The sequence below is a fragment of the Salmo salar genome, chromosome ssa05, assembly GCF_905237065.1.
Source record: "Salmo salar chromosome ssa05, Ssal_v3.1, whole genome shotgun sequence".
In the NCBI taxonomy this organism is placed as follows: Eukaryota; Metazoa; Chordata; class Actinopteri; order Salmoniformes; family Salmonidae; genus Salmo; species Salmo salar.
Window position 1 is genome coordinate 46,423,116 of NC_059446.1, and position 288,358 is coordinate 46,711,473.

At 39.4% G+C, this 288,358-nt stretch overlaps 3 protein-coding genes across 5 annotated transcripts; all 3 read left to right on the forward strand.

Annotated features, from left to right (window-relative positions):
* The first annotated feature begins 4,309 nt into the window (after nt 1–4,309).
* On the forward strand, nt 4,310–11,985 carry LOC106604975 (protein atonal homolog 8). The gene is made up of 3 exons (XM_014200147.2): nt 4,310–5,330; nt 8,237–8,428; nt 11,242–11,985. The coding sequence occupies exons 1-3, from the start codon at nt 4,653–4,655 to the stop codon at nt 11,245–11,247; spliced, it is 876 nt and encodes a 291-aa protein (XP_014055622.2). The 5' UTR covers nt 4,310–4,652; the 3' UTR covers nt 11,248–11,985.
* A 31,137-nt stretch (nt 11,986–43,122) lies between these two features.
* s22a4 (Solute carrier family 22 member 4) lies at nt 43,123–65,818 on the forward strand. The gene is given in 10 exon segments (NM_001140110.1): nt 43,123–43,569; nt 43,658–43,761; nt 44,105–44,259; nt 44,414–44,585; nt 44,717–44,858; nt 47,465–47,562; nt 47,654–47,868; nt 64,692–64,874; nt 65,190–65,325; nt 65,463–65,818. Coding segments are annotated over 10 exon segments (1,653 nt in total). The 5' UTR covers nt 43,123–43,209; the 3' UTR covers nt 65,551–65,818.
* A 9,137-nt stretch (nt 65,819–74,955) lies between these two features.
* On the forward strand, nt 74,956–180,121 carry LOC106604902 (storkhead-box protein 2-like). 3 transcript variants are annotated; one of them, XM_045718270.1, is made up of 4 exons: nt 74,958–76,657; nt 113,362–113,514; nt 169,911–172,134; nt 175,637–180,121. In XM_045718270.1, exons 1-4 carry the CDS (start codon nt 76,492–76,494, stop codon nt 175,839–175,841), a joined length of 2,748 nt encoding a protein of 915 aa, XP_045574226.1. In that variant the 5' UTR covers nt 74,958–76,491; the 3' UTR covers nt 175,842–180,121. The 3 variants fall into 3 exon arrangements, with proteins under 3 accessions (XP_045574227.1, XP_045574226.1, XP_045574228.1); XM_045718272.1 differs by lacking the exon at nt 74,958–76,657 and adding an exon at nt 105,817–106,222; XM_045718271.1 differs by lacking the exon at nt 113,362–113,514 and having other exon boundaries at nt 74,956–76,657.
* Nucleotides 180,122–288,358: the final 108,237 nt, after the last annotated feature.

Below are 288,358 nucleotides of genomic sequence, written 5' to 3' on the forward strand. Positions count from 1 at the left end.
ACTTATAAAGAAAGCATCCCTTCTGCCTCTGATCTGGGGAACTCACTAAGCACAAATGCTTCATTTGTAAATTATGTCTGAGTGTTGGAGTGTGGCCATGGCTATCAGTTCATTTAAAAAACAGGAAAATCGTGCCGTCTGTTTTGCTTAATATAAGGAATTTGAAATAATTTATACGTTTACTTTTGACACTTCAGTATATTTTAGCAATTACATTTACTTTTGATACTTAAGTATATTTAAAACCAAATACTTATAGACATTTATTCAAGTATTATTTTACTGGGTGACTTTCACTTTTACTTGAGTCCTTTTCTATTAAGGTATCTTTACTTTTACTCAAGTATGACAATTAGGCACTTTATCTTTTGCTGGGTCGCTGGTTCAAGACCCACTCCTGTTCATGAAGGGGCCGATTCAGACTTAGGAGATTTACGCCTTTCCCATGCACACCTTTCCTACAAACTTCTCAGTAGTTGGTATTCAGACTTACCTTATGCAAGTGTGTAACGGGCTTTCCAGACGTGGTTTCCTTGCGTGTACTGAATACATTTCATTCAGCCACTGAAAACCCTCCCACTTGCTGGGTCTTCATTCAATAGGGTTTTCAGTACATTTAGCTAAAGCCATCCATTTAAATTTGGTGTACCATTCATTTGAATTTTCTTGACAGACTCACTAGAATATATGAAGAGAACGGTTCAGAATGTTAGCGCTCAATGAAAAAAGCAATGTAGATACACGCATATATTAATCTCCTTTTCAGCACCAATTTGTAAATTCAAAGAATATTCTGATCTTGTATATTATTTAGGGTTAGAAAAATATTTAGCCTTAGCCTTTACCCTCTAAATATATATTGGTGAATCATAAATACAGTAGTTTGATTCATCCGGAAAGGTGCCATATTCACTTGTTCAATCCATTAAATATAAATTGAGCAAAAATATAAATGCAACATGTATCATGTTTCATGAGCTGAAATCAAAGATCTCAGACATTTTCCATACGAACAAAAAACGTATTTCTCTCAAGTTTTGTGCACAAATTTGTTTACATCCCCGTTAGTGCGAAATTCTCCTTTGCCAAGATAATCCATCCATCTTGACAGGTATGGCATATCAAGAATCTGATAAACTGCATGATCACTACACGTGTCTCATGTTTTGAGCGGGCGTGCAATTGGCATGCTGACTGCAGGAATGTCCGCTAGAGCTAATGCCAGATAATTTAATGTACAGAATTGAATGTTCATTTCTCTAAAAAAAGCCACCTCCAATGTCGTTTTAGAGAATTTGGCAGTATGTCCAACCGGCCTCACAACCACAGACCATGTGTATGGCGTCGTGTGGGCAAGCGGTTTGCTGATGTCAACATGGTGGAGTTATGGTATGGGCAGGCATAAGCTACAGACAACGAACACAATTGCATTTTATTGATGGCAATTGGAGTGCACAAGAATACATTGACGAGTTCCTGAGGCCCATTGTGAGTGTCACAGGCATCGTATTGAAGAGACTAAGGCGCAACGTATATAGTGCTCATCTTCATTTATTTTAAGAGAACACTTAAACAAAATAACCAAACGACAAACAGTTCCGTAAGGTACACAGACTAGACAGAAAACAACCACCCACAAAACCCAAAGGAAAACAGGCTGCCTAAGTATGGCTTCCAATCAGAGACAACAAAACCATACTCGGCCAAACCTGGAAAACGAAACATAGAAAATGCAAACTAGAACACATTCCCCCAGAAACAAACAAACCCCAAAACACACAAAACAACCCCCCTGCCACGCCCTGACCATTCTAGTAAGGCAAAATGACCTGTCTCACTGGTCAGGACGTGACAGTGAGGCCCATTTTTTTAAGGTATCTGTGACCAACAGATGCATATCTGTATTCCCAGTCACGTGAAATCAATAGATTAGGGCCTAATTCATTTATTTCAATTGACTGATTTCCTCATATGAACTGTAACTCAGTAAAATCTATGAGATTGTTGCATGTTGCCTTTATATTTTTGTTCAGTATATATGGGGCGGATGTGTACAATAGTGGTTTGAACAGTAGTCCTACAAATTTGCTTTAAGAATCCTCACTAATCTTGGAACTGTGATCACAATGGTCCAGTCCTCGTGAAGCATGTGTGCCAGGCTCCATGTTTAAACTGCTATGGTCTGCATTCCATAATGATTCAAGATAGGCTACATGTTCCAAATTATTGCACAACTTGTAATACTGTAAGCCAAATATGACTCACTATTGCTAGTGATCCTAAGGAACAACCACACGAATGTGTAGAAGGAAGGTAAACAAACAATGTAATGGAATGATGCTAAATATAAGGAAACTAATACTAAAGTCAGTGCAGTTGTAAATGTATGTGGGTATAACTGAAAGTGGCTACTGGCTACCAGTAGTGGCATATAACTAAAACATTCTAGAAATTATAAATCAACCTGGTAAATCAACCACTATACTGTCATTTGTGCATGGCTACAGAAACCTATAGCTTGGATCTCCAAATTTCATCCCAAGTTATTAGACCAGCATTTCAGAAACTTCAGTGTGGAAAAGGTGTTGATATGCTTAAGTTTGCTGCCATATGACTGGTTTCACATTTGTCTCTAGTAATCATAAGGTAAAATAGATTTAATATAATTGTGATTTATATTTACAATCACCTTATCCAAACGGCTTACTCATTTACCTAGCTCTTATCAATAGCTCTTATCAATTTGTAAATTACAGTGATTGGATAATGGTGCTATTTCTATCGGAAAAGATGAAGTATAGATGTTGTTCCACTTGGAACCGACAGGTTGCTTGACCTTATTTACCGTTTCATTGCCCATAAAGGAAGTGGAATTATGAGGGAATTAAGTCAAAGTCGGAATATGGCATATCTATAGACACACCTCCACCACACCTTAATTTCTTCCATCTCCACCCCCAACGAATAGCGGATGAATAGCATTTTATTCTCATGCCTAAATTCAAGGTCTGAATACCTGTAAAGAGAAAAGTGCATAAAAAGGGAGTTATGTTCCATTTACGAGCGCCTAACTTGGATCGGAATAGGACTACAATAGTCCAATTATTAACTAATGCAGTGTAATGCATGTTTAAATTGGTTGGAAAGAGGAAATAGAAATGAACAAAACAGATATCCTCCAAATTAGTATAGGTGAAAACTACACTTTAACAAAGACCCTTACAGAAAAGCTATAAATTACCAGAGCAGCACAGCAACAGTGCCAGCTGGAAATATTTACTCTTGAGGCCTGGTGGTGGACTGGCATCAGCCAGGGCAGAGTACATGCCAGAGCAATTTAATATCAGGAGGAAGAAGCAGGTCGCTGAGTAGCTGGCACTCTGCCCAGGAACAACTGGAGGCCTTTGTGTTTATAAAAGAAAGAGCTAAAGCCAAAGCTTGTTTGGATCTCTCCACTCAAGAAATTGACATTAGGGCTGGTCACTGATGCTAAAAAGTTGTATGTATGACATACAGTAGTTTGGTCCTTTATCTCTATTACATGAAAGGCTTCCTATTTGTTTTCTGTGTACAAAATATTTGTTTGACTTCTGCATGTGTACCGACCAACTGATCTATTTAATAATACCTTCAAATATTTACATATTCACATTTTAGTCAGAAAGGGCCTTCATGCAGACAGACAGACAGACAGACAGACAGACAGACAGACAGACAGACAGACAGACAGACAGACAGACAGACAGACAGACAGACAGACAGACAGACAGACAGACAGACAGACAGACAGACAGACAGACAGACAGACAGACAGACAGACAGGAGACAGACAGACAAGTTATTCTGCAGTAGGTGGCAGCATTGTACTAACTTCTTCCAGTGCTTCAATAGATCTGAGGACTGTTCCCTCTATTAGTCTGCCCTGTTCCAGTGGATGTCACAGTATGTATGAAAAACATTATTTTCAATAAACAGACAGATCAAAAAGTATAGGCTATCACTGTTACCATGTGCACTATAGTGGGTTTATTTAAGTTTCGCATGCTCAATAAAGCCCCCCCAAAACTCTTTACCCCAGCTCTCATGTATAGCCTATGTAAAATGTATTTGCAATGCATTGTGATATAAAACGTGTTATTATACAGCATTTATGATGATAATTATTGCCATTATAATTGTCCTGTAGGCCTGTCCACAAAAGTCACCATAGTGGGTTAATCTGTTATTACGCACCGCAAGAACGATTTGGGGCGGTCTCTCGCTGTAGGCGGCGTGGCGACTTATCTCACCGACAGGGGCTTATATGTAAACTGAGGCTAAACAAATACAGATGAACCTTAGAGCACATTCACAAAAAATACTGGCAATTTTGGATGGTTCAGAAGACGCTCTGAATCCACGGGAGCAACACGCGCCTGCACATGCGGTCTATTCTTGTTGTTATATATAGGCCTGTAAGCTTGTTGATGCATATCTATCATTACAATCAGAGTGCTGCATTGCAAAGGGACCTGTCCGACTATGTTATATTGATTAAATTACAATAGAATATTATTATTGTACTGTTGCGCAATATTGCTACCTACATATTTTGTTTATAAGGCAGTGGCACTGTTGGTTTTCAATTGTGCATAGTGCGTATTTGTGTTGAAATGAGGAATCCACATCTACTCAGCGATGGCTGGAAAATAATCAACGCAAAGGATGCAACTGGGAATAAAAAGTTTAAACGAAAAGGTCGGGACCCAAAACGTGTCAGCAGTGAAGAAGTCCAAAGTTACGAGCATGATTTAAGAATGGAAGACGACTCTATGGGGGAACTGATGGAAGAGACATGTAGAAACCGTGTCCAAAAAAGACTGCAGGACCCTGGTACAGTTTTATCTGTGGAGAAATCGATAATTTCAACTGAAAACCCGAATATTGCAATTGACATGAGGATAAATGCTTTTCCATCTACAGTTACTGGGACGCTCCCATCACAGTTGCAGCCTTTATCCGAGTCAACATCAACAAGCAGAGACTCTTTTCACAGCACATTCCCACAGGTTACAAGTTACGACCATCAACAGTCATTTGTGTCTGATCACACATTACAGTCCCAGATCGTCCTGTGCCAGCGCTCCGAGAGGTCCCTCTCCTCAGCTTCTCAGGCGTCCTACATCAATAGCAGCGACCTGATGGAATCGCCAAGGAAACGGCTGGGGGAAACGTCTGGCATCATCACTGAGATCAGAGCTGTTCAGCAGACACGGAGGCTACTGGCGAATGCCAGAGAGAGGACCCGGGTGCATACCATCAGTGCAGCCTTTGAGGCGCTGAGAAAGCAGGTATTTCCACTGAATTCACTAAACACACAATGAGGCCTCTTGTACAGAATGTTATGTTTATGCTGAACTCAGAGTAAATTGTTGCACTTAAATTCCCATGTCAGTGTGTCAACTGTATGGAGTTATGTACATTATGAAAATGACGGTGCATTTCACTATACAATAGACCTACTTGAGTACTAACTGTATGGCCCCTTTTATAGATAGTTTATTAAATGCATTTCAGTGTAGATAATGCACAGTTTGCTAGGCCACATTAAAGATATGAGAATGAACAGTACAAAATCTTTAAGACATGTCAGTCCAAACAGTTGGCAGAATGGCAGAAACAAGATGTCAAATGCATAGGAAACAGGGAACAAGTTTCTTAATGACAAAGGATAGCTCTTCACACTCCAATAGGCCTGATACAGCATGAACAGAGATCAAAAGTATTTGATCCCCTGCTGATTTTGTACGTTTGCCCACCGACAAAGAAATTATCAGTCTATAATTTTAATGGTAGGTTTATTTGAACAGCGAGAGACAGAATAACAACAAAGAAATCCAGAAAAATGCATGTAAAAAATGTTATGAATTGATTTGCATTTTAATGAGGGAAATAAGTATTTGACCCCCTCTCAATCAGAAAGATTTCTGGCTCCCCGGTGTCTTTTATACAGGTAACGAGCTGAGATTACGAACACACTCTTAAAGGGAGTGCTCCTAATCTCAGTTTGTAACCTGTATAAAAGACACCTGTCCACAGAAGCAATCAATCAATCAGATTCCAAACTCTCCACCATGGCCAAGACCAAAGAGCTCTCCAAGGATGTCATGGACAAGATTGTAGACCCACACAAGGCTGGAATGGGCTACAAGACCATCGCCAAGCAGCTTGGTGAGAAGGTGACAACATTTGGTGGGATTATTCGCAAATGGAAGAAACACAAAATAACTGTCAATCTCCCTCGGCCTAGGGCTCCATGCAAGATCTCACCTCGTGGAGTTGCAATGATCATGAGATTGGTGAGGAATCTACACGGGAGGATGTTGTCAATGATCTCAAGGCAGCTGGGACCATAGTCACCAAGAAAACAATTGGTAACATACTACGCCGTGAAGGACTGAAATCCTGCAGCGCCCGCAATGTCCCCCTGCTCAAGAAACCACATATACATGCCCGTCTGAAGTTTGCCAATGAACATCTGAATGATTCAGAGGACAACTGGGTGAAAGTGTTGTGGTCAGATGAGACCAAAATGGAGCTCTTTGGCATCAACTCAACTCGCCATGTTTGGAGGAGGAGGAATGCTGCCTATGACCCCAAGAACACCATCCCCACCGTCAAACATGGCGGTGGAAACATTATACCTTGGGGGTGTTTTTCTGGTAAGGGGACAGGACAACTTCACCGCATCAAAGGGACGATGGACGGGGCCATGTACCGTCAAATCTTGGGTGAGAACCTCCTTCCCTCAGCCAGGGCATTGAAATTGGGTCGTGGATGGGTATTACAGCATGACAATGACCCAAAACACACGGCCAAGGCAACAAAGGAGTGGCTCAAGAAGAAGCACATTATTAAGGTCCTGGAGTGGCCTAGCCAGTCTCCAGACCTTAATCCCATAGAAAATCTGTGGAGGGATCTGAAGGTTTGAGTTTCCAAATGTCAGCCTGGAAACGTTAATGACTTGGAGAAGATCTGCAAAGAGGAGTGGGACAAAATACCTCCTGAGATGTGTGCAAACCTGGTGGCCAACTACAAGAAACGTCTGACCTCTGTGATTGCCAACAAGGGTTTTGCCACCAAGTACTAAGTCATGTTTTGCAGAGGAGTCAAATACTTATTTCCCTCATTAAAATGCAAATCAATTTCTAACATTTTTGACGTGTTTTTTTCTGGATTTTTTTGCTGTCATTCTGTCTCTCACTGTTAAAATAAACCTACCATTAAAATTATAGACATTTCTTTGTCAGCGGGCAAACGTACAAAATCAGCAGGGGATCAAATACTTTTTTCCCTCACTGTATGTGTACTATGAACTATCAATGTCAACTAAAACAAATAACTCTTACTTTACCAAATCCAACATGAAATATCTATCCCTTTGAAAACAAAATCAGGGAAGTTTTCACTTTGAACCCTTTTACTGTGTCATGTCATCACCAGCTGTTTTGGCACTTAGAAAGACATGGTGGAAAACTGTCACGTGACACCAACTGACACCAACAGGAGTAACTAAAGAGCATATACAGTAGCCTAACTAAAAATCTCCTAAACTTGGTTGTACCATCCGCTCATATCAGTATATCTATATATCTATATATCTATATATATATATATATATATATATACAAACACACACACCATGAGTGTACAAAACATTAGGAACACCTGTTCTTTCCATGACATAGACTGACCAGGTGAATCCAGGTGAAAGCTATGATCCCTTATTGATGTCACTTGTTATTGATTTCAATCAGTGTAGATTAAGGGAAGGAGACAGGTTAAAGAATCATGTTTAAGCCTTGAGACAATTGAGACATGGATTGTGTATGTGTGTCATTTAGAGGGAGAATGGGCAAGACAAAATATTAAAGTGCCATTGAATGGGGTATGGTAGTAGGTTGCCAGGTGCACTGGTTTGATTGTGTGAACAACTGCAACGCTGCTGGGTTTTTCACACCAACTAGAAGGATATCCAGCTAACTTGACACAACTGTGGGAAATATTCGAGTCAACATGGGCCAGCAATGCTGTAGAACGCGTTTGACACTTTATAGAGTCCATGCCCTGACACATTTATGCTGTTCTCGGGGCAAAAGAAGGGGTTGGGGAATGCAACTTAATATTAGGAAGGTGTTCCAAATGTTTTGTACACTCTGTGTATGACCAAACCTAACCAAATTGTAACCCTATACAGGTGCCCTGCTACTCCTATGGACAGAAGTTGTCAAAGCTGGCTATATTAAGAATCGCCTGCAACTACATCCTGTCGCTGGCTCAGCTTGCAGACCTGGACTACACCCCAGATAACGGCAACATGAGCTTCAGAGAGTGTGTGGAGCAGTGCACCCGCACCCTGCAGGCCGAGGGACGCTCCAAGAAGAGAAAGGTAAATTGGATCTAGGGAAGAGAAGAGAAGGGAAGGCGAGATTCAGTATTTAGGCTTTTGTCTGATGAGAGTCTGGCCTGGGATTTTACCCTGTGCATAAAAGTCTGGCCTGGGATTTTATCCTGTGCTCGTCTTCTTTGGCTGAAGGCCGCATGCAGCAATGACAAGGTGGGTTGAGACATTGACATGGAAATGGAAATGGACTCCTGCAAGTGGAAAGTACTCAAGCACACAGATGGAGACATTGCTGAGGTATTGTAATAGGTTTGCTATAAAGTTCAAGGCCATCAAAAACGGAGCAGGGACGCTGAAGCATTACTAGTTACAGAGAGGGAATGGAAAGCCAAGTCAAAGCCAGCTTCTAATTCAAACATGTTTTTGACAATATAGCATATCAATAACCTTGAAACATAAACTATGCTTATAAACAAAGCCATTGATAAATAGCAACAGGTGACCGACCATACAAGACCAATAAAATAATTGGTCATGGATATTTAACTTTCAAATAAAGCTAATTGAGTAGAGCTTTTCTTTCTAATAGTTCAACACCTCTCCTCCTTCACTGTCATGTCATTTCCTAACGAAACTATATGACGCTTTTGAATGACTGGTGAATTGATGATATCACAGCAGTGAAAACTTCCCTTTTTACTGATCATGAAGCTGCAAAGATAATTTTGATGGTTCCTGTCGGAAAACATGGGGCAGTGTGACAGACAGAGGGATGGAAATTCTAACGATAATGATAACAAAAGAGGAAAGAATACACTCTCACCAATTAAGAGAGGCATTCCTTTGCCTAATAGGGATCCCATTAAATTAAATCATCAACTCGTGTTTGAAAGGGAACTGGGTGTTCCGCCAGTTTTTTGTCCAGAACAGAAGAAAAAGTGCCCCGGGTGAATAAAAGGGGTGATTGATGCCTTTGTGTGCAGTTTTATGACACTGGGAGTCATGTAAAATGAGGCTGAACTTCCTCCAGCCCTCTCCTGGATCCACACATCTGCATGGCCTCTCTATAAATCAACAGGGTTTTTAATGCACACATGAGATCCAAGCATGGAGAACGTTAATTTACGCATTAATTAACGTTTTAACACTGTTCTATCGATTACTTTCCCCCCAGTTCCTCATCTGTCCCGTCAGTCTTCTCCTCTGTCACTTTATCTCTCATTTATTCTCCAGATCACCCTCATTCGCTTTCCCCCATTTTCTTTCTTGGTGAAACATTATAATTGAATCTACATTTTAAAACACACTGTTAGTAATTTAGTCATATCTGGAAAGTAAATGCCCAAAAGTATTTAATTTAAAAAAATTATGTAATTTGGGTAAATTTCACAGAGAGGAATCCAGCTGCTCTTCATCTATTTCCAAAACTCATAACACAATTGTTTTCAAATAGGTTGATTACCCCTGACTATTCATTAAAATATTGATTAAATAAATAAAACTGTAAACAAGTTGTATTTCATATACATTACATACACATTTTGTAAACCACAAATTACAACTTCAAACTTTTTTTTTACATCCCCTGTAAACCGGTTGATGAAAATATTTGAAAACTTTTCTTAAAGAAAATAATAATACAATGATGGTGTTTGTTCATAGATTACATATCCTACATAATTACATGCACATAACTTTTCCCTGCACTCCCAGTGCTCTGCTCCCTCTAGCTCTTTCTCCCTCACTGTGAGCTAATGTGTTTCCTTAGCATAAGAGCATTCACAAGGAAACTAGCTGAGCTGCTTTTTTCCCTGGCAGTCCCAGACACCAGATGTTCGTAACGCTAGTTGGGAAGTCCTGCTGGCGCCACTCAGGGCAGAGGGCAGGGTGAAGGCACGCGAGCTGAAGCCCAGAGAACTCACTCGCTGCAGGAATTGGCACATTCCCCAGCGCAGTGCTGGCACATTCCCCAGCTCTCCCCTGGCCATCTGTTCCAAAAAAACACTTTGAAAAAAAAAAAAAACACTGATCATCACTCTCTCAGGATACAGCATTGAGCAGCAGCTGTTACAAGAGAGGGGTGGGGGGGGGGCTGTGTAAGAAAGAAATCCCTTTGTCAGAGAGAGCCAGTGAGTCTGAGGGGAAACTTGAGGGGGAAAAACGTTTTTTTCAACGCATTGTGATTTAAGAAATTTAGAACTGATTCCTGCACTCATTTAAAGCCCTGAACTCTGCTCTGAATTCACTTACTGTCTACTCAATGGAACTTTTTCCCAATGAAATTTAAAATCTAGCATATAAGTAATACTTATATGTATAATGTTTTAAACATAATGTTAATTAAATCAAAGATTTGTGGATATTCACATGTAAAATGAAATACATATTGTCAGAAGTATTTGGAAAACAAATGAATGGAAATATAATCATAAAAAGTGAAGTACCCAAAACAAAATAACACCAAGTCATAAACAAATGTTCAAATTCTCTGGCATGTGTCCTTGCCCTCAATAAGTAGGTAAAGAGGGGAAAGAAGAATCTGTCTCTTTATAGAAACACAATAAGGAAAATGTTTTGGTTGGTTTTCATCCAAAGCTAAAGAGAGGACCAAATAATTTGGTTGTATCCCACTCAATTCTACACTGCATCTGATCTGACAAAGCAGTTATTTTCCTGGAATGGGTTATATTTTTCTACCCCATGTACTTACATTGACAACTCGGGCACCTATGAAGTCATTGGATATGCATGCAAGCTTTATTTTTACAGTTCTATTTGTACACATCCCACCACCTCTTGATATGCACACACAGAAGATTGTTTTCACATCTTGATACATGCTTTTATGTCTTTTGCAGGACTAAAATCAGTGGAGTGAGCCAGACTTCATAACAAGGCCCTTGAAATAAAGAAACCCTTCACACCTCTTGAGGTTCTTCAAGGCCACTCCTGGGAGGGGACTACAATCAGACACTTAGACATATGATGGACCTAATTTCATAGGTCTACTTGATACCTTTTGAGCTAGCAGACATGACAATTACATTTTAGTCATTTAGCAGATGCTCTTATCTTGAGCAACTTACGATAGTGATCGCATACAATTTTCATACTTTTTTTCTGTACTGGTCCTGGGAATTGAACCCACAACCTAAGTGCCATGCTTAACCAACTGAGCCACACAGGACAAACTAAAGGCAGAGACAGCAGTGATTATAACAGTTCATAACTGAAATTATAACAATTGTATTGAACTATAAATCCCAATGCCTTTCAATGATGTACAAGTTGTTTTCTTGACAGTATGATTTGTAATTCCTGGACGATGGAAGCTAACTATTGAAAGCGCTCATAACATATATTTGACTAGAACATAACTTCAAATAATATGACATACAGTCTGCAACTGTTTTCATGTGTTGAAGTATGAATGAAGTAAAATGGGTTATTCTCTGCTACCTGTGCTCAGTATTTAACAACATCCCAGATTGATACATTTAAAAGTGACCTCCCTTTCCTTTTCAGCATGACAATTCTCTGACTGTTGTTCCGTGCTCATCAAGCACTTTCTAACCAGAAATAAAGAAACTGTTGTTCATTTATTTGAATGGATATCCATGATCATTAAACACCTTTAAATTACTATCTCAAGTACTGCCAACCTAAATCACAACATTCATACACTACACCTTCAAACAGCTTATTGCAGCTGTAGAGAGAGCATCTATGAAATTTCCCTCTAAACAAAGTTGTAATTATGTAGATGAATAACACATCATGACGCAAAGTAATTTAATTTTCCATCTGAAGCTACCTCGTGTGTGTGTTTAAATCTTGATGTGCTTATGTGTTATTATGTGCTCACGCTTCATCGTAGACTACAATAAGTCTCTTTCAGACAAGAGTCATAGAAAGGACATCCCAAAAGGACTTGTCAACGTCACTGCTGTTGGTGGCCCACAAGATCAGTATTTTCCAGAACTGAAGTCTATTTAATAGAATTTGGAGACTGATGAAAAATATGTTATGATAGTTTGTATAGGGTATTGCGTCCAACGGTTCTTCAAAGGTCAACAGAGATTGAATAATGTTGTTCTGCATTACATTAACTTTTGCCTTTTCAACAAAGTACTACAAGTTAAAACTTTTCAAATACTTACTTTTCTAAAAGGTTTCAAAAGTCACATGGATTTAATTACAAATGTATTCTAATAAATTACATTCATTTTCATGTAATAAAGGGCATTTGTATTAAAGAAAATAAGTACTTTACTTTCACTTCTCATGCCGAGAGGAGAATTTCAATTAATAGTAGACCTTGTATATTTAGTCTCCAACACCATTTGCAACAGGACAATCTAGTTCTTAAAGTATTTAGCTGAGCGCACTGTCAGTAAGAGCAATCTGTTTTCTTCTAGCGCCGCTAAGCTTTCGAAGCTGGAACCCATTCAGGCTTTTACAGTCCTTCAAATTGGGGCTGGAGCCGGAGAGGAAACACTAGTATCCTGTATATATAACTTCTGTCTGTCTGAAAAAAAGAGACAGATCAAATGGAAAGCAAGCTGCCAGGAATCAATCTCATCTTAAGCCATTCACCCGTTAGATTGAAAGAAGGTAGTGAAAATATAAAATATAGTTATTTGAATTGTTGAAAGTATTTTATGTAGTGTAGATTCAATTTTTTATATCACCGATGTTCCATTTTAAAGAACGCTTAACATATTGTGCTCTCTTTTGAAAGTCTACAAGGTGAACTACAATAATAAAAATGACACTGAATATTCACATCATGAAATAAAGAGGGGGGAAAAAGGGATATGTTTACTTATTTTGGATCCTAAGGAAAACTTGACCTAGGCTAAGATCCAACACCCACAATTCAATTCTAATCTTAACCATTAGACTATAAAACTAATCCTGCACTTGAAAATGGGGTGATAAAAACATGTTTTTTGAAGCCCAAATTAATGGTACATCTAGACTTTAGTATTTCCCACTCCATCTATTGGAAGAATAGCATTACTGCAGCAGGAGATTGAACTACTCTGATATTCTACAAAGGCATATTAAAAGGGTTCTGATATGTTCCATGACTACAACACCCCAAAAAACAGCTCAAACAATGTCAGTCTCTTTTCTTTACAGACAACCAGGCCAATTATGGTGATATTAAAAAATAAAAAACATAAACCTGAAACAATTATAAATGAAAATGCTCAAAGTCATGTTGTAGTCACAGTACAAATGTACATTCAAATAAAAAAAATTAAGTGATGACAAAACAACCAAGCTCAGACATCTATTGTGTAAGAACGGAACATTAAACTTCATATCAAATCCATAAAATATAAACATCTGTTAGTGAATCTGTTGATACTACAAGAGACCAAATATTTATGAAAGTATTTTTTGCTTTTTAGCTTTACGCTACCATTTATTCTGATGAATTGTTAATAAACTCTTTATATATATATATATATATATGTTTTTTATTATTACATTTTAGCAGCAATTATACTTCAGATATAGAGGGAATTGTAAATGGAAATACTGATACAGTATTTAAGCCTGTTGTTTCAGCTGAGCAGCAAAGAGTGCAGCTTCCTTGTTTTCCATTATGTTGCGCACATCTAGCCCATGCAAATGCCACATTTGCATGCATCAAGTCATAGAAGAGTTTGCAGTCCAGTCAGAAAAGGTGTTGACACATTTTTGATGCCCACAAAGGGAACAATAACATCTGTCAATATTGAGTTTAAGTCTGCCATCCCCTGGAAATAGGCGAGATAAAGGAAAGATAAACAATTTACCAACAGTATAAGGGCACAGGGCAAGACCCAGAAGTAGACACAGGAGGACTAGGAAAAGAGAGATAAGAAAGAGCAGGCGCACAGAAAAGCACGCTGGTTGACTTGATAAGACAAGACAAACTGGCAACAGACAGCCAGGGAACACCGGAATAAATACCCAGGGACTTATGGGGAAAACGGGTGACACCTGGAGGTGGGTGGAAACAATCACAAAGACAGGTGAAACAGATCAGGGCGTGACAAACTGGTATGATTATGTGCATAGAATTTCCAACTAGTGGAGCACTTTTATCATTCTCCCTTTTATATTAGCTAAGTTAGGGTATAAAAATATTTTGTAAGTCTGCTGTGTAATGATGTAAAGTGTGCTGTGTAATTGGTGAAAGGTTGTCTGACCTGGTCCCAGCCCGAGAGGCGTGGCTGTGCAGTAGTCCAACAGTTTCATCGCCATCTGTCTGATGATCTCCAGATTCAAGATCTGAAACTTTGATAAGTCTACTGGTATCTCCTCTGGCACCTTCTGCCAGGAAAACAGCCAGTCCCAAAGTGACTGAAACAAAAAACTAATCTGATGTTAGGCAAAGAAGCAGACAGGGTCATTTTTATTTCAAATCGCAAAGTCATATCTGAGATCTTTACAAATTCAACAACCAGGCCTACCCATTACCAGATTCAATTCTGTATCTTCACATTCATATTTTGTTAATATTTCTGGTGGTGGTCTTTGCAACTCACTACTCTCTGTCTGTTGATCATTGCTCTGATCCACTTGAAGTCTCAGCCTTGTAGACCATTGCCGCAAACTGCAACTCAGGGTCAACAAACTCTCAGACCTTGGGGCATCCCTCTGGGTAGCTCATCCTGATGGAGGTCCGGTTCCCCATGTCTTTACTGTAGTTCCGTAAAGGACCACTATTTAGCCTGTGGAGCAATGAACAGACTGTCAACATGAGGGTGACACAGATCCACTCATGTAACGATTCATGTTTGATGGTGTATCAATACACCCAGTCACTACAAAGATACAGGTGGACACAAGTCCAAATCTACACTGGAGTTGTTTACCAAGAAGAACGTGAATGCTTTTGAGTGGTCAATGTTCATATTTTGACTAAAAACTACTTGGGAATCTATGGCAAGACCTGAACATGGGTGTGATCAACAACCAATTTGAAAGAGCTTGAAGAATTTTGAAAATAATAAAAATGGGCAAATGTTGTACAATCCAGGTGTGGAAAGCTCTTAGAGACTTACCCAGAACCAATCAATCAAATGTATTTATAAAGCCCTTCTTACATCAGCTGATCACAAAGTGCTGTACAGAAACCCAGCCTAAAACCCCAAACAGCAAGCAATGCAGGTGAAGAAGCATGGTGGCTAGGAAAAACTCCCTAGAAAGGCCGGAACCTAGGAAGAAACCTAGAGAGGAACCAGGCTATGAGAGTGGCCAGTCCTCTTCTGGCTGTGCCAGGTGAGATTATAACAGAACATGGCCAACATGGCCAGAAAGACTCACAGCTGTAATTGCTGCCAAAGGTACTTCTCAAAGTATTGTCTCAGGTGTGTGAATACTTATGTAAAGTAGATACTTCTGTATTTCATTTTCAATAAATTTGAAAAAATGTAAACACACTTTGTCATTGTAGATGGGTGAGAATTTTTTTTTCTATTTTGAATTCTAGTCAATCGGTATGAATACTTTCAGAAGGCATTGTAACTAAAATGCTGTGTCTGGGATGATGTCTGGCCGATAAGATCACGTATTAATATTATAGGAAGAGTACCATACACCTAAAAATGTCTAAAGTTCGAGGCGATATATTGTTATTTTTAAACAAACATTAGCTAGCATTAGCTAGCTAACAAGCTTTTTATCACATTATCATTAATTAGCTAAAGTTGGATTCTTTGTAACGCTGGCTTCACGTGCTCATGGGAAATGGAAAACTGGGAAGTGCTAAGTCGGACATGATAGTGTTCAAATTCTTTTGAAGTTGGAACAATTCTTCAACCAATAAGATTTTATCTAGCTTGATAAGCTATATATTCTCTGTGTCACGGAGGCTCTCCGCACTGCTAAAGCTAACTCTCTCTCCTCTGCTCTCATCCTTCTAGACCTATCTGCTGCCTTTGATACTGTGAACCATCAGATCCTCCTCTCCACCCTCTCCGAGTTGGGCATCTCCGGCGCGGCCCACGCTTGGATTGCGTCCTACCTGACAGGTCGCTCCTACCAGGTGGCGTGGCGAGAATCTGTCTCCGCACCATGCGCTCTCACCACTGGTGTCCCCCAGAGCTCTGTTCTAGGCCCTCTCCTATTCTCGCTATACACCAAGTCACTTGGCTCTGTCATATCCTCACATGGTCTCTCCTATCATTGCTATGCAGACGACACACAATTAATCTTCTCCTTTCCCCCTTCTGATAACCAGGCGGCGAATCGCATCTCTGCATGTCTGTCAGACATATCAGTGTGGATGACGGATCACCAGCTCAAGCTGAACCTCGGCAAGACGGAGCTGTTCTTCCTCCCGGGGAAGGACTGCCCGTTCCATGATCTCGCCATCACGGTTGACAACTCCCTTGTGTCCTCCTCCCAGAGTGCTAAGAACCTTGGCGTGATCCTGGACAACACCCTGTCGTTCTCCACTAACATCAAGGCGGTGACCCGATCCTGTAGGTTCATGCTCTACAACATTCGCAGAGTACGACCCTGCCTCAGACAGGAAGCGGCGCAGGTCCTAATCCAGGAACTTGTCATCTCCCGTCTGGATTACTGCAACTCGCTGTTGGCTGGGCTCCCTGCCTGTGCCATTAAACCCCTACAACTCATCCAGAATGCCGCAGCCTGTCTGGTGTTCAACCTTCCCAAGTTCTCTCACGTCACCCCGCTCCTCCGCTCTCTCCACTGGCTTCCAGTTGAAGCTCGCATCCGCTACAAGACCATGGTGATTGCCTACGGAGCTGTGAAGGGAACGGCACCTCCATACCTTCAGGCTCTGATCAGGCCCTACACCCAAACAAGGGCACTGCGTTCATCCACCTCTGGCCTGCTGGCCCCCCTACCTCTGAGGAAGCACAGTTCCCGCTCAGCCCAGTCAAAACTGTTCGCTGCTCTGGCACCCCAATGGTGGAACAAGCTCCCTCACGACGCCAGGACAGCGGAGTCAATCACCACCTTCCGGAGACACCTGAAACCCCACCTCTTTAAGGAATACCTAGGATAGGATAAAGTAATCCTTCTAACCCCCCCCTTAAAAGATTTAGATGCACTATTGTAAAGTGGTTGTTCCACTGGATATCATAAGGTGAATGCACCAATTTGTAAGTCGCTCTGGATAAGAGCGTCTGCTAAATGACTTAAATGTAAATGTAAATGTAAATAAGCTAGGTAACATTGATAATAATAAAGTAAGCTAACATTGAAAATATGGTCAAACTAGTGTTACAGGATTTGGTTTTCCATTTACAGTATGTTTTGAGGTTGGCACGTATAACACTTTAGCACGTATGGCGCACCAATTGGTTACCATCTCGTTAGTGGGAAGGTGTTTCACCTGTGCTGGCCCAGGTGCTATTTAAGAGTGTCTGGCCCAGTGTTCCAGTTGTCTTGAGAGATGTGGAGGGTCAAAACCTTTATTTGGCTCTCCCTATTTGATGTATAGAAAACCATTCCTTTGTCTGATCTTCCCTGTTTTAGTGTTGCTTAACTTTCTGGTTTGCTTCCTGTCTTTAAGTTTGGTGTGGGTTTGTCTTTTGTTTGCCTCTTCTTGGGGAACTTTAGTGGGAGCTCATGGTGGGTGTCATGCTCTAGATGTCACGGTATAATTAACTTGACAATGGAGACTGAAGTATTGTTACTTTTAGCTTTATATCTTAAGCATGGTAAGAACTAACATTGTGCACACATAAAACTGCAAGACCGCTCATTTACATATCCCCTTGACCTTCAACCTTGAGTGATACTGATTGGCTGTTAAACACAATGGAGTTATGAACTATCATTAAAGGTGTATAGCTCCATATACTACATCCCACTCTTAGCTTAGAATTAAACAACTTTTTAACAATGCTTTTTTGTTGTTGACATGAATATAGTCTTGTTAATACTGCTGTAGTGTAGCTGGTGCTCTCAGGCTTTACCTTTGACTCACTCAAACACATGGGCGCTGATAATTTATTATACCTGCCTGCTCTGGTATACTGACTGGTGTGAGTCTCTACAACAGAGGATACTGGTCCTTTGTCATTCATCATGTTCTGTCAGTGTTCATTTGTGTCATCTCTTCAACCTCCTGGTCTGAATCAGAGTCAGTGATTGTGACCTCTTTGTTGTCCCTGTACCTGGCTGTTCTGTCAGGTCTGAGATGCTTTCTGTTTCTGCGGTAGCGAGCTCCTGCAGGTGTGATGATATCATAGGATCTCGGTTCATCTCTGATTCTCACCACTGTTGCTGACTGCCATCCTTTTGCCATCTCCATTCACACTTTTTCCCTCCCGAAACAAAGGAAGTGGTGACGTCGTTTTGTCATAGCTTGTCTTCTGCTGCAGCTGTCTGTGTTTAACCTCTTACATCTAGACGTTCCGCTAGCGGAACACCTGCTCCAATATCCAATGATAGGCGTGGCGCGAATTACAAATTCCTCAAAAATACAAAAACTTCAATTTTTCAAACATATGACTATTTCACAGCATTTTAAAGACAAGACTCTCCTTTATCTAACCACACTGTCCGATTTCAAAAAGGCTTTACAGCGAAAGCAAAACATTAGATTATGTCAGCCGAGTACCCAGCCAGAAATAATCAGACACCCATTTTTCAAGCTAGCATATAATGTCACAAAAACCCAGAAGACAGCTAAATGCAGCACTAACCTTTGATGATCTTCATCAGATGACACACCTAGGACATTATGTTATACAATACATGCATGTTTTGTTCAATCAAGTTCATATTTATATCAAAAAACAGCTTTTTACATTAGCATGTGATGTTCAGAACTAGCAGAACTTCCGGGGAATTTACTAACAATTTACTAAATTACTCACGATAAACGTTCACAAAAAGCATAACAATTATTTTAAGAATTATAGATACAGAACTCCTCTATGCACTCGATATGTCCGATTTTAAAATAGCTTTTTGGTGAAAGCATATTTTGCAATATTCTAAGTACATAGCCCAGCCATCACAGGCTAGCTATTTAGACACCCGGCAAGTTTAGCCTTCACCAAAATCAGATTTACTATTACAAAAGTTTGATTACCTTTTGTTGTCTTCGTCAGAATGCACTCCCAGGACTGCTACTTCAATAACAAATGTTGGTTTGGTCCAAAATAATCCATCGTTATATCCGAATAGCGGCGTTTTGTTCGTGCGTCCCAGACACTATCCGAAATGGTAAATCAGGGTCGTGCGCATGGCGCAATTCGTGACAAAAAAATCTAAATATTCCATTACCGTACTTCGAACCATGTCAACCGCTGTTTAAAATCCATTTTTATGCCATTTTTCTCGTAAAAAAGCGATAATATTCCGACCGGTAATGTCCATTTAGCTAAACAGAGGAAAGAAAACAAAGCTTTCGGTCGACGCACACGCCTGAGTCTCACAGTACTGTAACCAGCCACTACCCAAATGCGCTACTTTTTTTCAGCCAGAGCCTGCAAAGCCACGATTCAGCGTTTTGCCGCCTTCTGAGAGCCTATGGCAGCCGTAGGAAGTGTCACGGGACAGCTAAGATCCTCACTCTTCAATAAACAGAGACAAGAAGAACGACACCTTGTCAGACAGGCCACTTCCTGCATGAAATCTTCTCAGGTTTTTGCCTGCCATATGAGTTCTGTTATACTCACAGACACCATTCAAACAGTTTTAGAAACTTTAGGGTGTTTTCTATCCAAGGCCAATAATTATATGCATATTCTAGTTACTGGGCAGGAGTAGTAACCAGATTAAATCGGGTACGTTTTTTATCCATCCGTGAAAATACTGCCCCCTAGCCATAACAGGTTAAAGCCATGCTGGACATTTTTGGGAGTCATTGGCTGAAGGGCTGCTTTACTTGTAGGTAGGTTGGAGCGTAGGACACGTCCAATGAGTAGCTGAGGTGGGGAGTACTGCAGACCCGTGAAAGGTGTGTTTCGCAGGTTCAGGAGAGCTGCGTGAGGGTCAATACCTGTCTATGCTGTCGACTTGAGCATGTTTTTCACTGACTGAATGGTCCTCTCAGCCATTCCGTTTGATTGGGGAAACCCTGGACTAGAATGAATGATTTTGAAACCCCACTCTTTTGCAAACTGGGCCATTTCAGCACTTGCAAATGGTACATGATCTGCAATCAGTTCAGCTGCAATACCATGTCAAGCAAACACGGCTTTAAACTTTGCTATGACAGTTCCTGATGTCTTGTCCGACAGCCTGAGCACCTCTGGATTATTGGAGTAGAAGTCCACTATCAGAAGGAATGAGTGTCCTTGGAACTCAGATATCAGCAGTGATTTTTTTGCCATGGCGTGTCAAGCACTGTGTGTGATAGGATTGGTTCCTTTAGGTTGCTGGGCAGTGTTTCTTGACAGGAAGTGCATGATTCGACCACCATTCGGACATCAGTGAGGCCTGGCCAATACATCAAATCAAATTTTATGTGTCACATGCGCCGAATACAACAGTGAAATGCTTACTTACAAGCCCTTAACCAACAATGCAGTTTTAAGAAAATACCTAAAAAAAAAGTACGAGATAAGAATAACAAATAATTAAAGAGCAGCAGTAAATAACAATAACGGGGCTGAATACAGGGGGCACCGGTGTCGAGGTAATATATACATGTAGGTAGTTATTAAAGTGACTATGCATAGATAATAACAGAGTAGCAGCAGTGTCGAAGAAGGGTGCAAATAGTCTGGGTATCCATTTGTTTAGATGTTCAGGAGTCTTATGGCTTGGGAGTAGAAGCTGTTTAGATGCCTCTTGGACCTAGACTTGGTGCTCCGGTACCGCTTGCCGTGCGGTTGCAGAGAGAACAGTCTATGACTAGGGTGGCTGGAGTCTTTGACCATTTTTAGGGCCTTCCTCTGACACCACCTGGTATAGAGGTCCTGGATGGCAGGAAGCTTGGCCCCAGTGATGTACTGGGCCGTACGCACTACCCTCTGTAGTGCCTTGCGGTCGGAGAATGAGCAGTTGCCATACCAGGCAATGATGCAACTCATCAGGATGCTCTCGATGGTGCAGCTGTAGAACCTATTGAGGATCTGAGGACCCATGCCAAATATTTTCAGTCTCCTGAGGGGGAATAGGTTTTGTCATGCCCTCTTCACTACTGTCTTGGTGTGCTTGGACCATGTTAGTTTGTTGGTGATGTGGACACCAAGGAACTTGAAGCTCTCAACCTGCTCCACTACAGCCCCGTTGATGAGAATCGGGGTGTGCTCGGTACTCTTTTCCTGTAGTCCACAATCTCCTTTCTCTTGATAACGTTGAGGGAGAGGTTGTTATCCTTGCACCACACCGCCAGGTCTCTGACCTCCTCCCTATAGGCTGTCTCATCGTTGTCAGTGATCAGGCCTACCACTGTTGTGTCATCGGCAAACTTAATGATGGTGTTGGAGTCGTGCCTGGCCATTCAGTCATGAGTGAACAGAGAGTACTGGAGGGGACTGAGCATGCACCCCCGAGGGGCCCCGTGTTGAGGATCAGTGCGGTGGATGTGTTGTTACCTACCCTTACCACCTGGGGGTGAGAGCTCTGGCATGCACTAAGGAGCGTTGAATGCCCTGATGTGCAATGTGGAGACTCTTAAGTATCTCATCTCTAAAGTCTTTGGTAATGATAATACGTTTGTTTACCATGAGTAGTCCATCTTTCATGTAAAGAGTCTCTGATGTCCCAGTAGGGTTGCACTTTCAGTGGTGCACTTTTCTTCTTGTCTGGCCATCCATCTCTGTGCATCTCACAGTCTGCATCTGTGACTGCTCTCAGCTGTTGCGTAACAGCACCCTCCAGTGGTTGATGTGCGGAGACTGCGTGAATTACTTTCTCATCACTGAGGTTACACTTTATGTGTGGCATTCTGGGGTAGAGCCCTGATTGGCGTGTCAGCTATCAACATGTCTTTACCTGGGGTGTAGACGATGTGAATGTTATTTTTCTGTATTTGAAGCAGCATCTTTTGACGACGGGCATGCACCTTTCCAATAGGCTTGGTGATTATAGTCTCATGGTTTGTGGTCAGATTGAACTATGACCGGCACACCATAAACATACTGGTGGAACCTCTTCAGTGCGAACACGATTGCCAGGAGTTATTTTTCTATGTGGGCAGAGTTTTGTTCTGCCCCAGACAAAGCTCTGGATGCAAGGGCTATAGGCGGTTTACCTTGCATCAAAGCAGAGCAGGTTAGAGCCTGTAAGTAAGCAATTCACTGTAAGGTCTACACCTGTTGTATTCGGTACACGTGACAAATAAACTTTGATTTGATTTGATCCAAGTCCATCTTTGGATGCATCAGCTTGTATTTCAATCTCTTCCTGTAGATTGAAGAATTTCAGCCGTGGCGTAGTTGAGATGGCTTTTTTTCTGTCTCTCCAGTGCTGCTGGTTTTTCTGGGTGCCACTGCCATGCCATGTCCTTCCTGAGGAGCATTCTGAGTGGTGCAGTGAGCGTGGCTTCATCTTGGATATACTGGGTTAAGAAACGTGTCATTCTCAGTAACCTCTGTAGACCTTTTCTGTCTTCTGGTGGGGGCATCTGTGTGATTGCTGTCACCTTGGAGTTGTCTGCTTTAACCAAGTCTGCACTGATGATGTGCCCCATGTACTTCACTTCACTCACCATGTACTGTATCTTGTCAGAATTGAACTTCACATTCAGACAGATAGCTCTGTCCAGCACCTGCTGTAGAATGTTGCACTGCAATTATCATCTGCGCACCATCAATGTCACAAACTCTCGGAGTTAATCTGCTGAAAGACCTCGCAGGCATTTGTTATGCCAAAAGGTAAATGATTAAAACGGTACCTCCCCCATGGGGTATTGAATATACAGAGATGAGCTGATTCCTCATCCAGCTTGATTTCATCTAGGATAGTGAAGATCTTTTTGCCTGCTAGTTTGCATTGCACATCCTCTGAGGTGGGAATGGAGTGTTGGCACTGTATGGCATTGTTCAGGTACTTAGGATCCAAACACACCCTAAGAGAACCATTTTTCTTTTCTGCTATGACTAGGCTTCTCACCCACACTGTTGGTTTTGTTACTTTGCTGACCATACCCCTCTGCTCTTGAATTTCCAGTGTTTCTTTCAGCCTGTCAAGCACAGCATATGGGATTTTTCTTCATCCATGAACAACAGGAGGGACTTTTGGATCAATGTGGATGTGGTGCTGGCCTGGAAACTCAAACCTTTAAACACAGATGCATGGCGCTTGAGTAGCTCTTCCTTGGAGCATGGCATGTAACTGTCACAAATTTTCTGATGAGGTCAAGCTGCACACAGGCCTCTGCCTAGTAGTGGTGTGTCAAATGCATCTGTAACATAGAACTGTGGATGAGATTGTTTGTGCTGCACTTGCAATGTCATAATACCCTTTGGTTTAACCTGTTTGGGCTAGGGGGCAGTATTTGCACAGCCGGATAAAAAAATGTACCCAATTTAAACTGGTCACTACTCTTGCCCAGAAATGAGAATATGCATATAATTAGTAGATTTGGATAGAAAACTCTAAAGTTTCTAAAACTGTTTGCATGTGAGTATAACAGAACTCATATGGCAGGCCAAAACCTGAGAAGATTCCATACAGGAAGTGCCCTGTCTGACAATTTGTTATACTTCTGTTGCATCTCTATCGAAAATACAGCATCTCTGCTGTAACGTGACATTTTCTAAGGCTTCCATTGGCTCTCAGAAGGCGCCAGAAAGTAGAATGACGTGTCTCCTGTCTCTGGGCGAAGAACAGCAGGGGAATTTGTGACAGATCAGGCTGGGGACAGTGACACTGGAGATGCGCGTTCATGCGAATTCAAAAAAAATGTCTTTCAGCCTTTGAATGAATACAACGTCGCCCGGTAGGAAAAAAATAGCAGAAAAATAGATTTTAAACAGCGTTTGACATGCTTCGAATTACGGTAATGGAATATTTTGACATTTTTTGTCACGAAATGCGCTTGCGCGTCACCCTTCGGATAGTGACCTGAACGCATGAACAAAACTTAGCTATTTGAATATAACTATGGATGATTTGGAACCAAAACAACATTTGTTGTTGAGGTAGAAGTCCTGGGAGTGCATTCTGATGAAGAACATCAAAGGTAATCAAACTTTTGTAATAGTAAATCGGAGTTTGGTCAGGGCTAAACTTGGTGGGTGTCTAAATAGCTAGCCGTGATGGCTGGGCTATGTACTCAGAATATTGCAAAATGTGCTTTCACCGAAAAGCTATTTTAAAATCGGACACCTCGATTGCACAAAGGAGTTCTGTATCTATAATTCTTAAAATAATTGTTATGTTTTTTGTGAACGTTTATCGTGAGTAATTTAGTAAATTCACCGGAGGTTTGCGGGGGGTATGCTAGTTCTGAACGTCACATGCTAATGTAAAAAGCTGTTTTTTGATATAAATATGAACTTGATTGAACAAAACATGCATGTATTGTATAACATAATGTCCTAGGGTTGTCATCTGATGAAGATCATCAAAGGTTAGTGCTGCATTTATCTGTCTTCTGGGTTTTTGTGACATTATATGCTAGCTTGAAAAATGGGTGTCTGATTATTTCTGGCTGGGTACTCTGCTGACATAATCTAATGTTTTGCTTTCGTTGTAAAGCCTTTTTGAAATCGGACAGTGTGGTTAGATAAAGGAGAGTCTTGTCTTTAAAATGCTGTGAAATAGTCATATGTTTGAAAAATTGAAGTTTTTGTATTTTTGAGGAATTTGTAATTCGCGCCACGCCCATCATTGGATATTGGAGCAGGTGTTCCGCTAGCGGAACGTCTAGATGTAAGAGGTTAAATCCTTCACTGTCTCTGTTTCGCTCCTTTTGCTCACCTCCAACTTCACTCCGACTGGCTCTGGTTCCACCCTTGGCTCCGCCGACCTTCCTGTGAGCTCCTTCCCAAAATGTTCTTGAGTCTGCCCCCTGGTCTCCTCTAGCTTCCTTCGTTTGTCCACGCATGTCCATCCTCCACCCCGGTGCTCCAATCCCGGTGTTCCTGTATAACGTTCCCGGATCTCTGCAGTCTTCCTCCATGGTCCTTCTCCCGCTAATATTTGCTCCCAAGTCCAAAACTCCTTGTAATCCACCTGCTGCTCCTTCCGCCACTGCTTGGTCCATTGGTGGTGGGTAGTTCTGTCATAGCTGTCGTAAGAATTGGACCAAGGTGCAGCGGGAACGTGTATGCACATCTTCTTTATTTAATAAAAGAAGGAAAAAGCTAACAAAACACATATACAAACGTATGAACGACACTAACAGACCTGTCAGGCGAACAGACACTAAACAGGAGACAACTACCCACAAATCCTATTACAACAACACCCCTATACATAGGACCTTCAATCAGAGGCAACGAGGAACAGCTGCCTCCAATTGAAGGTCCATCAAAACCCTAAACATAGAACTGAAAGGACTAGACTAGAACATAGAAAGAACTAACATAGAACATAAACCAACAAACCCTGGAACACATAAACCAAACACCCCTCTACCTAAATACATAGTCCGAACCACATAAACAAACACCCCCTGCCACGTCCTGACCAAACTACAATAACAAATAACCCCTTTACTGGTCAGGACGTGACATAAAGACTGTTGACATCTATTGGAAGCCTTAGGAAGTGCAACATTATCCCAAAGACACTGTATATTGGATAGGCAATCACTTGAAAAACTACAAACCTCAGATTTCCCACTTCCTGGTTGGATTTTTCTCAGGTTTACGCCTGCAATATGAGTTCTGTTATACACACAGACATCATTCAAACAGTTTTAGAAACTTCAGAGTGTTTTCTATCCAAATCTACTAATAATATGCATATATTAGCTTCTGGGCCTGAGTAGCAGGCAGTTTACTCTGGGCACGCTTTTCATCCGAATGTGAAAATACCACCCCCTATCCCAATGAAATTAACCAGCATGGCTACCACAGCCATTCTGCAGCGATACAACATCCCTTCAGGTTTGGGCTTTGTAGGACTATCATTTGTTTTTCAACAGGACAATGACCCAATACACCTCCTGTGTAAGGGCTATTTTACCAAGAAGGAGAGTGATGGAGTGCTGCATCAGATGACCTGGCCTCCACAATCCCACGACCTCAACCAAATTGTGAATGTTTGAGATGAGTCGGACTGCAGAGTGAAGGAAAAGCAGCAAACAAGTGCTCAGCATATGTGGAACTCTATTCCACATCAAGTAACTCATGCAAGCAGTGAAATGAGATTTTAAAAAACAGATAAAAAAAACACCTTATGGAACAGCGCATGCACACACACACACACACACACACACACACACACACACACACATAATAGCATATGCACTATACACACACGTAAACATGGATTTTGTACTGTATATATGTGGTAGTGGTGGAGTAGGGGCCTGAGGGGACTGTAATGTTTTGTAATGAATTGTAATGTTTTTAAAATTGTATAAACTGTATAAATTGTATAAAAATTGTATAAACTGCCTTAATTAAGCTGGACCCCAGGAAGAAACCACGGAACATAGACAAATGTCTGGTGCGTAACAAAATTTCCAATAGACAAAATATACGTAACACAAACAATCTTACACAAAGACATGATGGGGAACAGGAATAAATACACGTAGATTGATTGGGGAATGAAAACCAGGTGTGCAGGGAACAAGACAAAACAAATGGATACATGAAAAATGGAGCGGCGATGGCTATAAAGCCAGTGACGTCGACCACCGAAAGCCGCCCGAACAAGGAGAGGAGCCGACTTCGGCGGAAGTTGTGACAAATACAAAAATCCCCATAAAATATGTCAGTTTAAGCTAGAGATATCTTCTTCTTTTTTGCATTGCATGTTTCTCAATCCACCACATCAGCCTACAATGCATTCGGAAAGTAATCAGACCCCTTGAAATTTTCCAGATTTTGTTACGTTACAGCCTTATTCTAAAATGTATTTAATTGTTTTTTTTCCCTCATCAATCGACACACAATACCCCATAATGACACAGCAAAAAAAAACGATGTAATTTATTTTGTACAATTGTACAATTTTTGGGGGTGGGATATCACATTTACATAAGTATTCAGACCCTTTACTCAGTACTTTGTTGAAGCACCTTAAGCAGCGATTACAGCTTTGAGTCTTCTTAGGTATGACGCAACAAGCTTGGCACATCTGATGCAACCAGTCAGGAAGCTTGGCCCCAGTGATGCACTTGGCTGTATGCACTACCCTCTGTAGTGCCTTGCGGTCGGAGGCAGAGCAGTTGCCATACCAGGTAGTGATGCAACCAGTCAGGATGCTCTCAATGGTGCAGCTGTAGAACCTTTTGAGGATCTGAGGACCCATGCCAAAACTTTTCAGTCTCCTGAGGGGGAATAGGTTTTTTCGTGTCCTCTTCACTACTGTCTTGGTGTGCTTGGACCATGTCAGTTTGTTGTTGATGTGGACACCAAGGAACTTGAAGCTCTCAACCTGCTCCACTATAGCCTTGTCGATAAGAATGGGGGCGTGCTCGGTCCTCTTTTTCCTGTAGTCCACAATAATCTCCTTTGTCTTGATAACGTTGAGAGAGCGGTTGTTGTCCTGGCACCACACGGTTAGGTCTCTGACCTCCTCCCTATAGGCTGTCTCGTCGTTGTTGATGATCAGACCTACCACTGTTGTGTGATCAGCAAACTTAATGATGGTGTTGAAGTCATGCCTGGCTGTGCAGTCATGAGTGAACAGTGAGTACTGGTGGGGACTGAGCACGTACCCCTGAGGACGTACCCCTGAGGGGCCCCCGTGTTTAGGATCAGCGTGGCAGATGTGTTGTTTCCTACCTTTACCACCTGGGGGCGGCCCGTCTGGAAGTCCAGGATCCAGTTGCAGAGGGAGGTGTTTTGAGGGCACTATGGTGTTGAACGCTGAGCTGTAGTCAATGAATAGCATTCTCAGATAGGTGTTCCTTTTGTCCAGGTGGGAAAGGGCAGGGTGGAGTGCCATTTGTGATTGGGGCGGTATGCAAATTGGAGATGGTTTAGGGTTTCTGGGATAATGGTGTTAATGTGAGCCATGACCAGCCTTTCAAAGCACTTCATGGCTACAGACGTGAGTGCTACGGGTCGGTAGTCATTTAGGCAGGTTACCTTAGTGTTCTTGGGCACAGGGACTATGGTGGTCTGCTTAAAACATGTTGGTATTACAGACTCAGACAGGGAGAGGTTGAAAATGTCAGTGAAGACACTTGTTGGTCAGTGCATGCTCAGAGTTGGTCAGTGCATGCTCAGATTACACGTCCTGGTAATCCGTCTGGCCCTGCGGCCTTGTGAATGTTGACCTGTTTAAAGGTCTTACTCACATAGGCTGCTGAGAGCGTGAACACACAGTCGTCCGGAACAGCTGATGCTCTCATTCATATTTCAGTGCCTCGAAGCGAGCATATTTAGCTCATCTGGTAGGCTCGTGTCACTGGGCAGATCGCGGCTGTGCTTCCCTTTGTAGTCTGTAATAGTTTGCAAGCCCTGCCACATCCGACGAGCATCGTAGTCGGTGTAGTAAGATTATGTTCTTATTTTTTTTGATGCAGGCTGATAAATGTGTTCTATGAGTGCAGACCTCCTAATACACTGAGATTAGGAGGGTCAAATCCCACAAATAATTCCTCAACAAAACAACTCATCAGGTGAGTCATGGAAGAAATATTGTGTATGTTTTCCATGGTCCCTATGGTATTCACAACCACCACTATGTTAACCTCTATGGGCTAGGTGGGACGCTTGCGTCCCACCTACTCAACAGCCAGTGTAATCCCATGGCGCGATATTCAAATACCTTAGAAATGCTATTACTTCAATTTCTCAAACATATGACTATTTTACAGCATTTTAAAGACAAGACTCTCGTTAATCTAACCACACTGTCCGATTTCAAAAAGGCTTTACAACGAAAGCAAAACATTAGATTATGTCAGCAGAGTACCCAGCCAGAAATAATCAGACACCCATTTTTCAAGCTAGCATATAATGTCACAAAAACCAAAACCACAGCTAAATGCAGCACTAACCTTTGATGATCTTCATCAGATGACACTCCTAGGACATTATGTTATACAATACATGCATGTTTTGTTCAATCAAGTTCATATTTATATCAAAAACCAGCTTTTTACATTAGCATGTGACTAGCATGTGACTAGCATTCCCACCGAACACTTCCGGTGAATTTACTAAATTACTCACGATAAACGTTCAGAAAAAACATAACAATTATTTTAAGAATTATAGATACAGACCTCCTTTATGCAATCGCTATGTCCGATTTTAGCTTTTCGGTGAAAGCACATTTTGCAATATTCTGAGTAGATAGCCCGGCCATCACAGGCTAGCTATTTTGACACCCACCAAGTGTGGTACTCACCAAACTCAGATTTACTATAAGAAAAATTGGATTACCTTTGCTGTTCTTCGTCAGAATGCACTCCCAGGACTTCTACTTCAACAACAAATGTTGGTTTGGTTCCAAATAATCCATAGTTATATCCAAATAGTGGCGTTTTGTTCTTGCGTTCAAGACACTATCCGAAGGGTAAAGAAGGGTGACACGCCCGGCGCGTTTCGTGACCAAAAAATTCAAAATATTCCATTACCGTACTTCGAAGCATGTCAAACACTGTTTAAAATCAATTTTTATGCGTTTTTTCTCGTAAAAAAGCGATAATATTCCGACCGGGAGTCGTTGTTTTCGTTCAAAGAGAGAGAAAGTAAACATGGTGGAGTCTCGTGCACGAGCGCCCCAGTCTCATTGTTCTCAGATCGACCACTATCCAAATGCGCTACTGTTTTTCAGCCATGGCCTGCAAAGTCATCATTCAACATTCTGGCGCCTTCTGAGAGCCTATGGGAGCGTTAGAAAATGTCACGTTATGCCAGAGATCCCCTGTTTTGGATAGAGATGATCAAGAAGGCCAAGAAATAGTCAGAGAGAGCGCTTCCTGTTTGGAATTTTCCCAGGTTTTGGCCTGCCAAATGAGTTCTGTTATACTCACAGACACCATTCAAACCGTTTTAGAAACTTTAGGGTGTTTTCTATCCAAATCAAACAATTATATGCATATTCTAGTTACTGGGCAGGAGTAGTAACCAGATTAAATCGGGTACGTTTTTTATCCGGCCGTGCAAATACTGCCCCCTATCCCCAACAAGTTAATAAATGAATCTGCCAAGTGCTTTCCAAGCTTCTCTGTGCAGTTCATATTTTCATTGACTATAAATTTGGAGCAAAGCTAATGCTTATTATATCTTTGCAGTGTCATCAACTTGTGCATTTGGTTGTTGCTGTTTGTGAGACAACAGTTTAAGATTGCATTCCTCAGTGAACTCAAGCATGATACACAGAATAGACTCTTGTCAGCTCTGCTGACTTGTGTCTTGTAAATTACTAGTCTTACAATGCATCCCTCTAGTGAATGTATGTATTTTCGATAACCGTGCAACACGTCATTAGTACTATTTGTGATCCAGGTACTACAGGACTGCCTACAGCCTTGTACATGAGCTGAGAGCCCATGTGACCAACATGATGGCAATAAAGACCATAGCTGGATTCATAAACTACAAGGTGCTTTTGGATCATTATGAACTGTAATGCGGACATTGTGCTACATAAACAGTTTGCTCTAATCTTGTGTGCACAAGTAAACCAGTTGGGTTACATGTATAGCATACAAATATTTTCAGATCTGTCGACTATGCTTCCAACACAATACACCTTTGGATGCCATCGCTCAGTTCAGGAAGCATATTGATTTGGGCAAGAAGAAGATTAGCAGAGCTGGTGTTTGAGCACAAAGCTTAGATGTCAAAGCAGTAAGAAGTCAATTCCCACTTCCCTTCCATTCTTCCCTGAAGCCATCCTTAATATAACCCATCTTCACCAATTTCCTCACTCCCAGGTTCCAGTCCTTTGGTGACCTGTTTGATGAGGCGATCAAGCTGGGTCTGACCACCATCCAGACTCAGAACCCTGGCTTCAACTACCAGCAGGGTGCCTACTATGCCCAGGAACACAAGCAGCAAGCAACTCACCTTTGTGCCCATGAGGTTTGGCAATGCATGTGTGACGCAGAAGGCTGCCATTTACAAGACAGTACAATCATTCAAGCTTACACACACGCATCCCCACCCATGACAGTTATCATCTGTTGAGAGACTGTTTTGTTACCCCAACCAAGACCCCCTGGAGATGACCACTGGACTTCTATGGGCAGAGAGCCTGGAGACAGGGCCACCAGAGTGAGTATGCCCACCTCTACACCGATTCTTTTTTAATACTAGGTACTGAAAGTTAATATTTTTGTGTTTAAACTTGTGTGTACAGATATGATGTTTCGGAGTGAAACCAAGAATGCTGTCTAAGAACAGTTGCTCAGTTTTGAAATATTTTGTATTTGCAGGTATCGATCCCCCAGACGCAGAGAAGGAGAAAGGAGGCATCCTGGCACTGCAAGTGAAAGAGAAGGATGTTCTCCACTCGGTTAGCACACATTCATTCATTCATTCACTCACTCACTTGTTCACCACGGCACAAACATTCTCATGTTCTACAAACTCTGAAGCCTCTCTCAGGGCACAAAGGCCACGCATTGCTGCACAGGGTAGCGCATGCAAAGTCAATGAGTGTAGACCTACAGTAGGTTAATGGATACCAAGTTCTAACCCTCATGGTAAATACACTGACTTACAGTGGAAGAAGCCCTGTGAGGTTCTCAGGTCAAGTGAGATCAAGTTTTATGGTGTATGACAATGAATAAAACCACTAAGCAAATCAAATTCAAAACTTTTATGTAATTTTGATTTTGATGTTACTGCAAATACTGTAACATTTAGAACTGAAATTGACTGGTTTTTGACTTGGATATTTCAGGTTTGTTCCATGAACACTGAGGGTTGAATATTTATTAATTAAGTGTTAGCATTTTGCCACGTCTGAAACATATTTTGTTTAGGGCCAAGGACATCCCTGTCTAGGGATGTAAGGCAGTATCTGGTTATAGATTATTCACTTTTAGTAAGAATACCATGAGAACTACAGCCAGTACATGTTTTTCAAGAACAAAGTTCTCTTCAACTCCTATGACAAAGGAGGAAATTAAGAAATTCTAATAGGATATAGGGTTATTAGGCCAAGCAGATACTGATTCTTCTTGGTTTAACTTGGTTTATTATGCCAAAAGCTACTTCAATAAATATTCTGCTGCTTCCTCAGATTGATACAAATGTCCATACATTTCTTTGATCAATAGCCTATACCTTATTATCCCTGACTTACACGTATGCCTTTATGATAAGATCTCCATTACCCGCTAATCATATTATGCCGATTCCATGTCCCTATTCCAAGCAAATTGTGTTTGTGTGAGTTTGAGAGTGTCTGTCTGTGTGACAGTCTGATTTGCTCTTTTCTATATATATATATATACAAATGCTTATCATTGCTTTGCTCAGCAACGCTGTGTCTCAGTTCAAGAAATACAAGTGTCCTCACATTAAAAGCCACCGGAGTGAGTTCTACCTGGGCTGGAGGGGCAAAGAGAGTGGATTTGGAGCATATTTAAAAAAATAAAATAAAGCATCAGTTGTGTGTGTGTGGGTACATGTGCTCATCAAAATCTCTGTCTATCTGTCGCCAGAGGCAAAGATGGGAGAGAATTGTTACCAAGCCAAGGACTACACCAAAGCACTAAAGTGAGCCTTACTCAGCAGACACAGTGGGACAAAAGTAAAATGTGTTACTAAGTAAATCAGGGTATAATAACAAATCCATAGTGTCAGGGGTGCATGCCTGAGACTTAAAGGCAATTACTATGACTAGACAATTCCTTATCGTCTTGAGTCCTGAAAGAAAAAATAGGTGGTTTAGAATTTGCACCATCATGGCTGCCAACAATTTATTGAAGTCACCGTTTACTGTGCATTTCAGTAATTAAGCCATAACTCACTTTTATATAAATCTGGAATATTATAAATGTAATCAGGTTGAAAATGTAAAGTTTTAGGTAAGAGAATAATTGTGCAACTTACCTATCTGTGTTTGGTCCTGAAAGATTCTCCCTTTCGATATTTAATACGTTTTCCTTTTTACAACCAAATCATTTTTTTTTATGTAAATAGTGTTATTGAAGAGTCCAGACACCTTTTTTTGTGATATCCCTTATTTTTGATAAACTTACTCCAAAGAGCAAATCACTTCCTCATCCTCATTGTGCAGTACGGGAGCCCTGAAAATACATTAACAAAGGTTTCAAAAACACCCAAATACATCATTTTAGAAACGGCAAGCTCTCAGTATACTGATGCAGGTGTTCCGATGTTGTATACATTAAATTGTGTAGTTCTGAACTTTATCCGCAATGTTATATTCCATTAGTTGTGTAGGGGAAACGGCTTGAGTTGCACAAATTGGAATATAAGATTGCGGATAAAGTTCAGAATAACACAATGTCATGTGTACAACATCTAAAGACCTGAATCACTATACTGAGAGCTTTGCCGTTTCTAAAAGGTGCGTAATTGTTTGTTTTTTTGGAGCCTTTGTTCATGTTTTTTCATGCCCCATACTGCACAACTAGGATGAGGAAGTGATTTGCTGTTTGGGGTAAGTTTATCAAAAACAAGTGAAATCTCAAAAAAGGTGTCTGTACCCTTCTATAACAAACTATTTGCCTTAACATTTGTAGATTTGGTTGTAGAAAAATAACTTCTCCGTTAACCTCTATGGGCTAGGTGGGACGCTAGCGTGCCACCCGTGGTGCACTCCATCAACAGCAGGTGCATTTCAAGAGCGGCAAATTTGAATCCAAATAAATGTCAAAATTCAAATTTTTCAAACATACAACTATTTTACACCCTTTGAAAGATAAACATCTCCTTAATCTAACCACGTTTTACGATTTCAAAAAGGTTTTACGGCGAAAGCATAAATTTAGAGTATGTTAGGACAGTACATTTACAAGAGCTGTGTGTAATGTTTTGTCAATTCAAAGACAGGGTCACCAAAACCATAAAACCAGCTAAAATGATGCACTAACCTTTTACAATCTCCATCAGATGACACTCCTAGGACATTATGTTAGACAATGCATGCATTTTTAGTTCTATGAAGTTCATATTTATATCCAAAAACAGCGTTTTACTATGGCATTGATGTTGAGGAAATCGTTTCCCTCCAATAACCGGCAGTCAAGTCAGCGTCACAAATTAAATAATTAAAATTAGAAAACATTGGTAAAATATTATATTGTCATTTAAAGAATTATAGATTTACATCTCTTGAACGCAATCAACTTGCCAGATTTAAAAATAACCTTACTGGGAAATCACACTTTGCAATAATCTGAGCACTGCGCCCAGAAAAATACGCGTTGCGATACAGACTAGACGTCATGTTGGGGAGATCTAAAATCGAAAATACTATGTAAATAATCCATTACCTTTGATTCTCTTCATCAGATGTCACTTCCAGGTATCACAGGTCCATAACGAATGTAGTTTTGTTCAAAAAAGCTCATCATTTATGTCCAAAAATCTCCGTCTTGTTAGCACATGATCTAAGCCAGCCGGACTTCTCGTCATGAACGAGGGGAAAAAATATATTTACGTTCGTTCAAACATGTCAAACGTTGTATAGCATAAATCATTAGGGCCTTTTTTAACCAGAACATGAATAATATTCAAGGTGGACGAATGCATACTCTTTTATAACGTATTGGAACGAGGGTACCCAACATGAACTCGCGCGCCAGGTGTCTAATGGGACATCATCGTTCCATGGCTCTTGTTCGGTCAGATCTCCCTCCAGAAGACTCAAAACACTTTGTAAAGGCTGGTGACATCTAGTGGAAGCAATAGGAAGTGCCAAAATATTCCTCAGCCCCTGTGTTTTTCAATGGGATAGGTTTAAAGGTAATACAACACATCAGGTATCCACTTCCTGTCAGAAAATGTCTCAGGGTTTTGCCTGCCAAATGAGTTCTGTTATACTCACAGACACCATTCAAACAGTTTTAGAAACTTTAGAGTGTTTTCTATCCATATATAATAAGTATATGCATATTCTAGTTACTGGGTAGGATTAGTAACCAGATTAAATCGGGTACATTTTTTTTATCCAGACGTGCAAATGCTGCCCCCTAGCCCTAACAGGTTAAGTGTGTTAAAATGACTGTCCTGTCTGTGTGCGGACTGCTGGACTATGTGATGTGTGACTACTGTACAGAGTGCTGGTTGAGCCTGCTCACCTCCATCCTCGGCACAGCGCTATGGTGCTCCTACCTGATTGCCCACGTCAAGAAGTACATCAATTACTCCATGGAGCTGGTCGGACAAGATACACTACAGAGTATAGTATGGGACACTACACTCTCATACAGGACATTCTTCAACTACACCCAGCTCTCCAAGATTACCTTTTCGGTAACACTTTACTTGACCCTGAGTCCGTACGGGAGTTGCAGCGATGGGACAAGACTGTAACTACCAATTAGATGTCAATAAATTGGGGAGAAAAATTGTTTAAAAGTGGTCATAACATTGTCATAATATGTCATAACAGCTGACATAACTTGCCAAAACCTGACATATGGTCAAAACACTGTCATGACCCATATATTTACATCCGTTGTGACATACAGTACCAGTCAAAAGTTTGGACACACCTACTCATTTAAGGGTTTTTCTTCATTGTTACTATTTTCTACATTGTAGAATAATAGATAGTGAAGACATCCAAACTATGAAATAACACATGTGGAATCATTCAGAAAGCAAAAAATGTTAAACAAATCAAAATATATTTTACATTTGAGATTCTCCAAAGTAGCCGCCCTTTGCCTTGATGACAGCTTTGCAAACTCTTGGCATTCTCTCGACCAGCTTCATGAGGAAGTCACCTGGAAAGTATTTCAATTAACTGGTGCGTCTTAAGTTAATTTGTGGAATTTCTTTCCTTCTTAATGCATTTGCCAATCAGTTGTGTTGTGACAAGGTAGGGGTTGTCACGTCCTGACCCTAGTAAGATGTAATTTTCTATAGTAGAGTAGGGGAGGGCATGACAGGGGGTGTTTGGCTAGGCTATCTATTCAGAATATTGCAAAATGTGCTTTCGCCGAAAAGCTATTTTAAAATCTGACACCGCGATTGCATAAAGGAGTTCTGTATCTATAATTCTTAAAATAATTGTTAAGTTTTTTGTGAACGTTAATCGTGAGTAATTACGTAAATTCACCGGAAATTTGCGGTGGGTATGCTAGTTCTGAACATCACATGCTAATGTAAAAAGCTCTTTTTTTATATAAATATGAACTTGATTGAACAAAACATGCATGTATTGTATAACATAATGTCCTAGGAGTGTCATCTGATAAAGATCATCAAATGTTAGTGCTGCATTTAGCTGTGGTTTTGGTTTTTGTGACATATATGCATGCTTTGAAAATGGCTGTGTGATTATTTTTGCCAGGGTACTCTCCTGACATAATCTAATGATTTGCTTTCGCTGTAAAGCCTTTTTGAAATCGGGATCAACATCCAGCGAAAAATCAGAGCGCCATATTCATAACCAAATCTAATAATTTCTGTTTCTCAAACATAGGACTATTTTACACCGTTTTATAGATACACCTCTCCTGAATCGAACCACGTTGTCTGATTTCAAAAAGGCTTTACAGCGAAAGCAAAACATTACATTATGTTAGGAGAGTACATCGTCAAAATAGCCACACCGCCATTTTCCGACCAACCACATGCATCACAAATAACCAAAACACAGCTAAATGAAGCACTAACCTTTGACAATCTTCATCAGATGACACTCCTAGGACATCATGTTACACAATACATGCATTATTTTGTTCGATAAAGTTCATATTTATATATAAAAACAGCATTTTACATCGGCGCGTGATGTTCAGAAAATATTTTCCCTCAAATGCATTCGGTGGATCAGCGCTACAATTTACTAAATTACTATTCGAAAATGTTTTTAAAATGTAATATTGTCATTCAAAGAATTAAAGATTAACATCTCGTGAATGCAACCGCATTGCCAAATTTAAAAATAACTTTACTGGGAAATCACACTTTGCAATAAACGAGGTGCTATGCTCAGAAAATAGGCTAGGCGATACAGGTTAGCGCCATCTTGGAACCATCTAAAATCAAATATACTATTGGAAATATTCCCTTACCTTTGATTATCTTCATCAGAAGGCACTTCCAGGAATCCCAGGTCCACAACAAATGTAGTTTTTGTTTGAAAAAGTTAATAATTTATGTCCCAATAGCTCCTTCTTGTTAGCGCGTTCCGAAGGCTACTCAAAATGTACTGAAGCACCCCATACTTGTCGTCACGAATGTGAAAAAAATATATATTTACGTTCGTTCAAACATGTCAAACGTTGTATAACATAAATCTTTAGGGCCTTTTTCAACCAGAGCTTCAATAATATTCAAGGCGGATGATTGCATTGTCTTACTAAACATTTCGGAACGAAGGGGTACCCATGGGCGCCCGCATCATAGTAGTAATGGCCCTCCCCCTATGACCAACTTTCCAAGCCTCTCTTTTGGGTCAGTTTCTACCGGAGAAGACTCAAACTACTTTGTAAAGACTGTTGACATCTAGTGGAAGCCTTAGGAAGTGCTCAATGAATCCTAACTCATGGTGTGTTTCATAGGCAAAGTGTTGAAGGTGATTCCACAAATCAGATTTCCACTTCCTGTTAGGATCTGTCTCGGGGTTTTGACTGACATATGAGTTCTGTTATACTCACAGACACCATTCAAACAGTTTTAGAAACTTTAGAGTGATTTCTATCCAAATCTACTAATTATATGCATATCCTAGCTTCTGAGTTTGAGTAGGACGCCGGTTAAAATGGGCACGTACTTTTTTCAGAATTCGCTGTAGCGCCCCCTATCCGTAACTTGTTATAGATAGGGGGCAGTATTTTCACGGCCGGATAAAAAACGTACCCGATTTAATCTGATTATTACTCCTGCCCAGAAACTAGAATATGCATATAATTATTAGCTTTGGATAGAAAACACTCCAAAGTTTCTAAAACTGTTTGAATGGTGTCTGTGAGTGTAACAGAACTCATTTGGCAGGCCAAAACCTGAGAAGATTCCAAACAGGAAGTGCAATCTCTGACCATTTCTTGGCCTTCTTGATCATCGCTATCCAAAACAGGGGATCTCTGGCATAACGTGACATTTTCTAACGCTCCCATAGGCTCTCAGAAGGCGCCAGAACGTTGAATGATGACTTTGCAGTCCATGGCTGAAAAACAGTAGCGCATTTGGATAGTGGTCGATCTGAGAAAAATGAGACTGGAGCACGCGTGCACGCGACGACTCCATGTTTACATTTTCAGTCTTTGAACGAAAACAACGACTCCCGGTCGGAATATTATCGCTTTTTTACGAGAAAAAAACGCATAAAAATTGATTTTAAACAGCGTTTGACATGCTTCGAAGTACGGTAATGGAATATTTTGAAATTCTTTGTCACGAAACGCGCCGGGTGCGTCACCCTTCATTACCCTTCGGATAGTGTCTTGAATGCAAGAACAAAACACCGCTATTTGGATATAACTATGGATTATTTGGAATCAAACCAACATTTGTTATTGAAGTAGAAGTCCTGGGAGTGCATTCTGACGAAGAACAGCAAAGGTAATCCAATTTTTGTTATAGTAAATCTGAGTTTGGTGAGTACCAAACTTGGTGGGTGTCAAAATAGCTAGCCCGTGATGGCGAGCTATCTACTCAGAATATTGCAAAATGTGCTTTCACCGAAAAGCTATTTTAAAATCGGACACCGCGATTGCATAAAGGAGTTCTGTATCTATAATTCTTAAAATAATTGTTATGTTTTTTGTGAACGTTTATCGTGAGTAATTTATTAAATTCACCGGAAGTGTTCGGCCATCACGGCTAGCTATTTTGACATCCGCCAACTTCGGCTTTAGAGAGCCAATGGAAACCTTAGAAAGTGTCACGTTACAGCACAGATGCTGTAATGTCGATAGAGATGCAACAAATTGTCAGACAGGGCACTTCCTTCATGGAATCTTCTCAGGTTTTGGCCTGCCATATGAGTTCTGTTATACTCACAGACACCATTCAAACAGTTTTAGAAACTTTGGAGTGTTTTCTATCCAAAGCCAATAATTATATGCATATTCTAGTTACTGGGCAGGAGTAGTAACCAGATTAAATCGGATACGTTTTTTATCCAGCCGTGTCAATACTGCCCCCTAGCCCTAACAGGTTAAGTGAGCAGATTAGGGCATTCAGGAAGAACAAAATATCTACTGGAGACATTTCAAAAATACTGGTAGACTTGGGGATTTGGTCATGGACAGTGCTATTCGCAAGCACTGTCATCAGATGCCTTTTTTACGCCAAACTTGAAAGCACAGGAAAATGAACAGGTGCAGTAGGCGACAATACTGTAAAGTCGGCCTAATAATGCTAAAAATAATGCTTAAATAAATCGACTGCTGGTTTTTACTGTATGCTGCACATGTTTACATTGTATTCCATTTCCAGCGAGACTATTCAAGCCACTGATGAATGAAGATGATGAGCGATCAGCAAAGGCCATCTGTAATCTGCTGGCATCATGGCACAACATCAACATCGCTCTAATCACAGTCAGAAGACAGTTGAAGAAACTTGCATGGATTTCTGGAAAGACTCGGTAAGAAATGTTATATACAGTTGAAGTCGAAAGTTTACATACACCTTAGCCAAAAACATTTACACTGAGTTTTTCACAATTCCTGACATTTACTCCTAGTAAAAATTCCATGTCTTAGGTCAGTTACGATCACCACTTTATTGTAAGAACGTGACATTTCAGAATAATAGTAGAGAGAATGATTTATTTCAGCTTTTATTTCTTTCATCACATTACCATTGGGTCAGAAGTTTACATACACTTAATTAGTATTTGTTAGCATTGCCTTTAAATTGTTTAACTTGGGTCAAACATTTTGGGTAGCCTTCCACAAGCTTCCCACAATAAGTTGGGTAAAATTTGGCCCATTCCTCCTGACAGAGCTGGTGTAACTGAGTCAGGTTTGTAGGCCTCCTTGCACGCACACACTTTTTCAGTTCTGCCCACAGATTTTCTATAGGGTTGAGGTTAGGGCTTTGTGATGGCCACTCCAATACCTTGACTTTGTTGTCCTTAAGCCATTTTGCCACAACTTTGGATGTATGCTTGGGGTCATTGTCCATTTGGAAGACCCATTTGCGACCAAGCTTTAACCTCTATGGGCTAGGTGGGACGCTAGCGTGCCACCCGTGGTGCACTCCATCAACAGCAGGTGCATTTCAAGAGCGGCAAATTTGAATCCAAATAAATGTCAAAATTCAAATTTTTCAAACATACAACTATTTTACACCCTTTGAAAGATAAACATCTCCTTAATCTAACCACGTTTTACGATTTCAAAAAGGTTTTACGGCGAAAGCATAAATTTAGAGTATGTTAGGACAGTACATTTACAAGAGTTGTGTGTAATGTTTTGTCAATTCAAAGACAGGGTCACCAAAACCATAAAACCAGCTAAAATGATGCACTAACCTTTTACAATCTCCATCAGATGACACTCCTAGGACATTATGTTAGACAATGCATGCATTTTTAGTTCTATCAAGTTCATATTTATATCCAAAAACAGCGTTTTACTATGGCATTGATGTTGAGGAAATCGTTTCCCTCCAATAACCGGCAGTCAAGTCAGCGTCACAAATTAAATAATTAAAATTAGAAAACATTGGTAAAATATTATATTGTCATTTAAAGAATTATAGATTTACATCTCTTGAACGCAATCAACTTGCCAGATTTAAAAATAACCTTACTGGGAAATCACACTTTGCAATAATCTGAGCACTGCGCCCAGAAAAATACGCGTTGCGATACAGACTAGACGTCATGTTGGGGAGATCTAAAATCGAAAATACTATGTAAATAATCCATTACCTTTGATTCTCTTCATCAGATGTCACTTCCAGGTATCACAGGTCCATAACGAATGTAGTTTTGTTCAAAAAAGCTCATCATTTATGTCCAAAAATCTCCGTCTTGTTAGCACATGATCTAAGCCAGCCGGACTTCTCGTCATGAACGAGGGGAAAAAATATATTTACGTTCGTTCAAACATGTCAAACGTTGTATAGCATAAATCATTAGGGCCTTTTTTAACCAGAACATGAATAATATTCAAGGTGGACGAATGCATACTCTTTTATAACGTATTGGAACGAGGGTACCCAACATGAACTCGCGCGCCAGGTGTCTAATGGGACATCATCGTTCCATGGCTCTTGTTCGGTCAGATCTCCCTCCAGAAGACTCAAAACACTTTGTAAAGGCTGGTGACATCTAGTGGAAGCAATAGGAAGTGCCAAAATATTCCTCAGCCCCTGTACTTTTCAATGGGATAGGTTTAAAGGTAATACAACACATCAGGTATCCACTTCCTGTCAGAAAATTTCTCAGGGTTTTGCCTGCCAAATGAGTTCTGTTATACTCACAGACACCATTCAAACAGTTTTAGAAACTTTAGAGTGTTTTCTATCCATATATAATAAGTATATGCATATTCTAGTTACTGGGTAGGATTAGTAACCAGATTAAATCGGGTACATTTCTTTATCCAGACGTGCAAATGCTGCCCCCTAGCCCTAACAGGTTAAGGACTTGTTAAGGACGTCTACAACCTCTGCGTTAAGGTTATGAGCATTAGGAGCCTAACAGGAGTGAGGGCACATCAGTGGCAGGGGGTATGTGGGGCAGAGAGTATGGTGGGTTTCAGATGGAGGGGCTTTACAAACCCCCAGTACCAAAAGGTCAGGGGACCTCCAGTAGAGGGTTCTTCATGGAGCCCTGGCAACTAACAGCTGGTTGACACGGGTTGAACCGGGAGTCGGGCAGGGGTGTCCTTTCTGTAAAATGAAAGAAACTGTGATTCATGTGTTTTCTGTGTGCACCAGGTTAATGCCATTAATGTCTCTGTTGGAATGTCTGTGTGAGAGGTTGGGGGAGGTTTTTACTGTTGGGATGTCTATAATGGGATACAGGTATTTGAGTAAGAAGGCCAAATGTGTTTTGTTGAATTTTCTGTTTGCTCAGGCAAAGTTAGCTATTTGGCTAACAAGGAGGAACAGGGTCAAAGGTGGGGGAAAGCAGACCCTTTACAATTGTTTAATGGGATGGTCTCTGCGCGCCTTAGGGTTGAGTTTGAGTTCTATAAAATGATAAAAAGTGTGGAGATGTTTGAGGAGATATGGTGTGTTGGGGGGCTGTCTGTATAGCTGGGGAAGATGTTTTGGATATACAGTTGTAGGAGTGGGTATTGTTTTGGGTATTGTGATGTTGGTTTGTTTCATGTGGTAGATGAAAGGTGAGTATGGATAGAGGATATAGTAGAGGATATATTTTGGGGTTTTATTTTTAAGGGGGGTGAGTTTTAAATGAAATGAGTGTTTCAGTAAAGAAAGTCTCTCTCTCTCTCTCTTTCAGCAATAATCCACTGTGAATTTTGGTTGTAGACCTCTTCATGCTAGGTTGGGCATTGTGTATTCATTAATTTTCCTTTACCTTTCTAAGATGACACACACTGCAGGTCATGTTTCACTGATCTCATGGATATCTGCGGCTTCTCAGCAAGTCATCATTACGACACATAGACTCATCTCTAGGTCATTCATAGATAGTTAGTTCAGCATTCCATAATTTAATTGAAAATGAAGGACTATGAAGAAATTACTTCCTTTTTGGGAGAATGGGGACCTTTCCAAAAGGTTATTTTTCTTCTGCTCAGTTTAAGCAGTATTCCTAATGGCTATGTTGGGATGGCCATGATTTTCCTGGCAGATATCCCTCCACACCGGTGCAGGGTCCCCCAGCTGAACTTCAGTGGTTTTGGACTGGATTTGAATTACTCCATACCGTTACAGGAGGTAAAGGGAGAGATCATTTTAAGTCGTTGTACTCGGTTTAAAGAACAAGTGGACTCTGCTACCGGCTTTGGGAATGAGACAGAGGGATGCCTGGATGGATGGGAATTCAGCAAAGAGCAATACAGGTCCACCATAGTGACAGAGGTAAAACATCCATAGTATTTTCTTTTTCATTTTTCCCTGATCTGTGGAATTGTCTTCATAATCATTCTAACATTATGTCTACCCACAGTGGGATCTGGTGTGTGGCAATGCATGGAAAGCCCCTTTCACCGTCACAATATTCTTTTTTGGAGTGCTGTCCGGGTCATTTTTGTCTGGGATCATCTCTGATAGGTATGTGTTCCAGTCTGAACACTATCATCTCATTAGATCCCTCCACACATGATGTGACTTGACTTGACTTGAGAACCAGTTAGATATGTTTAGAAATATATTCAAAAAGTTTGTCAAGACCTCTTCATGCTAGTTTGGGCATGGTCTATTTATTAATTTTCCTTTACCTTTGTAAGACTCCATAAGTAAAATGTTTGTGAAAATACTGCGTGATTGATTTATTTTTTATTGCAGCCTCCATCTCTAGAACTTTACATCAAGGCATCTAGTGCATCACTAGTTTCTCAATATTCTATCATGATAATAACACAGCAAGCAAGTGCAACATGTATTTGTTCCTCAGGTATGGAAGGAGGTTCATTTTCTTTGCTACTTTGGCACTCCAGACTGTCTTCAGTATACTCCAGGCTGCCGCCAACAGCTGGGAGTTGTTCTGTGCCCTATACTTTATCGTTGGGATGGGACAAATTGCCAATTACTGTGCTGCTTTCATACTTGGTGAGTCAGGTCATACACAACTTCAACAACAATGAAAACAGAATGCAATAACTTGTTTTCTTCATCATAGGGAATGATATCAGGCAAAATCCTAAGTGTTTGAGAATGTTGTGAGGTATTGAGCATTTCCTATAGTTATGTCCTTAACCTTTAGGTTCTGAGCTTCTCATCAGAAATGTACGCATCAACTTTGCCTCACTGGGGGTCTCTATATGCTATGCAATTGGATACACCGCTCTGCCAATGTTTGCCTGGTTCATCCGTAGCTGGAGGATTCTGCTGATAGCCCTGTCTGTACCTGGATTTCTTTATATCCCTCTTTGGTGGTGAGTATGAGTTAGGTACAGTAATCTCATTGTTCTTTTTGTGTTTCGACAGTGTGACAACAGTGCTATTACAACAGATGTCCTTATCACACACAGTGTTTGGGTACTTTACTCCTTGTCTCCTCTGTTAGGTATATACCTGAGTCTCCAAGGTGGCTGTTGTCTCAGGGCAGGGTAAAGGAGGCAGAGGACATCATACGAGCTGCAGCAAGAAAGAACGGCATCACTCCTCCAGACGTCATATTCAAACCGGAAGACTGTAAACAACTCATGGTACAGAGTTGGGACTTAGCTACAGTCTGTTTTGAAATGTATGGATGTAGGAATTGGGTGTCAAATCAAAGAGATTGACAGCCAAAGTCTTTTGAAGATATAATACGATGTGCGCACAAAAGAGAAGCAAGTTCTGAGGGACCTAAAGTCTTCTTTCAGCTTATATCTAGACAGGGGTGGAAAAAGAACCCATACTTAAGTAAAGAAACATAAAAAGAAAATGAATCATGTAAAAATTTGTCACCCAGTAAAAAACTACTTGAGTGTAAAAGTATCTGGTTTTAAATATACTTAAGTATCAAAAGTAAATGTAATTGCTAAAATATACTCAAGTGCCAAAAGTAAAAGTATACAGTGCCTTCAGAAAGTATTGAGACCCGTTGACATTTCCAACATTTCACAGCCTTATTCTAAAATTGATTTAAATAGTTTTTTCCCTCATCAATCCACACACAATATCCCATAATGACAAAAAACATAAATTACATAAAAACACGTTTTTAGAAATGTTTGCTAATTTCTTAAAATTAAAACTGATATCACAACAACATAAGTATTCAGACCCTTTACTCAGTACTTTGTTGAAGCACCTTTGGCAGCGAATACAGCATTGAGTCTTCTTGGGTATGATGCTACAAGCTTGTCACACCTGTATTAGGGCAGTTTCTCCCATTCTTCTCTGCAGATCCTCTCAAGCTCTGTCAGGTTAGATGGGGAGCGTTGCTGCACAGCTATTTTCAGGTCTCTCCAGAGATGTTTGATCGGGTTCAAGTCCGGGCTCTGGCTGGGCCACTCAAGAACATTCAGAGACTTGTCTCGAAGCCACTCCTGCATTGTTTTGGCTGTGTGCTTAGGGTCATTGTCCAATCTGAGGTCCTGAGCTCTCTGGAGCAGGTTTTCATCAAGGATCTCTCTGTACTTTGCTCCGTTCATCTTTGCCATGATCCTGACTAGTCTCCCAGGACCTGTCTCTGAAAAACATCCCCACAGCACAATGCGGCCACCACCATGCCTCACCGTAGAGATGATGCCAGGTTTCCTCCAGACGTGACGCTTGGCGTTCAGGCCAAAGAGTTCAATCTTGGTTTCATCAGACCAGAGAATCTTGTTTCTCATGGTCTTAGAGTTTTAAGGTATCTTTTGGCAAACTGCAAGCGGGCTGTTATGTGCCTTTTACTGAGGAGTGGCTTCCGTCTGGCCACTCTACCATAAAGGCCTGATTGGTGGAGTGCTGCAGAGATGGTTGTCCTACTAGAAGTTTCTCCCATCTCCACAGAGGAACTCTGGAGCTCTGTCAGACTGACCATTGGGTTCTTGGTCACCTACCTGACCAAGGATCTTCTCCCCCGATTGCTCAGTTTGGCCGGGCGGCCAGCTCTAGAGGAGTCTTGGTGGTTCCAAACTTATTCCATTTAAGAATGATGGAGGCCACTGTTCATGGGGACCTTCAATGCTGCAGACATTTTTTGGTACCCTTCCACAGATCTGTCTCGGAGCTCTATGGACAATTAATTCGACCTCATGGCTTGGTTTATGCTCTGACACGCAATGTCAACTGTGGGACCTTTTATAGACAGGTGTGTGTCTTTCCAAATCATGTCCAATCAATTGAATTTACCACAGGTGGACTCCAATCAAGTTGTAGAGACATCTCAAGGATGCTCATTTTCGAGTCTTATTGCAGAAGGTCTGAAATCTTATGTAAATAACGTATTTATGTTTTGTATTTTATACATTTGGAAACATTTCGAAAATCTTTAGCTTTTTCGTTATGGGATATTGTGTGTCGACTGCTGAGGATTCTTTTTACCAAAATGTGGAAAAAGTCAAGGGGTCTGAATACTTTCTGAAGGCATTGTAAATCATTTCAAATTCCTAATTTTAAGCAAACCAGACAGCACGATGTTCTTGTTTTTATTTTAATTTGAAATGATTTGGGGCACACTCCAACACTCAGATATAATTTACAAACTAAGTGTTTGTGTTTTGTGAGTCCACCAGATCAGAGACAGTGTGGATTACCAGAGATATTCTCTTGATAAGTGCGTGAATTTGATAATTTTCCTGTCCTGCGAAGCATTCAAAATGTAACAGGTACTTTTGGTTGTCAGAAAAAATGTATGGAGTAAAAAGTACATTATTTTCTTTAGGAATGTAGTGGAGTAGAAGTGAAAGTTGTAAAAAACTGAAATAGTAATGTTCACATACCGAAACAAACGACTTAAGTAGTACTTTAAAAATTATTTTTACTTAAGCACTTTACACCACTGTATCCAGAACAGAAACCTTGTGAAATACATTACTACAGCAGGTAATTACTAGAGCACCATAAATGTTGGCAAACATGCTATCTGAAAGTACAGAACAAACAAAGACCTTGGCTGATCTCCCTAGACCAATCTAAAGACATGTACTGTCATTAATTCAATACACTGTTAAGTCAAGGTGTCTTGCTTAGTGACTTATATTTGTCTATGCTTTTGTCTTTATTCAGCTGTGTGTGTTATTATAATGTGTGTGTTAATCAATTGCAATTAGGTAATTACATCCAAGATGGGGCTGAAAAATCAATTTCTAACAGCGTCATATTTTGGGTGTGTTTGTAGGAAAATGAAAACAAGGAAAGTCAGCGACTGTACACATGGCTGGATCTCATCAAAACAACTAACATAAGGAACATCACTCTCATCAGCATTATCATTTGGTAAAAACATACTAATTCCACTGACATGTTAACCATTTACCTCTAATTGAAAGATTTTACATTTCTTAAAGTTATCTAATCTTCTACCCAGGATTGTCATATCCATGACTTACTATGGGATGTCCCTAAACACCCCCAACATGGATGGAGACCCTTATTTCAACTGTTTGGTGGCTGCATCCTCTGAATTTCTGGGTTATGGAAGTATCTGGTTATTTATACGCTACACTCCACGGAGATTCACTCTTCCCTTCACCATGATCCTCTCTGGGACCCTGCTTCTGATCATCAAGTTTATCCCTCAAGGTATGAACCCTCCAACCACACGGCAATTTCCAATTACTCAATTTGATATAACTTTGCAAGATTGTAGACCACATCAACAGTAACTGGCATACCATCATTGGCACAGATTAATTCGATAACATCATAATGTTGACAAAAGGTTTTCCTAGTAATTATTTACATACTTTAGAAATATCAATTATCTTTAAAGTTTCTAAGTTCATTTGCCACGTGCACAGGATACAACAGATTTACCGTTAGTACTCTTTCCAAACAATGAGGCGATAATAATAAAGATAATATTAGAAACTAGAAGAAGAAGAACATTTATGTAAGAAAAAAGTAACAACTACGATGAGAATGAAAGAACACAAGAAGGCAAGTATATACAGGTCAGTGCCAGTACCTTATTCAATGTGCAGGGTTACTGGAGTGGTGAGGTGGGTTAATACATACATACTGGTAGAAGGATACACATGTAAAGAGGGCGGAAAAGTGACTGGTAGCAGGAATATATACAGTTGAAGCCGGAACTTAGGTTGGAGTCATTAAGACTCGTGTTTCAACCAATCCAAAAAAAAAATGTTAACAAACTATAGTTATGGCAAGTCGGTTAGGACATCTACTTTGTGCATGACACAAGTGACTTTTCCAATAATTGTTGACAGATTATTTCACTTATAATTCACTGTATTAAATTCCAGTGAGTCAGAAGTTTACATACACTAAGTTGACTGTGCCTTTAACCTCTATGGGACCGGCGGGACGAATTCGTCCCACCTACGTAACAGCCAGTTGAATCCTGTGGCGCGATTTTCAAAACCTTTGAAATGCTATTACTTCAATTTCTCAAACATATGACTATTTACAGCTATTTAAAGACAAGACTCTCGTTACTCTAACCACACTGTCCGATTTCAAAAAGGCTTTACAACGAAAGCAAAACATTAGATTATGTCAGCAGAGTACACAGCCAGAAATAATCAGACACCCATTTTTCAAGCTAGCATATAATGTCACAAAAACCCAGAAGACAGCTAAATGCAGCACTAACCTTTGATGATCTTCATCAGATGACACACCTAGGACATTATGTTATACAAAACATGCATTTTTTGTTCAATCAAGTTCATACATTACTCCTCTATGCACTCGATATGTCCGATTTTAAAATAGCTTTTCGGATGAAGCACATTTTGCAATATTCTGAGTAGATAGCCCGGTATCACAGGGCTAGCTATTTAGACACCCGGCAAGTTTAGCCTTCACCATTTACTATAACAAAAATGGTCTTACCTTTCCTGTTCTTCGTCAGAATGCACTCCCAGGACTGCTACTTCAATAACAAATGTTGGTTTGGTCCAAAATAATCCATCGTTATATCCGAATAGCGGCGTTTTGTTCGTGCGTCCCAGACACTATCCAAAATGGTAAATAACGGTCGCGCGCATGGCGCATTTCGTGACAAAAAAATTCTAAATATTCCTTTACCGTACTTCGAAGCATGTCAACCGCTGTTTAAAATCAATTGTTATGCCATTATTCTCGTAAAAAAGCGATAATATTCCGACCGGGAATCTGCAATTCGCTAAACAGCCGAAGGAAAATACTGCACGGGGTCGAATCGGGCACGCGCCTAATTCCATTGTCCTCTGATGGGTCACTTGGAAAAGGCGATAATGTGTTTCAGCCTGAGGCTGCCTCGTCATCGTTCAGGTTTTTCCCGGGCTCTGAGAGCCTATTGGAGCCCTAGGAAATGTCACGTTACAGCTAAGATCCTGACTCTTCAATACACAGAAGCAAGAACAACAACACCTTGTCAGACAGGTCACTTCCTGCATGAAACCTTCTCAGGTTTTTGCCTGCCATAGGAGTTCTGTTATACTCACAGACACCATTCAAACAGTTTTAGAAACTTTAGGGTGTTTTCTATCCAAAGCCAATAATTATATGCATATTCTAGTTACTGGGCAGGAGTCGTAACCAGATTAAATCGGGTACGTTTTTTATCCGGATGTGAAAATACTGCCCCCTAGCCCAAAGAAGTTAAACAGCTTGGAAAATTCCAGAAAATGATGTCATGGCTTTAGAAGCTTCTGATAGGCTAATTGACATAATTTTATTCAATTGGAGGTGTACCAGTGGATGTATTTCAAGGCCTACCTTCAAACTCAGTGCCTTTTTGCTTGACATCATGGGAAAATCAAAAGAAATCAGCCAAGTTCTCAGAAAAAAAATGTAGCCTCCACAAGTCTGGATCATCCTTAGGAGCATTTTTCAAATGCCTGAAGGTACCACGTTCATCTGTACAAACAATAGTACGCAAGTATAAACACCATGGGACCACACATCCATCATAACGCTCAGGAAGGAGATGCGTTCTGTCTCCTAGAGATGAACGTACTTTGGTGCGAAAAGTGCAATTCAATCCCAGAACAACAGCAAAGGACCTTGTGAAGATGCTGGAGGAAACAGGTACAAAAGTATCTATATCCACAGTAAAACGAGTCCTATATCGACATAACCTGAAAGGCCGCTCAGCAAGGAAGAAGCCACTGCTCCAAAACCACCATAAAAAAGACTGACTATGGTTTGTAACTACACATGGGGACAAAGATAATACTTTTTGGAGAAAGGTCCTCTGGTCTGATGAAACAAAAATAGAACCGTTTGGCCATAATGACCATCATTGTGTTTGGAGGAAAAAGGGGGAGGCTTGCAAGCCGAAGAACACCATCCCAACCGTGAAGCACGGGGGTGGCAGCATCATGTTGTGGGTGTGCTTTGCTGGAGGAGGGACTAGTGCACTTCACAAAATAGATGGCATCATGAGGTAGGAAAATTATGTGAATATATTGAAGCAACATCTCAAGACATCAGTCAGGAAATTAAAGCTTGGTCGCAAATAGGTCTTCCAAATGGACAATGACCCCAAGCATACTTCCAAAGTTGTGGCAAAATGGCTTAAGGACAACAAAGTCAAGGTATTGGAGCGGCCATCACAAAGCCCTGACCTCAATCCTATATAAAATGTCTTGGCAGAACTGAAAAAGTGTGTGCGAGCAAGGAGGCCAACAAACCTGACTCAGTTACACCAGCTCTGTCAGGAGGAATGGGCCAAAATTCACCCAACTTATTGTGAGAAGCTTGTGGAAGGCTACCAGAAATGTTTGACCCAAGTTAAACAATTTAAAGGCAATGCTACCAAATACTAATTGAGTGTACGTAAACTTCGGACCCACTGGGAATGTGATGAAAGAAATAAAAGCTGAAATAAATCATTTTCTCTACTATTATTCTGACATATCACATTCTTGCAATAAAGTGGTGATCCTTTTTACTTGGATTATATGTCAGGAATTGTGAAAGACTGAGTTCAAATGTACACTGCTCAAAAAAATAAAGGGAACACTTAAACAACACAATGTAACTCCAAGTCAATCACACTTCTGTGAAATCTGTCCACTGTCCACTTAGGAAGCAACACTGATTGACAAATTTCACATGCTGTTGTGCAAATGGAATAGACAACAGGTGGAAATTATAGGCAATTAGCAAAACCACAGACCACTTCTCAGTTCCTATGCTTCCTGGCTGATGTTTTGGTCACTTTTGAATGCTGGCGGTGCTTTCACTCTAGTGGTAGCATGAGACGGAGTCTACAACCCACACAAGTGGCTCAGGTAGTGCAGCTCATCCAGGATGGCACATCAATGCGAGCTGTGGCAAGAAGGTTTGCTGTGTCTGTCAGCGTAGTGTCCAGAGCATGGAGGCGCTACCAGGAGACAGGCCAGTACATCAGGAGACGTGGAGGAGGCCGTAGGAGGGCAACAATCCAGCAGCAGGACCGCTACCTCTGCCTTTGTGCAAGGAGGAGCACTGCCAGAGCCCTGCAAAAAGACCTCCAGCAGGCCACAAATGTGCATGTGTCTGCTCAAACGGTCAGCAACAGACTCGATGAGGGTGGTATGAGGGCCCAACGTCCACAGGTGGGGGTTGTGCTTACAGCCCAACACCGTGCAGGACGTTTGGCATTTGCCAGAGAACACCAAGATTGGCAAATTCGCCACTGGCGCCCTGTGCTCTTCACAGATGAAAGCAGGTTCACACTGAGCACATGTGACAGACGTGACAGTCTGGAGACACCGTGGAGAACATTCTGCTGCCTGCAACATCCTCCAGCATGACCGGTTTGGCGGTGGGTCAGTCATGGTGTGGGGTGGCATTTCTTTGGGGGGCCGCACAGCCCTCCATGTGCTCGCCAGAGGTAGCCTGACTGCCATTAGGTACCGAGATGAGATCCTCAGACCCCTTGTGAGACCATATGCTGGTGCGGTTGGCCCTGGGTTCCTCCTAATGCAAGACAATGCTAGACCTCATGTGGCTGGAGTGTGTCAGCAGTTCCTGCAAGAGGAAGGCATTGATGCTATGGACTGGCCCGCCTGTTCCCCAGACCTGAATCCAATTGAGCACATCTGGGACATCATGTCTCGCTCCATCCACCAACGTCACGTTGCACCACAGACTGTCCAGGAGTTGGCGGATGCTTTAGTCCAGGTCTGGGAGGAGATCCCTCAGGAGACCATCCGCCACCTCATCAGGAGCATGCCCAGGCGTTGTAGGGAGGTCATACAGGCACGTGGAGGCCACACACACTACTGAGCCTCATTTTGACTTGTTTTAAGGACATTACATCAAAGTTGAATCAGCCTGTAGTGTGGTTTTCCACTTTAATTTTCAGTGTGACTCCAAATCCAGACCTCCATGGGTTGATAAATTGGATTTCCATTGATTATTTTTGTGTGATTTTGTTGTCAGCACATTCAACTATGTAAAGAAAAAAGTATTTAATAAGATTATTTATTTCATTCAGATCTAGGATGTGTTGTTTAAGTGTTCCCTTTATTTTTTTGAGCAGTATATTTGGCTAAGGTGCATGTAAACTTCCAGCTTCAGCAGTAAATACGTATTGTAATATACTGATGGTAATATATACATGTAAACAGGAGTAATATTCACCAGTATCAGGATAAATACTAACAGTAATGGCAATCAATAATCAATGGACATCATCGTAATGCAGTAATACATCAAATCAATAATAATTTTAGCAGCGTGTCTGTTGTGTCTGTGAATGGGTAGAGACCTGTGGATGGACATACAGTCAGTGTGGATAGTCTGTAGGAGAGGGAGAGCAATAGTTTTAAGACATTTAACAGTCTTATGGCCAAGGGATTGAAGCTGTTTAGGACGGGACGGAAGCACTGAGAAGAGTCCATGTCTCAGGTGACTGGAGTCTATGGCAATTTTTCGTGCCTTTCTCAGACACCCCCTGGGATGTAGTACATCCTGGATGGCTGGGAGCTCGCCACGAGTGATGCGCTGGGCCAGACCAGACCAGAAGGTGATTCAACCAGTCAGGATTGTCTCAATGGTGAAGCTGTAAAAGTTTCTGAGGATCTGCGGGTTCATGCCAAATTGTTTCAGCCTCCTGAGGGAGAAGAGGCATTGCCATACATTCTTCACGACTGTTCTCGTGTGAGAGGACCATGGTAAGTCCTGTTATGTGGACACCGAGGAACTTGAAGCTCATATGGAATCATGTAGTAACCAAAAAAGTGTTATATATTTTAGATTCTACAAAGTAGACACCCTTTGCCTTGATGACAGCTTTGCACACTCTTTCCATTCTCTTAACCACCTTCACCCTGAATGCTTTTCCAACAGTCTTGAAGGAGTTCCCACATATGCTGAGCACTTGATGGCTGCTTTTCCTTCACTCTGTGGTCCAACTTATCCCAAACCATTTCAATTGGGTTGAGGTCAGGTGATTGTGGAAGCCATGACATCTGATGCAGCACTCCATTACTCTCCTTCTTGGTCAAATAGCCCTTACACAGCCTAGAAGTGTGTTGCATCATTGTTCTGTTGAAAAACATGATAGTGGGACTAAGCACAAACCAGATGCGATGGCGTATCACTGCAGAATGCTGTGGTAGCCATGCTGGTAAAATGTGCCTTGAATTCTAAATAAATCACTGACAGTGTCACCAGCAAAGCACCCCCACACCATCACACCTCCTTTTCCATGCTTCACAGTGGGAACCACACATGCGGAGATCATCCGTTAACCTACTCTGCGTCTCACAAAGATACGGCAGTTGGAACCAAAAATCGAATTTGTACTCATCAGACCAGAGGACAGATTTCCACCAGTCTAATGTCCATTGCTTGTGTTTCTTGTCACAAGCAAGTCTCTTCTTCATATTGGCGTCCTTTAGTAGTGGTTCGTTTGCAGCAATTTGACCATGAAGGGCTGACTCACGCAGTCTCCTCTGAACAGTTGATGTTGAGATGTCTCTGTTACTTCACTGGTAACTCTAATGAACTTATCCCTTGCAGTAGAGGTAACTCTGTGTCTTTCTTTCCTGTGGCGGTCCTCATGAGAGACAGTTTCATCATAGCGCTTAATGGTTTTTGAAGAAACTTTCAAAGTTATTGAAATGTTCCGGACTCACTGACCTTCATGTAGTAATGATGGACTGTCATTTCTCTTTGCTAATTTGAGCTGTTCTTGCCATAATGTACTTTTTAACAAGGCACACCTATTTATTTACATGCATTCCAGGTGACTCCCTCGTGATGGTAGTTGAGTGTCCAAACTTTTGACTGGTACTGTAAGTATTCCTCTTGTCCAGGTGGGAGAGGGCAGTGTGGAGTGCAACTGAGATTGCATTGTCTAGCGGTATGCAAATTGGAGTGGGTCTAGGGTGTCTGGGATGATGGAGGTGATGTGTGTCGTGACCAGCCTTTCAAAGTACGTCATGAATACAGATGTTAGTGCTACAGGGTAGTCAATCTGTCAGGTAGCCTTGGAGTTCTTGGGAACAGGAACGATGTTGGTCAATTTGAGACGTTGGGATTGCAGACCGTTGACCAGATTAAAAACCTGACTCACGTCGGCCTTGGAAAACGAGATCACCCTGTCCCCTGTGACAGTGCAGGCCCTCATGCATGGCTCTGCATTGTTTTTGTCAAAGCATGCATAAAATGCATTGAGTTCATCTGGTTGAGAGGCGCTGTTGATCATGGCTAGGCATACCTTTGTAATCCGTAATGGACTGCAGCCCCTGCCACATTCGTTGAGAGTTGGAGCCGGTGTTATAGGATTACACCTTGTTCCTATATTGTCCTTTTGCCTGTTTGTTGGCTCTGCAGACGTCATAGCGGGACTTCTTGTACGCGTTTGTATCCTCAGCCATAGCCTCGGGTTTGGCTTCAATAGCCCTGTGTGAGGTAGGTCCTTTAATTTAGCATGTACCTCAGTTGTAATGCAGGGTTTTTTTATTTGGGGAAGCTGCAAACCCCGAAACATATTCCAGTCAGAGTTAGCAAAGCAGTCCTGCAACATAGCCTCTAATTCGGAGGACCATTTCTATACGGAGCGTGTCACAGGTACTTCCTATTTGAGCTTCTGTATAGGGACATCTGATTTGCCAAAGGGGGGGACAATGTAGGGTCTTATAAAGTGCCTTCAGAAACTATTCATACCCCTTGACTTATTCCAAATTTTGTTGTGTTACAGCCTGAATTCAAAATGTATTAAATGTATGAATCCCCCCGTCTACACACAACACCCTATAATGACAAAGGGAAAACCTGTTTTACAATGTTTTGTAAATGTACTGAAAATGAAATACAGATATATATCTAATTTCCGTAACTATTCACACCCCTGAGTAAATACTTTTTGGAATCAACTTTGGCAGCAATTACAGCTGTGAGTCTTTCTAGGTAAGTCTCTAAGAACGTTCCACACCTGGATTGTGCAACATTTGCCCATTATTATTTTCAAAATTCTTCCAGCTCTTTCAAATTGTTTGTTGATCATTGCTAGACAACCATTTTCAGGTCTTGCCATAGATCTTCAAGTAGATTTAAGTCAAAACTGTAACTTGGCCACACAGGAACATTCACTGTCTTCTTAGTAAGCAACTCCAGTATAAGTTTGGCCAAGTTTTGCCCCAGTGTCTGGAGGAAAGCAGACTGAACCAGGTTTTCCTCTGAACCAGGATTTTGCCTGTGCTTAGCTCCGTAAAAAAAAAAAACTGAAAAACTCACCAGTCCTTAACAATTACAAGCATACCCATGACATGTTGGAGAGTGGTACTCATTCATGTGTTCTATTGGATTTTTCCAAAACATAACATTTTGTGTTCAGGACAAAAAGTTAATTGTTTTGCCACATTTTTTGTAGGATTAGTTTAGTGCCTTGTTGCAAACTTGACTTGGAATATTTGACATGGAATATTTGTATTCTGTACAGGCTTCCTTCCTTTCACTCTGTCAATTAAGTTAGTATTGTGGAGTACCTACAATGTTGTTGATCCACCCTGAATGTTTTCCTATCACAGGCATTCAACTTTGTAACTGTTTTAAAGTCCCCATTGGCCTCATTGTGAAATCCCTGAGTGGTTTCCTTCCTCTCCGGCAACTGAGTTAGGAAGGATGCCTGTGTCTTTGTAGTGACTGGATGTATTGCTACACCATCCAATGTGAAATGTATAACTTCACCATGCTCAAAGGGATATTCAATGTAAATGTTTTTGTTTGTTTTACCCATCTATCAATAGGTACCCTTATTTGCGAACCAATGGAAAACCTCCCTGGTCTTTGTGGTTGAATCTGTGCATTAAATTCACTGCTCGACTGAGGGACATTACAGATAATTGTATGTGTGGGGCACAAAGATGGGGAAGTCATTTAAAAATCATTTTAAACAGTATTATTGCAAACAGTGTCCGTGCAACTTATTATGTGACTTGTTAAGCAAATGTTTACTCCTGAACTTATTAAGGTTTGCCATAACAAAGGGTAGAATACTTATCCTGTTGGGTCTAGGGGGCAGCATTTGCACGTCTGGATAAAAAAAATGTACCCGATTTAATCTGGTTACTAATCCTACCCAGTAACTAGAATATGCATATACTTATTATATATGGATAGAAAACACTCTAAAGTTTCCAAAACTGTTTGAATGGTGTCTGTGAGTATAACAGAACTCATTTGGCAGGCAAAACCCTGAGACATTTTCTGACAGGAAGTGGATACCTGATGTGTTGTATTGACTTTAAACCTATCCCATTGAAAAACACAGGGGCTTAGGAATATTTTGGCACTTCCTATTGCTTCCACTAGATGTCACCAGCCTTTACAAAGTGTTTTGAGTCTTCTGGAGGGAGATCTGACCGAACAAGAGCCATGGAACGGTGATGTCCCATTAGACACCTGGCGCGCTACTTCATGTTGGGTACCCTCGTTCCAATACGTTATAAAAGAGTATGCATTCGTCCACCTTGAATATTATTCATGTTCTGGTTAAAAAAGGCCCTAATGATTTATGCTATACAACGTTTGACATGTTTGAACGAACGGAAATATATTTTTTCCCCTCGTTCATGACGAGAAGTCCGGCTGGCTTACATCATGTGCTAACGAGACGGAGATTTTTGGACATAAATGATGAGCTTTTTTGAACAAAACTACATTCGTTATGGACCTGTGATACCTGGAAGTGACATCTGATGAAGAGAATCAAAGGTAATGGATTATTTACATAGTATTTTCGATTTTAGATCTCCCCAACATGACGTCTAGTCTGTATCGCAACGCGTATTTTTCTGGGCGCAGTGCTCAGATTATTGCAAAGTGTGATTTCCCAGTAAGGTTATTTTTAAATCTGGCAAGTTGATTGCGTTCAAGAGATGTAAATCTATAATTCTTTAAATGACAATATAATATTTTACCAATGTTTTCTAATTTTAATTATTTAATTTCTGACGCTGACTTGACTGCCGGTTATTGGAGGGAAACGATTTCCTCAACATCAATGCCATAGTAAAACGCTGTTTTTGTATATAAATATGAACTTGATAGAACTAAAAATGCATGCATTGTCTAACATAATGTCCTAGGAGTGTCATCTGATGGAGATTGTAAAAGGTTAGTGCATCATTTTAGCTGGTTTTATGGTTTTGGTGACCCTGTCTTTGACTTGACAAAACATTACACACAACTCTTGTAAATGTACTGTCCTAACATACTCTAAATTTATGCTTTCGCCGTAAAACCTTTTTGAAATCGTAAAACGTGGTTAGATTAAGGAGATGTTTATCTTTCAAATGGTGTAACATAGTTGTATTTTTGAAAAATTTGAATTTTGACATTTATTTGGATTCAAATTTGCCGCTCTTGAAATGCACCTGCTGTTGATGGAGTGCACCACGGGTGGCACGCTAGCGTCCCACCTAGCCCCAAGAGGTTATTGACATAAGACATTTCAGATTTTAGTTTTTTATTAATTTGTAAAAAATAAAACTATTCTACTTTGACATTATGGGGTATTTTGTGTAGGCCAGTGACATTTTGTGTAGGCCAAATATTTTGACCTTTGTTAAATTCAAGCTGTAACACAACACAATTTGGAAAAGGTCAAGGGGTGTGAATAATTTCTGAAGGCGCTGTATGCTTGCTTGTGGGTTGAGTAACAGTGTTCTAGGACTTTATCGTCCCTAGTTCTGAAGGAGACGTGTTGATAAAAGTTGGGCATCACATGTCTTAGTGACGCAGAACTACAATCGCCGGAATTCCAATTCCAATCCCAAGCCATTATACTGCACATTAGATAGATAGATAGATACTATAGATAGATACTATAGATAGAATCAAAACAACATAACAGCAATCCATTGGTCATTTACTTGTCCAATTAAACTGGAAAGGTTTATCAAACTGGCTAAAGATTGTTTGTAGTTTGTTGTTATTCTGCTAGAATGGAAATTAAACTCTCAAAGGCACCTGCCCTTTTGGTAAGTCTGGAGATGGTAGATGTCACAGGATTTTTTCCGTCAGTGGAATGGCCATCTTGAGCTGAGCATACTGAGATGTCAGATAGGATTTTAGAGATTTTAATGTAAAAAAATATATATTGTCACGCTTGTCGTTGGAAATGGAGGACCAAAACGCAGCAGATATGTGTATGCTCATCTTGCTTTTTAATAAATACAAAATGAACACCAAAATAACAAAGAACGAACGATCGACAAAAAACAGTCTGGTAAGGCACAAGGCTAAACACAGAATAATCACCCACAAATAACAAACACAAACACACCCTCATATATGGGACTCTCAATCAAAGGCAGATAGACAACACCTGCCTTCAACTGAGAGTCCCAACCCCAATTAACCAAACATAGAAACAGACATACTAGACAAAATCATAGAATACCTGAAAACCAAACAGTGCCCAAAAACCCCGGAATACTTAAACCAAATGCCCCTTCAACAAAACACACCACCCGGAACCACATAAAACGAATACCCTCTGCCACGTCCTGACCAAACTACAATACCAATTAACCTTATACTGGTCAGGACATGACAGTACCCCCCCCCCTTAAAGGTGCTAACCCCGGAAGCACCTTAACAAAAATAACCCCAAGCAACACCAAAAAGAAAAATTCCCCCGTACTAAAGGGAGGGAAGGGAGGGTGGCTGCCGTCAACGACGGCACTGTGCTACACCCCCCCTCCCCAACCCACCTATCTCTGGAGGTGGCTCCGGCTGAGGCCGTTCCAGGCTGTCGGGGCAGTCCGGCAACTCGGGACAGTCGGGGCAGTCCGGCAACTCGGGACAGTCGGGGCAGTCCGGCAACTCGGGACAGTCGGGGCAGTCCGGCAACTCGGGACAGTCGGGGCAGTCCGGCAACTCGGGACAGTCGGGGCAGTCCGGCAACTCGGGGCAGTCCGGCAACTCGGGACAGTCGGGGCAGTCCGGCAACTCGGGACAGTTCGGGGCAGTCCGGCAACTCGGGACAGTTCGGGGCAGTCCGGCAACTCGGGACAGTTCGGGGCAGTCCGGCAACTCGGGACAGTTCGGGGCAGTCCGGCAACTCGGGACAGTTCGGGGCAGTCCGGCCACTCGGGGCAGTTCGGGGCAGTCCGGCCACTCGGAGAAGTTCGGGGCAGTCCGGCCACTCGGGGCAGTTCGGGGCAGTCCGGCCACTCGGGGCAGTTCGGGGCAGTCCGGCCACTCGGGGCAGTTCGGGGCAGTCCGGCCACTCGGGGCAGTTCGGGGCAGTCCGGCCACTCGGGGCAGTTCGGGGCAGTCCGGCCACTCGGGGCAGTTCGGGGCAGTCCGGCCACTCGGGGCAGTTCGGGGCAGTCCGGCCACTCGGGGCAGTTCGGGGCAGTCCGGCCACTCGGGGCAGTTCGGGGCAGTCCGGCCACTCGGGGCAGTTCGGGGCAGTCCGGCCACTCGGGGCAGTTCGGGGCAGTCCGGCCACTCGGGGCAGTTCGGGGCAGTCCGGCCACTCGGGGCAGTTCGGGGCAGTCCGGCCACTCCGGCAGTTCGGGGCAGTCCGGCCACTCCGGCAGTTCGGGGCAGTCCGGCCGCTCCGGCAGTTCGGGGCAGTCCGGCCGCTCCGGCAGTTCGGCGCAGTCCGGCCGCTCCGGCAGTTCGGCGCAGTCCGGCCGCTCCGGCGACTGTTGACTGGCGGGCAGCTCCGGCGACTGTTGACTGGCGGGCAGCTCCGGCGACTGTTGACTGGCGGGCAGCTCCGGCGACTGTTGACTGGCGGGCAGCTCCGACGACGACTGTTGACTGACGGGCAGCACCGACGACGACTGTTGACTGGCGGGCAGCACTGATGACGACTGTTGACTGGCGGGCAGCACTGATGACGACTGTTGACTGGCGGGCAGCTCTGATGATGACTGTTGACTGGCGGGCAACTCTGATGACGACTGTTGACTGGCGGGCAGCTCTGATGACGACTGTTGACTGGCGGGCAGCTCTGATGACGACTGTTGACTGGCGGGCAGCTCTGATGACGACTGTTGACTGGCGGGCAGCTCTGATGACGACTGTTGACTGGCGGGCAGCTCTGATGACGACTGTTGACTGGCGGGCAGCTCTGATGACGACTGTTGACTGGCGGGCAGCTCCGGTGACTGTTGACTGGCGTGGCTGGGTTTACGCACTTGAAGGCTAGTGCGGGGAGCGGGAACAGGACGAGTCGGACTGGGTTGACGCACTTCCGGGTCCGCACGAGAGACAGGAGCTGGAAACCCAGGGCTATGGAGGCGCACAGTCCGTCTTGATCTTACCTCCTGCACAACCCGTCTTGGCTGGATGGAACTAGTAGCCCTGTACGAGCGGGGTGCTGGTACAGGGCAGACTGGGCTGTGCAGGGGCCTGATGGTAGCTGTGCGTAGAGCGGGAGTTGGGTAGCCTGGTCCTCGGAGGCGCACCGGCGACCAGATGCGCTGCGCAGGCATCCTCCTACCAGGTTGGATGCCCGCTCTAGCACGGCACCTGCGAGGGGCTGGAACAACGCGCACCGGACTGTGCGTGCGTATGGGTGTGAGAGTGCGCTCCTCAGCGAAACATGGCGCTCTCCACCCCATACGCTCCTCCATATAACCACGGGTAGCTGGCTTCCGGCTCTTCCTATGCCTAGCCAAACTACCCGTGTGCCCCCCCAAAAAAATTATTGGGGGTGCCTCTCGTGCTTCACCCTCAGCGCGTACATTGCCTCATACCTCCGCCTCTCTGCCTTGGCTGCCTCAATTTCCCACTGCGGGCGGCGATAATCCCCAGCCTGGTGCCAAGGTCCGGCCCCGTCCAGTACTTCCTCCCAGGTCCACTTCTCCCGCCAGTCCAACTCGAAGTCCCTCTGCTCCTCCTTCTGCTGCTTGGTCCATAGTTGGTGGGTGATTCTGTCACGCTTGTCGTTGGAAATGGAGAACCAAAACGCAGCAGGTATGTGTATGCTCATCTTGCTTTTTAATAAATACAAAATGAACACCAAAATAACAAAGAACGAACGATCGACAAAAAAAACAGTCTGGTAAGGCACAAGGCTAAACACAGAATAATCACCCACAAATAACAAACACACCCTCATATATGGGACTCTCAATCAAAGGCAGATAGACAACACCTGCCTTCAACTGAGAGACCCAACCCCAATTAACCAAACATAGAAACAGACATACTAGACAAAATCATAGAATACCTGAAAACCAAACAGTGCCCAAAAACCCCGGAATACTTAAACCAAATGCCCCTTCAACAAAACACACCACCCCGAACCACATAAAACGAATACCCTCTGCCACGTCCTGACCAAACTACAATACCAATTAACCTTATACTGGTCAGGACGTGACATATATACAGTAAGGGAAAAAAGTATTTGGTCCCCTGCTGATTTTGTACGTTTGCCCACTGACAAAGAAATGATCAGTCTATAATTTTAATGGTAGGTTTGTTTGAACAGTGAGAGACAGAATAACAACAACAAAAAATCCAGAGAAACGCAATTTAACATTTTTTATACAAATATTTGTATTTTAATCAGGGAAATAAGTATTTGACCCCTCTGCAAAACGTGACTTAGTAATTGCTGGCAAAACCCTTGTTGGCAATCACAGAGGTCAGACGTTTCTTGTAGTTGGCCACCAGGTTTGCACACACCTCAGGAGGGATTTTGTCCCACTCCTCTTGGCAGATCTGCTCCAAGTCATTAAGGTTTCGAGGCTGACGTTTGGCAACTCGAACCTTCAGCTCCCTCCACAGATTTTCTATGGGATTAACCTGTTGGGGATAGGGGGCAGTATTTACACGGCCGGATAAAAAACGTACCCGATTTAATCTGGTTACTACTCCTGCATATAATTATTGGCTTTGGATAGAAAACACCCTAAAGTTTCTAAAACTGTTTGAATGGTGTCTGTGAGTATAACAGAACTCATATGGCAGGCAAAAACCTGAGAAGATTCTGAACAGGAAGTGGCTTGTCTGACAAGTTGTTGTTCATCTTGGCTCTATTTATTGAAGACTGAGGATCTTTGCTGTAACGTGACACTTCCTACGGCTCCCATAGGCTCTCAGAACCCGGGAAAAAGCTGAATGATATCGAGGCAGCCCCAGGCTGAAAAACATTAGCGCGTTTGGATAGTGGCCTGTCAGAGGACCATTAGACTGGGGCTCGTGCACGAGGGCACGAGATGTTTTTATTTTCCCTCTCTTTGAACGAAAACCACCACTCCCGGTCGGAATATTATCGCTTTTTTTACGAGAAAAATGGCATAAAAATTGATTTTAAACAGCGGTTGACATGCTTCGAAGTACAGTAATGGAATATTTAGAAATTTTGTCACGAAATGCGCCGTGCTCGTCACCCTTCTTTACCATTCGGATAGTGTCTTGAACGCACGAACAAAACGCCGCTATTTGGATATAACAAATAGACTGCACTCCCAGGACTTCTACTTCAACAACAAATGTTGGTTTGGTTCCAAATAATCCATAGTTATAACCAAATAGTGGTGTTTTGTTTGTGCGTTCAAGACACTAACCGAAGGGTAACGAAGGGTGACGCGCCGGCGCCTATCGTGACAAAATAATTCAAAACATTCCATTACCGTACTTCGAAGTATGTCAAACGCTGTTTAAAATCAATTTTTATGCGATTTTTCTCGTAAAATAGCGATAATATTCCGACCGGGAGACGTCGTTTTCGTTCAAAGACTGAGAATGTAAAATGGACTCTTCACGTGCACGCGTGCGCCCGTCTCATTGTTCTCAGATCGACCACTATCTAAATGCGCTACTGTTTTTCAGCCAGGGACTGCAGTGTCATCATTCAATGTTCTGGCGCCTTCTGAGAGCCTATGGGAGCCTTAGAAAGTGTCACGTTACAGTAGAGATCCTCTGTTTTCAATAAAGAGGCTAAAGAAGGCCAAGAAATGGTCAGAGAGGGCGCTTCCTGTTTGGAATCTTCTCAGGTTTTGGCCTGCCATATGAGTTCTGTTATACTCACAGACACCATTCAAACAGTTTTAGAAACTTTAGGGTGTTTTCTATCCAAATCAAAGAATGCATATTCTAGTTTCTGGGCAGGAGTAATAAACAGATTAAATCGGGTACGTTTTTTTTCCGGCCGTGAAAATACTGCCCCTATCCATAACAGGTTAATGTGCTTCTTCTTGAGCAACTCCTTTGTTGACTTGGCTGTGTGTTTTGGGTCATTGTCAAGCTGGAATACCCATCCACAACCCATTTTCAATGCCCTGGCTGAGGGAAGGAGGTTCTCACCCAAGATTTGATGGTACATGGCCCCGTCCATCGTCCCTTTGATACAGTGAAGTTGTCCTGTCACCTTAGCAGAAAAACACCCCCAAAGCATAATGTTTTCACCTCCATGTTTGACTGTGGGGATGGTGTTCTTGGGGTCATAGGCAGCATTCCTCCTCCTCCAAACATGGCGAGTTGAGTTGATGCCAAAGAGCTCCATTTTGGTCTCACCTGACCACAACAGATGGGTGGGCAAACGTACAACAGGTGGGCAAACGTACAAAATCAGCAGGGGATCAAATACTTTTTTCCCTCACTGTATACTTCCTGGGTTTAGCCAGTTTCACAAACCTTTTAAGTTTATTTGGACGAGTAAATTAGTTAGTATGTCTGCTAAGGGAAAACTTTATATATCCCAAGACGGCCAAAAAGGTGTCCCATCAAAAAATAAATTGAGATCTCAAAGACAAAGAAGGCCTCGGCAGGCCAGTTGAATGCACGCATCACACTATAATTTCTGGACCGTTTAACTAGCAGAAGAGTAAGAAGAACATTGTGGGGCTCTGTCCTTGTGCTAGGACCACAAAATTCTGCTTGCAGCTTTCATTTTGACACGAGTTCAAGTGTCTCTGAATCATCATTCTTGTCATCGGCCTACACTATTTTTCATTTCGTGGGATCTTTTTTTTTGTCCTTGTCAGACATGCACGTCCTCTCTCTCACTCTGGTGATGATTGGAAAAACAGGTGTCACTGGAGCGTTTGGATTCCTCTATCTGTACGGCACAGAACTCTTCCCCACAGTGGTGCGCAATATGGCCTTGGGTGCCACCTCCATGGCTTCCAGAGTAGGTAGCACTGTGTCTCCCTACATCGCCTACATGGGTGAGTCTCCAGTCCGTATGTCTGTTTGGTTTTATTATCCTTGTGGGGATCAGAAGTCCTCACAAGGATAGTAAAACAAGGAAACATTTTGGAAAAAGGCTATTTTAGGTTTAGGGGTTTAGGGTTAAAACAATTATGGTTAGGGGTCAGGTTTAGGTTTAGGGAAAATAGGATTTTGAATGGAATTCAATTTTACATCCCCACAGGGATAGTAATACCAAACGTGTGTATGTGTTGATTTGTCTAAAGATATGTAAGAAAATTCTTTGTGATTTGTGGGTCCAAATAAACTGTCACACTATCTTCTGATTGAAGGCACGTATAACAAAATACTACCCTACATTCTAATGGGAGGCACCACAGTCATCGCAGGTGTGTTGAGCTTGTTGCTACCAGAAACAAAAGGAGAACAACTACCAGAATTCATCAACCAGGTTAAACCCCTCAGATGGTAAGTTTCTGGCTGACTAGACTTGCGTTGCCAGTCACACTTTGGCAGACAGGTCTGTCGAGATGAACTACTGTAAGACATTTTACAGTTTTTCTATTATCCCACCTTCTTTAAACAAAGTCCTCTCTGCTCCCTAGCATGGGCATGCACCAGGCTTCTCGGGATGGCCAGAGGCAGAAAGGAAACGCACAGGTGGGGAATGAAGTCAACAACATTCAAGAGTGATTCTGCACGAGCAACTCACTACAAAGCAAGTTGCAAAGGCAAGCTGTATTGTAGATGTTTCCATAATTTTGTGTGTTTTGCTTCGTTGTCTTTGTAAATGTACTAAGTTGACAATGTTTAAAATATTATTGTAATGATTTATTTGTGCACTGAAGTGCTTCGGAACTAAACAGATAACATGAGGAATTTCAGTCTGTATAGTCAATGATTAAAACCGCATTTTCTGCGACTGAAAAGAGATGGCTTAATAAACTCAAACAATAGAAAATGTGTTTTGTTTATTTTTGGTCATATTTAAGGAATGTGGAATGAAAGCTTTTTCCTTTACATCATTGACAACCCTACTCTAGTTTAAATCTTCTTATGGCTTGGGGGCAGTATTTCGACGTCTGGATGAGAAGCGTGCCTAAAGTAAACTGCCTGTTGCTCAGGCCCAGAAGCAAGGATATGCACATAATTGGTAGATTTGGATAGAAAACACTCTGAAGTTTCCAAAAGTGTTACAATAATGTCTGTGAGTATAACTGAACTAATATGGCAGGACGGAAACCTGAGGACAATCTATCCAAGAAGTGGGATTTTTTTTATGTGGGTATTTTCAATTGAATGCCTATAGAGTATCCAATGGGTTAGGACCCAGATTGTAGTTCCTATGGCTTCCACTAGATGTCACCAGTCTTTAGACATTGTTTCAGGCTTGTTTTCTGAAAAATGAAGAAGAATTTTCTGTCAGTGGACTGAGGAAGAATGCAGAGCTGGTTTGCGGGCGTGACCGAGTGTGTGCCCTTCGTTGTTTTTCCTTTCTATTGAATACGCTATTGTCCGGTTGAAATATTAACAATTATTTAGACAATTGACAACCTGAGGATTAATTATAAACATCGTTTAACATGTTTCGACGAACTTTACCGGTACTACTAGGATGTATTCGTCTGCATATTTTGACCGCCTTTGAGCCAGTGGATTACAGAACAAAATGCGCCAACAAAACTGAGTTTTTGGGATATAAAGAGTGACTTTATCGAGCAAAACAAACATTTGTGTAGTTGGAACTCTTGTGACTGCAACCATATGAAGATCTTCAAAGGTAAGTGATACATTTTATCGCTATTTCTGACTTTTGTAATTCCTTTACTACTCCTAATGATTCGTTTTTGAAACCATATGAGTAAAAAATGTTTTGCTTTATCTCGGGATGCTAAACCAGACAAAATAAAGCGTGCCTTACTATATAATGAATATGAATTGGGTGAGTTGAGATTATTAAATATAAAAGTACTAACCCTCTCTCTAAAAGCTTCACTTATTCAAAAGTTTTACTTGAACCCTAAATGGTTCAAGTAGATTACTAAGAAAAGCTCATCCATTGTTCAAAAATTGCCTTTTTGCCATGTCTCATTTTCGATTAATTTAAAATTATACTTTTTTCAAAGTATCTCTCTTTTTCAAACTAGCATTGCAGAGCTGGAAACAATTTAAATGTCATCCCCCTGAAAAGATAGAACAAATATTACAATAAATATTATGGCTGAACTCAAATGTGCTGGTTGATAAAATACCTGTATTTATGGGAAAGATGTTTGAAATGGGTATTTTGTTCTTAAATTATATTGTAAATTGGAATGGTAGAGTTATGTCTTTCATGAATTGTACGGGAAGCTCAATCCAAGAGTACAACCAATTGATTACAGCATTACCCCAAAGATGGAGAAGGCGGTTGGCAGCGGGAGGAGGTAGGGAACTAGTCTATCCGCCCAATATAAAGGATCAAAACTGGTGGAGGAATAAAAATAGCATAAATAGGAAAGTATACCAGTTTAATTTGAGGACCAGGATGTTGACAGTTGTGCCATACGGATTGCAAAATAGTTGGGAAGAGATTTTTGATGTACTGATTTCATGGTACAGTGTGCATGAGTTGATATATAAAACGACGCAAGATTCAAGACTTCGTGCTTTTCAGCTGAAATTCTTGCCACCAACAAAATGTTGAATATTTATTACAATCATCGAAGCTCTGCAGATTTTGTAGTGAGGATACAGAATCAATATACCATTTGTTTTCGTATTGCCCTCAGGTAGCCTGTTTCTGTTCTCAGCTTCAGGAATGGCTGAAAATGCATTACATTGATCTAAAATTTACCCTAGAAATAGTAGTAGTGTTGGAAGATCTGGAGAGACCGGGTCAGTACATTGCTAATATACTAATACTCTTAGGAAAAGTATTTATCTTCAACTCACAATCTGTGGATTCTATTAGATAGATTTGAAATTTGAGGGCCTCCCGAGTGGTGCAGTGTTCTAAGGCACTGCATCGCACTGCATTGCCACTAGATTTTCTGGGTTTGAGTCCAGGCTCTGTCACAGCTGGCTGTGACTGGGAGACCCATGGGGCGGCGTACAATTAGTCCAGCGTTGTCCGGGTTAGGGGAGGGTTTGGCCAGCAGGGATGTCCTTGTCACATCGCGCACTAGTGACTCCTGTGGTGGACCGAGCGCAATGCACGCTGACACGGTCGCCAGGTGTACGGTGTTTCCTCCAACACGTTGGTGCGGCTGGCTTCCGGGTTAAGTGGGCATTGTGTCAAGTAGAGGTGCGGCTTGGTTGGGTTGTGATTCGGAGGACAGATGGCTCTTGACCTTTGCCTCTCCTGAGTCCGTATGGGAGTTACAGCAATGAGACAAGACTTTAACTACCAATTGGGGAGAAAAATGGGAAAATGTTCAAATGAGCAATAGATTGAAATTGTATGTTAACCATCACGACATAGTTGAAAGATATATGGTGCGCAGAAATCCGAAGAGGGTGGCCAGCAGAGATGGTTGGGATGGGCTGAGAGAAGCCGAGGGTTGGGATGTGGAATTGGAGACAAGTGGGAGTGGAGTTGCTGGGCGGGGGTTAGAATATTGGTCAAAGATTAAAAAAATAAAGTCAAAATAAAACAACAAAAAGTATGTTGGAATGACACTGAGTGTCAGTGTTTTTACAGCTAATGTCGGTTTGCCTGAGGCTGGTGTAGGCGTTTGTACACATGCAATATACACACACTCTCATTCAAATGCACAAATGTGCACATTCATGGACACACACACACACACGTAAATAGTGCCATACATGCACTCAAACATATTCAGTTGGCCTTGCTGTTATGATTTTTGTTGTCCTTGATGACTTTTGTTTTTGTGTTGTTTTATGTTTTCCTTTGTCTGTCTATTTTTTCTCTTTTGTTAAGTTTCCTGGTTATTGGGGGGAGGAATGGAATATATATTGATTTTCTATCATATTTTTTCGGGGGTAGGGGGACTGTGGGGGGGGTCTCGGATGGTTAAGGTGCAGCTCTTGGGGAACTGCTGGGGGAATCTTGGAGGGCTGGTGGCCTGGCAGTTGGGAGCTTGGGTCGGTGGCTGATGGATCGCTGGTTTGGGTCCCTGTTTTTGACCTTGTGGGAGATCTGTCGACGTGCCCTTGAGCAGGGCGTTGACCTTGGATGCTTCTGTGTGTCGCTCTGGATGGGAGTCTGTTAGATGACTAATGTGATGTAGTTGTTGAGCGGCTTCACTGCAAGTATATTGTATGTTTTAAATATTCAAAAAAATATATAAATACTTCATTTATTTACATCAAACGCTTCTCATAGATGCCCTCTGGTGGTCAAACTAGCACTAACTAGCATTAATGGCAACAATAGCTGACACTTAAATAAGACACTATAGAATTCTGCGGCAGCCAGAATTAGGAAGAACCACTGTGCGGTAGTAGGTCCCAGGTGCACAGGTTTGTGTCAAGAACTGCAATGCTGCTGGGGTTTTCACGCTCAACAGTTTTCCGTGTGTATCAAGAATGGTCCACCACCCAAAGGGCATCAAGCCAACTTGACACAACATGGGCCATCATCCCTGTGGGACGCTTTCGACACCTTGTAGAGTCCATGCCAAGACAAATTGAGGCTGTTCTAAGATTGAACATTTGTAAAATAATAAACCCTAGACTGAACCCTAATGAGAATGCTGTTCATTGACTACAGCTCAGCGTTGAACACCGTAGTGCCCACAAAGCTCATCACTAAGCTAAGGACCCTGGGACTAAACACCTATCTCTGCAACTGGATACTGGATTTCCTGACGGGACGCCCCCAGGTGGTAAGGGTAGGCAACAACACATGTGCCACACTGATCCTGAACACGGGGGCCCCTCAGGGGTGCATGCATAGTCCTCTCCTGTACTCCTTGCTCACCCACGACAGTGTGGCCAAGGATGACTCCAACACCATCATTAAGTTTGCTGATGACACAAATTGAGGCTGTTCTAAGATGGAACATTTGTTAAATAATAAACCATAGACTGAAACCTAATGAGAATGCTGTTCAGTGATCAGGTAGGCCTGATCACCGACAACGATGAGACGGCCTAAAGGGAGGAGGTCAGACACCTGGCAGTGTAGTGCCAACAACCTCTCCCTCAATGTGAGCAAGACAAAGGAGACAATCGTGGACAACAGGAAAAGGAGGGCCGAACAAGCCCCCATTAACATCAATTGGGCTGTAGTGGAGCTTGTCGAGGGTTTCAAGTTCCTTGGTGTCCACATTACCGTCAAACTATCATGGTCCAAACACACCAAGACAGTCATGAAGAGGGCACGACAACACCTTTTCCCCCTCAGGAAAATAAAAAGATTTGGCATGGGTCCCCAGATCCTCAAAATGTTCTACAGCTGCACCATCGAGAGCATCCTGACCGGTTGCATCACAGCCTTGTATGGTAACTGCTCGGCATCCGATCGTAAGGTGCTACAGAGGGTAGTGCGTACGGCCCAATACATCACTGGGGCCAAGCTTTCTGCAATCCAGGACCTTTATACCAGGCGGTGTCAGAGGAAGGCCGCAAAAATGGTCAAAGTCTCCAGTCCCCCAAGTCATGGACTGTTCTCTCTCCATCTCCTTAACTTCCTGCAGATCAGTGGGAAGCTAGCCTCCCACCTCGCCAACATCCGGTGAAATTGCAGAGCGCGAAATTCAAAATACAAACTTCGTAATATGAAACATTCATGAAAATACAAGTGTCTTACATCATTTAAAAGTGTAACTTCTTGTAAATCCAGCCGCTTTGTCAGATTTCAAAAAGGCTTTACGGCGCCCCGCATTCAAAAGCATTAAACATTTTCCAAACAAGCAGAGGCGTCACGAAAGTCAGAAATAGCTATAAAATAAATCACTTACCTTTAAAGATCTTTTTCTGTTTGCAATCCCAAGGGTCCCAGCTATATAACAAATGGTCGTTTTGTTCGATAAAGTCCTTCTTTATCCTGTTAGGGCTAGGGGGCAGCATTGACACGGCTGGATAAAAAACATACCCGATTTAATCTGGTTACCACTCCTACCCAGTAACTAGAATATGCATATACTTATTACATATGGATAGAAAACACCCTACATTTTCTAAAACTGTTTGAATGGTGTCTGTGAGTATAACAGAACTCAAATGGCAGGTCAAAACCTGAGAGATTCCTTTACAGGAAGTGGCCTGTCTGACCATTTGTTGAACTTCTTTTCCATCTCTATCATTTACTAAGGATCTCTGCTCTAACGTGACACTTCCCACGTCTTCCATAGGCTCCCAGAGCCCGGGAAAAAACAGAATGTCGTCATTCCAGCCCCAGGCTGAAACACATTATCGCCTTTCTCAAGTGGCCGATCAAGAGACACTGGCTTATGCGCGTGACCCCGACCGCCCCCGCCTTTGGGATTTTTTCCTCTGTTTGCCGAAAAGGAGATTCCCTGTCGGAATATTATCGCTTTTCTACGAGAAAAATGTCGTAAAAATAGATTTTAAACAGCGGTTGACATGCTTCGAAGTACGGTAATGGAATACTTAGAATTTTATTGTCACGAATTGCGCCATGCGCGTGACACTTCTTTACTATTTCGGATAGTGTCTGGAACGCATACGAACAAAACGCCGCTATTCGGATATAACGATGGATTATTTTGGACCAAACCAACATTTGTTATTGAAGTAGCAGTCCTGGGTGTGTATTCTGACGAAGACAACAAAAGGTAATGAAACTTTTATAATAGTAAATATGATTATGGTGAGTGCTAAACTTGCCGGGTGTCTAAATAGCGAGCCCGTGATGCCTGGGCTATGTACTTAGAATATTGCAAAATGTGCTTTCACCAAAAAGCTATTTTAAAATCGGACATATCGAGTGCATAGAGGAGGTCTGTATCTATAATTCTTAAAATAATTGTTATGCTTTTTGTGAACGTTTATCGTGAGTAATTTAGTCAAATGTTAGCGAATTCCCCGGAAGTTTGCGGGGGTATGCTAGTTCTGAACGTCACATGCTAATGTAAAAAGCTGGTTTTTGATATAAATATGAACTTCATTGAACAAAACATGCATGTATTGTATAACATAATGTCCTAGGGTTGTCATCTGATGAAGATCATCAAAGGTGAGTGCTGCATTTAGCTGTCTTCTGGGTTTTGGTGACATTATATGCTGGCTTGAAAAATGGGTGTCTGATTATTTCTGGCTTGGTACTCTGCTGACATAATCTAATGTTTTGCTTTCGTTGTAAAGCCTTTTTGAAATCGGACAGTGTGGTTAGATTAACGAGAGTCTTGTCTTTAAATGGCTGTAAAATAGTCATATGTTTGAGAAATTGAAGTAATAGGATTTTTAAGGTTTTGAAAATCGCGCCACAGGATAGCAGTGGCTGTTACGTAGGTGGGACGAATTCATCCCGCCTAGCCTAGAGAGGTTAAATCCCAAAAAAGTCAGTTTAGTTGGTGCACTTGATTCTGTAATCCACCGGTTTCCCTCGTTCAAAGCGCATACAAATGAATCCCAGAAGTTACCAATAAACTTCATCCTAGCAAGTCAAACAACGTTTCTAATCAATCCTCAGGTACCCTAATATGTAAATAAACGTTACAATTTAAGACGGAGAATAGTATGTTCATTACCGGAGATAAATAATGAAGTGCGCGTCCTCATCCACATGCGCCACAATACTACAGCCAAAATGGGAGCCACCTAGAAAAACTACAAATTCTAGCTCATTTTTCAAAAAACAAGCCTGAAACTCTTTCTAAAGACTGTTGACATCTACTGGAAGCCCTAGGAACTGCAATCTGGGAGGTATTCCATTAATTTTCCCAAAAAGCCATTTCAATGAGTGGTGAGCTCCAAAAAAAACTTTTTGGATGGATTCTCCTCGGGTTTTTGCCTGCCATATCAGTTCTGTTATACTCACAAACATTATTTTAATAGTTTTTGGAATCTTTAGAGTGTTTTCTATCCAATACGACCAATCATATGCATATCCTAGCTTCTGGGCCTGAGTAAAAGGCAGTTTACTTTGGGCACCTCAGTCATCCAAACTTCCGAATACTGCCCCCTATCCCTTAGAAGTTAACAGCTTCTACCCCCATGCCATAAGACTTCTGAACAATTAATCAAATGGCCACCTGGACTATTTACATTGACCCCCTCCACTGCTGCTACTTGCTGTTTATTATCTATGCATAGTGACTTTACCCCTACCTACATGTACAATTTACCTTGACTAACCTGAACCCCGCACATTGATTCGGTACCGGTAGCCTCGTTATTGTTACGTAATCTTATTGTGTTACTTTCTATTTAATTTTTACTTTAGTTTATTTTTCAAATATTTTATTCACTCTATTTCCTGAACTGCGTTGTTGGTTAACCTGTTATGGCTAGGGGGCAGTATTTTCACGGCTGGATAAAAAACGTACCCGATTTAATCTGGTTACTACTCCTGCCCAGTAACTAGAATATGCATATAATTATTGGCTTTGGATAGAAAACACGCCAAAGTTTCTAAAACTGTTTGAATGGTGTCTGTGAGTATAACAGAACTCAAATGGCAGGTCAAAACCTGAGAGATTCCTTTACAGGAAGTGGCCTGTCTGACCATTTCTTGAACTTCTTTGCCATCTCTATCTTTTACAAAGGATCTCTGCTCTAACGTGACACTTCCTACGTCTTCCATGGGCGCTCAGAGCCCGGGAAAAACCTGAATGTTGTTATCCCAGCCCCAGGCTGAAACACATTATCGCCTTTCTCAAGTGGCCGATCAAGGGACTGTGGGCTTAGGCGCGTGCCCTGGCCGCCCCCGTCTTTGTGATTTTTCCTCTGTTTGCCGAAAAGGAGATTCCCGGTCGGAATATTATCGCTTTTATACGAGATAAATTGCATAAAAATTGATTTTAAACAGCGGTTGACATGCTTCGAAGTACGGTAATGGAATATTTAGACATTTTTTGTCACGAATTGCGCCATGCGCACGACCCTGATTTACCATTTCGGCTAGTTTCTGGAACGCACGAACAAAACGCCGCTATTCGGATATAACGATGGATTATTTGGGACCAAACCAACATTTGTTATTGAAGTAGCAGTCCTGGGAGTGCATTCTGACGAAGACAACAAAGGTAATAACATTTTTGTTATAGTAAATCTGATTTTGGTGAAGGCTAAACTTGCCGGGTGTCAAAATAGCTAGCCCGTGATGGCTGGGCTATGTACTTAGAATATTGCAAAATGTGCTTTCACCAAAAAGCTATTTTAAAATCGGACATATCGAGTGCATAGAGGAGTTCTGTATCTATAATTCTTAAAATAATTGTTATGCTTTTTTTGAACGTTTATCGTGAGTAATTTAGTAAATTCCCCGGAAGTTTGCGGGGGGTATGCTAGTTCTGAACGTCACATGCTAATGTAAAAAGCTGTTTTTTGATATAAATATGAACTTGATTGAACAAAACATGCATGTATTGTATAACATAATGTCCTAGGTGTGTCATCTGATGAAGATCATCAAAGGTTAGTGCTGCATTTAGCTGTCTTCTGGGTTTTTGTGACATTATATGCTAGCTTGAAAAATGGGTGTCTGATTATTTCTGGCTGGGTACTCTGCTGACATAATCTAATGTTTTGCTTTCGCTGTAAAGCCTTTTTGAAATCGGACAGTGTGGTTAGATAAAGGAGAGTCTTGTCTTTAAAATGCTGTAAAATAGTCATATGTTTGAAAAATTGAAGTTTTTGTATTTTTGAGGAATTTGTAATTCGCGCCACGCCTATCATTGGATATTGGCGCAGGTGTTCCGCTAGCGGAATGTCTAGATGTAAGAGGTTAAGGTCTTGTAAGTAAGCATTTCACGGTCTACACCTGTTGTATTCGGCACATGTGAGAAATACAATTTGATTTGATTTGAGTGAGTTAGTGGAAATCGTAGCAAGAAGAGTGGAAACAAGAGGTAAAACAGGGAAAGGAAGAGGACAGGATCTCACGGAGAGGAGAGAAAGCAGAAGCAACAGGACGGTGTCTTTTAGCAGGAGCAGCTAATAACAGCTTTTATTTCTCCCTCTCCTGAGGTGGAAGAGGTTGCGACTCAAGGTAGAATTGCTGTAAATTGTGCAGCTTTGTATGTAAATCACCGTCCAGCTCCTCACTCATAGGCTGGGTTAGGAGCCAAGGGGGCTGTGGGAGCCTAAAGCGGTTTCAACATTGAAAAGTAAAGCTTGACAGGATCAGCTCGTCTAACGCAAGTCAGCTCCCCCATTAGCATGGGGCAGGTGGACAGATTGACTGACTCCCTGCTTTCCCCCTCTCTGCCTCCTTCCCTACCCACACCCCTTCCAGTGCCTGATCTGTGAGCAGAGGAGATGTTCAGGACAACAACACAGCTGGCGAGCGAGCGGCAGGGAGAGAGAGAAAGAGAGTGTGAGAGACTGCCACACTGACGGCTGGAGGAGAAAAACAGAAAAACAGAAATACTGGCTGGGTGTTTTTTTTCTCTTCCCTACGCGCCCATGTGGTTTTTCTTATCCTCTTGCTCATGTGTATCAAACAATGACTGTAAAAAGAAGGGGTATCAAGCTCACATCCTCCATCATCCATCCACACACATGGAGAGAGAGCGTGGAGACGCTTGCTCACTACACACCCTTTCTGAAGGAGAGAGAGTTGCAGCTGTGGATGGACCAGTTTAAACAGAGGATTGCCTGCTACTGATGAAGAAAGAGCGTTTTCTTTCACATTGGCTACATTGATTTTCCTGATTGGATTTTGATTAGAGGAAAGGACAGTTGGGCTTTTGTTTGTTAATTTGCTGTTTGGCTTGGTGCAAGGCCCACAGCACAGCACAGCACGGCACGAAGATTCCCTCCCTTTCCTCCAGGAGACCAGGGAGATGGTGAGTGAAACTGTCTCTGTACATCCCTCCCCTGGCTGCAGCTCTCATTTGTTTGGCCTCTTTTGTGTTCACGACTCGCGGTTAGCCAAGCCCTACCATCCGCATTGAATTGAGCTATTGTCTGGATCTCACGCTGCCCCCCCCTCAACCCCTCAACCCCCGAAGCTCCTTTTGACAAACCAAAACCACCCTCACCAACCCCTCCTTCTTCTATCATTTCCCGCTTCCTCCTCTGTTGGTTGTGAGGCCACATCGTTCGTTTGTCTCTGGTCACACGTGAAGCTGGAGGCATAAGCCTCGATTAATGGCAGACGGTGGAGGGTAATTCATCGCTGGACACTGCCTCTGCTTTTGGATCACTCAAGGAAAAGGAAAGGAAGTAACCTTCGCACATCCTTCTATTTCTGCCGGAGCAACAGGGCTAGCATTACAGCTGTTTGTCTGTGAGATCGTGCCGTGTGTCTTGGGGTGTGTAGTGTGTATGCGTGTGTGTAGCAGGGAGAGAAACGCAGCGATAGAGGAGGGAGAGTAATATTACGTCAGTGTCCTAGCTCTATCTGCCTGCTACCATGTCTCCAGCCTGACCTCGGCTGAGGTGTAACTGGACCACAGAGGTGTGGTTGGAGGGTCCTCCCCCAGTTTGGATAAGGGGACCAGGGGTAACAACAACCCTCAGGAGGTCAGCCTAACCCCCCCCACTCCCTGCCTCCCCATGAAAAAGACACAGAGCACCACCCATTACCGGGCCTGGACCTGCTCGGATTTCTCGGACCGGGCTTCAGAGCGCACCCGGTCCCGCAGCGGCAAGGACTACCGCCTCCACAAACACAACCCCCCTAAGTACATCTGCCAGTCCCCCCGGGGGTACATGACATCAGGTGGGTTTCTCAGCCTGTGCTCTGCTCTGCTGTGCTCCGTCACCATGGAGTTAGTTACTACGACTTGCTCTCTCTGCGTGTGTGTGTGTGTGTGTGTGTGTGTGTGTGTGTGTGTGTGTGTGTGTGTGTGTGTGTGTGTGTGTGTGTGTGTGTGTGTGTGTGTGTGTGTGTGTGTGTGTGTGTGTGTGTGTGTGTGTTTTGCTGTTCGTACTGTAGTAAGGAGTGAGGATGTTGGTGTTTTTATTTTTCCAGGAGGGGTGCTTGTTTATCTTGAAAAATGTCATCATAGCCTATTATTTGCTTTACAAATTACAATGTGTCTCTGTTATTAAAGATGGGCCAAGCGATATTTCACATGACGACATCATTATTATTATTTTCATAATGATTTTTCATGATATTAAAGAAGACTGTACCAGCTAACCATCAGTCAAGAATGGTATGATTGTGTCATACGGCTGAGTTAGTTGGTATGATTCAGTAGGCTGATTAGATATAGGGGTTAAATCAGATGGTGCAGAGGGCTTTGTCTGAATATTGGCTGATGAGAATAATATGGACTAGGCAGGATCAGGGTCAGATAACACCAGCTAAACATGCTTGTACTGCTTGTGAAACAGCACTGTTAATGTAGTCAACCACCTATGCCAGAGAGAAAATAACCTACAATATGCAATGGTTATTTTATCCATGAAAAAGAGTGCCCTAGTTTGATTAATATTCTGCAGTAGGCCCGTTAACCTGTTAGGGCTAGGGGGCAGCATTTGCACGTCTGGATAAAAAAAATGTACCCGATTTAATCTGGTTACTAATCCTACCCAGTAACTAGAATATGCATATACTTATTATATATGGATAGAAAACACTCTAAAGTTTCTAAAACTGTTTGAATGGTGTCTGTGAGTATAACAGAACTCATTTGGCAGGCAAAACCCTGAGACATTTTCTGACAGGAAGTGGATACCTGATGTGTTGTATTACCTTTAAACCTATCCCATTGAAAAACACAGGGGCTGAGGAATATTTTGGCACTTCCTATTGCTTCCACTAGATGTCACCAGCCTTTACAAAGTGTTTTGAGTCTTCTGGAGGGAGATCTGACCGAACAAGAGCCATGGAACGATGATGTCCCATTAGACACCTGGCGCGCGAGTTCATGTTGGGTACCCTCGTTCCAATACGTTATAAAAGAGTATGCATTCGTCCACCTTGAATATTATTCATGTTCTGGTTAAAAAGGCCCTAATGATTTATGCTATACAACGTTTGACATGTTTGAACGAACGTAAATATATTTTTTTCCCCTCGTTCATGACGAGAAGTCCGGCTGGCTTAGATCATGTGCTAACAAGACGGAGATTTTTGGACATAAATGATGAGCTTTTTTGAACAAAACTACATTTGTTATGGACCTGTGATACCTGGAAGTGACATCTGATGAAGAGAATCAAAGGTAATGGATTATTTACATAGTATTTTCGATTTTAGATCTCCCCAACATGACGTCTAGTCTGTATCGCATCGCGTATTTTTCTGGGCGCAGTGCTCAGATTATTGCAAAGTGTGATTTCCCAGTAAGGTTATTTTTAAATCTGGCAAGTTGATTGCGTTCAAGAGATGTAAATCTATAATTCTTTAAATGACAATATAATATTTTACCAATGTTTTCTAATTTTAATTATTTAATTTGTGACGCTGACTTGACTGCCGGTTATTGGAGGGAAACGATTTCCTCAACATCAATGCCATAGTAAAACGCTGTTTTTGGATATAAATATGAACTTGATAGAACTAAAAATGCATGCATTGTCTAACATAATGTCCTAGGAGTGTCATCTGATGGAGATTGTAAAAGGTTAGTGCATCATTTTAGCTGGTTTTATGGTTTTGGTGACCCTGTCTTTGACTTGACAAAACATTACACACAACTCTTGTAAATGTACTGTCCTAACATACTCTAAATTTATGCTTTCGCCGTAAAACCTTTTTGAAATCGTAAAACGTGGTTAGATTAAGGAGATGTTTATCTTTCAAAGGGTGTAAAATAGTTGTATGTTTGAAAAATTAGAATTTTGACATTTATTTGGATTCAAATTTGCCGCTCTTGAAATGCACCTGCTGTTGATGGAGTGCACCACGGGTGGCACGCTAGCGTCCCACCTAGCCCATAGAGGTTAATGTAGCTTATCAAAGGAAAAATACAACCTCCCGTGTTTCTTTTCAGCAGAAGATGTAATCCTCCCATAGAACCACAAATCTCAGAATGCATTGCCACTCTACAGTCCCAGAGGGTTCTGTTTTGTTTCATCCATTCGAATAATATTTTAAGCGGACCGAACCTTGGTTGATTTAATTAATTACTGCTCTTTAATTTGAGGAGCAGAGCTGACACAAACTCACAGATCTGGGATGTACGCTGAATATACCAAACATATTGAGTTGCACCCCCTCCCCCCCCCCTTTTACCCTCAAAACTGCCTCAATTCATCGGGGCATGGAGTCTACAAGGTGTCAAAAGCATTCTACAGGGATGCTGGCCCATGTTGAGTCCAATGCTACCCACAGTTATGTCAAGTTGGCTGGATGTATTTTGGGGGGTGGACCATTCTTGATAAACACGGGAAACTGTTGAATTTGAAAAAACAAACAGCATTGCAGTTCTTGACACAAATCGGTGCGCCTGGCGTCTACTACCATGCCCCGTTCAAAGGAACTTAAAACTTGCCCATTCACCCTCTGAATGGCACACATACACAATGTGTGCCATGTCTCAAGGCTTAAAAATCCTTCTTTAACCAGTCTCCTCCCCTTCATCTCCACTGGTTGAAGTGGATTTAACAAGTGACATCAATAAGGGATCATAGTTTTCACCTGGATTCACTTGGTCAGTCTATGTCATGAAAAGAGTAGGTGTTCTTAATGTTTTGTACATTCAGTGTATGTCAGGGGGCCTGAGAACGGCAAAGTAAAGGAGAGGCAGTGTATTTTCAGCCTGAAGGAGCCCATAGAGAATGGCTAAATGGAGGCCGCCAAGCCTCGCATTGATTCAAGCTCTCTTCTCGTTTCCTAGCAACACAATGGGTCAGAGGGTAAATTACATGGCCATTGTTGGAAATGAATGTGAATTGGAGGAAAAATACCTCAAATTAGAATAAATGACTGGGGAGTCAAAGCCAGGCCATTCTTGCAAAAATGTTTTGGTCTCTGGTTTTCTGTGTACTTCAGGACAGTCTGAGAGCCAGCAGCTACAGTAGCTTCACACATAGGAAGAACAGAATACACAATACAGCGTCCTGGCAGTTGAGATACATGACAAGAGCATATTCACGGATATATCAAATTAATAATAAATAATCATAGATATCGGCAAAACTATTTTTATAAAAGAATGTATTTAACCAGGTAAATCATTGAGAACACAATATCTTTTATAATTACGACCTGACCAAGATAGGGCAGTAACCGTGCAGCCAAGCAGACAAGTGACAACATACAGATAAAGCAGACTATTCCTTGGTGTGTGAAGGCATCATGTGAACCGTGTGTATTTTTGGAGCAGTTGGAGTAGTAAACCAGTGGTGCTTTAAAGGGTAGGAAGCATGAGTTTTTACTCATCAATGTAGCAAAACAGTGTGGTCAAAGACTTAGTAGCTGTAGTCACAATCTGGTTGCCTAAGTACAAACATAGTTATGTTTTTGGGTTATTACATATTTACAGACATCTTCGGACATCTGCTAAACTATCCACAATGCATTGTTTCTCAACGTCATATGGAGGATGATAGCTCGGTACCTAGCTCAAGCCGGCTAACGTTAACCACTAGCCATGCTAGCATATATTACATTCCAGACAAAACCTTGGTGGTGGTGAGCTACAATCCAACAATCACAGGAAGTGGGATGCAAACAAGAAGCAGATGGGGCACATGTGGACATGCAGCATGCTCTTCACATACTTTATGGCTGTGTTATCTAGTGGGAACCCGTTAGCACAGTAGGCTCCTGCTTGCTCCAATTTTGTAGTACCTAGTCTGTTCTCCTTTTTGTTTTGTCAACTTTTCGGCATGTTCTCCGGTAAAAGTAGGCTACATGAGTTTTGTAACTTTTTCCACCTTGGCTTAGTGCTAGCGCGCTAGCTGACAGACATCTGAAATCTATCTATTTGGGATTTCCCTGACTCTCCATCAGCCAGTGAAGCTAACTCAGCCTGCATGCTTTTAAAGGTTTTACCATCGGATGAGCCCCAATCTGCAAGTCACTGCTCCCTCTTTGCTTTGATCTGTGGTTTTGCTTTAGTTGTGTTAGTTGTGTTCTAGCTGGTCTCCAGTAGTTGGGCTCTAACTTGCCAACCATTAATGTGGTGGTTGGCTAGCCTGGCTATTCTAATAGCTAGTTGGCTAAATAGCTAACGTTACCTGGCTGGCTAGCTTGTAGGCTAAGATAACTGGTTAAATGTATTTCCAAAACTTTGGCATACTTTAATGTAGCTGTAAGCTAGGTGTTGATAGCAACTGGCTGACTCATGTAGTGCTAGCAGGCTGGTAGGGTTAACGTTAGCAGGCTAGTAGGACTAACGTTAGCAGGCTAGTTGGCTAGCAACCTTACAAGTGTATATGTAATAATAAATTCAAAGTATTTGCTTGTAAGTTGGCAGAAAATCTTATTGAAACCAGTTGTCATGAGTACAAATGATTTTTAATTTGAAGTTATACATTTTAAGTTATTTCTGTTGGAGTTTACATTATAGGGAAAAGGTTGGCTTGCCTGGTCCTCCATATTACATAATCACCCTGAAGAAAAAAAATCTGACATGAATTATGTAATAACTAGAAAAATGTGACCCGATTCAGGAAACTAGGCATATGTCTCAAGTCACGGCTTCCCAGGAGAGCTGTTTGAACGTAAAAAAATGTGTTTATTGACAGAAATGCCTTCTCGAACATGTGAACTTTCATGTGCCTTAATAACACACTTGTATGCCATCTGTAAATACGAATAAAATTGTTAAATTACGAGCCTTGTTGGTTAAGTCACAGAAAAAGTTAGAAACCTTCCCACTAGCCATGATTGGCTGAGATAATGAGTGGGCTGGACATGCCTAGAGAGGAGTTTGGATTGGTCTGCCATATTGAAGGCACCTGTCTATTTGAGCTTGTCAGTCTGTGTTGGTAATCCTGTCAAACGCAGCTTTTTAAAAAATGCATTGTGTAGTGGAGCTGCATAAGTGTTGCTCTCCATTTTCTGGAGGATCAAGTTTTGAAAACAGTGGAATTAGAGTATGATAGCTAAAGAGATGGAGAAAACACCTGTCTCCAGATTACATTTTCAAACTAAGGGCAGGCGCTACCATTGGATATTGTCCATAAGAGGTTAACCTCTCTGGGCAACGTCCCAGCCTAGTCAACAGCCAGTGGAATCCAGTGGCGCAATATTCAAATGACTTAGAAATGCTATTACTTCAATTTCTCAAACATATGACTATTTTACACCATTTGAAAGATAAGACTCTCCTTTATCTAACCACACTGTCCGATTTCAAAAAGGCTTTACAACGAAAGCAAAACATAAGATTATGTCAGCAGAGTACCCAGCCAGAAATAATCAGACACCCATTTTTCAAGCTAGCATATAATGTCACAAAAACCAAAACCACAGCTAAATGCAGCACTAACCTTTGATGATCTTCATCAGATGACACTCCTAGGACATTATGTTATACAATACATGCATGTTTTGTTCAATCAAGTTCATATTTATATCAAAAACCAGCTTTTTACATTAGCATGTGACTAGCATGTGACTAGCATTCCCACCGAACACTTCCGGTGAATTTACTAAATTACTCACGATAAACGTTCACAAAAAACATAACAATTATTTTAAGAATTATAGATACAGAACTCCTTTATGCAATCGCGGTGTCCGATTTTAAAATAGCTTTTCGGTGAAAGCACATTTTGCAATATTCTGAGTAGATAGCCCGGCCATCACAGGCTAGCTATTTTGACACCCACCAAGTTTGGTACTCACCAAACTCAGATTTACTATAAGAAGAATTGGGCTACCTTTGCTCTTCTTCGTCAGAATGCACTCCCAGGACTTCTACTTCAATAACAAATATTGGTTTGGTTCCAAATAATCCATAGTTATATCCAAATAGCGGCGTTTTGTTAGTGCGTTCAAGACACTATCCGAAGGGTGACGCGCCCGGCACGTATCGTGACAAAATATTGCAAAATATTCCATTACCGTACTTCGAAGCATGTCAAACGCTGTTTAAAATCAATTTTTATGCGATATTTCTCGTAAAATAGCGATAATATTCCGACTGGGAGAAGTTGTTTTTGTTCAAAGACTCAAAGAAGAAAATGGACTCTTCATGTGCACGCGCACGCCTGTCTCATTGTTCTCAGATCGACCACTTACCAAATGCGCTACTGTTTTTCAGCCAGTAACTGCAGAGTCATGATTCAATCTTCTGGCGACTTCTGAGAGCCTATGGGAGCCTTATAAAATGTCACGTTACAGCAGAGATCCTTTGTTTTGGATAGAGATGACAAAGAAGGCCAAGAAATGGTCAGAGAGGGCGCTTCCTGTTTGGAATCTTCTCAGGTTTTGGCCTGCCATATGAGTTCTGTTATACTCACAGACACCATTCAAACAGTTTTAGAAACTTTAGGGTGTTTTCTATCCAAATCAAACAATTATATGCATATTCTAGTTACTGGGCAGGAGTAGTAACCAGATTAAATCGGGTACGTTTTCTATCCGGCCGTGAAAATACTGCCCCCTATCCCCAACAGGTTAATTAGCTAATATTAGCTGGCTGGCTCATTAGTTAGTGTTACATGATGTGTTTGATCTTAAATGCTGTTTACCTAGCTAGGTTCATTGCTTACCTAGCTAGCTGGCTATAGCTAGCTATATAAGAAGAAAAAATGAAAATGAAGTACATTACAGTGATGTATTTTTACTTTATGTGGACTGAGTCAAGGCTCACAGGCTTGCAAGGACAAACCAGATAGAAATTCAATTAGCACTAAGGTGTGACGTAAAAGGTGTAGAGGCCTTTGGGCCCAACAAGTGGCAGGAGTCTTTGAAGCATCCTCTGATGCCCCCTCCTGCTATTCAAAATCCATTCACTGGTATTTTCTACAAGAAATCTGCCTCCAGAAATAAAAGCTTCTCCCAAGTGGGTGTGACACTTACTCCCGTTGCTTCTTCACCGCTGCTTGGATTCCACCTGGCGATCTGTTCACCGTCTGCCCTGGCCTGTCTCCCCCTGTCTGGTACAGGTACCCCCACCACACTCACCCCTCTCTCCCGAGATTTCGCTCGCCTCTAGCACTCGCGCACTGTTTGGGCGAGTGACTCTGAACTTACAATGGCTAGCCCCAAGTCGTAATATATATTTTATTTTTTTCTTCTGCATTTTGCCATTTTGCTATTTGCCTCATGACTCCTGCATACTTTGTTGACTACAAACTTTCTTTACCCAACCGTGGGACTGACTATGTTTGTTCCCACACTTGGGACTGACTCTCTATTGGTTACACCGACTCTTGGCCTCCCATCCCATTCTAAACACCTCTCGCCAGCTTTGTATTCATGTTACCTGATGAAATTGCTGTACAATATGATCTTGTTGTCATCTGATGCACATTCAGATGTCATAAATCAGCACTGCAGAGCTCTCCCTGTCCTATGCCATGCCTTGATTGTATTACAGTTGATGATATCTGGAAATGTGCATGTACACCCTGGCCCATCTACTGATTCTAGTCTCAATTCTGACTTGTGCTCTGATATCTGCTTCATCGATTTCTGCTCTCATAAAAGCCTGGGTTTTCTGCATGTTAACACTAGAAGTGTATTACCTAAAGTGGATCAATTGAAAATGTGGGTTCACAACTCCAATCCAGATGTGTTGGTCATTACTGAAACGTGTTTAAGGAAGAGTGTTTTGAATACTGACGTTAACCTTTCTGGTTATAACCTTTTTCGGCAGGACAAATCTTCCAAAGGTGGGGGAGTGGCAATCTTTACCAAGGATCACCTTCAGTGCTCGGTTGTCTCCACCAAGTCTGTCCCCAAACAATTTGATTTGCTGGTTTTAAGCATTTAACTTTCAAATAGCTCTTTGTTGACTGTTGCTGGTTGCTATCGTCCTCCATCAGCACCAGCCTGTACCGTATCTGCCCTAAGCTCTCTCCTGGTCCTTACACAAAGTCTGAATTTGTCCTGCTTGGTGACCTAAACTGGGACATGCTTAACCTCTATGGGCTAGGTGGGACGCTAGCGTCCCCCCCGTGGTGCACTCCATCAACAGCAGGTGCATTTCAAGAGCGGCAAATTTGAAACCAAATAAATGTCAAAATTCTAATTTTTCAAACATACAACTATCTTACACCCTTTGAAAGATAAACATCTCCTTAATCTAACCACGTTGTCCGATTTCAAAAAGGTTTTACGGCGAAAGCATAAAGTTAGATTATGTTAGGAGAGTACATTGACAATAGCTGTGTGTAATGTTTTGTCAATTCAAAGACAGGGTCACCAAAACCATAAAACCAGCTAAAATGATGCACTAACCTTTTACAATCTCCATCAGATGACACTGCTAGGACATTATGTTAGACAATGCATGCATTGTTAGTTCTATCAAGTTCATATTTATATCCAAAAACAGCGTTTTACTATGGCATTGATGTTGAGGAAATCGTTTCCCTCCAATAACCGGCAGTCAAGTCAGCACCACAAATTAACCTGTTGGGTCTAGGGGGCAGCATTTGCACGTCTGGATAAAAAAAATGTACCCGATTTAATCTGGTTACTAATCCTACCCAGTAACTAGAATATGCATATACTTATTATATATGGATAGAAAACACTCTAAAGTTTCCAAAACTGTTTGAATGGTGTCTGTGAGTATAACAGAACTCATTTGGCAGGCAAAACCCTGAGACATTTTCTGACAGGAAGTGGATACCTGATGTGTTGTATTGACTTTAAACCTATCCCATTGAAAAACACAGGGGTTTAGGAATATTTTGGCACTTCCTATTGCTTCCACTAGATGTCACCAGCCTTTACAAAGTGTTTTGAGTCTTCTGGAGGGAGATCTAACCGAACAAGAGCCATGGAACGTTAATGTCCCATTAAACACCTGGCGCGCTAGTTCATGTTGGGTACCCTCGTTCCAATACGTTATAAAAGAGTATGCATTCGTCCACCTTGAATATTATTCATGTTCTGGTTAAAAAGGCCCTAATGATTTATGCTATACAACGTTTGACATGTTTGAACGAACGGAAATATATTTTTTCCCCTCGTTCATGACGAGAAGTCCGGCTGGCTTACATCATGTGCTAACGAGACGGAGATTTTTGGACATAAATGATGAGCTTTTTTGAACAAAACTACATTCGTTATGGACCTGTGATACCTGGAAGTGACATCTGATGAAGAGAATCAAAGGTAATGGATTATTTACATAGTATTTTCGATTTTAGATCTCCCCAACATGACGTCTAGTCTGTATCGCAACGCGTATTTTTCTGGGCGCAGTGCTCAGATTATTGCAAAGTGTGATTTCCCAGTAAGGTTATTTTTAAATCTGGCAAGTTGATTGCGTTCAAGAGATGTAAATCTATAATTCTTTAAATGACAATATAATATTTTACCAATGTTTTCTAATTTTAATTATTTAATTTGTACGCTGACTTGACTGCCGGTTATTGGAGGGAAACGATTTCCTCAACATCAATGCCATAGTAAAACGCTGTTTTTGGATATAAATATGAACTTGATAGAACTAAAAATGCATGCATTGTCTAACATAATGTCCTAGGAGTGTCATCTGATGGAGATTGTAAAAGGTTAGTGCATCATTTTAGCTGGTTTTATGGTTTTGGTGACCCTGTCTTTGACTTGACAAAACATTACACACAACTCTTGTAAATGTACTGTCCTAACATACTCTAAATTTATGCTTTCGCCGTAAAACCTTTTTGAAATCGTAAAACGTGGTTAGATTAAGGAGATGTTTATCTTTCAAATGGTGTAAAATAGTTGTATATTTGAAAAATTTGAATTTTGACATTTATTTGGATTCAAATTTGCCGCTCTTGAAATGCACCTGCTGTTGATGGAGTGCACCACGGGGTGGCACGCTAGCGTCCCACCTAGCCCCAAGAGGTTAAATGACAATATAATATTTTACCAATGTTTTCTAATTTTAATTATTTAATCACCACTTCATTAAGTCAGGATTCCTATTTGACTCAGCCATGCCTCCTTGCCGTCCAACATTTCTTCATTTCTAATGCGACTATCCCCGATGCTTCTCCCTCTTTTTCCCCTGTCCAGCTACAAAGTTTCTCCCTGCAGGCAGTCACTGAGTCCAAGGTGCTAACAGAGCTCTTTGAACTTGACCGCAAAAACCCATCAGGGTCAGATGGTTTACACCCTTTCTTCTTTAAGGTTGCTGCCCCTATCATCGACCAAGCCTATCTCCAACCTTTTTAACCTGTCTCTCCTTTCTGGGGAGTTTCCCATTGCTTGGAAGCCAGCCACGGTCCATTCTTTATTTAAAGGGGGAGATCAAGCTGATCCTAACTGTTATAGGCCTATTTCTAATTTGCCCTGTTCATCAAAAGTGTTGAAAAAACTTGTCAATAATCAATTGACTGGCTTTCTTGATGTCTATAGTATTCTATCTGGTATGCAATCTGGTTTCCGCTCAGGTTATGGATGTGTCACTGCAACCTTAAAGGTCCTCAAGGATGTCACCATTGCCCTTGATTCTGAGCAATATTGTGCTGCTATTTTATTGACTTGGCCAAAGCTTTTCATACGGTAGACCATTCCATTCTTGTGGACCGGCTAAAGAGTATTGGTGTCTCTGATGGGTCTTTGGGCTGGTTTGCTAACTACCTCGCTCAAAGAGTGCAGTGTAGAAATTCAGAAAACCTGCTGTCTCAGCCACTGCCTGTCACCAAGAGAGTACCCCAAGGCTTGATCCTAGGCCCCACGCTCTTCTCAATTTACATCAACAACATAGCTCAGGCAGTAGGAAGCTCTCTCATCCATTTATATGCAGATTATACAGTCTTCTACTCTGCTGCCCCCGCCCAGATTTTGTGTTTAAACGCTCTACAACAAAGCTTTCTTAGTGTACAACAAGCTTTCTCTGCAATTAACCTTGTTCTGAACACATCCAAAACAAAGGTCATGTGGTTTGGTAAGAAGAATGCCCCTCCTCCCACAGGTGTTATTAGTACCTCTGAGGGTTTAGAACTTGAGTATGGCCAGACTGTGCACTGTCCTCTCAGCACATATCAATGCTGCAGGCTAAAGTTAAATCTAGACGTTTCCTCTATCATAATCGCTCCTCTTTCACCCCAGCTGCCAAACTAACCCTGATTCAGATGACCATCCTACCCATGCTAGATTAAGGAGACATCATTTATAGATCGGCAGGTAAGGGTGCTCTTGAGCGGCTAAATGTTCTTTACCATTCGGCCATCAGATTTGCCACCAATGCTCCTTGTAAACTGGTCATCTCTGTATACATGTCGCAAGACCCACTGATTGATGCTAGTTTATAAAACCCTCTTAGGCCTCACTCCCCCATATCTGAGATATCTACTGCAGCCCTTGTCCTCCACATACAACACCCATTCTGCCAGTCACATTCTGTTAACCTGTTAGGGCTAGGGGGCAGCATTGACACGGCTGGATAAAAAACATACCCGATTTAATCTGGTTACCACTCCTACTCAGTAACTAGAATATGCATATACTTATTACATATGGATAGAAAACACCCTAAATTTTCTAAAACTGTTTGAATGGTGTCTGTGAGTATAACAGAACTCAAATGGCAGGTCAAAACCTGAGAGATTCCTTTACAGGAAGTGGCCTGTCTGACCATTTCTGGAACTTCTTTGCCATCTCTATCATTTACTAAGGATCTCTGCTCTAACGTGACACTTCCCACGTCGTCCATAGGCGCTCAGAGCCCGGGAAAAAACAGAATGTCGTCATTCCAGCCCCAGGCTGAAACACGTTATCGCCTTTCTCAAGTGGCCCATCAAGAGACACTAGTTTATGCGCGTGACCCCGACCGCCCCCGCCTTTGGGATTTTTTCCTCTGTTTGCCGAAAAGGAGATTCCCTGTCGGAATATTATCGCTTTTCTACGAGAAAAATGTCGTAAAAATTGATTTTAAACAGCGGTTGACATGCTTCGAAGTACGGTAATGGAATACTTAGAATTTTATTGTCACGAATTGCGCCAAGCGCGCGACACTTCTTTACTATTTCGGATAGTGTCTGGAACGCATCGAACAAAACGCCGCTATTCGGATATAACGATGGATTATTTTGGACCAAACCAACATTTGTTATTGAAGTAGCTGTCCTGGGTGTGTATTCTGACGAAGACAACAAAAGGTAATGAAATTTTTATAATAGTAAATATGATTATGGTGAGTGCTAAACTTGCCGGGTGTCTAAATAGCGAGCCCGTGATGCCTGGGCTATGTACTTAGAATATTGCAAAATGTGCTTTCACCAAAAGCTATTTTAAAATCGGACATATCGAGTGCATAGAGGAGGTCTGTATCTATAATTCTTAAAATAATTGTTATGCTTTTTGTGAACGTTTATCGTGAGTAATTTAGTAAAATGTTAGCGAATTCCCCGGAAGTTTGCGGGGGTATGCTAGTTCTGAACGTCACATGCTAATGTAAAAAGCTGGTTTTTGATATAAATATGAACTTGATTGAACAAAACATGCATGTATTGTATAACATAATGTCCTAGGGTTGTCATCTGATGAAGATCATCAAAGGTGAGTGCTGCATTTAGCTGTCTTCTGGGTTTTGGTGACATTATATGCTGGCTTGAAAAATGGGTGTCTGATTATTTCTGGCTTGGTACTCTGCTGACATAATCTAATGTTTTGCTTTCGTTGTAAAGTCTTTTTGAAATCGGACAGTGTGGTTAGATTAACCTCTCTAGGGTAGGTGGCACCAAATCGTCCCACCTACGTAACAGCCAGTGGAATCCTGTGGCACGTTATTCAAATACCTTAGAAATGCTATTACTTCAATTTCTCAAACATATGACTATTTTACACCATTTGAAAGATAAGACTCTCCTTTATATAACCACACTGTCCGATTTCAAAAAGGCTTTACAACGAAAGCAAAACATTAGATTATGTCAGCAGAGTACCCAGCCAGAAATAATCAGACACCCATTTTTCAAGCTAGCATATAATGTCACAAAAACCAAAACCACAGCTAAATGCAGCACTAACCTTTGATGATCTTCATCAGATGACACTCCTAGGACATTATGTTATACAATACATGTATGTTTTGTTCAATCAAGTTCATATTTATATCAAAAACCAGCTTTTTACATTAGCATGTGACTAGCATGTGACTAGCAATCCCCCGGCACACTGCCGGTGAATTTACTAAATTACTCACGATAAACGTTCACAAAAAACATAACAATTATTTTAAGAATTATAGATACACAACTCCTTTATGCAATCGCGGTGTCCGATTTTAAAATAGCTTTTCGGTGAAAGCACATTTTGCAATATTCTAAGTAGATAGCCTGGCATCACAGGGCTAGCTATTTAGACACCCAGCAAGTTTAGCACTCACCAAAGTCAGATTTACTATAAGAAAAATGTTATTACCTTTGCTGTCTTCGTCAGAATGCACTCCCAGGACTTCTACTTCAATAACAAATGTTGGTTTGGTTCAAAATAATCCATTGTTATATCCAAACAGCGGCGTTTTGTTCGTGCGTTCAAGACACTATCCGAAAGGGTAAATAAGGGTGACGAGCATGGCGCAATTCGTGACAAAAAAAATTCTAAATATTCCATTACCGTACTTCGAAGCATGTCAACCGCTGTTTAAAATCAATTTTTATGCCATTTTTCTCATAAAAAAGCGATAATATTCCGACCGGGAATCTGCGTTTAAGTAAACAGACGAAAGAAAATAAAGCATGGGGTCGACTCGGGCACGCGCCTAAGCCCATAGTACTCTGATCGGCCACTTGCCAAACACGATAATGTGTTTCAGCCAGAGGCTGCCTAGATATCGTTCAGCTTTTTCCCGGGCTCTGAGAGCCTATGGGAGCCGTAGGAAGTGTCACGTTATAGCAAAGATCCTCAGTCTTCAATAAAAAGAGCCAAGATGAAACACAACTTGTCAGACAGGCCACCTCCTGCATGGAATCTTCTCAGGTTTTGGCCTGCCATATGAGTTCTGTTATACTCACAGACACCATTCAAACAGTTTTCGAAACTTTAGGGTGTTTTCTATCCAAAGCCAATAATTATATGAATATTCTAGTTACTGGGCAGGAGTAGTAACCAGATTAAATCAGGTACGTTTTTTATCCGGCCGTGTCAATACTACCCCCTAGTCCTAACAAGTTATCTAACCACACTGTCCGATTTCAAAAAGGCTTTACAACGAAAGCAAAACATTAGATTATGTCAGGAGAGTACCCAGCCAGAAATAATCAGACACCCATTTTTCAAGCTAGCATATAATGTCACAAAAAACTAAAACACAGCTAAATGCAGCACTAACCTTTGATGATCTTCATCAGATGACACTCCTAGGACATTATGTTATACAATACATGCATGTTTTGTTCGATCAAGTTCATATTTATATCAAAAAACAGCTTTTTACATTAGCATGTGACGTTCAGAACTAGCATTCCCACCGAACACTTCCGGTGAATTTACTAAATTACTCACGATAAACGTTCACAAAAAACATAACAATTATTTAAAGAATTATAGATACTGAACTCCTTTATGCAATCGCGGTGTCCGATTTTAAAATAGCATTTCAGTGAAACCACATTTTGCAATATTCTGAGTAGATAGCTCGCCATCACGGGCTAGCTATTTTGACACCCACCAAGTTTGGTACTCACCAAACTCAGATTTACTATAAGAAAAATTGGATTACCTTTGCTGTTCTTCGTCAGAATGCATTCCAGGTTCCAAATAATCCATAGTTATATCCAAATAGCGACGTTTTGTTCATGCGTTCAAGACACTATCTGAGGGGAACGAAGGGTGATGCGCGGACGCGTATCATAACAAAACATTTCAAAATATTCCATTACCGTACTTCGAAGCCTGTCAAACGCTGTTTAAAATCAATTTTTATGCGATTTTTCTCGTAAAATAGCGATATTATTCTGACCGGGAGTCGTTGTTTTCGTTCAAAGACTGATAATCTAAAATGGACTCTTCACGTGCACGCGTGCGCCCGTCTCATTGTTCTCAGATCGACCACTTACCAAATGCGCTACTGTTTTTCAGCCATGGACTGCAAAGTCATCATTCAACGTTCTGGCGCCTTCTGAGAGCCTATGGGAGCCTTATAAAATGTCACGTTACAGCAGAGATCCTATATTTTGGCTAGAGATGACAAAGAAGGCCAAGAAATGGTCAGACAGGGTACTTCCTAGACAGAATCTTCTCAGGTTTTGGCCTGCCATTTGAGTTCTGTTATACTCACAGACACCATTCAAACAGTTTTAGAAACGTTGGAGTGTTTTCTATCCAAAGCTACTAATTATATGCATATTCTAGTTTCTGGGCAGGAGTAATAACCAGATTAAATCGGGTACGTTTTTTATCCGGCCGTGAAAATACTGCCCCCTATCCATAACAAGTTAATGAATGTCGCTTTGAAAGATCCATTCTAACCTAGGGAGAGAGAACGCGGACAAAAACTCTCCAACAAGGATCCCGACGACACACTGAGCGTAAATACACTGCTCAAAAAATTTAAGGGAACACTTAAACAACACAATGTTACTCCAAGTCAATCACACTTCTGTGAAATCAAACTGTCCACTTAGGAAGCAACACTGATTGACAATAAATTTCACATGCTGTTGTGCAAATGGAATAGACAAAAGGTGGAAATTATAGACAATTAGAAAGACACCCCCAATAAAGGAGTGGTTCTGCAGGTGGGGACCACAGACCACTTCTAAGTTCCTATGCTTCCTGGCTGATGTTTTGGTCACTTTTGAATGCTGGCGGTGCTTTCACTCTAGTGGTAGCATGAGACGGAGTCTACAACCCACACAAGTGGCTCAGGTAGTGCAGCTCATCCAGGATGGCACATCAATGTGAGCTGTGGCAAGAAGGTTTGCTGTGTCTGTCAACGTAGTGTCCAGAGCATGGAGGTGCTAACAGGAGACAGGCCAGTACATCAGGAGACATGGAGGAGGCTGTAGGAGGGCAACAACCCAGCAGCAGGACCGCTACCTCCGCCTTTGTGCAAGGAGGAGCAGGAGAAGCACTGCCAGAGCCCTGCAAAATGACCTCCAGCAGGCCACAAATGTGCATGTGTCTGCTCAAACGGTCAGAAACAGACTCCATGTGGGTGGTATGAGGGCCCGACGTCCACAAGTGGGGGTTGGGCTTACAGCCCAACTCCGTGCAGGACGTTTGGCATTTGCGAGAGAACACCAAGATTGGCAAATACGCCACTGGTGCCCTGTGCTCTTCACAGATGAAAGCAGGTTCACACTGAGCACGTGACAGACGTGACAGAGTCTGGAGACGCCATGGAGAACGTTCTGCTGCCTGCAACATCCTCCAGCATGACCGGTTTGGCGGTGGGTCAGTCATGGTGTGGGGTAGCATTTCTTTGGGGGGCCGCACAGCCCTCCATGTGCTCGCCAGAGGTTGCCTGACTGCCATTAGGTACCGAGATGAGATCCTCAGACCCCTTGTGAGACCATATGCTGGTGCGGTTGGCCCTGGGTTCCTCCTAATGCAAGACAATGCTAGACCTCATGTGGCTGGAGTGTGTCAGCAGTTCCTGCAAGAGGAAGGCATTGATGCTATGGACTGGCCCGCCCGTTCCCCAGACCTGAATCCAATTGAGCAAATCTGGGACATCATGTCTCACTCCATCCACCAACGCCACGTTGCACCACAGACTGTCCAGGAGTTGGCGGATGCTTTAGTCCAGGTCTGGGAGGAGATCCCTCAGGAGACCATCCGCCACCTCATCAGGAGCATGCCCAGGCGTTGTAGGGAAGTCATACAGGCACGTGGAGGCCACACACACTACTGAGCCTCATTTTGACTTGTTTTAAGGACATTACATCAAAGTTGGATCAGCCTGTAGTGTGGTTTCCACTTTAATTTTGAGTGTGACTCCAAATCCAGACCTCCATGGGTTGATAAATTGGATTTCCATTGATTATTTTTGTGTGATTTTGTTGTCAGCACATTCAACTATGTAAAGAAAAAAGTATTTAATAAGATTATTTCTTTCATTCAGATCTAGGATGTGTTGTTTAAGTGTTCCCTTTATTTTTTTTAGCAGTATATATATTGATTGCAATTGTTCCCGAATGAGTGAGCGTTCATGTGCAAAGGATTAGCATATCAATTGTTAATATTTATCAACTCTGTAGGGTCTTCTCAGCTGCCCTTTATGACCCTTTGTTTTAACAAGACACCAGCCATGCCTGTTTAGCCCACTAGGGCACATTCCTCTACCAATTCTTTGTGATAATTACTGTTTGTATACTTTCTGTGAAATACTTTGTTTAGTAAATAAATGATTTTAAGACAGTTGATGTATGGATGACTTAGTAAAGGCTGGGTTCGTGCAGATACAACAATTTAAGACGTTTGGAATGAGACTGGACGCGAGGTAAAATACACCATTTAAACCAGAAGATAATCGGCCTATACTATAATATAATATAATATATCATGTTATAATATAGGAAAGTTATATTAGGAAAATTATAACTTTGTAATCTGAATATTTTCCTTGGTGCCCCGATCTCCTAGTTAAATACAGTTAAACGATTAATCAGTTTAATCGCGTGATAATAATTACAGGGAGTTATTTTGATAAACATGTCTTCAGTTAACCTGTTTGGGCTAGGGGGCAGTATTGAGAATTTTGGAAAAAATATGTGCCCATTTTTAACTGCCTCCTACACCAACTCAGAAGCTAGAATATGCATATTATTGTTCAGGTTTGGATAGAAAACACCCTAAAGTTTCTAAAACTGTTTGAATGGTGTCTGTGAGTATAACAGAACTCCTATGGCAGGCAAAAACCTGACAAGGTTTCATGCAGGAAGTGGCCTGTCTGACAAGGAGTCGTGCGTCTTGCATCTGTTTATTGAAGAGTAAGGATCTTAGCTGTAACGTGACAATTCCCAGGGCTCCAATAGGCTCTCAGAACCCGGGAAAAACCTGAACGATGACAAGGCAGCCTCTGGCTGAAACAGATTATCGCCTTATCCAAGTGGCCGATCAGAGGACCATTGAATGAGGCGCGTGCACGATTCGCCCCCGTGGAGAAATTTCATTCGGCTGTTTAGCTTATTGCAGATTCCCGGTCGGAATATTATCGCTTTTCTACGAGATAAATGGCATAAAAATTGGTTTTAAACAGCGGTTGACATGCTTCGAAGTACGGTAATGGAATATTTAGACATTTTTTTGTCACGCCATGCGCCATGCGCACGACCGTTATTTACCATTCGTATAGTGTCTAGAACGCACGAACAAAACAGAGGATATTTGGATATAACGATGGATTATTTGGGACCAAACCTACATTTGTTATTGAAGTAGAAGTCCTGGGAGTGCATTCTGACGAAGAACAGGAAAGGTAAGAACATTTTTCTTATAGGAAATAGGATTTTAGTGAAGGCTAATCTTGCCGGGTGTCTAAATAGCTAGCCGTGATGGCTGGGCTATGTACTTAGAATATTGCAAAATGTGCTTCATCCGAAAAGCTATTTTAAAATCGGACATATCGAGTGCATAGAGGAGTAATGTATCTATAATTCTTAAAATAATTGTTATGCTTTTTGTGAACATTTATCGTGAGTAATTTAGCAAACTGTTAGTAAATTCCCCGGAAGTTTGCGGGGTGTATGCTTTTTCTGAACGTCACATGCTAATGTAAAAAGCTGTTTTTTGATGTAAATATGAACTTGATTGAACAGACATGCATGTATTGTATAACATAATGTCCTAGGTGTGTCATCTGATGAAGATCATAAAAGGTTAGTGCTGCATTTAGCTGTGGTTTGGGTTTTTGTGACATTATATGCTAGCTTGAAAAATGGGTGTCTGATTATTTCTGGCTGGGCACTCTCCTGACATAATCTAATGTTTTGCTTTCGTTGTAAAGCCTTTTTGAAATCGGACAGTGTGGTTAGATTAAGGAGAGTCTTGTCTTTAAATAGCTGTAAAGTAGTCATATGTTTGAGAAATTGAAGTAATAGTATTTCAAACGATTCAAAAATCGCGCCACTGAATTCAGGTGGCTGTTACGTAGGTGGGACGAATTCGTCCCGCCTTGCCCATAGAGGTTAATGGTGCCCAAAGACACGACATTAGATTAAGTGAAAAGACCAGTTATACCTCATCCTAGATCCCTTAGGAAAGAAAAGGCAAACAAAAGCAATCTCACATGGAGATTTGACTCACCTACTGCCTCCTCAGAGGTTCATTCAGTTTTGACATTGTGACTGTGAGCCAGTCAGTCTCTTACCCCCATCTAGTGTTAAGGCATGTGAATTAGCCTAACAAACACTGTTGACCACATGGTACCTTCAGTCGTATATACAGTAGGTGGTTTAATAGTGTCTTTGGTCAGTATATGCCTAATAGTTATGTTTGTTTGTGTTGTGTGACAGCTTGATTGTTGTCACCAAGTGGAATTCTAACTCCTGCTGACCTAGAGGTCATTGAGCAAGTGTTGTGTTCAGATACACTCTCTAACAGGTCATAAGGAGAAAGAACCTGATGTTTTTTTCAATGTTTTAGTTTGTGAATATTAAGAATTCATACAAACCCTTTCCTGAGACAGTAGTTTATTCCTTCAAAAATAAAATATTGAGGTAGCACTTTACAGAATCAAGTAGTAGGGCTTGTAACTTGGTAATAGTATGGTAACAAGTAATAGTTACTCACATTGAAAGCATTCATACCACTCACTACAACATGTGAGCATAATATTACCATGTTATCTTGTGTTGAAATGTAAAGTGCTACAGTACGGCTGTGAAATGGTGCTTCTCTATTTGTGGTCTAACATGGTACTTTTCTCAGGACCTGCAGGGTGGTGAATGTACATTTATAGCAGTAGCACCTAGACACTGGTTTCATGTTTAAGCTGGGTGCTTAGCAACAAACCATTTGAGTACAGGTAAATCTCTCAGATCAATAGTTTGGCCTAAATTTGGAAGTGTTATGTAGGTTCTCTACTCTCTAAATAGGTCTACTTTCAGCATTTGCATACTTTGGATGAACTCAAGGGCCCTTTTGTGAATGTCCACCCCCACTTACATATAATGCAGCCCCCCCACGCACACACACACACATACACACACACACACTCTCTCAATTCTCTCTCAATTTAATTAAATTTAAGCATGGGAAACATATGTTTACATTGCCAAAGCAAGTGAAATAAATAATAAACAAAAGTGAAATAAACAAAAAATGAACAGTAAACATTACAAAATAAACAATTCAAATGTCATATTATGTTTATATACAGTGTTGTAATGTCAGCTTTTACAACATACAGAAGTGTGCTGGTTATCAAGGGGCTAAGTATTGACACGTTTTTTTTTAATTGATAGACAAGCTTAAAGGTTTTTTTACTGACCATAATTTTCACTTGTCTGACCAATTGCATGATTACAAATTTCTCACACGACTGGCCTATCTAGGTGATATTTTTTCCCGCCTGAATGATCTGAATCTGCAATTCCAGGGACTCTCCGCAACTATATTCAATGTGTGCGACAAAATTGAGGCTATGATTAAGAAGTTGGAGCGCTTTTCTGTCTGCATTAACAAGGACAACACACAGGTCTTTCTATCATTGTATGATTTTTTGTGTGCAAATGAACTCAAGCTGACGGACAATGTCAAATGTAATATAGCGAAGCACCTGAGTGAGCTAGGTACGCAATTACACAGGTACTTTCCCAAAACGGACGACACAAACAACCGGATTTGTTATACCTTTCATGCCCTGCTTCAAGTCTACTTACCAATATCTGAAAAAGAGAGCCTCATCGAAATTTCAACATGCGGTTCTGTGAAATTTGTATTTAATCAGAAGCCACTGCCAGATTTCTGGATAGGGCTGCACTCAGAGTTTCTTGCCTTGGCAAATCTCGCTGTTAAGACACTGATGCCCTTTGCAACCACGTACCTATGTGAGAGTGGATGCTCGGCCCTCACTAGCATGACAACTAAGTACAGGCAAGACTGTGTGTGGAAAATGATTTAAGATTGAGACTCTCTCCAATACAACTTAACATTACAGAGTTATGAGCATCCTTTCAAGCACATCGTTCTCATTAACCTGCGGTGAGTTATTCACAATTTTGAATGAAGAAATAAAGTCTTATGTAAGATGGCTAAATAAAGAGCAAAATGGTTGATTATTATTATATTATTATTTGTTCCCTGGTCCTATAAGACCTCTGTCACTTCCCACGAGCCGGGTTGTGACAAATACTCAAACTCATTCTTATGTTTAATAAATGTATTGTATAGTGTGTGTGTGGCAGGCTTACAATGATGGCACAAAACAACATTTGAGAGTGTGCTGACCCTGGTGCTAGAGGGGGTACGCTGCTGGACGTTGAATGTTTGAAGGGGTACGGGACTATAAAAAGTTTGGGAACCACTGCTCTAAGGCAACGGTACCTAGATGGAATTTGTATTCGTAGTCCGGGCAACTGGACCTTTTTGGAACACCCTTATTTTTGTCTTGCTGAGAGTTACTGTCAGGGTCCAGGTCTGACAGAATATGTGCAAAAGATCAAGGTGCTGCTGTAATCCCTCCTTGGTTGAGGACAGAAGCACCAGATCATCAGTTTCTAGTAGGGTGAGGCCGGGTGTTGCAGACTGTTCTAGTGCCCTCGCCAATTCATTGATATACAGTATATGTTGAAGAGGGTGGGGCTTAAGCTTTATCCCTGTCTCACCACTTGGCGCTGTGGAAAGAAATGTGTGTTTTTTGATAATTTTGAATCAAATCAAATGTTATTTGTCACATACACATGTTTAGCAGATATGATTGAGGGTGAAGCGAAATGCTTGTGTTTCTAACAATTCACAACAATACACACAATACACACAACCTAAGGTAAAATAATTAAATTAAGGAATATATAAATATTAGGATGAGCAATGTCGGAGTGGCATAGACTAAAATACAGTAGAATAGAGTACAGTATATACATATGAGATGAGTAAAGCAAAAATATGTAAACATTATTAGAGTGACTTGTGTTCCATTATTAAAGTGGCCAGTTATTTCAAGTCTATGTATATGGGGCAGCAGCCACTAAGGTGCAGGGTTTACGTAACCTGGTGGAACCTGCCTAGTGATGGCTATTTAAAAGTCTGATGGCCTTGAGATAGAAGCTGTTTTTCAGTCTCTCGGTCCCAGCTTTGATGCACCTGTACTGACCTTGCCTTCTGGATGATAGCAGGGTGACCTGCAGTGGCTCGGGTGGTTGTTGTCTTGATCTTTTTGGCATTGCTGTGACATCATGTGCTGTAGGTGTCCTGGAGGGCAGGTAGTTTGCCCCCGGTGATGTGTTGGGCAGACCGCACCACCCTCTGGAGAGCCTTGCGGTTGAGGGTGGTGCAGTTGCCGTTTCTTGGCGGTGATACAGCCCGACAGGATGCTCTCAATTGTGCATCTGTAAAAGATTGTCAGGGATTTAGGTGAGGTTGAAGAGGCGCTGTTGCGCCTACTTCACCTCACTGTCTGTGTGGGTGGACCATTTCAGTTTGTCTGTGAGGAACTTCAAACTTTCCATCTTCTCCACTGCTGTCCCGTCGAAGTGGATAGGGGGTTGCTCCCTCTGCTGTTTCCTGAAGTCCACAATCATCTCTTTTGTTTTGTTGACGTTGAGTGAGAGGTTGTTTTCCTGACACCACACTCCAAGTGCCCTCACCTCCTCCCTGTAGGCTGTCTCATTGTTGTTGGTAATCAAGCCCACTACTGTTGTGTTGTCTGCAAACTTGATGATTGAGTTGGAGGCGTGCATGGACATGCAGTCATGGGTGAACAGGGAGTACAGGAGGGGGCTCAGCACGCAGCCTTGTGGGGCACCAGTGTTGATGGTCAGCGAAGTGGAGATGTTGTTTCCTACCTTCACCACCTGGGAACGGCCCGTCAGAAAGTCCAGGACCCAATTGCACATGGCGGGGTTGAGACCCAGAGCCTCAAGCTTAATGATGAGCTGATGGTGTTGAATGCTGAGCTGTAGTCAATTAACAGCATTCTTACATAGGTATTCCTCTTGTCCAGATGGGTTATGGCAGTATGCAGTGTGATTACATCGTCTGTTGACCTGTTGGGACGGTATGCAAACTGAAGTGGGTCAAGGGTGGCAGGTAAGGTGGAGGTGATATGATCCTTGACTAGTCTCTCAAAGTACTTCATGATGACAGAAGTGAGTGCTATGGGGCGATAGTCATGTAGTTCAGTTGTCTTTGCCTTCTTGGGTACGGGAACAGTGGTGGCCTTCTTGAAGCATGTGGGGACAGCAGACTGGGATAGGGAGTGATTGAATATGTCCGTAAACACAGTAGCCAGCTGGACTGCGCATGCATTTACATTTACATTTACGTCATTTAGCAGACGCTCTTATCCAGAGCGACTTACAAATTGGTGCATTCACCTTATGATATCCAGTGGAACAACCACTTTACAATAGTACATCTATATCTTTTTGGGGGGGGGAGGGTGGGGGGGGAGGGTTAGAAGGATTACTTAATCCTATCCCAGGTATTCCTTAAAGAGGTGGGGTTTCAGGTGTCTCCGGAAGGTGGTGATTGACTCCGCTGTTCTGGCGTCGTGAGGGAGCTTGTTCCACCATTAGGGTTCCAGAGCAGCGAACAGTCTTGACTGGGCTGAGCGGGAACTGTGCTTCCGCAGAGGTAGGGGGGCCAGCAGGCCAGAATGGGCAGTCCTTCCCCGGGAGAAAGAGCAGCTCCGTCTTGCCGAGGTTCAGCTTGAGAAGGTGATCCGTCATCCACACTGATATGTCTGCCAGACATGCAGAGATGTGATTTGCCACCTGGTTATCAGAAGGGGGAAAGGAGAAGATTAGTTGTGTGTCATCTGCGTAGCAATGATAGGAGAGACCATGTGAGGATATGACAGAGCCAAGTGACTTGGTGTATAGCGAGAATAGGAGAGGGCCTAGAACTGAGCCCTGGGGGACACCAGTAGTGAGAGCACGTGGTGCGGAGACGGATTCTCGCCACGCCACCTGGTAGGAGGGACCTGTCAGATAGGACGCAATCGAAGAGTGAACCGCGCCGGAGATGCCCAACTCGGAGAGGGAGGAGAGGAGGATCTGATGGCTCTCTTGTTGAAAAACGCCCTGAAGATTTATGTTATACAACGTTTGACATGTTTGAACGAACCTAAATGGGAAAAAAAATGCATTTTCTCGAAATGGCTGTCCCGTGGCCGACGGAAGTTTTGGAGCAGCCTTCAGACGCGCTAACAAGAACAAGCTCTTGGAACATAAAGGAGTATTTTTTTCGAACGAAAATACATTTGTTGTGGACCTGGGATTCCTGGAAGTGCTTTCTGATGAAGACAACCAAAGGTAAGGGATTATTGACAATAGTATACAAGACTAGATGTGATATGCGATTGTTCCAAGATGGCGCTGACCGGTAACGTTAGCCTATTTTTCAGAGTATCGCATCACCTTTCATCGCAAAGTATGATTACCCAGTAAAGTTAAATCTGGCATTACAGGTGCTTTCAAGAGATATTCATCTATAAATCTTAGAATGACAATATTTCATTTAAAAAATGTTTTCGAATAGTAATTTAGTAAATTGTAGCTCTGTTTCATCGGATGCATTTGAGGGAAAATAGTCAACGTTACGCACCGATGTAAAATGCTGTTTTTATATATAAATATGAACTTTATCGAACAAAAGAATGCATGTATTGTGTAACATGATGTCCTAGGTGTGTCATCTGATGAAGATTGTCAAAGGTTAGTGCTGCATTTAGCTGTTTTTTGGTTATTTGTGATGCATGTGGTTGGTCGGAAAATGGCTATGTGGCTACTTTTACGATATACTCCTCTAACATAATCTAATGTTTTGCTTTTGCTGTAAAGCCTTTTTGAAATCGGACAACGTGGTTCGATTCAGGAGAGGTGTATCTATAAAACGATATAATTTGATTTTTAATTTTTTTTTTTTTTTATAACATTTTGTTATGCTAATGGCGATATGATTTTTCGCTGGCCGCACAGGGGTTAAATGTCTTACTCATGTCGGCCACGGAGAAGGAGAGGGGGACCCGCAGTCCTCGGTAGCGGGCCATGTCGGTGGCACTGTATTATCCTCAAAGTGGGCAAAGAAGGTGTTTTGTTTGTCTGGAAGCAAGACGTCGGTGTCCGTGACGTGGCTGGTTTTCTTTTTGTAATCCGTAATTGCCTGTAGACCTTAGTGGATGTGGGGGAGTTGTCAGGAGGGCTGTAGGGGGAGCTGACAGCAGGGCTGTTAGGATGGGGTGGGTTCTGTTTGGTTGGCGGGTCCTGTGTTGTCTGTCCCATTGTGGTGTGGGTCTGTGTCTCAGGTGCGCTGTTCTGCTGGCTTGTCTGGAGGAGTGTCCTGCTCTCTGTCACACCTCAGCTTTCTGACCTCGTCCTTCAGTGCCATATGTGCTTCTTTAATATCTCTCGCCTCAGTCTGTAGAGCAGCCAGCTCTCTCAGACAGCCGTCCATCTCCACCTTTTGCCCTCCAGGTCTTGATGGGGGGGTGTTGTTGTGCTGGTCTGTTTTGTGGGTTTGTTCTGTCTGGATTGTGTGGACTAGCTCTCTGAGCTCCACCATGTCTCTCTCCAGCTCTGTGAGTTTATCCCTCTCAATGATGGAGGAGCAGTGCAGTTGTGGGACCTGGGTGTGTTTAATGCTGGGGGGGTGACTATCCTTGTCTGCAGGACAGTTTGAAGAGGTGTGATCAGACTCACTCACTCAGAATGGAGGAGTCGTCACAGAAAGCTTTCCCTGCTTTGTTCTTTCTTTGATCCCATAAAAGTCCTGCTGGAACTGCATGAGGATGCCCTGCACACGTTGACAGAGGTTGTTTCAATTTCCTCAATGTCTAGTATTCTGAGTTTCCACCCTGGGTCAATACCCTCTCTCTTGACATAGGCGTAGTGTGCTATTACAGCACTGTGCCGTGCCAGGGGATGGTCTGTGTGGAAAATTAAGTCGCTTACGTTCCCCTCAACAAATTGTGTTTTTGGATTGTCCTTGAGGAGCTTTTGTTGTACTTATTTATTGCAGTGTTATTTTTAACCTCTCTGGGGTATTGCGACGCTATTCAACAGCCAGTGAAATAGCAGGGCGGCAAATTCAAAACAACAAAAATCTCATAATTCAAACTTCTCAAACATACAACTATTATATCCCATTTTAAAAATACACTTCTCGTTAATCCAACCACATTGTCCGATTTCAAAAAGGGTTTACGGCAAAGCATAACATTAGATTATGTTAGGACAGCGCCGAGACAAGAAAAACCACACAAAAAACAGAAATACAGCTAAAATTAACCATTAACCTTTGATGATCTTCATCAGATGACACTCCCAGGATTCAATGTTACACAAAACATGTATGTTTTGTTCGATAAAGTTCATATTTATATCGAAAAACCCCATTTTACATTGGCGCGTGACGTTCAGAAAATATTTTGCCTCCAAAACTTCTGGTGAATGAGCACATCAATTTACAAAAATACTCATCATAAACGTTGATAAAATTTACAACAGTTATTCAAAGAATTATAGATACACTTCTCCTTAATGCAACCGCTGTGTCAGATTTCAAAATAGCTTTACGGCGAAAGCACATTGTTCAATATTCTCAGTACAGAGCTCAGCCATCAAAGCAAGCTATACAGTTACCTGCCAAGTTCAGGAGTCAACAAAACTCAGAAATAGTATTATAAATCTTCACTTACCTTTGCTGATCTTCGTCGGAATGCACTCCCAGGACTCCCACTTCCACAAGAAATGTTTGTTTTGTTCGATAAACTCCATATTTATGTCCAAATACCTCCGTTTTGTTCGCGCGTTCAGATCACTATTCCAAAGGCACAATGCGCGAGCGCAAAACCCTAGACAAAAAGTCAAAAAGTTCCATTACTGTTCGTAGAAACATGTCAAACAATGTTTACAATCCGCCCTTAGGGTCTTTTTATCCTGAATATTCGATAATATTCCAACCGGACAATAGCGTATTCATTACAGAGGAAAAAGAAGGAACGGCGTGCCTGCGTGACAGCGCATTAAACAACTCATTGGCCTCAGGCAGTCCACTTGAGTCAGCTCTTATTCTCTCCCCAGTAACAGTAGAAGCATGAAACAACGTTCTAAAAACGGTTGACATCTAGTGGAAGCCTTAGAAAGTACAAAATGAACCCTAAGTCACTGTATACTGTATAGGCAATCACTTGAAAAACTACAAACCTCAGATTTCCACACTTCCTGGTTGGATTTCTCTCAGGTTTTTGCCTGCCATATGAGTTATGTTATACTCACAGACATCATTCAAACAGTTTTAGATACTTCAGGGTGTTTTATATCCAAATCTACTAATGCTATGCATATCCTACCTTCTGAGCCTGAGTAGCAGGCAGTTTACTATGGGCACGCCTTTCATCCGGACGTCAAAGTACTGCCCCCTACCCTAGAGAAGTTAATATCCATGGCGTATTGTATTGTAATGACCTCTGGACAGGGATAAGTCATTAAGGCTTCAAAGACCTCTGCATTTGGGTGGGGGAGGGGCTGTGAAACTCTGCTGCCATTGTTGAGCTCAAGAGTTTTCACACATCTGACTTCACACTTCAGTGCTAATTGACGGTGCTGCCTGGGCTGTTCTGTCCGAGCAACTTGGTAGCTTAGTATACTTGTTTACTTAGCTGTTTAATGTATAAGCTCTCTCTCACACATGCCCACTTGTCACTTTAACAGGTTTATATCAAGTTCTTCACTGGTGCCAATGGAGACCCACGTTCCTGGCAGTATGATAATTTCCAGGCACATACAGACATAGTGACGCATTGTGTACTGTCTACATTACATAGTGTTCAGTCAATCCCTTTTTATTTGTTTGTACAAATAAACCTTCCCTATAGTATGCTGGATCTGACTGCAAGCCTCCATATCACCCATCTCACTTTACTGGACATGCTTCTGAGCCCAATCTGAGGAGAACAGCTCTTAAGTTTGCATTGGAGAGAGACGGAGAGAGAGAGAGCAGATTTAGGCTGATAACCGCTAATTATCAAAATCCAGAAAAGAGGCATTAAATTCAACAACTTCCTAAAAGGAAGCGATTACCAAACCTTCCATAACAAAGCCATCACCAACAGAGAGATGAACCTGGAGAAGAGCCCCCTAAGCATGCTGTTCCTTTGTCTCTGTTCACAAACACAAACAGGATAACAACACAATTAGACCCAACCAAGTCATGACAAAATTAAAAGATAATTACTTGACACATTGGAAAGAATTAACAAAAAACAGAGCAAACTAGAATGCTATTTGGCACTAAACAGAGCGCACACAGTGGCAGAATAAATTACCGCTGGGACTGACCCAAACTTAAGGAAAGCTTTGACTATGTACAGTGAGCATAGCCTTGCTATTGGCTCTCAAGAGAAGACAGGTTATGTGCACACTGCCCACAAAATGAGGTGGAAACTGAGCTGCAATTCCTAGCCTCTTGCCAAATGTATGACCATATTAGAGGCACGTATTTCCCTCAGATTACACAGACCCACAAAGAATTAGAAAACAAACCCAATTTTGAAAAAAAAAACATTTCTATTGGATGAAATGCCAGTGTGCCATCACAGCAGCAAGATTCGTGATCTGTTGTAATTTTGTACTTTAACTATTTGCACATAATATGACATTTTAAATGTCTTTATTCTTTTTTAACTTTTGTGAGTGTAATGTTTACTGTATTTTTTCCCCCACTTTTTTTGACTTTACTGTAATCTATTTAACTTGCTTTGGCAATGTAAACATATGTTTCCCATGCCAATAAAGCCCCATAAATTGAATAGAGAGCGCCATAAAGAGGGGGAGGGATAAAAAGCTTGCAGAACAGGCATTGGGTGCAACTCAGAATCCGTTGCCATAACAACACTTTCGGCAGACCGCCGACAAGCTTGTCTGTCAGTGGACATTAACGGGAAGGAACGAGATGGAGGGAGGGAGCAGAGAGAGAGGGGTAAAAAACAGTGCATACTGAAGCACGGTGTGATTGGTCACACCCCCTTGTTTTTGCGTGGAGTGGAGCATGCTGGGTAAGGCCCTTGAGTGAATGCTCATTTGTCTGGGGGCTGCAGTTCAAAGAGCCGTCTTTGGATCTGCTTGGATTAAAGCGGAGGAGTCAACACAATCAGCTAAGGTACTACCCATCTCATTCTTCTATCTCTCTGATGCTGTCTCACCCTCTCCCTTTTTTCCTGCTCTAGATAAGTGTGTGTAAATGCTGTAGATAGTGTTGTGTAGCTTTGCCGGAATGAATCACAAAATAAGGGAGTGGGGTTAAGCAGAAGGTGCACGGACAAAGGACACTGCCTCACTGGCTAGCTGTGTGAATTGTTTGCTACCGCTGCAGCAGGCGGGCATGAGAGAGAGATAGAGAATTCATCCTGTCCTCTGTCTCTCCCATAGGAAAGCGTCAGTGTTAATGGAGGGAAGAACCGCTCTGGCGCTAACCAGCTGTCATCTAACATAGGGTTTCACATATTCGGTCCTGGTGGCCTAGCAAAACGTGCACCCAGGGGGGACCCAGGACCAAATTTGGGAAACCCTGATCTAACATATTCACTATCTAATACCTCTGACCCAATACTGTAGTAATAATAACTGCTATTCTTTATTTTAACAATATTCTGTCCTTACAGTGGTGGAAAACAACCAATCTTTCAGACAGTTCAAGACTAAAATGCTTAAAGACTAAAATGTGATTAATTATTTAATTAAGGAAGTCAGATCTAAGATTATTCTATAGTGACAGAGTGCGAATTACAGTGGGCTCAGGGTATGAGACGAGCCCCCCCCTCCCCAAATGCAACGTAGTCAAACTTTTGGCGGGGTTTCTTAATAAGCAAATTTAAAAATTCTCGAATTTGTTTAAAATGCAGTTTGTACTGCTACAGTGGTACATATTAAAATAAAAGCTTATTCCAAATTAAACAAACCTCTGTCATGATTTAAACAATTTTTTCACTCATACATTTATCTCGGGACAGTCCTGTATCTCAGACCCTTTTCAGGTGTCCCAACTTATCTTAAAACCTGTTGGGGCTAGGGGGCAGTATTTGCACAGCTGGATAAAAACGTACCCGATTTAAACTGGTTACTACTCTTGCCCAGAAACGGGAATATGCATATAGTTAGTAGATTTGGATAGAAAACACTCTAAAGTTTCTAAAACTGTTTGAATTGTGTCTGTGAGTATAACAGAACTCATATGGCAGGCCAAAACCTGAGAAGATTCCATACCACATCTCTGCTGTAACGTGACATTTTCTAAGGCTTCCATTGGCTCTCAGAAGGCACCAGAAAGTGTAATGGGGTGTCTGCAGTCTCTGGGCTAAGTACAGCAGCTCTGTTTGTGAGTGGTCAGGCTGGGAACAGTAACACTGGAGATGCGCGTTCATGAGAATTTTCTATTTTCTTCTTTCAGCCTTTGAATGAATACAACGTCGCCCGGTTGGAATATTATCGCTATTTTACGAATAAAATAGCATAAAAATTGATTTTAAACAGCGTTTGACATGCTTCGAAGTACGGTAATGGAATATTCTGAATTTTTTGGTCACGAAATGCGCTCGCGCATCACCGTTCGGATACTGACCTGAACGCACGAACAAAACGGAGGTATTTGAATATAACTATGGATTATTTGGAACCAAAACAACATTTGTTGTTGAAGTAGAAGTCCTGGGAGTGCATTCTGACGAAGAACAGCAAAGGTAATCGAATTTTTCTTATAGTAAATCTGAGTTTGGTGACGGCCAAACTTGGTGGGTGTCAAATGAGCTAGCCGTATTTTAAAATCTGACACCGCGATTGCATAAAGGAGTTCTGTATCTATAATTCTTAAAATAATTGTTATGTATTTTGTGAACGTTTATCGTGAGTAATTTAGTAAATTCACCGGAAGTTTGCGGTGGGTATGCTAGTTCTGAACATCACATGCTAATGTAAAAAGCTGGTTTTTGATATAAATATGAACTTGATTGAACAAAACATGCATGTATTGTATAACATAATGTCCTAGGAGTGTCATCTGATGAAGATCATCAAAGGTTAGTGCTGCATTTAGCTGTGGTTTTGGTTTTTGTGACATATATGCTTGCTTTGAAAATGGCTGTGTGATTATTTTTGGCAGGGTACTCTCCTGACATAATCTAATGTTTTGCTTTCGCTGTAAAGCCTTTTTGAAATCGGACAATGTGGTTAGATTAACGAGAGTCTTGTCTTTAAAATGGTGTAAAATAGTCATATGTTTGAGAAATTGAAGTTATAGCATTTTTGAGGTATTTGTATTTCGCGCCAACGTCCCACCTCGTAAACGTCCCACCTTGCCCAGGGAGGTTAATGCAAAAAAGGTCATTGTGTCAGAGCGCATCAATTAATTAAGGCTACAGGAGTGTAGACCCAATGACATTCGCCGAATGTCATTACACTTTTTGATGTTTCGATTCATCAAATGGATGCTGGAATTTTTTGGGAGTAGACGAACATGCACAGGAGCCTACTTTTTGAAGTAATTTGTTCATGCCAAATGAAAAGGTTATACATTTTTTACCATTAAATGACATCTCCACTATTAGGCCCATAAAGAAATTATTACTTATGAGGTCCAGTGAAAAACACAGACCTTCCGAATGTCATGGTATAATTCGCACTGCATAGTGACAGCTTGCGAGATAATGCTTGGTCCAGTGACAGTACCTCTTTTAGCAGCACGTGTCCTGCGCTGGACAGGATCTTTGATCGTTAGACTGTTCTGATGAAAACTTTGCTGTTTGCATCGCCGAGCAGTATCCAAGTAAGTATTAAATCCAATTGTTTGATGCTATCACCACTCGTCCAAATCAAAACCAAACATGGATGTCAATGTTTGGTTTGATGCTACCACCACCCCTCCAAATCAAAACCAAACATGGATGTCAATGTTTGCACACACATGCTCTGTTCTGCTTCCTGTCTGCAGCAGCATGTTTCCCAATCGACCCTTAGATTAACACCGCCACAGAATTCTGGGCAACCAATCACAGCACTCCATTGGGTAGCAACTGTCGTCGAGTCCGACACTGAGGACAAACTCACGTTTTAAAGCTGCAATATGTAACTTTTTGGGCGACCCGACAAAATTGTGTGTTATAGATCTGTCATTCTCATTGAAAGCAAATCTAAGAAGCGGTAGATCTGTTCTATGTGTGCTATTTCTATGCTTCCCGTATTTATTTATTTTTACTTTCGGTTTTGTACACCAGCTTCAAACAGTTGAAAATACAATGTTTTTTATTCTCTACACTATAATTGCTTGTTTTATCACAAACTGAAATTAGCCAAACTATTAGTATTTTTGCAACAAGAAAATGGTGGAGCAATTTCTGCATAGTGCATCATTAAATTGCATGAGGGCTATGTCAAAAACAGAGTTTTCTTAAAAAAACAAAATGTTTAAATGGCTAAATAATTTAACAGTGTGCCAGGAGAACTTACTCCTGTGATTCCTGAAATTATACTATTGTTACATTTGTATTTGTATTTATTATGGATCCCCATTAGCTGCTGTCAAAGCAGCAGTTACTTTTCCTGGGGTCCAACAAAATTAAGGCAGTTTATACAATTTTAAAAACATTACAATACATTCACAGATTTCACAACACACTGTGTGCCCTCAGGCCTGTACTCCACCACTACCACATATCTGCAGTACTAAAACATGGCTCTATGAAGTATTCTGTGCCTCCCATAGTCTGTTCTAGACTTAGGGACTATGAAGAGACATCTTGTGGCATGTCTTGTGGGGTATGCATGGGTGTCCAAGCTGTGTGCCTGTAGTTTAGACAGACAGCTCGGTGCATTTAACATGTCAATACCTCTCATAAATAAAAGTAGTGATGAAGTCAATCTCTCCTCCACTTTCAGCCAGGAGAGATTGACATGCATATTATTAATATAAGCTCTCTGTGTACATCCATGGGCCAGCTGTGCTGCCCTGTTCTGAGCCAATTGCAATTTTCCTAAGTCCTTTTTTGTGGCACCTGAACACATGACTGAACAGTTGTCCAAATGCGACAAAACTAGGGCCTGTAGGACCTGCCTTGTTGATAGTGTTGTTAAGAAGGCAGAGCATCACTTTATTATAGACAGACTTCTCCCCATCTTAGCTACTCCTGCATCAATATGTTTTGAGCATGACAGTGTACAACCTAGTGTTACTCCAAGCAATTTAGTCATCTCAACTTGCTCAATTTCCACATGATTTATTACAAGATTTAGTTGAGTTTTAGGGTTTAGTGAGTGTTTTGTTCCAAATACAATGGTTTTAGTTTTAGAAATATTTAGGGTTAACTTATTCCTTTGGCACCCACTCTGAAACTTACTGCAGCTCTTTGTTGAGTGTTGCAGTCATTTCAGTTGCTGTAGTAGCTGACGTGTATAGTGTTGCATCATCCGCTAGCATAGACACTCTGGCTTTACTCAAAGTCAGTGGCATGTTGTTAGTAAAAATTGAAAAAGCAAGGGGCCTAAACAGCTACCCTGGGGAATTCCTGATTCTAACTGGATTATATTTGAGAGGCTTCCATGAAAGAACACCCTCTGTGTTCTGTTAGACAAGTAACTCTTAACCTGTTAGGGCTAGGGGGCAGTGTTGACACGGCTGGATAAAAAACATACCCGATTTAATCTGGTTACTACTCCTGCCCAGTAACTAGAATATGCATATGGCTTTGGCTTTGGATAGAAAACACTCCAAAGTTTCTAAAACTGTTTGAATGGTGTCTGTGAGTATAACAGAACTCAAATGGCAGGTCAAAACCTGAGAAGATTCTGTACAGGAAGTACCCTGTCTGACCATTTCTGGAACTTCTTTGCCATCTCTATCAATTACAAAGGATCTCTGCTATAACGTGACACTTTCTACAGCTCACATGGTCTCTCAGAAGGCGGCAAAAAGCTGAATCGTGGCTTTGCAGGCTCTGGCTGAAACAAAGTAGCGCGTTTGGGTAGTGGCTGGTTACAGTTCTGTGAGACTCAGGCTCGTGCCCGTGTCGACCGAAAGCTTTCTTTTCCTTTGTCTGTTTACCTAAAAGGAGATTCCCGGTCGGAATATTATCGCTTTTTTACGAGAAAAATGGCATAAAAATGGATTTTAAACAGCGGTTGACATGCTTCAAAGTACGGTAATGGAATATTTAGATTTTTTTGTCACGATTTTTGCGCCATGCGGCGACCCTTATTTACCCTTTCGGATAGTGTCTGGAACGCACGAACAAAACGCCGCTATTCGGATATAACGATGGATTATTTGGGACCAAACCAACATTTGTTATTGAAGTAGAAGTCCTGGGAGTGCATTCTGACGAAGACAACAAAGGTAAGAACATTTTTGTTATAGTAAATCTGATTTTGGTGAAGGCTAAACTTGCCGGGTGTCTAAATAGCGAACCCACAACCTTCTGGTCTGCAGACATGTGCGCTATCAAAATTCCCACGTTGACGTCAAGTGATTATCCTCTTGAGGATACCCTAGGATAGGGGGGCGCCACAGCGCATTTTGAAAAAAAATCGTTCCCATTTTCAACGGCCTACTAATCAAACTCAGAAGATAGGGCATGCATATACTTATTATATATGGATAGAAAACACTCTAAAGTTTCTAAAACTGTTTGAATGGTGTCTGTGAGTATAACAGAACTCATTTGGCAGGCAAAACCCTGAGACATTTTCTGACAGGAAGTGGATACCTGATGTGTTGTATTGAGTTTAAACCTATCCCATTGAAAAACACAGGGGTTTAGGAATATTTTGGCACTTCCTATTGCTTCCACTAGATGTCGCCAGTCCTTTCACAGTGGTTTGAGCCTTATAGAGTCAAAACTCAGTGAATGACAGGAGTTTGAAATTGGTCACAGGGGATGGGCCATCACCATTATGACGCCGGCGGCCATGTCTGCCCCCACCTTTGGAAACGGTTTTAAAGGCAATGAAATCATCCCCCTCGAATCTTATTGGCTCTCTTGGTGTTAGAGGCCCTGAACATTTATTTTATACAACGTTTGACATGTTTGAACGAACCTACATGCGCGAGGATTGCTTTCAGTATGAAGTGCAGAGCTGCGTTTGGAGAGAGCCATAGGACGCGCTACCAACATCAGGCTAATGGAACGTGAAGTATGGCCTTTTTGACCGAAAATACATCTGTTGTGGACCTGGGATGCTTTCTGATGAAGACAACTAAAGGTAGGCGATTATTGACAATATTATTGAAGATGAGATGGTTCATACATTTGCGTCCAAGATGGCGCCGAGCACTGTATATTAGCTGATTTTCTGAGTATCGCATCTCCTTTTATCGCAAAGTGTGATTACCCAGTAAAGTTAATTTAAAATCTGGTATGACGGGTGTTCTCAAGAGATATTCATCTATAAATGTTAGATTGACAATATACATTTAAAAAATCGTTATAGTATAGCAATTTATTGAAACGTAGCATTGTTTACCGGGACGCTTTTGAGGGGAAATTAGGTAGTCAACGTCAGACAGAGATGTAAAATGCTGTTTTTATATATAAATATGACCTTTATTGAACAAAAGAATGCATGCATTGTATAACATGATGTCCTAGGGGTGCCATCTGATGAAGTTTGTAAAAGGTTAGTGCTACATTTAGCTGTTTATTGATAATATGTGATGGAAGTGGTTGGTCGGAAAATGGCTATGAAGCTGCTTTTTACGATGGACTCATCTAATATAATCTAATGATTTGCTTTTCCTGTAAAACCTTTTTGAAATCGGACGACGTGGGTCGATTCAGGAGAGGTGTATCTATAAAAAAAAAAAAAAAATATTTTTTATTTTTAAAAAAAATTATGATAATTTTTTAATGCTAATTGGCGATATGATTTTTCGCTGGATTTTGATCCCGCTAACGGGATCAGATGCTCAAGAGGTTAAAGGACAAAGAACAGTTTCTAAAACTGCATATCTGGTCTGTCCAAGAAGTGAGGGTAAACGGTAGACATGTTCTCTGCTATCCACTTAATTCATATTTGGGTATAGGGGAGGGTCACATGCTGTTTTTCATGCATTCAGGGAATGTAAATATATATTTTGCTTGGAGGAAGGGCCATCCATTTTCATATCAGATGTCCTATTTTCTCCAAGTCACCCTTTTTATTAATAACGTTCACTCACTAACTGTAAAGCAATTTGTGACAACTACTGATTCAGAAAGGGCTTTATAAAATGTGATTGATTGTCTGACCTCTGTGTTTTCTTCCCTCCTTAATCAGGTGATGTATCTCCCATCAGCATGTCGCCCATCAGCCAGTCACAGTTCATCCCTCTGGGGGAGATGCTGTGCCTGGCCATCTCAGCTATGAACTCAGCCCGCAAGCCTGTCACCCAGGAGGCCCTGACAGAACACCTGGCAACATGTTTCCCAGGTAACATCAACAATACAACTTTATTGTTCACATGTTACAGTAGGGACGTGCATCTTTCCCTTTCAAGACGATTTGATACGTTTCTAGATTAGGGCTGACCCCATTTAGTCGACATGTCGATTGTTTGGTCAATAGGCTGTTGGTCAACAAAGATTTATTTTGTCGACCGGTCGCAAATAGATTTATTTTCATGCTGCACAAGACAACTGTCTGATATGCGTCTGTCTCAGTGGACTAATCCATTGCGAAGGACACGGGGATGGCACAGTCCATTACTCTAAGACATGTGCAACTAAAATTGTAAATGGTTATATTATGTAAGGATAATGGTGAAACATAAATCATCCACATACAGTATATCTACAGAAATAAGACGGATCCTGCATCTGTTGCTAGTTTGAGTATTTGCTTAACTTCTATGGGCTAGGTGGGACGCAGGCGTCCCCCCCGTGGTGCACTCCATCAACAGCAGGTGCATTTCAAGAGCGGCAAATTTGAATCCAAATAAATGTCAAAATTCAAATTTTTCAAACATACAACTATTTTACACCCTTTGAAAGATAAACATCTCCTTAATCTAACCACGTTTTACGATTTCAAAAAGGTTTTACGGCGAAAGCATAAATTTAGAGTATGTTAGGACAGTACATTTACAAGAGTTGTGTGTAATGTTTTGTCAATTCAAAGACAGGGTCACCAAAACCATAAAACCAGCTAAAATGATGCACTAACCTTTTACAATCTCCATCAGATGACACTCCTAGGACATTATGTTAGACAATGCATGCATTTTTAGTTCTATCAAGTTCATATTTATATCCAAAAACAGAGTTTTACTATGGCATTGATGTTGAGGAAATCGTTTCCCTCCAATAACCGGCAGTCAAGTCAGCATCACAAATTAAATAATTAAAATTAGAAAACATTGGTAAAATATTATATTGTCATTCAAAGAATTATAGATTTACATCTCTTGAACGCAACCGGATTGCCAGATTTAAAAATAACCTTACTGGGAAATCACACTTTGCAATAATCTGAGCACTGCGCCCAGAAAAATACGCTTTGCGATACAGACTAACCGCCATGTTGGAGAGATCTAAAATCGAAAATACTATGTAAATAATCCATTACCTTTGATTCTCTTCATCAGATGTCACTTCCAGGTATCACAGGTCCATAACCTGTTAGGGCTAGGGGGCAGTATTGACACGGCTGGATAAAAAACATACCCGATTTAATCTGGTTACCACTCCTACCCAGTAACTAGAATATGCATATACTTATTACATATGGATAGAAAACACCCTAAATTTTCTAAAACTGTTTGAATGGTGTCTGTGAGTATAACAGAACTCAAATGGCAGGTCAAAACCTGAGAGATTCCTTTACAGGAAGTGGCCTGTCTGACCATTTCTTGAACTTCTTTTCCATCTCTATCATTTACTAAGGATCTCTGCTCTAACGTGACACTTCCCACGTCGTCCATAGGCGCTCAGAGCCCGGGAAAAAACAGAATGTCGTCATTCCAGCCCCAGGCTGAAACACATTATCGCCTTTCTCAAGTGGCCGATCAAGGGACACTGGGCTTATGCGCGTGACCCCGACCGCCCCCGCCTTTGTGATTTTTTCCTCTGTTTGCCGAAAAGGAGATTCCCTGTCGGAATATTATCGCTTTTCTACGAGAAAAATGGCGTAAAAATTGATTTTAAACAGCGGTTGACATGCTTCGAAGTACGGTAATGGAATATTTAGAATTTTATTGTCACGAATTGCGCCATGCGCGCGACACTTCTTTACCATTTCGGATAGTGTCTGGAACGCACGAACAAAACGCCGCTATTCGGATATAACGATGGATTATTTTGGACCAAACCAACATTTGTTATTGAAGTAGACGTCCTGGGAGTGCATTCTGACGAAGACAACAAAAGGTAATCAAACTTTTATAATAGTAAATATGATTATGGTGAGTGCTAAACTTGCCGGGTGTCTAAATAGCGAGCCCGTGATGCCTGGGCTATGTACTTAGAATATTGCAAAATGTGCTTTCACCAAAAAGCTATTTTAAAATCGGACATATCGAGTGCATAGAGGAGTAATGTATCTATAATTCTTAAAATAATTGTTATGCTTTTTGTGAACGTTTATCGTGAGTAATTTAGTAAAATGTAAGTGAATTCCCCGGAAGTTTGCGGGGGGTATGCTAGTTCTGAACGTCACATGCTAATGTAAAAAGCTGGTTTTTGATATAAATATGAACTTGATTGAACAAAACATGCATGTATTGTATAACATAATGTCCTAGGGTTGTCATCTGATGAAGATCATCAAAGGTGAGTGCTGCATTTAGCTGTCTTCTGGGTTTTGGTGACATTATATGCTGGCTTGAAAAATGGGTGTCTGATTATTTCTGGCTTGGTACTCTGCTGACATAATCTAATGTTTTGCTTTCGTTGTAAAGCCTTTTTGAAATCGGACAGTGTGGTTAGATTAACGAGAGTCTTGTCTTTAAATAGCTTTAAAATAGTCATATGTTTGAGAAATTGAAGTAATAGGATTTTTAAGATTTTGAAAATTCTCTCTCTCTCTCTCTCTCTCTCTCTCTCTCTCTCTCTCTCTCTCTCTCTCTCTCTCTCTCTCTCTCTCTCTCTCTCTCTCTCTCTCTCTCTCTCGTGTGTTTGGTGCGGAGGACTCTGTCCTAACTAACTTTCTAGACTCTTTTCTTGATCTTTTTCTTACATTTTATTTTCTATGGTGTACGGTTAATGCAATATTTGTTTTAGCGGTATCCACCGTTTTTTTTTCAGAGTTAGGGTGGAAGAGGACAGAATAAGTTTTCTGGGGTTTGCAAGGTGTGGTATGCGCGATGGCTTCTCAGCCTAGCGCGGAGGAGACGCTGTCGATACGGCATGGATTCAGGTGTGTTCCTGAGAATGGAGTTAAGGTGGAGGAGGTTCTGCTCGCGGTCGGCGAACAGGTAGGAGCTGAATTTATACATTCTGCTTCTAGAATGAACAAAGCGGTGGTGGTGTTCATGAAAAGTGAAAATTTGGTTGGTAGGCTAATTGCTAGCGGAATATTTGTAAGGGATGTGTTGGTGCCAGTTTTACCTCTTTCTACCCCTTCGACAAGAGTAGTTGTTGCAAATTAACCTCCAGTTATTACGGACGATCAAATCAGGAAAGAGCTGAGTCGTTTTGGTAAGTTTGCTAGCGGGTTTCGTGTACTGTCGGCAGGTTTTCAGGCAGCTGCTGTTAAGCACGTTGTTTCGTTCTGGAGGCAAGTGTTTATGTTTCTGAACAACAATGAACAACAGCTGATTGTGCATTTTAAAGTGAGGCATGGGGAGGGGCTCTATGCAGGGTTTGCCAGCACAGACAGTCTACGGTGTTTTGAGTGTGGGGATTTGGGGCATAAGAGCTTTGCGTGCCCACATAAAGGCCGTAGACAAAGTGAGGGTACAAACGCCGGTGGGGGAAATCAAGGTCAAAGTGCAGGGGGTAATGAGATGCAGACAGCAGAGGCTGGGATGGTGGGGTAGCTGAGGCTGGGTCTAGTAAGGCTAGAGATGGTGGAGTAGCGGAGGCCGGGTCTAGTCAGGCTAGAGATGGTGGGGTAGTGGAGGCTGGGTCTAGTCAGGCTAGAGATGGTGGGGTAGCTGAGGCTGGGTCTAGTCAGGCTAGAGATGGTGGTGTAGCGGAGGCCGGGTCTAGTCAGGCTAGAGATGGTGGGGTAGTGGAGGCTGAGCCTAGTCAGGCTAGAGATGGTGGGGTAGCTGAGGCTGGGCTTAGCTATGATATGGAGGGTGGTGTAAATGATGCTGGGCCTATTCATGCTATGGAGGGTGGTGTAGAGGATGCTAGGTCTAGTCAGGTTATGATAGTGGATGAGGAGAGTACAGTGGGGAAGTGTAAGAGACTAGGGGGGAGGAGGAGGGTGCCAAGTGGAAAAGGAAAAAGGGTGTGGTTAAAGGCACAATGGAAACTTTGCCTGTTGCTGTGGGGGATGCCCTGACCAGAGAGGAAGGGCAGGTGGTCAGGGTGGGAGATAGAGTTGAGGAGGAAAGTGAGTCTGAGGAAGAGGATGAGGAGATATTTTTTTCAGACTCCTCTTCAATAGGCTCGGAGCTGACAGCCAGTCAAGCAGAGGGGTCTAAGTACACATTGAGAGAACTGACAAGGTTCCTGAATGAGACAAAGGGGAAAAAAGTTAATCTTTAGGATTTTTTCCCTGATTCAAAAAAGTTTGTACGATCAGTACAACATGCTATGAAAAATGAGGGGCATGGTGTCCTCTCACCTAGGAAACGGTTTAGGTTGAGGAAGTGGGTCACAACAGTGCATAAGGGTTTACATTCGGACACTGTTTAGATGTATACTTTCTTTCTGACACTGGGGTTTTTGAGCTTTGCTATTGGTCTTTTTTCTCTGCTGGCTTTTCTCCCACTTCTTATGGAGACTCTACGGGTAGGCTCGCTCAATATAAATGGCGCCAGAGATGCGGGAAAGAGGAGTGTGTTGGGTGAATATGTAAAACAAAAAAAAGTACAGGTGTTGTTTCTGCAGGAGACACATAGTGATGTGTTGAATGAAGTCGATTGGGGGCTCTGGTGGAAAGGGGCAAGTGTGTTGAGCCATGGGACAAATCTTAGTGCAGGAGTGGCAGTACTTTTTGCACCGGGTCTGTCTGTAAAAATTTTCTCCTCAAAGGAGGTGTGTAGGGGTAGGCTCCTTGTTGTTAAAGCAGAAATTAACAACATGGGCTTTGTCTTTATAAATGTGTATGCGCCTAACACAGGGAGAGAAAGAGGGGTTCTATTTGGGAGTCTTAGACAGGAACTCTCACAGGTAGCGCCAGAGGAGACACTGGTGGTTGGAGGGGACTGGAACTGCACAATGTATTTTACAAAAGACAGAAATGGGGAAGAGCCTCATTCAGTGTCAGTGGGAGTGTTAAGGGACATCATTAATCAGTTCGACCTAGTGGATGTTTGGAGAACTAAACATCCAACCACAAGACAGTATACATGGGTGAAGGTTTTGGGGGCTAGGGTGAGTGCAGCCCGACTTGATCGGTTTTATATGTCTAGGAATCGGAGCAATAGGCTGTTGGGCGCTACCATTCTCCCGGTGGGGTTTTCCGATCATCACATAACCATGGCTCGGCTGTCTATCTCACCAGGGCCCCGGCAGGCATCCTATTGGAAATTCAATGTAAAGCTCTTACAAGATGCCACTTTTTGCGCAAGTTTCCAGACCTTCTGGGAAAGGTGGAGGCAGCGAATAGAGGAGTATGAGTCTCTGAGCCAATGGTGGGATGTGGGGAAAGTCCAAATTCGGCTTTTCTGTCAACAGTACACAGCTCTCTCATCCTCAGAGGCTAGGAGAGTTTTGGGGGATCTAGAGAGGTGTATTAGTGAGATGGAGGTAAAGATGGTGGGGCAAGGCAATGTAGGCCTCCAGGCTAATTTAGCTGAATTACGCAGGGACCTGGGCAGTTTTTTCCAGGTTAAAGCAAAGGGAGCACTTGTAAGAGCTAGATTCTCCATGCTCAAGGAGATGGATGCTCCCAGCTCCTTCTTCTTTGGTTTGGAAAGACAGAGCAGTGAAGCCAAAGGTATGCATTGTCTACGGCTGTCTGATGGGCGGGTGACCTCTGTGGTGGGTGAGATGCGGGAGCGGACTGTGGAGTTTTATACTGAGTTGTATAGGGCAGAAGAGTGTGATCCTTTGTGTGCTCAGGTCTTGTTCACAGGACTCCCTAAACTCTCTCTGGCACAGAGGGATGATATGGACATTCCTCTGTTGTCCCATGAGCTGGCAGAGGCCGTAACCCAGATGTCCCCCGGTCGTGCACCAGGGGTTGATGGACTCCCAGTGGAGTTTTATAAAAAATTCTGGGGAATAATTGGACAGGACTTCTTTTGCGTGTTGCGAGAATGCGTCGGGGTAGGAGAGTTGCCGATGAGCTGCCGTCGGGCGGCTCTGACTCTCCTGCCCAAAAAAGGGGATTTGTGTGAACTTAAGAACTGGAGGCCTGTGGCATTGCTCTGTGCGGACTACAAGATATTTGCCAAGGTCCTCTCTAACAGACTGAAGTCTCACTTGGACTCGATAGTACATAAGGACCAAACATATTATGTACCGGGACGCTAAATCACGGACAACCTGTTCTTAATTAGGGACATGTTGGACTTGTCGAGAGGTTGCAATGTGAACTTTGGACTGGTCTCTTTAGATCAAGAGAAGGCTTTTGACAGAGTGGACCATGAGTATCTGTTTAATGTGATGTCTGTGTTTGGGTTTGGGAGGAGTTTTTTGACCTGTGTGAAGCTGTTGTATGCTGGGGCGTCATGCATGGTCAAGGTGGGAGGGGGGCTCAGTAGGCCAGTCTGGGTGAGACGGGATGCCCTCTTAGCCTGTTAGGGCTAGGGGGCAGTATTGACACGGCTGGATAAAAAAACATACCCAATTTAATCTGGTTACCACTCCTACCCAGTAACTAGAATATGCATATACTTATTACATATGGATAGAAAACACCCTAAATTTTCTAAAACTGTTTGAATGGTGTCTGTGAGTATAACAGAACTCATTTGGCAGGCAAAACCCTGAGATATTTTCTGACAGGAAGTGGATACCTGATGTGTTGTATTGCCTTTAAACCTATCCCATTGAAAAACACGGGGGCTGAGGAATATTTTGGCACTTCCTATTGCTTCCACTAGATGTCACCAGCCTTTACAAAGTGTTTTGAGTCTTCTGGAGGGAGATCTGACCGAACAAGAGCCATGGAACGATGATGTCCCATTAGACACCTGGCGCGCGAGTTCATGTTGGGTACCCTCGTTCCAATACGTTATAAAAGAGTATGCATTTGTCCACCTTGAATATTATTCATGTTCTGGTTAAAAAAGGCCCTAATGATTTATGCTATACAACGTTTGACATGTTTGAACGAACGTAAATATATTTTTTTCCCCTCGTTCATGACGAGAAGTCCGGCTGGCTTAGATCATGTGCTAACAAGACGGAGATTTTTGGACATAAATGATGAGCTTTTTTGAACAAAACTACATTCGTTATGGACCTGTGATACCTGGAAGTGACATCTGATGAAGAGAATCAAAGGTAATGGATTATTTACATAGTATTTTCGATTTTAGATCTCCCCAACATGACGTCTAGTCTGTATCGCAACGCGTATTTTTCTGGGCGCAGTGCTCAGATTATTGCAAAGTGTGATTTCCCAGTAAGGTTATTTTTAAATCTGGCAAGTTGATTGCGTTCAAGAGATGTAAATCTATAATTCTTTAAATGACAATATAATATTTTACCAATGTTTTCTAATTTTAATTATTTAATTTGTTACGCTGACTTGACTGCCGGTTATTGGAGGGAAACGATTTCCTCAACATCAATGCCATAGTAAAACGCTGTTTTTGGATATAAATATGAACTTGATAGAACTAAAAATGCATGCATTGTCTAACATAATGTCCTAGGAGTGTCATCTGATGGAGATTGTAAAAGGTTAGTGCATCATTTTAGCTGGTTTTATGGTTTTGGTTACCCTGTCTTTGAATTGACAAAACATTACACACAACTCTTGTAAATGTACTGTCCTAACATACTCTAAATTTATGCTTTCGCCGTAAAACCTTTTTGAAATCGTAAAACGTGGTTAGATTAAGGAGATGTTTATCTTTCAAAGGGTGTAAAATAGTTGTATGTTTGAAAAATTTGAATTTTGACATTTATTTGGATTCAAATTTGCCGCTCTTGAAATGCACCTGCTGTTGATGGAGTGCACCACGGGTGGCACGCTAGCGTCCCACCTAGCCCATAGAGGTTAAACAAGGATGCCCTCTATCTGGGGAGTTATACACACTAGCCATTGAGGCTTTTTTAGGACTGCTATGCAGGAGACTGCAGGGAGTGTGCTGGACAGGCATGGAAATGGTGACAGGAATAGCAGTGTCAGCATATGCAGATGATGTCTCTGTGATGATCAGGGATGGCCAAGATATGCAGGCACTGGAGACCAGTCTGAAGGTGTATGAGGGAGCTTCATCAGCAAAGGTAAACTGGGGCAAGAGCAAAGCTCTGTTATGTGGGGCATGGGGGGATAGTGCTCCTCCTCTGCTTCCAGGGGGTTTGCAGTGGGGTTGTGAAGGGCTTAAAGTGTTGGGGGTGTACCTGGGCTCGGAGAGGTGGGTCAGGAAGAACTGGGAGGGGCTGTCACAGGCAGTGGTGTCAAGACTGGCCAGGTGGAGTTGGCTCCTGTCCCAAGTGTCATATAGAGGGAGGGTGCTGATAATTAACAACCTGGTGGCATCTTCCCTGTGGCATAAACTGGCTGTCCTCAACCCCCCCGCCGGTCTGCTCGCAGACCTGCAGTGCAAGCTGGTGGATTTCTTCTGGTCGGGCCATCACTGGCTGAGGGCGGCAGTGTTGTATATGACCATCCATGAAGGAGGACAGGGCCTGGTGGAACTGGAGAGCAGGATGGCTGCTTTCCGGCTAAAGACGGTGCAGAGACTGCTGTACCATACTGAGGTTGGCTGGAGGGAACCAGCATGCGCGTGCTGAGGAGAGCTGGAGATTTAGGGTTGGACCGGCAGCTGTTCCTCATGAAGCTGGAGAGGCTGAGTACAGCAGGTCTCTCAGACTTTTACTCTGCGGCGCTGAGGGCCTGGCAGCTGCTAAGGCCCACACGAGAAGGGGGTGTGGAGCCTGGGCTGTGGGTGGAGCCTATCTTCCACAACCCAGCCATCCCTTTGAGATCGGTCCAGTCGGCCACCCTGCAGAGGCAACTGATGGCAGGGGGTGTAAAAAGGCTGGGTGACTTGAGACTGCTGGGAGAGGAGGGGTGGAAAAGCCCGGAAGTCTTGGCACAGCAAACAGGAATAACGTCTCTTAGGCTGCTGGAGAGATTCCTGGAGGAGGTCCAGGAGGCACTGTCTGAGCCGGTAAGGGGGATGTTTGAGCAGCCAAAGGGAGAGGGGCCACCAATGTTTCCGCCACTGCAGGTGACGGCAGAGACTGGAGACTGGCAAGGGGGTCTGGAGGATTTGTTAGATTTTAACACTCCGAGCCTGGGGAGTTTGAAGGGGTGGGAGGTAAAGCCCTCTACAACCTCTGTGTTAAGGTGAGGAACATTAGGAGCCTAACAGGAGTGAACGCACATCAGTGGCAGGGGGTATGTGGGGTGGAGAGTATGGTGGGTTTTAGATGGAGGGGGCTCTACAAACCCCCAGCACCAAAGAGGGCAGGGGACCTCCAGTGGAGGGTTCTACATGGAGTCCTGGCCACTAACAGCTGGTTGGCACGGGTTGAACCGGGAGTCGGGCAGGAGTGTCCTTTCTGTGTAATGAAAGAAACTGTGATTCATGTGTTTTCTGTGTGCACCAGGTTAATGCCATTACTGTCTCTGTTGGAATGTCTGTGTGAGAGGTTGGGGGTGGTCTTTACTGTTGGGGTGTTCATAATGGGATACAGGTATTCAAGTAAGGAGAAGGAAAAATGTGTTTTGTTGAATTTTCTGTTTGCTCAGGCAAAGTTAGCTATTTGGCTAACAAGGAGGAACAGGGTCAAAGGTGGGGGGATAACAGACCCTTTACTATTGTTTAATGGGATGGTCTCTGCGCGCCTTAGGGTTGAGTTTGAGTTCTATAAAATGATAAAAAGTGTGGAGATGTTTCAGGAGATATGGTGTGTTGGGGGGGCTGTTTGTATAGCTGGGGAAGATGTTTTGGATATACGGTTGTAGAAGTGGGTATTGTCTTGAGTATTGTGATGTTGGCTTGTATCATGTGGTTGCTGGAAAGGCGAGTATGGTACATGTATGCATTACAGGATGTATTTTTGGTTTTATTTTTAAGGGGGGGGGTTGGGTGGTGAGTTTTAAATGAAATGAGAATGTTTCAGTAAAGAAAGTCAAAAAGTCAAAAAGTCTCTCTCTCTGCCTCTACGTCTCGACATCCACCTCTCAAACTCTCTCGCTCTCGAATCTCTCTCTGCCTCTACCTCTTGAGCTCTCTCTCTCGACATCCACCTCTTGAGCTCTCGACATCCACCTCTTGAGCTCTCGACATCTCTCTCTCTCTCTCTCTCTCTCGACATCCACCTCTCTCTCTCTCTCGACATCCACCTCTCTCTCTCTCTCTCTCTCGACATCCACCTCTCTCTCTCTCTCTCTCTCTCTCTCTCCCCTCGACATCTCTCTCTCTCGACATCTCTCTCTCTCTCTCTCTCTCACTCTCACACGTTGGAGTGCATGCTGGGAGTGAGTCGTGAAGCAGGAGTATATACACACCAAAACCCAATAGAGTGAAAATAATTCCAGTCGCTCTCACAATCACTCCTGCTTCACGACTCACTCCCAGCATGCACTCCAACGTGTGAGAGTGAGAGAGATGTCGAGAGAGAGAGAGAGAGAGATGTATATACATATATATATGTATATATATGTATATATATGTATATGTATATATATATATATATGTATATATATACATGTATATGTGTATATATATATATGTATATATATACATATATATACATATACATATACACATATATATGTATATATATACATATATATACATATACATATACATATACACATATATATATATACATATACATATACATATATACATAAATTGGAGGTCAAGAGGAGATTGAAATAATGGAAAAAGAAGCAACAGTTTTCAAAGTACCGAGGAGTAAGAGGAAGAATGTAAGGGGTGGTGAAGGGTCTAATTCCAAGAGGAAGGTAGAGATTGATAAATCACTTGAAGATAAACAGGTTGTAGAGATGGAGTTTTCTTCTGGGGAGGATAGCGAGAGTGAGTCATCTGATGCGTCACAACAAAATAGCGAGATAAATGGGGTGGAAGGGAGGTATGAGATTGAGAAGGTACGTCAATTTCTGAAGTTGACAAAAGGGAAGAAATATATGCAGGATTATAATGTAACAGATTTTTTTCCCTGAAAGTGAATTGTTTATTGAATCAGCAAAGTTTCTGATGTAAAAAATAACAGGGGGAGGTTTGACAAGCCCTGAAATTGCTAGACTCAAGAAAGTGGACACGAGAGTGATAAGTGATGTAAATTCTAAAGAAAATGAAAGAGTTCAGTCGCAGCTTTAACTCTGTAAAGAGATGTGGTTTCTGGGTCTTCCTCTGTATTTTTTTTTCCATCCATGAGCAGTTTTAAGATTTCTTCTTTAAACGTAAATGGGGCAAGAGACGTTAAAAAAAGAGCCATAGTGTATGAGTTAATTAGGGGAAAGGGAAGTGACGTAATTTTTCTACAAGAAACGCTAGTAATTTGGAAAAAGAAGTTGTGGCAACAGGAGTGGGGGGGACAGTGGTGTGTAGTCATAAAAACTCAAAAAGTGGGGGTGTGGCCATCTTGTTCTCAAAAGGGTTTTTGCCTTTGTCATATGAGGTTGAAGAGGTAGTTGAGGGGAGGTTATTAACCTCTTACATCTAGACGTTCCGCTAGCGGAACACCTGCTCCAATATCCAATGATAGGCGTGGCGCGAATTACAAATTCCTCAAAAATACAAAAACTTCATATTTTCAAACATATGACTATTTCACAGCATTTTAAAGACAAGACTCTCCTTTATCTAACCACACTGTCCGATTTCAAAAAGGCTTTACAGCGAAAGCAAAACATTAGATTATGTCAGCAGAGTACCCAGCCAGAAATAATCAGACACCCATTTTTCAAGCTAGCATATAATGTCACAAAAAACAAAACCACAGCTAAATGCAGCACTAACCTTTGATGATCTTCATCAGATGACACACCTAGGACATTATGTTATACAATACATGCATGTTTTGTTCAATCAAGTTCATATTTATATCAAAAAACAGCTTTTTACATTAGCATGTGACGTTCAGAACTAGCATACCCCCCGCCAACTTCCGGGGAATTTACTAACAATTTATGCGCATGGCGCATTTCGTGACAAAAGAAATCTAAATATTCCATTACCGTACTTCGAAGCATGTCAACCGCTGTTTAAAATCAATTTTTATGCAATTTATCTCGTAAAAAAACGATAATATTCCAACCGGGAATCTCCTTTTCGGTAAACAGAGGAAAAAACACAAAGACGGGGGCGACCAGTGCACGCGCCTAAGCCCACTGTCCCTTGATCGGCCACTTGAGAAAGGCGATAATGTGTTTCAGCCTGGGGCTGGAATGACGACATTCAGGTTTTTCCCAGGCTCTGAGAGCCTATTGGAGCCGTGGGAAGTGTCACGTTACCGCAGAGATCCTAAATTTTGGAAAGAGATGTCAAAGAAAGACAATAAATGGTCAGACAGGCCACTTCCTGTAAAGGAATCTCTCAGGTTTTGACCTGCCATTTGAGTTCTGTTATACTCACAGACACCATTCAAACAGTTTTAGAAACTTTGGAGTGTTTTCTATCCAAAACTAATAATTATATGCATATTCTAGTTTCTGTGCAGGAGTAATAATCAGATTAAATCGGGTACGTTTTTTATCCAGCCGTGAAAATACTGCCCCCTAGCCATAACAGGTTAAAAGTTAGTGATGTTTTCATACCTTACTCTATGTGTCTGATAAATGTATATGCCCCAGTGATGGCAGTTGAGAGGGTATGTTTTTTAGAGACATTATCAAATACCATTGAGAAATGTAACAATGAAGATTGTTTATTTATTGCTGGGGATTGTAACTGCACAGTCAGTGATTTAGATATAAATCACAAAGAACCTCATATAGCCTCAAGGACTTTTTAAAACGTCTCATTGTAACAAACGAACTGTGTGATATTTGGCGGAGTCAACATAGAGGCACAAGGCAGTATACCTGGGTGCATGTGAGAGAGAACACCATCTCTATGGCCAGGTTAGATAGGTTTTATTGTTTTGAGCGTCAATCTCAGGTCTGTAAATCAAGTGTTATAACCCCAGTGGGATTTTCTGATCATTGTTTAATAACAGAGGTGGTGTTCATTAACGATGTAAAACCTAAAAGCGCATACTGGCATTTTAACATAACTTTATTGAGTGATGCTCACTTCAGGAAATGTTTTAGTTTTTTCTGGGAGAGGTGGAGGTCTCAAAAGGCTAGTTTTGTATCCCTTCAACAGTGGTGGGATATAGGGAAAATCCAGATTCAACAATACACAAGGAATGTGACCAAGGATATCACCAGATCAATGAAAGCCCTAGAGACTGATATAGTGGAACTCATGACGTTGGTTGAGACCACAGGAGATCGAGGCCACACTCAGGCCCTCAAGAGGAAAAAAGCTGCATTGGCAGACCTGCTGGGTATCAGAGCACAGGGGGCATTGGTGAGAAGTAAGTTTCAGGGAATCTCTGAAATGGATGCCTCATCCAAATTTTTCTTTGGTTTAGAGAAAAAGAATGGACAAAGAAAAATTATTCATTGTCTCAAATCAGCTGTTGGACAAGAGCTCACTAGACCTAGTGAAATTAGAAAGAGGGCAGTAGAGTTCTATGCTGAGCTCTACAAGTGTGAGTACAAAGAGGATAAAACAGTGACAAAGCAGTTCCTTGATGGGCTCCCACAGGTGGCTGCAGAAGCTCAGGTTGAGCTTGAGCAACCATTGTCTTTGCAGGAGTTATACACTGCATTAAAAGGCATGGAAAATGGAAGGGCACCAGGCATTGATGGGCTTCCCGTCTTTTTGGGCTATGTTGGGAGAGGATTGGCTAGCAGTAGTTAATGATAGTTTAACCGGAGGGTTACTACTAATAAGCTGCAGAAGGGCTGTCCTCACCCTACTGCCCAAAAAGGGTGACCATAGGGAGGTGAAGAACTGGAGGCCGGTGGCTTTATTGTGCACTGATTATAAGATCCTGTCAAAGGCTTTGTCCAACAGGTTGAGGGAGGTGATGGGGCAAATCATACATTCGGACCAGTCCTACTGTGTTCCTGGCAGGCAGATAGGGGATATCATTTCTCCTATTCGTGATTTTTTGGACATCTCTAGGGCTATTGGGTTGGATGCTGGTCTAATTTCAATTGATCAGGAAAAGGCATTTGACCGAGTTGAACATCAATATTTCTGGCACACTTTTGAGGCGTTTGGGTTCAGCTCTGGTTTTATTGCCATGATAGAGGTGATATATAGTGACATTGAAAGTGTATTGAAAGTTAACGGTGGTTTGAGTGATCCTTTTAAAGTGTGTAGAGGTATTAGGCAGGGATGTTCTTTGTCGGGAATGTTATATGCCATTGCTATAGAGCCACTACTAAATAGCATTAGAAGTCGCATTGAAGCGGTGTACCTTTCAAGGGATATTCCTCCTATTCGTCTCTCAGCCTATGCTGATGATGTAGTTGTTTTAGTGAAAACAAGGTGGAGAGTTTGAGTCTAATGGTTGATCGTTTTACGGGAATATCCTCTGCAAAGGTAAATTGGGAAAATAGTTGTGCTTTACAGATTGGAGAATGGTCTGGAGGGATCATGGCTTTGCCAGGGGGGCTGGAATGGTGTAAGGGAGGTTATAAGTAACTTGGAGTGTACCTAGGAGATGAGGGGACTATGGAAGAAAATTGGATTGGGGTGGTTGAAATGGTGGAAAGGAGGATGAGGAGATGGCGTTGGTTGCTATCTCGTATGGCATATAAGGGGCGCACTATTATAGTTAACCTCTCTAGGGTCGGCGGGACGAAATCGTCCCACCTACTCAACAGCCAGTTGAATCCCGTGGCGCGTTATTCAAATACCTTAGAAATGCTATTACTTCAATTTCTCAAACATATGACTATTTTACACCATTTTAAAGACAAGACTCTCGTTAATCTAACCACACTGTCCGATTTCAAAAAGGCTTTACAACAAAAACAAAACATTAGATTATGTCAGCAGAGTACCCAGCCAGAAATAATCAGACACCCATTTTTCAAGCTAGCATATAATGTCACATAAACCCAAACCACAGCTAACAGCACTAACCTTTGATGATCTTCATCAGATGACAACCCTAGGACATTATGTTATACAATACATGCATGTCTTGTTCAATCAAGTTCATATTTATATCAAAAACCAGCTTTTTACATTAGCATGTGACGTTCAGAACTAGCAAACTTCCGGTAAATTTACTCGTAATTACTCACGATAAACGTTCACAAAAAACATAACAATTATTTTATGAATTATAGATACAGAACTCCTTTATGCAATCGAGGTGTCCGATTTTAAAATAGCTTTTCGATGAAAGCACATTTTGCAATATTCTGAGTACATAGCCCAGCCATCACAGCTAGCTATTTAGACACCCACCAAGTTTAGCCCTGACCAAACTCCGATTTACTATTACAAAAGTTTGATTACCTTTGGTGTTCTTCGTCAGAATGCACTCCCAGGACTGCTACTTCAATAACAAATGTTGGTTTGGTCCAAAATAATCCATCGTTATATCCAAATAGCGGCGTTTCGTTCATGCGTTCAAGACACTATCCGAAGTGTAAATAAGGGTCACTAGCATGGCGCAATTCGTGACAAAAATGTTCTAAATATTCCATTACCTTACTTCGAAGCATCAATTTTACATACTTCAATTTTTATGCCATTTTTCTCATAAAAAAGCGATAATATTCCGACCGGGAATCTGCGTTTAGGTAAACAGACGAAATAAAATAAAGCATGAGGTCGACTCGGGCACGCGCCTGAGTCTCACAGTACTGTAACCAGCCACTACCCAAACGCACTACTTTTTTTTTCAGCCAGAGCCTGCAAAGCCACGATTCAGCTTTTTGCCGCCTTCTGAGAGCCCATGGGAGCCCTAGGAAGTGTCACGTAACAGCAGAGATCCTCTGTAATGGATAGAGATAATCAAGAAGGGCAAGAAATTGTCAGACAGGCCACTTCCTGCATGGAACCTTCTCAGGTTTTGGCCTGCCATATGAGTTCTGTTATACTCACAGACACCATTCAAACAGTTTTAGAAACTTTAGGGTGTTTTCTATCCAAAGCCAATAATTATATGCATATTTTAGTTACTGGGCAGGAGTAGTAACCAGATTAAATCGGGTACGTTTTTTTATCCAGCCGTGTCAATACTGCCCCCCTAGCCCTAACAGGTTAACCTCTATGGGCTAGGTGGGATGCTAGCGTGCCACCCGTGGTGCACTCCATCAACAGCAGGTGCATTTCAAGAGCGGCAAATTTGAATCCAAATAAATGTCAAAATTCTAATTTTTCAAACATACAACTATTTTACACCCTTTGAAAGATAAACATCTCCTTAATCTAACCACGTTTTACGATTTCAAAAAGGTTTTATGGCGAAAGCATAAATTTAGAGTATGTTAGGACAGTACATTTACAAGAGTTGTGTGTAATGTTTTGTCAAGTCAAAGACAGGGTCACCAAAACCATAAAACCAGCTAAAATGATGCACTAACCTTTTACAATCTCCATCAGATGACACTCCTAGGACATTATGTTAGACAATGCATGCATTTTTAGTTCTATCAAGTTCATATTTATATCCAAAAACAGCGTTTTACTATGGCATTGATGTTGAGGAAATCGTTTCCCTCCAATAACCGGCAGTCAAGTCAGCGTCACAAATTAAAAAAATTAAAATTAGAAAACATTGGTAAAATATTATATTGTCATTTAAAGAATTATAGATTTACATCTCTTGAACGCAATCAACTTGCCAGATTTAAAAATAACCTTACTGGGAAATCACACTTTGCAATAATCTGAGCACTGCGCCCAGAAAAATACGCGTTGCGATACAGACTAGACGTCATGTTGGAGAGATCTAAAATCGAAAATACTATGTAAATAATCCATTACCTTTGATTCTCTTCATCAGATGTCACTTCCAGGTATCACAGGTCCATAACGAATGTAGTTTTGTTCAAAAAAGCTCATCATTTATGTCCAAAAATCTCCGTCTTGTTAGCACATGATCTAAGCCAGCCGGACTTCTCGTCATGAACGAGGGGAAAAAATATATTTACGTTCGTTCAAACATGTCAAACGTTGTATAGCATAAATCATTAGGGCCTTTTTTAACCAGAACATGAATAATATTCAAGGTGGACGAATGCATACTCTTTTATAACGTATTGGAACGAGGGTACCCAACATGAACTCGCTGCCAGGTGTCTAATGGGACATCATCGTTCCATGGCTCTTGTTCGGTCAGATCTCCCTCCAGAAGACTCAAAACACTTTGTAAAGGCTGGTGACATCTAGTGGAAGCAATAGGAAGTGCCAAAATATTCCTCAGCCCCTGTGTTTTTCAATGGGATAGGTTTAAAGTCAATACAACACATCAGGTATCCACTTCCTGTCAGAAAATGTCTCAGGGTTTTGCCTGCCAAATGAGTTCTGTTATACTCACAGACACCATTCAAACAGTTTTAGAAACTTTAGAGTGTTTTCTATCCATATATAATAAGTATATGCATATTCTAGTTACTGGGTAGGATTAGTAACCAGATTAAATCGGGTACATTTTTTTTATCCAGACGTGCAAATGCTGCCCCCTAGCCCTAACAGGTTAACAATGTGATTGCCTCTTCACTGTGGCATCGGTTGTCAGTTTTGGAACCACCATCTGGCCTTCTGGCTAAGATACAGGCAATAATTGTGGATTTCTTTTGGGATAAATATCACTGGGTTCCACAAAGTGTTTTGTATTTGTCAAAAGAGGAGGGGGGACAAGGTCTTGTACATCTTGCTAGTAGGGCTGCTGCTTTCCGGTTTCAGTTTATTCAAAGGTTGCTTTATGGACCGGAAAATGTGGTTTGGAGAGGGGTGGCAGGTCTTGTATTACAGCAGGTTGGAGGATTAGGTTTAAAGAAGGCTTTATTTTTGGTTGATAGTAGCCAGATTTCTAGGGAGGGAGTACCTCCGTTTTACAGAGGCCTTCTTAGGGTGTGGAGCATAATGAAGGTATCCAGACGAACTTCAGCGGAGTCAGTGCATTGGCTGTTGGAGGAACCTCTGGTGTATGGGGCAAGACTGGATTGTACAACTGCAGCTGTTCCACATTTTTCCAAGATTCTGATAAAGGGCAAAATCATTACCTTAAAACAGTTAACCTGTTGGGTCTAGGGGGCAGCATTTGCACGTCTGGATAAAAAAAATGTACCCGATTTAATCTGGTTACTAATCCTACCCAGTAACTAGAATATGCATATACTTATTATATATGGATAGAAAACACTCTAAAGTTTCCAAAACTGTTTGAATGGTGTCTGTGAGTATAACAGAACTCATTTGGCAGGCAAAACCCTGAGACATTTTCTGACAGGAAGTGGATACCTGATGTGTTGTATTGACTTTAAACCTATCCCATTGAAAAACACAGGGGTTTAGGAATATTTTGGCACTTCCTATTGCTTCCACTAGATGTCACCAGCCTTTACAAAGTGTTTTGAGTCTTCTGGAGGGAGATCTGACCGAACAAGAGCCATGGAACGGTGATGTCCCATTAGACACCTGGCGCGCCTACTTCATGTTGGGTACCCTCGTTCCAATACGTTATAAAAGACTATGCATTCGTCCACCTTGAATATTATTCATGTTCTGGTTAAAAAGGCCCTAATGATTTATGCTATACAACGTTTGACATGTTTGAACGAACGGAAATATATTTTTTCCCCTCGTTCATGACGAGAAGTCCGGCTGGCTTACATCATGTGCTAACGAGACGGAGATTTTTGGACATAAATGATGAGCTTTTTTGAACAAAACTACATTCGTTATGGACCTGTGATACCTGGAAGTGACATCTGATGAAGAGAATCAAAGGTAATGGATTATTTACATAGTATTTTCGATTTTAGATCTCCCCAACATGACGTCTAGTCTGTATCGCAACGCGTATTTTTCTGGGCACAGTGCTCAGATTATTGCAAAGTGTGATTTCCCAGTAAGGTTATTTTTAAATCTGGCAAGTTGATTGCGTTCAAAAGATGTAAATCTATAATTCTTTAAATGACAATATAATATTTTACCAATGTTTTCTAATTTTAATTATTTAATTTGTGACGCTGACTTGACTGCCGGTTATTGGAGGGAAACGATTTCCTCAACATCAATGCCATAGTAAAACGCTGTTTTTGGATATAAATATCAACTTGATAGAACTAAAAATGCATGCATTGTCTAACATAATGTCCTAGGAGTGTCATCTGATGGAGATTGTAAAAGGTTAGTGTATCATTTTAGCTGGTTTTATGGTTTTGGTGACCCTGTCTTTGACTTGACAAAACATTACACACAACTCTTGTAAATGTACTGTCCTAACATACTCTAAATTTATGCTTTCGCCGAAAACCTTTTTGAAATCGTAAAACGTGGTTAGATTAAGGAGATGTTTATCTTTCAAATGGTGTAACATAGTTGTATTTTTGAAAAATTTGAATTTTGACATTTATTTGGATTCAAATTTGCCGCTCTTGAAATGCACCTGCTGTTGATGGAGTGCACCACGGGTGGCACGCTAGCGTCCCACCTAGCCCATAGAGGTTAAACAAGGATGCCCTCTATCTGGGGAGTTATACACACTAGCCATTGAGGCTTTTTTAGGACTGCTATGCAGGAGACTGCAGGGAGTGTGCTGGACAGGCATGGAAATGGTGACAGGAATAGCAGTGTCAGCATATGCAGATGATGTCTCTGTGATGATCAGGGATGGCCAAGATATGCAGGCACTGGAGACCAGTCTGAAGGTGTATGAGGGAGCTTCATCAGCAAAGGTAAACTGGGGCAAGAGCAAAGCTCTGTTATGTGGGGCATGGGGGGATAGTGCTCCTCCTCTGCTTCCAGGGGGTTTGCAGTGGGGTTGTGAAGGGCTTAAAGTGTTGGGGGTGTACCTGGGCTCGGAGAGGTGGGTCAGGAAGAACTGGGAGGGGCTGTCACAGGCAGTGGTGTCAAGACTGGCCAGGTGGAGTTGGCTCCTGTCCCAAGTGTCATATAGAGGGAGGGTGCTGATAATTAACAACCTGGTGGCATCTTCCCTGTGGCATAAACTGGCCGTCCTCAACCCCCCCGCCGGTCTGCTCGCAGACCTGCAGTGCAAGCTGGTGGATTTCTTCTGGTCGGGCCATCACTGGCTGAGGGCGGCAGTGTTGTATATGACCATCCATGAAGGAGGACAGGGCCTGGTGGAACTGGAGAGCAGGATGGCTGCTTTCCGGCTAAAGACGGTGCAGAGACTGCTGTACCATACTGAGGTTGGCTGGAGGGAACCAGCATGCGCGCTGCTGAGGAGAGCTGGAGATTTAGGGTTGGACCGGCAGCTGTTCCTCATGAAGCTGGAGAGGCTGAGTACAGCAGGTCTCTCAGACTTTTACTCTGCGGCGCTGAGGGCCTGGCAGCTGCTAAGGCCCACACGAGAAGGGGGTGTGGAGCCTGGGCTGTGGGTGGAGCCTATCTTCCACAACCCAGCCATCCCTTTGAGATCGGTCCAGTCGGCCACCCTGCAGAGGCAACTGATGGCAGGGGGGTGTAAAAAGGCTGGGTGACTTGAGACTGCTGGGAGAGGAGGGGTGGAAAAGCCCGGAAGTCTTGGCACAGCAAACAGGAATAACGTCTCTTAGGCTGCTGGAGAGATTCCTGGAGGAGGTCCAGGAGGCACTGTCTGAGCCGGTAAGGGGGATGTTTGAGCAGCCAAAGGGAGAGGGGCCACCAATGTTTCCGCCACTGCAGGTGACGGCAGAGACTGGAGACTGGCAAGGGGGTCTGGAGGATTTGTTAGATTTTAACACTCCGAGCCTGGGGGAGTTTGAAGGGGTGGGAGGTAAAGCCCTCTACAACCTCTGTGTTAAGGTGAGGAACATTAGGAGCCTAACAGGAGTGAACGCACATCAGTGGCAGGGGGTATGTGGGGTGGAGAGTATGGTGGGTTTTAGATGGAGGGGCTCTACAAACCCCCAGCACCAAAGAGGGCAGGGGACCTCCAGTGGAGGGTTCTACATGGAGTCCTGGCCACTAACAGCTGGTTGGCACGGGTTGAACCGGGAGTCGGGCAGGAGTGTCCTTTCTGTGTAATGAAAGAAACTGTGATTCATGTGTTTTCTGTGTGCACCAGGTTAATGCCATTACTGTCTCTGTTGGAATGTCTGTGTGAGAGGTTGGGGGTGGTCTTTACTGTTGGGGTGTTCATAATGGGATACAGGTATTCAAGTAAGGAGAAGGAAAAATGTGTTTTGTTGAATTTTCTGTTTGCTCAGGCAAAGTTAGCTATTTGGCTAACAAGGAGGAACAGGGTCAAAGGTGGGGGGATAACAGACCCTTTACTATTGTTTAATGGGATGGTCTCTGCGCGCCTTAGGGTTGAGTTTGAGTTCTATAAAATGATAAAAAGTGTGGAGATGTTTCAGGAGATATGGTGTGTTGGGGGGGCTGTTTGTATAGCTGGGGAAGATGTTTTGGATATACGGTTGTAGAAGTGGGTATTGTCTTGAGTATTGTGATGTTGGCTTGTATCATGTGGTTGCTGGAAAGGCGAGTATGGTACATGTATGCATTACAGGATGTATTTTTGGTTTTATTTTTAAGGGGGGGGGTTGGGTGGTGAGTTTTAAATGAAATGAGAATGTTTCAGTAAAGAAAGTCAAAAAGTCAAAAAGTCTCTCTCTCTGCCTCTACGTCTCGACATCCACCTCTCAAACTCTCTCGCTCTCGAATCTCTCTCTGCCTCTACCTCTTGAGCTCTCTCTCTCGACATCCACCTCTCTCTCTCTCGACATCCACCTCTTGAGCTCTCGACATCTCTCTCTCTCTCTCTCTCTCTCGACATCCACCTCTCTCTCTCTCTCGACATCCACCTCTCTCTCTCTCTCTCTCTCGACATCCACCTCTCTCTCTCTCTCTCTCTCTCTCTCGACATCTCTCTCTCTCGACATCTCTCTCTCTCTCTCTCTCACTCTCACACGTTGGAGTGCATGCTGGGAGTGAGTCGTGAAGCAGGAGTATATACACACCAAAACCCAATAGAGTGAAAATAATTCCAGTCGCTCTCACAATCACTCCTGCTTCACGACTCACTCCCAGCATGCACTCCAACGTGTGAGAGTGAGAGAGATGTCGAGAGAGAGAGAGAGAGAGATGTATATACATATATATATGTATATATATGTATATATATGTATATGTATATATATATATATATGTATATATATACATGTATATGTGTATATATATATATGTATATATATACATATATATACATATACATATACACATATATATGTATATATATACATATATATACATATACATATACATATACACATATATATATATACATATACATATACATATATACATAAATTGGAGGTCAAGAGGAGATTGAAATAATGGAAAAAGAAGCAACAGTTTTCAAAGTACCGAGGAGTAAGAGGAAGAATGTAAGGGGTGGTGAAGGGTCTAATTCCAAGAGGAAGGTAGAGATTGATAAATCACTTGAAGATAAACAGGTTGTAGAGATGGAGTTTTCTTCTGGGGAGGATAGCGAGAGTGAGTCATCTGATGCGTCACAACAAAATAGCGAGATAAATGGGGTGGAAGGGAGGTATGAGATTGAGAAGGTACGTCAATTTCTGAAGTTGACAAAAGGGAAGAAATATATGCAGGATTATAATGTAACAGATTTTTTTCCCTGAAAGTGAATTGTTTATTGAATCAGCAAAGTTTCTGATGTAAAAAATAACAGGGGGAGGTTTGACAAGCCCTGAAATTGCTAGACTCAAGAAAGTGGACACGAGAGTGATAAGTGATGTAAATTCTAAAGAAAATGAAAGAGTTCAGTCGCAGCTTTAACTCTGTAAAGAGATGTGGTTTCTGGGTCTTCCTCTGTATTTTTTTTTCCATCCATGAGCAGTTTTAAGATTTCTTCTTTAAACGTAAATGGGGCAAGAGACGTTAAAAAAAGAGCCATAGTGTATGAGTTAATTAGGGGAAAGGGAAGTGACGTAATTTTTCTACAAGAAACGCTAGTAATTTGGAAAAAGAAGTTGTGGCAACAGGAGTGGGGGGGACAGTGGTGTGTAGTCATAAAAACTCAAAAAGTGGGGGTGTGGCCATCTTGTTCTCAAAAGGGTTTTTGCCTTTGTCATATGAGGTTGAAGAGGTAGTTGAGGGGAGGTTATTAACCTCTTACATCTAGACGTTCCGCTAGCGGAACACCTGCTCCAATATCCAATGATAGGCGTGGCGCGAATTACAAATTCCTCAAAAATACAAAAACTTCATATTTTCAAACATATGACTATTTCACAGCATTTTAAAGACAAGACTCTCCTTTATCTAACCACACTGTCCGATTTCAAAAAGGCTTTACAGCGAAAGCAAAACATTAGATTATGTCAGCAGAGTACCCAGCCAGAAATAATCAGACACCCATTTTTCAAGCTAGCATATAATGTCACAAAAACAAAACCACAGCTAAATGCAGCACTAACCTTTGATGATCTTCATCAGATGACACACCTAGGACATTATGTTATACAATACATGCATGTTTTGTTCAATCAAGTTCATATTTATATCAAAAAACAGCTTTTTACATTAGCATGTGACGTTCAGAACTAGCATACCCCCCGCCAACTTCCGGGGAATTTACTAACAATTTATGCGCATGGCGCATTTCGTGACAAAAGAAATCTAAATATTCCATTACCGTACTTCGAAGCATGTCAACCGCTGTTTAAAATCAATTTTTATGCAATTTATCTCGTAAAAAAACGATAATATTCCAACCGGGAATCTCCTTTTCGGTAAACAGAGGAAAAAACACAAAGACGGGGGCGACCAGTGCACGCGCCTAAGCCCACTGTCCCTTGATCGGCCACTTGAGAAAGGCGATAATGTGTTTCAGCCTGGGGCTGGAATGACGACATTCAGGTTTTTCCCAGGCTCTGAGAGCCTATTGGAGCCGTGGGAAGTGTCACGTTACCGCAGAGATCCTAAATTTTGGAAAGAGATGTCAAAGAAAGACAATAAATGGTCAGACAGGCCACTTCCTGTAAAGGAATCTCTCAGGTTTTGACCTGCCATTTGAGTTCTGTTATACTCACAGACACCATTCAAACAGTTTTAGAAACTTTGGAGTGTTTTCTATCCAAAACTAATAATTATATGCATATTCTAGTTTCTGTGCAGGAGTAATAATCAGATTAAATCGGGTACGTTTTTTATCCAGCCGTGAAAATACTGCCCCCCTAGCCATAACAGGTTAAAAGTTAGTGATGTTTTCATACCTTACTCTATGTGTCTGATAAATGTATATGCCCCAGTGATGGCAGTTGAGAGGGTATGTTTTTTAGAGACATTATCAAATACCATTGAGAAATGTAACAATGAAGATTGTTTATTTATTGCTGGGGATTGTAACTGCACAGTCAGTGATTTAGATATAAATCACAAAGAACCTCATATAGCCTCAAGGACTTTTTTAAAACGTCTCATTGTAACAAACGAACTGTGTGATATTTGGCGGAGTCAACATAGAGGCACAAGGCAGTATACCTGGGTGCATGTGAGAGAGAACACCATCTCTATGGCCAGGTTAGATAGGTTTTATTGTTTTGAGCGTCAATCTCAGGTCTGTAAATCAAGTGTTATAACCCCAGTGGGATTTTCTGATCATTGTTTAATAACAGAGGTGGTGTTCATTAACGATGTAAAACCTAAAAGCGCATACTGGCATTTTAACATAACTTTATTGAGTGATGCTCACTTCAGGAAATGTTTTAGTTTTTTCTGGGAGAGGTGGAGGTCTCAAAAGGCTAGTTTTGTATCCCTTCAACAGTGGTGGGATATAGGGAAAATCCAGATTCAACAATACACAAGGAATGTGACCAAGGATATCACCAGATCAATGAAAGCCCTAGAGACTGATATAGTGGAACTCATGACGTTGGTTGAGACCACAGGAGATCGAGGCCACACTCAGGCCCTCAAGAGGAAAAAAGCTGCATTGGCAGACCTGCTGGGTATCAGAGCACAGGGGGCATTGGTGAGAAGTAAGTTTCAGGGAATCTCTGAAATGGATGCCTCATCCAAATTTTTCTTTGGTTTAGAGAAAAGAATGGACAAAGAAAAATTATTCATTGTCTCAAATCAGCTGTTGGACAAGAGCTCACTAGACCTAGTGAAATTAGAAAGAGGGCAGTAGAGTTCTATGCTGAGCTCTACAAGTGTGAGTACAAAGAGGATAAAACAGTGACAAAGCAGTTCCTTGATGGGCTCCCACAGGTGGCTGCAGAAGCTCAGGTTGAGCTTGAGCAACCATTGTCTTTGCAGGAGTTATACACTGCATTAAAAGGCATGGAAAATGGAAGGGCACCAGGCATTGATGGGCTTCCCGTCTTTTTGGGCTATGTTGGGAGAGGATTGGCTAGCAGTAGTTAATGATAGTTTAACCGGAGGGTTACTACTAATAAGCTGCAGAAGGGCTGTCCTCACCCTACTGCCCAAAAAGGGCGACCATAGGGAGGTGAAGAACTGGAGGCCGGTGGCTTTATTGTGCACTGATTATAAGATCCTGTCAAAGGCTTTGTCCAACAGGTTGAGGGAGGTGATGGGGCAAATCATACATTCGGACCAGTCCTACTGTGTTCCTGGCAGGCAGATAGGGGATATCATTTCTCCTATTCGTGATTTTTTGGACATCTCTAGGGCTATTGGGTTGGATGCTGGTCTAATTTCAATTGATCAGGAAAAGGCATTTGACCGAGTTGAACATCAATATTTCTGGCACACTTTTGAGGCGTTTGGGTTCAGCTCTGGTTTTATTGCCATGATAGAGGTGATATATAGTGACATTGAAAGTGTATTGAAAGTTAACGGTGGTTTGAGTGATCCTTTTAAAGTGTGTAGAGGTATTAGGCAGGGATGTTCTTTGTCGGGAATGTTATATGCCATTGCTATAGAGCCACTACTAAATAGCATTAGAAGTCGCATTGAAGCGGTGTACCTTTCAAGGGATATTCCTCCTATTCGTCTCTCAGCCTATGCTGATGATGTAGTTGTTTTAGTGAAAACAAGGTGGAGAGTTTGAGTCTAATGGTTGATCGTTTTACGGGAATATCCTCTGCAAAGGTAAATTGGGAAAATAGTTGTGCTTTACAGATTGGAGAATGGTCTGGAGGGATCATGGCTTTGCCAGGGGGGCTGGAATGGTGTAAGGGAGGTTATAAGTAACTTGGAGTGTACCTAGGAGATGAGGGGACTATGGAAGAAAATTGGATTGGGGTGGTTGAAATGGTGGAAAGGAGGATGAGGAGATGGCGTTGGTTGCTATCTCGTATGGCATATAAGGGGCGCACTATTATAGTTAACCTCTCTAGGGTCGGCGGGACGAAATCGTCCCACCTACTCAACAGCCAGTTGAATCCCGTGGCGCGTTATTCAAATACCTTAGAAATGCTATTACTTCAATTTCTCAAACATATGACTATTTTACACCATTTTAAAGACAAGACTCTCGTTAATCTAACCACACTGTCCGATTTCAAAAAGGCTTTACAACAAAAACAAAACATTAGATTATGTCAGCAGAGTACCCAGCCAGAAATAATCAGACACCCATTTTTCAAGCTAGCATATAATGTCACATAAACCCAAACCACAGCTAAATGCAGCACTAACCTTTGATGATCTTCATCAGATGACAACCCTAGGACATTATGTTATACAATACATGCATGTTTTGTTCAATCAAGTTCATATTTATATCAAAAACCAGCTTTTTACATTAGCATGTGACGTTCAGAACTAGCAAACCTCCGGTAAATTTACTTAATTACTCACGATAAACGTTCACAAAAAACATAACAATTATTTTATGAATTATAGATACAGAACTCCTTTATGCAATCGAGGTGTCCGATTTTAAAATAGCTTTTCGATGAAAGCACATTTTGCAATATTCTGAGTACATAGCCCAGCCATCACAGCTAGCTATTTAGACACCCACCAAGTTTAGCCCTGACCAAACTCCGATTTACTATTACAAAAGTTTGATTACCTTTGGTGTTCTTCGTCAGAATGAACTCCCAGGACTGCTACTTCAATAACAAATGTTGGTTTGGTCCAAAATAATCCATCGTTATATCCAAATAGCGGCGTTTCGTTCATGCGTTCAAGACACTATCCGAAGTGTAAATAAGGGTCACTAGCATGGCGCAATTCGTGACAAAAATGTTCTAAATATTCCATTACCTTACTTCGAAGCATCAATTTTACATACTTCAATTTTTATGCCATTTTTCTCATAAAAAAGCGATAATATTCCGACCGGGAATCTGCGTTTAGGTAAACAGACGAAATAAAATAAAGCATGAGGTCGACTCGGGCACGCGCCTGAGTCTCACAGTACTGTAACCAGCCACTACCCAAACGCACTACTTTTTTTCAGCCAGAGCCTGCAAAGCCACGATTCAGCTTTTTGCCGCCTTCTGAGAGCCCATGGGAGCCGTAGGAAGTGTCACGTAACAGCAGAGATCCTCTGTAATGGATAGAGATAATCAAGAAGGGCAAGAAATTGTCAGACAGGCCACTTCCTGCATGGAATCTTCTCAGGTTTTGGCCTGCCATATGAGTTCTGTTATACTCACAGACACCATTCAAACAGTTTTAGAAACTTTAGGGTGTTTTCTATCCAAAGCCAATAATTATATGCATATTTTAGTTACTGGGCAGGAGTAGTAACCAGATTAAATCGGGTACGTTTTTTATCCAGCCGTGTCAATACTGCCCCCTAGCCCTAACAGGTTAACCTCTATGGGCTAGGTGGGATGCTAGCGTGCCACCCGTGGTGCACTCCATCAACAGCAGGTGCATTTCAAGAGCGGCAAATTTGAATCCAAATAAATGTCAAAATTCTAATTTTTCAAACATACAACTATTTTACACCCTTTGAAAGATAAACATCTCCTTAATCTAACCACGTTTTACGATTTCAAAAAGGTTTTATGGCGAAAGCATAAATTTAGAGTATGTTAGGACAGTACATTTACAAGAGTTGTGTGTAATGTTTTGTCAAGTCAAAGACAGGGTCACCAAAACCATAAAACCAGCTAAAATGATGCACTAACCTTTTACAATCTCCATCAGATGACACTCCTAGGACATTATGTTAGACAATGCATGCATTTTTAGTTCTATCAAGTTCATATTTATATCCAAAAACAGCGTTTTACTATGGCATTGATGTTGAGGAAATCGTTTCCCTCCAATAACCGGCAGTCAAGTCAGCGTCACAAATTAAAAAAATTAAAATTAGAAAACATTGGTAAAATATTATATTGTCATTTAAAGAATTATAGATTTACATCTCTTGAACGCAATCAACTTGCCAGATTTAAAAATAACCTTACTGGGAAATCACACTTTGCAATAATCTGAGCACTGCGCCCAGAAAAATACGCGTTGCGATACAGACTAGACGTCATGTTGGAGAGATCTAAAATCGAAAATACTATGTAAATAATCCATTACCTTTGATTCTCTTCATCAGATGTCACTTCCAGGTATCACAGGTCCATAACGAATGTAGTTTTGTTCAAAAAAGCTCATCATTTATGTCCAAAAATCTCCGTCTTGTTAGCACATGATCTAAGCCAGCCGGACTTCTCGTCATGAACGAGGGGAAAAAATATATTTACGTTCGTTCAAACATGTCAAACGTTGTATAGCATAAATCATTAGGGCCTTTTTTAACCAGAACATGAATAATATTCAAGGTGGACGAATGCATACTCTTTTATAACGTATTGGAACGAGGGTACCCAACATGAACTCGCGCGCCAGGTGTCTAATGGGACATCATCGTTCCATGGCTCTTGTTCGGTCAGATCTCCCTCCAGAAGACTCAAAACACTTTGTAAAGGCTGGTGACATCTAGTGGAAGCAATAGGAAGTGCCAAAATATTCCTCAGCCCCTGTGTTTTTCAATGGGATAGGTTTAAAGTCAATACAACACATCAGGTATCCACTTCCTGTCAGAAAATGTCTCAGGGTTTTGCCTGCCAAATGAGTTCTGTTATACTCACAGACACCATTCAAACAGTTTTAGAAACTTTAGAGTGTTTTCTATCCATATATAATAAGTATATGCATATTCTAGTTACTGGGTAGGATTAGTAACCAGATTAAATCGGGTACATTTTTTTTATCCAGACGTGCAAATGCTGCCCCCTAGCCCTAACAGGTTAACAATGTGATTGCCTCTTCACTGTGGCATCGGTTGTCAGTTTTGGAACCACCATCTGGCCTTCTGGCTAAGATACAGGCAATAATTGTGGATTTCTTTTGGGATAAATATCACTGGGTTCCACAAAGTGTTTTGTATTTGTCAAAAGAGGAGGGGGACAAGGTCTTGTACATCTTGCTAGTAGGGCTGCTGCTTTCCGGTTTCAGTTTATTCAAAGGTTGCTTTATGGACCGGAAAATGTGGTTTGGAGAGGGGTGGCAGGTCTTGTATTACAGCAGGTTGGAGGATTAGGTTTAAAGAAGGCTTTATTTTTGGTTGATAGTAGCCAGATTTCTAGGGAGGGAGTACCTCCGTTTTACAGAGGCCTTCTTAGGGTGTGGAGCATAATGAAGGTATCCAGACGAACTTCAGCGGAGTCAGTGCATTGGCTGTTGGAGGAACCTCTGGTGTATGGGGCAAGACTGGATTGTACAACTGCAGCTGTTCCACATTTTTCCAAGATTCTGATAAAGGGCAAAATCATTACCTTAAAACAGTTAACCTGTTGGGTCTAGGGGGCAGCATTTGCACGTCTGGATAAAAAAATGTACCCGATTTAATCTGGTTACTAATCCTACCCAGTAACTAGAATATGCATATACTTATTATATATGGATAGAAAACACTCTAAAGTTTCCAAAACTGTTTGAATGGTGTCTGTGAGTATAACAGAACTCATTTGGCAGGCAAAACCCTGAGACATTTTCTGACAGGAAGTGGATACCTGATGTGTTGTATTGACTTTAAACCTATCCCATTGAAAAACACAGGGGTTTAGGAATATTTTGGCACTTCCTATTGCTTCCACTAGATGTCACCAGCCTTTACAAAGTGTTTTGAGTCTTCTGGAGGGAGATCTGACCGAACAAGAGCCATGGAACGGTGATGTCCCATTAGACACCTGGCGCGCTACTTCATGTTGGGTACCCTCGTTCCAATACGTTATAAAAGACTATGCATTCGTCCACCTTGAATATTATTCATGTTCTGGTTAAAAAGGCCCTAATGATTTATGCTATACAACGTTTGACATGTTTGAACGAACGCAAATATATTTTTTTCCCCTCGTTCATGACGAGAAGTCCGGCTGGCTTACATCATGTGCTAACGAGACGGAGATTTTTGGACATAAATGATGAGCTTTTTTGAACAAAACTACATTCGTTATGGACCTGTGATACCTGGAAGTGACATCTGATGAAGAGAATCAAAGGTAATGGATTATTTACATAGTATTTTCGATTTTAGATCTCCCCAACATGACGTCTAGTCTGTATCGCAACGCGTATTTTTCTGGGCACAGTGCTCAGATTATTGCAAAGTGTGATTTCCCAGTAAGGTTATTTTTAAATCTGGCAAGTTGATTGCGTTCAAAAGATGTAAATCTATAATTCTTTAAATGACAATATAATATTTTACCAATGTTTTCTAATTTTAATTATTTAATTTGTGACGCTGACTTGACTGCCGGTTATTGGAGGAAACGATTTCCTCAACATCAATGCCATAGTAAAACGCTGTTTTTGGATATAAATATCAACTTGATAGAACTAAAAATGCATGCATTGTCTAACATAATGTCCTAGGAGTGTCATCTGATGGAGATTGTAAAAGGTTAGTGTATCATTTTAGCTGGTTTTATGGTTTTGGTGACCCTGTCTTTGACTTGACAAAACATTACACACAACTCTTGTAAATGTACTGTCCTAACATACTCTAAATTTATGCTTTCGCCGTAAAACCTTTTTGAAATCGTAAAACGTGGTTAGATTAAGGAGATGTTTATCTTTCAAATGGTGTAACATAGTTGTATTTTTGAAAAATTTGAATTTTGACATTTATTTGGATTCAAATTTGCCGCTCTTGAAATGCACCTGCTGTTGATGGAGTGCACCACGGGTGGCACGCTAGCGTCCCACCTAGCCCATAGAGGTTAAACAAGGATGCCCTCTATCTGGGGAGTTATACACACTAGCCATTGAGGCTTTTTTAGGACTGCTATGCAGGAGACTGCAGGGAGTGTGCTGGACAGGCATGGAAATGGTGACAGGAATAGCAGTGTCAGCATATGCAGATGATGTCTCTGTGATGATCAGGGATGGCCAAGATATGCAGGCACTGGAGACCAGTCTGAAGGTGTATGAGGGAGCTTCATCAGCAAAGGTAAACTGGGGCAAGAGCAAAGCTCTGTTATGTGGGGCATGGGGGGATAGTGCTCCTCCTCTGCTTCCAGGGGGTTTGCAGTGGGGTTGTGAAGGGCTTAAAGTGTTGGGGGTGTACCTGGGCTCGGAGAGGTGGGTCAGGAAGAACTGGGAGGGGCTGTCACAGGCAGTGGTGTCAAGACTGGCCAGGTGGAGTTGGCTCCTGTCCCAAGTGTCATATAGAGGGAGGGTGCTGATAATTAACAACCTGGTGGCATCTTCCCTGTGGCATAAACTGGCCGTCCTCAACCCCCCCGCCGGTCTGCTCGCAGACCTGCAGTGCAAGCTGGTGGATTTCTTCTGGTCGGGCCATCACTGGCTGAGGGCGGCAGTGTTGTATATGACCATCCATGAAGGAGGACAGGGCCTGGTGGAACTGGAGAGCAGGATGGCTGCTTTCCGGCTAAAGACGGTGCAGAGACTGCTGTACCATACTGAGGTTGGCTGGAGGGAACCAGCATGCGCGCTGCTGAGGAGAGCTGGAGATTTAGGGTTGGACCGGCAGCTGTTCCTCATGAAGCTGGAGAGGCTGAGTACAGCAGGTCTCTCAGACTTTTACTCTGCGGCGCTGAGGGCCTGGCAGCTGCTAAGGCCCACACGAGAAGGGGGTGTGGAGCCTGGGCTGTGGGTGGAGCCTATCTTCCACAACCCAGCCATCCCTTTGAGATCGGTCCAGTCGGCCACCCTGCAGAGGCAACTGATGGCAGGGGGTGTAAAAAGGCTGGGTGACTTGAGACTGCTGGGAGAGGAGGGGTGGAAAAGCCCGGAAGTCTTGGCACAGCAAACAGGAATAACGTCTCTTAGGCTGCTGGAGAGATTCCTGGAGGAGGTCCAGGAGGCACTGTCTGAGCCGGTAAGGGGGATGTTTGAGCAGCCAAAGGGAGAGGGGCCACCAATGTTTCCGCCACTGCAGGTGACGGCAGAGACTGGAGACTGGCAAGGGGGTCTGGAGGATTTGTTAGATTTTAACACTCCGAGCCTGGGGGAGTTTGAAGGGGTGGGAGGTAAAGCCCTCTACAACCTCTGTGTTAAGGTGAGGAACATTAGGAGCCTAACAGGAGTGAACGCACATCAGTGGCAGGGGGTATGTGGGGTGGAGAGTATGGTGGGTTTTAGATGGAGGGGGCTCTACAAACCCCCAGCACCAAAGAGGGCAGGGGACCTCCAGTGGAGGGTTCTACATGGAGTCCTGGCCACTAACAGCTGGTTGGCACGGGTTGAACCGGGAGTCGGGCAGGAGTGTCCTTTCTGTGTAATGAAAGAAACTGTGATTCATGTGTTTTCTGTGTGCACCAGGTTAATGCCATTACTGTCTCTGTTGGAATGTCTGTGTGAGAGGTTGGGGGTGGTCTTTACTGTTGGGGTGTTCATAATGGGATACAGGTATTCAAGTAAGGAGAAGGAAAAATGTGTTTTGTTGAATTTTCTGTTTGCTCAGGCAAAGTTAGCTATTTGGCTAACAAGGAGGAACAGGGTCAAAGGTGGGGGATAACAGACCCTTTACTATTGTTTAATGGGATGGTCTCTGCGCGCCTTAGGGTTGAGTTTGAGTTCTATAAAATGATAAAAAGTGTGGAGATGTTTCAGGAGATATGGTGTGTTGGGGGGGCTGTTTGTATAGCTGGGGAAGATGTTTTGGATATACGGTTGTAGAAGTGGGTATTGTCTTGAGTATTGTGATGTTGGCTTGTATCATGTGGTTGCTGGAAAGGCGAGTATGGTACATGTATGCATTACAGGATGTATTTTTGGTTTTATTTTTAAGGGGGGGGGTTGGGTGGTGAGTTTTAAATGAAATGAGAATGTTTCAGTAAAGAAAGTCAAAAAGTCAAAAAGTCTCTCTCTCTGCCTCTACGTCTCGACATCCACCTCTCAAACTCTCTCGCTCTCGAATCTCTCTCTGCCTCTACCTCTTGAGCTCTCTCTCTCGACATCCACCTCTCTCTCTCTCGACATCCACCTCTTGAGCTCTCGACATCTCTCTCTCTCTCTCTCTCTCTCGACATCCACCTCTCTCTCTCTCTCGACATCCACCTCTCTCTCTCTCTCTCTCGACATCCACCTCTCTCTCTCTCTCTCTCTCTCTCTCTCGACATCTCTCTCTCTCGACATCTCTCTCTCTCTCTCTCTCACTCTCACACGTTGGAGTGCATGCTGGGAGTGAGTCGTGAAGCAGGAGTATATACACACCAAAACCCAATAGAGTGAAAATAATTCCAGTCGCTCTCACAATCACTCCTGCTTCACGACTCACTCCCAGCATGCACTCCAACGTGTGAGAGTGAGAGAGATGTCGAGAGAGAGAGAGAGAGTGTATATACATATATATATGTATATATATGTATATATATGTATATGTATATATATATATATATGTATATATATACATGTATATGTGTATATATATATATGTATATATATACATATATATACATATACATATACACATATATATGTATATATATACATATATATACATATACATATACATATACACATATATATATATACATATACATATACATATATACATAAATTGGAGGTCAAGAGGAGATTGAAATAATGGAAAAAGAAGCAACAGTTTTCAAAGTACCGAGGAGTAAGAGGAAGAATGTAAGGGGTGGTGAAGGGTCTAATTCCAAGAGGAAGGTAGAGATTGATAAATCACTTGAAGATAAACAGGTTGTAGAGATGGAGTTTTCTTCTGGGGAGGATAGCGAGAGTGAGTCATCTGATGCGTCACAACAAAATAGCGAGATAAATGGGGTGGAAGGGAGGTATGAGATTGAGAAGGTACGTCAATTTCTGAAGTTGACAAAAGGGAAGAAATATATGCAGGATTATAATGTAACAGATTTTTTTCCCTGAAAGTGAATTGTTTATTGAATCAGCAAAGTTTCTGATGTAAAAAATAACAGGGGGAGGTTTGACAAGCCCTGAAATTGCTAGACTCAAGAAAGTGGACACGAGAGTGATAAGTGATGTAAATTCTAAAGAAAATGAAAGAGTTCAGTCGCAGCTTTAACTCTGTAAAGAGATGTGGTTTCTGGGTCTTCCTCTGTATTTTTTTTCCATCCATGAGCAGTTTTAAGATTTCTTCTTTAAACGTAAATGGGGCAAGAGACGTTAAAAAAGAGCCATAGTGTATGAGTTAATTAGGGGAAAGGGAAGTGACGTAATTTTTCTACAAGAAACGCTAGTAATTTGGAAAAAGAAGTTGTGGCAACAGGAGTGGGGGGACAGTGGTGTGTAGTCATAAAAACTCAAAAAGTGGGGGTGTGGCCATCTTGTTCTCAAAAGGGTTTTTGCCTTTGTCATATGAGGTTGAAGAGGTAGTTGAGGGGAGGTTATTAACCTCTTACATCTAGACGTTCCGCTAGCGGAACACCTGCTCCAATATCCAATGATAGGCGTGGCGCGAATTACAAATTCCTCAAAAATACAAAAACTTCATATTTTCAAACATATGACTATTTCACAGCATTTTAAAGACAAGACTCTCCTTTATCTAACCACACTGTCCGATTTCAAAAAGGCTTTACAGCGAAAGCAAAACATTAGATTATGTCAGCAGAGTACCCAGCCAGAAATAATCAGACACCCATTTTTCAAGCTAGCATATAATGTCACAAAAAACAAAACCACAGCTAAATGCAGCACTAACCTTTGATGATCTTCATCAGATGACACACCTAGGACATTATGTTATACAATACATGCATGTTTTGTTCAATCAAGTTCATATTTATATCAAAAAACAGCTTTTTACATTAGCATGTGACGTTCAGAACTAGCATACCCCCGCCAACTTCCGGGAATTTACTAACAATTTATGCGCATGGCGCATTTCGTGACAAAAGAAATCTAAATATTCCATTACCGTACTTCGAAGCATGTCAACCGCTGTTTAAAATCAATTTTTATGCAATTTATCTCGTAAAAAAACGATAATATTCCAACCGGGAATCTCCTTTTCGGTAAACAGAGGAAAAAACACAAAGACGGGGGCGACCAGTGCACGCGCCTAAGCCCACTGTCCCTTGATCGGCCACTTGAGAAAGGCGATAATGTGTTTCAGCCTGGGGCTGGAATGACGACATTCAGGTTTTTCCCAGGCTCTGAGAGCCTATTGGAGCCGTGGGAAGTGTCACGTTACCGCAGAGATCCTAAATTTTGGAAAGAGATGTCAAAGAAAGACAATAAATGGTCAGACAGGCCACTTCCTGTAAAGGAATCTCTCAGGTTTTGACCTGCCATTTGAGTTCTGTTATACTCACAGACACCATTCAAACAGTTTTAGAAACTTTGGAGTGTTTTCTATCCAAAACTAATAATTATATGCATATTCTAGTTTCTGTGCAGGAGTAATAATCAGATTAAATCGGGTACGTTTTTTATCCAGCCGTGAAAATACTGCCCCCTAGCCATAACAGGTTAAAAGTTAGTGATGTTTTCATACCTTACTCTATGTGTCTGATAAATGTATATGCCCCAGTGATGGCAGTTGAGAGGGTATGTTTTTTAGAGACATTATCAAATACCATTGAGAAATGTAACAATGAAGATTGTTTATTTATTGCTGGGGATTGTAACTGCACAGTCAGTGATTTAGATATAAATCACAAAGAACCTCATATAGCCTCAAGGACTTTTTTAAAACGTCTCATTGTAACAAACGAACTGTGTGATATTTGGCGGAGTCAACATAGAGGCACAAGGCAGTATACCTGGGTGCATGTGAGAGAGAACACCATCTCTATGGCCAGGTTAGATAGGTTTTATTGTTTTGAGCGTCAATCTCAGGTCTGTAAATCAAGTGTTATAACCCCAGTGGGATTTTCTGATCATTGTTTAATAACAGAGGTGGTGTTCATTAACGATGTAAAACCTAAAAGCGCATACTGGCATTTTAACATAACTTTATTGAGTGATGCTCACTTCAGGAAATGTTTTAGTTTTTTCTGGGAGAGGTGGAGGTCTCAAAAGGCTAGTTTGTATCCCTTCAACAGTGGTGGGATATAGGGAAAATCCAGATTCAACAATACACAAGGAATGTGACCAAGGATATCACCAGATCAATGAAAGCCCTAGAGACTGATATAGTGGAACTCATGACGTTGGTTGAGACCACAGGAGATCGAGGCCACACTCAGGCCCTCAAGAGGAAAAAAGCTGCATTGGCAGACCTGCTGGGTATCAGAGCACAGGGGGCATTGGTGAGAAGTAAGTTTCAGGGAATCTCTGAAATGGATGCCTCATCCAAATTTTTCTTTGGTTTAGAGAAAAGAATGGACAAAGAAAAATTATTCATTGTCTCAAATCAGCTGTTGGACAAGAGCTCACTAGACCTAGTGAAATTAGAAAGAGGGCAGTAGAGTTCTATGCTGAGCTCTACAAGTGTGAGTACAAAGAGGATAAAACAGTGACAAAGCAGTTCCTTGATGGGCTCCCACAGGTGGCTGCAGAAGCTCAGGTTGAGCTTGAGCAACCATTGTCTTTGCAGGAGTTATACACTGCATTAAAAGGCATGGAAAATGGAAGGGCACCAGGCATTGATGGGCTTCCCGTCTTTTTGGGCTATGTTGGGAGAGGATTGGCTAGCAGTAGTTAATGATAGTTTAACCGGAGGGTTACTACTAATAAGCTGCAGAAGGGCTGTCCTCACCCTACTGCCCAAAAAGGGTGACCATAGGGAGGTGAAGAACTGGAGGCCGGTGGCTTTATTGTGCACTGATTATAAGATCCTGTCAAAGGCTTTGTCCAACAGGTTGAGGGAGGTGATGGGGCAAATCATACATTCGGACCAGTCCTGCTGTGTTCCTGGCAGGCAGATAGGGGATATCATTTCTCCTATTCGTGATTTTTTTGGACATCTCTAGGGCTATTGGGTTGGATGCTGGTCTAATTTCAATTGATCAGGAAAAGGCATTTGACCGAGTTGAACATCAATATTTCTGGCACACTTTTGAGGCGTTTGGGTTCAGCTCTGGTTTTATTGCCATGATAGAGGTGATATATAGTGACATTGAAAGTGTATTGAAAGTTAACGGTGGTTTGAGTGATCCTTTTAAAGTGTGTAGAGGTATTAGGCAGGGATGTTCTTTGTCGGGAATGTTATATGCCATTGCTATAGAGCCACTACTAAATAGCATTAGAAGTCGCATTGAAGCGGTGTACCTTTCAAGGGATATTCCTCCTATTCGTCTCTCAGCCTATGCTGATGATGTAGTTGTTTTAGTGAAAACAAGGTGGAGAGTTTGAGTCTAATGGTTGATCGTTTTACGGGAATATCCTCTGCAAAGGTAAATTGGGAAAATAGTTGTGCTTTACAGATTGGAGAATGGTCTGGAGGGATCATGGCTTTGCCAGGGGGCTGGAATGGTGTAAGGGAGGTTATAAGTAACTTGGAGTGTACCTAGGAGATGAGGGGACTATGGAAGAAAATTGGATTGGGGTGGTTGAAATGGTGGAAAGGAGGATGAGGAGATGGCGTTGGTTGCTATCTCGTATGGCATATAAGGGGCGCACTATTATAGTTAACCTCTCTAGGGTCGGCGGGACGAAATCGTCCCACCTACTCAACAGCCAGTTGAATCCCGTGGCGCGTTATTCAAATACCTTAGAAATGCTATTACTTCAATTTCTCAAACATATGACTATTTTACACCATTTTAAAGACAAGACTCTCGTTAATCTAACCACACTGTCCGATTTCAAAAAGGCTTTACAACAAAAACAAAACATTAGATTATGTCAGCAGAGTACCCAGCCAGAAATAATCAGACACCCATTTTTCAAGCTAGCATATAATGTCACCAAAAACCCAAACCACAGCTAACTAACCTTTTATGATCTTCATCAGATGACACACCTAGGACATTATGTTATACAATACATGCATGTCTGTTCAATCAAGTTCATATTTATATCAAAAAACAGCTTTTTACATTAGCATGTGACGTTCAGAAAAAGCAAACTTCCGGGGAATTTACTAACAGTTTGCTAAATTACTCACGATAAACGTTCACAAAAAGCATAACAATTATTTTAAGAATTATAGATACAGACCTCCTCTATGCACTCGATATGTCCGATTTTAAAATAGCTTTTTGGTGAAAGCACATTTTGCAATATTCTAAGTACATAGCCCAGGCATCACGGGCTCGCTATTTAGACACCCACCAAGTTTAGCACTCACCATAATCATATTTACTATTATAAAAGTTTGATTACCTTTTGTTGTCTTCGTCAGAATGCACACCCAGGACTGCTACTTCAATAACAAATGTTGGTTTGGTCCAAAATAATCCATCGTTATATCCGAATAGCGGCGTTTTGTTCGTGCGTTCTAGACACTATCCGAAATAGTAAAGAAGTGTCGCGCGCATGGCGCAATTCGTGACAATAAAATTCTAAATATTCCATTACCGTACTTCGAAGCATGTCAACCGCTGTTTAAAACCAATTTTTATGCCATTTATCTCGTAGAAAAGCGATAATATTCCGACCGGGAATCTGCAATAAACTAAACAGCCGAATTAAAATACTCCACGGGGGCTAATCGCGCATGCGCCTCACTCCATTGTCACCTAATGGGACACTTGAATAAGATGATAATCTGTTTCAGCCTGAGGCTGCCTCGTCAACCTTCATGATTTTCCCGCGTCCTGAGAGCCTATTGGAGCCCTGGGAATTGTCATGTTACAGCTAAGATCCTTACTTTTCAATAAACAGATGCAAGACGCACGACTCCTTGTCAGACAGGCCTCTTCCTGCATGAAACCTTGTCAGGTTTTTGCCTGCCATAGGAGTTCTGTTATACTCACAGACACCATTCAAACAGTTTTAGAAACTTCAGGGTGTTTTCTATCCAAACCTGAACAATAATATGCATATTCTAGCTTCTGAGTTGGTGTAGGAGGCAGTTAAAATTGGGCACATATTTTTTCCAAAATTCTCAATACTGCCCCCTAGCCCAAACAGGTTAATAAAAATGTCAAGTTTTGGTCATTTCTTTGCAGCTCCGGATTATTCCACGGGAGGGCGAATGGAATCATATTGCAAACGTAAAGTATATCACCGATCACGACGTGGCTTTTTCTCCTAAACGGAAAATAATTCAAAGACGAAACTCGGTTTGGCATAATGGGCAGTTGGCCCCGAACAGGATGGAGTCGAGGCCTCGACACTTTTCGAGTTAAGGCTATTTTTCTGGGATTGAAAGTCAAACAGGAAAATAGAGTGCTGATTTGACCGCTTCACATCAAACTACATGAGCCTACGGTGTCAGGAGAAAAGGAACCATGCATTTACCAATGTTCATTTCAGAGAAATTGTACAATGGCAGATTGGTGATATTCAACAATAGGAATTTTTTTTTCAAAAAAGTTACAGATCCAGTTGCAGCGTGTTCAGATGAGTCCGTTATAAGGCGGGTTTCAGAGCTCTGTGAGATTTCTGTGATTTTCTGTGATTTTCTAAAACAACACACACTTGTTAAACCCTCTGTAAATAAGTCAGTTCTTAACAGAAAGACCTAAAACTCAATATTCTATAAGAGCCTAACGTTCAGCTTCCTGTGTCAACCAGAAGTGCCTTAAAATGGTGTTATAGGGGCTGTTTTGAAGGGTTAAAAAGGTCAGATCTTTCCACAACTTCATATGTGTGACTAGGCAACCCTCATGAACTGTAAATCAGTCATTTATCCCATCAGATGTCAAAGAAAAGCTCTCTCACACACACACACAGCAAGGACGGAGTGACACAGTGCGGTGCTTAAAGACACAAAGAGCCTGCAATGGCATTACCATTATCTCTAGGCTGTGTCGAGTTCAATGAGACGCCCCGCTTGACCGTAGCTCGCTCGGTCTGAGCGCAGCGACCGTGAGAATACTAGGCCCAAAATGATGCCTGCACCAATATGTCAAGTGCTTTTGGGTGACAATGAGAGAACCGTTAGGGTTAGAAGCACAAAAGGTCCTCCCAATCTGTGCAAGCCTAACCTTGACCCTGTGGCATTAACCCTTCACAGTGAAAAGAAGGTGTTTAGATCAAACAGTGTGCAATGACTTCTCTCCCCATAGGAATACATTGACAATTCTCCTAAATTCAACCTGAAGTCTATGTGGGTTATGAATGCCTTATGAACCTGTCTTCTATAACAATCCATCAGGCTACTGTGAGGTCTACCTGTGTTGAGTATGAACTTCTGTGACAACCGGAAGTTGTTAAAAACACCCAAGAGCTATTGTCATATAACGTGCATATTGTGAAAATCCCGTAACTCAACCCTGTGTCGTTCAGTCAATTCTTGAGGTAGAGGCTTCATATTCAGGATTCTATTTATGCCTACCCCAAAGACAACGTGTGTAGATTATAAGCTTCCTGTGACCACCGGAAGTGGTTAAAAACACCCTAGAGCTATTGTCATATAAGCAACCTGCAGATAGTGAAAATCACGCAACTCAACCCTGTGTCATTCAGTCAATTCTTAAGGTAGAGGCTTCATATTCAGGATTCTGTTTATGCCTACCCCAAAAACAACGTGTGTTGAGTATGAACTTCCTATGACAACCGGAAGTGGTTAAAAACAGCCTAGAGCTATTGTCATATAACCTGCACATAGTGAAAATCACGCAACTCAACCATATGTCATTCAGTCAATTCTTAAGGTAGAGACTTTATATTCAGGATTCTGTATATGCCTACCACAAAGACAACATGTGTCTATTCTTTTTGCAAAAAAAACTAAAACACACACACACAGCTTGGCCATAGGGACATAGTGTGGGGCTTAGAGGCTTATACCGCCTTCAATAGTTACTTTCGTTCAAACGATTCAAGAACCGTCAGACCTAGAGCTCCGAAATTTTAGAAACCTGTTCTAGAGCTCAAGTCGATAGTGCACGGTGAATTATGTGGCTCTAGAAGGTTCTCAGACCGAGAAACCGCCTCGTGCATTTGCAATATGTTCAATCCATTTTGAATATCACGGACATGGCGACATGTAGAAATGTCCCAGAGTCGCAAGACTAGGTGCATTGAAACTGCCTCGGCCCATAGAGACGGACCCCAATGTCTCTGTCCGATAGCTCATTCAGGGACCCCATAGTAACGCCCTGAAAAAGTGGATTTTCAGCAACAATTAAGGCCATTGCTCGGGCACCGAATGACCTATCGAGCCGAAACTTGGGATTCGGGGTCGCCTCACATAGGCCTACACATATTGTCAGAGCTGGACCCACAGCTATAACGTAACTATGTGAAAGCACTGTGAATTATGGACCTTTTCTGACATATGGGATAGTTGGCTTCAATATGAGTTGGGAAAAGTGGATTTGGTGTCAGATGGTATCAGTTTGGTGTCTGAATGACATCTAATTGACTGATGGACGCTGACTGCTGGGTGACGAGCGATGGAGAGGAACCACAGTCACTGCACGGCCATCCCGAGTTCATCAAGCCAGTCAATTATGCATTTCTGCAGTATTTTTGAGCATGCCTAAATTCGTGATGCTAAATGCCCATTGAATCATATTGCAAACGTAACGCGCAATATTGCAAACGTAACGTGCATTTGCAATATGATTCAACACCAAAAAATATCACCAAAGTTGACATAATGAAATCAACACAATGAGCAATGGAGAGGAACCACAGTCACTGCACAGCCATCCCCAGTTCATCGGGACAGTCAATTATGCATTTCTGCAGTGTTTTTGAGCATGCCTACATTTGTAATGCTAAATGCCCATTGAATCATTTTGCAAACGTAACGCGCAATATTGCAAATGTAACGCACTTTGCAATATGATTCAACAGCAAAAAATATCACCAAAATTGACATGATGAAATCAACACAACGAGCGATGGAGAGGAACCACAGTCACTGCACAGCCATCCCGAGATCATCGGGCCAGTCAATTATGCATTCTGAGCATGTCAAATTTGTTAAAAATGTTAAAAGCAACAGAGTCCCACTTCTCCCTCATCATACATGACAAGTAGACCATCTGCGTTGTTTCATGGCTTAACATAGGGCTATATATCATTTGGGCAGTATAAATGCCATTTGGACCATGGTTCACTGAGTTTTGGGTTTGGAAACCGACTTCCTATGATTGTACATGGCAAACGGACAAACATCCTGATTTGGCACATTCAATACTTTCATACATGTATAATTGACAGAAAAAGAATTGGACATTTCATTTGCACATTTCTAATGGCATTTGGCAAAAAAATGAAAAAAATGTCACTTTTGACTTCCTATGAAATCGTATTCCAAATGCACAAAACATATGCCTTATGCACAAGCAAATATGTCACTTTTGACTTCCTATGAAATCATATTCCATATGCACAAAACATATGCCTTATGCACAAGCAAATATGTCACTTTTGACATCCTATGAAATCATATTCCAAATGCACAAAACATATGCCTTGTGCACAAGCAAAAGCAACCCAAAAAACAACGTCAATAACAAACGTCATAAGCATGTTCATACAGCTCTTATACATGTGTAATTGGCATAAAAATCGAAAAAAAATTCTAAAAACGGTTCAGAAACCACTTTTTTAAGGGGTGATAAGTTTTCAAAAAAAAATCATTTTATCAAAATCTGACCCTTGGGTGTTGACTTGGGTATCATTTGCTGTATGAAAATCCACGGTGGAGCGCGCTCGCCATCTAAAGGAATTTTGGGGTGTTACAATTGACAATTGCCATCGGAAAATTGCCATATGATTGGCACGGAGATGGACCGCTTTCGGTGGTATTTACAATTGTGTGTATGATTCGTGCTATGCCAATATGTTCCCATGTTATTTTGTCCAAATCAGGGGGGTTTTCCCTTACTCTACCTCTCGACTCTCTCGACCTCTCTCTCTCTACCTCTCGACTCTCTTGACCTCTCTCTCTCGACCTCTCTCTCTAGACCTCTCTCTCTCTCGACCTCTCTCTCTACCTCTCGACTCTCTCTCTACCTCTCGACTCTCTCTCTACCTCTCATCTCTCTCTCTACCTCTTGACTCTCTCGCTACCTCTTGACTCTCTCTCTCTCTCGACTCTTTCTCTACCTCTCGATGCTCTCTACCTCTCGACTCTACCTCTCGACCTCTCTTTCTCTTGACCTCTCTCGACCTCTCTTTCTCTCGACCTCTCTCTCTCTCTCTCGTCTTCTCTCTGTTGACCTCTCTCTCTCTCTCGACTCTCTCTACTGCTTGATCTCTCTCTCGACTCTCTCTATCTCTCGACTCTCTCGCTACCTCTCGACCTATCTCTCTAGACCTCTCTCGACCCAATTCAATTCAATTGACTTTATTGACATGGCAAGTTCATTATTACTTACATTGTCAAAGTATACATATAAAAAAATATATCTTGACTCTCGCTCTACCTCTCGAATCTCTCTCCTCCTCTCGACCTCTCTCGACCTCTCTCTCTCGACCTCTCTCTCGACTCTCTACCTCGGCTCTCTCTCTCTTGACTCTCTAGACCTCGACCTCTACCTCTCTTTCTCGACCTCTCTCTCTTGACCTCTCTCTATCGACCTCTCTCTCAACCTCTCTCTCTCGACTCACGCACTCTCGACCTATCAACCTCTCTCTCTCAACCTCTCTCTTAGCCTCTCTTGACCTGTCAACCTCTCACTCTCTCGATCTCCCTCTCTTGACCTCTCTCTCAACCTCTCTCTCTACCTCTCAACCTCTCTCCATCAACCTCTCTCTCTTTCGATCTTTCTCTTTTGACCTCTCTCTCAAACTCTCTCGATCTCTCTCGATTTCTCTCTCTCGACCTCCCTCTTAACCTTTCTCTTTTGATCTCTCTCAAACTTTCACTCCCTCTCGACCCCTCGCTCGACCCTCTCCCTCGACCTCCCTCTCACTCTCTCCCTCTCTCTCTTTCAACCTCTCAACCTTTCTCCCTCAATCTCTCTCTCTTTCTACCTCTCTCTCTCTCTCTCTCTCTCGATTTCTCTTGACTCTCTCTCTCTCCCTCTCAACCTCTTTGTCGACCCTCTGACTCAACCTCGCTCTCTCTCTCTCTCTCTCTCTCTCTCGATTTCTCTCTCGACCACTCTCGACCTCTCAACCTTTCTCTCACTCTCGACCTCCCTCTCTTGCTCTCAAGCTCTCTCTCTTCACCACTCTCTCGCTCTCGCCCACTCTCTCGCTCTCGCTCTCTCTCACAACCCCTCTCTCTCTAGACCTCTCTCTCTAGACCTCTCTCTCTAGACCTCTCTCTCTAGACCTCTCTCTCTCTCGACCTCTCTCTCTACCTCTCGACTCTCTCTCTACCTCTCGACTCTCTCTCTACCTCTTGACTCTCTTGCTACATCTCGACTCTCTCTCTACCTCTCAATTCTCTCTCTACCTCTCGACTCTCTCTCTACCTTTCTACTCTCTCTCTACATCTCAACAAAACTCTCTGCCTCTATCACTCAACCTCTTCCTCTCTACCTCTACCACTTGACCTCTACCTCTCGACCTCTACTTCTATCTTTCAACCTCTACCTCTCCACCTCTACCTCGCTTTCTCAACCTCTTTCTACCTCTCTCTCTCTACCTCTCTCTCTACCTCTGTCTCCCTCTCAACACTCTACCTCTCGACTCTCTCTCTACCTCTCGACTCTCTCGCTACCTCACGACTCTCTCTACCTCTTTACCTCTCGACTCTCTCTCTCGACTCTCTCTCTAGACCTCTCTCTCTACATCTACCTCAACCTCTGCCTCTCGACCTCTCGACCTCTAGCTCTCGACTCTCTATCTCTCGACCTCTCTCTCGACCCATCTCTCTCGACCTCTCTCTCTCGACCTCTCTCTCTCAACTCTCTCTCTCGACTCTCTCTCTACGTCTCAACTCTCTCTGTCTCGACTCTCTCTCTACCTCTCATCTCTCTCTACCTCTCAACTCTCTCGCTACCTCTCGACTCTCTCTCTACCTCTCAATTCTCTCTCTACCTCTCGACTCTCTCTATACCTCTCTACACTCTCTCTACATTTCGACACAACTCTGCCTCTATCACTCAACCTCTACCTCTCTCGACCTCTACCTCTTCTTCTCTACCTCTACCACTCGACCTCTAGCTCTCTTTCTCAAACTCTGCCTCTACCTCTCCACCTCTACCTCTATCTTTCAACCTCTACCTCTCCACCTCTACCTTGCTTTCTCGACCTTTCTACCTCTCTCTCTCTACCTCTTTCTCTACCTCTTTGTCTCCCTCTCGACACTCTACCTCTCGACTCTCTTCCTCACGTCTCTCTCTCTACCTCTACCTCTCGACTCTCTCTCTAGACCTCTCTCTCTACCTCTACCTCTACCTTTACCTCTGCCTCTCGACCTCTACCTCTTGACTCTCTCTATATCTCGACTCTCTCTCTCGACCCATCTCTCTTGACCTCTCTCTCTCGACCTCTCTCTCTCAACTCTCTCTTGACTCTCTCTCTACCTCTCAACTCTCTCTATCTCGACTCTCTCTCTACCGCTCCATACTCTCTCTACCTCTCGACTTTCTCTCCATCCCTCGACTCACTCTCTACCCCGCGACACTCTCTCTACCTCTCGACTCTCTCTCAATCTCTCTCTCTCTACTCTCTCTTCCTCTCGACATCTTTATCTCGACTCGCTCTCTACCTCTCGACTCGCTCTCTACCTCTCGACTCTCTCTCGACTCTCTCTACCTCTCGACTCTCTCTCAATCTCTCGACTCTCTCTACCTCTCGACTCTCTCTCAATCTCTCTCTCTCTACTCTCTCTTCCTCTCGACATCTTTATCTCGACTCGCTCTCTACCTCTCAACTCGCTCTCTACCTCTCGACTCACTCAACCTCTCGCAACCTCTCTCTTGACTTCTCTCTGTCTTGACTCTCTCTCTACCTTGACTCTCTTTTGACCTCTCTCTCGACTCTTTCTCTACCTCTCGACTTTTTCTCTACCTTTTTCTCAACCTTTCTCTCTCTCTTGACCACTCTCTCTCTCGACCTCTCTTTCTCGACCTCCCTCGATTTCTCTCTCAACCACTCTCGACCTCGCGACCTTTCTCTCCCTCTCAACCTCTCATCTCTCTCTCGCTCTCGACCTCTCTCACTCTCGACCTCTCACGCTTTCGACCTCTCTCTCTCGACCTCTCTCTCTTGACCTCTCTCTAGACCTCTCTCTCTCTTGTCTCACTCTCGACCTCTCACTGTCTCTCGACCTCTCTCTCGACTAACTCTCTACCTCTCGACTCTATCTAAACCTCTCAACTCTATCTCGAACTCACGACTCCCTCTCTACCTCTTGACTCATCTCTCTCGTTATCTCTCTCTCTCTCTCAACGTTTCTCTCTGTTGACCTCTCTCTCGACTCTCTTTCTTGACTCTCTCTCGACTCTCTCATCTCTCTATGTCTCTACTCTCTCTCTACCTCTCGACTCTCTCTGTACCTCTCGTCGCTCTCTCAACCTCTCTCTCGACCTCTCTCTCAACTAACTCTCTACTTCTCGACTCTATCTATACCTCTCGACTCTTTCTCTACCTCTTTACCTCTCAACTCTCTCTCTCTACTTTCTCTCTCTCTCTTGACCTCTCTCTCTCGACCCTCTGCACCAATTTCTATCTCGACCACTCTCGACCTCTCAATCTTTCTCTCACTCTCGACCTCCCTCTCTTGCTCTCGACCTCTCTCTCGCTCTCAACCTCTCTCTCAACCCCTCTCTCTCTAGACCTCTCTCTCAACCCCTCTATCTAGACCTCTCTCTTGACCTCTCTCTCTCTCCCTCTCGACTTTCTCTCTTCCTCTCTAACTCTACCTCTACAACTCGACCTCTACCTCTTGACCCCTACCTCTCTTTCTCTTTCGACCTCTACCTCTACCTCTTCACTTCTACCTCGCTTTCTCGACCTCTTTCTACCTCTCTCTCTACCTCTCTGTCTCCCTCTCGATACTACCTCTCCACTCTCTCGACTCTCTCTCTACCTCACGACTCTCTCTCTACCTCTTTACCTCTCAACTCTCTCTAGACCTCTCTCTCTCTACCTCTACTTTTACCTTTACCTCTGCCTCTCGATCTCTCAACCTCTACCTCTCAACTCTCTCTCTATCTCTTGACTTTCTCTCTCGACCCATCTCTCTCGACCTCTCTTCTCGACTCTATCTATACCTCTCGACTCTTTCTCTACCTCTTTGCCTCTCGACTCTCTCTCTCTACTTTCTCTCTCTCTCTAGACCTCTCTCTCTCGAACCTCTGCACCAATTTCTCTCTCGACCACTCTCGACCTCTCGATATTTCTCTCCCTCTCGACCTCTGTCTCTCACTCTCGACCTCCCTCTCTTGCTCTTGACCTCTCTCTCGCTCTCAACCTTTCTCTCAACCCCTCTCTCTCTAGACCTCTCTCTCAACCCCCCTCTCTCTCTATAGACCTCTCTTTCGACCTCTCTCTCTACTTCTCGACTTTCTCTCCACCTCTCGACTCTCTCTACCTCTCGACTCTCTCTACCTCTCGACTCTCTCTACCTCTTGACTCTCTCGCAACCTCTCGACTCTCTCTCTACCTATCAATTCTCTCGACTCTCTCTCTACATCTCGACACAACTCTCTGCCTCTATCACTCAACCTCTAACTCTCTCGACCTTATCCTCCTCCTCTCTACCTCTCGACTCTACCTTTCGACCTCTACCTCTACCTCTTCTCTTCTACCTTGCTTTCTCGACCTCTTTCTACCTCTCTCTCTGCCTCTCTCTCTACCTCTCTGTCTCCCTCTCGACACTCTACCTCTCCACTCTCTCTGTACCTCTCAATTCTCTCTCTACCTCTCGACTCTCTCTCTGCCTCTCGACACAACTCTTTGCCTCTATCACTCAACCTCTACCTCTCTCGAACCTCTACCTCTTCCTCTCGACCTCTACCTCTCGACCTCTGCCTCTCTTTCTCGACCTCTAAATCTCAACCTCTACCTCTCGACCTCTACCTCTCCACCTCTACCTCCCTTTCTCGACCTCTACCTCTACCTCTCAACCTCTACCTCTACCTCTCGACTTCTACATCTACCTCTCGGCCTCTACTTCTACCTCTCAACCTCTACCTCTCGACTCTCTCTCTACCCCTCGACTCTCTCTCGACCTCTGGACTCTCTCGCTACCACTTAACTCCCTCTCTTCCTCTCGACTCTCTCTCTACCTCTTGACTCTCTATCTGCCTCAACCTCTCAACCTCTACCTCTCTCGACCTCTACCTCTCTACTGCTCTCTCTCTTGACCTCTCTCGACCTCTCTCACGACTCTCTCAATAGACTCTCTCTCTCGACTCTCTACCTTGACCTCTCGACCTCAACCTCTCGACCTCTAACTCTCGACCTCTACCTCTCGACCTCTACCTCTCGACCTCTACCTCTCGACCTCTACCTCTGCCTCTCGACCTCTACCTCTGCCTCTCGACCTCTCTTTACCTCTCGACTCTCTCTCTCGACCCATTTCTCTCTCTCTCTCGACCTCTCTCTCTCGACCTCCCTCTTTTGACTTCTCTCTGTTGACCTCTCACTCTTGACTCTCTCTTTCTCGACCTCTCTTTCTCGACTCTCTCTCTTCCTCTCGACTCTCTACCTCTTGACTCTCTCTTTACCTCTCGACTCTCTCTATCGACTCTCTCTCTAGACCTCTCTCTCTCTACCTCTACTTTTACCTTTACCTCTGCCTCTCGACCTCTCAACCTCTACCTCTCAACTCTCTCTCTCTCTCGACTCTCTCTCTCGACCCATCTCTCTCGACCCATCTCTCTCGACCTCTCTCTCTCGACCTCTCTCTCTCAACTCTCTCTCTTGACTCTCTCTTTCCCTCTCAACTCTCTCTGTCTTGACTCTCTCTCTACCTCTCGACTCTCTCTCTACCTCTCGACTCTCTCTCTACCTCTTGACTCTGTCTTTACATTTCGACCCAACTCTCTGCCTCTACCTCTCAACCTCTACCTCTCTCGATCTCTACCTTTCGACCTCTCTCTCTCTTGACCTCTCGACCGCTCTCTCTCTCAAGTTTTCTTTCCGTTGAACTCTCTCTTTCAACTCTCTCAACTCTCTCTATGTATGGACTCTCTCTCTCTACCTCTCTACTCTCTCTCTCTCTACCGCTCTACTCTATCTGTACCTCTCAAATCTCTCGCTACCTCTCGACTCTCTCTCTACCCCTCGACTCTCTCTCTACGTCTCGACTCTCTCTCTACCTCTCGACTCTCTATCTGCCTCTACCTCTCAACCTCTACCTCTTGACTCTCTCTCTACCTCATGACTCTCTCTCGACTTCTCTCTCGACCAAAAGATCATGATCATTAGAAAGCAAATTACGGGCTCCTCTTTAAATCTGCGTATTCCTCCAAAGCTCCATTGTCCTGAGTCTGAACAACCCTGCCAGGACCTAGGATCAAGGGAGACACTAAAGTGTTTTAGTACTATATCTCTTGACACAATGATGAAAATAATCATGGCCTCTAAACCTTCAAGCAGCATACTGGACCCTATTCCAACTAAACTACTGAAAGAGCTGCTTTCTGTGCTTGGCCCTCCTATGTTGAACATAATAAACGGCTCTCTATCCACCGGATGTGTACCAAACTCACTAAAAGTGGCAGTAATAAAGCCTCTCTTGAAAAAGCCAAATCTTGACCCAGAAATTATAAAAAACTATCGGCCTATATCGAATCTTCCATTCCTCTCAAAAATGTTAGAAAAAGCTGTTGCGCAGCAACTCACTGCCTTCCTGAAGACAAACAATGTATACGAAACGCTTCAGTCTGGTTTTAGACCCCATCATAGCACTGAGACTGCACTTGTGAAGGTGGTAAATGACCTTTTAATGACGTCAGACCGAGGTTCTGCATCTGTCCTCGTGCTCCTAGATCTTAGTGCTGCTTTTGATACCATCGATCACCAGATTCTTTTGGAGAGATTGGAAACCCAAATTGGTCAACATGGACAAGTTCTGGCCTGGTTTAGGTCTTATCTGTCGGAAAGATATCAGTTTGTCTCTGTGAATGGTTTGTCCTCTGACAAATCAACTGTAAATTTCGGTGTTCCTCAATGTTCTGTTTTAGGACCACTATTGTTTTCACTATATATTTAACCTCTTGGGGATGTCATTCGAAAACATAATGTTAAATTTCACTGCTATGCGGATGACACACAGCTGTACATTTCAATGAAACATGGTGAAGCCCCAAAATTGCCCTCGCTAGAAGCCTGTGTCTCAGACATAAGGAAGTGGATGGCTGCAAACTTTCTACTTTTAAACTCGGACAAAACAGAGATGCTTGTTCTAGGTCCCAAGAAACAAAGAGATCTTCTGTTGAATCTGACAATTAATCTGGATGGTTGTACAGTCGTCTCAAATAAAACTGTGAAGGACCTCGGCGTTACTCTGGACCCTGATCTCTCTTTTGAAGAACATATCAAGACTGTTTCTGGGATAGCTTTTTTCCATCTACGTAACATTGCAAAAATCAGAAACTTTCTGTCCAAAAATCACGCAGAAAAATGTATCCATGCCTTTGTTACTTCTAGGTTGGACTACTGCAATGCTCTACTTTCCGGCTAAAGCACTAAATAAACTTCAGTTAGTGCTAAATACGGCTGATAGAATCCTGACTAGAACCAAAAAATGTGATCATATTACTCCTGTGCTAGCCTCCCTACACTGGCTTCCTGTTAAGGCAAGGGCTGATTTCAAGGTTTTACTGCTAACCTACAAAGCATTACATGGGCTTGCTCCTATCTATCTTTCCGATTTGGTCCTGCCGTTCATACCGACACGTACACTACGGTCACAAGACGCGGGCCTCCTAATTGTTCCTAGAATTTCTAAGCAAACAGCTGGAGGCAGGGCTTTCTCCTATAGAGCTCCATTTTTATGGAATAGTCTGCCTACCCATGTGAGAGACGCAGACTCAGTCTCAACCTTTAAGTCTTTACTGAAGACACATCTCTTCAGTAGGTCCTATGATTAAGTGTAGTCTGGCCCAGGGGTGTGAAGGTGAACAGAAAGGCTGGAGCAACGAACCGCCCTTGCTGTCTCTGCCTGGCCGGTTTCCCCTCTTTCCACTGGGATTCTCTGCCTCTACCCGTATTACGGGGGCTGAGTCACTGGCTTACTGGTGTTCTTCCATGCCGTCCCTGGGAGGGGTGCATCACTTGAGTGGGTTGAGTCACTGACGTGGTCTTCCTATCTGGGTTGGCGCCCCCCCCCTTGGGCTTTGCCGTGGCGGAGATCTTTGTGGGCTATACTCGGCCTTGTCACGGGATAGTATGTTGGTGGTTGGAGATATCCCTCCAGTGGTGTGGAGGCTGTGCTTTGGCAAAGTGGGTGGGGTTATATCCTACCTGTTTGGACCTGTCCAGGGGGTTCATCGGATGGGGCCACAGTGTCTCCTGACCCCTCCTGTCTTAGCCTCCAGTATTTATGCTGCAGTAGTTTTGGTGTCGGGGGGCTAGGGTCAGTCTGTCACATCTGAAGTATTTCTCTTGTCTTTTCCGGTGTGCTGTGTGAATTTAAATATGCTCTCTCTAATTCTCTCTTTCTCTTTCTTTCTTTCTCTCTCTCGGAGGACCTGAGCCCTAGGACCATGCCTCAGGACTACCTGGCTTGATGACTCCTTGCTGTCCCCAGTTCACCTGGCCGTGCTGCTGCTCCAGTTCCAACTGTTCTGCTTGTAGCTATGGAACCCTGAACTGTTCACCGGACGTGCTACCTGTCCCAGACCTGCTGTCCCAGACCTGCTGGAACCCTAACCTATTCACCGGATGTGCTACCTGTCCCAGACCTGCTGTTTTCAACTCTCTAGAGACAGCAGGAGCAGTAGAGATACTCTCAAAGATCGGCTATGAAAAAGCCAACTGACACTTACTCTTGTGTTACTGACTTGTTGCACCCTCGACAACTACTATGATTATTATTATTTGACCATGCTGGTCATTTATGAACATTTGAACATCTATGCCATGTGCTGTTATAATCTCCACCCGGCACAGCCAGAAGAGGACTGGCCACCCCTCATAGCCTGGTTCCTCTCTAGGTTTCTTCCTAGGTTTTGGCCTTTCTAGGGAGTTTTTCCTAGCCACCGTGCTTCTACACCTGCATTGCTTGCTGTTTGGGGTTTTAGGCTGGGTTTCTGTACAGCACTTTGAGATATCAGCTGATGTAAGAAGGGCTATATAAATACATTTGATTTGATTTGAGTTTATAATGCACTACTTTTAAATAGGGAATAGGTTACCATTTTTGATGCACCCTTTTTCCTAGACTACTACCCCTCTGTAGACTCAAAAGAAGGAACAAGATGAAGTTGCTTCACTTTGGTCGGGCAACTAAACCCTTATGATGTAATGTCAGGCAACCCCAACTAGTCAAGACTTATCTATCGTGTAGGCGGGTAACTGCCTGCCTGCCAGTTTACAAATAGATCTTAGTGTGTTTGTGTTGACTGTTTTTGACTGGACTAAGAGGGATGACCATCAACCACTATTGCTAAATGCGTACACACTACCATAACCTGTCCACTCAATTTACACGACATTTGCTTTTAGTCCCGTTACTAATTTCCTAAGCTGAATCTAGTATGTATTATCCTATTTTAGACTGTTAACATTCCTTTAATTCAACAGGGGACATATATAGTTCATTTGAGGGATTTTTTACTCTTTAAATAATCCCTCTCTATTGCTCCACGACAGTAGACCTGTATAGTAGACACAATACCTGCCTCTCCCTATCACTTGCCAAGTGGTGTGTGTGTAGTCGTTATGGGGCTGGGTGCTGTGTGTGAGTCTGAGATGGAAGTGACCTCTAGCTTCCTCGCCTGCCTGTGTTTTGCTGCAGCCTCAGTCTGCATATGCGGCTGGCTGGCAGGTGGGATTACATTACGCTGGCCGGGCTGAAAGGGCACAATAATGTAACTGTGAGTATTACTACCTCCAGTGAAGTGAAGCAGTTCAGCGCTATACTGTGCTGTACTGTGAATGGCATGGAGGAGTGGATGGGGAGCTGTTGCTACTGCAGCATTGATCGCCCTGTCCCACTCTGGGTATCTCTGAAATGGATCCCAATTCCCTATGTAGTGCACTACTTTTGACCTATGGGCCCTGGTCAAAAGTAGTGCACTATATCGGGAATAGGGTGTCATTTGGAACGTAAACAGTCTCTCCCTGCATTAACCTCTCTGGGAAATGTGGGACGCTAGTGTCCCACCCGCGGGACACACTATTCAACAGCCAGTGAAATAGCAGGGCGCCAAATTCAAAACAACAAAAATCTCATAATTCAGATTTCTCAAAAATACAACTATTTTACACCATTTTAAAGATGAACTTCTCGTTAATCCAACCACATTGTCCGATTTGAAAAAGGCTTTACGGTGAAAGCATAGCATTAGATTATGTTAGGACAGCGCCGAGACAAGAAAAACCACACAGCCATTTTCCAAGCAAGGAGAGCCGTCACAAAAACCAGAAATACAGCTAAAATTAATCACTAACCTTTGATGATCTTCATCAGATGTTACTCATAGGAATTCATGTTAACCTGTTAGGGCTAGGGGGCAGTATTGACACGGCTGGATAAAAAACGTACCCGATTTAATCTGGTTACTACTCCTGCCCAGTAACTAGAATATGCATATAATTATTGGCTTTGGATAGAAAACACTCCAAAGTTTCTAAAACTGTTTGAATGGTGTCTGTGAGTATAACAGAACTCAAATGGCAGGTCAAAACCTGAGAAGATTCTGTACAGGAAGTACCCTGTCTGACCATTTCTTGGCCTTCTTTGCCATCTCTATCCATTACAAAGGATCTCTGCTGTTACGTGACACTTCCTACGGCTGCCATAGGCTCTCAGAAGGCGGCAAAAAGCTGAATCTTGGCTTTGCAGGCTCTGGTTGAAAAGAAGTAGCGCGTTTGGGTAGTGGCTGGTTACAGTACTGTGAGACTCAGGCGCATGCCTGCGTCGACCGAATGCTTTGTTTTCTTTCCTCTGTTTACCTAAACGGAGATTCCTGGCGTTCAAGACACTATCCGAAGTGTAAATAAGGGTCACGAGCACGACGCATTTCGTGACAAAAAAATTCTAAATATTCCATTACCGTACTTCTAAGCATGTCAACCGCTGTTTAAAATCTACTTTTATGCCATTTTTCTCGTAAAAAAAGCGATAATATTCCGACCGGGAAAGCGTGTATACGTACAAAGAGAGAGAAAATAAAAGCATGGGATCCCCTCGTGCACAAGCCTGAGTTTCATAGTACTGTGACCGGCCACTATCCAAACGCGCTACTTTTTTTCAGCCAGAGCCTGCAAAGCCACGATTCAGCTTTTTGCCGCCTTCTGAGAGCCCATGGGAGCCGTAGAAAGTGTCACGTAACAGCAGAGATCCCCTGTATTGGATAGAGATAATCAAGAAGGGCAAGAAATGGTCAGACAGGGCACTTCCTGTAAGGAATCTTCTCAGGTTTTGGCCTGCCAAATGAGTTCTGTTATACTCACAGACACCATGCAAACAGTTTTAGAAACTTTGGAGTGTTTTCTATCCAAAGCTAATAATTATATGCATATTCTAGTTTCTGGGCAGGAGTAATAATCAGATTAAATCGGGTACGTTTTTTATCCGACCGTAAAAATACTGCCCCCTAGCCATAACAGGTTAATGTAACCGCTGTGTCAGATTTCAAAACAGCTTTACGGCGAAAGCACATTGTTCAATATTCTGAGTACAGAGCTCAGCCATCAAAGCAAGCTATACAGTTACCCGCCAAGTTCTGGAGTCAACAAAACTCAGAAATAGTATTATAAATCTTCACTTACCTTTGCTGATCTTCGTCAAAATGCACTCCCAGGCCTCCCACTTCCACAATAAATTTTGGTTTTGTTCAATAAACTCCATATTTATGTCCAAATACCTCCGTTTTGTTCGAGCGTTCAGAACACTATTCCAAAGGCACAATGCGCGAGCGCAAAACCCTAGACAAAAAGTAAAAAAAGTTCCATTACCGTTCATAGAAACATGTCAAACGATGTTTACAATCAATCCTTAGGGTCTTTTTATCATAAATCTTCGATAATATTCCAACCGGACAATAGCGTATTCATTACAGAGGAAAAAGAAGGAACGGCGCGCATGCGTGACCATGCAGTAAACAACTCATTGGCCTCAGGCAGTCCACTTGTTGAGTCAGCTCTTATTCTCTCCCCAGTCACAGTAGAAGCATGAAACAATGTTCTAAAGACTGTTGGCATCTAGTGGAAGCCTTAGGAAGTGCAAAATGAACCCTAAGTCACTCTATACTGGATAGGGAATCACTTGAAAAACTACAAATCTCAGATTTCCACACTTCCTGGTTGGATTTTTCTCAAGTTTTTGCCTGCCATATGAGTTCTGTTATACTCACAGACATCATTCAAACAGTTTTAGAAACTTCAGAGTGTTTTAGAAACGTCAGAGTCTATCCAAATCTACTAATAATATGCATATCCTACCTTCTGGGCCCGAGTAGTAGGCAGTTTAATTTGGGCATGTCATTCATCTGAATTTCCGAATACTGCCCCCTGTCACTAAAAAGTTAAAGCCCCAGCTGACTGGCTCCCCAAAGGGATGATCAGACAGTGATGACATTTATTGTATACCTATAACAATCTGTCCTGTCAGATTACTATCAGATAGATTCAGGTCGACTATGCGGTTGATGTATTGGGCCAATAACAGTTTTTACGATCGATGGATCGGTTATTACAAATAATGGCTTATCCATTGCTGAATAATATTATATGAGAATATCACAAATTAAGCCTTTTTCACGTCATATGCGGCGCGTACCAAATGGCACCCTATTGGAGTGCATTATGAACGGAATAGCATGCCATTTGAGAATGTTATGTTTGACATTCATGACATATTCTTCTCCACGTCATTGTCTAGGTGTGCCCACGCCGACGGTGGAGATCCTCCACCACACACAGAGCATGCTGGTCCGGGAGAGGAAGATCTACCCCACGCCGGAGGGCTACTTCATCATCACGCCACAGACCTACTTCATCACGCCCTCTCTCATCAGGACCAGCTCCAAGTGGTACCACCTGGACGAGAGGTTACCTGATCAGAAGCAGCAGCAGCAGTGTACCTCCCCGCTCTCTGGAACCATTACCCCCTCCACCTCTGGCTGTGTCAGGGACAGGTCCTATCCTAAGAACCATAGAGACTCTTATAATAATTACTGTGATGACCCCCCCAGCCACCATACCACCCTCACCAGGAAGTCCCCCAATGAGCACAGAGAGGCCTACTCACCCCACTCCCCTCACACCCCCACACAGCCCCGGCACACCACGGAGAAGATCCGGAGCACCCTCAGCTTCCCCTTCAAGTCAGACACCCTGACCAAGCACCGAGAGGGGGGCAGCACCGGGGAAAAGCAGTCCAAGAAGTTTGGCATTAAGCTGTTCCGGCTGAGCTTCAAGAAGAACAAGACCAAACTGACCACCTTCTCGGCCCAGTTCCCCCCGGAAGAGTGGCCTCTACAGGACGAGGAGACGCCCACGGCCGTGCCGCACAACGTGGAGGTGGAGATCATCAGACGGATCAACCCAGACCTGACAGTGGAGAACGTGGTGAGGCACACGGCCGTGATGAAGAGGTTGGAGGAGAGAGCCCAGAGGAGCAAGGCCAGCTCGTCAGCCCAGCACAGCGCACGCAGCAGGAGGAGCCGCAGACACCGCAAGCCACAGAGTAAGCCCTCATGCTCCCACATTAAGACCCGCACCTCTCGGAGAGACCCCTCTGAGGGATCCAACCTGGACATGGCGGCTGAGAGGGACTACCAGCCCTACAGCTCCTCCTCCATGGAACACAGCCATGGCCGCCACCTGGCTCACAGCAACCCAAACATCATGGAGTCCCACCTGCCCGTCACCCCAGAGTGGGACGTGTCAGGAGAGCTGGCCAAGAGGAGGACGGAGATGCCCTTCCCCGAGCCTTCGCATGGAACGTCCCACTCCAAGATGTACCACAGCCACACACAGGAGAGGAAATCACGCAACGAGCGCTCAGCCAACAAGGCCAAAGAGAGGTCCCGTTCCATGGACAACTCCAAAAGGCCCCTGGGGGTTGGGCTGATTGGGCCCCCGGACTACTTTGAGCACAGCCCTGATGAGAGGGACAGAGACAAGAGGCGCTACTACACAGACGAAGGAACCTTGAGGGCCGCAGCCCAGGCCTCCCACTACTCCCACTCGCGGGACACGCCCCATGCTGCGAAGTTAACCTCTGTGTGTGGGCCCAACAGAGGGAGGACACTTAAAAAGAGTAAAAGTAGAGACCGTTTACCTGACAACGACCGCTTGAAGGCTTACTCTCCAAAACCCATGGCTGAGGACTATTTCCAGTGCATTGCATCCAACGAATTGATTTTTACCGCTCCCAGCCCCTTACGAAAACATAATCAAGATAGCTTAGCTAAGGTGAAGGTGGGTTGTCCCTCCAACAGACAGACCCCTCACCCCCCAGAGTACAAAGAGGAAACTACAAAGGGACATAACAGTGTTAGCTTACCAATGCCCTGTCAGATGCCTGAACCTTTGCCAAATGGCCATTCTGTACAGCACCACAACACCAACTCCAATAGCATGGACAAGAGGAAGGAGATCTTCAGCAAAGACACTTTGTTTAAACCACCGCCCAACGCGTTGCCAGGCACCTATGGGGACGGCAGCTTCTCCAGGTTGAGTACGTTGAGCAAGACCCAAGTCATGTCGTCATCCGAGATTCTGGACAGCCAGGGGCAATTTGAGCAGCCTGGCCCCCTGCTAGGTATGCCCCGGCCCCCTCCCTCTGCCTCCTCGGCTGAAGCCTCCTTCAACTACTACAATGTGTCTGATGATGACGAGCTGGAGGACGCTGCCTCGGCCAAGCGGTCAGAGCAGAAGGCCCCAGAGGGTTGTGGTGGGGGCGAACAGGGCACCATGCAGTGGCTGCTGGAGAGGGAGAAGGAGAGGGACCTCCAGCGCAGGTTTGAAAGGAACCTGACCTTCCCCAACCCCAAGGAGAGTGACCACAACAACCAGAGTCAGCAGTCGGCCCACTCAGCCAGGCTGGACAGCATGGACAGCAACAGTGTTACAGTGGACAGTGGATTTAACTCTCCACGGTAAGCCTCGGTTGGGTGAAAACAACTCACTCACATAGACACACACAGAGTCTCTGTTTGTGTGGTCGATGGTAATGAGGGGATGGTTTCTTATTCTGTGAGAACCAAACGGACCGGTATTATTATAACATATGGTGCTATTGATTCTAGTGAATCTGAGGTACAACCTATCATGGGTTATAGCCCTGTAGAAGAGACAGAATAGGAGGTTGCAATGTTCCTTAATTTCATAATTTCCTCATTCATGTGAGCCTATGCTTGTCTGTTTAGAAAACCTCATTTATTCTCTGAATGAATTTGGTTTGCTTTGTTTGTTTGTTACATTTCATTTCTTTCTGATGTCTGTGCTTCATTCAATGATTCATGTCTGCTTACGCTCAATGATATCTTGAATATTTTTCTTAGTTTCTTGAATCACTTGAGCGTAAGCGGACATCTGTCTTTTTGTGGAGTTTTTAGCTCATGATACATGGTGTCTGTCACTGAAATATGTCCATTAAGACAACCATTCACATGGCTTTACCATCAGCCAACAAAATATTACCTTTTTTAGGCCCAAAAGCAACATAGAGTCTGAAGGCTACAGAGGATTTTAATATTTAGCAGTGCTGAAAGAGGGAGAAAGGGGGAGTAGGCCTGTCTCTGTCATAGTGTGTATGGAGTTAATCTGGTCAGAACTGTAACCGTTTTTTTAATGTACTTCCAAATTGTGTGAATTGCAATTCCAGGTGTTTTTAAAGACTGCCTATTAAACTTTGGTTTTCCATTACACAGATAGCAACCCCCAAAATATTTTGTGCATTACAACGCTATGCCTTTTTTTACCAAATCCTTTTTGCCCGGGCCCCTCTGGCATAGTGGGAGTGTGTGACACTTCATTAGGGTCACGTGTCTTCCTGTGTCTAACCACGACCACATGTTCCAGCCTCTAAATAAGATGGATGCCCGCGCTAGCGCCGCTCGTCTTTGATTGGTTTGTATTACGCTTTGGTTTGCAGTTCAGAACCTATGGGACGATCGGCTCATTTGCTTTCTGACTGAGTCAACCCCACCTCATCTTCCCTCAGCCCCTTCCACGTTTTCAGGCACAGCCTACTGCTCTGTCCCGTGGCCAGTAATGGAAAAGAAAGTATCTGTATCCAGCAGACATGTGGCTGTCGCTAACTCATGCTTCTCAGCCGATTTATTCAAACAAGATGGGCAACCTTTTATGGCAGTGATTGTGGAACTGGAAACAGTGTCTGCTGCATATGTTAAACAATGTGGAGTTGGAGTGGTGGTCCTTCCTTGTTGGATCTGTTGCTTATTTCACAGCCTCTCACAACCATGTCATTTTCCTTTCCTGTGACAGAAATGTGGTTTACACACTAATGTTGGGTTGGGACCCCCCTTGTGATGTAACTATGAGCCATCAAGGCAGATTTCAATAATCTCCTCTGTGACTGCTGTTGGAAAGGGCATCTGTCCACAGATGTGTACTTGGTCATTTGGCCCCCTCCCTTCCCCGAGGCAGCTCAGCTCCAGCCTTCTCTCCCATAGCCCTAGCCTGCAGATGGAGGCAGTGACCAGAAGCACATCCACCTTTCAATGGGTGACATGGTCTAGCTGGAAGTGAAATCAAAGTTTATTGGTCACGTACACCGTTTAACTTCTTGGGGCTATGTGGGACGCTAGCGTGCCACCCGTGGTGCACCCTATCAACAACAGGTGCATTTCAAGAGCGGCAAATTTGAAACCAAATAAATGTCAAAATTCAAATTTTTCAAACATACAACTATCTTACACCCTTTGAAAGATAAACATCTCCTTAATCTAACCACGTTGTCCGATTTCAAAAAGGTTTTACGGCGAAAGCATAAAGTTAGATTATGTTAGGAGAGTACATTGACAATAGCTGTGTGTAATGTTTTGTCAATTCAAAGACAGGGTCACCAAAACCATAAAACCAGCTAAAATGATGCACTAACCTTTTACAATCTCCATCAGATGACACTCCTAGGACATTATGTTAGACAATGCATGCATTTTTAGTTCTATCAAGTTCATATTTATATCCAAAAACAGCGTTTTACTATGGCATTGATGTTGAGGAAATCGTTTCCCTCCAATAACCGGCAGTCAAGTCAGCACCACAAATTAAATAATTAAAATTAGAAAACATTGGTAAAATATTATATTGTCATTTAAAGAATTATAGATTTACATCTCTTGAACGCAATCAACTTGCCAGATTTAAAAAGAACCTTACTGGGAAATCACACTTTGCAATAATCTGAGCACTGCGCTCAGAAAAATACGCGTTGCGATACAGACTAGCCGTCATGTTGGGGAGATCTAAAATCGAAAATACTATGTAAATAATCCATTACCTTTGATTCTCTTCATCAGATGTCACTTCCAGGTATCACAGGTCCATAACGAATGTAGATTTGTTCAAAAAAGCTCATCATTTATGTCCAAAAATCTCCGTCTTGTTAGCACATGATCTAAGCCCGCCGGACTTCACTTCATGAACGAGGGGAAAAAATATATTTACGTTCGTTCAAACATGTCAAACGTTGTATAGCATAAATCATTAGGGCCATTTTTAACCAGAACATGAATAATATTCAAGGTGGACGAATGCATTCTCTTTTATAACGTATTGGAACGAGGGTACCCAACATGAACTCGCGCGCCAGGTGTCTAATGGGCCATCATCGTTCCATGGCTCTTGTTCGGTCAGATCTCCCTCCAGAAGACTCAAAACACTTTGTAAATGCTGGTGACATCTAGTGGAAGCAATAGGAAGTGCCAAAATATTCCTCAGCCCCTGTGTTTTTCAATGGCATAGGTTTAAAGGTAATACAACACATCAGGTATCCACTTCCTGTCAGAAAATGTCTCAGGGTTTTGCCTGCCAAATGAGTTCTGTTATACTCACAGACACCATTCAAACAGTTTTAGAAAATTTAGGGTGTTTTCTATCCATATATAATAAGTATATGCATATTATAGTTACTGGGTAGGATTAGTAACCAGATTAAATCGGGTACATTTTTTTATCCAGCCGTGCAAATACTGCCCCCTAGCCCCAACAGGTTTTAAAACAACTCCACTGTACAGAACATCAGACAAATCATGAATGAGGACCACACCTTACATATTACTCTTCTCTCATTCTCTCTTCTCGCTTTACCCATCTTTTATTCTCACCTTTTGTTACTTCCTCTCCGGGCAGTGATTACAGCAGTTAGTGGTTAATATGGAGAGGATATCAAGTTTTGTTTTACTTGAAGGGAACTACCTAACCTGCAAGTTCTGGAAAACTTTATTGAAAATATGTCAACAATCAATCAATACGATACTTTCTGCTCTCACACAATTCCACACAAACAAGGGAAGCCCAGATAACATAACCTTTTTTCTGTATCCTCTGTGTGTGGACCTCTATCCCTATTCTCCTCATTCTCTTCACCATTATTTTTTTCTCTCCCTTCCTCTCCTTTCTTCCTTTGTTCAGCACACGAGAGAGCCTGGCCTCAAACACCTCCAGCATTGTGGAGAGCAACAGACGTCAGAATCTGGCTCTGAGTCCCGGACACCTGGGAATTGCCACAGGCAACGGTCCACCGTTCACCTTCCAGACCATTCCAGAGCCGCTCACCACCCAACCTGAGAAACTGCAGAAACCCTCAAACTGTTTGGCCTCCATTACGAGTGTGTGACAGTGGCTGGAGTGGGAGGTAAAAAAAGAGACAAGTGTTGGGTTTGGGTGTATACCCTACACCTCCACCTCACTGGGACGGTTACAGCATACAGACTGACAGGGCCTTCATAACATACACCAGCCAGCTCAAGGACTGTTACTACATCTGTCATTCAATGGTTTTGGATTAGTTATCTTCCATTGGGTTATATTTGAATTTGTGATGCTCACTACTACAATAACACCACTTCTTCTCACAAGAGGACATTTATGAAAATATTTAAAAGCATTGATCTTTTTCAAACCCATTCTAAAACTTGAAAAAGAAAATCATGTAATTCTACTGGTTCTTTTAGGTTTTGGTTTTTACTGAGCAGTTTTTATTTCTTTAATGTGATTGGTTTGTAATTTGTTTTGGTGTCAAATTTATAATCCTATAATCTCAGGTCACGTGTAATAATTACACTATTACATTTCTTTAGCTGTGTGGCTGTTCAGCTTTCTAAACTGACTCTTTAGCCCCCTCTACTGGCTCACATAGTCGTGCCATAATGCCATGCCTACAGAATAGTGATGGGAAGTTCAGCTCTTTTAACTGACTCTGATCTTTGACTCATTCAGTCAAAATAACAAATCTTTTGACTCATTTCATTCGTTTGAGCCAGTAATGCCCAGAGCACGCATGATCCCCTGTTGGCGAACGATGAACTGAAAACTTGTAATAGTCATGATCCTACAAGCCTCTCGTTCACGTCGCTGTCATTTGTGCATGAGACTTGTAAAAGCATGTTTTAAAAATGTGTTGATTTCTGGGCAAACGAATAACAATTTATTGGGCAGGAAAGTAATTTGGGGGGGGTGTTCTGTGATTATTTTCACCTGGGGGGCCTGATGTTTCAAGGTACATTTGAAACGAGGTCTAGTTGTGGGCAGCAACCAGACTAGATTGTAAACGACTCTTGGCCGAATGCATTGCTTGACTGCCATAAGGGTGATTAGCACAATATCATTACAACTGCGTCACCCCAGACGATTCGTTTTCGAGTTTGTTGAGCAGAGGCTGTGACTGTTTTGGTTCTACAAAGCTGTGTCCATCAGAGCATTCTATAATCAATGAATTGTATTCATTCTTGCACCATGCGATATTGATCAGTTCTAAACATGTATTTTTCTTCTCTATGCTACCTGATCTACTTTGCCTGCAGTTGTTGGTCGGAGCACGTCTCCAGAGTTACCAGAGGAGCTCATATTATTCCTGTTGTACACTTAATTGCGGCCAGTATGTCGAATAAGCACTAAAATGAACGGGTTGGTCAGAAAATGAGTCAGTAAAAAGAGTAGTTCAAAACGAACTAATTGTTCGCAAACTGCACATCACTAATACAGAGCTCTGCTAGACTAGTATGATAACACTTTACATGAACCCTCTGTCATAAGTCCTACATCATGATAATATAACATATAATAAACCGTTATGACAACTTATTTACCAGTATCATAACAGAAACAGTTGTTTAGGCCAGCAAATTGTCTGGGCATACAGCTATACAATACGTACACTTGAGTAATGGTTCGTGTCATGACTGTGTCAAGTGAGTTGCCATAGGCAGACATAAGGAGCTGCCATTATGGTTTATAATGTTATCACATTATTATACCAGTCTTACGTAAGGTGGGTTGGAGGATACCAGTCCTGGGCAGAAATGAGTTATAGTTTATTTGAAAATACAAACTTTTCAAATACTCGTGGTGGTCGAATATAGTTTATATAGACTTTCAACTAAAAGGCAACTATTTTCTTTGAAATTCAAATACAGGTCTACATTTTTTATATTTGAAAGTGTTTTGAATACCTCTCAGAAAACCAAATAACATTTGAAGGTATTTGAATATATATGCAAGTTATTTGAAAACAAAAAAAATCATATTTGATGAACCAAAAACTACAACAGTTAGTTTAATTAGTGTAAATATATGACCATAAGCACATGGTTTGAAGGGCTCCTAGATATTAATATATTCTAGAATAAAATACATGAGGGACATGAAAGCCCCTCAACATTAGACTACTTTTGCGGCTTCAAAATGACTAACAAATATATTTTCATAATGAGTGAGCCATAAAGTAATACAGTAATACTTGACATCAAGTTCTTATACATGTGTAGTAACTTTGTGATTTTTTTTATTTTCAATAGCAACACTGTTACATAGGACTTTGGAAATTGCTTTCTAATTGCATAATAATGGCGTTATTACATACGTGGAATAAGGAACTGTCCCTCTTCCTCGTGTACAGTAGTTACAAAACCTCTAACCTCATTGCTATGCAATTAAAATGCAATTACCAAAGTATTATGTAACAACGTGCTAATAAAATGTTTCTCCAAAAGTAATTTGTTTTATTACACAGGCCAAGTGCAGTTTAATGTTAAGTGTTACATTGTTACAGTTAGTATTCTCAGTATGGCTATTAAGGGCCCCTCGGGCCCCTCTGCCCGACAGGGAGTTTCAAAGTGGTACTACACGGCAGTCATGGCCAATAATGGAAAAAAACTAACTTTTTTTTTATTGGAGAAAAAAATGCGCACTATTCCTGGTGCTATTTCTTAGCTGTGGTATTTTCCTGTTGAATGCATTTAATGTTCAAAGTAACAACAAGGGACTTTTGAATATGGACAACGTCAAACGATCCCCTTTATAGAGGTAGATAACGTCCTCTGTCCCCACCCCTCTGATTTGTACATTCAGGTTTCATATTTAACCCTATGTTCTCAGATACTCACTTGAACAACTACCTCCACAACAGGAAAAAGATAATGAGTAGTGGCTTTCCTCTTACAAATCACTGTTGTTAGCCTGTATCCCTTGAATGTCAATATAAAAACTCTTGAAATGACTCGCACACAAGACCATGTCAAAGTGCGGACCTGAACGGCCTCCCAAGTGGTGTAAGGCACTGCATCACACTGCTAGCTGAACCACTAGAGATCCTGGTTCGAGTCCAGGCTCTGTCGCAGTGGGCCGTGACCGGAAGACCCATGGGGCAGCACACAACTGGCCCAGCGTCATCCGGTTTAGGGGAGGGTTTGCCCGGCAGGGATGGTCTTGTCCCATCGCGCACTAGCGACTACTGTGGCAGGCCAGGCACAATACACGCTGACACGGTCGCCAGGTGTACGGTGTTTCCTCCGACACATTGGTGCGGCTGGCTTCCAGGTTAAGCAGGCGTTCTGTCAAGAAGCAGTGCGGCTTGGCTGGGTTATGTTTCTCAGGACGCACGGCTCTCAACCTTCGCCTCTCACAAGTCCGTACGGGAGTTGCAGCGATGGGACAAGACTAACTACCAATTGGATACCACAACAGTTTTAAGTGCTGACTCTCCTTTTATCATTCTCACAATAGAAGAGCTCACCTGTATGTGCTACTTCACTATTTACCCTCGCTCTCTCTCGCTCTGCATTTATTAGTGGTGTTCTTCTCACTCAGTTCTCACTCTCTGACTCGCTCCATTCCTCAACAGAAATGTAATCACTTCTGTGCAATTTGAGCAGAAGGTAATTTCTCCTCTTATCTGTTAAATGTTAAGGAGGTCAAAGGTGACCTCTTATAGCACAGCTTTTCCGTATGGTACATCACCGTCCTCTCAGGACTCTTGTGTACCATCACTACCCATGTCTCATACACTATAATGATCAGCCTATGAAGGGAGTGGTGTCAACCTTATTACTCTGGTGTTAAAGTTCCAGTTCAATGACAACGCATTGAAATGGTCAATTTCAGTTTTTGTGAGCTCTTTTCTCTTTTTTTGATAATGATTAACATTATCAATTCCCTTTGAAATCGAAATCGACAATTGCAGCCAAGACTGCCTTGTATTATCATGTTTGCACTGAAATAAATGCCTGGTCTGAATCTCTGGTTGCTGTAAAATCCATCCAAAAAGGATGATCTGTTTATATTGAAAATATGTAATTGTCACGTCCTGACCTGTAAAGGGGTTGTATGAGCATTCACATACCCGCTGTGCCTTGGTCCATCCATTACGACGACCGTGACAGTCATATGAAATGTCTTCCCTTCAATAACATTGTTTCTGATTGTGACGGTATGTCACAATGTAAATTATGTTTGTCATGCCTAGTAAAATAATTTCAATAAGAGGGATGTTCTATTTCTATATTATCTAAAAAGTCTCTTTTTGTGTAGTAATGGTATTTACTGTTGTTGCAGTGTATGTGATATATCGTTTGGGGATTGTGTTATTTTTTTAAGAGAATAAAATAACATGTTTGGTTATGTCTTGAACATCTTTATTTAATGTAAAACTGTGCTGTATGTATTAACCCTTAACCTGTTAGGGCTAGGGGGCAGCATTTGCACGTCTGGATAAAAAAAATGTACCCGATTTAATCTGGTTACTAATCCTACCCGGTAACTAGAATATGCATATACTTATTATATATGGATAGAAAACACTCTAAAGTTTCTAAAACTGTTTGAATGGTGTCTGTGAGTATAACAGAACTCATTTGGCAGGCAAAACCCTGAGACATTTTCTGACAGGAAGTGGATACCTGATGTGTTGTATTGACTTTAAACCTATCCCATTGAAAAACACAGGGGCTGAGGAATATTTTGGCACTTCCTATTGCTTCCACTAGATGTCACCAGCCTTTACAAAGTGTTTTGAGTCTTCTGGAGGGAGATCTGACCGAACAAGAGCCATGGAACGATGATGTCCCATTAGACACCTGGCGCGCGAGTTCATGTTGGGTACCCTCGTTCCAATACGTTATAAAAGAGTATGCATTCGTCCACCTTGAATATTATTCATGTTCTGATTAAAAAAGGCCCTAATGATTTATGCTATACAACGTTTGACATGTTTGAACGAACGTAAATATTTTTTTCCCCTCGTTCATGACGAGAAGTCCGGCTGGCTTAGATCATGTGCTAACAAGACGGAGATTTTTGGACATAAATGATGAGCTTTTTTGAACAAAACTACATTCGTTATGGACCTGTGATACCTGGAAGTGACATCTGATGAAGAGAATCAAAGGTAATGGATTATTTACATAGTATTTTCGATTTTAGATCTCCCCAACATGACGTCTAGTCTGTATCGCAACGCGTATTTTTCTGGGCGCAGTGCTCAGATTATTGCAAAGTGTGATTTCCCAGTAAGGTTATTTTTAAATCTGGCAAGTTGATTGCGTTCAAGAGATGTAAATCTATAATTCTTTAAATGACAATATAATATTTTACCAATGTTTTCAAATTTTAATTATTTAATTTGTGACGCTGACTTGACTGCCGGTTATTGGAGGGAAACGATTTCCTCAACATCAATGCCATAGTAAAACGCTGTTTTTGGATATAAATATGAACTTGATAGAACTAAAAATGCATGCATTGTCTAACATAATGTCCTAGGAGTGTCATCTGATGGAGATTGTAAAAGGTTAGTGCATCATTTTAGCTGGTTTTATGGTTTTTTTGGTGACCCTGTCTTTGACTTGACAAAACATTACACACAACTCTTGTAAATGTACTGTCCTAACATACTCTAAATTTATGCTTTCGCCGTAAAACCTTTTTGAAATCGTAAAACGTGGTTAGATTAAGGAGATGTTTATCTTTCAAAGGGTGTAAAATAGTTGTATGTTTGAAAAATTTGAATTTTGACATTTATTTGGATTCAAATTTGCCGCTCTTGAAATGCACCTGCTGTTGATGGAGTGCACCACGGGTGGCAGGCTAGCGTCCCACCTAGCCCATAGAGGTTAACAGTGTAAACATGGTGTTTTCTTCTAACAGTTTACATTGACATCTCTCACCAAAGGAATACATTGCCTGCTGCCTTAAATTCAACCTGATGCCTATGTGGGTTATGATTGCCATATCAAACTGTCTTTAACCTGTCTGGGAAAGTCAACAGCCAGTGGAATCACATTGCGCGAAATACAAAACCTCATAAATGATATAACTTAAATTTCTCAAACATATGACTATTTTACAACGTTTTATAGATACATCTCTCCTGAATCGAACCACGTTGTCCGATTTCAAAAAGGCTTTACAGCAAAAGCAAACCATTAGATTATGTAAGTACCATTTTGCTGTATTGTTTAAACTAGATGAAAGGAACACTGTTGACACTTTTCAGCAAGTTGCAATCATGAAATACAGAAATAAACAGTTTTTCATAAACAAGGTCTAAATCATGTTTGAGTCACTCTGTAAGTACCATTTTTGCTGTACTGCTTAATCCAGATGATAGGAACACTGTTGACACTTCAGAAAGTTGCTATCATGAAATACATAAATAATCTGTTTTTCATAAACAAGGTCTAAATCATGTTTGAGTCACTCTGTAAGTACCATTTTTGATGTACTGCTTAATCCAGATGATAGGAACACTGTTGACACTTTTCAGCAAGTTGCAATCATAATATACAGAAATAAACTGTTTTCATGAACAAGGTCTAAATCATGTTTGATCCACTGTAAGTACCATTTTTGCTGTACTGCTTAATCCAGACGATAGGAACACTGTTGACACTTTTCAGAAAGTTGCTATCATGAAATACAGAAATAAACAGTTTTTCATAAACAAGGTCTAAATCATGTTTGATGCACTCTGTAAGAAGCTTTTTTGCTGTCATGCTTAATCCAGATGATAGGAACATTGTTGACACTTTTCAGCAAGTTGCAATCATGAAATACAGAAATAATCAGTTTTTTATGAACAAGGTCTAAATCATGTTTGAGTCACTCTGTAAGTACCATTTGTGCTGTACTGCTTAATCCAGATGATAGGAACACTGTTGGCACTTTTCAGCAAGTTGCAATCATGATATACAGAAATAAACAGTTTTCATAAACAAGGTCTAAATCATGTTTGAGTCACTGTAAGTTCCATTTTTGCTGTACTGCTAAATCCAGATGATAGGAACACTGTTGACACTTTTCAGCAAGTTGCAATCATGATATACAGAAATAAACAGTTTTCAAAAAGAAGGTCTAAATCATGTTTGATGCACTCTGTATGTACCATTTGTGCTGTACTGCTTAATCCAGATGATACAAACACTGTTGACACTTTTCAGCAAGTTGCAATCATGATATACAGAAATAAACAGTTTTCATAAACAAGGTCTAAATCATGTTTGAGTCACTGTAAGTTCCATTTTTGCTGTACTGCTAAATCCAGATGATAGGAACACTGTTGACACTTTTCAGCAAGTTGCAATCATGATATACAGAAATAAACAGTTTTCAAAAAGAAGGTCTAAATCATGTTTGATGCACTCTGTATGTACCATTTGTGCTGTACTGCTTAATCCAGATGATACAAACACTGTTGACACTTTTCAGCAAGTCGCAATCATGAAATACATAAATAATCCGTTTTTCATAAACAAGGTCTAAATCATGTTTGAGTCACTCTGTAAGTACCATTTTTGCTGTACTGCTTAATCCAGATGATAGGAACACAGTTGACACTTCAGCAAGTTGCAATCATGAAATACATAAATAATCTGTTTTTCATAAACAAGGTCTAAATCATGTTTGTGTCACTCTGTAAGTGTAACGGCTGTCTTCAGGAAAGGACCAAAATGCAGCAGAGTTAGTATTCATCCTTCAATTTAATTGGAAAGAACACTATACAAAACAAAAACAAGGAAACTGACAGCCAATAGTCCTGTCAGGTGCAACCACACTAAACAAGAAACAATTACCCACAAAACCCAAAGGAAAAACATTCTCCTTATGTGTGACTCCCAATCAGCAGCAACGAGCTTCAGCTGTGCCTGATTGGGAGCCACACACATGGCCCAAAACAAAGAAATACCAAAACATAGAAAAAGGAACATAGAACGCCCACCCAATGTAACACCCTGGCCTAACCTAAATAAAGAACAAAAAACCCCTCTCTATGGCCAGGGCATTACAGTACCCCCCCCCAAAGGTGCGGACTCCGGCCGCAAAACCTGACTCTGAAGGGGAGGGTCCGGGTGGGCCTTCTTACGGCGGCGGCTCAGGTGCGGGACGTGGCCTCTGCTCCACCCTTGACGTCGCCCTCTTATGTGGCGCACCTGGCCGCGCCGAAGGTCTGGTGGGCGACGCTGACTGCGCCCGGCTGGCGACCGGCGATGGTTGCGCCCGGCTGGCGGGCGACCCTGGTTGCGCCCGGCAGCGATGGCTGCGCCCGGCTGGCGGGCGGCGATGGCTGCGCCCGGCTGGCGGGCGACCCTGGCTGCGCCCGGCTGGCGGGCGACCCTGGCTGCGCCCGGCTGGCGGGCGACCCTGGCTGCGCCCGGCTGGCGGGCGACCCTGGCGGTGCCCGGCTGGCGGGCGTCCCTGGCGGCTCCGACGGCACTGACCCAGGATTCACCAGGCTGGGGAGACATGGATGCCTGGCCCTGGGCACAGGCACAGCACTCACCAGGCTGGGGAGACAGGACAGAGGCCTGGCCCTAGGCGTAGGCACAGGACTCACCGGGCTGGCGGGCGCCCCTGGCCACTCTGGTAGTTCAGGGCAGTCTGACCACTCTGGCAGTTCAGGGCAGTCTGGCCACTCTGGCAGTTCAGGGCAGTCTGGCCACTCTGGCAGTTCAGGGCAGTCTGGCCACTCCGGCAGTTCAGGGCAGTCTGGCCACTCTGGCGACTGTTGACTGGCGGGCAGCTCTGACGACTGTTGACTGGCGGGCAGCTCTGACGACTGTTGACTGGCGGGCAGCTCTGACGACTGTTGACTGGCGGGCAGCTCTGACGACTGTTGACTGGCGGGCAGCTCTGGACAGGTGAGACCCACTGGAGGCCTATTCCTGGGAGGTGGCACAGGACGGACCAGGATGGGGAGACCCACTGGAGGCCTGGTCCGAGGAGGAGGCACAGGATAAACCGGGCTGTGGGGGAGCACTGGAGTTCTGGTACGGACACTCTTTACCCATACTCCAGGCTGAATGCCCACTTTGGCCCGGCACGGACGGAGAGCAGGCATTGGGCGAACTGGACCCTCCCAGCGCTCTGGAGACACAGTGCGCAACGCCGGCGCACGATAACCTGGACCGAGGAGGCGCACTGGAGACCAGACGCGCTGAGCTGGCACCATCCGCCCTGGCTCGATGCCTGCACTCGCATGGCACTTGCGGGGGGCTGGTATGTAGCGCACCGGGCTTTGAACGCGCACTGGGGACACCGTGCGCTCCACAGCATAACACGGTGTCTTACCAGTACCACGCTGCTTCCGGTAAGCACGGGGAGTTGGCTTAGGTCTACCACCTGACTCCGCCAATCTCCCCGTGTGCCCCCCCCAAAAAAATTGTGGGGCTGCCTCCCGTGTCCGTTGCGCTCCCTTGCCTCGTACCAGCGCCTCTCAGCTCTCGCCGCCTCGATCTCCCACTGCGGGCGGCGATACTCCCCAGCTTGAGCCCATGGTTCCCCTTCGTCCAGTAATTCCTCCCATCTCCAGGAATCCTGAACGATCCTCTCCATCTTCTCCAAAGTCCATGAGTCCTTCTCCTGGTGCCTCTCCTTAATCTGCTGCTTGGTCCGTTTTGGGTGGGTAATTCTGTAACGGCTGTCTTCAGGAAAGGACCAAAATGCAGCAGAGTTAGTATTCATCCTTCAATTTAATTGGAAAGAACACTATACAAAAAAAAACAAGGAAACTGACAGCCAATGGTCCTGTCAGGTGCAACCACACTAAACAAGAAACAATTACCCACAAAACCCAAAGGAAAAACATGCTCCTTATGTGTGACTCCCAATCAGCAGCAACGAGCTTCAGCTGTGCCTGATTGGAAGCCACACACATGGCCCAAAACAAAGAAATACCAAAACATAGAAAAAGGAACATAGAACGCCCACCCAATGTAACACCCTGGCCTAACCAAAATAAAGAACAAAAAACCCCTCTCTATGGCCAGGGCGTTACAGTAAGTAACATTTTGCTGTACTGTTTAAACTCGATGAAAGGAACACTGTTGACACTTTTCAGAAAGTTGCTATCATGAAATACAGAAATAAACAGTTTTTCATAAACAAGGTCTAAATCATGTTTGATGCACTCTGTAAGAACCTTTTTTGCTGTCCTGCTTAATCCAGATGATAGGAACACTGTTGACACTTTTCAGCAAGTTTTTATCATGATATACAGAAATAATCAGTTTTTCAAAAAAAAGGTCTAAATCATGTTTGAGTCACTCTGTATTTACCATTTTGCTGTACTTTTTAAACTTGATGAAAGATACATTGTTGACACTTTTCAGCAAGTTGCAATCATGAAATACAGAAATAATCAGTTTTTCATCAACAAGGTCTAAATCACGTTTGAGTGTAATTACCATTTTGCTGTACTATCTAAACTCGATGAAAGGAACACTGTTGACACTTTTCAGAAAGTTGCTATCATGAAATACAGAAATAAACAGTTTTTCATAAACAAGGTCTAAATCATGTTTGATGCACTCTGTAAGTACCTTTTTTGCTGTCCTGCTTAATCCAGATGATAGGAACACTGTTGACACTTTTCATCAAGTTGCAATCATGAAATACAGAAATAATCAGTTTTTCATAAACAAGGTCTAAATCATGTTTGAGTCACTCTGTAAGTACCATTTTTGCCGTAATGCTTAATCCAGATGATAGGAACACTGTTGACACTTTTCAGCAAGTTGTTATCATGAAATACAGAAATAATCAGTTTTTCATAAACAAGGTCTAAATCATGTTTGAGTCACTCTGTGAGTACCTTTTTTGCTGTACTGCTTAATCCAGATGATAGGAACACTGTTGACAGTTTTCAGCAAGTTGCAATCATGATATACAGAATTAAACCGTTTTCATAAAGAAGGTCTAAATCATGTTTGATGCACTCTGCATGTACCATTTGTGCTGTACTGCTTAATCCAGATGATACAAACACTGTTGACACTTTTCAGCAAGTCGCAATCATGAAATACAGAAATAAACAGTTTTTTATAAACAAGGTCTAAATCATGTTTGAGTCACTCTGTATTTACCATTTTGCTGTTCTGTTTAAACTCGATGAAAGATATATTGTTGACACTTTTCAGCAAGTTTCAATCATGAAATACTGAAATAAACAGTTTTTCATAAACAAGGTCTTAATCATGTTTGAATGTAAGTACCATTTTGCTGTACTATCTAAACTCGATGAAAGGAACACTGTTGACACTTCAGCAAGTTGCAATCATGAAATACATAAATAATCAGTTTTTCATTAACAAGGTCTAAATCATGTTTGATGCACTCTGTAAGTACCATTTGTGCTGTACTTCTTAATCCAGATGATAGGAACACTGTTGGCACTTTTCAGCAAGTTGCAATCATGATATACAAAAACAAACAGTTTTCATAAACAAGGTCTAAATCATGTTTGAGTCACTGTAAGTACCATTTTTGCTGTACTGCTAAATCCAGATGATAGGAACACTGTTGACACTTTTCAGCAAGTTGCAATCATGATATACAGAAATAAACAGTTTTCATAAACAAGGTCTAAATCATGTTTGAGTAACTCTGTATTTACCATTTTGCTGTTCTGTTTAAACTCGATGAAAGATACAATGTTGACACTTTTCAGCAAGTTGCAATCATGAAATACAGAAATAAACAGTTTTTCATCAACAAGGTCTAAATCACGTTTGAGTGTAAGCACCATTTTGCTGTACTATCTAAACTCGATGAAAGGAACACTGTTGACACTTCAGCAAGTTGCAATCATGAAATACATAAATAATCAGTTTTTCATAAACAAGGTCTAAATCATGTTTGAGTCACTCTGTAAGTACCATTTTTGCTGTAATGCTTACTCCAGATGATAGGAACACTGTTGACACTTTTCAGCAAATTGCAATCATGAAATACAAAAACAAACAGTTTTTCATAAACAAGGTCTAAATCATGTTTGAGTCACTCTGTAAGTACCATTTTGCTGTACTGTCTAAACTTAATGAAAGGAACACAGTTGACACTTTTCAGCAAGTTGCAATAATGATATTCAGATTTAAACCGTTTTCATAAACAAGGTCTAAATCATGATTGAGTCACTCTGTAAATACCTTTTTTGCTGTACTGCTTAATCCAGATGATAGAAACACTGTTGACACTTTTCAGCAAGTTGCAATCATGAAATACAGAAATAACCCGTTATTCATAAACAAGGTCTAAATCAAGTTTGAGTCACTCTGTAAGTACCATTTTGCTGTACTGTCTAAACTCAATGAAAGGAACACAGTTGACACTTCAGCAAGTTGCAATCAAGAAATACATAAATAATCTGTTTTTCATAAACAAGGTCTAAATCATGTTTGAGTCTCTCTGTTAGTAACATTTTGCTGTACTGTTTAAACTCGATGAAATGAACACTGTTGACACTTTTCAGAAAGTTGCTATCATGAAATACAGAAATAAACAGTTTTTTATAAACAAGGTCTAAATCATGTTTGAGTCACTCTGTATTTACCATTTTGCTGTTCTGTTTAAACTCGATGAAAGATACATTGTTGACACTTTTCAGCAAATTGCAATCATGAATTACAAAAACAAACAGTTTTTCATAAACAAGGTCTAAATCATGTTTGAGTCACTCTGTAAGTACCATTTTGCTGTACTATCTAAACTCGATGAAAGGAACGCTGTTGACACTTCAGCAAGTTGCAATCATGAAATACATAAATAATCAGTTTTTCATAAACAAGGTCTAAATCATGTTTGAGTCACTCTGTAAGTACCATTTTTGCTGTAATGCTTACTCCAGATGATAGGAACACTGTTGACACTTTTCAGCAAGTTGCAATAATGATATTCAGAATTAAACCGTTTTCATAAACAAGGTCTAAATCATGATTGAGTCACTCTGTAAGTACCATTTTTGCTGTACTGCTTAATCCAGATGATAGGAACACTGTTGACACTTTTCAGAAAGTTGCTATCATGAAATACAGAAATATTTTTTTTTTCATAAACAAGGTCTAAATCATGTTTGATGCACTCTGTAAGTACATTTTTTGCTGTCCTGCTTAATCCAGATGATAGGAACACTGTTGACAGTTTTCAGCAAGTTGCAATCATGATATACAGAAATAAACAGTTTTCATAAACAAGGTCTAAATCATGTTTGATGCACTCTGTATGTACCATTTGTGCTGTACTGCTTAATCCAGATGATACAAACACTGTTGACACTTTTCAGCAAGTCGCAATCATGAAATACAGAAATAAACATTTTTTGATAAACAAGGTCTAAATCATGTTTGAGTCACTCTGTATTTACCATTTTGCTGTTCTGTTTAACCTCTTACATCTAGACGTTCCGCTAGCGGAACACCTGCTCCAATATCCAATGATAGGCGTGGCGCGAATTACAAATTCCTCAAAAATACAAAAACTTCCATTTTTCAAACATATGACTATTTCACAGCATTTTAAAGACAAGACTCTCCTTTATCTAACCACACTGTCCGATTTCAAAAAGGCTTTACAGCGAAAGCAAAACATTAGATTATGTCAGCAGAGTACCAAGCCAGAAATAATCAGACACCCATTTTTCAAGCTAGCATATAATGTCACAAAAACCCAGAAGACAGCTAAATGCAGCACTAACCTTTGATGATCTTCATCAGATGACACACCTAGGACATTATGTTATACAATACATGCATGTTTTGTTCAATCAAGTTCATATTTATATCAAAAAACAGCTTTTTACATTAGCATGTGACGTTCAGAACTAGCATACCCCCCGCAAACCTCCGGAGGAATTTGCTAAGAATTTACTAAATTACTCACGATAAACGTTCACAAAAAGCATAACAATTATTTTAAGAATTATAGATACAGAACTCCTCTATGCACTCGATATGTCCGATTTTAAAATAGCTTTTTGGTGAAAGCACATTTTGCAATATTCTAAGTACATAGCCCAGGCATCACGGGCTAGCTATTTAGACACCCGGCAGGTTTAGCCTTCACCAAAATTGGATTTACTATTATAAAAGTTTGATTACCTTTTGTTGTCTTCGTCAGAATGCACTCCCAGGACTGCTACTTCAATAACAAATGTTGGTTTGGTCCAAAATAATCCATCGTTATATCCAAATTGCGGCGTTTTGTTCGTGCGTCCCAGACACTATCTGAAAGGGTAAATAAGGGTCACGCGCATGGCGCAATTCGTGACAAAAAAAATCTAAATATTCCATTACCGTACTTCGAAGCATGTCAACCGCTGTTTAAAATCCATTTTTATTCCATTTTTCTCGTAAAAAAGCGATAATATTCCGACCGGGAATCTGCAATTAGATAAACAGAGGAAAGTAAACAAAGCTTTCGGTCGACGCGGGCACGAGCCTGAGTCTCACAGTACTGTATCCAGCCACTACCCAAACGCGCTACTTTGTTTCAGCCAGAGCCTGCAAAGCCACGATTCAGCTTTTTACCGCCTTCTGAGACCCTATGGCAGCCGTAGGAAGTGTCATGGGACAGCTAAGATCCTCACTCTTCAATAAACAGAGACAAGAAGAACGACACCTTGTCAGACAGGCCACTTCCTGAATGAAACCTTCTCAGATTTTGGCCTGCCATATGAGTTCTGTTATACTCACAGACACCATTCAAACAGTTTTAGAAACTTTAGGGTGTTTTCTATCCATATGTAATAAGTATATGCATATTCTAGTTACTGGGTAGGAGTAGTAACCAGATTAAATCGGGTACGTTTTTTATCCAGCCGTGAAAATACTGCCCCCTAGCCATAACAGGTTAAACTCGATGAAAGATATATTGTTGACACTTTTCAGCAAGTTGCAATCATGAAATACAGAAATAAACAGTTTTTCATCAACAAGGTCTAAATCACGTTTGAGTGTAAGCACCATTTTGCTGTACTATCAAAAATCGATGAAAGGAACACTGTTGACACTTCAGCAAGTTGCAATCATGAAATACATAAATAATCTGTTTTTCATAAACAAGGTCAAAATCATGTTTGAGTCACTCTGTAAGTAACATTTTGCTGTATTGTTTAAACTCGATGAAAGGAACACTGTTGACACTTTTCAGAAAGTTGCTATCATGAAATACAGAAATAAACCGTTTTTTATAAACAAGGTCTAAATCATGTTTGAGTCACTCTGTATTTACCATTTTGCTGTTCTGTTTAAACTCGATGAAAGATACATTGTTGACACTTTTCAGCAAATTGCAATCATGAATTACAAAAACAAACAGTTTTTCATAAACAAGGTCTAAATCATGTTTGAGTCACTCTGTAAGTACCATTTTGCTGTACTATCTAAACTCGATGAAAGGAACGCTGTTGACACTTCAGCAAGTTGCAATCATGAAATACATAAATAATCAGTTTTTCATAAACAAGGTCTAAATCATGTTTGAGTCACTCTGTAAGTACCATTTTTGCTGTAATGCTTACTCCAGATGATAGGAACACTGTTGACACTTTTCAGCAAGTTGCAATAATGATATTCAGAATTAAACCGTTTTCATAAACAAGGTCTAAATCATGATTGAGTCACTCTGTAAGTACCATTTTTGCTGTACTGCTTAATCCAGATGATAGGAACACTGTTGACACTTTTCAGAAAGTTGCTATCATGAAATACAGAAATATTTTTTTTTTCATAAACAAGGTCTAAATCATGTTTGATGCACTCTGTAAGTACATTTTTTGCTGTCCTGCTTAATCCAGATGATAGGAACACTGTTGACAGTTTTCAGCAAGTTGCAATCATGATATACAGAAATAAACAGTTTTCATAAACAAGGTCTAAATCATGTTTGATGCACTCTGTATGTACCATTTTGCTGTTCTGTTTAACCTCTTACATCTAGACGTTCCGCTAGCGGAACACCTGCTCCAATATCCAATGATAGGCGTGGCGCGAATTACAAATTCCTCAAAAATACAAAAACTTCCATTTTTCAAACATATGACTATTTCACAGCATTTTAAAGACAAGACTCTCCTTTATCTAACCACACTGTCCGATTTCAAAAAGGCTTTACAGCGAAAGCAAAACATTAGATTATGTCAGCAGAGTACCAAGCCAGAAATAATCAGACACCCATTTTTCAAGCTAGCATATAATGTCACAAAAACCCAGAAGACAGCTAAATGCAGCACTAACCTTTGATGATCTTCATCAGATGACACACCTAGGACATTATGTTATACAATACATGCATGTTTTGTTCAATCAAGTTCATATTTATATCAAAAAACAGCTTTTTACATTAGCATGTGACGTTCAGAACTAGCATACCCCCCGCAAACCTCCGGAGGAATTTGCTAAGAATTTACTAAATTACTCACGATAAAGGTTCACAAAAAGCATAACAATTATTTTAAGAATTATAGATACAGAACTCCTCTATGCACTCGATATGTCCGATTTTAAAATAGCTTTTTGGTGAAAGCACATTTTGCAATATTCTAAGTACATAGCCCAGGCATCACGGGCTAGCTATTTAGACACCCGGCAGGTTTAGCCTTCACCAAAATCGGATTTACTATTATAAAAGTTTGATTACCTTTTGTTGTCTTCGTCAGAATGCACTCCCAGGACTGCTACTTCAATAACAAATGTTGGTTTGGTCCAAAATAATCCATCGTTATATCCAAATTGCGGCGTTTTGTTCGTGCGTCCCAGACACTATCTGAAAGGGTAAATAAGGGTCACGCGCATGGCGCAATTCGTGACAAAAAAAATCTAAATATTCCATTACCGTACTTCGAAGCATGTCAACCGCTGTTTAAAATCCATTTTTATTCCATTTTTCTCGTAAAAAAGCGATAATATTCCGACCGGGAATCTGCAATTAGATAAACAGAGGAAAGTAAACAAAGCTTTCGGTCGACGCGGGCACGAGCCTGAGTCTCACAGTACTGTAACCAGCCACTACCCAAACGCGCTACTTTGTTTCAGCCAGAGCCTGCAAAGCCACGATTCAGCTTTTTACCGCCTTCTGAGACCCTATGGCAGCCGTAGGAAGTGTCACAGGACAGCTAAGATCCTCACTCTTCAATAAACAGAGACAAGAAGAACGACACCTTGTCAGACAGGCCACTTCCTGAATGAAACCTTCTCAGATTTTGGCCTGCCATATGAGTTCTGTTATACTCACAGACACCATTCAAACAGTTTTAGAAACTTTAGGGTTTTTCTATCCATATGTAATAAGTATATGCATATTCTAGTTACTGGGTAGGAGTAGTAACCAGATTAAATCGGGTACGTTTTTTATCCAGCCGTGAAAATACTGCCCCCTAGCCATAACAGGTTAAACTCGATGAAAGATATATTGTTGACACTTTTCAGCAAGTTGCAATCATGAAATACAGAAATAAACAGTTTTTCATCAACAAGGTCTAAATCACGTTTGAGTGTAAGCACCATTTTGCTGTACTATCAAAAATCGATGAAAGGAACACTGTTGACACTTCAGCAAGTTGCAATCATGAAATACATAAATAATCTGTTTTTCATAAACAAGGTCAAAATCATGTTTGAGTCACTCTGTAAGTAACATTTTGCTGTATTGTTTAAACTCGATGAAAGGAACACTGTTGACACTTTTCAGAAAGTTGCTATCATGAAATACAGAAATAAACAGTTTTTTATAAACAAGGTCTAAATCATGTTTGAGTCACTCTGTATTTACCATTTTGCTGTTCTGTTTAAACTCGATGAAAGATACATTGTTGACACTTTTCAGCAAATTGCAATCATGAATTACAAAAACAAACAGTTTTTCATAAACAAGGTCTAAATCATGTTTGAGTCACTCTGTAAGTACCATTTTGCTGTACTATCTAAACTCGATGAAAGGAACGCTGTTGACACTTCAGCAAGTTGCAATCATGAAATACATAAATAATCAGTTTTTCATAAACAAGGTCTAAATCATGTTTGAGTCACTCTGTAAGTACCATTTTTGCTGTAATGCTTACTCCAGATGATAGGAACACTGTTGACACTTTTCAGCAAGTTGCAATAATGATATTCAGAATTAAACCGTTTTCATAAACAAGGTCTAAATCATGATTGAGTCACTCTGTAAGTACCATTTTTGCTGTACTGCTTAATCCAGATGATAGGAACACTGTTGACACTTTTCAGAAAGTTGCTATCATGAAATACAGAAATATATTTTTTTTCATAAACAAGGTCTAAATCATGTTTGATGCACTCTGTAAGTACATTTTTTGCTGTCCTGCTTAATCCAGATGATAGGAACACTGTTGACAGTTTTCAGCAAGTTGCAATCATGATATACAGAAATAAACAGTTTTCATAAACAAGGTCTAAATCATGTTTGAGTCTCTCTGTTAGTAACATTTTGCTGTACTGTTTAACCTGTTGGGTCTAGGGGGCAGCATTTGCACGTCTGGATAAAAAAAATGTACCCGATTTAATCTGGTTACTAATCCTACCCAGTAACTACAATATGCATATACTTATTATATATAGATAGAAAACACTCTAAAGTTTCCAAAACTGTTTGAATGGTGTCTGTGAGTATAACAGAACTCATTTGGCAGGCAAAACCCTGAGACATTTTCTGACAGGAAGTGGATACCTGATGTGTTGTATTGACTTTAAACCTATCCCATTGAAAAACACAGGGGTTTAGGAATATTTTGGCACTTCCTATTGCTTCCACTAGATGTCACCAGCCTTTACAAAGTGTTTTGAGTCTTCTGGAGGGAGATCTGACCGAACAAGAGCCATGGAACGATGATGGCCCATTAGACACCTTGCGCGCGAGTTGATGTTGGGTACCCTCGTTCCAATACGTTATAAAAGAGTATGCATTCGTCCACCTTGAATATTATTCATGTTCTGGTTAAAAAAGGCCCTAATGATTTATGCTATACAACGTTTGACATGTTTGAACGAACGGAAATATATTTTTCCCCTCGTTCATGACGAGAAGTCCGGCTGGCTTACATCATGTGCTAACGAGACGGAGATTTTTGGACATAAATGATGAGCTTTTTTGAACAAAACTACATTCGTTATGGACCTGTGATACCTGGAAGTGACATCTGATGAAGAGAATCAAAGGTAATGGATTATTTACATAGTATTTTCGATTTTAGATCTCCCCAACATGACGTCTAGTCTGTATCGCAACGCGTATTTTTCTGGGCGCAGTGCTCAGATTATTGCAAAGTGTGATTTCCCAGTAAGGTTATTTTTAAATCTGGCAAGTTGATTGCGTTCAAAAGATGTAAATCTATAATTCTTTAAATGACAATATAATATTTTACCAATGTTTTCTAATTTTAATTATTTAATTTGTGACGCTGACTTGACTGCCGGTTATTGGAGGGAAACGATTTCCTCAACATCAATGCCATAGTAAAACGCTGTTTTTGGATATAAATATCAACTTGATAGAACTAAAAATGCATGCATTGTCTAACATAATGTCCTAGGAGTGTCATCTGATGGAGATTGTAAAAGGTTAGTGCATCATTTTAGCTGGTTTTATGGTTTTGGTGACCCTGTCTTTGACTTGACAAAACATTACACACAACTCTTGTAAATGTACTGTCCTAACATACTCTAAATTTATGCTTTCGCCGTAAAACCTTTTTGAAATCGTAAAACGTGGTTAGATTAAGGAGATGTTTATCTTTCAAATGGTGTAACATAGTTGTATTTTTGAAAAATTTGAATTTTGACATTTATTTGGATTCAAATTTGCCGCTCTTGAAATGCACCTGCTGTTGATGGAGTGCACCACGGGTGGCACGCTAGCGTCCCACCTAGCCCCAAGAGGTTAAACTCGATGAAATGAACACTGTTGACACTTTTCAGAAAGTTGCTATCATGAAATACAGAAATAAACAGTTTTTTATAAACAAGGTCTAAATCATGTTTGAGTCACTCTGTATTTACCATTTTGCTGTTCTGTTTAAACTCGATGAAAGATACATTGTTGACACTTTTCAGCAAATTGCAATCATGAATTACAAAAACAAACAGTTTTTCATAAACAAGGTCTAAATCATGTTTGAGTCACTCTGTAAGTACCATTTTGCTGTACTATCTAAATTCGATGAAAGGAACGCTGTTGACACTTCAGCAAGTTGCAATCATGAAATACATAAATAATCAGTTTTTCATAAACAAGGTCTAAATCATGTTTGAGTCACTCTGTAAGTACCATTTTTGCTGTAATGCTTACTCCAGATGATAGGAACACTGTTGACACTTTTCAGCAAGTTGCAATCATGATATACAGAAATAAACAGTTTTCATAAACAAGGTCTAAATCATGTTTGATGCACTCTGTATGTACCATTTTGCTGTTCTGTTTAACCTCTTACATCTAGACGTTCCGCTAGCGGAACACCTGCTCCAATATCCAATGATAGGCGTGGCGCGAATTACAAATTCCTCAAAAATACAAAAACTTCCATTTTTCAAACATATGACTATTTCACAGCATTTTAAAGACAAGACTCTCCTTTATCTAACCACACTGTCCGATTTCAAAAAGGCTTTACAGCGAAAGCAAAACATTAGATTATGTCAGCAGAGTACCAAGCCAGAAATAATCAGACACCCATTTTTCAAGCTAGCATATAATGTCACAAAAACCCAGAAGACAGCTAAATGCAGCACTAACCTTTGATGATCTTCATCAGATGACACACCTAGGACATTATGTTATACAATACATGCATGTTTTGTTCAATCAAGTTCATATTTATATCAAAAAACAGCTTTTTACATTAGCATGTGACGTTCAGAACTAGCATACCCCTCGCAAACCTCCGGAGGAATTTGCTAAGAATTTACTAAATTACTCACGATAAACGTTCACAAAAAGCATAACAATTATTTTAAGAATTATAGATACAGAACTCCTCTATGCACTCGATATGTCCGATTTTAAAATAGCTTTTTGGTGAAAGCACATTTTGCAATATTCTAAGTACATAGCCCAGGCATCACGGGCTAGCTATTTAGACACCCGGCAGGTTTAGCCTTCACCAAAATCGGATTTACTATTATAAAAGTTTGATTACCTTTTGTTGTCTTCGTCAGAATGCACTCCCAGGACTGCTACTTCAATAACAAATGTTGGTTTGGTCCAAAATAATCCATCGTTATATCCAAATTGCGGCGTTTTGTTCGTGCGTCCCAGACACTATCTGAAAGGGTAAATAAGGGTCACGCGCATGGCGCAATTCGTGACAAAAAAAATCTAAATATTCCATTACCGTACTTCGAAGCATGTCAACCGCTGTTTAAAATCCATTTTTATTCCATTTTTCTCGTAAAAAAGCGATAATATTCCGACCGGGAATCTGCAATTAGATAAACAGAGGAAAGTAAACAAAGCTTTCGGTCGACGCGGGCACGAGCCTGAGTCTCACAGTACTGTAACCAGCCACTACCCAAACGCGCTACTTTGTTTCAGCCAGAGCCTGCAAAGCCACGATTCAGCTTTTTACCGCCTTCTGAGACCCTATGGCAGCCGTAGGAAGTGTCACGGGACAGCTAAGATCCTCACTCTTCAATAAACAGAGACAAGAAGAACGACACCTTGTCAGACAGGCCACTTCCTGAATGAAACCTTCTCAGATTTTGGCCTGCCATATGAGTTCTGTTATACTCACAGACACCATTCAAACAGTTTTAGAAACTTTAGGGTGTTTTCTATCCATATGTAATAAGTATATGCATATTCTAGTTACTGGGTAGGAGTAGTAACCAGATTAAATCGGGTACGTTTTTTATCCAGCCGTGAAAATACTGCCCCCTAGCCATAACAGGTTAAACTCGATGAAAGATATATTGTTGACACTTTTCAGCAAGTTGCAATCATGAAATACAGAAATAAACAGTTTTTCATCAACAAGGTCTAAATCACGTTTGAGTGTAAGCACCATTTTGCTGTACTATCAAAAATCGATGACACTTCAGCAAGTTGCAATCATGAAATACATAAATAATCTGTTTTTCATAAACAAGGTCTAAATCATGTTTGAGTCACTCTGTAAGTAACATTTTGCTGTATTGTTTAAACTCGATGAAAGGAACACTGTTGACACTTTTCAGAAAGTTGCTATCATGAAATACAGAAATAAACAGTTTTTCATAAACAAGGTCTAAATCATGTTTGATGCACTCTGTAAGTACCTTTTTTGCTGTACTGCTTAATCCAGATGATAGGAACACTGTTGACACTTTTCAGCAAGTTGCTATCATGAAATACAGAAATATTTTTTTTTTCATAAACAAGGTCTAAATCATGTTTGATGCATTCTGTAAGTACCTTTTTTGCTGTCCTGCTTAATCCAGATAATAGGAACACTGTTGACACTTTTCAGCAAGTTGCAATCATGATATACAGAAATAAACAGTTTTCATAAACAAGGTCTAAATCATGTTTGATGCACTCTGTATGTACCATTTGTGCTGTACTGCTTAATCCAGATGATACAAACACTGTTGACACTTTTCAGCAAGTTGCAATCATGAAATACAGAAATAAACAGTTTTTCATAAACAAGGTCTAAATCATGTTTGAGTGTAAGTACCATTTTGCTGTACTATCTAAACTCGATGAAAGGAACACTGTTGACACTTCAGCAAGTTGCAATCATGAAATACATAAATAATCTGTTTTTCATAAACAAGGTCTAAATCATGTTTGAGTCACTCTGTAAGTACCATTTTTGCTGTACTGCTTAATCCAGATGATAGGAACACTGTTGACACTTTTCAGCAAATTGCAATCATGAAAAACAAAAACAAACAGTTTTTCATAAACAAGGTCTAAATCATGTTTGAGTCACTCTGTAAGTACCATTTTGCTGTACTGTCTAAACTCAATGAAAGGAACACTGTTGACACTTTTCAGAAAGTTGCTATCATGAAATACAGAAATAAACAGTTTTTCATAAACAAGGTCTAAATCATGTTTGATGCACTCTGTAAGTACCTTTTTTGCTGTCCTGCTTAATCCAGATGATAGGAACACTGTTGACACTTTTCATCAAGTTGCAATCATGAAATACATAAATAATCTGTTTTTCATAAACAAGGTCTAAATCATGTTTGAGTCACTCTGTAAGTATCATTTTTGCTGTACTGCTTAATCCAGATGATAGGAACACTGTTGACACTTTTCAGCAAGTTGCAATAATGATATACAGAATTAAACCGTTTTCATAAACAAGGTCTAAATCATGTTGTAGTCACTCTGTAAGTACCATTTTTTCTGTACTGCTTAATCCAGATGATAGGAACACTGTTGACACTTTTCAGAAAGTTGCTATAATGAAATACAGAAATAAACAGTTTTTCATAAACAAGGTCTAAATCATGTTTGAGTCACTCTGTAAGTACCATTTTTGCTGTACTGCTAAATCCAGATGATAGGAACACTGTTGACACTTTTCAGCAAGTTGCAATCATGAAATACAGAAATAACCCGTTATTCATAAACAAGGTCTAAATCATGTTTGAGTGTAAGTACCATTTTGCTGTACTATCTAAAGTCGATGAAAGGAACACTGTTGACACTTTTCATCAAGTTGCAATCATGAAATACAGAAATAATCAGTTTTTCATAAACAAGGTCTAAATCATGTTTGAGTCACTCTGTAAGTACCATTTTTGCTGTACTGCTAAATCCAGATGATAGGAACACTGTTGACACTTTTCATCAAGTTGCAATCATGAAATACAGAAATAACTCGTTATTCATAAACAAGGTCTAAATCATGTTTGATGCACTCTGTAAGTACCATTTGTGCTGTACTGCTTAATCCAGATGATAGGAACACTGTTGGCACTTTTCAGCAAGTTGCAATCATGATATACAGAAATAAACAGTTTTCATAAACAAGGTCTAAATTATGTTTGAGTCACTGTAAGTACCATTTTTGTTGTACTGCTAAATCCAGATGATAGGAACACTGTTGACACTTTTCAGCAAGTTGCAATCATGATATACAGAAATAAACAGTTTTCATAAACAAGGTCTAAATCATGTTTGAGTCACTCTGTATTTACCATTTTGCTGTTCTGTTTAAACTCGATGAAAGATACATTGTTGACACTTTTCAGCAAGTTGCAATCATGAAATACTGAAATAAACAGTTTTTCATAAACAAGGTCTAAATCATGTTTGAGTGTAAGTACCATTTTGGTGTACTATCTAAACTCGATGAAAGGAACACTGTTGACACTTCAGCAAGTTGCAATCATGAAATAAATAAATAATCAGTTTTTCATAAACAAGGTCTAAATCATGTTTGAGTCACTCTGTAAGTACCATTTTTGCTGTACTGCTAAATCCAGATGATAGGAACACTGTTGACACTTTTCAGCAAGTTGCAATAATGATATTCAGAATTAAACCGTTTTCATAAACAAGGTCTAAATCATGATTGAGTCACTCTGTAAATACCATTTTTGCTGTACTTCTTAATCCAGATGATAGGAACACTGTTGACACTTTTCAGAAAGTTGCTATCATGAAATACAGAAATATTTTTTTTTCATAAACAACGTCTAAATCATGTTTGATGCATTCTGTAAGTACCTTTTTTGCTGTCCTGCTTAATCCAGATAATAGGAACACTGTTGACACTTTTCAGCAAGTTGCAATCATGATATACAGAAATAAACAGTTTTCATAAACAAGGTCTAAATCATGTTTGATGCACTCTGTATGTACCATTTGTGCTGTACTGCTTAATCCAGATGATACAAACACTGTTGGCACTTTTCAGCAAGTTGCAATCATGATATACAGAAATAAACAGTTTTCATAAACAAGGTCTAAATTATGTTTGAGTCACTGTAAGTACCATTTTTGCTGTACTGCTAAATCCAGATGATAGGAACACTGTTGACACTTTTCAGCAAGTTGCAATCATGATATACAGAAATAAACAGTTTTCATAAACAAGGTCTAAATCATGTTTGAGTCACTCTGTATTTACCATTTTGCTGTTCTGTTTAAACTCGATGAAAGATACATTGTTGACACTTTTCAGCAAGTTGCAATCATGAAATACTGAAATAAACAGTTTTTCATAAACAAGGTCTAAATCATGTTTGAGTGTAAGTACCATTTTGCTGTACTATCTAAACTCGATGAAAGGAACACTGTTGACACTTCAGCAAGTTGCAATCATGAAATAAATAAATAATCAGTTTTTCATAAACAAGGTCTAAATCATGTTTGAGTCACTCTGTAAGTACCATTTTTGCTGTACTGCTAAATCCAGATGATAGGAACACTGTTGACACTTTTCAGCAAGTTGCAATAATGATATTCAGAATTAAACCGTTTTCATAAACAAGGTCTAAATCATGATTGAGTCACTCTGTAAATACCATTTTTGCTGTACTTCTTAATCCAGATGATAGGAACACTGTTGACACTTTTCAGAAAGTTGCTATCATGAAATACAGAAATTTTTTTTTTTCATTAAACAAGGTCTAAATCATGTTTGATGCATTCTGTAAGTACCTTTTTTGCTGTCCTGCTTAATCCAGATAATAGGAACACTGTTGACACTTTTCAGCAAGTTGCAATCATGATATACAGAAATAAACAGTTTTCATAAACAAGGTCTAAATCATGTTTGATGCACTCTGTATGTACCATTTGTGCTGTACTGCTTAATCCAGATGATACAAACACTGTTGACACTTTTCAGCAAGTTGCAATCATGAAATACAGAAATAAACAGTTTTTCATAAACAAGGTCTAAATCATGTTTGAGTGTAAGTACCATTTTGCTGTACTATCTAAACTCGATGAAAGGAACACTGTTGACACTTCAGCAAGTTGCAATCATGAAATACATAAATAATCTGCTTTTCATAAACAAGGTCTAAATCATGTTTGAGTCACTCTGTAAGTACCATTTTTGCTGTACTGCTTAATCCAGATGATAGGAACACTGTTGACACTTTTCAGCAAATTGCAATCATGAAATACAAAAACAAACAGTTTTTCATAAACAAGGTCTAAATCATGTTTGAGTCACTCTGTAAGTACCATTTTGCTGTACTGTCTAAACTCAATGAAAGGAACACAGTTGACACTTCAGCAAGTTGCAATCATGAAATACATAAATAATCTGTTTTTCATAAACAAGGTCTAAATCATGTTTGATTCACTCTGTAAGTACCTTTTTGCTGTACTGCTTAATCCAGATGATAGGAACACTGTTGACACTTTTCAGCAAGTTGCAATCATGATAAACAAAAACAAACAGTTTTTCATAAACAAGGTCTAAATCATGTTTGAGTCACTCTGTAAGTACCATTTTTGCTGTACTGTCTAAACTCAATGATAGGAACACTGTTGACACTTTTCAGCAAGTTGCTATCATGAAATACATAAATAATCAGTTTTTCATAAACAAGGTCTAAATCATGTTTGATGCACTCTGTAAGTACCTTTTTGCTGTCCTGCTTAATCCAGATGATAGGAACACTGTTGACACTTTTCAGCAAGTTGCAATCATGAAATACAGAAATAAACAGTTTTTCATAAACAAGGTCTAAATCATGTTTGAGTCACTCTGTAAGTACCATTTTGCTGTACTGTCTAAACTCGATGAAAGGAACACTGTTGACACTTCAGCAAGTTGCAATCATGAAATACATAAATAATCTGTTTTTCATAAACAAGGTCTAAATCATGTTTGATGCACTCTGTAAGTACCATTTTTGCTGTACTGCTTAATCCAGATGATAGGAACACAGTTGACACTTTTCAGCAAGTTGCAATCATGAAATACAGAAATAATCAGTTTTTCATAAACAAGGTCTAAATCATGTTTGAGTCACTCTGTAAGTACCATTTTTGCTGTACTGCTTAATCCAGATGATAGGAACACTGTTGACACTTTTCAGCAAGTTGCAATAATGATATACAGAATTAAACCGTTTTTCATAAACAAGGTCTAAATCATGTTGTAGTCACTCTGTAAGTACCATTTTTTCTGTACTGCTTAATCCAGATGATAGGAACACTGTTGACACTTTTCAGCAAGTTGCTATCATGAAATACAGAAATAAACAGTTATTCATAAACAAGGTCTAAATCATGTTTGAGTCACTCTGTAAGTACCATTTTTGCTGTACTACTAAATCCAGATGATAGGAACACTGTTGACACTTTTCATCAAGTTGCAATCATGAAATACAGAAATAACCCGTTATTCATAAACAAGGTCTAAATCATGTTTGAGCACTCTGTAAGTACCATTTTGTGCTGTACTGCTTAATCCAGATGATAGGAACAACTGTTGGCACTTTTCATCAAGTTGCAATCATGATATACAGAAATAAACAGTTTTTCATAAACAAGGTCTAAATTATGTTTGAGTCACTGTAAGTACCATTTTTGCTGTACTGCTAAATCCAGATGATAGGAACACTGTTGACACTTTTCAGCAAGTTGCAATCATGATATACAGAAATAAACAGTTTTCATAAACAAGGTCTAAATCATGTTTGAGTCACTCTGTAATTACCATTTTGCTGTTCTGTTTAAACTCGATGAAAGATACACTGTTGACACTTTTCAGCAAGTTGCAATCATGAAATACTGAAATAAACAGTTTTTCATAAACAAGGTCTAAATCATGTTTGAGTGTAAGTACCATTTTTGCTGTACTATCTAAACTCCGATGAAAGGAACACTGTTGACACTTTTCAGCAAGTTGCAATCATGAAATACAGAAATAATCAGTTTTTCATAAACAAGGTCTAAATCATGTTTGAGTCACTCTGTAAGTACCATTTTTGCTGTACTGCTTAATCCAGATGATAGGAACACTGTTGACACTTTTCAGCAAGTTGCAATCATGATATACAGAAATAAACCGTTTTTCATAAACAAGGTCTAAATCATGTTTGAGTCACTCTGTAAGTACCATTTTGCTGTACTGTCTAAACTCAGATGATAGGAACACAGTTGACACTTTTCAGCAAGTTGCAATCATGAAATACATAAATAAACAGTTTTTCATAAACAAGGTCTAAATCATGTTTGATGCACTCTGTAAGTACCTTTTTTGCTGTACTGCTTAATCCAGATGATAGGAACACTGTTGACACTTTTCAGCAAGTTGCAATCATGAAATACAGAAACAAACAGTTTTTCATAAACAAGGTCTAAATCATGTTTGAGTCACTCTGTAAGTACCATTTTGCTGTACTGTCTAAACTCAATGAAAGGAACACTGTTGACACTTCAGCAAGTTGCAATCATGAAATACATAAATAATCTGTTTTTCATAAACAAGGTCTAAATCATGTTTGATGCACTCTGTAAGTACCATTTTGCTGTCCGGCTTAATCCAGATGATAGGAACACTGTTGACACTTTTCAGCAAGTTGCTATCATGAAATACAGGAATAATCAGTTTTTCATAAACAAGGTCTAAATCATGTTTGAGTCACTCTGTAAGTACCATTTTTGCTGTACTGCTTAATCCAGATGATAGGAACACTGTTGACACTTTTCAGCAAGTTGCAATAATGATATACAGAATTAAACCGTTTTTCATAAACAAGGTCTAAATCATGTTTGAGTCACTCTGTAAGTACCATTTTTGCTGTCCTGCTTAATCCAGATGATAGGAACACTGTTGACACTTTTCAGCAAGTTGCAATCATGAAATACAGAAATAACCCGTTATTCATAAACAAGGTCTAAATCATGTTTGAGTTGTAAGTACCATTTTGCTGTACTATCTAAACTCCGATGAAAGGAACACTGTTGACACTTTTCAGCAAGTTGCAATCATGAAATACAGAAATACATTTTTTTCATAAACAAGGTCTAAATCATGTTTGATGCACTCTGTAAGTACCATTTGTGCTGTACTGCTTAATCCAGATGATAGGAACACTGTTGGCACTTTTCAGCAAGTTGCAATCATGATATACAGAAATAAACAGTTTTCATAAACAAGGTCTAAATCATGTTTGAGTCACTGTAAGTACCATTTTTGCTGTACTGCTAAATCCAGATGATAGGAACACTGTTGACAGTTTTCAGCAAGTTGCAATCATGATATACAGAAATAAACAGTTTTCATAAACAAGGTCTAAATCATGTTTGAGTCACTCTGTATTTACCATTTTGCTGTTCTGTTTAAACTCGATGAAAGATACATTGTTGACACTTTTCAGCAAGTTGCAATCATGAAATACTGAAATAAACAGTTTTTCATAAACAAGGTCTAAATCATGTTTGAGTGTAAGTACCATTTTGCTGTACTATCTAAACTCGATGAAAGGAACACTGTTGACACTTCAGCAAGTTGCAATCATGAAATACATAAATAATCTGTTTTTCATAAACAAGGTCTAAATCATGTTTGAGTCACTCTGTAAGTACCATTTTTGCTGTACTGCTTAATCCAGATGATAGGAACACTGTTGACACTTTTCAGCAAATTGCAATCATGAAATACAAAAACAAACAGTTTTTCATAAACAAGGTCTAAATCATGTTTGAGTCACTCTGTAAGTACCATTTTGCTGTACTGTCTAAACTCAATGAAAGGAACACAGTTGACACTTCAGCAAGTTGCAATCATGAAATACATAAATAATCTGTTTTTCATAAACAAGGTCTAAATCATGTTTGATGCACTCTGTAAGTACCATTTTTGCTGTACTGCTTAATCCAGATGATAGGAACACTGTTGACACTTTTCAGCAAATTGCTATCATGAAATACAGAAATAAACAGTTTTTCATAAACAAGGTCTAAATCATGTTTGAGTCACTCTGTAAGTACCATTTTGCTGTACTGTCTAAACTCAATGAAAGGAACACTGTTGACACTTCAGCAAGTTGCAATCATGAAATACATAAATAATCTGTTTTTCATAAACAAGGTCTAAATCATGTTTGATGCACTCTGTAAGTACCTTTTTTGCTGTACTGCTTAATCCAGATGATAGGAACACTGTTGACACTTTTCAGCAAATTGCAATCATGAAAAACAAAAACAAACAGTTTTTCATAAACAAGGTCTAAATCATGTTTGAGTCACTCTGTAAGTACCATTTTGCTGTACTGTCTAAACTCAATGAAAGGAACACAGTTGACACTTCAGCAAGTTGCAATCATGAAATACATAAATAATCTGTTTTTCATAAACAAGGTCTAAATCATGTTTGATGCACTCTGTAAGTACCATTTTGCTGTCCGGCTTAATCCAGATGATAGGAACACTGTTGACACTTTTCAGCAAGTTGCTATCATGAAATACAGGAATAAACAGTTTTTCATAAACAAGGTCTAAATCATGTTTGAGTCACTCTGTAAGTACCATTTTTGCTGTACTGCTTAATCCAGATGATAGGAACACTGTTGACACTTTTCAGCAAGTTGCAATAATGATATACAGAATTAAACCGTTTTCATAAACAAGGTCTAAATCATGTTGTAGTCACTCTGTAAGTACCATTTTTTCTGTACTGCTTAATCCAGATGATAGGAACACTGTTGACACTTTTCAGAAAGTTGCTATCATGAAATACAGAAATAAACAGTTTTTCATAAACAAGGTCTAAATCATGTTTGATGCACTCTGTAAGTACCTTTTTGCTGTCCTGCGTAATCCAGATGATAGGAACACTGTTGAGACTTTTCTGCAAGTTGCAATCATGAAATACAGAAATAATCCGTTTTTCATAAACAAGTTCTAAATCATGTTTGAGTCACTCTGTAAGTACCATTTTGAGGTATTGTCTAAACTCAATGAAAGGAACACAGTTGACACTTCAGCAAATTGCAATCATGAAATACATAAATAATCTGTTTTTCATAAACAAGGTCTAAATCATGTTTGATGCACTCTGTAAGTACCTTTTTTGCTGTCCGGCTTAATCCAGATGATAGGAACACTGTTGACACTTTTCAGCAAATTGTTATCATGAAATACAGGAATAATCAGTTTTTCATAAACAAGGTCTAAATCATGTTTGAGTCACTCTGTAAGTATCATTTTTGCTGTACTGCTTAATCCAGATGATAGGAACACTGTTGACACTTTTCAGCAAGTTGCAATAATGATATACAGAATTAAACCGTTTTCATAAACAAGGTCTAAATCATGTTGTAGTCACTCTGTAAGTACCATTTTTTCTGTACTGCTTAATCCAGATGATAGGAACACTGTTGACACTTTTCAGAAAGTTGCAATCATGAAATACAGAAATAAACAGTTTTTCATAAACAAGGTCTAAATCATGTTTGATGCACTCTGTAAGTACCTTTTTGCTGTCCTGCGTAAATCCAGATGATAGGAACACTGTTGACACTTTTCAGCAAGTTGCAATCATGAAATACAGAAATAACCCGTTATTCATAAACAAGGTCTAAATCATGTTTGAGTGTAAGTACCATTTTGCTGTACTATCTAAACTCGATGAAAGGAACACTGTTGACACTTTTCATCAAGTTGCAATCATGAAATACAGAAATAACCCGTTATTCATAAACAAGGTCTAAATCATGTTTGATGCACTCTGTAAGTACCATTTGTGCTGTACTGCTTAATCCAGATGATAGGAACACTGTTGGCACTTTTCAGCAAGTTGCAATCATGATATACAGAAATAAACAGTTTTCATAAACAAGGTCTAAATTATGTTTGAGTCACTGTAAGTACCATTTTTGCTGTACTGCTAAATCCAGATGATAGGAACACTGTTGACACTTTTCAGCAAGTTGCAATCATGATATACAGAAATAAACAGTTTTCATAAACAAGGTCTAAATCATGTTTGAGTCACTCTGTATTTACCATTTTGCTGTTCTGTTTAAACTCGATGAAAGATACATTGTTGACACTTTTCAGCAAGTTGCAATCATGAAATACTGAAATAAACAGTTTTTCATAAACAAGGTCTAAATCATGTTTGAGTGTAAGTACCATTTTGCTGTACTATCTAAACTCGATGAAAGGAACACTGTTGACACTTCAGCAAGTTGCAATCATGAAATACAGAAATAATCCGTTTTTCATAAACAAGTTCTAAATCATGTTTGAGTCACTCTGTAAGTACCATTTTGCTGTACTGTCTAAACTCAATGAAAGGAACACAGTTGACACTTTTCAGCAAATTGCAATCATGAAATACATAAATAATCTGTTTTTCATAAACAAGGTCTAAATCATGTTTGATTCACTCTGTAAGTACCTTTTTGCTGTCCGGCTTAATCCAGATGATAGGAACACTGTTGACACTTTTCAGCAAATTGCTATCACGAAATACAGAAATAATCTGTTTTTCATAAACAAGGTCTAAATCATGTTTGAGTCACTCTGTAAGTACCATTTTTGCTGTACTGCTTAATCCAGATGATAGGAACACTGTTGACACTTTTCAGCAAGTTGCAATAATGATATACACAATTAAACCGTTTTCATAAACAAGGTCTAAATCATGTTTGATGCACTCTGTAAGTACCTTTTTGCTGTCCTGCGTAATCCAGATGATAGGAACACTGTTGACACTTTTCAGCAAGTTGCAATCATGAAATACAGAAATAACCCGTTATTCATAAACAAGGTCTAAATCATGTTTGGGTGTAAGTACCATTTTGCTGTACTATCTAAACTCGATGAAAGGAACACTGTTGACACTTTTCATCAAGTTGCAATCATGAAATACAGAAATAACCCGTTATTCATAAACAAGGTCTAAATCATGTTTGATGCACTCTGTAAGTACCATTTGTGCTGTACTGCTTAATCCAGATGATAGGAAAACTGTTGGCACTTTTCAGCAAGTTGCAATCATGATATACAGAAATAAACAGTTTTCATAAACAAGGTCTAAATTATGTTTGAGTCACTGTAAGTACCATTTTTGCTGTACTGCTAAATCCAGATGATAGGAACACTGTTGACACTTTTCAGCAAGTTGCAATCATGATATACAGAAATAAACAGTTTTCATAAACAAGGTCTAAATCATGTTTGAGTCACTCTGTATTTACCATTTTGCTGTTCTGTTTAAACTCGATGAAAGATACATTGTTGACACTTTTCAGCAAGTTGCAATCATGAAATACTGAAATAAACAGTTTTTCATAAACAAGGTCTAAATCATGTTTGAGTGTAAGTACCATTTTGCTGTACTATCTAAACTCGATGAAAGGAACACTGTTGACACTTCAGCAAGTTGCAATCATGAAATACATAAATAATCTGTTTTTCATAAACAAGGTCTAAATCATGTTTGAGTCACTCTGTAAGTACCATTTTTGCTGTACTGCTTAATCCAGATGATAGGAACACTGTTGACACTTTTCAGCAAATTGCAATCATGAAATACAAAAACAAACAGTTTTTCATAAACAAGGTCTAAATCATGTTTGAGTCACTCTGTAAGTACCATTTTGCTGTACTGTCTAAACTCGATGAAAGGAACACTGTTGACACTTCAGCAAGTTGCAATCATGAAATACATAAATAATCTGTTTTTCATAAACAAGGTCTAAATCATGTTTGATGCACTCTGTAAGTACCTTTTTTGCTGTACTGCTTAATCCAGATGATAGGAACACTGTTGACACTTTTCAGCAAATTGCAATCATGAAAAACAAAAACAAACAGTTTTTCATAAACAAGGTCTAAATCATGTTTGAGTCACTCTGTAAGTACCATTTTGCTGTACTGTCTAAACTCAATGAAAGGAACACAGTTGACACTTCAGCAAGTTGCAATCATGAAATACATAAATAATCTGTTTTTCATAAACAAGGTCTAAATCATGTTTGATGCACTCTGTAAGTACCTTTTTTGCTGTACTGCTTAATCCAGATGATAGGAACACTGTTGACACTTTTCAGCAAATTGCAATCATGAAATACAAAAACAAACAGTTTTTCATAAACAAGGTCTAAATCATGTTTGAGTCACTCTGTAAGTACCATTTTGCTGTACTGTCTAAACTCAATGAAAGGAACACAGTTGACACTTCAGCAAGTTGCAATCATGAAATACATAAATAATCTGTTTTTCATAAACAAGGTCTAAATCATGTTTGATGCACTCTGTAAGTACCTTTTTTGCTGTCCGGCTTAATCCAGATGATAGGAACACTGTTGACACTTTTCAGCAAGTTGTTATCATGAAATACAGAAATAATCAGTTTTTCATAAACAAGGTCTAAATCATGTTTGAGTCACTCTGTAAGTATCATTTTTGCTGTACTGCTTAATCCAGATGATAGGAACACTGTTGACACTTTTCAGCAAGTTGCAATAATGATATACAGAATTAAACCGTTTTCATAAACAAGGTCTAAATCATGTTGTAGTCACTCTGTAAGTACCATTTTTTCTGTACTGCTTAATCCAGATGATAGGAACACTGTTGACACTTTTCAGAAAGTTGCTATCATGAAATACATAAATAATCTGTTTTTCATAAACAAGGTCTAAATCATGTTTGATGCACTCTGTAAGTACCTTTTTGCTGTCCGGCTTAATCCAGATGATAGGAACACTGTTGACACTTTTCAGCAAGTTGCTATCATGAAATACAGAAATAATCCGTTTTTCATAAACAAGTTCTAAATCATGTTTGAGTCACTCTGTAAGTATCATTTTTGCTGTACTGTCTAAACTCAGATGAAAGGAACACTGTTGACACTTTTCAGCAAGTTGCAATCATGATATACAGAAATAAACCGTTTTTCATAAACAAGGTCTAAATCATGTTTTAGTCACTCTGTAAGTACCATTTTTTCTGTCCTGCTTAATCCAGATGATAGGAACACTGTTGACACTTTTCAGCAAGTTGCTATCATGAAATACAGAAATAAACAGTTTTTCATAAACAAGGTCTAAATCATGTTTGATTCACTCTGTAAGTACCATTTTTGCTGTACTGCGTAATCCAGATGATAGGAACACTGTTGACACTTTTCAGCAAGTTGCAATCATGAAATACAGAAATAACCCGTTATTCATAAACAAGGTCTAAATCATGTTTGAGTTGTAAGTACCATTTTTTCTGTACTATCTAAACTCGATGAAAGGAACACTGTTGACACTTTTCATCAAGTTGCAATCATGAAATACAGAAATAACCCGTTATTCATAAACAAGGTCTAAATCATGTTTGATGCACTCTGTAAGTACCATTTTTGCTGTCCTGCTTAATCCAGATGATAGGAACACTGTTGGCACTTTTCAGCAAGTTGCAATCATGATATACAGAAATAAACAGTTTTCATAAACAAGGTCTAAATTATGTTTGAGTCACTGTAAGTACCATTTTTGCTGTACTGCTAAATCCAGATGATAGGAACACTGTTGACACTTTTCAGCAAGTTGCAATCATGATATACAGAAATAAACAGTTTTCATAAACAAGGTCTAAATCATGTTTGAGTCACTCTGTATTTACCATTTTGCTGTTCTGTTTAAACTCGATGAAAGATACATTGTTGACACTTTTCAGCAAGTTGCAATCATGAAATACTGAAATAAACAGTTTTTCATAAACAAGGTCTAAATCATGTTTGAGTGTAAGTACCATTTTGCTGTACTATCTAAACTCGATGAAAGGAACACTGTTGACACTTCAGCAAGTTGCAATCATGAAATACATAAATAATCTGTTTTTCATAAACAAGGTCTAAATCATGTTTGAGTCACTCTGTAAGTACCATTTTTGCTGTACTGCTTAATCCAGATGATAGGAACACTGTTGACACTTTTCAGCAAATTGCAATCATGAAATACAAAAACAAACAGTTTTTCATAAACAAGGTCTAAATCATGTTTGAGTCACTCTGTAAGTACCATTTTGCTGTACTGTCTAAACTCAATGAAAGGAACACAGTTGACACTTCAGCAAGTTGCAATCATGAAATACATAAATAATCTGTTTTTCATAAACAAGGTCTAAATCATGTTTGATGCACTCTGTAAGTACCTTTTTTGCTGTCCTGCTTAATCCAGATGATAGGAACACTGTTGACACTTTTCAGCAAATTGCAAAAAAAACACGTTTTCATAAGTCTAAATCATGTTTAGTCACTCTGTAAGTACCATTTTCTTCTGTCTAATCAATAAAAACACTTTTCAGCAGTTGTTATCATGAAATACAGGAATAATCAGTTTTTCATAAACAAGGTCTAAATCATGTTTGAGTCACTCTGTAAGTACCATTTTTGCTGTACTGCTTAATCCAGATGATAGGAACACTGTTGACACTTTTCAGCAAGTTGCAATAATGATATACAGAATTAAACCGTTTTCATAAACAAGGTCTAAATCATGTTGTAGTCACTCTGTAAGTACCATTTTTTCTGTACTGCTTAATCCAGATGATAGGAACACTGTTGACACTTTTCAGAAAGTTGCTATCATGAAATACAGAAATAAACAGTTTTTCATAAACAAGGTCTAAATCATGTTTGATGCACTCTGTAAGTACCTTTTTGCTGTCCTGCGTAATCCAGATGATAGGAACACTGTTGACACTTTTCAGCAAGTTGCAATCATGAAATACAGAAATAACCCGTTATTCATAAACAAGGTCTAAATCATGTTTGAGTGTAAGTACCATTTTGCTGTACTATCTAAACTCGATGAAAGGAACACTGTTGACACTTTTCATCAAGTTGCAATCATGAAATACAGAAATAACCCGTTATTCATAAACAAGGTCTAAATCATGTTTGATGCACTCTGTAAGTACCATTTGTGCTGTACTGCTTAATCCAGATGATAGGAACACTGTTGGCACTTTTCAGCAAGTTGCAATCATGATATACAGAAATAAACAGTTTTCATAAACAAGGTCTAAATTATGTTTGAGTCACTGTAAGTACCATTTTTGCTGTACTGCTAAATCCAGATGATAGGAACACTGTTGACACTTTTCAGCAAGTTGCAATCATGATATACAGAAATAAACAGTTTTCATAAACAAGGTCTAAATCATGTTTGAGTCACTCTGTATTTACCATTTTGCTGTTCTGTATTAAACTCGATGAAAGATACTTTGTTGACACTTTTCAGCAAGTTGCAATCATGACATACTGAAATAAACAGTTTTTCATAAACAAGGTCTAAATCATGTTTGAGTGTAAGTACCATTTTGCTGTACTATCTAAACTCGATGAAAGGAACACTGTTGACACTTCAGCAAGTTGCAATCATGAAATAAATAAATAATCTGTTTTTCATAAACAAGGTCTAAATCATGTTTGATGCACTCTGTAAGTACCTTTTTTGCTGTCCGGCTTAATCCAGATGATAGGAACACTGTTGACACTTTTCAGAAAGTTGTTATCATGAAATACAGAAATAAACAGTTTTTCATAAACAAGGTCTAAATCATGTTTGATGCACTCTGTAAGTACCTTTTTGCTGTCCTGCGTAATCCAGATGATAGGAACACTGTTGACACTTTTCAGCAAATTGCAATCATGAAAAACAAAAACAAACAGTTTTTCATAAACAAGGTCTAAAATCATGTTTGAGTCAATCTGTAAGTACCATTTTGCTGTACTGTCTAAACTCAATGAAAGGAACACAGTTGACACTTCAGCAAGTTGCAATCATGAAATACATAAATAATCTGTTTTTCATAAACAAGGTCTAAATCATGTTTGAGTGTAAGTACCATTTTGCTGTACTATCTAAACTCGATGAAAGGAACACTGTTGACACTTCAGCAAGTTGCAATCATGAAATAAATAAATAAATAATCTGTTTTTCATAAACAAGGTCTAAATCATGTTTGAGTCACTCTGTAAGTACCATTTTTGCTGTACTGCTTAATCCAGATGATAGGAACACTGTTGACACTTTTCAGCAAATTGCAATCATGAAATACAAAAACAAACAGTTTTTCATAAACAAGGTCTAAATCATGTTTGAGTCACTCTGTAAGTACCATTTTGCTGTACTGTCTAAACTTAATGAAAGGAACACAGTTGACACTTCAGCAAGTTGCAATCATGAAATACATAAATAATCTGTTTTTCATAAACAAGGTCTAAATCATGTTTGATGCACTCTGTAAGTACCTTTTTTGCTGTACTGCTTAATCCAGATGATAGGAACACTGTTGACACTTTTCAGCAAATTGCAATCATGAAAAACAAAAACAAACAGTTTTTCATAAACAAGGTCTAAATCATGTTTGAGTCACTCTGTAAGTACCATTTTGCTGTACTGTCTAAACTCAATGAAAGGAACACAGTTGACACTTCAGCAAGTTGCAATCATGAAATACATAAATAATCTGTTTTTCATAAACAAGGTCTAAATCATGTTTGATGCACTCTGTAAGTACCTTTTTTGCTGTCCGGCTTAATCCAGATGATAGGAACACTGTTGACACTTTTCAGCAAGTTGTTATCATGAAATACAGGAATAATCAGTTTTTCATAAACAAGGTCTAAATCATGTTTGAGTCACTCTGTAAGTATCATTTTTGCTGTACTGCTTAATCCAGATGATAGGAACACTGTTGACACTTTTCAGCAAGCTGCAATAATGATATACAGAATTAAACCGTTTTCATAAACAAGGTCTAAATCATGTTGTAGTCACTCTGTAAGTACCTTTTTGCTGTCCTGCGTAATCCAGATGATAGGAACACTGTTGACACTTTTCAGCAAGTTGCAATCATGAAATACAGAAATAACCCGTTATTCATAAACAAGGTCTAAATCATGTTTGAGTGTAAGTACCATTTTGCTGTACTATCTAAACTCGATGAAAGGAACACTGTTGACACTTTTCATCAAGTTGCAATCATGAAATACAGAAATAACCCGTTATTCATAAACAAGGTCTAAATCATGTTGTAGTCACTCTGTAAGTACCATTTTTTCTGTACTGCTTAATCCAGATGATAGGAACACTGTTGACACTTTTCAGAAAGTTGCTATCATGAAATACAGAAATAAACAGTTTTTCATAAACAAGGTCTAAATCTTGTTTGATGCACTCTGTAAGTGCCTTTTTGCTGTCCTGCGTAATCCAGATGATAGGAACACTGTTGACACTTTTCAGCAAGTTGCAATCATGAAATACAGAAATAATCAGTTTTTCATAAACAAGTTCTAAATCATGTTTGAGTCACTCTGTAAGTACCATTTTTGCTGTACTGTGTAAACTCAATGAAAGGAACACAGTTGACACTTCAGCAAGTTGCAATCATTAAATACATAAATAATCTGTTTTTCATAAACAAGGTCTAAATCATGTTTGATGCACTCTGTAAGTACCTTTTTGCTGTCCTGCTTAATCCAGATGAAAGGAACACTGTTGACACTTTTCAGCAAGTTGCAATCATGATATACAGAAATAAACACTTTTCATAAACAAGGTCTAAATCATGTTTGAGTCACTCTGTAAGTACCATTTTTGCTGAAATGCTTAATCCAGATGATAGGAACACTGTTGGCACTTTTCAGAAAGTTGCTATCATGAAATACAGAAATAAACAGTTTTTCATAAACAAGGTCTAAATCATGTTTGATGCACTCTGTAAGAACCTTTTTTGCTGTCCTGCTTAATCCAGATGATAGGAACACTGTTGACACTTTTCAGCAAGTTGTTATCATGAAATACAGAAATAATCCGTTTTTCATAAACAAGGTCTAAATCATGTTTGAGTCACTCTGTATTTACCATTTTGCTGTACTGTTTAAACTCGATGAAAGATATATTGTTGACACTTTTCAGCAAGTTGCAATAATGAAATACAGAAATAAACAGTTTTTCATAAACAAGGTCTAAATCATGTTTGAGTGTATGTACCATTTTGCTGTACTATCTACACTCGATGAAAGGAACACTGTTGACACTTCAGCAAGTTGCAATCATGAAATACATAAATAATCTGTTTTTCATAAACAAGGTCTAAATCATGTTTGATTCACTCTGTAAGTACCATTTTTGCTGTACTGCTTAATCCAGATGATAGGAACACTGTTGACACTTTTCAGCAAGTTGTTATCATGAAATACAGAAATAATCAGTTTTTCATAAACAAGGTCTAAATCATGTTTGAGTCACTCTGTAAGTACCATTTTGCTGTACTGTCTAAACTCGATGAAAGGAACACTGTTGACACTTTTCAGAAAGTTGCTATCATGAAATACAGAAATAAACAGTTTTTCATAAACAAGGTCTAAATCATGTTTGATGCACTCTGTAAGTACTTTTTTGCTGTCCTGCTTAATCCAGATTATAGGAACACTGTTGACACTTTTCAGCAAATTGCAATTATGATATTCAGAAATAAACACTTTTCATAAACAAGGTCTAAATCATGTTTGAGTCACTCTGTAAGTACCATTTTTGCTGATCTGCTTAATCCAGATGATAGGAACACCTTTGGCACTTTTCAGAAAGTTGCTATCATGAAATACAGAAATAAACAGTTTTTCATAAACAAGGTCTAAATCATGTTTGATGCACTCTGTAAGTACCATTTTGCTGTACTGTCTAAACTCGATGAAAGGAACACTGTTGACACTTTTCAGAGAGTTGCTATCATGAAATACAGAAATAAACAGTTTTTCATAAACAAGGTCTAAATCATGTTTGATGCACTCTGTAAGAACCTTTTTGCTGTCCTGCTTAATCCAGATGATAGGAACACTGTTGACACTTTTCTTCAAGTTGTTATCATGAAATACAGAAATAATCCGTTTTTCATAAACAAGGTCTAAATCATGCTTGAGTCACTCTGTATTTACCATTTTGCTGTACTGTTTAAACTCGATGAAAGATACATTGTTGACACTTTTCAGCAAGTTGCAATCATGAAATACAGAAATAAACAGTTTTTCATAAACAAGGTCTAAATCATGTTTGAGTAACTCTGTATTTACCATTTTGCTGTTCTGTTTAAACTCGATGAAAGATACAATGTTGACACTTTTCAGCAAGTTGCAATCATGAAATACAGAAATAAACAGTTTTTCATCAACAAGGTCTAAATCACGTTTGAGTGTAAGCACCATTTTGCTGTACTATCTAAACTCGATGAAAGGAACACTGTTGACACTTCAGCAAGTTGCAATCATGAAATACATAAATAATCAGTTTTTCATAAACAAGGTCTAAATCATGTTTGAGTCACTCTGTAAGTACCATTTTTGCTGTAATGCTTACTCCAGATGATAGGAACACTGTTGACACTTTTCAGCAAATTGCAATCATGAAATACAAAAACAAAAAGTTTTTCATAAACAAGGTCTAAATCATGTTTGAGTCACTCTGTAAGTACCATTTTGCTGTACTGTCTAAACTTAATGAAAGGAACACAGTTGACACTTCAGCAAGTTGCAATCATGAAATACATAAATAATCTGATTTTCATAAACAAGGTCTAAATCATGTTTGAGTCACTCTGTAAGTAACATTTTGCTGTATTGTTTAAACTCGATGAAAGGAACACTGTTGACACTTTTCAGAAAGTTGCTATCATGAAATACAGAAATAAACAGTTTTTCATAAACAAGGTCTAAATCATGTTTGATGCACTCTGTAAGTACCTGTTTTGCTGTCCTGCTTAATCCAGATGATAGGAACACTGTTGACACTTTTCAGCAAGTTGCAATCATGAAATACAGAAATTAACAGTTTTCATAAACAAGGTCTAAATCATGTTTGATGCACTCTGTATGTACCATTTGTGCTGTACTGCTTAATCCAGATGATACAAACACTGTTGACACTTTTCAGCAAGTTGCAATCATGATATACAGAAATAAACAGTTTTTTATAAACAAGGTCTAAATCATGTTTGAGTCACTCTGTATTTACCATTTTGCTGTTCTGTTTAAACTCGATGAAAGATATATTGTTGACACTTTTCAGCAAGTTGCAATCATGAAATACTGAAATAAACAGTTTTTCATAAACAAGGTCTAAATCATGTTTGAGTGTAAGTACCATTTTGCTGTATTATCTAAACTCGATGAAAGGAACACTGTTGACACTTCAGCAAGTTGCAATCATGAAATACATAAATAATCAGTTTTTCATAAACAAGGTCTAAATCATGTTTGAGTCACTCTGTAAGTACCATTTTTGCTGTAATGCTTACTCCAGATGATAGGAACACTGTTGACACTTTTCAGCAAGTTGCAATAATGATATTCAGAATTAAACCGTTTTCATAAACAAGGTCTAAATCATGATTGAGTCACTCTGTAAGTACCATTTTTGCTGTACTGCTTAACCCAGATGATAGGAACACTGTTGACACTTTTCAGAAAGTTGCTATCATGAAATACAGAAATATATATTTTTTTCATAAACAAGGTCTACATCATGTTTGATGCACTCTGTAAGTACCTTTTTTGCTGTCCTGCTTAATCCAGATGATAGGAACACTGTTGACACTTTTCAGCAAGTTGCAATCATGATATACAGAAATAAACAGTTTTCATAAACAAGGTCTAAATCATGTTTGATGCACTCTGTATGTACCATTTGTGCTGTACTGCTTAATCCAGATGATACAAACACTGTTGACACTTTTCAGCAAGTCGCAATCATGAAATACAGAAATAAACAGTTTTTTATAAACAAGGTCTAAATCATGTTTGAGTCACTCTGTATTTACCATTTTGCTGTTCTGTTTAAACTCGATGAAAGAAACATTGTTGACACTTTTCAGCAAGTTGCAATCATGAAATACAGAAATAAACAGTTTTTCATAAACAAGGTCTAAATCATGTTTGAGTGTAAGTAACATTTTGCTGTACTGTTTAAACTCGATGAAAGGAACACTGTTGACACTTTTCAGAAAGTTGCTATCATGAAATACAGAAATAAACAGTTTTTCATAAACAAGGTCTAAATCATGTTTGATGCACTCTGTAAGTACCTTTTTTGCTGTCCTGCTTAATCCAGATGATAGGAACACTGTTGACACTTTTCATCAAGTTGCAATCATGAAATACAGAAATAATCAGTTTTTCATAAACAAGGTCTAAATCATGTTTGAGTCACTCTGTAAGTACCATTTTTGCTGTACTGCTAAATCCAGATGATAGGAACACTGTTGACACTTTTCAGCAAGTTGCAATCATGAAATACAGAAATAACCCGTTATTCATAAACAAGGTCTAAATCCTGTTTGATGCACTCTGTAAGTACCATTTGTGCTGTACTTCTTAATCCAGATGATAGGAACACTGTTGGCACTTTTCAGCAAGTTGCAATCATGATATACAGAAATAAACAGTTTTCATAAACAAGGTCTAAATTATGTTTGAGTCACTGTAAGTACCATTTTTGCAGTACTACTAAATCGAGATGATAGGAACACTGTTGACACTTTTCAGCAAGTTGCAATCATGAAATACATAAATAATCAGTTTTTCATAAACAAGGTCTAAATCATGTTTGAGTCACTCTGTAAGTACCATTTTTGCTGTAATGCTTACTCCAGATGATAGGAACACTGTTGACACTTTTCAGCAAATTGCAATCATGAAATACAAAAACAAACAGTTTTTCATAAACAAGGTCTAAATCATGTTTGAGTCACTCGGTAAGTACCATTTTGCTGTACTGTCTAAACTTAATGAAAGGAACACAGTTGACACTTCAGCAAGTTGCAATCATGAAATACATAAATAATCTGTTTTTCATAAACAAGGTCTAAATCATGTTTGAGTCACTCTGTAAGTAACATTTTGCTGTATTGTTTAAACTCGATGAAAGGAACACTGTTGACACTTTTCAGAAAGTTGCTATCATGAAATACAGAAATAAACAGTTTTTCATAAACAAGGTCTAAATCATGTTTGAGTCACTCTGTAAGTACCATTTTTGCTGTACTGCTTACTCCAGATGATAGGAACACTGTTGACACTTTTCAGCAAGTTGCAATAATGATATACAGAATTAAACCGTTTTCATAAACAAGGTCTAAATCATGATTGAGTCACTCTGTAAGTACCATTTTTGCTGTACTGCTTAACCCAGATGATAGGAACACTGTTGACACTTTTCAGAAAGTTGCTATCATGAAATACAGAAATATATATTTTTTTCATAAACAAGGTCTACATCATGTTTGATGCACTCTGTAAGTACCTTTTTTGCTGTCCTGCTTAATCCAGATGATAGGAACACTGTTGACACTTTTCAGCAAGTTGCAATCATGATATACAGAAATAAACAGTTTTCATAAACAAGGTCTAAATCATGTTTGATGCACTCTGTATGTACCATTTGTGCTGTACTGCTTAATCCAGATGATACAAACACTGTTGACACTTTTCAGCAAGTCGCAATCATGAAATACAGAAATAAACAGTTTTTTATAAACAAGGTCTAAATCATGTTTGAGTCACTCTGTATTTACCATTTTGCTGTTCTGTTTAAACTCGATGAAAGAAACATTGTTGACACTTTTCAGCAAGTTGCAATCATGAAATACAGAAATAAACAGTTTTTCATAAACAAGGTCTAAATCATGTTTGAGTGTAAGTAACATTTTGCTGTACTGTTTAAACTCGATGAAAGGAACACTGTTGACACTTTTCAGAAAGTTGCTATCATGAAATACAGAAATAAACAGTTTTTCATAAACAAGGTCTAAATCATGTTTGATGCACTCTGTAAGTACCTTTTTTGCTGTCCTGCTTAATCCAGATGATAGGAACACTGTTGACACTTTTCATCAAGTTGCAATCATGAAATACAGAAATAATCAGTTTTTCATAAACAAGGTCTAAATCATGTTTGAGTCACTCTGTAAGTACCATTTTTGCTGTACTGCTAAATCCAGATGATAGGAACACTGTTGACACTTTTCAGCAAATTGCAATTATGATATTCAGAAATAAACACTTTTCATAAACAAGGTCTAAATCATGTTTGAGTCACTCTGTAAGTACCATTTTTGCTGATCTGCTTAATCCAGATGATAGGAACACCTTTGGCACTTTTCAGAAAGTTGCTATCATGAAATACAGAAATAAACAGTTTTTCATAAACAAGGTCTAAATCATGTTTGATGCACTCTGTAAGTACCATTTTGCTGTACTGTCTAAACTCGATGAAAGGAACACTGTTGACACTTTTCAGAGAGTTGCTATCATGAAATACAGAAATAAACAGTTTTTCATAAACAAGGTCTAAATCATGTTTGATGCACTCTGTAAGAACCTTTTTTGCTGTCCTGCTTAATCCAGATGATAGGAACACTGTTGACACTTTTCTTCAAGTTGTTATCATGAAATACAGAAATAATCCGTTTTTCATAAACAAGGTCTAAATCATGCTTGAGTCACTCTGTATTTACCATTTTGCTGTACTGTTTAAACTCGATGAAAGATACATTGTTGACACTTTTCAGCAAGTTGCAATCATGAAATACAGAAATAAACAGTTTTTCATAAACAAGGTCTAAATCATGTTTGAGTAACTCTGTATTTACCATTTTGCTGTTCTGTTTAAACTCGATGAAAGATACAATGTTGACACTTTTCAGCAAGTTGCAATCATGAAATACAGAAATAAACAGTTTTTCATCAACAAGGTCTAAATCACGTTTGAGTGTAAGCACCATTTTGCTGTACTATCTAAACTCGATGAAAGGAACACTGTTGACACTTCAGCAAGTTGCAATCATGAAATACATAAATAATCAGTTTTTCATAAACAAGGTCTAAATCATGTTTGAGTCACTCTGTAAGTACCATTTTTGCTGTAATGCTTAATCCAGATGATAGGAACACTGTTGACACTTTTCAGCAAATTGCAATCATGAAATACAAAAACAAACAGTTTTTCATAAACAAGGTCTAAATCATGTTTGAGTCACTCTGTAAGTACCATTTTGCTGTACTGTCTAAACTTAATGAAAGGAACACAGTTGACACTTCAGCAAGTTGCAATCATGAAATACATAAATAATCTGTTTTTCATAAACAAGGTCTAAATCATGTTTGAGTCACTCTGTAAGTAACATTTTGCTGTACTGTTTAAACTCGATGAAAGGAACACTGTTGACACTTTTCAGAAAGTTGCTATCATGAAATACAGAAATAAACAGTTTTTCATAAACAAGGTCTAAATCATGTTTGATGCACTCTGTAAGTACCTGTTTTGCTGTCCTGCTTAATCCAGATGATAGGAACACTGTTGACACTTTTCAGCAAGTTGCAATCATGATATACAGAAATTAACAGTTTTCATAAACAAGGTCTAAATCATGTTTGATGCACTCTGTATGTACCATTTGTGCTGTACTGCTTAATCCAGATGATACAAACACTGTTGACACTTTTCAGCAAGTTGCAATCATGATATACAGAAATAAACAGTTTTTTATAAACAAGGTCTAAATCATGTTTGAGTCACTCTGTATTTACCATTTTGCTGTTCTGTTTAAACTCGATGAAAGATATATTGTTGACACTTTTCAGCAAGTTGCAATCATGAAATACAGAAATAAACAATTTTTCATCAACAAGGTCTAAATCACGTTTGAGTGTAAGACCCATTTTGTTGTAATATCTAAACTCGATGAAAGGAACACTGTTGACACTTCAGCAAGTTGCAATCATGAAATACATAAATAATCAGTTTTTCATAAACAAGGTCTAAATCATGTTTGAGTCACTCTGTAAGTACCATTTTTGCTGTAATGCTTACTCCAGATGATAGGAACACTGTTGACACTTTTCAGCAAGTTGCAATAATGATATTCAGAATTAAACCGTTTTCATAAACAAGGTCTAAATCATGATTGAGTCACTCTGTAAGTACCATTTTTGCTGTACTGCTTAATCCAGATGATAGGAACACTGTTGACACTTTTCAGAAAGTTGCTATCATGAAATACAGAAATATATATTTTTTTCATAAACAAGGTCTACATCATGTTTGATGCACTCTGTAAGTACCTTTTTTGCTGTCCTGCTTAATCCAGATGATAGGAACACTGTTGACACTTTTCAGCAAGTTGCAATCATGATATACAGAAATAAACAGTTTTCATAAACAAGGTCTAAATCATGTTTGATGCACTCTGTATGTACCATTTGTGCTGTACTGCTTAATCCAGATGATACAAACACTGTTGACACTTTTCAGCAAGTCGCAATCATGAAATACAGAAATAAACAGTTTTTTATAAACAAGGTCTAAATCATGTTTGAGTCACTCTGTATTTACCATTTTGCTGTTCTGTTTAAACTCTATGAAAGAAACATTGTTGACACTTTTCAGCAAGTTGCAATCATGAAATACAGAAATAAACAGTTTTTCATAAACAAGGTCTAAATCATGTTTGAGTGTAAGTAACATTTTGCTGTACTGTTTAAACTCGATGAAAGGAACACTGTTGACACTTTTCAGAAAGTTGCTATCATGAAATACAGAAATAAACCGTTTTTCATAAACAAGGTCTAAATCATGTTTGATGCACTCTGTAAGTACCTTTTTTGCTGTCCTGCTTAATCCAGATGATAGGAACACTGTTGACACTTTTCATCAAGTTGCAATCATGAAATACAGAAATAATCAGTTTTTCATAAACAAGGTCTAAATCATGTTTGAGTCACTCTGTAAGTACCATTTTTGCTGTACTGCTAAATCCAGATGATAGGAACACTGTTGACACTTTTCAGCAAGTTGCAATCATGAAATACAGAAATAACCCGTTATTCATAAACAAGGTCTAAATCCTGTTTGATGCACTCTGTAAGTACCATTTGTGCTGTACTTCTTAATCCAGATGATAGGAACACTGTTGGCACTTTTCAGCAAGTTGCAATCATGATATACAGAAATAAACAGTTTTCATAAACAAGGTCTAAATTATGTTTGAGTCACTGTAAGTACCATTTTTGCAGTACTACTAAATCGAGATGATAGGAACACTGTTGACACTTTTCAGCAAGTTGCAATCATGAAATACATAAATAATCAGTTTTTCATAAACAAGGTCTAAATCATGTTTGAGTCACTCTGTAAGTACCATTTTTGCTGTAATGCTTACTCCAGATGATAGGAACACTGTTGACACTTTTCAGCAAATTGCAATCATGAAATACAAAAACAAACAGTTTTTCATAAACAAGGTCTAAATCATGTTTGAGTCACTCGGTAAGTACCATTTTGCTGTACTGTCTAAACTTAATGAAAGGAACACAGTTGACACTTCAGCAAGTTGCAATCATGAAATACATAAATAATCTGTTTTTCATAAACAAGGTCTAAATCATGTTTGAGTCACTCTGTAAGTAACATTTTGCTGTATTGTTTAAACTCGATGAAAGGAACACTGTTGACACTTTTCAGAAAGTTGCTATCATGAAATACAGAAATAAACAGTTTTTCATAAACAAGGTCTAAATCATGTTTGAGTCACTCTGTAAGTACCATTTTTGCTGTAATGCTTACTCCAGATGATAGGAACACTGTTGACACTTTTCAGCAAGTTGCAATAATGATATTCAGAATTAAACCGTTTTCATAAACAAGGTCTAAATCATGATTGAGTCACTCTGTAAGTACCATTTTTGCTGTACTGCTTAACCCAGATGATAGGAACACTGTTGACACTTTTCAGAAAGTTGCTATCATGAAATACAGAAATATATATTTTTTTCATAAACAAGGTCTACATCATGTTTGATGCACTCTGTAAGTACCTTTTTTGCTGTCCTGCTTAATCCAGATGATAGGAACACTGTTGACACTTTTCAGCAAGTTGCAATCATGATATACAGAAATAAACAGTTTTCATAAACAAGGTCTAAATCATGTTTGATGCACTCTGTATGTACCATTTGTGCTGTACTGCTTAATCCAGATGATACAAACACTGTTGACACTTTTCAGCAAGTCGCAATCATGAAATACAGAAATAAACAGTTTTTTATAAACAAGGTCTAAATCATGTTTGAGTCACTCTGTATTTACCATTTTGCTGTTCTGTTTAAACTCGATGAAAGAAACATTGTTGACACTTTTCAGCAAGTTGCAATCATGAAATACAGAAATAAACAGTTTTTCATAAACAAGGTCTAAATCATGTTTGAGTGTAAGTAACATTTTGCTGTACTGTTTAAACTCGATGAAAGGAACACTGTTGACACTTTTCAGAAAGTTGCTATCATGAAATACAGAAATAAACAGTTTTTCATAAACAAGGTCTAAATCATGTTTGATGCACTCTGTAAGTACCTTTTTTGCTGTCCTGCTTAATCCAGATGATAGGAACACTGTTGACACTTTTCATCAAGTTGCAATCATGAAATACAGAAATAATCAGTTTTTCATAAACAAGGTCTAAATCATGTTTGAGTCACTCTGTAAGTACCATTTTTGCTGTACTGCTAAATCCAGATGATAGGAACACTGTTGACACTTTTCAGCAAGTTGCAATCATGAAATACAGAAATAACCCGTTATTCATAAACAAGGTCTAAATCCTGTTTGATGCACTCTGTAAGTACCATTTGTGCTGTACTTCTTAATCCAGATGATAGGAACACTGTTGGCACTTTTCAGCAAGTTGCAATCATGATATACAGAAATAAACAGTTTTCATAAACAAGGTCTAAATTATGTTTGAGTCACTGTAAGTACCATTTTTGCAGTACTACTAAATCGAGATGATAGGAACACTGTTGACACTTTTCAGCAAGTTGCAATCATGAAATACATAAATAATCAGTTTTTCATAAACAAGGTCTAAATCATGTTTGAGTCACTCTGTAAGTACCATTTTTGCTGTAATGCTTACTCCAGATGATAGGAACACTGTTGACACTTTTCAGCAAATTGCAATCATGAAATACAAAAACAAACAGTTTTTCATAAACAAGGTCTAAATCATGTTTGAGTCACTCGGTAAGTACCATTTTGCTGTACTGTCTAAACTTAATGAAAGGAACACAGTTGACACTTCAGCAAGTTGCAATCATGAAATACATAAATAATCTGTTTTTCATAAACAAGGTCTAAATCATGTTTGAGTCACTCTGTAAGTAACATTTTGCTGTATTGTTTAAACTCGATGAAAGGAACACTGTTGACACTTTTCAGAAAGTTGCTATCATGAAATACAGAAATAAACAGTTTTTCATAAACAAGGTCTAAATCATGTTTGAGTCACTCTGTAAGTACCTTTTTTGCTGTACTGCTTAATCCAGATGATAGGAACACTGTTGACACTTTTCAGCAAGTTGCAATAATGATATTCAGAATTAAACCGTTTTCATAAACAAGGTCTAAATCATGATTGAGTCACTCTGTAAGTACCATTTTTGCTGTACTGCTTAATCCAGATGATAGGAACACTGTTGACACTTTTCAGAAAGTTGCTATCATGAAATACAGAAATATTTTTTTTTTCATAAACAAGGTCTAAATCATGTTTGATGCATTCTGTAAGTACCTTTTTTGCTGTCCTGCTTAATCCAGATGATAGGAACACTGTTGACACTTTTCAGCAAAGTTGCAATCATGATATACAGAAATAAACAGTTTTCATAAACAAGGTCTAAATCATGTTTGATGCACTCTGTATGTACCATTTGTGCTGTACTGCTTAATCCAGATGATACAAACACTGTTGACACTTTTCAGCAAGTCGCAATCATGAAATACAGAAATAAACAGTTTTTTATAAACAAGGTCTAAATCATGTTTGAGTCACTCTGTATTTACCATTTTGCTGTTCTGTTTAAACTCGATGAAAGATACATTGTTGACACTTTTCAGGAAGTTGCAATCATGAAATACAGAAATAAACAGTTTTTCATAAACAAGGTCTAAATCATGTTTGAGTGTAAGTACCATTTTGCTGTACTATGTAAACTCGATGAAAGGAACACTGTTGACACTTCAGCAAGTTGCAATCATGAAATACATAAATAATCAGTTTTTCATAAACAAGGTCTAAATCATGTTTGAGTCACTCTGTAAGTACCATTTTTGCTGTACTGCTTAATCCAGATGATAGGAACACTGTTGACACTTTTCAGCAAATTGCAATCATGAAATACAAAAACAAACAGTTTTTCATAAACAAGGTCTAAATCATGTTTGAGTCACTCTGTAAGTACCATTTTGCTGTACTGTCTAAACTCAATGAAAGGAACACAGTTGACACTTCAGCAAGTTGCAATCATGAAATACATAAATAATCTGTTTTTCATAAACAAGGTCTAAATCATGTTTGAGTCACTCTGTAAGTAACATTTTGCTGTACTGTTTAAACTCGATGAAAGTAACACTGTTGACACTTTTCAGAAAGTTGCTATCATGAAATACAGAAATAAACAGTTTTTCATAAACAAGGTCTAAATCATGTTTGATGCACTCTGTAAGTACCTTTTTTGCTGTCCTGCTTAATCCAGATGATAGGAACACTGTTGACACTTTTCATCAAGTTGCAATCATGAAATACAGAAATAAACAGTTTTTCATAAACAAGGTCTAAATCATGTTTGAGTGTAAGTACCATTTTGCTGTACTATCTAAACTCGATGAAAGGAACACTGTTGACACTTCAGCAAGTTGCAATCATGAAATACAAAAACAAACAGTTTTTCATAAACAAGGTCTAAATCATGTTTGAGTCACTCTGTAAGTACCATTTTGCTGTACTGTCTAAACTCAATGAAAGGAACACAGTTGACACTTCAGCAAGTTGCAATCACGAAATACAGAAATAATCAGTTTTTCATAAACAAGGTCTAAATCATGTTTGAGTCACTCTGTAAGTACCATTTTTGCTGTACTGCTAAATCCAGATGATAGGAACACTGTTGACACTTTTCAGCAAGTTGCAATCATGAAATACAGAAATAACCCGTTATTCATAAACAAGGTCTAAATCATGTTTGAGTGTAAGTACCATTTTGCTGTACTATCTAAACTCGATGAAAGGAACACTGTTGACACTTTTCATCAAGTTGCAATCATGAAATACAGAAATAATCAGTTTTTCATAAACAAGGTCTAAATCATGTTTGAGTCATTCTGTAAGTACCATTTTTGCTGTACTGCTAAATCCAGATGATAGGAACACTGTTGACACTTTTCAGCAAGTTGCAATCATGAAATACAGAAATAACCCGTTATTCATAAACAAGGTCTAAATCATGTTTGATGCACTCTGTAAGTACCATTTGTGCTGTACTGCTTAATCCAGATGATAGGAACACTGTTGGCACTTTTCAGCAAGTTGCAATCATGATATACAGAAATAAACAGTTTTCATAAACAAGGTCTAAATTATGTTTGAGTCACTGTAAGTACCATTTTTGCTGTACTGCTAAATCCAGATGATAGGAACACTGTTGACACTTTTCAGCAAGTTGCAATCATGATATACAGAAATAAACAGTTTTCATAAACAAGGTCTAAATCATGTTTGAGTCACTCTGTATTTACCATTTTGCTGTTCTGTTTAAAGTCGATGAAAGATACATTGTTGACACTTTTCAGCAAGTTGCAATCATGAAATACTGAAATAAACAGTTTTTCATAAACAAGGTCTAAATCATGTTTGAGTGTAAGTACCATTTTGCTGTACTATCTAAACTCGATGACACTTCAGCAAGTTGCAATCATGAAATAAATAAATAATCTGTTTTTCATAAACAAGGTCTAAATCATGTTTGAGTCACTCTGTAAGTACCATTTTTGCTGTACTGCTTAATCCAGATGATAGGAACACAGTTGACACTTCAGCAAGTTGCAATCATGAAATACATAAATAATCTGTTTTTCATAAACAAGGTCTAAATCATGTTTGAGTCACTCTGTAAGTACCTTTTTTGCTGTACTGCTTAAACTTAATGAAAGGAACACAGTTGACACTTCAGCAAGTTGCAATCATGAAATACATAAATAATCTGTTTTTCATAAACAAGGTCTAAATCATGTTTGAGTCACTCTGTAAGTAACATTTTGCTGTATTGTTTAAACTCGATGAAAGGAACACTGTTGACACTTTTCAGAAAGTTGCTATCATGAAATACAGAAATAAACAGTTTTTCATAAACAAGGTCTAAATCATGTTTGAGTCACTCTGTAAGTACCTTTTTTGCTGTACTGCTTAATCCAGATGATAGGAACACTGTTGACACTTTTCAGAAAGTTGCAATAATGATATTCAGAATTAAACCGTTTTCATAAACAAGGTCTAAATCATGATTGAGTAACTCTGTAAGTACCATTTTTGCTGTACTGCTTAATCCAGATGATAGGAACACTGTTGACACTTTTCAGAAAGTTGCTATCATGAAATACAGAAATATTTTTTTTTCATAAACATGGTCTAAATCATGTTTGATGCATTCTGTAAGTACCTTTTTTGCTGTCCTGCTTAATCCAGATGATAGGAACACTGTTGACACTTTTCAGCAAGTTGCAATCATGATATACAGAAATAAACAGTTTTTTATAAACAAGGTCTAAATCATGTTTGAGTCACTCTGTATTTACCATTTTGCTGTTCTGTTTAAACTCGATGAAAGATACATTGTTGACACTTTTCAGGAAGTTGCAATCATGAAATACAGAAATAAACAGTTTTTCATAAACAAGGTCTAAATCATGTTTGAGTGTAAGTACCATTTTGCTGTACTATCTAAACTCGATGAAAGGAACACTGTTGACACTTCAGCAAGTTGCAATCATGAAATACATAAATAATCTGTTTTTCATAAACAAGGTCTAAATCATGTTTGAGTCACTCTGTAAGTACCATTTTTGCTGTACTGCTTAATCCAGATGATAGGAACACTGTTGACACTTTTCAGCAAATTGCAATCATGAAATACATAAATAATCTGTTTTTCATAAACAAGGTCTAAATCATGTTTGAGTCACTCTGTAAGTAACATTTTGCTGTACTGTTTAAACTCGATAAAAGTAACACTGTTGACACTTTTCAGAAAGTTGCTATCATGAAATACAGAAATAAAAAGTTTTTCATAAACAAGGTCTAAATCATGTTTGATGCACTCTGTAAGTACCTTTTTTGCTGTCCTGCTTAATCCAGATGATAGGAACACTGTTGACACTTTTCATCAAGTTGCAATCATGAAATACAGAAATAAACAGTTTTTCATAAACAAGGTCTAAATCATGTTTGAGTGTAAGTACCATTTTGCTGTACTATCTAAACTCGATGAAAGGAACACTGTTGACACTTCAGCAAGTTGCAATCATGAAATACAAAAACAAACAGTTTTTCATAAACAAGGTCTAAATCATGTTTGAGTCACTCTGTAAGTACCATTTTGCTGTACTGTCTAAACTCAATGAAAGGAACACAGTTGACACTTCAGCAAGTTGCAATCACGAAATACAGAAATAACCCGTTATTCATAAACAAGGTCTAAATCATGTTTGAGTGTAAGTACCATTTTGCTGTACTATCTAAACTCGATGAAAGGAACACTGTTGACACTTTTCATCAAGTTGCAATCATGAAATACAGAAATAATCAGTTTTTCATAAACAAGGTCTAAATCATGTTTGAGTCACTCTGTAAGTACCATTTTTGCTGTACTGCTAAATCCAGATGATAGGAACACTGTTGACACTTTTCAGCAAGTTGCAATCATGAAATACAGAAATAACCCGTTATTCATAAACAAGGTCTAAATCATGTTTGATGCACTCTGTAAGTACCATTTGTGCTGTACTGCTTAATCCAGATGATAGGAACACTGTTGGCACTTTTCAGCAAGTTGCAATCATGATATACAGAAATAAACAGTTTTCATAAACAAGGTCTAAATTATGTTTGAGTCACTGTAAGTACCATTTTTGCTGTACTGCTAAATCCAGATGATAGGAACACTGTTGACACTTTTCAGCAAGTTGCAATCATGATATACAGAAATAAACAGTTTTCATAAACAAGGTCTAAATCATGTTTGAGTCACTCTGTATTTACCATTTTGCTGTTCTGTTTAAACTCGATGAAAGATACATTGTTGACACTTTTCAGCAAGTTGCAATCATGAAATACTGAAATAAACAGTTTTTCATAAACAAGGTCTAAATCATGTTTGAGTGTAAGTACCATTTTGCTGTACTATCTAAACTCGATGAAAGGAACACTGTTGACACTTCAGCAAGTTGCAATCATGAAATACATAAATAATCTGTTTTTCATAAACAAGGTCTAAATCATGTTTGAGTCACTCTGTAAGTACCATTTTTGCTGTACTGCTTAATCCAGATGATAGGAACACTGTTGACACTTTTCAGCAAATTGCAATCATGAAATACAAAAACAAACAGTTTTTCATAAACAAGGTCTAAATCATGTTTGAGTCACTCTGTAAGTACCATTTTGCTGTACTGTCTAAACTTAATGAAAGGAACACAGTTGACACTTCAGCAAGTTGCAATCATGAAATACATAAATAATCTGTTTTTCATAAACAAGGTCTAAATCATGTTTGATGCACTCTGTAAGTACCTTTTTTGCTGTACTGCTTAATCCAGATGATAGGAACACTGTTGACACTTTTCAGCAAATTGCAATCATGAAAAACAAAAACAAACAGTTTTTCATAAACAAGGTCTAAATCATGTTTGAGTCACTCTGTAAGTACCATTTTGCTGTACTGTCTAAACTCAATGAAAGGAACACAGTTGACACTTCAGCAAGTTGCAATCATGAAATACATAAATAATCTGTTTTTCATAAACAAGGTCTAAATCATGTTTGATGCACTCTGTAAGTACCTTTTTTGCTGTCCGGCTTAATCCAGATGATAGGAACGCTGTTGACACTTTTCAGCAAGTTGTTATCATGAAATACAGAAATAATCAGTTTTTCATAAACAAGGTCTAAATCATGTTTGAGTCACTCTGTAAGTATCATTTTTGCTGTACTGCTTAATCCAGATGATAGGAACACTGTTGACACTTTTCAGCAAGTTGCAATAATGATATACAGAATTAAACCGTTTTCATAAACAAGGTCTAAATCATGTTGTAGTCACTCTGTAAGTACCATTTTTTCTGTACTGCTTAATCCAGATGATAGGAACACTGTTGAAACTTTTCAGCAAGTTGCTATCATGAAATACAGAAATAAACCGTTTTTCATAAACAAGGTCTAAATCATGTTTGATGCACTCTGTAAGTACCTTTTTGCTGTCCTGCGTAATCCAGATGATAGGAACACTGTTGACACTTTTCTGCAAGTTGCAATCATGAAATACAGAAATAATCAGTTTTTCATAAACAAGTTCTAAATCATGTTTGAGTCACTCTGTAAGTACCATTTTGAGGTACTGTCTAAACTCAATGAAAGGAACACAGTTGACACTTCAGCAAGTTGCAATCATGAAATACATAAATAATCTGTTTTTCATAAACAAGGTCTAAATCATGTTTGATGCACTCTGTAAGTACCTTTTTTGCTGTCCGGCTTAATCCAGATGATAGGAACACTGTTGACACTTTTCAGCAAGTTGTTATCATGAAATACAGAAATAATCAGTTTTTCATAAACAAGGTCTAAATCATGTTTGAGTCACTCTGTAAGTATCATTTTTGCTGTACTGCTTAATCCAGATGATAGGAACACTGTTGACACTTTTCAGCAAGTTGCAATAATGATATACAGAATTAAACCGTTTTCATAAACAAGGTCTAAATCATGTTGTAGTAACTCTGTAAGTACCAATTTTTCTGTACTGCTTAATCCAGATGATAGGAACACTGTTGACACTTTTCAGAAAGTTGCTATCATGAAATACAGAAATAAACAGTTTTTCATAAACAAGGTCTAAATCATGTTTGATGCACTCTGTAAGTACCTTTTTGCTGTCCTGCGTAATCCAGATGATAGGAACACTGTTGACACTTTTCAGCAAGTTGCAATCATGAAATACAGAAATAACCCGTTATTCATAAACAAGGTCTAAATCATGTTTGAGTGTAAGTACCATTTTGCTGTACTATCTAAACTCGATGAAAGGAACACTGTTGACACTTTTCATCAAGTTGCAATCATGAAATACAGAAATAACCCGTTATTCATAAACAAGGTCTAAATCATGTTTGATGCACTCTGTAAGTACCATTTGTGCTGTACTGCTTAATCCAGATGATAGGAACACTGTTGGCACTTTTCAGCAAGTTGCAATCATGATATACAGAAATAAACAGTTTTCATAAACAAGGTCTAAATTATGTTTGAGTCACTGTAAGTACCATTTTTGCTGTACTGCTAAATCCAGATGATAGTAACACTGTTGACACTTTTCAGCAAGTTGCAATCATGATATACAGAAATAAACAGTTTTCATAAACAAGGTCTAAATCATGTTTGAGTCACTCTGTATTTACCATTTTGCATGTCTGTTTAAACTCGATGAAAGATACACTGTTGACACTTTTCAGCAAGTTGCTATCATGAAATACAGAAATAAACAGTTTTCATAAACAAGGTCTAAATCATGTTTGATGCACTCTGTAAGTACCTTTTTGCTGTCCTGCGTAATCCAGATGATAGGAACACTGTTGACACTTTTCTGCAAGTTGCAATCATGAAATACAGAAATAATCAGTTTTTCATAAACAATTTCTAAATCATGTTTGAGTCACTCTGTAAGTACCATTTTGAGGTACTGTCTAAACTCAATGAAAGGAACACAGTTGACACTTCAGCAAGTTGCAATCATGAAATACATAAATAATCTGTTTTTCATAAACAAGGTCTAAATCATGTTTGATGCACTCTGTAAGTACCTTTTTGCTGTCCTGCTTAATCCAGATGATAGGAACACTGTTGACACTTTTCAGCAAGTTGTTATCATGAAATACAGAAATAATCAGTTTTTCATAAACAAGGTCTAAATCATGTTTGAGTCACTCTGTAAGTATCATTTTTGCTGTACTGCTTAATCCAGATGATAGGAACACTGTTGACACTTTTCAGCAAGTTGCAATAATGATATACAGAATTAAACCGTTTTCATAAACAAGGTCTAAATCATGTTGTAGTCACTCTGTAAGTACCATTTTTTCTGTACTGCTTAATCCAGATGATAGGAACACTGTTGACACTTTTCAGCAAGTTGCTATCATGAAATACAGAAATAAACAGTTTTTCATAAACAAGGTCTAAATCATGTTTGATGCACTCTGTAAGTACCTTTTTGCTGTCCTGCGTAATCCAGATGATAGGAACACTGTTGACACTTTTCAGCAAGTTGCAATCATGAAATACAGAAATAACCCGTTATTCATAAACAAGGTCTAAATCATGTTTGAGTGTAAGTACCATTTTGCTGTACTATCTAAACTCGATGAAAGGAACACTGTTGACACTTTTCATCAAGTTGCAATCATGAAATACAGAAATAACCCGTTATTCATAAACAAGGTCTAAATCATGTTTGATGCACTCTGTAAGTACCATTTGTGCTGTACTGCTTAATCCAGATGATAGGAACACTGATGGCACTTTTCAGCAAGTTGCAATCATGATATACAGAAATAAACAGTTTTCATAAACAAGGTCTAAATTATGTTTGAGTCACTGTAAGTACCATTTTTGCTGTACTGCTAAATCCAGATGATAGTAACACTGTTGACACTTTTCAGCAAGTTGCAATCATGATATACAGAAATAAACAGTTTTCATAAACAAGGTCTAAATCATGTTTGAGTCACTCTGTATTTACCATTTTGCTTGTCTGTTTAAACTCGATGAAAGATACATTGTTGACACTTTTCAGAAAGTTGCTATCATGAAATACAGAAATAAACAGTTTTTCATAAACAAGGTCTAAATCATGTTTGATGCACTCTGTAAGTACCTTTTTGCTGTCCTGCGTAATCCAGATGATAGGAACACTGTTGACACTTTTCTGCAAGTTGCAATCATGAAATACAGAAATAATCAGTTTTTCATAAACAATTTCTAAATCATGTTTGAGTCACTCTGTAAGTACCATTTTGAGGTACTGTCTAAACTCAATGAAAGGAACACAGTTGACACTTCAGCAAGTTGCAATCATGAAATACATAAATAATCTGTTTTTCATAAACAAGGTCTAAATCATGTTTGATGCACTCTGTAAGTACCTTTTTTGCTGTCCTGCTTAATCCAGATGATAGGAACACTGTTGACACTTTTCAGCAAGTTGTTATCATGAAATACAGAAATAATCAGTTTTTCATAAACAAGGTCTAAATCATGTTTGAGTCACTCTGTAAGTACCATTTTTGCTGTACTGCTTAATCCAGATGATAGGAACACTGTTGACACTTTTCAGCAAGTTGCAATCATGATATACAGAATTAAACCGTTTTCATAAACAAGGTCTAAATCATGTTGTAGTCACTCTGTAAGTACCATTTTTTCTGTACTGCTTAATCCAGATGATAGGAACACTGTTGACACTTTTCAGAAAGTTGCTATCATGAAATACAGAAATAAACAGTTTTTCATAAACAAGGTCTAAATCATGTTTGATGCACTCTGTAAGTACCTTTTTGCTGTCCTGCGTAATCCAGATGATAGGAACACTGTTGACACTTTTCAGCAAGTTGCAATCATGAAATACAGAAATAACCCGTTATTCATAAACAAGGTCTAAATCATGTTTGAGTTCTGTAAGTACCATTTTGCTGTACTATCTAAACTCAATGAAAGGAACACTGTTGACACTTTTCAGCAAGTTGCAATCATGAAATACAGAAATAACCCGTTATTCATAAACAAGGTCTAAATCATGTTTGATGCACTCTGTAAGTACCATTTGTGCTGTCCTGCTTAATCCAGATGATAGGAACACTGATGACACTTTTCAGCAAGTTGCAATCATGATATACAGAAATAAACAGTTTTCATAAACAAGGTCTAAATCATGTTTGAGTCACTGTAAGTACCATTTTTGCTGTACTGCTAAATCCAGATGATAGGAACACTGTTGACACTTTTCAGCAAGTTGCAATCATGATATACAGAAATAAACAGTTTTCATAAACAAGGTCTAAATCATGTTTGAGTCACTCTGTAATTACCATTTTGCTTGTCTGTTTAAACTCGATGAAAGATACATTGTTGACACTTTTCAGAAAGTTGCTATCATGAAATACAGAAATAAACAGTTTTTCATAAACAAGGTCTAAATCATGTTTGATGCACTCTGTAAGTACCTTTTTGCTGTCCTGCGTAATCCAGATGATAGGAACACTGTTGACACTTTTCTGCAAGTTGCAATCATGAAATACAGAAATAATCAGTTTTTCATAAACAATTTCTAAATCATGTTTGAGTCACTCTGTAAGTACCATTTTGAGGTACTGTCTAAACTCAATGAAAGGAACACAGTTGACACTTCAGCAAGTTGCAATCATGAAATACATAAATAATCTGTTTTTCATAAACAAGGTCTAAATCATGTTTGATGCACTCTGTAAGTACCTTTTTTGCTGTCCTGCTTAATCCAGATGATAGGAACACTGTTGACACTTTTCAGCAAGTTGTTATCATGAAATACAGAAATAATCAGTTTTTCATAAACAAGGTCTAAATCATGTTTGAGTCACTCTGTAATTATCATTTTTGCTGTACTGCTTAATCCAGATGATAGGAACACTGTTGACACTTTTCAGCAAGTTGCAATAATGATATACAGAATTAAACCGTTTTCATAAACAAGGTCTAAATCATGTTGTAGTCACTCTGTAAGTACCATTTTTTCTGTACTGCTTAATCCAGATGATAGGAACACTGTTGACACTTTTCAGAAAGTTGCTATCATGAAATACAGAAATAAACAGTTTTTCATAAACAAGGTCTAAATCGTGTTTGATGCACTCTGTAAGTACCTTTTTGCTGTCCTGCGTAATCCAGATGATAGGAACACTGTTGACACTTTTCAGCAAGTTGCAATCATGAAATACAGAAATAACCCGTTATTCATAAACAAGGTCTAAATCATGTTTGAGTGTAAGTACCATTTTGCTGTACTATCTAAACTCGATGAAAGGAACACTGTTGACACTTTTCATCAAGTTGCAATCATGAAATACAGAAATAACCCGTTATTCATAAACAAGGTCTAAATCATGTTTGATGCACTCTGTAAGTACCATTTGTGCTGTACTGCTTAATCCAGATGATAGGAACACTGATGGCACTTTTCAGCAAGTTGCAATCATGATATACAGAAATAAACAGTTTTCATAAACAAGGTCTAAATTATGTTTGAGTCACTGTAAGTACCATTTTTGCTGTACTGCTAAATCCAGATGATAGTAACACTGTTGACACTTTTCAGCAAGTTGCAATCATGATATACAGAAATAAACAGTTTTCATAAACAAGGTCTAAATCATGTTTGAGTCACTCTGTATTTACCATTTTGCTGTTCTGTTTAAACTCGATGAAAGATACATTGTTGACACTTTTCAGCAAGTTGCTATCATGAAATACAGAAATAAACAGTTTTTCATAAACAAGGTCTAAATCATGTTTGATGCCTGTAAGTACCTTTTTGCTGTCCTGCCTAATCCAGATGATAGGAACACTGTTGACACTTTTCAGCAAGTTGCAATCATGAAATACAGAAATAATCAGTTTTTCATAAACAATTTCTAAATCATGTTTGAGTCACTCTGTAAGTACCATTTTGCGGTACTGCCTAAACTCAATGAAAGGAACACAGTTGACACTTCAGCAAGTTGCAATCATGAAATACATAAACAATCTGTTTTTCATAAACAAGGTCTAAATCATGTTTGATGCACTCTGTAAGTACCTTTTTTGCTGTCCTGCTTAATCCAGATGATAGGAACACTGTTGACACTTTTCAGCAAGTTGCTATCATGAAATACAGAAATAATCAGTTTTTCATAAACAAGGTCTAAATCATGTTTGAGTCACTCTGTAAGTATCATTTTTGCTGTCCTGCTTAATCCAGATGATAGGAACACTGTTGACACTTTTCAGCAAGTTGCAATCATGATATACAGAATTAAACCGTTTTCATAAACAAGGTCTAAATCATGTTTTAGTCACTCTGTAAGTACCATTTTTGCTGTACTGCTTAATCCAGATGATAGGAACACTGTTGACACTTTTCAGAAAGTTGCTATCATGAAATACAGAAATAAACAGTTTTTCATAAACAAGGTCTAAATCATGTTTGATGCACTCTGTAAGTACCTTTTTGCTGTCCTGCGTAATCCAGATGATAGGAACACTGTTGACACTTTTCAGCAAGTTGCTATCATGAAATACAGAAATAACCCGTTATTCATAAACAAGGTCTAAATCATGTTTGAGTGTAAGTACCATTTTGCTGTACTATCTAAACTCGATGAAAGGAACACTGTTGACACTTTTCATCAAGTTGCAATCATGAAATACAGAAATAACCCGTTATTCATAAACAAGGTCTAAATCATGTTTGATGCACTCTGTAAGTACCATTTTTGCTGTACTGCTTAATCCAGATGATAGGAACACTGATGGCACTTTTCAGAAAGTTGCAATCATGATATACAGAAATAAACAGTTTTCATAAACAAGGTCTAAATCATGTTTGAGTCACTCTGTAAGTACCATTTTTGCTGTCCTGCTAAATCCAGATGATAGGAACACTGTTGACACTTTTCAGCAAGTTGCAATCATGATATACAGAAATAAACAGTTTTTCATAAACAAGGTCTAAATCATGTTTGAGTCACTCTGTAATTACCATTTTGCTTGTACTGTCTAAACTCGATGAAAGGATACATTGTTGACACTTTTCAGCAAGTTGCTATCATGAAATACATAAATAAACAGTTTTTCATAAACAAGGTCTAAATCATGTTTGATGCACTCTGTAAGTACCTTTTTGCTGTCCTGCGTAATCCAGATGATAGGAACACTGTTGACACTTTTCAGCAAGTTGCTATCATGAAATACAGAAATAATCAGTTTTTCATAAACAAGTTCTAAATCATGTTTGAGTCACTCTGTAAGTACCATTTTTGCGGTACTGTCTAAACTCAATGAAAGGAACACAGTTGACACTTTCAGCAAGTTGCAATCATGATATACATAAATAATCCGTTTTTCATAAACAAGGTCTAAATCATGTTTGATGCACTCTGTAAGTACCTTTTTTGCTGTCCTGCTTAATCCAGATGATAGGAACACTGTTGACACTTTTCAGCAAGTTGCTATCATGAAATACAGAAATAATCAGTTTTTCATAAACAAGGTCTAAATCATGTTTGAGTCACTCTGTAATTACCATTTTTGCTTTACTGCTTAATCCAGATGATAGGAACACTGTTGACACTTTTCAGCAAGTTGCAATCATGATATACAGAAATAAACAGTTTTTCATAAACAAGTTCTAAATCATGTTTGAGTCACTCTGTAAGTACCATTTTTGCTGTACTGCTTAATCCAGATGATAGGAACACTGTTGACACTTTTCAGAAAGTTGCTATCATGAAATACAGAAATAAACAGTTTTTCATAAACAAGGTCTAAATCATGTTTGATGCACTCTGTAAGTACCTTTTTGCTGTCCTGCTTAATCCAGATTATAGGAACACTGTTGACACTTTTCAGCAAGTTGCAATCATGATATACAGAAATAAACACTTATTCATAAACAAGGTCTAAATCATGTTTGAGTCCTGTAAGTACCATTTTGCTGTACTGTCTAAACTCGATGAAAGGAACACTGTTGACACTTTCAGCAAGTTGCAATCATGAAATACATAAATAATCTGTTATTTCATAAACAAGGTCTAAATCATGTTTGATGCACTCTGTAAGTACCATTTGTGCTGTACGGCTTAATCCAGATGATAGGAACGCTGTTGGCACTTTTCAGCAAGTTGTAATCATGAAATACAGAAATAAACAGTTTTCATAAACAAGGTCTAAATCATGTTTGAGTCACTCTGTAAGTACCATTTTTGCTGTACTGCTTAATCCAGATGATAGTAACACTGTTGACACTTTTCAGCAAGTTGCAATAATGATATACAGAATTAAACCGTTTTCATAAACAAGGTCTAAATCATGTTTTAGTCACTCTGTAATTACCATTTTTTGCTGTCTGCTTAAATCGATGATAGGAACACTGTTGACACTTTTCAGAAAGTTGCTATCATGAAATACAGAAATAAACAGTTTTTCATAAACAAGGTCTAAATCATGTTTGATGCACTCTGTAAGTACCTTTTTGCTGTCCTGCGTAATCCAGATGATAGGAACACTGTTGACACTTTTCTGCAAGTTGCAATCATGAAATACAGAAATAATCAGTTTTTCATAAACAAGTTCTAAATCATGTTTGAGTCACTCTGTAAGTACCATTTTGAGGTACTGTCTAAACTCAATGAAAGGAACACAGTTGACACTTCAGCAAGTTGCAATCATGAAATACATAAATAATCTGTTTTTCATAAACAAGGTCTAAATCATGTTTGATGCACTCTGTAAGTACCTTTTTTGCTGTCCGGCTTAATCCAGATGATAGGAACACTGTTGACACTTTTCAGCAAGTTGTTATCATGAAATACAGAAATAATCAGTTTTTCATAAACAAGGTCTAAATCATGTTTGAGTCACTCTGTAAGTATCATTTTTGCTGTACTGCTTAATCCAGATGATAGGAACACTGTTGACACTTTTCAGCAAGTTGCAATAATGATATACAGAATTAAACCGTTTTCATAAACAAGGTCTAAATCATGTTGTAGTCACTCTGTAAGTACCATTTTTCTGTACTGCTTAATCCAGATGATAGGAACACTGTTGACACTTTTCAGAAAGTTGCTATCATGAAATACAGAAATAAACAGTTTTTCATAAACAAGGTCTAAATCATGTTTGATGCACTCTGTAAGTACCTTTTTGCTGTCCTGCGTAATCCAGATGATAGGAACACTGTTGACACTTTTCAGCAAGTTGCAATCATGAAATACAGAAATAACCCGTTATTCATAAACAAGGTCTAAATCATGTTTGAGTGTAAGTACCATTTTGCTGTACTATCTAAACTCGATGAAAGGAACACTGTTGACACTTTTCATCAAGTAGCAATCATGAAATACAGAAATAACCCGTTATTCATAAACAAGGTCTAAATCATGTTTGATACACTCTGTAAGTACCATTTGTGCTGTACTGCTTAATCCAGATGATAGGAACACTGTTGGCACTTTTCAGCAAGTTGCAATCATGATATACAGAAATAAACAGTTTTCATAAACAAGGTCTAAATCATGTTTGAGTCACTCGTAATTACCATTTTGCTGTACTGCTTAAATCCAGATGATAGGAACACTGTTGACACTTTTCAGCAAGTTGCAATCATGATATAAAGAAATAAACAGTTTTTCATAAACAAGGTCTAAATCATGTTTGAGTCACTCTGTAATTACCATTTTGCTGTTCTGTCTAAACTCGATGAAAGGTACACTGTTGACACATTTCAGCAAGTTGCAATCATGAAATACTGAAATAACTGTTTTTCATAAACAAGGTCTAAATCATGTTTGAGTCACGTAAGTACCATTTTTGCTGTACTATCTTAACTCCAGATGATAGGAACACTGTTGACACTTTTCAGCAAGTTGCAATCATGAAATACATAAATAATCTGTTTTTCATAAACAAGGTCTAAATCATGTTTGAGTCACTCTGTAAGTACCATTTTTGCTGTACTGCTTAAACCAGATGATAGGAACACAGTTGACACTTTTCAGCAAATTGCAATCATGAAATACAGAAACAAACAGTTTTTCCTAAACAAGGTCTAAATCATGTTTGATTCACTCTGTAAGTACCATTTTGCTGTCCTGTCTAAACCAGATGATAGGAACACTGTTGACACTTTTCAGCAAGTTGCAATCATGAAATACAGAAATAATCCGTTTTTCATAAACAAGTTCTAAATCATGTTTGATTCACTCTGTAAGTACCATTTTTGCTGTCCGGTCTAAACTCCAGATGAAAGGAACACTGTTGACACTTTTCAGCAAGTTGCAATCATGAAATACATAAATAATCCGTTTTTCATAAACAAGGTCTAAATCATGTTTGAGTCACTCTGTAAGTATCATTTTTGCTGTACTGCTTAATCCAGATGATAGGAACACTGTTGACACTTTTCAGCAAGTTGCAATAATGATATACAGAATTAAACCGTTTTCATAAACAAGGTCTAAATCATGTTGTAGTCACTCTGTAAGTACCATTTTTTCTGTACTGCTTAATCCAGATGATAGGAACACTGTTGACACTTTTCAGAAAGTTGCTATCATGAAATACAGAAATAATCAGTTTTTCATAAACAAGGTCTAAATCATGTTTGAGTCACTCTGTAAGAACCTTTTTTGCTGTCCTGCTTAATCCAGATGATAGGAACACTGTTGACACTTTTCTGCAAGTTGCAATCATGAAATACAGAAATAATCAGTTTTTCATAAACAAGGTCTAAATCATGTTTGAGTCACTCTGTAAGTACCATTTTGCTGTACTGTCTAAACTCAATGAAAGGAACACAGTTGACACTTCAGCAAGTTGCAATCATGAAATACATAAATAATCTGTTTTTCATAAACAAGGTCTAAATCATGTTTGATGCACTCTGTAACTACCTTTTTTGATGTCCGGCTTAATCCAGATGATAGGAACACTGTTGACACTTTTCAGCAAGTTGTTATCATGAAATACAGAAATAATCAGTTTTTCATAAACAAGGTCTAAATCATGTTTGAGTCACTCTGTAAGTATCATTTTTGCTGTACTGCTTAATCCAGATGATAGGAACACTGTTGACACTTTTCAGCGAGTTGCAATAATGATATACAGAATTAAACCGTTTTCATAAACAAGGTCTAAATCATGTTGTAGTCACTCTGTAAGTACCATTTTTTCTGTACTGCTTAATCCAGATGATAGGAACACTGTTGACACTTTTCAGAAAGTTGCTATCATGAAATACAGAAATAAACAGTTTTTCATAAACAAGGTCTAAATCATGTTTGATGCACTCTGTAAGTACCTTTTTGCTTTCCTGCGTAATCCAGATGATAGGAACACTGTTGACACTTTTCAGCAAGTTGCAATCATGAAATACAGAAATAATCAGTTTTTCATAAACAAGTTCTAAATCATGTTTGAGTCACTCTGTAAGTACCATTTTGCTGTACTGTCTAAACTCGATGAAAGGAACACTGTTGACACTTTTCAGAAAGTTGCTATCATGAAATACAGAAATAAACATTTTTCATAAACAAGGTCTAAATCATGTTTGATGCACTCTGTAAGTACTTTTTTGCTGTCCTGCTTAATCCAGATTATAGGAACATTGTTGACACTTTTCAGCAAGTTGCAATTATGATATTCAGAAATAAACACTTTTCATAAACAAGGTCTAAATCATGTTTGAGTCACTCTGTAAGTACCATTTTTGCTGTACTGTTTAAACTCAATGAAAGGAACTCAGTTGACACTTCAGCAAGTTGCAATCATGAAATACATAAATAATCTGTTTTTCATAAACAAGGTCTAAATCATGTTTGATGCACTCTGTAAGTACCTTTTTTTTTGTCCTGCTTAATCCAGATGATAGGAACACTGTTGACACTTTTCAGCAAGTTGCAATAATGATATACAGAAATAAACACTTTTCATAAACAAGGTCTAAATCATGTTTGAGTCACTCTGTAAGTACCATTTTTGCTGAACTGCTTAATCCAGATGATAGGAACACTGTTGGCACTTTTCAGAAAGTTGCTATCATGAAATACAGAAATAAACAGTTTTTCATAAACAAGGTCTAAATCATGTTTGATTCACTCTGTAACTACCATTTTTGCTGTACTGCTTAATCCAGATGATAGGAACACTGTTGACACTTTTCAGCAAGTTGTTATCATGAAATACAGAAATAATCAGTTTTTCATAAACAAGGTCTAAATCATGTTTGAGACACTCTGTAAGTACCATTTTGCTGTACTGTCTAAACTCGATGAAAGGAACACTGTTGACACTTTTCAGAAAGTTGCAATCATGAAATACAGAAATAAACAGTTTTTCATAAACAAGGTCTAAATCATGTTTGATGCACTCTGTAAGAACCTTTTTTGCTGTCCTGCTTAATCCAGATGATAGGAACACTGTTGACACTTTTCAGCAAGTTGTTATCATGAAATACAGAAATAATCAGTTTTTCATAAACAAGGTCTAAATCATGCTTGAGTCACTCTGTATTTACCATTTTGCTGTACTGTTTAAACTCGATGAAAGATACATTGTTGACACTTTTCAGCAAGTTGCAATCATGAAATACAGAAATAAACAGTTTTTCATGAACAAGGTCCAAATCATGTTTGAGTGTATGTACCATTTTGCTGTACTATCTGAACTCGATGAAAGGAACACTGTTGACACTTCAGCAAGTTGCAATCATGAAATACATAAATAATCTGTTTTTCATAAACAAGGTCTAAATCATGTTTGATGCACTCTGTAAGTACCTTTTTTGCTGTCCTGCTTAAAACCTCTTGAGGATACCGTAGGATAGGGGGCGCCACAGCGCATTTTGAAAAAAAATCGTTCCCATTTTCAACGGCCTACTAATCAAACTCAGAAGATAGGGCATGCATATACTTATTATATATGGATAGAAAACACTCTAAAGTTTCTAAAACTGTTTGAATGGCGTCTGTGAGTATAACAGAACTCAAATGGCAGTCAAAACCCCGAGACCGATTGAAACAGGAAGTGGAATTCTGAATTGTGGACTTGACTTCTCATCTTTCCTTATTAATCACACCGTTAACCATGGTTCAGTGAGCACTTCCTATTGCTTCCACTAGATGTCGCCAGTCCTTTCACAGTGGTTTGAGCCTTATAGAGTCAAAACTCAGTGAATGACACGAGTTTGAAATTGGTCACAGGGGATGGGCCATCACCATTATGACGCCGGCGGCCATGTCTGCCCCCACCTTTGGATACGGTTTTAAAGGCCATGACATCATCCCCCTCGAATCTTATTGGCTCTCTTGGTGTTAGAGGCCCTGAAGATTTATTTTATACAACGTTTGACATGTTTGAACGAACCTACATGCGCGAGCATTGCTTTTATTCTGAACTTCAGAGCTGCGCTTGGAGAGAGCCATAGGACGCGCTACCAACATCAGGCTAATGGAACGTGAAGTATGGACTTTTTGACCGAAAATACATCTGTTGTGGACCTGGGATGCTTTCTGATGAAGACAACTAAAGGTAGGCGATTATTGACAATATTATACAAGATGAGATGGTTCATGCTATTGCGTCCAAGATGGCGCCGAGCTCTGTATATTAGCTCATTTTCTGAGTATCGCATCTCCTTTTATCGCAAAGTGTGATTACCCAGTAAAGTTAATTTAAAATCTGGTATGACGGGTGTTCTCAAGAGATATTCATCTATAAATGTTAGATTGACAATATACATTTAAAAAATCGTTATAGTATAGTAATTTAGGCAAATGCAGCATTGTTTACCGGGACGCTTTTGAGGGGAAATAATGAAGTCAACGTCAGACAGAGATGTAAAATGCTGTTTTTATATATAAATATGACCTTTATTGAACAAAAGAATGCATGCATTGTATAACATGATGTCCTAGGGGTGCCATCTGATGAAGTTTGTAAAAGGTTAGTGCTGCATTTAGCTGTTTTTTGATTATATCTGATGCAAGTGGTTGGTCGGAAAATGGCTATGAAGCTGCTTTTTACGATGGACTCATCTAATATAATCTAATGATTTGCTTTTCCTGTAAAACCTTTTTGAAATCGGACGACGTGGGTCGATTCAGGAGAGGTGTATCTATAAAAAAAAAAAAAAAAAAATTATTTTTTTAATTATGATATTTTTTTAATGCTAATTGGCGATATGATTTTTCGCTGGATTTTGATCCCGCTAACGGGATCAGACGCTGAAGAGGATTAAACTCGATGAAAGGAACCCTGTTAACACTTTTCAGCAAGTTGCAATCATGAAATACAGAAATAAACAGTTTTTCAAAAACAAGGTCTAAGTCATGTTTGAGTCACTCTGTAAGTACCATTTGCTGTACTGTTTAAACTCGATGAAAGGAACACTGTTGACACTTTTCAGCAAGTTGCAATCATGTAATACAGAAATAAACAGTTTTTCAAAAACAAGGTCTAAGTCAAGTTTGAGTCACTCTGTAAGTACCATTTTGCTGTACTGTTTAAACTCGATGAAAGGAACATTGTTGACACTTTTCAGCAAGTTGCAATCATGAAAAACAGAAATAAATCGTTTTTCACAAACAAGGTCTAAGTCATGTTTGAGTCACTCTGTAAGTACAATTTTGCTGTACTGTTTAAACTCGATGAAAGGAACATTGTTGACACTTTTCAGCAAGTTGCAATCATGAAAAACAGAAATAAATAGTTTTTCACAAACAAGGTCTAAATCATGTTTGATGCACTTTGTAAGTTCCATTTTTGCTGTACTGCTTAATCAGGATGATAGGAACACTGTACTGTTGACACTTTTCAGCAAGTTGCAATCATGTAATACAGAAATAAACCGTTTTTCAAAAACAAGGTCTAAGTCAAGTTTGAGTCAATCTGTAAATACCATTTTGCTGTACTGTTTAAACTCGATGAAAGGAACATTGTTGACACTTTTCAGCAAGTTGCAATCATGAAATACAGAAATAAACCGTTTTTCAAAAACAAGGTCTAAGTCATGTTTGAGTCACTCTGTAAGTACAATTTTGCTGTACTGTTTAAACTCGATGAAAGGAACATTGTTGACACTTTTCAGCAAGTTGCAATCATGAAAAACAGAAATAAATAGTTTTTCACAAACAAGGTCTAAATCATGTTTGATGCACTTTGTAAGTTCCCTTTTTGCGGTACTGCTTAATCAGGATGATAGGAACACTGTACTGTTGACACTTTTCAGCAAGTTGCAATCATGTAATACAGAAATAAACAGTTTTTCAAAAACAAGGTCTAAGTCAAGTTTGAGTCAATCTGTAAATACCATTTTGCTGTACTGTTTAAACTCGATGAAAGGAACATTGTTGACACTTTTCAGCAAGTTGCAATCATGAAATAAAGAAATAAACCGTTTTTCAAAAACAAGGTCTAAGTCATGTTTGAGTCACTCTGTAAGTACAATTTTGCTGTACTGTTTAAACTCGATGAAAGGAACATTGTTGACACTTTTCAGCAAGTTGCAATCATGAAAAACAGAAATAAATAGTTTTTCACAAACAAGGTCTAAATCATGTTTGATGCACTTTGTAAGTTCCATTTTTGCTGTACTGATTAATCAGGATGATAGGAACACTGTACTGTTGACACTTTTCAGCAAGTTGCAATCATGTAATAGAGAAATAAACAGTTTTTCAAAAACAAGGTCACTCTGTAAGTACCATTTTGCTGTACTGTTTAAACTCGATGAAAGGAACCCTGTTAACACTTTTCAGCAAGTTGCAATCATGTAATACAGAAATAAACAGTTTTTCAAAAACAAGGTCTAAGTCATGTTTGAGTCACTCTGTAAGTACCATTTGCTGTACTGTTTAAACTCGATGAAAGGAACATTGTTGACACTTTTCAGCAAGTTGCAATCATGAAATACAGAAATAAACCGTTTTTCAAAAACAAGGTCTAAGTCATGTTTGAGTCACTCTGTAAGTACAATTTTGCTGTACTGTTTAAACTCGATGAAAGGAACATTGTTGACACTTTTCAGCAAGTTGCAATCATGTAATACAGAAATAAATCGTTTTTCACAAACAAGGTCTAAGTCAAGTTTGATGCACTCTGTAAGTACCTTTTTTGCTGTCCTGCTTAAAACCTCTTGAGGATACCGTAGGATAGGGGGCGCCACAGCGCATTTTGAAAAAAAATCGTTCCCATTTTCAACGGCCTACTAATCAAACTCAGAAGATAGGGCATGCATATACTTATTATATATGGATAGAAAACACTCTAAAGTTTCTAAAACTGTTTGAATGGTGTCTGTGAGTATAACAGAACTCAAATGGCAGTCAAAACCCCGAGACCGATTGAAACAGGAAGTGGAATTCTGAATTGTGGACTTGACTTCTCATCTTTCCTTATTAATCACACCGTTAACCATGGTTCAGTGAGCACTTCCTATTGCTTCCACTAGATGTCGCCAGTCCTTTCACAGTGGTTTGAGCCTTATAGAGTCAAAACTCAGTGAATGACACGAGTTTGAAATTGGTCACAGGGGATGGGCCATCACCATTATGACGCCGGCGGCCATGTCTGCCCCCACCTTTGGATACGGTTTTAAAGGCCATGACATCATCCCCCTCGAATCTTATTGGCTCTCTTGGTGTTAGAGGCCCTGAAGATTTATTTTATACAACGTTTGACATGTTTGAACGAACCTACATGCGCGAGCATTGCTTTTATTCTGAACTTCAGAGCTGCGCTTGGAGAGAGCCATAGGACGCGCTACCAACATCAGGCTAATGGAACGTGAAGTATGGACTTTTTGACCGAAAATACATCTGTTGTGGACCTGGGATGCTTTCTGATGAAGACAACTAAAGGTAGGCGATTATTGACAATATTATACAAGATGAGATGGTTCATGCTATTGCGTCCAAGATGGCGCCGAGCTCTGTATATTAGCTCATTTTCTGAGTATCGCATCTCCTTTTATCGCAAAGTGTGATTACCCAGTAAAGTTAATTTAAAATCTGGTATGACGGGTGTTCTCAAGAGATATTCATCTATAAATGTTAGATTGACAATATACATTTAAAAAATCGTTATAGTATAGTAATTTAGGCAAATGCAGCATTGTTTACCGGGACGCTTTTGAGGGGAAATAATGAAGTCAACGTCAGACAGAGATGTAAAATGCTGTTTTTATATATAAATATGACCTTTATTGAACAAAAGAATGCATGCATTGTATAACATGATGTCCTAGGGGTGCCATCTGATGAAGTTTGTAAAAGGTTAGTGCTGCATTTAGCTGTTTTTTGATTATATCTGATGCAAGTGGTTGGTCGGAAAATGGCTATGAAGCTGCTTTTTACGATGGACTCATCTAATATAATCTAATGATTTGCTTTTCCTGTAAAACCTTTTTGAAATCGGACGACGTGGGTCGATTCAGGAGAGGTGTATCTATAAAAAAAAAAAATATATATATTTATTTTTTATTTTTAATTATGATATTTTTTTAATGCTAATTGGCGATATGATTTTTCGCTGGATTTTGATCCCGCTAACGGGATCAGACGCTGAAGAGGATTAAACTCGATGAAAGGAACCCTGTTAACACTTTTCAGCAAGTTGCAATCATGAAATACAGAAATAAACAGTTTTTCAAAAACAAGGTCTAAGTCATGTTTGAGTCACTCTGTAAGTACCATTTGCTGTACTGTTTAAACTCGATGAAAGGAACACTGTTGACACTTTTCAGCAAGTTGCAATCATGTAATACAGAAATAAACAGTTTTTCAAAAACAAGGTCTAAGTCAAGTTTGAGTCAATCTGTAAATACCATTTTGCTGTACTGTTTAAACTCGATGAAAGGAACATTGTTGACACTTTTCAGCAAGTTGCAATCATGAAATACAGAAATAAACCGTTTTTCAAAAACAAGGTCTAAGTCATGTTTGAGTCACTCTGTAAGTACAATTTTGCTGTACTGTTTAAACTCGATGAAAGGAACATTGTTGACACTTTTCAGCAAGTTGCAATCATGAAATACAGAAATAAATAGTTTTTCACAAACAAGGTCTAAATCATGTTTGATGCACTTTGTAAGTTCCATTTTTGCTGTACTGCTTAATCAGGATGATAGGAACACTGTACTGTTGACACTTTTCAGCAAGTTGCAATCATGTAATACAGAAATAAACAGTTTTTCAAAAACAAGGTCACTCTGTAAGTACCATTTTGCTGTACTGTTTAAACTCGATGAAAGGAACCCTGTTAACACTTTTCAGCAAGTTGCAATCATGAAATACAGAAATAAACAGTTTTTCAAAAACAAGGTCTAAGTCATGTTTGAGTCACTCTGTAAGTACCATTTTGCTGTACTGTTTAAACTCGATGAAAGGAACACTGTTGACACTTTTCAGCAAGTTGCAATCATGAAATACAGAAATAAACCGTTTTTCAAAAACAAGGTCTAAGTCATGTTTGAGTCACTCTGTAAGTACAATTTTGCTGTACTGTTTAAACTCGATGAAAGGAACATTGTTGACACTTTTCAGCAAGTTGCAATCATGAAAAACAGAAATAAATAGTTTTTCACAAACAAGGTCTAAATCATGTTTGATGCACTTTGTAAGTTCCCTTTTTGCTGTACTGCTTAATCAGGATGATAGGAACACTGTACTGTTGACACTTTTCAGCAAGTTGCAATCATGTAATACAGAAATAAACAGTTTTTCAAAAACAAGGTCTAAGTCAAGTTTGAGTCAATCTGTAAGTACAATTTTGCTGTACTGTTTAAACTCGATGAAAGGAACATTGTTGACACTTTTCAGCAAGTTGCAATCATGTAATACAGAAATAAATCGTTTTTCACAAACAAGGTCTAATTCATGTTTAGTGCACTCTGTAAGTTCCATTTTTGCTGTACTGATTAATCAGGATGATAGGAACACTGTACTGTTGACACTTTTCAGCAAGTTGCAATCATGTAATACAGAAATAAACAGTTTTTCAAAAACAAGGTCTAACTATGCACTCTGTAAGTACCATTTTTGCTGTACTGTTTAAACTCGATGAAAGGAACACAACTGTTAACACTTTTCAGCAAGTTGCAATCATGTAATACAGAAATAAACAGTTTTTCAAAAACAAGGTCTAAGTCTTCACTCTGTAAGTACCATTTGCTGTACTGTTTAAACTCGATGAAAGGAACACTGTTAACACTTTTCAGCAAGTTGCAATCATGTAATACAGAAATAAACAGTTTTTCAAAAACAAGGTCTAAGTCATGTTTGAGTCACTCTGTAAGTACCATTTTGCTGTACTGTTTAAACTCGATGAAAGGAACATTGTTGACACTTTTCAGCAAGTTGCAATCATGTAATACAGAAATAAATCGTTTTTCACAAACAAGGTCTAAATCATGTTTGATGCACTCTGTAAGTACAATTTTTGCTGTACTGCTTAATCAGGATGATAGGAACACTGAACTGTTGACTCTTTTCAGCAAGTTGCAATCATGTAATAGAGAAATAAACAGTTTTTCAAAAACAAGGTCACTCTGTAAGTACCATTTTGCTGTACTGTTTAAACTCGATGAAAGGAACCCTGTTAACACTTTTCAGCAAGTTGCAATCATGTAATACAGAAATAAACAGTTTTTCAAAAACAAGGTCTAAGTCATGTTTGAGTCACTCTGTAAGTACCATTTTGCTGTACTGTTTAAACTCGATGAAAGGAACATTGTTGACACTTTTCAGCAAGTTGCAATCATGAAATACAGAAATAAACCGTTTTTCAAAAACAAGGTCTAAGTCATGTTTGAGTCACTCTGTAAGTACAATTTTGCTGTACTGTTTAAACTCGATGAAAGGAACATTGTTGACACTTTTCAGCAAGTTGCAATCATGTAATACAGAAATAAATCGTTTTTCACAAACAAGGTCTAAATCATGTTTGATGCACTCTGTAAGTACAATTTTTGCTGTACTGCTTAATCAGGATGATAGGAACACTGAACTGTTGACACTTTTCAGCAAGTTGCAATCATGTAATAGAGAAATAAACAGTTTTTCAAAAACAAGGTCACTCTGTAAGTACCATTTTGCTGTACTGTTTAAACTCGATGAAAGGAACCCTGTTAACACTTTTCAGCAAGTTGCAATCATGAAATACAGAAATAAACAGTTTTTCAAAAACAAGGTCTAAGTCATGTTTGAGTCACTCTGTAAGTACCATTTTGCTGTACTGTTTAAACTCGATGAAAGGAACACTGTTAACACTTTTCAGCAAGTTGCAATCATGTAATACAGAAATAAATAGTTTTTCACAAACAAGGTCTAAATCATGTTTGATGCACTCTGTAAGTACAATTTTTGCTGTACTGCTTAATCAGGATGATAGGAACACTGAACTGTTGACACTTTTCAGCAAGTTGCAATCATGTAATACAGAAATAAACAGTTTTTCAAAAACAAGGTCATCCACTCTGTAAGTACCATTTTGCTGTACTGTTTAAACTCGATGAAAGGAACCCTGTTAACACTTTTCAGCAAGTTGCAATCATGAAATACAGAAATAAACAGTTTTTCAAAAACAAGGTCTAAGTCATGTTTGAGTCACTCTGTAAGTACAATTTTGCTGTACTGTTTAAACTCGATGAAAGGAACACTGTTAACACTTTTCAGCCAGTTGCAATCATGAAATACAGAAATAAACAGTTTTTCAAAAACAAGGTCTAAGTCATGTTTGAGTCACTCTGTAAGTACCATTTTGCTGTACTGTTTAAACTCGATGAAAGGAACATTGTTGACACTTTTCAGCAAGTTGCAATCATGAAAAACAGAAATAAATAGTTTTTCACAAACAAGGTCTAAATCATGTTTGATGCACTTTGTAAGTTCCATTTTTGCTGTAATGCTTAATCAGGATGATAGGAACACTGTACTGTTGACACTTTTCAGCAAGTTGCAATCATGTAATACAGAAATAAATAGTTTTTCACAAACAAGGTCTAAATCATGTTTGATGCACTCTGTAAGTACAATTTTTGCTGTACTGCTTAATCAGGATGATAGGAACACTGAACTGTTGACACTTTTCAGCAAGTTGCAATCATGTAATACAGAAATAAACAGTTTTTCAAAAACAAGGTCTGCACTCTGTAAGTACCATTTTGCTGTACTGTTTAAACTCGATGAAAGGAACCCTGTTAACACTTTTCAGCAAGTTGCAATCATGAAATACAGAAATAAACAGTTTTTCAAAAACAAGGTCTAAGTCATGTTTGAGTCACTCTGTAAGTACCATTTGCTGTACTGTTTAAACTCGATGAAAGGAACACTGTTGACACTTTTCAGCAAGTTGCAATCATGAAATACAGAAATAAACCGTTTTTCAAAAACAAGGTCTAAGTCATGTTTGAGTCACTCTGTAAGTACAATTTTGCTGTACTGTTTAAACTCGATGAAAGGAACATTGTTGACACTTTTCAGCAAGTTGCAATCATGAAAAACAGAAATAAATAGTTTTTCACAAACAAGGTCTAAATCATGTTTGATGCACTTTGTAAGTTCCATTTTTGCTGTAATGCTTAATCAGGATGATAGGAACACTGTACTGTTGACACTTTTCAGCAAGTTGCAATCATGTAATACAGAAATAAACAGTTTTTCAAAAACAAGGTCTAAGTCAAGTTTGAGTCAATCTGTAAATACCATTTTGCTGTACTGTTTAAACTCGATGAAAGGAACATTGTTGACACTTTTCAGCAAGTTGCAATCATGTAATACAGAAATAAATCGTTTTTCACAAACAAGGTCTAAATCATGTTTGATGCACTCTGTAAGTACATTTTTTGCTGTACTGCTTAATCAGGATGATAGGAACACTGAACTGTTGACTCTTTTCAGCAAGTTGCAATCATGTAATAGAGAAATAAACAGTTTTTCAAAAACAAGGTCACTCTGTAAGTACCATTTTGCTGTACTGTTTAAACTCGATGAAAGGAACCCTGTTAACACTTTTCAGCAAGTTGCAATCATGAAATACAGAAATAAACAGTTTTTCAAAAACAAGGTCTAAGTCATGTTTGAGTCACTCTGTAAGTACCATTTGCTGTACTGTTTAAACTCGATGAAAGGAACACTGTTGACACTTTTCAGCAAGTTGCAATCATGAAATACAGAAATAAACAGTTTTTCAAAAACAAGGTCTAAGTCATGTTTGAGTCACTCTGTAAGTACCATTTGCTGTACTGTTTAAACTCGATGAAAGGAACATTGTTGACACTTTTCAGCAAGTTGCAATCATGAAATACAGAAATAAATAGTTTTTCACAAACAAGGTCTAAATCATGTTTGATGCACTTTGTAAGTTCCATTTTTGCTGTACTGCTTAATCAGGATGATAGGAACACTGTACTGTTGACACTTTTCAGCAAGTTGCAATCATGTAATACAGAAATAAACAGTTTTTCAAAAACAAGGTCTAAGTCAAGTTTGAGTCAATCTGTAAATACCATTTTGCTGTACTGTTTAAACTCGATGAAAGGAACACTGTTGACACTTTTCAGCAAGTTGCAATCATGAAATACAGAAATAAATCGTTTTTCAAAAACAAGGTCTAAATCATGTTTGAGTGCACTCTGTAAGTACCATTTTGCTGTACTGTTTAAACTCAGATGAAAGGAACACTTGTTGACACTTTTCAGCAAGTTGCAATCATGTAATACAGAAATAAATAGTTTTTCACAAACAAGGTCTAAATCATGTTTGATGCACTCTGTAAGTACAATTTTTGCTGTACTGCTTAATCAGGATGATAGGAACACTGAACTGTTGACTCTTTTCAGCAAGTTGCAATCATGTAATACAGAAATAAACAGTTTTTCAAAAACAAGGTCATCGACACTCTGTAAGTACCATTTTGCTGTACTGTTTAAACTCGATGAAAGGAACCCTGTTAACACTTTTCAGCAAGTTGCAATCATGAAATACAGAAATAAACAGTTTTTCAAAAACAAGGTCTAAGTCATGTTTGAGTCACTCTGTAAGTACCATTTGCTGTAATGTTTAAACTCGATGAAAGGAACACTGTTGACACTTTTCAGCAAGTTGCAATCATGAAATACAGAAATAAACCGTTTTTCAAAAACAAGGTCTAAGTCATGTTTGAGTCACTCTGTAAGTTCAATTTTTGCTGTACTGCTTAATCAGGATGATAGGAACACTGTACTGTTGACACTTTTCAGCAAGTTGCAATCATGAAATACAGAAATAAACAGTTTTTCAAAAACAAGGTCTAAGTCATGTTTGAGTCACTCTGTAAATACCATTTTGCTGTACTGTTTAAACTCGATGAAAGGAACACTGTTGACACTTTTCAGCAAGTTGCAATCATGAAATACAGAAATAAATCGTTTTTCAAAAACAAGGTCTAAATCATGTTTGAGTCACTCTGTAAGTACCATTTTGCTGTACTGTTTAAACTCAGATGATAGGAACACTTTGTTGACACTTTTCAGCAAGTTGCAATCATGTAATACAGAAATAAACAGTTTTTCACAAACAAGGTCTAAGTCATGTTTGAGTCACTCTGTAAATACCATTTTGCTGTACTGTTTAAACTCAGATGAAAGGAACATTGTTGACACTTTTCAGCAAGTTGCAATCATGTAATACAGAAATAAATAGTTTTTCAAAAACAAGGTCTAAATCATGTTTGATGCACTCTGTAAGTACAATTTTTGCTGTACTGCTTAATCAGGATGATAGGAACACTGAACTGTTGACACTTTTCAGCAAGTTGCAATCATGTAATAGAGAAATAAACAGTTTTTCAAAAACAAGGTCTATCTGTTTGCACTCTGTAAGTACCATTTTGCTGTACTGTTTAAACTCGATGAAAGGAACCCTGTTAACACTTTTCAGCAAGTTGCAATCATGAAATACAGAAATAAACAGTTTTTCAAAAACAAGGTCTAAGTCATGTTTGAGTCACTCTGTAAGTACCATTTGCTGTACTGTTTAAACTCGATGAAAGGAACACTGTTGACACTTTTCAGCAAGTTGCAATCATGAAAAACAGAAATAAATAGTTTTTCACAAACAAGGTCTAAATCATGTTTGATGCACTTTGTAAGTTCCATTTTTGCTGTACTGCTTAATCAGGATGATAGGAACACTGTACTGTTGACACTTTTCAGCAAGTTGCAATCATGTAATACAGAAATAAACAGTTTTTCAAAAACAAGGTCTAAGTCATGTTTGAGTCACTCTGTAAATACCATTTTGCTGTACTGTTTAAACTCGATGAAAGGAACATTGTTGACACTTTTCAGCAAGTTGCAATCATGAAATACAGAAATAAATCGTTTTTCAAAAACAAGGTCTAAGTCATGTTTGAGTCACTCTGTAAGTTCAATTTTTGCTGTACTGTTTAAACTCAGGATGAAAGGAACACTTTGTTGACACTTTTCAGCAAGTTGCAATCATGTAATACAGAAATAAATAGTTTTTCACAAACAAGGTCTAAATCATGTTTGATGCACTCTGTAAGTACAATTTTTGCTGTACTGCTTAATCAGGATGATAGGAACACTGAACTGTTGACTCTTTTCAGCAAGTTGCAATCATGTAATAGAGAAATAAACAGTTTTTCAAAAACAAGGTCACTCTGTAAGTACCATTTTGCTGTACTGTTTAAACTCGATGAAAGGAACCCTGTTAACACTTTTCAGCAAGTTGCAATCATGAAATACAGAAATAAACAGTTTTTCAAAAACAAGGTCTAAGTCATGTTTGAGTCACTCTGTAAGTACCATTTGCTGTACTGTTTAAACTCGATGAAAGGAACACTGTTGACACTTTTCAGCAAGTTGCAATCATGAAATACAGAAATAAATAGTTTTTCACAAACAAGGTCTAAATCATGTTTGATGCACTCTGTAAGTTCCATTTTTGCTGTACTGCTTAATCAGGATGATAGGAACACTGTACTGTTGACACTTTTCAGCAAGTTGCAATCATGTAATACAGAAATAAACAGTTTTTCAAAAACAAGGTCTAAGTCAAGTTTGAGTCACTCTGTAAATACCATTTTGCTGTACTGTTTAAACTCGATGAAAGGAACATTGTTGACACTTTTCAGCAAGTTGCAATCATGAAATACAGAAATAAACCGTTTTTCAAAAACAAGGTCTAAGTCATGTTTGAGTCACTCTGTAAGTACCATTTGCTGTACTGTTTAAACTCGATGAAAGGAACACTGTTGACACTTTTCAGCAAGTTGCAATCATGAAATACAGAAATAAATAGTTTTTCACAAACAAGGTCTAAATCATGTTTGATGCACTCTGTAAGTTCCATTTTTGCTGTACTGCTTAATCAGGATGATAGGAACACTGTACTGTTGACACTTTTCAGCAAGTTGCAATCATGTAATACAGAAATAAACAGTTTTTCAAAAACAAGGTCTAAGTCAAGTTTGAGTCACTCTGTAAATACCATTTTGCTGTACTGTTTAAACTCGATGAAAGGAACATTGTTGACACTTTTCAGCAAGTTGCAATCATGAAAAACAGAAATAAATAGTTTTTCACAAACAAGGTCTAAATCATGTTTGATGCACTTTGTAAGTTCCATTTTTGCTGTACTGCTTAATCAGGATGATAGGAACACTGTACTGTTGACACTTTTCAGCAAGTTGCAATCATGTAATACAGAAATAAACAGTTTTTCAAAAACAAGGTCTAAGTCATGTTTGAGTCACTCTGTAAGTACCATTTGCTGTACTGTTTAAACTCGATGAAAGGAACACTTTGTTGACACTTTTCAGCAAGTTGCAATCATGAAATACAGAAATAAACAGTTTTTCAAAAACAAGGTCTAAGTCATGTTTGAGTCACTCTGTAAATACCATTTTGCTGTACTGTTTAAACTCGATGAAAGGAACATTGTTGACACTTTTCAGCAAGTTGCAATCATGTAATACAGAAATAAACCGTTTTTCAAAAACAAGGTCTAAATCATGTTTGAGTCACTCTGTAAGTACCATTTTGCTGTACTGTTTAAACTCGATGAAAGGAACACTGTACTGACACTTTTCAGCAAGTTGCAATCATGTAATACAGAAATAAATAGTTTTTCACAAACAAGGTCTAAATCATGTTTGATGCACTCTGTAAGTACAATTTTTGCTGTACTGCTTAATCAGGATGATAGGAACACTGAACTGTTGACACTTTTCAGCAAGTTGCAATCATGTAATACAGAAATAAACAGTTTTTCAAAAACAAGGTCTTTGTACTCTGTAAGTACCATTTTGCTGTACTGTTTAAACTCGATGAAAGGAACCCTGTTAACACTTTTCAGCAAGTTGCAATCATGAAATACAGAAATAAACAGTTTTTCAAAAACAAGGTCTAAGTCATGTTTGAGTCACTCTGTAAGTACCATTTGCTGTACTGTTTAAACTCGATGAAAGGAACACTGTTAACACTTTTCAGCAAGTTGCAATCATGAAATACAGAAATAAATAGTTTTTCACAAACAAGGTCTAAATCATGTTTGATGCACTTTGTAAGTTCCATTTTTGCTGTACTGCTTAATCAGGATGATAGGAACACTGTACTGTTGACACTTTTCAGCAAGTTGCAATCATGTAATACAGAAATAAACAGTTTTTCAAAAACAAGGTTTAAGTCATGTTTGAGTCACTCTGTAAATACCATTTTGCTGTACTGTTTAAACTCGATGAAAGGAACACTGTTAACACTTTTCAGCAAGTTGCAATCATGAAATACAGAAATAAATAGTTTTTCAAAAACAAGGTCTAAATCATGTTTGAGTCACTCTGTAAGTACCATTTTGCTGTACTGTTTAAACTCGATGAAAGGAACACTTTGTTGACACTTTTCAGCAAGTTGCAATCATGAAATACAGAAATAAACAGTTTTTCAAAAACAAGGTCTAAGTCATGTTTGAGTCACTCTGTAAGTACCATTTTGCTGTACTGTTTAAACTCGATGAAAGGAACACTTTGTTGACACTTTTCAGCAAGTTGCAATCATGAAAAACAGAAATAAATAGTTTTTCACAAACAAGGTCTAAATCATGTTTGATGCACTTTGTAAGTTCCATTTTTGCTGTACTGCTTAATCAGGATGATAGGAACACTGTACTGTTGACACATTTTCAGCAAGTTGCAATCATGTAATACAGAAATAAACAGTTTTTCAAAAACAAGGTCTAAGTCATGTTTGAGTCACTCTGTAAATACCATTTTGCTGTACTGTTTAAACTCGATGAAAGGAACATTGTTAACACTTTTCAGCAAGTTGCAATCATGAAATACAGAAATAAACAGTTTTTCAAAAACAAGGTCTAAGTCATGTTTGAGTCACTCTGTAAGTACCATTTTGCTGTACTGTTTAAACTCGATGAAAGGAACACTGTTAACACTTTTCAGCAAGTTGCAATCATGTAATACAGAAATAAACCGTTTTTCAAAAACAAGGTCTAAGTCATGTTTGAGTCACTCTGTAAGTACCATTTTGCTGTACTGTTTAAACTCGATGAAAGGAACATTGTTGACACTTTTCAGCAAGTTGCAATCATGAAATACAGAAATAAATAGTTTTTCACAAACAAGGTCTAAATCATGTTTGATGCACTTTGTAAGTTCCATTTTTGCTGTACTGCTTAATCAGGATGATAGGAACACTGTACTGTTGACACTTTTCAGCAAGTTGCAATCATGTAATACAGAAATAAACAGTTTTTCAAAAACAAGGTCTAAGTCATGTTTGAGTCACTCTGTAAATACCATTTTGCTGTACTGTTTAAACTCGATGAAAGGAACATTGTTGACACTTTTCAGCAAGTTGCAATCATGAAATACAGAAATAAATAGTTTTTCAAAAACAAGGTCTAATTCATGTTTGAGTCACTCTGTAAGTTCCATTTTGCTGTACTGTTTAACTCAGGATGAAAGGAACACTTTGTTGACACTTTTCAGCAAGTTGCAATCATGTAATACAGAAATAAATAGTTTTTCACAAACAAGGTCTAAATCATGTTTGATGCACTCTGTAAGTACAATTTTTGCTGTACTGCTTAATCAGGATGATAGGAACACTGTACTGTTGACACTTTTCAGCAAGTTGCAATCATGTAATACAGAAATAAACAGTTTTTCAAAAACAAGGTCTAACTACTCTGTAAGTACCATTTTGCTGTACTGTTTAAACTCGATGAAAGGAACCCTGTTAACACTTTTCAGCAAGTTGCAATCATGAAATACAGAAATAAACAGTTTTTCAAAAACAAGGTCTAAGTCATGTTTGAGTCACTCTGTAAGTACCATTTTGCTGTACTGTTTAAACTCGATGAAAGGAACACTGTTGACACTTTTCAGCAAGTTGCAATCATGAAATACAGAAATAAACAGTTTTTCAAAAACAAGGTCTAAGTCATGTTTGAGTCACTCTGTAAGTACCATTTTGCTGTACTGTTTAAACTCGATGAAAGGAACATTGTTGACACTTTTCAGCAAGTTGCAATCATGAAAAACAGAAATAAATAGTTTTTCACAAACAAGGTCTAAATCATGTTTGATGCACTTTGTAAGTTCCATTTTTGCTGTACTGCTTAATCAGGATGATAGGAACACTGTACTGTTGACACTTTTCAGCAAGTTGCAATCATGTAATACAGAAATAAACAGTTTTTCAAAAACAAGGTCTAAGTCAAGTTTGAGTCACTCTGTAAATACCATTTTGCTGTACTGTTTAAACTCGATGAAAGGAACATTGTTGACACTTTTCAGCAAGTTGCAATCATGTAATACAGAAATAAACAGTTTTTCAAAAACAAGGTCTAAGTCATGTTTGAGTCACTCTGTAAGTACCATTTTGCTGTACTGTTTAAACTCGATGAAAGGAACATCTGTTGACACTTTTCAGCAAGTTGCAATCATGTAATACAGAAATAAACAGTTTTTCAAAAACAAGGTCTAAGTCATGTTTGAGTCACTCTGTAAGTACCATTTTGCTGTACTGTTTAAACTCGATGAAAGGAACATTGTTGACACTTTTCAGCAAGTTGCAATCATGAAAAACAGAAATAAATAGTTTTTCACAAACAAGGTCTAAATCATGTTTGATGCACTTTGTAAGTTCCATTTTTGCTGTACTGCTTAATCAGGATGATAGGAACACTGTACTGTTGACACTTTTCAGCAAGTTGCAATCATGTAATACAGAAATAAACAGTTTTTCAAAAACAAGGTCTAAGTCATGTTTGAGTCACTCTGTAAATACCATTTTGCTGTACTGTTTAAACTCGATGAAAGGAACATTGTTGACACTTTTCAGCAAGTTGCAATCATGAAATACAGAAATAAACAGTTTTTCAAAAACAAGGTCTAAGTCATGTTTGAGTCACTCTGTAAGTTCCATTTTGCTGTACTGTTTAAACTCAGATGAAAGGAACACTGTATGTTGACACTTTTCAGCAAGTTGCAATCATGTAATACAGAAATAAATAGTTTTTCACAAACAAGGTCTAAATCATGTTTGATGCACTCTGTAAGTACAATTTTTGCTGTACTGCTTAATCAGGATGATAGGAACACTGAACTGTTGACACTTTTCAGCAAGTTGCAATCATGTAATAGAGAAATAAACAGTTTTTTCAAAAACAAGGTCACTCTGTAAGTACCATTTTGCTGTACTGTTTAAACTCGATGAAAGGAACCCTGTTAACACTTTTCAGCAAGTTGCAATCATGAAATACAGAAATAAACAGTTTTTCAAAAACAAGGTCTAAGTCATGTTTGAGTCACTCTGTAAGTACCATTTTGCTGTACTGTTTAAACTCGATGAAAGGAACACTGTTGACACTTTTCAGCAAGTTGCAATCATGAAATACAGAAATAAACCGTTTTTCAAAAACAAGGTCTAAGTCATGTTTGAGTCACTCTGTAAGTACAATTTTGCTGTACTGTTTAAACTCGATGAAAGGAACATTGTTGACACTTTTCAGCAAGTTGCAATCATGAAAAACAGAAATAAATAGTTTTTCACAAACAAGGTCTAAATCATGTTTGATGCACTCTGTAAGTTCCATTTTTGCTGTACTGCTTAATCAGGATGATAGGAACACTGTACTGTTGACACTTTTCAGCAAGTTGCAATCATGTAATACAGAAATAAACAGTTTTTCAAAAACAAGGTCTAAGTCATGTTTGAGTCACTCTGTAAGTACAATTTTGCTGTACTGTTTAAACTCGATGAAAGGAACACTGTTAACACTTTTCAGCAAGTTGCAATCATGAAATACAGAAATAAACCATTTTTTCAAAAACAAGGTCTAAGTCATGTTTGAGTCACTCTGTAAGTACCATTTTGCTGTACTGTTTAAACTCGATGAAAGGAACATTGTTGACACTTTTCAGCAAGTTGCAATCATGAAAAACAGAAATAAATAGTTTTTCCACAAACAAGGTCTAAATCATGTTTGATGCACTTTGTAAGTTCCATTTTTGCTGTACTGCTTAATCAGGATGATAGGAACACTGTACTGTTGACACTTTTCAGCAAGTTGCAATCATGTAATACAGAAATAAACAGTTTTTCAAAAACAAGGTCTAAGTCAAGTTTGAGTCACTCTGTAAATACCATTTTGCTGTACTGTTTAAACTCGATGAAAGGAACATTGTTGACACTTTTCAGCAAGTTGCAATCATGTAATACAGAAATAAATCGTTTTTCAAAAACAAGGTCTAAATCATGTTTGATTCACTCTGTAAGTACAATTTTTGCTGTACTGATTAATCAGGATGATAGGAACACTGTACTGTTGACACTTTTCAGCAAGTTGCAATCATGTAATACAGAAATAAACAGTTTTTCAAAAACAAGGTCTATCTTTGACTCTGTAAGTACCATTTTGCTGTACTGTTTAAACTCGATGAAAGGAACCCTGTTAACACTTTTCAGCAAGTTGCAATCATGAAATACAGAAATAAACAGTTTTTCAAAAACAAGGTCTAAGTCATGTTTGAGTCACTCTGTAAGTACCATTTGCTGTACTGTTTAAACTCGATGAAAGGAACACTTATTGACACTTTTCAGCAAGTTGCAATCATGTAATACAGAAATAAACAGTTTTTCAAAAACAAGGTCTAAGTCATGTTTGAGTCACTCTGTAAGTACCATTTTGCTGTACTGTTTAAACTCGATGAAAGGAACATTGTTGACACTTTTCAGCAAGTTGCAATCATGAAAAACAGAAATAAATAGTTTTTCACAAACAAGGTCTAAATCATGTTTGATGCACTTTGTAAGTTCCATTTTTGCTGTAATGCTTAATCAGGATGATAGGAACACTGTACTGTTGACACTTTTCAGCAAGTTGCAATCATGTAATACAGAAATAAACAGTTTTTCAAAAACAAGGTCTAATCATTTTATCACTCTGTAAGTACCATTTTGCTGTACTGTTTAAACTCGATGAAAGGAACACTGTTAACACTTTTCAGCAAGTTGCAATCATGAAATACAGAAATAAACAGTTTTTCAAAAACAAGGTCTAAGTCATGTTTGAGTCACTCTGTAAGTACCATTTGCTGTACTGTTTAAACTCGATGAAAGGAACACTGTTGACACTTTTCAGCAAGTTGCAATCATGTAAAACAGAAATAAATAGTTTTTCACAAACAAGGTCTAAATCATGTTTGATGCACTTTGTAAGTTCCATTTTTGCTGTACTGCTTAATCAGGATGATAGGAACACTGTACTGTTGACACTTTTCAGCAAGTTGCAATCATGTAATACAGAAATAAACAGTTTTTCAAAAACAAGGTCTAAGTCATGTTTGAGTCACTCTGTAAGTACCATTTTGCTGTACTGTTTAAACTCGATGAAAGGAACACTGTTAACACTTTTCAGCAAGTTGCAATCATGTAATACAGAAATAAACAGTTTTTCAAAAACAAGGTCTAAGTCATGTTTGAGTCACTCTGTAAGTACCATTTTGCTGTACTGTTTAAACTCGATGAAAGGAACATTGTTGACACTTTTCAGCAAGTTGCAATCATGTAATACAGAAATAAATAGTTTTTCACAAACAAGGTCTAAATCATGTTTGATGCACTCTGTAAGTTCCATTTTTGCTGTACTGATTAATCAGGATGATAGGAACACTGTACTGTTGACACTTTTCAGCAAGTTGCAATCATGTAATACAGAAATAAACAGTTTTTCAAAAACAAGGTCTAAGTCATGTTTGAGTCACTCTGTAAGTACCATTTTGCTGTACTGTTTAAACTCGATGAAAGGAACATTGTTGACACTTTTCAGCAAGTTGCAATCATGAAAAACAGAAATAAATAGTTTTTCACAAACAAGGTCTAAATCATGTTTGAGTCACTCTGTAAGTTCCATTTTTGCTGTACTGCTTAATCAGGATGATAGGAACACTGTACTGTTGACACTTTTCAGCAAGTTGCAATCATGTAATACAGAAATAAACAGTTTTTCAAAAACAAGGTCTAAATCATGTTTGAGTCACTCTGTAAGTACCATTTTGCTGTACTGTTTAAACTCGATGAAAGGAACATTGTTGACACTTTTCAGCAAGTTGCAATCATGTAATACAGAAATAAATAGTTTTTCACAAACAAGGTCTAAATCATGTTTGATGCACTCTGTAAGTACAATTTTTGCTGTACTGCTTAATCAGGATGATAGGAACACTGTACTGTTGACTCTTTTCAGCAAGTTGCAATCATGTAATACAGAAATAAACAGTTTTTCAAAAACAAGGTCACTCTGTAAGTACCATTTTGCTGTACTGTTTAAACTCGATGAAAGGAACCCTGTTAACACTTTTCAGCAAGTTGCAATCATGTAATACAGAAATAAACAGTTTTTCAAAAACAAGGTCTAAGTCATGTTTGAGTCACTCTGTAAATACCATTTTGCTGTACTGTTTAAACTCGATGAAAGGAACATTGTTGACACTTTTCAGCAAGTTGCAATCATGAAATACAGAAATAAACAGTTTTTCAAAAACAAGGTCTAAGTCATGTTTGAGTCACTCTGTAAGTACCATTTTGCTGTACTGTTTAAACTCGATGAAAGGAACATTGTTGACACTTTTCAGCAAGTTGCAATCATGAAATACAGAAATAAATAGTTTTTCACAAACAAGGTCTAAATCATGTTTGATGCACTTTGTAAGTTCCATTTTTGCTGTACTGCTTAATCAGGATGATAGGAACACTGTACTGTTGACACTTTTCAGCAAGTTGCAATCATGTAATACAGAAATAAACAGTTTTTCAAAAACAAGGTCTAAGTCATGTTTGAGTCACTCTGTAAGTACAATTTTGCTGTACTGTTTAAACTCGATGAAAGGAACACTGTTAACACTTTTCAGCAAGTTGCAATCATGAAATACAGAAATAAATAGTTTTTCACAAACAAGGTCTAATTCATGTTTAGTGCACTCTGTAAGTACCATTTTGCTGTACTGTTTAAACTCGATGAAAGGAACACTTCTGTTGACACTTTTCAGCAAGTTGCAATCATGTAATACAGAAATAAATAGTTTTTCAAAAACAAGGTCTAATTCATGTTTAGTGCACTCTGTAAGTTCCATTTTTGCTGTACTGATTAATCAGGATGATAGGAACACTGTACTGTTGACACTTTTCAGCAAGTTGCAATCATGTAATACAGAAATAAATAGTTTTTCACAAACAAGGTCTAAATCATGTTTGATGCACTCTGTAAGTACAATTTTTGCTGTACTGCTTAAATCGATGATAGGAACACTGTACTGTTGACACTTTTCAGCAAGTTGCAATCATGTAATACAGAAATAAACAGTTTTTCAAAAACAAGGTCTAAGTCAAGTTTGAGTCACTCTGTAAATACCATTTTGCTGTACTGTTTAAACTCGATGAAAGGAACATTGTTGACACTTTTCAGCAAGTTGCAATCATGAAATACAGAAATAAATAGTTTTTCAAAAACAAGGTCTAAATCATGTTTGATTCACTCTGTAAGTACCATTTTTGCTGTACTGTTTAATCAGATGATAGGAACACTGTACTGTTGACACTTTTCAGCAAGTTGCAATCATGTAATACAGAAATAAATAGTTTTTCACAAACAAGGTCTAAATCATGTTTGATTCACTCTGTAAGTACAATTTTTGCTGTACTGCTTAATCAGGATGATAGGAACACTGACTGTTGACACTTTTCAGCAAGTTGCAATCATGTAATACAGAAATAAACAGTTTTTCAAAAACAAGGTCTAACTCTGTAAGTACCATTTTGCTGTACTGTTTAAACTCGATGAAAGGAACCCTGTTAACACTTTTCAGCAAGTTGCAATCATGAAATACAGAAATAAACAGTTTTTCAAAAACAAGGTCTAAGTCATGTTTGAGTCACTCTGTAAGTACCATTTGCTGTACTGTTTAAACTCGATGAAAGGAACACTGTTGACACTTTTCAGCAAGTTGCAATCATGAAATACAGAAATAAACAGTTTTTCAAAAACAAGGTCTAAGTCATGTTTGAGTCACTCTGTAAGTACCATTTTGCTGTACTGTTTAAACTCGATGAAAGGAACATTGTTGACACTTTTCAGCAAGTTGCAATCATGAAATACAGAAATAAATAGTTTTTCACAAACAAGGTCTAAATCATTTTTGATGCACTTTGTAAGTACCATTTTGCTGTACTGCTTAATCAGGATGATAGGAACACTGTACTGTTGACACTTTTCAGCAAGTTGCAATCATGTAATACAGAAATAAACAGTTTTTCAAAAACAAGGTCTAAGTCATGTTTGAGTCACTCTGTAAATACCATTTTGCTGTACTGTTTAAACTCAGATGAAAGGAACATTGTTAACACTTTTCAGCAAGTTGCAATCATGTAATACAAAAATAAATCGTTTTTCAAAAACAAGGTCTAAGTCATGTTTGAGTCACTCTGTAAGTACCATTTTGCTGTACTGTTTAAACTCGATGAAAGGAACATTTGTTGACACTTTTCAGCAAGTTGCAATCATGAAAAACAGAAATAAATAGTTTTTCAAAAACAAGGTCTAAGTCATGTTTGAGTCACTCTGTAAGTACCATTTTTGCTGTACTGCTTAATCAGGATGATAGGAACACTGTACTGTTGACACTTTTCAGCAAGTTGCAATCATGTAATACAGAAATAAACAGTTTTTCAAAAACAAGGTCTAAGTCATGTTTGAGTCACTCTGTAAATACCATTTTGCTGTACTGTTTAAACTCGATGAAAGGAACATTGTTGACACTTTTCAGCAAGTTGCAATCATGAAATACAGAAATAAATCGTTTTTCACAAACAAGGTCTAATTCATGTTTAGTGCACTCTGTAAGTTCCATTTTTGCTGTACTGATTAATCAGGATGATAGGAACACTGTACTGTTGACACTTTTCAGCAAGTTGCAATCATGTAATACAGAAATAAACAGTTTTTCAAAAACAAGGTCTAAATCATGTTTGATTCACTCTGTAAGTACCATTTTGCTGTACTGTTTAAACTCGATGAAAGGAACACTGTTGACACTTTTCAGCAAGTTGCAATCATGAAATACAGAAATAAACCGTTTTTCAAAAACAAGGTCTAAGTCATGTTTGAGTCACTCTGTAAGTACCATTTTGCTGTACTGTTTAAACTCGATGAAAGGAACATTGTTGACACTTTTCAGCAAGTTGCAATCATGAAAAACAGAAATAAATAGTTTTTCACAAACAAGGTCTAAATCATGTTTGATGCACTTTGTAAGTTCCATTTTTGCTGTACTGCTTAATCAGGATGATAGGAACACTGTACTGTTGACACTTTTCAGCAAGTTGCAATCATGTAATACAGAAATAAACAGTTTTTCAAAAACAAGGTCTAAGTCATGTTTGAGTCAATCTGTAAATACCATTTTGCTGTACTGTTTAAACTCGATGAAAGGAACATTGTTGACACTTTTCAGCAAGTTGCAATCATGAAATACAGAAATAAATCGTTTTTCAAAAACAAGGTCTAATTCATGTTTGAGTGCACTCTGTAAGTTCCATTTTTGCTGTACTGATTAACTCAGATGATAGGAACACTTACTGTTGACACTTTTCAGCAAGTTGCAATCATGTAATACAGAAATAAATAGTTTTTCACAAACAAGGTCTAAATCATGTTTGATGCACTCTGTAAGTACAATTTTTGCTGTACTGCTTAATCAGGATGATAGGAACACTGAACTGTTGACACTTTTCAGCAAGTTGCAATCATGTAATACAGAAATAAACAGTTTTTCAAAAACAAGGTCAATCGACTCTGTAAGTACCATTTTGCTGTACTGTTTAAACTCGATGAAAGGAACACTGTTAACACTTTTCAGCAAGTTGCAATCATGAAATACAGAAATAAACAGTTTTTCAAAAACAAGGTCTAAGTCATGTTTGAGTCACTCTGTAAGTACCATTTTGCTGTACTGTTTAAACTCGATGAAAGGAACATTGTTGACACTTTTCAGCAAGTTGCAATCATGAAAAACAGAAATAAATAGTTTTTCACAAACAAGGTCTAAATCATGTTTGATTCACTTTGTAAGTTCCATTTTTGCTGTACTGCTTAATCAGGATGATAGGAACACTGTACTGTTGACACTTTTCAGCAAGTTGCAATCATGTAATACAGAAATAAACAGTTTTTCAAAAACAAGGTCTAAGTCATGTTTGAGTCACTCTGTAAATACCATTTTGCTGTACTGTTTAAACTCGATGAAAGGAACATTGTTGACACTTTTCAGCAAGTTGCAATCATGAAAAACAGAAATAAATAGTTTTTCAAAAACAAGGTCTAAGTCATGTTTGAGTCACTCTGTAAGTACCATTTGCTGTACTGTTTAAACTCGATGAAAGGAACACTTGTTGACACTTTTCAGCAAGTTGCAATCATGTAATACAGAAATAAATAGTTTTTCACAAACAAGGTCTAATTCATGTTTAGTGCACTCTGTAAGTTCCATTTTTGCTGTACTGATTAATCAGGATGATAGGAACACTGTACTGTTGACACTTTTCAGCAAGTTGCAATCATGTAATACAGAAATAAACAGTTTTTCAAAAACAAGGTCTAAATCATGTTTAGTCACTCTGTAAGTACCATTTTGCTGTACTGTTTAAACTCAGATGAAAGGAACATTGTTAACACTTTTCAGCAAGTTGCAATCATGTAATACAGAAATAAACAGTTTTTCAAAAACAAGGTCTAAGTCATGTTTGATTCACTCTGTAAGTACAATTTTGCTGTACTGTTTAAACTCGATGAAAGGAACACTGTTGACACTTTTCAGCAAGTTGCAATCATGTAATACAGAAATAAACAGTTTTTCAAAAACAAGGTCTAAGTCATGTTTGAGTCACTCTGTAAGTACCATTTTGCTGTACTGTTTAAACTCGATGAAAGGAACATTGTTGACACTTTTCAGCAAGTTGCAATCATGAAAAACAGAAATAAATAGTTTTTCACAAACAAGGTCTAAATCATGTTTGATGCACTTTGTAAGTTCCATTTTTGCTGTACTGCTTAATCAGGATGATAGGAACACTGTACTGTTGACACTTTTCAGCAAGTTGCAATCATGAAATACAGAAATAAACAGTTTTTCAAAAACAAGGTCTAAATCATGTTTGAGTCACTCTGTAAGTACCATTTTGCTGTACTGTTTAAACTCGATGAAAGGAACATTGTTGACACTTTTCAGCAAGTTGCAATCATGTAATACAGAAATAAATAGTTTTTCACAAACAAGGTCTAAATCATGTTTGATGCACTCTGTAAGTACAATTTTTGCTGTACTGCTTAATCAGGATGATAGGAACACTGTTAATACTTTTCAGCAAGTTGCAATCATGTAATACAGAAATAAACAGTTTTTCAAAAACAAGGTCTATCGTTGACTCTGTAAGTACCATTTTGCTGTACTGTTTAAACTCGATGAAAGGAACCCTGTTAACACTTTTCAGCAAGTTGCAATCATGTAATACAGAAATAAACAGTTTTTCAAAAACAAGGTCTAAGTCAAGTTTGAGTCACTCTGTAAATACCATTTTGCTGTACTGTTTAAACTCGATGAAAGGAACATTGTTGACACTTTTCAGCAAGTTGCAATCATGAAATACAGAAATAAACAGTTTTTCAAAAACAAGGTCTAAGTCATGTTTGAGTCACTCTGTAAGTACCATTTTGCTGTACTGTTTAAACTCGATGAAAGGAACATTGTTGACACTTTTCAGCAAGTTGCAATCATGAAATACAGAAATAAATCGTTTTTCACAAACAAGGTCTAATTCATGTTTAGTGCACTCTGTAAGTTCCATTTTTGCTGTACTGATTAATCAGGATGATAGGAACACTGTACTGTTGACACTTTTCAGCAAGTTGCAATCATGTAATACAGAAATAAACAGTTTTTCACAAACAAGGTCTAAATCATGTTTGATGCACTCTGTAAGTACAATTTTTGCTGTACTGCTTAATCAGGATGATAGGAACACTGAACTGTTGACACTTTTCAGCAAGTTGCAATCATGTAATAGAGAAATAAACAGTTTTTCAAAAACAAGGTCACTCTGTAAGTACCATTTTGCTGTACTGTTTAAACTCGATGAAAGGAACCCTGTTAACACTTTTCAGCAAGTTGCAATCATGAAATACAGAAATAAACAGTTTTTCAAAAACAAGGTCTAAGTCATGTTTGAGTCACTCTGTAAGTACCATTTTGCTGTACTGTTTAAACTCGATGAAAGGAACACTGTTAACACTTTTCAGCAAGTTGCAATCATGAAATACAGAAATAAACAGTTTTTCAAAAACAAGGTCTAAGTCATGTTTGAGTCACTCTGTAAGTACCATTTTGCTGTACTGTTTAAACTCGATGAAAGGAACATTGTTGACACTTTTCAGCAAGTTGCAATCATGAAATACAGAAATAAATAGTTTTTCACAAACAAGGTCTAAATCATGTTTGATGCACTTTGTAAGTTCCATTTTTGCTGTACTGCTTAATCAGGATGATAGGAACACTGTACTGTTGACACTTTTCAGCAAGTTGCAATCATGTAATACAGAAATAAACAGTTTTTCAAAAACAAGGTCTAAGTCATGTTTGAGTCACTCTGTAAGTACCATTTGCTGTACTGTTTAAACTCGATGAAAGGAACACTGTTGACACTTTTCAGCAAGTTGCAATCATGTAATACAGAAATAAACAGTTTTTCAAAAACAAGGTCTAAGTCATGTTTGAGTCACTCTGTAAGTACCATTTGCTGTACTGTTTAAACTCGATGAAAGGAACACTTTGTTGACACTTTTCAGCAAGTTGCAATCATGTAATACAGAAATAAATAGTTTTTCAAAAACAAGGTCTAAATCATGTTTGATGCACTTTGTAAGTTCCATTTTTGCTGTACTGCTTAATCAGATGATAGGAACACTGTACTGTTGACACTTTTCAGCAAGTTGCAATCATGTAATACAGAAATAAACAGTTTTTCAAAAACAAGGTCTAAGTCATGTTTGAGTCACTCTGTAAATACCATTTTGCTGTACTGTTTAAACTCGATGAAAGGAACACTGTTGACACTTTTCAGCAAGTTGCAATCATGAAATACAGAAATAAACCGTTTTTCAAAAACAAGGTCTAAGTCATGTTTGAGTCACTCTGTAAGTACCATTTTGCTGTACTGTTTAAACTCGATGAAAGGAACACTTGTTGACACTTTTCAGCAAGTTGCAATCATGTAATACAGAAATAAATAGTTTTTCACAAACAAGGTCTAAATCATGTTTAATGCACTTTGTAAGTTCCATTTTTGCTGTACTGCTTAATCAGGATGATAGGAACACTGTACTGTTGACACTTTTCAGCAAGTTGCAATCATGTAATACAGAAATAAACAGTTTTTCAAAAACAAGGTCTAAGTCATGTTTGAGTCACTCTGTAAATACCATTTTGCTGTACTGTTTAAACTCGATGAAAGGAACATTGTTAACACTTTTCAGCAAGTTGCAATCATGTAATACAGAAATAAACCGTTTTTCAAAAACAAGGTCTAAGTCATGTTTGAGTCACTCTGTAAGTACCATTTTGCTGTACTGTTTAAACTCGATGAAAGGAACACTTTGTTGACACTTTTCAGCAAGTTGCAATCATGAAAAACAGAAATAAATAGTTTTTCAAAAACAAGGTCTAAATCATGTTTGATTCACTCTGTAAGTTCCATTTTTGCTGTACTGCTTAATCAGGATGATAGGAACACTGTACTGTTGACACTTTTCAGCAAGTTGCAATCATGTAATACAGAAATAAACAGTTTTTCAAAAACAAGGTCTAAATCATGTTTGAGTCACTCTGTAAGTACCATTTTGCTGTACTGTTTAAACTCGATGAAAGGAACATTGTTAACACTTTTCAGCAAGTTGCAATCATGTAATACAGAAATAAATAGTTTTTCACAAAACAAGGTCTAAATCATGTTTGATGCACTCTGTAAGTACCATTTTTGCTGTACTGCTTAATCAGGATGATAGGAACACTGTACTGTTGACACTTTTCAGCAAGTTGCAATCATGTAATACAGAAATAAACAGTTTTTCAAAAACAAGGTCTATGAGACTCTGTAAGTACCATTTTGCTGTACTGTTTAAACTCGATGAAAGGAACCCTGTTAACACTTTTCAGCAAGTTGCAATCATGTAATACAGAAATAAACAGTTTTTCAAAAACAAGGTCTAAGTCATGTTTGAGTCACTCTGTAAGTACCATTTGCTGTACTGTTTAAACTCGATGAAAGGAACACTGTTGACACTTTTCAGCAAGTTGCAATCATGAAATACAGAAATAAACCGTTTTTCAAAAACAAGGTCTAAGTCATGTTTGAGTCACTCTGTAAGTACCATTTTGCTGTACTGTTTAAACTCGATGAAAGGAACACTGTTGACACTTTTCAGCAAGTTGCAATCATGAAAAACAGAAATAAACAGTTTTTCAAAAACAAGGTCTAAATCATGTTTGATGCACTTTGTAAGTTCCATTTTTGCTGTACTGCTTAATCAGGATGATAGGAACACTGTACTGTTGACACTTTTCAGCAAGTTGCAATCATGTAATACAGAAATAAACAGTTTTTCAAAAACAAGGTCTAAGTCATGTTTGAGTCACTCTGTAAGTACCATTTTGCTGTACTGTTTAAACTCGATGAAAGGAACATTGTTAACACTTTTCAGCAAGTTGCAATCATGAAATACAGAAATAAATCGTTTTTCAAAAACAAGGTCTAAATCATGTTTGATGCACTCTGTAAGTACCATTTTTGCTGTACTGATTAATCAGGATGATAGGAACACTGTACTGTTGACACTTTTCAGCAAGTTGCAATCATGTAATACAGAAATAAATAGTTTTTCAAAAACAAGGTCTAAATCATGTTTGATGCACTCTGTAAGTACAATTTTTGCTGTACTGCTTAATCAGGATGATAGGAACACTGAACTGTTGACACTTTTCAGCAAGTTGCAATCATGTAATAGAGAAATAAACAGTTTTTCAAAAACAAGGTCTATCACTCTGTAAGTACCATTTTGCTGTACTGTTTAAACTCGATGAAAGGAACCCTGTTAACACTTTTCAGCAAGTTGCAATCATTAAATACAGAAATAAACAGTTTTTCAAAAACAAGGTCTAAGTCATGTTTGAGTCACTCTGTAAGTACCATTTTGCTGTACTGTTTAAACTCGATGAAAGGAACACTGTTAATACTTTTCAGCAAGTTGCAATCATGAAATACAGAAATAAACCGTTTTTCAAAAACAAGGTCTAAGTCATGTTTGAGTCACTCTGTAAGTACCATTTTGCTGTACTGTTTAAACTCGATGAAAGGAACATTGTTGACACTTTTCAGCAAGTTGCAATCATGAAATACAGAAATAAATAGTTTTTCACAAACAAGGTCTAAATCATGTTTGATGCACTTTGTAAGTTCCATTTTTGCTGTACTGCTTAATCAGGATGATAGGAACACTGTACTGTTGACACTTTTCAGCAAGTTGCAATCATGTAATACAGAAATAAACAGTTTTTCAAAAACAAGGTCTAAGTCATGTTTGAGTCACTCTGTAAATACCATTTTGCTGTACTGTTTAAACTCGATGAAAGGAACACTGTTGACACTTTTCAGCAAGTTGCAATCATGAAATACAGAAATAAACCGTTTTTCAAAAACAAGGTCTAAGTCATGTTTGATGCACTCTGTAAGTTCCATTTTTGCTGTACTGATTAATCAGGATGATAGGAACACTGTACTGTTGACACTTTTCAGCAAGTTGCAATCATGTAATACAGAAATAAATAGTTTTTCACAAACAAGGTCTAAATCATGTTTGATGCACTCTGTAAGTACAATTTTTGCTGTACTGCTTAATCAGGATGATAGGAACACTGAACTGTTGACACTTTTCAGCAAGTTGCAATCATGTAATACAGAAATAAACAGTTTTTCAAAAACAAGGTCACTCTGTAAGTACCATTTTGCTGTACTGTTTAAACTCGATGAAAGGAACCCTGTTAACACTTTTCAGCAAGTTGCAATCATGAAATACAGAAATAAACAGTTTTTCAAAAACAAGGTCTAAGTCATGTTTGAGTCACTCTGTAAGTACCATTTTGCTGTACTGTTTAAACTCGATGAAAGGAACACTGTTGACACTTTTCAGCAAGTTGCAATCATGAAATACAGAAATAAACCGTTTTTCAAAAACAAGGTCTAAGTCATGTTTGAGTCACTCTGTAAGTACCATTTTGCTGTACTGTTTAAACTCGATGAAAGGAACATTGTTGACACTTTTCAGCAAGTTGCAATCATGAAAAACAGAAATAAATAGTTTTTCAAAAACAAGGTCTAAATCATGTTTGACTTGCACTTTGTAAGTTCATTTTTACTGTACTGCTTAATCAGGATGATAGGAACACTGTACTGTTGACACTTTTCAGCAAGTTGCAATCATGAAATACAGAAATAAACAGTTTTTCAAAAACAAGGTCTAAGTCATGTTTGAGTCACTCTGTAAATACCATTTTGCTGTACTGTTTAAACTCGATGAAAGGAACATTGTTGACACTTTTCAGCAAGTTGCAATCATGAAATACAGAAATAAATCGTTTTTCACAAACAAGGTCTAAATCATGTTTAATGCACTCTGTAAGTACAATTTTTGCTGTACTGCTTAATCAGGATGATAGGAACACTGTACTGTTGACACTTTTCAGCAAGTTGCAATCATGTAATACAGAAATAAATAGTTTTTCACAAACAAGGTCTAAATCATGTTTGATGCACTCTGTAAGTACAATTTTTGCTGTACTGCTTAATCAGGATGATAGGAACACTGTTGACACTTTTCAGCAAGTTGCAATCATGTAATACAGAAATAAACAGTTTTTCAAAAACAAGGTCACTCTGTAAGTACCATTTTGCTGTACTGTTTAAACTCGATGAAAGGAACCCTGTTAACACTTTTCAGCAAGTTGCAATCATGAAATACAGAAATAAACAGTTTTTCAAAAACAAGGTCTAAGTCATGTTTGAGTCACTCTGTAAGTACCATTTTGCTGTACTGTTTAAACTCGATGAAAGGAACACTGTTGACACTTTTCAGCAAGTTGCAATCATGAAATACAGAAATAAACCGTTTTTCAAAAACAAGGTCTAAGTCATGTTTGAGTCACTCTGTAAGTACCATTTTGCTGTACTGTTTAAACTCGATGAAAGGAACATTGTTGACACTTTTCAGCAAGTTGCAATCATGAAATACAGAAATAAATAGTTTTTCACAAACAAGGTCTAAATCATGTTTGATGCACTTTGTAAGTTCCATTTTTGCTGTACTGCTTAATCAGGATGATAGGAACACTGTACTGTTGACACTTTTCAGCAAGTTGCAATCATGTAATACAGAAATAAACAGTTTTTCAAAAACAAGGTCTAAGTCATGTTTGAGTCACTCTGTAAGTACCATTTTGCTGTACTGTTTAAACTCGATGAAAGGAACATTGTTAACACTTTTCAGCAAGTTGCAATCATGTAATACAGAAATAAACAGTTTTTCAAAAACAAGGTCTAAGTCATGTTTGAGTCACTCTGTAAGTACCATTTTGCTGTACTGTTTAAACTCGATGAAAGGAACATTGTTGACACTTTTCAGCAAGTTGCAATCATGAAATACAGAAATAAATAGTTTTTCACAAACAAGGTCTAAATCATGTTTGATGCACTTTGTAAGTTCCATTTTTGCTGTACTGCTTAATCAGGATGATAGGAACACTGTACTGTTGACACTTTTCAGCAAGTTGCAATCATGTAATACAGAAATAAACAGTTTTTCAAAAACAAGGTCTAAGTCATGTTTGAGTCACTCTGTAAATACCATTTTGCTGTACTGTTTAAACTCGATGAAAGGAACATTGTTGACACTTTTCAGCAAGTTGCAATCATGTAATACAGAAATAAATCGTTTTTCACAAACAAGGTCTAATTCATGTTTAGTGCACTCTGTAAGTTCCATTTTTGCTGTACTGATTAATCAGGATGATAGGAACACTGTACTGTTGACACTTTTCAGCAAGTTGCAATCATGTAATACAGAAATAAACAGTTTTTCAAAAACAAGGTCTAAGTCATGTTTGAGTCACTCTGTAAGTACCATTTGCTGTACTGTTTAAACTCGATGAAAGGAACACTGTTAATACTTTTCAGCAAGTTGCAATCATGAAATACAGAAATAAACAGTTTTTCAAAAACAAGGTCTAAGTCATGTTTGAGTCACTCTGTAAGTACCATTTGCTGTACTGTTTAAACTCGATGAAAGGAACACTTCTGTTGACACTTTTCAGCAAGTTGCAATCATGTAATACAGAAATAAATCGTTTTTCACAAACAAGGTCTAAATCATGTTTGATTCACTCTGTAAGTACCATTTTTGCTGTACTGCTTAATCAGGATGATAGGAACACTGTACTGTTGACACTTTTCAGCAAGTTGCAATCATGTAATACAGAAATAAACAGTTTTTCAAAAACAAGGTCTTTGACACTCTGTAAGTACCATTTTGCTGTACTGTTTAAACTCGATGAAAGGAACCCTGTTAACACTTTTCAGCAAGTTGCAATCATGAAATACAGAAATAAACAGTTTTTCAAAAACAAGGTCTAATTCATGTTTGAGTCACTCTGTAAGTACCATTTGCTGTACTGTTTAAACTCGATGAAAGGAACATTGTTGACACTTTTCAGCAAGTTGCAATCATGTAATACAGAAATAAATAGTTTTTCAAAAACAAGGTCTAAATCATGTTTGATGCACTCTGTAAGTACAATTTTTGCTGTACTGCTTAATCAGGATGATAGGAACACTGTACTGTTGACACTTTTCAGCAAGTTGCAATCATGTAATACAGAAATAAACAGTTTTTCAAAAACAAGGTCTAAGTCAAGTTTGAGTCACTCTGTAAGTACCATTTTGCTGTACTGTTTAAACTCGATGAAAGGAACACTGTTAACACTTTTCAGCAAGTTGCAATCATGAAATACAGAAATAAACCGTTTTTCAAAAACAAGGTCTAAGTCATGTTTGAGTCACTCTGTAAGTACCATTTTGCTGTACTGTTTAAACTCGATGAAAGGAACACTGTTGACACTTTTCAGCAAGTTGCAATCATGAAAATACAGAAATAAATAGTTTTTCAAAAACAAGGTCTAAATCATGTTTGATTCACTCTGTAAGTTCCATTTTTGCTGTACTGCTTAATCAGGATGATAGGAACACTGTACTATTGACACTTTTCAGCAAGTTGCAATCATGTAATACAGAAATAAACAGTTTTTCAAAAACAAGGTCTAAGTCATGTTTGAGTCACTCTGTAAATACCATTTTGCTGTACTGTTTAAACTCGATGAAAGGAACACTGTTGACACTTTTCAGCAAGTTGCAATCATGTAATACAGAAATAAATCGTTTTTCACAAACAAGGTCTAATTCATGTTTAATGCACTCTGTAAGTTCCATTTTTGCTGTACTGATTAATCAGGATGATAGGAACACTGTACTGTTGACACTTTTCAGCAAGTTGCAATCATGTAATACAGAAATAAACAGTTTTTCAAAAACAAGGTCTAAATCATGTTTGATTCACTCTGTAAATACCATTTTGCTGTACTGTTTAAACTCAGATGAAAGGAACATTGTTAACACTTTTCAGCAAGTTGCAATCATGAAATACAGAAATAAACAGTTTTTCAAAAACAAGGTCTAAGTCATGTTTGAGTCACTCTGTAAGTACCATTTTGCTGTACTGTTTAAACTCGATGAAAGGAACACTGTTGTTAACACTTTTCAGCAAGTTGCAATCATGTAATACAGAAATAAATAGTTTTTCACAAACAAGGTCTAAATCATGTTTGATTCACTCTGTAAGTACCATTTTTGCTGTACTGCTTAATCAGGATGATAGGAACACTGTACTGTTGACACTTTTCAGCAAGTTGCAATCATGTAATACAGAAATAAACAGTTTTTCAAAAACAAGGTCTAATTCACTCTGTAAGTACCATTTTGCTGTACTGTTTAAACTCGATGAAAGGAACACTGTTAACACTTTTCAGCAAGTTGCAATCATGAAATACAGAAATAAACAGTTTTTCAAAAACAAGGTCTAATTCATGTTTGAGTCACTCTGTAAGTACCATTTTGCTGTACTGTTTAAACTCGATGAAAGGAACATTGTTGACACTTTTCAGCAAGTTGCAATCATGTAAAATACAGAAATAAATAGTTTTTCACAAACAAGGTCTAAATCATGTTTGATGCACTCTGTAAGTTCCATTTTTGCTGTACTGCTTAATCAGGATGATAGGAACACTGTACTGTTGACACTTTTCAGCAAGTTGCAATCATGTAATACAGAAATAAACAGTTTTTCAAAAACAAGGTCTAAGTCATGTTTGAGTCACTCTGTAAGTACCATTTTGCTGTACTGTTTAAACTCGATGAAAGGAACACTGTTAACACTTTTCAGCAAGTTGCAATCATGAAATACAGAAATAAACCGTTTTTCAAAAACAAGGTCTAAGTCATGTTTGAGTCACTCTGTAAGTACCATTTTGCTGTACTGTTTAAACTCGATGAAAGGAACATTGTTGACACTTTTCAGCAAGTTGCAATCATGAAAAACAGAAATAAATAGTTTTTCAAAAACAAGGTCTAAATCATGTTTGATGCACTTTGTAAGTTCCTTTTTGCTGTACTGCTTAATCAGGATGATAGGAACACTGTACTGTTGACACTTTTCAGCAAGTTGCAATCATGAAATACAGAAATAAACAGTTTTTCAAAAACAAGGTCTAAGTCATGTTTGAGTCACTCTGTAAGTACCATTTGCTGTACTGTTTAAACTCGATGAAAGGAACACTGTTAACACTTTTCAGCAAGTTGCAATCATGAAATACAGAAATAAACAGTTTTTCAAAAACAAGGTCTAAGTCATGTTTGAGTCACTCTGTAAGTACCATTTGCTGTACTGTTTAAACTCGATGAAAGGAACACTGTTAATACTTTTCAGCAAGTTGCAATCATGAAAAACAGAAATAAATAGTTTTTCACAAACAAGGTCTAAATCATGTTTGATGCACTTTGTAAGTACCATTTTTGCTGTAATGCTTAATCAGGATGATAGGAACACTGTACTGTTGACACTTTTCAGCAAGTTGCAATCATGTAATACAGAAATAAACAGTTTTTCACAAACAAGGTCTAAATCATGTTTGATGCACTCTGTAAGTACAATTTTTGCTGTACTGCTTAATCAGGATGATAGGAACACTGACTGTTGACACTTTTCAGCAAGTTGCAATCATGTAATACAGAAATAAACAGTTTTTCAAAAACAAGGTCAACTCTGTAAGTACCATTTTGCTGTACTGTTTAAACTCGATGAAAGGAACCCTGTTAACACTTTTCAGCAAGTTGCAATCATGAAATACAGAAATAAACAGTTTTTCAAAAACAAGGTCTAAGTCATGTTTGAGTCACTCTGTAAGTACCATTTTGCTGTACTGTTTAAACTCGATGAAAGGAACCCTGTTAACACTTTTCAGCAAGTTGCAATCATGAAATACAGAAATAAACCGTTTTTCAAAAACAAGGTCTAAGTCATGTTTGAGTCACTCTGTAAGTACCATTTTGCTGTACTGTTTAAACTCGATGAAAGGAACATTTGTTGACACTTTTCAGCAAGTTGCAATCATGTAATACAGAAATAAATCGTTTTTCACAAACAAGGTCTAAATCATGTTTGATGCACTCTGTAAGTTCAATTTTTGCTGTACTGCTTAATCAGGATGATAGGAACACTGTACTGTTGACACTTTTCAGCAAGTTGCAATCATGTAATACAGAAATAAATAGTTTTTCAAAAACAAGGTCTAAGTCATGTTTGATTCACTCTGTAAATACCATTTTGCTGTACTGTTTAAACTCGATGAAAGGAACATTGTTAACACTTTTCAGCAAGTTGCAATCATGAAATACAGAAATAAACAGTTTTTCAAAAACAAGGTCTAAGTCATGTTTGAGTCACTCTGTAAGTACCATTTTGCTGTACTGTTTAAACTCGATGAAAGGAACATTGTTGACACTTTTCAGCAAGTTGCAATCATGAAAAACAGAAATAAATCGTTTTTCACAAACAAGGTCTAAATCATGTTTGATGCACCATTTTTACTGTAATGCTTAATCAGGATGATAGGAACACTGTACTGTTGACACTTTTCAGCAAGTTGCAATCATGTAATAGAGAAATAAACAGTTTTTCAAAAACAAGGTCTATCTGTTTACTCTGTAAGTACCATTTTGCTGTACTGTTTAAACTCGATGAAAGGAACCCTGTTAACACTTTTCAGCAAGTTGCAATCATGTAATACAGAAATAAACAGTTTTTCAAAAACAAGGTCTAAGTCATGTTTGAGTCACTCTGTAAGTACCATTTTGCTGTACTGTTTAAACTCGATGAAAGGAACACTGTTGACACTTTTCAGCAAGTTGCAATCATGAAATACAGAAATAAACAGTTTTTCAAAAACAAGGTCTAAGTCATGTTTGAGTCACTCTGTAAGTACCATTTGCTGTACTGTTTAAACTCGATGAAAGGAACACTTATTGACACTTTTCAGCAAGTTGCAATCATGAAATACAGAAATAAACAGTTTTTCAAAAACAAGGTCTAAGTCATGTTTGAGTCACTCTGTAAGTACAATTTTGCTGTACTGTTTAAACTCGATGAAAGGAACATTGTTGACACTTTTCAGCAAGTTGCAATCATGAAAAACAGAAATAAATAGTTTTTCACAAACAAGGTCTAAATCATGTTTGATGCACTTTGTAAGTTCCATTTTTGCTGTACTGCTTAATCAGGATGATAGGAACACTGTACTGTTGACACTTTTCAGCAAGTTGCAATCATGTAATACAGAAATAAACAGTTTTTCAAAAACAAGGTCTAAGTCATGTTTGAGTCACTCTGTAAGTACCATTTTGCTGTACTGTTTAAACTCGATGAAAGGAACACTGTTAACACTTTTCAGCAAGTTGCAATCATGAAATACAGAAATAAACCGTTTTTCAAAAACAAGGTCTAAGTCATGTTTGAGTCACTCTGTAAGTACCATTTTGCTGTACTGTTTAAACTCGATGAAAGGAACATTGTTGACACTTTTCAGCAAGTTGCAATCATGAAATACAGAAATAAATAGTTTTTCACAAACAAGGTCTAAATCATGTTTGATGCACTTTGTAAGTTCCATTTTTGCTGTACTGCTTAATCAGGATGATAGGAACACTGTACTGTTGACACTTTTCAGCAAGTTGCAATCATGTAATACAGAAATAAACAGTTTTTCAAAAACAAGGTCTAAGTCATGTTTGAGTCACTCTGTAAATACCATTTTGCTGTACTGTTTAAACTCGATGAAAGGAACACTTTGTTGACACTTTTCAGCAAGTTGCAATCATGAAATACAGAAATAAATAGTTTTTCACAAACAAGGTCTAAGTCATGTTTGATGCACTCTGTAAGTACAATTTTTGCTGTACTGCTTAATCAGGATGATAGGAACACTGAACTGTTGACACTTTTCAGCAAGTTGCAATCATGTAATACAGAAATAAACCGTTTTTCAAAAACAAGGTCTAATCTTGCACTCTGTAAGTACCATTTTGCTGTACTGTTTAAACTCGATGAAAGGAACCCTGTTAACACTTTTCAGCAAGTTGCAATCATGAAATACAGAAATAAACAGTTTTTCAAAAACAAGGTCTAAGTCATGTTTGAGTCACTCTGTAAGTACCATTTTGCTGTACTGTTTAAACTCGATGAAAGGAACACTGTTAACACTTTTCAGCAAGTTGCAATCATGAAATACAGAAATAAACAGTTTTTCAAAAACAAGGTCTAAGTCATGTTTGAGTCACTCTGTAAGTACCATTTTGCTGTACTGTTTAAACTCGATGAAAGGAACACTGATTGACACTTTTCAGCAAGTTGCAATCATGAAATACAGAAATAAACAGTTTTTCAAAAACAAGGTCTAAGTCATGTTTGAGTCACTCTGTAAGTACAATTTTGCTGTACTGTTTAAACTCGATGAAAGGAACACTGTTGACACTTTTCAGCAAGTTGCAATCATGAAATACAGAAATAAATAGTTTTTCACAAACAAGGTCTAAATCATGTTTGATGCACTTTGTAAGTTCCATTTTTGCTGTACTGCTTAATCAGGATGATAGGAACACTGTACTGTTGACACTTTTCAGCAAGTTGCAATCATGTAATACAGAAATAAACAGTTTTTCAAAAACAAGGTCTAAGTCATGTTTGAGTCACTCTGTAAATACCATTTTGCTGTACTGTTTAAACTCGATGAAAGGAACATTGTTGACACTTTTCAGCAAGTTGCAATCATGTAATACAGAAATAAACAGTTTTTCACAAACAAGGTCTAAGTCATGTTTGATTCACTCTGTAAGTTCCATTTTTGCTGTACCGCTTAATCAGGATGATAGGAACACTGAACTGTTGACACTTTTCAGCAAGTTGCAATCATGTAATACAGAAATAAACAGTTTTTCAAAAACAAGGTCTATCATTTTGACACTCTGTAAGTACCATTTTGCTGTACTGTTTAAACTCGATGAAAGGAACCCTGTTAACACTTTTCAGCAAGTTGCAATCATGAAATACAGAAATAAACAGTTTTTCAAAAACAAGGTCTAAGTCATGTTTGATGCACTTTGTAAGTACCATTTTTGCTGTACTGCTTAATCAGGATGATAGGAACACTGTACTGTTGACACTTTTCAGCAAGTTGCAATCATGTAATACAGAAATAAACAGTTTTTCAAAAACAAGGTCTAAGTCTGTGAGTACTCTGTAAGTACCATTTTGCTGTACTGTTTAAACTCGATGAAAGGAACCCTGTTAACACTTTTCAGCAAGTTGCAATCATGAAATACAGAAATAAACAGTTTTTCAAAAACAAGGTCTAAGTCATGTTTGAGTCACTCTGTAAGTACCATTTTGCTGTACTGTTTAAACTCGATGAAAGGAACATTTGTTGACACTTTTCAGCAAGTTGCAATCATGAAAAACAGAAATAAATAGTTTTTCACAAACAAGGTCTAAATCATGTTTGATGCACTCTGTAAGTTCCATTTTTGCTGTACTGCTTAATCAGGATGATAGGAACACTGTACTGTTGACACTTTTCAGCAAGTTGCAATCATGTAATACAGAAATAAACAGTTTTTCAAAAACAAGGTCTAATCATGTTTGAGTCACTCTGTAAATACCATTTTGCTGTACTGTTTAAACTCGATGAAAGGAACACTGTTGACACTTTTCAGCAAGTTGCAATCATGAAATACAGAAATAAACCGTTTTTCAAAAACAAGGTCTAAGTCATGTTTGAGTCACTCTGTAAGTACCATTTTGCTGTACTGTTTAAACTCGATGAAAGGAACACTGTTGACACTTTTCAGCAAGTTGCAATCATGAAAAACAGAAATAAATAGTTTTTCAAAAACAAGGTCTAAGTCATGTTTGAGTCACTCTGTAAGTTCAATTTTTGCTGTACTGCTTAATCAGGATGATAGGAACACTGTACTGTTGACACTTTTCAGCAAGTTGCAATCATGAAATACAGAAATAAACAGTTTTTCAAAAACAAGGTCTAAGTCATGTTTGAGTCACTCTGTAAATACCATTTTGCTGTACTGTTTAAACTCGATGAAAGGAACATTGTTGACACTTTTCAGCAAGTTGCAATCATGTAATACAGAAATAAATAGTTTTTCACAAACAAGGTCTAAATCATGTTTGATGCACTCTGTAAGTACAATTTTTGCTGTACTGCTTAATCAGGATGATAGGAACACTGAACTGTTGACACTTTTCAGCAAGTTGCAATCATGTAATACAGAAATAAACAGTTTTTCAAAAACAAGGTCTAATCCACTCTGTAAGTACCATTTTGCTGTACTGTTTAAACTCGATGAAAGGAACCCTGTTAACACTTTTCAGCAAGTTGCAATCATGAAATACAGAAATAAACAGTTTTTCAAAAACAAGGTCTAAGTCATGTTTGAGTCACTCTGTAAGTACCATTTGCTGTACTGTTTAAACTCGATGAAAGGAACACTAACACTCTTCAGCCAGTTGCAATAATGAAATACAGAAATAAATAGTTTTTCACAAACAAGGTCTAAATCATGTTTGATGCACTTTGTAAGTTCCATTTTTGCTGTACTGCTTAATCAGGATGATAGGAACACTGTACTGTTGACACTTTTCAGCAAGTTGCAATCATGTAATACAGAAATAAACAGTTTTTCAAAAACAAGGTCTAAGTCATGTTTGAGTCACTCTGTAAGTACCATTTTGCTGTACTGTTTAAACTCGATGAAAGGAACCCTGTTAACACTTTTCAGCAAGTTGCAATCATGAAATACAGAAATAAACAGTTTTTCAAAAACAAGGTCTAAGTCATGTTTGAGTCACTCTGTAAGTACCATTTGCTGTACTGTTTAAACTCGATGAAAGGAACACTTTGTTGACACTTTTCAGCAAGTTGCAATCATGAAAAACAGAAATAAATAGTTTTTCACAAACAAGGTCTAAATCATGTTTGATTCACTTTGTAAGTACCATTTTTGCTGTACTGCTTAATCAGGATGATAGGAACACTGTACTGTTGACACTTTTCAGCAAGTTGCAATCATGTAATACAGAAATAAATAGTTTTTCACAAACAAGGTCTAAATCATGTTTGATGCACTCTGTAAGTACAATTTTTGCTGTACTGCTTAATCAGGATGATAGGAACACTGTACTGTTGACACTTTTCAGCAAGTTGCAATCATGTAATACAGAAATAAACAGTTTTTCAAAAACAAGGTCACTGTAAGTACCATTTTGCTGTACTGTTTAAACTCGATGAAAGGAACCCTGTTAACACTTTTCAGCAAGTTGCAATCATGAAATACAGAAATAAACAGTTTTTCAAAAACAAGGTCTAAGTCATGTTTGAGTCACTCTGTAAGTACCATTTGCTGTACTGTTTAAACTCGATGAAAGGAACACTGTTGACACTTTTCAGCAAGTTGCAATCATGAAATACAGAAATAAACAGTTTTTCAAAAACAAGGTCTAAGTCATGTTTGAGTCACTCTGTAAGTACCATTTGCTGTACTGTTTAAACTCGATGAAAGGAACACTATTACACTTTTCAGCAAGTTGCAATCATGAAATACAGAAATAAACAGTTTTTCAAAAACAAGGTCTAAGTCATGTTTGAGTCACTCTGTAAGTACAATTTTGCTGTACTGTTTAAACTCGATGAAAGGAACATTGTTAACACTTTTCAGCAAGTTGCAATCATGAAATACAGAAATAAACAGTTTTTCAAAAACAAGGTCTAAGTCATGTTTGAGTCACTCTGTAAGTACCATTTTGCTGTACTGTTTAAACTCAGATGAAAGGAACACTGTTTGACACTTTTCAGCAAGTTGCAATCATGAAATACAGAAATAAACCGTTTTTCAAAAACAAGGTCTAAGTCATGTTTGAGTCACTCTGTAAGTACCATTTTGCTGTACTGTTTAAACTCGATGAAGGAACATTGTTGACACTTTTCAGCAAGTTGCAATCATGTAATACAGAAATAAATCGTTTTTCACAAACAAGGTCTAAATCATGTTTAATGCACTCTGTAAGTTCCATTTTTGCTGTACTGATTAATCAGGATGATAGGAACACTGTACTGTTGACACTTTTCAGCAAGTTGCAATCATGTAATACAGAAATAAATAGTTTTTCACAAACAAGGTCTAAATCATGTTTGATGCACTCTGTAAGTACAATTTTTGCTGTACTGCTTAATCAGGATGATAGGAACACTGAACTGTTGACACTTTTCAGCAAGTTGCAATCATGTAATACAGAAATAAACAGTTTTTCAAAAACAAGGTCACTCTGTAAGTACCATTTTGCTGTACTGTTTAAACTCGATGAAAGGAACCCTGTTAACACTTTTCAGCAAGTTGCAATCATGAAATACAGAAATAAACAGTTTTTCAAAAACAAGGTCTAAGTCATGTTTGAGTCACTCTGTAAGTACCATTTTGCTGTACTGTTTAAACTCGATGAAAGGAACATTGTTGACACTTTTCAGCAAGTTGCAATCATGAAATACAGAAATAAACCGTTTTTCAAAAACAAGGTCTAAGTCATGTTTGAGTCACTCTGTAAGTACCATTTGCTGTACTGTTTAAACTCGATGAAAGGAACACTGTTGACACTTTTCAGCAAGTTGCAATCATGAAAAACAGAAATAAATAGTTTTTCACAAACAAGGTCTAAATCATGTTTGATGCACTCTGTAAGTACCATTTTTGCTGTAATGCTTAATCAGGATGATAGGAACACTGTACTGTTGACACTTTTCAGCAAGTTGCAATCATGTAATACAGAAATAAACAGTTTTTCAAAAACAAGGTCACTAACTCTGTAAGTACCATTTTGCTGTACTGTTTAAACTCGATGAAAGGAACCCTGTTAACACTTTTCAGCAAGTTGCAATCATGAAATACAGAAATAAACAGTTTTTCAAAAACAAGGTCTAAGTCATGTTTGAGTCACTCTGTAAGTACCATTTTGCTGTACTGTTTAAACTCGATGAAAGGAACACTGTTGACACTTTTCAGCAAGTTGCAATCATGAAATACAGAAATAAACCGTTTTTCAAAAACAAGGTCTAAGTCAAGTTTGAGTCACTCTGTAAGTACCATTTTGCTGTACTGTTTAAACTCGATGAAAGGAACATTGTTGACACTTTTCAGCAAGTTGCAATCATGAAAAACAGAAATAAATAGTTTTTCACAAACAAGGTCTAAATCATGTTTGATGCACTTTGTAAGTTCCATTTTTGCTGTACTGCTTAATCAGGATGATAGGAACACTGTACTGTTGACACTTTTCAGCAAGTTGCAATCATGTAATACAGAAATAAACAGTTTTTCAAAAACAAGGTCTAAGTCAAGTTTGAGTCACTCTGTAAATACCATTTTGCTGTACTGTTTAAACTCGATGAAAGGAACCCTGTTAACACTTTTCAGCAAGTTGCAATCATGAAATACAGAAATAAACAGTTTTTCAAAAACAAGGTCTAAGTCATGTTTGAGTCACTCTGCAAGTACCATTTTGCTGTACTGTTTAAACTCGATGAAAGGAACACTGTTGACACTTTTCAGCAAGTTGCAATCATGAAATACAGAAATAAATAGTTTTTCACAAACAAGGTCTAAATCATGTTTGATGCACTCTGTAAGTACCATTTTTGCTGTAATGCTTAATCAGGATGATAGGAACACTGTACTGTTGACACTTTTCAGCAAGTTGCAATCATGTAATACAGAAATAAATAGTTTTTCACAAACAAGGTCTAAATCATGTTTGATGCACTCTGTAAGTACAATTTTTGCTGTACTGCTTAATCAGGATGATAGGAACACTGAACTGTTGACACTTTTCAGCAAGTTGCAATCATGTAATAGAGAAATAAACAGTTTTTCAAAAACAAGGTCATGACTCTGTAAGTACCATTTTGCTGTACTGTTTAAACTCGATGAAAGGAACCCTGTTAACACTTTTCAGCAAGTTGCAATCATGAAATACAGAAATAAACAGTTTTTCAAAAACAAGGTCTAAGTCATGTTTGAGTCACTCTGTAAGTACCATTTTGCTGTACTGTTTAAACTCGATGAAAGGAACACTGTTGACACTTTTCAGCAAGTTGCAATCATGAAATACAGAAATAAACAGTTTTTCAAAAACAAGGTCTAAGTCATGTTTGAGTCACTCTGTAAGTACCATTTTGCTGTACTGTTTAAACTCGATGAAAGGAACACTATTACACTTTTCAGCCAGTTGCAATCATGAAATACAGAAATAAACAGTTTTTCAAAAACAAGGTCTAAGTCATGTTTGAGTCACTCTGTAAGTACCATTTTGCTGTACT

Bases quoted from the DNA above. Each gene is read 5' to 3' on its own strand.
- LOC106604975 (XM_014200147.2), top strand. From the start codon at position 4,653: ATGAGGAATCCACATCTACTCAGCGATGGCTGGAAAATAATCAACGCA. The intron at 5,331-8,236 runs GTATTTCCACTG...AACCCTATACAG, and splicing joins TTGAGGCGCTGAGAAAGCAG to GTGCCCTGCTACTCCTATGG.
- LOC106604902 (XM_045718270.1), top strand. From the start codon at position 76,492: ATGAAAAAGACACAGAGCACCACCCATTACCGGGCCTGGACCTGCTCG. The intron at 113,515-169,910 runs GTAACATCAACA...GTCATTGTCTAG, and splicing joins CCTGGCAACATGTTTCCCAG to GTGTGCCCACGCCGACGGTG. The intron at 172,135-175,636 runs GTAAGCCTCGGT...TCCTTTGTTCAG, and splicing joins AGTGGATTTAACTCTCCACG to CACACGAGAGAGCCTGGCCT.